Source organism: Sorex fumeus, unplaced genomic scaffold, assembly GCF_029834395.1.
Source record: "Sorex fumeus unplaced genomic scaffold, SorFum_2.1 ptg000073l, whole genome shotgun sequence".
Lineage (NCBI taxonomy): Eukaryota > Metazoa > Chordata > Mammalia > Eulipotyphla > Soricidae > Sorex > Sorex fumeus.
Window position 1 is genome coordinate 12,255,897 of NW_026606130.1, and position 273,950 is coordinate 12,529,846.

At 38.0% G+C, this 273,950-nt stretch overlaps 1 protein-coding gene across 1 annotated transcript; it reads right to left on the reverse strand.

Moving 5' to 3' along the window:
• Window positions 1-12,021: 12,021 nt before the first annotated feature.
• On the reverse strand, window positions 12,022-207,493 carry AR (androgen receptor). The gene is made up of 8 exons (XM_056130004.1): window positions 205,566-207,493; window positions 83,680-83,831; window positions 50,497-50,613; window positions 29,670-29,957; window positions 26,237-26,381; window positions 19,997-20,127; window positions 18,965-19,122; window positions 12,022-18,388 (listed from the first exon to the last, which is right to left on the reverse strand). The coding sequence occupies exons 1-8, from the start codon at window positions 207,107-207,109 to the stop codon at window positions 18,233-18,235; spliced, it is 2,691 nt and encodes an 896-aa protein (XP_055985979.1). The 5' UTR covers window positions 207,110-207,493; the 3' UTR covers window positions 12,022-18,232.
• Between the last annotated feature and the right edge of the window lie 66,457 nt (window positions 207,494-273,950).

Consider the following 273,950-nt stretch of genomic DNA (forward strand, 5'->3'; position numbering starts at 1 on the left):
ACAGGAGCAGGGATTTAACAGGTACTGTTTCAAGAACCCTACAAACCTCAGAGCGACCCTAGAGGCAGGCTGGCTCGAGAAAAGACTGGAAACCATCACTGCTATGGAGAATGAGGAATCTAGGACTCTGCAATGACTAACTCAGTCTGGGCCTACTCTCAGCGTCAAGGAAAAACCTGGAAACCAGGATTTCTCCCAGCCCTGAAGAAGGGATGGGATGGATTCCTTTCTGCCAGGACATCTCTGTGGAAAACGAGGACCAAAGCCACAACCCAAGGGCTCGAGACATCGCGGGACATCTTCTGGCCAGGCCTGGGTAGCTCTGACGTGCCAGATAAGATTAATGAAGATTAATGCCACTATTGTTGTGTCTCCTGTCTTTAGCTGATCCCCAGGACTTCTCAGTAAATAATTGGGTATCCCAAATGGAGAGTTCTCTAATCTTACTGTGTTTATGCAAAAGAACAAGCCAGGTTTGTTAAACTATCTTGCAACGTTTTAAAATGAAGGTGGAGAGAAAACCATGTTTCTGTAAGTAGCTTTTTGTAAGAATCAGATTCTAATTTGACAGTGGTAATTGAATAAATGTATTCTAATCTTGATCTAAAAGGTACCCCCTTTGGGGAAATTTAGATAAAACTTAGTTTACTGTCTGTAGGTAAAACAGCCTAATCTGTAAAGGGAACTCAATATTATACATGTTGTCACTAGTCTGATACGAGCATTGAAAGCCAGAGCTTTACTAGGGTGAAGCTCATCTCAAAGTGCAGAATTGCTTCCCCCCGGTCTGAATTGGCCAAAGTGTCGAGAAAGGCATCTAAACTGGTTAAATTAGAGTAGATTAATATCTAGTTCTAAAATACTGTGAATTTTATTGCATCTCATTTTCTGTGAACAGTCATTTGGAGAGAACAAGAATATTATCAGCTCTTAATTTCTGTTGCATCATGGGATTAACAACTCCTGAACCAATGCAATGGAATATTATTAAAGGGTTATGTTTTAACACTAGTGAGAACCATCTTCCATGGGGAGGAACTGAACAGCAAGTAAGATAGAAGTAATTCAGAACTGTGCTTTCTGTGCCATTAATGAACCTAGTGGAAATCCTGAGCCTCCTCTCCTAACACCTGTTCAGCATCAAGGAACTTAGAGGTGAATCGGCAGCTTGACCTTATACAAATGATCAAATGTTCATATGTTCAAGGTATAAATATATGTTGGTTCTCATTGATAGCTTCAGTATATGGGCAGAAGCTTTTCCAGTCTGTACTGAGAAAGCCAGAGAATGGCTTGGTGTTTCTGTGACCATTAGAAAAATCTGAACACAGGAAGTTATATTATCAACCAAACCTGTTTGTAGAGTTAATCCTTTTCATTGTTTTAATGATAGAGATGGGTATGGCATTATGTTGCTTTGGTTTCTGTTGCTTTAACTCTTTTTAAGACCTCATGGAGAAATCTCTCACATCCCTGTTCGAGATAATCTCCCAAAACCTGAGAGGACTCGACCTTCGACCTGTTGTTCCTCAAGAACAGAGGGCTTTGCTCTGATCTGGTGGAGGGATGCTGTTTCTACGCAGACCACACTGAGGTTGTCAGAGACTCTATAGCCAAGCTACGGGAAGGCCTTGAACGACGTCGGAGAAGCCTGGGAGAATTGGTTTGAGTCTTGAAGGTCCTCCTAATTCTGGGCAACAATACCGGACTCTACCCACTGAGGAAAGCTACTCTTAACCACGGGTCCTCGAATTAGGCCCCGACCCCCCCATGATCTCTAGGATTAGAGATGCTCATGAAAAGAAGTGGGGAATGAAAGAATCCATATTAGGGCATCAAATTTTTGTGTACTTCAGCTAACTTGCAACATTGCTTTCTGTAAAACTGCTTGGCTGCTTTGCACCTGGGGGAGAGGGGACTTGGAAAGTGATTTACTGTCCCTGAAATGTATTGTCTCAGTAAAGCACCCTGCAGATTTGAGTAAAGGATAACTCAGGATGCGGGTGGTTGGGGGAAATTGCCCTTTCCTGGAATGTATTGTCTCACTAAAGCACCCTGCAGACTTGGGTAACTCAAAACGAGGATGGTCAAGGGAGATTTCCTAAGGCTTAATGATTCCAGCTATAACCTTGCTTGTGCTGACAGTCGATGTACGTAAATGCTGATCTTTGAATCTATAGGCTAAGGAGTGAGGTACTTTTAAATGGATTGGTTAAGAAAGTATATGTTGTTGCAAATCTATTGGCTATGAAATGCGTGGGCTTTGCTGTAACGGCCAGTGAAGGCCTATATAAGATCCCCTTTGAAGAAGTTCGGGGCTCTCAGCCACTGCCCGTTTTTGGGGTATGCTGCGGAGCCCCAGCATGCTGGTCTAAATAAACCCCGTTTTTACTCCTGCAGGAATTGTGTCTATCTGGTCTCTCCGCGCCTCCCAGGGCCAGGGAACTCCCGATCCCAACAAGTCGATTTTCATCCTTGGTCTGTGGGGGATGGGAATTGAGGCACACGGCATGAACCCCAAGCTGAGCCATTCCGCCACCCTCTACCGACTCATACAGGTAGCCTCCGGTGGCAGAGCCCCTTCCTGGGGCCACGCGTCTAACTAGATTTTCTGAGAACGGCCGATTTCATCCTTGGTCTGAGGGAGACGGGAATTGAGGCACACCACGTGATTAGAAGGGACAGCCAAGGAGATTTTCTATTTATCAAGGGATATGTACAACAGGAAGAAATCACACTATCAAATGTATATGTACCTAATGAGCGACCAGCTAAATACTTAAAACAACTGCTAACAGATGTTAAGGAGGACATTGCTAGCAACACAATAGTAGCTGGAGATTTCAATATTGCCTTATCACCTCTGGATAGATCAACAAGAACAAAACTCAGCAAGGAAACATTGACTTTGAAAGAAGAAATGGAAGAGAAAGGACTTATAGACCTATACAGGGCTTTACACCCCACAAAGAAAGAATACACATTCTTCTCCAGTGCACACGGAACATGTTCCAAAATAGACCATGTCCTAGGCCACAAAACATACCTCAACAGAATCAGGAAGATGGAAATAGTATCAGCCATCTTTTCAGACCATGATGCACTGACGATAGAAGTGAATCACACACAGACACGGAGAACCAAATCAAACACCTGGAAATTAAACAACTCAATGCTGAACAACGAGTGGATCAGGAAGGAAGTCAAGGACGAACTCAAAAGGTACTTGGAAACAAATGACAATGAAGACACAAGCTACCAGAACTTATGGGACGCAGTGAAAGCCATTTTAAGGGGAAAATTTATAGCTCTGCAAGCATATCTCAGGACAGAAGAAAGGATGCACATAAACAACTTGACTTCACAGCTCAAGATCTTAGAAAAGGAACAACAGAAATAGCCCAAATTGGGCAGAAGGAAAGAGATCATAAAACTTAGAGCAGAAATCAACGACATGGAAACCAAAGAAACAATTCGAAAGATCAATGAAACCAAGAGCTGCTCCTTCGAGAAAATAAATGAGATAGATAAACCACTAGCAACACTCACAAAGAAATAGATAGAACCCTAATAAATCGAATCAGAAATAAGAACGGGGATATCACAACAGAAACCAAAGAAATTCAAAAGATCACCAGAGACTGCTTTGAAAGTCGTATGCCACAAAACAAGAGAACCTAGATTAAATGGATAAATTCCTGGATTCCTATTATCTCCCAAAGATGAATCAAGAAGATAGAGAGTACCTGAATAGTCCTATTAATATCAAGGAAATTGAAACTGTAATCAAAAGTCTTCCCAAAAACAAAAGCCCAGGTCCAGATGGATACACTAGAGATTTTTTCCAAACATTTAAAGAGGACATATTGGCAGTCTTCTCAAGCTTTTCCAGGAAATAGAAAAAACAGAAACTCTCCCTGTTTCTATGAAGCCCATATCTCTCTAATACCAAAAGGAAACAAAGACACCACAAGAAAAGAAAACTACAGGACAATATCCCTGATGAACACAGATGCAAAGATCCTCAACAAACTACTAACAAATAGAATCCAACTACTCATCAAAAAGATCATACACCATGACCAAGTAGGATTCATCCCAGGGATGCAAGGATGGTTTAACATTCGGAAATCAATCAACATAATCCATCATATCAACAAAAGAAAAGATAAAAAGCATATGATCATATCAATAGATACAGAGAAAGCATTTGACAAGATCCAGCACCCATTTATGATGAAAACCTTAGCCAAAATGGGGATAGAGGGGACTTTCCTCAATATAATTAAAGCCATCTACCACAAGCCTACAGCGAGCATCATCCTCAATGGGAAAAAACTGAGAGCCTTCCCCCTAAGATCAGGGTCGAGACAAGGATGCCCACTCTCTCCACTACTGTTCAATATAGGACTGGAAGTACTTGCAATAGAGATTAGGCAAGAAAAAGATATTAGGGGCATCCAGGTAGGGAAGGAAGAAATCAAGCTCTTACTATTGGCAGATGATATGATACTATACTTAGAGAACCCTAAAACCTCTACCAAGAAACTCCTAGAAACAATAGACTTGTATAGTAAAGTGGAAGGCTATAAAATGAATACCCCAAAATCCTTGGCTTTCCTATATGCAAATAGTGAAAGAGAAGAAAGTGACATGAAGAAAACAATCCCATTCACAGTTGTGCCCCAGAAAATCAAGTACCTGGGAATCAGCTTAACTAAGGAAGTAAAGTATCTGTACAAAAAAACTACAAAATGCTACTTCAGGAAATAAAAGAGGACAAGAGAAAATGGAAAAATATCTCCTGCTCATGGATGGGGAGAATCAACATTGTCAAAATGGCAATACTTCCCAAAGCACTGTACAAATTCAATGTGATACCTATAAGGATACCCATGACATTCTTCAAAGAAATGGAGCAAACACTCCTGAAATTTTATGGAACAATAAGCTCCCACGAATAGCTAAAGCAATTCTTGGGAAAAAGAAAATGGGAGGAATCAACTTGCCTAACATCAAGCTCTGCTGCAAAGCAGTAATAATTAAAACACCATGGTACTGGAATAAAGGTAGAGCTGCAGACCAATGGAACAGAGTTGAATATACTGACATCTCTTCCCAAGCATATGATCATCTAATCTTCGATAAGGGGGCAAGAAATGTGAAATGTACCAGGGAAAGCCTCTGTAGTAAAGTGTGCTGGCAAAGCTGAACGACTACTTGCAAAACAGTGGGCTCAGATCTCTGCCTAACCCCATGCACAAAAGTAACATCAAAATGGATTTATGACCTCAACATCAGATCGCAATCCATAAAGTTCATTGAAGACAAAGTTGGAAAAACTCTCCCTGATATTAAAGCTAATGGTATCTTCAAAGATGTCACACCACTAGCCAAGCAAGTGAAAACAGAGATAGACAAATGACACTATCTTAAACTAAGAAGCTTCTGCACCTCAAAAGAAACAGTGACCAAAATACGAAGGCAGTCTACAGAATGGGAAAGGATATTCACCAAATACACATCCGAAAAGGGGTTGATATCAAGGCTATACAAGGTACTGGTCAAACAACACAAGAAGAAATCACCCAACCCCATCAAAAATAGGGCGAGGAAATGAACAGAAACTTTCGCCAAAAAGAAATCCAAATGGCAAAAAGGTAGATGAGAAAATGCTCTACATCACTAATCATCAGAGAGATGCAGATCAAAACAACAATGATATATCATTTTACACCACAGAGACTGGCCCACATCCACAAGAACAAAAGCAACAGGTGCTGGCGAGGATGTGGCTAGAAAGGGACCCTCCTTCACTGCTAGTGGGAATGCCGACTGGTCTAACTCTTATGGAAAACAGTATGGACGAATCTCAAAAACTTAGAATCTGATCTCCCATTTTACCCAGCAATACCACTCCTGGGAATATATCCCAGAGAGGCAAAAACGTATAGTCGAAGTGACATCTGTACTTGTTTGTTCATTGCAGCAGTCTTTACAATAGCCAGAATCTGGAAAAAACCTGAGTGCCCAAGAACAGATGACTGGTTAAAGAAACTTTGGTACATTTACACAATGGAGTACTATGTAGCTGTTAGAAAGATGAAGTCATGAAATTTACATACAAGTGATACTACATGGAAAGTATCATGTTAAGCAAAATGACTTAGAGTGGGATAGAGACAGAAAGATTGCATTCATCTGGGTAACATAAAGCAACAAAATGGGAGACTAACTCCCCTTAGTGGCTGAGATTAGTACCAGGAATTTTGCTCCATGACTTGCAGGCCAGCCACACGTGCTACGGGAAAAGGAAGCTCGGATAGAGAAGAGAGCACCAAATAAAGGGTGTTGGGAGGATCCTCCCATGGTGGGAGAAGCATGCTGAAACATGATTTCCACTCAATGCCTCTCTTGCAAAACAGAGGACCCATAAGAAGAGAGAGAACAAAGGGGAATGCCCTGTCACAGAGGCAGGGTGTGATGGGGGATTGGGGGGTGGGAGGGATGCTGCAACCCGTGATGGTTGAGGATGGGTGCCGGTGTAGGGATGGGTAATTGATCATTGTATAACTGAAACCCAAGCACAAATATTTGTAAGTCTATAACTGTACCTCATGGTGTTTTACTAATAAAAAATAAATAATTAAAAAATTTAAAAAATTTAAAAAAGGAAAGATGAATTCATGAAATTTGCATATAGGTGGATCTACTTGGAAAGTATCATGCTAAGTGAAATGAGTCAGAAAGAGAGGGACAGACGGAAAGACTGCGTTCATCTGAGGAATATAAAGTAACAAAATGAGAGACTTAGACCCAAGAATATCCAAGATAAGTACCAGGAGATTCACTCTATGGCTTGGAGGCCAGCCCTGCATGCTGGGGGAGAAGGCAGCTCAGATAGAGAGGGAAGTACCAAGTAAAGGGTTTCGGGAGGATCCTCCCAGGATGAGAGATGCATGCTGAAAGTAGACTATAGACTGAACATGATTGCCACTTAATGCCTCTTTTGCAAACCACAGTACCCAAAAGGAGAGAGAACAAAAGGGAATGCCCTGCCACAGGGGTGGGTTCAGATTGGAGGTGGGAAGGATGCTGGGAACATTGGAGTTGGGTATGGGCACTGGTGGAGGGATGGGTTCTCAATCTTTGTATAACTGAAACCAAGCACAAAAATTTGTAAGTCTAAAATTGTACCTCATGGTGTTTCACTAGTAAAAATTTAAAAAAATTATAGTTGAGTAAGAGTCAGAGCTATCCTAATGGGTAAGAATAATCTTCCTAGCAAGAAATATGGGAGGGAATTCCTTATGAAGGGTACCATATGAAGAGAAGACAGTAACATGTATTGCTGTTTACTTGTTTATTATAATTTTTCAAAAATATTGCCTGTACTCTAGTTATTGACCTACAACATTAATAAAATTCATAATGCGACCATATATAGAGACAACTTAAGCAGTCTCTGTTGCCTTTAAAATTATTCTTGATAGAAGATATAGCTAACAGCATATTTATCCGATAATAATTTTTTTCTGGGAACCAAAATGTCATGCTTATATTGCCAAATTGAGCATTGCCAGAAATGAACCTTAGGCCCACCCCACCCCACCCTCCAATACACTAGAGCTGACCATGAAAAATTTGTCACAGAGACCACTGCAAAAATTTTCAAGAAAGACCCAGGGGCTATTAGTAGAAATAAACATGTACAAAGATTGACAGGTTTTTAGAATGGTAGGCAATATGGCATGCTCTGGGTAGAGACAGTTGTGGAACAAAAAGCAAAAGAGGACTGGCTATATTGTCAAGAAGGCTAGTGGCTGGACATTAACAAGCAGAGCTAAATACTTTTAGTCCTTTCTATGATACATATTCTAAAACATAAGGATGCAATTATATACCTTGTCATAAAATAAACCTTGGAACTTCCAGATTGGTAAATAATTTTTTTGTAGAAAGTTTCTAAGAAGGTGATTTGGAGATGTAAAAACTAGCCAAGTCCTTCTCTCCATTGTCTTATAAATGGGTGTGGGGGAATGAGAATGTAGAGTGGGAATGAGCTCTGTTAAACTATGTTTATCTGCAGAATCTGGCATCTTAATTCATGATATATTGTTTATCTCCCCTACATGTCTTTATAGATAAAGGAATTATTAAATTCTCTGGATACTGAAGAAACTTCTGTAAAACAAATGCATATAACGAAGAGATAGAAAGAAGAAAAAGGTATGAGATAAAAGACTTGTTATATAGTAAAGATAAAAATATTAAACAGGACTCTTCTGAAATTCAGGTGAAGATGACTATGGATTATGTATACTAGACAACACTTTTTTCATCCTTGAATATGTGATTGTGAAGACAAACCTATTGTCATATAGTTAACTTCTTTATTCATCATGAAATGTGTGATTGTGAAGACAAATCCATTATCATATTTAGTAATCTTTAGTAATATTTATGATTCTGAAAATTTATGAGTTCCTTTGGTTTCTTTATAAGTACCGAGTAAACCAACAAATCTTTCAAAGATATAGTGTATTTATCAAAATTATAAGCTTTGGCAACAAAAATACTTTAGGTTTAACGCATTACTTAGAACTAATCTTTATTTGAACCAGAAGTAAACCTCAAATTTGTTATCTACATAATGGAAGTAACTCTGCTCAACCTATTTTATAGATATGAGAATTGTGTAAGACTCAATATAATATTGATACTTTAGTTTGATGATTTTCTCATATATGCATTCACAATTTTTGTTTGCTATCATTTTGTATTGTTATTCCATTATCTCTGTGTCATTCCTGTGAGTGTTGTAAAATATGATTTCCCAAAACTATTTGCTAGTTTTCTTTAGTTAAAAAAATTATTCATTGATTAAATTAATTTTATGTAATATTGTGGGTTTTGACAAGTAACCTGTGTAGAATATCTTGTGGGGAGGGGAAAATTGAGGCCACACCCAGTGGTGTTGAAGATTTACTCCTGTCTCTATGTTTAGGAATACCTCTGATGACTATCTGCAGTCCAAAGGACCTAATGGGATCAGTGCATGAAAATCAAGCTTGTTAGCCTGTGTACTATCTTGACCCTTGTTGAGAATATCTTAAACATTGAATTTTGTAGATTATACATATGTGAGTGTGTGTGTTATACATAAAGATGCACATACACACCAAGAAAGTTCAAACTTTTCCTTTGAATAGTGTAAATTTCACTTGCATTCTTCTTTTGTTAAGTAGGGGGGCAGTAAGTTGTACATGGAGTACTATGTAACCCCAGAATTTCCCAAACTAGTGCTACTTAAAATTCTGAGAGAAAAATCCCACTTTTTGTCAAGCACACAAATGGTTTTGTACGCTTGGCTCTATCTGAGACTCATTTCTAGTTCTTACTCGCCATTAGCTTAATTTTTTGCTCTCAAAAGAAGTCATATTATAGGCTACTGTTGGACATTTCTCCCTCTGCTTTGGTTGTCTGCCTTCCTCCTGTGGACTGTCATTCATTGTTCAAGTCCTAAGTCAGATATTAACTCCTTCTAGGAGGTGATATGTTGTATCTACTCTGGCATTCATCCTCCCTACACTTCTCTTCTTCACCTTTTCTTATTTTTTCACCTTTTCCTCTTCCTTCTCCTTCGCATTCTCCTCCTCTTCCTCCTTTTTGTTTCTTTGCAGTGCCTGGGGTCAATTCCTGGATCTCATATATGCAAAACAAAGGTACCAATTTGCCTGGTTTGTTATAGTCTGTACTACCCAAGATGGCACTAATACCTATTTAGGGAGCTCTGTTAACCATCCAGGGACCAATGCAAGAAAATCTCACTTCACAGAACTTATCAGAACTGTTTTATACTTAAGATTGTTATTTATGCATAAGCAGTCTTTGAATTTTGATTCTGTTATCTACAAAATGGTCTTGATTACTTACCTGCCTCCTCAGTATAAGTTTCAAATGAGGTTTTGATATCTGTCAAGTAAAATGCTGGCAAGGATTTCTATGTCTCAGCTTTAACCGTGGGTTAAAGAAAAATCTCCAGTATGATATCTATGCTCTGACTGACTTTGTTGCATCCCTTCATGCTATAATCTCTCACAGATTCTTCAAATATATCCCTCTGTTCAAAACAAACTATATGTAGTTACCCTTACTACATTCTGTTGCCTGAGAAAGACTGCTGATAGCCTAGCTTGTGTTAATGTCAGAGATTTGAAGTCCTCCAATGGAAATTGGGAGAATTGTTTTAAATAGTATGGTTTTCACTCCACTTTTTGGATACAGTCTTGCTGGTGGTGAATCCTAGTTCACAGAAACATTATTAAATATATTTTTGGCATTGTTTCTTTATGCAAACAATGAAAAGTCTGGGATATGTACTGTTTAGTGTCAATTATCATTCAAAAAAGCAGATATAATTAAAAAAGAAAAGGTTTTCTCAAACTTTTCAGAGGATTGAATAAGGGAATTTAGTGGTTAGTTGTGATTGATGACTCAGACTGGTCTTGCCTAAGGCAATTAGTAAACTACAAAGTCACTGAAAAAAATGGACTGTGTTTCATTTATTTTTTATCATGATTATTTATGACAATAGCTAATAGTCAAAATTTCACTTTTGATCCCAATGATCAATGCCTGACAGCATCTAAAACACAGGAGCACTCACAGAAGGTTGGTAATGTTTGACACTATAACAGAGATTCTAGTTTCAAAATTGTGTTTTAAGGATAATGAAAGGCTCTTTTCTTTAACTTGTATCCAATAGCTTTAAAAGATTTTGATGTGCTTTTTAATAATCATGGTGTTCACATTACAAGGGGTTTCCTAACTCATTAGTAAAGAATTTCACATCTTCTGATATGTTTAATTATTTTAAAGATTTTTTTATTGAATCACTGTGAGAAAGACCATGATATGCTTATTTTGTGGAGACAAAACTAAGGTCAAGAAAATTACACATTGTTGCCCAGTATCATAGAGTATATCACCCAGCCAGAATCCTAAATTCACATACAGGACTCTTGTCCTAAGCTATTTTCAATTTACTTGGCATCCTTTGCCTTAACATTTTAGTTTTTTTTCTCCTTGGAAAATCCATGTTAGATGCAAGCCACAGTGTCACTTTATGAAGAAGCTGACTGTAAAATTAACCTACATGAGTTGGTTTTATGTCATTGTGCAGGGACAAAAAAGGAAAAAAGGGAACTCTAAAGAATGATGGTCAGAAGGGAACAGGATCTGACTAATACATACATCCTACAAACACATTTCTTTAGATAATTATGTGGTGCCAGGATTTGTTCCCAAGTCAGATGCAGTGATAGGAGTAAGCACTGACTTGTAAATTACATTCTGGTACCCTGCTTGGGTTTACCTGGGTGGTCAAGTATGACATGGTCTGTGAAAAATAAGACGAGAATATACCCCTTCATTATCTGAAGATTCTTGAGAACAGGGCAATGAAATACCCACATTTTTAGGTTCCAATAAGGGTGAGGATGAGGTGAAAAGCTTAATTTTATATGGCTTGCACCCAGTAGAAAAAGAGGTTTTGATAAGATGCTTTAATAGGTTAACAGTGTGTATTCGTGCTTTCTAAAGTAGATCCTTTGAAATTTTGCTAGTACCAGGTCAACTTATGCCAAAGCTATCAGAGGGTACATGTACAATCCCTGTACAAAGATCATTTAAATATATGAAAATTAAAGTACACGAAAAAGTTACTGGGCATGATGCCAAATCTCTTCAATAAAGGGATCCAATAAAAGAACCTAATTAAAAGAACCTAATGACATTCATCTTGAATTTTAGATTGTTTTTTGTTTAAATCATTAACAATGGTGATAAGAGGACATTAGTAACATTTTCTCAGGTCTCTTTGTTAACAATAACTTGAGTCTGCAGTCACAACAGGGGCCATGGCCAAGTTTTAGCTGGCACTTCAGCAAAGCCAATATTTTATGTAGTGTATGACATTTCTGAAACCAGACACAGAGACAAATCCAGAGCCAGACATCTATGCCAAGAAACAAGTTTCTGCAATTTTTAATTGTATTTAGAGCAACAAAAGATTTCAAGATTACAAAATGTTAACAGAACACTAGCTGCTGCCCAGTGGAGGCTTACCACCCCTGTGTAAACTGTAGCCCCATCAAAGCAAAATTATTATTTCTTTTGAAAATATGCTTATATTTTTTCTTACTCTACTTAAAAATTTTTCCATCAACATTGAAAATTCTTTTATTCTTGTTACATAGCTCCCTTCTCCTTCCAAATTAATCTCAAGGACAGCATAAAAATGTCATATCTGAGGCACTCCCTGATCCAATATCCACTCTAGGGGAAAGCAGAAAGGTTTATCTTGAATCATCCCAATGGTGTCTATTTTCTTTAGTATCAATAATCCAAATGGTGTCTATTCTCAACACAACAGTGGCTAATGCAATAGGACAAAACCATAGGCATTTCATACCAGCACAGTTGTACCAAAGGCTAAGGTTGAAAGAAATTGCAACACTGCACAGGGTACAGTCTTCAAATGTTAAGAAAAAATAGGATTAGCACCAATAGAGGAGCAGCAATATTTCATAATTTTTCTTCTGTTAGTCTATGAGTGTGTTCCAGTCTTTGGTGGCTAATGCAGTCTACCTTGTTAAGTAGTGACTGTGGGAATTGTTTTAGGTTTCAGGGTCCACTCAGTTCAATTTCTTATTTAAATTCCATAAAAGGTAAAGAGATGAGTGGTATGATGAAAAGAAGCAGTGTCTTTGCCATACTGAATTATGATAAGAAAGAGTTCAATACATGTTATCTGCTTTTTGGCCAAATTGAAGTTGGGGTAAATTGAAGCTGAGTCAAAAGCTGCTTTTTCTTTTAGTATCTACCAGCGGAATTCCAACACCACTTTTTTAGGAGAGACTGGGGCATGTCAAATTGATTGTTACCTCATATGAAGTGTCTATAGTGGAATGGATAATGTAGGTTTTTCTGCCTTCACCTAGAAGGGGTTGGGAGGCTCCGGGCAATACACCCACATATGTCAATCTCTTAACTGAAGGAAAAGTCTTGTTCAGAGATGGATCTGTACCTACAAAACTACAATGTCTAGTGCATTGACACAGTTTTTCTAACAAAGAAAAATGCAATTTCATTATAAAAATCTTAAAATACCAATATCAAACCAGAATTATAGCATACCCAGTAGCAAGAACACCTCAATCACAAGTGAATTTTTTGAAATATGGAGCACTTATTCCAGATTCCCAAATGCAAAAAGTTCCCTCTCAAACAAATATCGGGGAGAACAGAGATACATTTATTCTACTTTTCAGGTCTCCTATGGGGTGGGGGCATCAGCCATCTGGGTGGGCCTTCAGCCTTCCAGCTTTCCCTATGGGTACATTCAAATATGTTCCAATAACTTCACAATCCTTTACACATTCATCTGTCTTAGGATAGTAAAGTGCAATACATCATGTACCCTTATATTTCCCCTTCTTTGCCCTTTGTAAGGCCTCCAGGTAAGGCCCAATTATAGACAGAAATCTCTTATTTATATTATCACCCAGATATATTTTCCATTCTTAGAGAGCTTCCAAAATGTAATTGCAGCATTTTCCACAAGTATATAGTGTCAATTGTACTTTGAACCAAATATAAAGTTACAGAGAAATGTAAGGCTATCAGCACATAGTACATCTATATATAATTAAGTTTTGAAACATTGATACAAATACTAATTTACACTATATTTCAAACACCTACTTTAAACTACAGAGAATTTTTATGCCATTGAAAAATAGGCAGAAATGAAGGTTTCTGTCTGCTTTCCCTAAGGTGTAAAATATAGTTCTTTAAATATTCTCAGCAAGGGCTGAGTTCACATGTTCAATAAACTAACACGGGCACAAGCAAACACAGTGGCCAAGAGAGCTCCAATTTCAATCATGCAATAATGGAGCTTTGAGAATTTGATCAGCAACTACTACTAGAAAAAGAGGAAAACTAGTTTTGCTCATAAAATCACTTATTAAAGGACCTATTATCCTGCTTAATCCCCAAGAATTACTTCCCACTCCTCTAAACATGTACAGTCAGGAAGAAACCCACAACACTCATAGGTTAGTCACCAGCAAAGTTTTTTAGTCTGTCTTTGGGTAGTTTACTAAAGAGGCACTAATGCTTATTCCCTCCTTGTCTTTAAACTTTTTGGTATCTTAGCAGATACAGTGTAATCTTTGGTTATATAATAGGGTTCTTTCATTTCTTTGTAGTTTAATTGCTTTCAAAGATTTTCAATTAGATTAGTGGTGAGAACAGACCTGCTTATAAAAGTAAAGAGGGGTAGAATCCTCCTTTTACAGGAAATTGCACATATTATCTGACTTACTTTAAGTTTGGAATTTGATCCCTAACTTTGCATTCCTGGTAACTGTGTCCTATTATGGAGGAGTATATTCAAAGATGAAGGTCCTCCCTTAAACCATGGTCCTCTCACCTGGGCAACTAGCAGAGGATAACTAAAAGTCAGTTTATTGTTTACCCAAGTCTATGCAGAGAATAACAAGAATACTTCTTAGACTGTTTAGTTTCAGGAAGTGAATCTCTCTGGCAAAGGACTTGGAAGGGGTAAAAAAATAGTTTGAACTTTTGCCCACTGCTGAATTTCAAGGGAATAAAAATGAAGCCATATCTGTCATACCCCTAGTGAAACAAACAATTTGAAGCTCAAAGTTAGGCCACTTGCATTAATTTCTTATTATGTGGATGGATAGTAGGTCTATGGTCTCTTAAAGTACAAGTAGAATACTTCTTGCTATATATGCACATATGTATTTGGAAGAATATTATGGACAGAGAGGAAAGCATCAGCACATGCTTTCTAACCTTTGACAATCACCTCAGCAACTAACCAAAAAACAGAGTAAATATCTTTTTCTTTCAGTGCTGGTGAGCTTCTGCAAAAATATATGCATTACTGGTTATATTTTCAATGATATATGACAGAATCCTTCAAAAATCCCTTCTAAATGAAAAATAACAAGTCTATAAGAACAATGATACTGTTTGTGGCATAGAAAAACAGTAAAACAAAGAACCCAATCCTCATTTCATCTCAGAGGCTAGGCCTGGGCATATTGCCCAATCAATAAGAGCTGAAACTGCCACATTACTTCTTTTTTTTTTTAAACCACAGAGTTTGTGACCCTGGCAGCTGTCTGCTGCCCAGCACAGATGGAATCTTTTCTCTGCTGTTTCTTTTTAATCTTCCCCACTCTTCGTCCAATTGAGAACTGTAAATATCTTTAGAGATAGGTCCTGTGAATTGTCTTGTGAATGATCCTCATCTTCCAGCTCACAAAAGCAGTGGGTCTGGATGGCTGATCCTTCACACATGAGCACAGTGTAGCAACCATATCAACTCAGTTTGTGGAGCAGAATAAATGCAAAATGAGAATTATGAACTTGAATTTGTTGCAACATCAATGACTAAAAGGAAAAAAATACTCCCTTTTATCTGTGGAAGAACAAAGACAAGCCAAAATCTCCTTCGCCCACTGAAACACTAGTTCAAAAACACTAGGTCAAATGCCTTGTTTAGGTAGTTTTTCTCTAGTCTTACCATTTGGTAATTCAGAGTAATTCATTTGATGTTGATTTTAATTACACTGATGTTTCATAGGTTTTATCTTTAAACATTTAAAAATATAATATATTCATAAGAACAAATGTCATAATTGGGAAACCCATAAAGCTGAAAACTGATAGTCTGAGAAAAAGGAGAACCTCCAGTATTTACAAGATGAAATATTAGAATGACATAATAGCATTCATGCACCAGAAAAGATGAAGACCATCTCAAAACAGATATAAAGGGGCTATTAAAGTATAACAGATTTTAAGTGAAAGAGTTATAATTTTTTTCTTCTGTTTAGAACAACTAAAAGTAATTTTGTGGGCTTATTATGTAAACCATATGGTGCCATAACAAAGTAAATCAGAATGTGTCTATTCTACCCCAGAAAGAGAGCCTATTATCTTTTGTAATGTACACCAATCTCGGATTGATATACCCATCACATCTCCCTCATTATTTCAAGAGCTGTTTTGAAATTCTTTTGGCTATCAACACAGAAATCGGTGGAGGAAATTCACCTATATCATGTAATGCCAAAAGAAACTATATTCTCAACAAATAGAGTGAACCAATGAAATGGGAAACAAATTCTTACTAAGAGCTGAGAGAGCAGTACCGATATAAGAAAGTAGGTGAACATTCTGCTGAACTCAGGGTTGGGAAACAAAGTAACTGAACAGAGTTATGCCAAGGACATTATGAAACCAGTGTCCAAGGAACACATTATGAATTCATGGGTAGTAACCCATGGGAGTCACAACAATCAGGTTTTTCCAAAAGATGGCCATGTTTGTATAGTCTCAATATCTCAGCCTTCCTCTGTGAGGCTGCAATGAAAGTGTTACTCTGAGTGAGCATGGTCAACGTCAGAGTCCATATTCAGCAGCAGAGGAGGAATGGAAGTATACTCAACAGATGATGTCCACCAGGGTTTAAACTTTGCCTCTGAAGACTTTAGTTAGGTGTCTTAGTCTCCTCTTGATTTCTTCTCTCTTCTTTATAGGATTTCTGCAGGTGTATCTCCTGCTGGGTAGCAAGATGATCATTTACAGTTTTGGGTTGTAATTATTTCATTCTTCCCTCCCTGGTAATTGATTTTTCTCTTCAAACCTGATCTGGGATCTCCCTTTAGCTGCTCTGAAGTAGAAAGTGGACATGTCTTCAAAGGGAGGGAAGGTAGCATCTCTGGGGACAAGGTCAAAATACACATCTTGTCAAATCCCAATGATACTTTTTTCCAGTTTATTTAAGAACTATAGAGATCTGATAGTTGAGAGAGTACTTGGTAAGAAATCTTAAACTTAATGACATCTACATGTCAGTACTGCTGCCTTGCTAGCCATTTAAGTGGAAGAGGCTTTAGCAGTCTGTGAACATGCCCAAAGATGTAAACAAAGTTCACTGTAATGACTTAAATGCTGTCAGTTGAAACTCAGGATCACAAAACACAGAAGGGATTGTTTTGAGAATTTGCAGCTATAGAAATTCAGGCAGAAAACAGTTGGGTGTATTAAAGATAGGGATAAAGAAGGATCAGTAAACTTCTTAGGTCCAAGGAAGGAGAACAGCAAGTCACCAGCTCCTTTTTCTCTGACTCTAGACTCAAGTTCCATTCAGACCCACAAATGAGAAAGTTAAACTGGATCAGACCATGTCTTCCAAAGAATCAGATATCTCCTCCCTCTGGTCAGATTCTTCAGGGGATATAGCCATGTTTGGACTAGATCTAGTTGAAGTTCTTAAAAAGCTATGGAAATTTCATTTAAGTGTAAAAAGAGAATGATACAGAAAATGGATTAGAAGGGGGAGATATTCACATGCAAAAGAGTTTACAAATAAGAAGCACGTTGTCCAGTACAATGAACTGTACTAGAGTTGAACAGTCAAGCCCTCAGGGACAATGGCCTTAGGCAGGTACTGTTGATCTAGTTGTCCTCTTTGTCCTGTTTTTAATAAGTCCTCCCTCCTACCCCAACTCAACTCTGGGGTCATCCTGCCCTTTAACAGCAATAGCCCTAGGCAGAAAATAATTTTTTCCAGGAGGGAGGGTTAAGAATAAAAGCAGTTCAATTCCCCATGGGCCTAGAATTTCCACCTTATTTTAATGACTGTTATCCTCTTTAAAAATGTTTGTTTTCATAACTTTAAGAGAAAAATCACTAGCAAGTTTTCTGCTTTTGTTTTTGTTTTGTTTTGCCAGAAACTCATAAAAACTAAACTTGCTGTGACATCAGGTGAGTAAATGTTTGTGTGGCTGGCACACGGCATACTGCTATAAACAAGCACAACTTGACAATGGGCCATAGAGGAATCATCACAGATTTAAAGATATACAACACTATTGAAATCATGGGTAAGAGTCATGGTAAGAAGCAGAGTCTAAAGTGCCATGTGAGGGTCAGAGAAGAAGAGGGATTTAAAAATAAGAGAAAAAAAGCACAGCAAATTGAACTATGGAATATCTTCATGACATATTGCACACCAGTAGTGGAAATTTCTCAAGGCATTGCAGAGTCGTGCAGTTATTCATTCAGGCAGAAGATATCTGAAAAGGAAAGTGGTGAGAATGAGGAAATAAGGGATTCCAAAGCTTCATTGGGCATGGAAATAGATGGGCTTGACTTTCCCAGAAAGGATCTTGGGAACTTGCACAGAGATGATCTCTGCCATCATTTCTGGAAAGTCTACGCTCACCATGTGGGACTTGATTAGCAGGTCAAATGTGAACTGATGCAGTTCTCTTGCAATCTGTAGGGGAACAATAAGAGAGGGAGAAAATAGAGTTAGCAGAAATTACCTTCAACCTAGATTTTGCCATCCTCTCACCCCTACTTCCCACCCCCTTTCCTAACCATGTGTGTATGTACATGTGTGTAAAACCACATGTGCAGTAATGGATTCCAGGCAGTTACTGAGGGCTCCCAAGAGATACTATAGCTAACTGACACAGGACAGGTAGGAAATTTCTTTTAACCAGTGTGCACATATTACGTATGCACATGCAAACACACAAACTCACATACACATCACTTGAGGAAAGGGGGAAAAACATTACTTTTTCTGCCTAGAGGACTTATTTGCTCTAAGAGCCTTTTCTGTGTCCCATTAGCTCTGTTCTCAGCTCCTCCACCTCTTTCACAACATCCAGCCGGGACATTGTGACCTGTGTTCCTTTCTTCTCCATTGTATTTTCTTTCTGGAAGACACTCAAAACCAATGGGGAATGGAAGCGCCTCCCAACAGGTTGTGCCAGATCCTAGAAGAACGTATTATCATTTGGCTCTATCAGGCCAAAGCACCCCTACACACACATCATTTGCTTACAGGCTGCACAGAGTCCAGAAGCTTGGTGAGCTGGTAGAAGCGCCTTGAGCAGGATGTGGGGTTTTTTCTCTTGCATGCAATGATACGATCAAGTTCCTTTATGTAGTTCATTCGAAGTTCATCAAAGAATTTTTGATTTTTTAGGCCATCAACTGGAACTGATGGGGGCAAAAACAGAATGAGTAGGAAAAGTCTTTCCATGAAGGAGCATTAGAAAGAGCATCAAGTTTTCTGACTACAAACATAACTCCCACTCCCACTGGGACATGTTTCTGGCTTTCTGTCAGTTGAAATCTAATGTCTGAAACCTTCACTCTGCCAGTAGTTTTAGGGACAAGAATAGAAAGATAAATAAAATTTGAATTTATTCTTCTATGGCTTTCCATTTTTGTGGTATATATATTATGTATATTATATATGTCATATATAATAAAATAAGTACATATTAGTTATGAAATTGTTTTATTATTACCTGTATTTCAGCTCTGACTTTCACAATTAAAACACATAGCTTTATATATTGAAAGTTTGCTTCCTTTTCCCTCAAAAAAGCTAAAGCAGCACTCTTCTTAAAATAGATATTATAAGGAAAGCTGCCAAGTAAACCCTTTCATAGGTCTCTTCCTGTTGGCAGAAGAGAAAATGCCTCCCAGGAGACAATCCTTCCTGTCATACAAGAAATGTAGGGTGACAAGAAAAACACAAACATAAAAAGAAATCTAAGTTGGTCCTTGTCTGTTTTGTGATAGAATTTATGGGGAAAATGTAAAGACTGAAAAGACCTTGTCCCCAAAAGAGACTGTGAGTATGTGAAAACCTAATGGAGATTAATTGCCAGCAAATTAATTTATCTCTAAACCAAAAAAAATCCAATCCTGTTAAGAAAAGGGATGCTAAGAGACAGTGGAGGAGAGAGCGTAAAAGAAGAAAATGCACAGGAGCTGGCTTCTCCCTGGTTATGCTCCAATAGGAAAAATCAGCTTCCATTTGAGCCCCTAGGAATTCAAGGGTTCCTAAACCTCAGGTACTTACTAATGCTGAACAGCAGCAGTGCCTTCATGCAGAGAAATTCTTGGGGAGTGATTTGGAGCCATCCAAATTCTTGAGAAAGGTGCCTCATTCTGACACACTGACTATACATTCGGGACTTGTGCATGCGGTACCTAGGAATAAGACAAATTGTGAAGGAGAGGAATTTAGTAAGACTTAAAATAATCCTGGAGAAAATATCTCAGTTCCTTCTTTAAGCAAGTTCTCCAAGAAGAGTTTTCTGTTTCTCGTCCTGTTTCAGTTATAAAGAACAAAATTATTCTTTCCTTTCCATTAACTTTTTTGGTGTTTTGGGTCACACCTGGCGATGCACCGGGGTTACTCCTGGCTCTGAACTCAGGAATTACCCCTGGCAATGCTCAGGGGACCATATGGGATGCTGGGAATCGAACCCGGGTCATCTGCGTGCAAGACAAGCGCCCTACCCGCTGTGCTATTGCTCCAGCCCCTCCATTAACTTTTTAAATTTTTAAAAAATATTAATCATTTTTAAATGTAGACAAAAGCCACAACTGTTTATAGTGTTCAAGAACTGAAGTTGATTAGATAAAAAAAAACCTAATATTATAATAAATACTTTTTTAAAAATAAAAACTTTAATGCAAAAATTCTTTTATGAGTAATGGGGTTGTTAAGTCCTTGTATAAGGATTCACTAAGCTGTTTGTTGCTAATTGTTAGTTGAGACTTCTGTGTTATTATTTTTGGTTGTTGAATTTACTTGGTTTCTGTGTTACTTTCCCATCTAATCTGATGTGCTCCTACTGAATTTCAGTTGAGGAATTAGGAGGTGTCATGAGGCCACCGTATGTTCTGGGGACCAGGATATAAGGTCTGGATCAATTAGTTGACATAATAGCAGCTGTGGAAGGTGGACATGGCTGTTGGAGCTTCTGGAACTACTGGTGGGTGGTGGAAGGCTACCTATTCCACCTCCGGGAAGACCCCAGAATTCTTTTTTTTTTTTTTTTTTTTTTGCTTTTTGGGTCACACCCGGCGATGCTCAGGGGTTACTCCTGGCTTATGCACTCAGGAATTGCTCCTGGTGGTGCTCAGGGGACCATATGGGGTGCTGGGAATCGAACCTGTGTCGGCCATGTTGGCTGCGTGCAAGGCAAACGCCCTACCCGCTGTGCTATCGCTCCAGCCCCAACCCAAGAATTCTTAATCTGGCACTGGGGTACCTGAAATTTTTCACAGTTTTGTGTCTCTGCAGAGAATATTAGTGAAGTGGTGAAGTTTACGCTTTGGCGTGTCTGCAGCAGTAAGGTATAGATGTGGCTGCCCGGGTTCCTGCTGGGCTGATACATGGCCTGCCCCCTCCCAAAATTCCCCCAGAGTTTTGACCCAGGGGTACCGATTTGTCCATGATTTATTTTGCCTTTCCTTAATAAAATTCCACATTTTATTTTCTTTATATTCAGTTATTGACCTTATTTCTATTTACTTCAATTTCATGGAGTTCTAAGAAATTTTGATATTTTTCCATTAATTTTTTAATTGAACTAGTCATATACATATTTATAAAGTTGTTCATGGATTTTAGTCAGATAAAGTACAAACACCCATCCCTTCACCAGTGTACTTTTCCTACTACCAATGGTCTTAGATTCCCTCCCACCCCCTGTCCCACTGTCACTATGGCAGGCACTGTTCTCTCTCTCTTTTTCTCACTTTCTCCCTCTCCCTCTCTCTCTCTCTGTCTCTTTCCTTTTTGGCCTTATGGTTTGCAATACAGATAATTAAAGGTTATCAGGTATTGCGCTTTACCTGTGCCCTTCACCCTCCTCCCTCAATCTTGTGGCAAGCTTCCAGAGGAGACTTGAGCAGGATTCAAATCTATACATCTGTGCTAAACCCTTTGTCTATGAATTTTAACCTCTTCTTCTCCATTCTTGACATCCTGATAATTACTCCTAATTCCCCAAGTAGGATAGCTTATCAGATGTAATTTTTCTGTCTCTATACTCCTTTTTCTTGAAACAGGGATGGAGACAGGAAAATCTAATGAAAGAACATAAAGGGCCAGTAATATGGTCTTTCTGACCATAGTTCTAATACCTTAGCTGTGGCAGAGTCATATATGTCCTTTAGGTAACCAAATTTGAAATATTTCTATCAAAAGAGACTAAAAATCAACTCAGAATAAAGACACAAGAATTTTCAGGTTATAATAGGTGTTCAGCCTTTCAAGTTCCATACTAGAAACGATAAATGATAGAGAAAGGGAGAGAGAAAAAGAGAGAGATCTGTGGCAAAATAAAGGTTATTTGACATCCACAGTATTGATGGGATAAAAAATGCTTCCAAGGTTGAGTTTGGGGACTGTAGTTTGAAATTTTGATCCTCAAACCATAGGCATAACAGGCCCGGAATTGGCTGGGTGGAAGCTCAATGCCCTATATCAAAAGATATACTGTCAGTCATAATAAGGAGAAAAAGAGGTAGATGATTCAGATTCAATTCATACTGGAAAACAACTGGAAAGAGAAAATGTGTATATAGTATCACAAACAAGTTAGTTGACCAGAACAGTGCTACTCTAAACTCTTTCACCTACGTATTTTTCAATTAAATCTGCTGATCTTGGTATTTGACCCTAATTTGATGACCATTGTAATTTCAAGCCTTGATTGAGGACAACACTGATATGAATGAAGGTCCTGGAATGAAGGATTTTTAGTTCATTGCTGCAGGGCCGGGTGGATAAATGATGAGTAAGAAGAGGTGAAATACAAGGGAAGGAATTCAGAAAGAAGGAGAAACAGTTATGAAAGAGTTAGGATAAAAAATAGCAGGGAGAGAATATTTTTTTAATGGGACATTAGAATGGAAAATATAAAATGAGGGGTAGGAATGAGATTCAGTAGGAGAGCAAAAGTAAGTGGGAAAATAGATAAGAGGGGAAGGCAGCAATGGTGGAAAGAAGTTGACTGTGGTGAAATGGGGGTTCGAAATTTTTTTACCTGAAATTCAACTATATGTTACTTTTTAAATCACAGTACCCAAATATTAAAAAGTTAAATTTGCATCTAAAAAGTTTTCAAAAGAGGAGAAATTGCCTGTCATATTAAATACTCAATAAATCACATGTAAGAAGGTGCCATCATGATATGCTAACCATACTATAGATGAGGAGATTAAGGTTCAGGAAAGTTTAGTAATTTACTCAGTCATACAGGTATGGTTTAACCCATAGCTATTACAAATGTACTTTCAATGAAGAGACAAGGAGAGAAAGAGAGTGAGAAAGAAAGTGAGAGAGGAAGTGAGAGAGAAAGTGAGAGATACATGAAAGTAGAGCTGATCACAGGGTTCGTTAGAGACATCAGCAAACAGGTTGGTTGTCCCAGAGTCACTGCTTTTGGTTTTATCTCTACCTATTAATACCTTGAGGAGACTATTAGCAGTTAGATTTTCAACTAAAGAATTGGAACAGCCCTAGAGGGTACTAAAAATGTTGGGGGAGGCATCTTCTGTTGTCACATTGAGTGGGTTATTTGGTATGTAGTGGAAAGGGCTGCTAGGGATATTTAACATATTACAATATTCATAATATCATTAGGGCTGGAGTGATAGCACAGTGGTAGGGTGTTTGCCTTGCACACAGCCAACAATTTGATTCCTCCGCCCCTCTTGGAGAGCCTGGCAAGCTACCGAGAGTATCTCGCCTGCACGGCAGAGCCTGGCAAGCTACCTGTGATGTATTTGATATGCCAAACACAGTAACAACAAAAGTCTCCAATGGAGATGTTACTGGGCCTGCTCGAGCAAATCGATGAACAACGGGAGGACAGTGATAACAGTGAGTGATAATATCATTAAATAAAAATTATTTTTCTCGAAATGTGAAACATTTTCTAGCAATGACTATTTGATCCTAAGAGCCATAACATAGGTTCTATAACATTTTCTACAAGAAGGAGTATGTGATGTTTCATAAATCCTGGACCTGATATGTCTAGGATTCAAATACTATGGGAGTACTACAGTACCTTTTGATGATGAGAAACATAGCAAATTTTGAGGTTCTACATAGTAACAGTGAAGAAAAAGGAGGATTTACAGAATAATTATTATCTTGCAAAATTTCGAAAGCGGTGGAGCCAGGGACACATTCCTTGCTATGGAAGTACCCATGTTTGATATACATTGGCACCATACGACCACCAAGACAGCACCTCTAGGCGTAGAGCTGGAAGCCTCTGAGCAATTCCAGTTTTGACCCTGATGACTTGAGAGCACCTCTAGGTACTAGGAGCATTATAGTGCAGACCTCAGCATTGAACTGTCTGGCTTATAGGCTGAGCATCATCAGAAGTTGACTCTAGCCCCCCTGAATCCTGCTTAGTATCACAATTCTCCTAAAAATAGAAAATTTTAAAATTAGTGGAGAGATTAGTTCACATGCCCAAGAGTTAATTCAATGATTACAGAACAAATAGGAGTATGGGGGTGGGAAATATATTGGAAAAGAGCTTTAAAATCCCTTCTCTAAAGTATAGATTTAAAGATACTTGGAAATATGGAAACCATAAGGGATTTAAAGTAAAAAAAACTATGATATTCTTAACTTCTATCGGGGAGAGCTTAGAATATGGTAACTATGGACAATAAATTTCCCTTAAAATGATACTGTGGTACTAGAAGAATTCATTGGTTTTATTTTAAGGTATTTCTGGGTTAGAGGGATCAAGGGGATAGAAAGTAAACTCCTGCCTTAAACAAAGGGATTATTTAATGTGAAAATAAACTGAAAGTCCTTGGATAGATTTTTCTGGCCAGCTTCATTCACAATGTCATAAAAAATCTCAAAGAGCAGACAGAGATTAACACTATCAGAGAAAGAGAGTAGCCTAAAGGTAATTATCTTATTTCTTGTCTTTATGGGACAGGTACTTAATATCCATTAGCTGACATATTACTAATAATAACAAACCATTTGAGAAATGGTTCTCGTAGAAATCTGTTCAATTTTACTAAAAGATGAGGGCACTGAAAGAGGAAAGTTAACTGTTTTTCCCAAAGACAATAGTCTAGAAAATTACAGAATTGGTATTTTAGCCAATAAATTAAAATAATTAAAATCTGAACCCTTGACAAATTTATGAAAGATATGTAGAACTGGTGGCAGGGAAGACATCAAGAAAGTCTGTTTTAACAGAGAAGTTGACCAGGCCAAATTCACATAGCTAGAGTCGTGGAGCTGTACAACACCATCAGTTACTATTATGAAGAAGTAAAAGGGCTGAAGATTCCATAAATATATTATTTTGTTTTTATTTTTAAGAATTATTATTATTATTGTGGTAACATAACTTACAATAGTGTTAATATTTATGTTTTAAACATTCAATGTTATTTCACTAGAAACACCACCAATATGTCATTAGCTCTTCACCACTGCTTGTAGATTCCTTTTTATAATTGCTGCCAACATGCACTAGACTAGATCCATGACCTTGGGTGAGTCACTTAACTTTAAGAAGCCAATTTTATTCATCCATGAAAAATTAGTGGGGAGGGGCGGGCAGAGCAGAAGTACAGCAGGTAAGGTGATTGCCTTGCATATAGCTGACTCAGGTTACATACTCAGCACCACATATGGTCCCATGAGCCCCACCAGGCTTCATCCCTGAATTTAGAGCCAGGAGTAAGCTTTCAGCACCTCTGGGTGTGGCCTAAACTCCCCGAAAGTTAAAAAGATTAAGTAAGGCAATCAGGTTATCATGAGAACTTAGCAAGACTAGATTTAAAAAGTACTTTGCATCATCCTATTCCATATGTCCTTGCACAAAGGAATTGCTCAACAAATTAATGACTGGCAGTAGCCATCAGTAGTAACACAAACACTAAATTTAGCCCTACTACTTCTCTGTTTCTTCATTCTCCATGTGGTTTAAGTGGAGGGGAAAGACATTTACATGAGGTTCTTAAAAAGTTTTTATATTATTTTATAAAATTTATATAAATTTCTATATTATAAGGAAGGTCGAAATTACCAGGTTTAGTGGAACAGGATGGCCTGTGCACCAATCTATTCTTTTCCCACCACCATTTAGCCTTTCAGCCAGGCAAAACATTTCTCAGCATGCTGGCCTCTACTGTCTCACATGTAGATCGAATGAGCTAACAACCACTGTTATTTCATTGTACAATTGAAACAAAACAGATCTAGCCAAAAGGTTGTATTTATGTAAATCACAAGCCCATAAGCACTTACTCATTGAAAACAAGGTCAGGGGCAAAGTAGAGCATCCTGGAGTTGACGTTGGTGAAGGACCGCCAGCCCATGGCAAACACCATCAGCCCCATCCAAGAGTACTGAATGATTGCCATCTGGTCGTCCACATGCAAGTTGCGGAAACCTGGAGTTAGGGTAGAGACAGTGGTCAGATTTGGCACTGATCAGCTGGAACTCAACTGAAAAGTGAATTTCTAGAATAGTATATACAGCTTCTGAATATCTCTTTATCTCATGCTGCAGAGTAATGGGAGAGTTTATATACATGTTTATATGTACGTATAAACATACATGTATATGTTTATATATAAATCTATATAAAGTTTGCATATATATACATATATAAATCTGTTTCTTCCCAAAGATTTTTAGCTTCATGAAGACAGGGACTATCTCTTCTCATTTATTTCGCTCTTACTACCACATAGAAGAGTTAAGTTATTCAAGTAAGCATTTGATGAATGTTAATAAAATGTTTAAAGATCCTCACTTTTTAATTTAAGAAAATGCTAATTGTATGATTTGATATTACCTTCTTTAAGTTCATGGAACATTCCTGCAATGTAGAATAGGTAGAACAGATATGGCCAAGTTTTCAACGGTTTGTAAATCCTGTTAGCCTTCAGTTGGATACTTAAAATGTTACCTCAGAGATCAACCCCTACCAGCGAGTTCATTTCTACCTTTTCAAGTGTACCCATAAGTTATCTGAAATTTGGCTTGAATGCCTGTAATAATTTGGATGATGCTTCTTCACTGTTGATGTTTTCATTTGCCCATTGTAATTACCCTAGAGGATGATCAATGTTACAAGTTGTCAACAAGGAACCTAAAAAGCAGGTAATTTAACAGAATTCTCCATGGTCATATTGTCTACATGTGGTCAACTAGAACTAAAACCAAGGTGTTCTAATTCTCTTCTTCAGTCTACAGTTGTGATGGTCTCAAACCAAGAATTACCAAAGTCACTAGCTGTTCTTAAGTCTATTCTATTTATTCATGTTGTTCCACATAGTTGATATTTGTGCTCTTAAACAATCTATTTTCTTTCTCTTTTCACTTGGTACGAATTCTCCCAGATACCAGGGTTTAGTGCAGTTCCTCATAACAATACCCTTTGCTAAAGTCTTAGTTCCCAATTGTCTGCTTTCCATCTGTACTATAATAATAAAGAAGCCAGTGCCTCCGATTCCAGAGTATTTCATGTCTGAAGGCTTTCTGTGACATAGACGACCTATATTGATTTCTTCACTAGAAAAAAAAGTAAGAACCAAGTAGTTATGGAACTTCCAAGGATCTTTTGGGTAGAGAAGGTTGGGATCTTGAACCCTGAATCTCTGTAGAGGGAGTCAAAGGGAAGCAGGATTTGCCTTGACTGTTGATTAAAAAATAAGAAGGTACATAGAGATTTAACTGTAAAAATACAAAGCGAGTTGTCAGTACTGATTCTTTCCCCAGAATATTCCAGAGACTTAACAAATGTTTTTAAAAGCATAGTTTCGCAGCAATACTAATTAATGGTTCTAGGTGAGAGCTATTTAGCACTTAAGTTTAATCACCATGAACACAAAAACAACAATGCTGGTTAATTTTTTTAGATATATAATCTTATTAGAATATTTACTATTTAATATCAATACTTTGAAGTAATCTCAGATGTTAATTGCTATCAAGGAATGACTGGACGGATGGCTGGTCACAGATTTCCTTTGGCATAGATTCATCCAACACTTAATCAGCATCGTGGTAGGTTATTCGGAAAAACAGAGCATTATTCTCAGGTTTTTAATACTCCAGTTTAGGGAGCATATGACTTCTTGGAGCTCCAGTGTCTTCTATAAAATACTGGAAATATATATTTTAAAGAATTATTCTCTTTATCTATTTTAAAGGACTCTATATCTATTTTAATGGATTCTTTTCTTCTTTAAATGAGTTTTTTGTTTGGGGGACCAGACAGGCATTGCTTAAGTGTTACTCTTGGCTGTACACTCAAGAATTACTCTGGCAGTGCTTGGGGGACCATATGGGATGTGGGTATCAAATCCGGGTCAATCATGTGCAAGGACCTATCCACTAAACTATTGCTCAGGTCCTTATTTTAAAGAAATTCTTATTAAAATAAAATAACACATAGGAAACTACTCTTTTCAACATATAAAATTGAATATCAGTTGTTAGTAGAGGGCAGTTACTCCATAAGAAAAGCCTTGGTTGATGATGTTTCAAAAGATTCTTTAAATCTTAAAAATGATTATAGAATCCTTAGTATTTTGTGAAGCATTAAGATACTTTAGGAGTGCACTGAGACTTCTTTGGGGTTAATGAGGGTGAGTCTCTGGCTTTAAATCAACAAAATACACGTGTATTGGCTTTATGATTTTGAGAAACAATGAGTTGAGTTATTAGATGAAAATTCAGAAACCATTGGGTAGAGGACCTTTAACGTTTCTGTAGCTCTAATATTTGAATAACCAGACTGTTCAAACGGTATGCAGCATTGTGATTTCCTGATCATTGAAGTAGTGAAGCACAAATTATATATTTTTCATTCCATTCACTATCACTTAATATTTCCACCCACTATAATTGTTAAGGTAATTTAAAGATCGCTAAGAGTTCCTTGGAGCAAAATTTTTAAGCTATCAATTTATTCCAGGCTACTCTTCTCTTATTATGTATATGAAGAAACTAAGATCCAAAGATAGAAGGGATAAAATAATCAGACTCAATACTTGAAACTAAATGTTCTGACTTCCAGCCCAATTTTATTTGTAACATAATATATTTATTATTTTATATTATAATGAAGGGCTGGAGCGATAGCACAGTGGGTAGAGCATTTGCTTTGCAAGTGGCCAAATGGCCAACCCGAGTTCGATTCCTCCGCCCTCTCAGAGAATCTGGCAAGCTACTGAGAGTATCTCGCTTGCATGGCAAAACCTGGCAAGTTACCTGTGACGTATTTGATATGCCAAACACAGTAACAATTGTCACAATGGAGACGTTACTGGGCCTGCTCGAGCAAATCGATGAACAATGGGAGGACAGTGACAGTGATTATAATGATATTACTTCTAAATATAACATTGAAGACAGAATAACATCTAGGCATATATATATATATGATTATTTGGTGATCCTGTGTGTATATATAGAAGAATCTTTAGGCATATACACATATGATTATGAGATCTGTGATTAAGGGAAGTTTTGCTGAGTGTATCTGTGGGTTAAATATGAAATAATCTTTGTTATATCCATCATATTTAATGTGATAATTATGCTAATTGCTTCCCCACAGGGATATAATAAAGGCTGGATGAGTCAAGAGTCAGGAAAGAAACAAGCACGGTATCTGGTATGTAGGATTTCCCCCTATATCCCATTGCCATATTTCCCTTTTCCTTACCAGGCAAGGCCTTGGCCCACTTGACCACGTGCACAAGCTGTCGCTCCCCTAGTTCATTGAGACTAGAAAGCAAGGCTGAAAAAGAGTCAGGCTTGTTGTTGTCATGGCCAGCACACACCACGCCTGGCTCAATAGCCTCCAGAACATTCAGAAAGATGGGCTGACACTCAAAGCCTTCAATGTGAGATACTGTCAACTTTGGGGTTTGTTCCTCAGTGGGGCTGTTGGCACTGGAAGATTCCCCTTCCTCCTGTAGTTTTAGATTGCCAAGTTTCTTCAGCTTCCGGGCTATTGGGAGAGAAGGGAAATTTGAATATATTACCAATAGCCAAAATCACGCAGTAAAGAGAGATTGTTTGAAAGAATGAGCAAAGATAACAAGAACTTTAAAATGTTCTGGTCACAAATACTAAAGTACTTAATAAAAATGTCAGTTTTAATACTAGTTCAATAAACAATTCTTCATTTCAAATACCTACTGAATTAAAACTTTCTTATTTCACTTTCTTTCTGCTCCGCATTGTCAGAGAGATGTGGTATATATTTAGGTCACTCCCTGCCTAAATGCAGTTATCAGTATTCATATCTTTAATCTTCAATGAAATGATTTACTAATATATTCATGATTCATTCATTTGACATGCATTATTAGATTTTTGCTTATGAGTTACAGAATGGACATATGTTCTACACTGGTCTGATAGAGAAATAAATGTCCACAGGCAATTGTGAAATAGGTGAAACTGGTAGTGTTGACAAGCAATTATAAAAAAAAATGTGAGAAATAAATATCCACAAGTAATTATAGAATATGTGAAACTGGTAAATATTTTAGCATACGTACACACATATATTTATGCATGTTAATAAATATTGGATTCAGACAGAACAATGTCGGTGTGGCACGAAGAAACTGTGGTGGCGGCCACAGCATTACCACCTGTCCCAGCCAGCTGAGTTGCAGAGCTGTCAAGCATGGAGCTATTTCAGCAGTGCTCACAGTGGCTCATCCACTGCAAGATGCTGTCCGCCAACCACCAGTGACTTGGGACTCGGCTCAGGTGTTCAACCTGGCATAGACCCTCGGAGATGGGGTCCTGCTCTGCCAGATGCTAAACAATCTCCGGGCTCACTCCATCAACCTCAAGGAGATCAAGGTCGCAGATGTCCCAAGTGCTGCCAGGTGCAGGCAGGTGCATATTTGTCAGCGTGCAGAGCATTACAACATGCCAGTCGACCAAAAGCTTGTAATCAGTAGACTGGGAACACCTGCAAAAGAGATTAGGGGTCTCTCCAAAAGCCTCCATACCTCTTGGAGAGCCTGGCAAGCTACTGAGTGTATCCTTCCCAGAACAGCAGAGCCTGGCAAGCTACCGGTGGTGTATTTGATATGCCAAAAACAGTAACAATGATGGGCCTCATTCCCCTCACCCTGAAAGAGCCTTCAATACAGCAGCTTTGGGAAGGACGAGTAAGGAGAGGCTGCTAAAATCTCAGGGCTGGGACAAATAGAGACGTTGCTAGAGCCCGCTTGAGCAAATCAGTGAAAGGGATGACAGGTGAACATAAGATACAGTAGTCTCTCCTACCATATGTAGGATCGAAAAATTCTTTATATCATATTTGAATGGACTTGAAAAATTATTTTACCAGGCAGAAGATATTAGAATGAACATAAATAAATGTACTAAGGAATGTTTGGGAAATAGAGTCTATGCACCTGTGGGTAGAGTGACTATTAATGAAGATAAAATCAACATTGGTACCTTATTTTAAAGTACAAATATATACATATAAGTTTATATGTATGCATTTAGATGCATATAAATATTATATATATATATATATATATATATAATATGGGCTGGAGCGATAGCACAGTGGTAGGGCGTTTGCCTTGCACACAGCCAACATGGCCGACCGGAGCTCGATTCCTCCGCCCCTCTCGGAGGGCCCTGCAAGCTACCGAGATTATCTTACCCACATGGCAAAGCCTGGCAAGCTCCCCATGATGTATTTGACATGCAAACACAGTAACAAGTGTCACAATGGAGACGTTACTGGGCCTGCTCGAGCAAATTGATGAACAACAGGAGGACAGTGACAGTGATATATACTACACTATATCATATTTAGAAATCTGGGTTCTATCTTAAACTCAATAGACAAATACAGAATGTTTTAAATCAAGAAACTGATACAATTATATCTATGCCTTGTACATCATACTAGATTGCTAAAGAAAGAGACTTAATGGCAAACCTGTGAAAGAAAGAGTAAACTTGTCCTTTGCTGTTTCTCGAGAAATGAAGAAGTACAGTGACTTAGATTTGTGACCCTCCCTTCTCTCTCTCTCTCGATTTTCTTCTCTCTCCATAAATTAACACATTCATAGACACCTCTAGAAAGCTCGATGAAGATGGAAAATTTGTCAAGAACCCTTTTCATTGAAGAGGATATGGTATTGTTTTTTTTTTAGAAATGCCCTTGAATGATCCATATAATATTTAGACTACCAAGTCTCACTTTGATCCAGTAAAATGCAATTTCCTGGTATTGCTGTATCTCATTTAACAGTATAACAGCTTCAGACATTGTCAGAAATTACCCCTATATGTAAGTTGCACTGCCACTTACATTTTGATAATTTTAAAAAAGTGAGAAGATAAGTTAAAGAGTTGACATTTCCTATAATATCAAAAAATAATAAAATATGCTTGTGTGGGAACCATGTTAGGAGACAATTACTAGAACAAATGCTGGAAAAATTACTTAAAACAACAATATTACTGATCTCAATCCTTATGACCCACCCACCCCATTCTCACATACACAATTTAGAGGTCCTTAGTCATCCTGATTTTTATTTATGCTATTTCTGTAGCATTTAAATATAAATAATCAATAAGTCATAGCTATGAGTTTTAGCATAGTCAGTTGCATTATAGTAGATCAAAAATCTCTATCTCTAATACCTTTAACATCATAATGAGGTAAAAAACAAATAATTTATTTCCCAATTTAAATGCATAAATACAACAAAAGCATAAGTTTCTGGCTCCTGAGGGGAAACTATGCTAATAAGGAATTGATTTTCAGTCCTAAGTAGTTTCAAGTCTTTTAGTATAAACACCAATGATAGAGTAGCACTGTAGCACTGTCCTCCCGCTGTTCATTGATTTGCACAAGTGGGCCTATTAATGTCTCCATTGTGAAACTTGTTACCTTGTTACCGTGTTTAGCATACTGAATACATCACAGGTAGCTTGCCAGGCTTTGCTGTGTGGGCGAGATACTCTTGGTAGCTTGTCGGGCTCTCCAAGGGGGCGGAGAAATCGTGTGCAAGGCAACCGCCCTACCTGCTGTGCTATGGCTCCAGCCCCAATGATAGAGTAACTCAGTAAATTAATGAAGAATGGAGTTTGTTCGGACCAACAAATAAAGGAAGAGAAAATGGGGCCTTGTGGTATCAGGAGAAGGCAGATAAGAAGTTAAAGACCCTGGAAACTGAATTCCAATTGCAATATAACATAGTCCAATAACCATTTCTACAGGTCAAGGACAAGTCAGTAATAAGGAAATATGTACATCTAAAGTAAAATCTCATCTATCAGAAGGACACAGGCTAGTAAGTATTAAATAAGCTAACCTATATTCTCTCTGATCTAATGTGATATCTTGCTTTCTGGTGAGCCTAGCTCCTGAAACTAATACAGTCTACTGAATCTAGTCCCCTGGTGTAGAGGTAGACCTCTTCCCCATCACTGGTATTTTCTGGCTTTGAGATAATGAGTTTACAGACCACGTACTATCACTTCCGGCCTTATAAAGGGCAGTAATGTAATTAGCTATAAGTTGAGGTAAATAAAAGAAATAAGAATATTTTTTTCAGGGCCTCCTACTTGTCTCGTTTTATGAGCACATTGTACTTGTAACTCTACAATGATTTTATAAGGTTGAGAATTTTCCCCATCCTTGTTTTACATAAGCTAACACAGCTATCAAGGAAGTTAACCCTATATTCCAAACCTGATCTACTGATTAAAACTGCTATGTTCTTGGTACTTTCTACTATGCTGCCTCCCCAAGAATTTAGAAGCGCCAAATCTTACTTTTAGTCTAATACCAGAGTTGCAGAGGGGGGTGGAAGCTATACTATCTCTGCCATTTGTCTTCACCATTTACTCTAATATTAGCATCAAATTCAGAGGAGAGGAAATAGGAAGCTATGAGAATACTTCTAGTCATATTCTAAAACTGAAAACAGATTTGGGGCACTAAAATGGTACAAAGACAAATAATTTGATAAAGCAGGAAGGGTCCTTAGAAATGATCTAATCTGTCAATAGATTAATATGATGTTAGAATCTATAAAGAAAATACAGTGGTGTGATTTGGATGGGTTTAATAAAAATGTTAAGAAATCTGAACTGGAATTAATGTCTTCCTATCCCTGCCATTTATATGTATATGAAACAGACACATGCACTCACAGAAACAAACTATAATAATAAATTACTATTATATTTATTTTTCCTGATACACATCTGTGTTCCAAAGTTGATTTCAGTGTTTTCTACTTCCCAATTATTCCACACTTTCAAGTCACAGATGTTAGATTGAGGACAGAGAAGGTTACACTGCCTAATAACAGAACTGAAATAGAATTAGGGTTCTTATTCCTAGTCCAGAGCTAGAGCAATAGCACAGCAGTAGAGCATTTTCCTTGTGCGCAGCCAGCCAGGCTGAGCCAGGTTCGATTCCTCCGCCTATCTCGGAGAGCCCAGCAAGCTACCAAGAGTATCTTACCCGCACGGCAAAGCCTGGCAAGCTACCTATGACCTATTCAATTTGACAAACACAGTAACAAGAAGTCTCAAAATGGAGACGTTATTGGGCCCACTTGAGCAAATCAGTGAAAAACGGAAAGACAGTGACAGTGACAGTGTTTCCTAATCCAGAACTTTCTGCATAACATATATGAATATTTTACTAATAACTATGTGTCTCTAACTGCTATTCTGAGTTCCTTCTAGATTTTAACTGTCCAATCAATGTAGCAGCCACTAGTCACATGTGACTACCTACAATTGAACTTAAATGAAATATTATTAAAAATACAAGTCATCAAAAATATAAGTATTTACTTTCAGAATCCACATTTCAAGTGTATGAAAGCCAGTTCTAGTAGCTATCACATTGGACATTGAAGACATTTCCATTATTTTAGAAAGCTCCATGAAAAGGCATTGTGAATATAAACTGTTCCCTAGGGAAGCTGTTCTTTTAGTATACCCTATTCACTCTACTGAAAAAAGCAAAAAAGTACCATACTCATGCTATTGAAAAAGAAACAAAATCCTAGCAACTTTTATACAGTTGAATACAGGGGTTTTTCAAAATATGAAGGGACACAGAGTGATTGGTAATGTACAATCAGTGAGGTACATTTTGTCACCTCCACTTTCCTGCCAGTGACTCAGATCTCAGTGGGGTGATGACCGAAGCCAACACATTACAAGTAAAATCAATATGTGCAGAGACTGTGGGGAGAATCTATCAGGAAGAATTTATTTTCCCTCTCTGTGTAGTGCTAATGAAAACTTGGATGTTATGTCATAGCTTCCTCTGAGAAATATGTAACACCGTAGCACTGTCCTCCCATTGTTCATCGATTTTCTCGAAAGGGCACCAGTAATGTCTCCATTGTGAGACTTGTTACCATTTTTGGCATATCAAATATGTCATGGGTAGCTTGCCAGGCTTTGCTGTGTGGGTGGGATACTTTCGGTAACTTGCCAGGCTCTTCGAGAGGTACGGAGGAATAGAATCTGGTTCAGCTGCGTGCAAGGCAAATGCCCTACCCACTGTGCTATTGATCCAGCCCTGAGAAATATAAGGCAACATAAATTGGAGAAAGAAAGTTAAATTCCCGGTTATCTCCAGGTAAGGGCCAATGTGTTGCCCCTTGTACATAGTGGCCCAAGCAAGCTGCATCAGGTGTTCTGGATTTTGTGCCTGAAGAGGGTGACTAAAATAATTAAAATCATATGATTTTTATCCTGCCATGAGCTACTATATCCTCTCTATGTAGCAGAGGCAAATATGTTGCTAGGTAACTTGTATGTTGGATAATGAAGCTTGGTAATCTCAGATGTTACTTAATGTGCAAGATATTTATTTTCTTCCTTGAAGGCAAACCCAAGCACCTCCCATTCATCTGCACCTGAGCCCCCATGTCATATCTAATCCTTCAGGTAAGATACATGTCTCTCAGCCCCAATTAATGGCAGAGACTTACTGTTTAATTTAAATTAAGTGGTGAGCCAGAAGAAAGGGGATAGTAAAGGGCAAATGTTCTAATGTTTGTGAGTTGATATGCATCTATTCCACGTGTTTCAGGCTTAGCTCCATGAAGACAAGAAAGGGTGCTTTCTGATGAAGTGCTTCTCTGTCCCATCATATCTTTAGGGGACTGGTGCAGACTCTCATATAATGTATAGATTATGCTGCCTTCTTATGGAGAGTGTAGTTTTATTTTAATTTTTAATTTTTATTAGTGAAACACCATGAGCTACAGTTGTAGACTTACAAATTTTTGTGCTTGAGTTTCAGTTATACAATGATCAAGTACCCATCTCTCCACCAGTGCCCATTTTCCACCACCACGGGCCCCAGTATCCCTTCCCCCCATCCCATCCTGCTTCTGTGGCAAGGCATTCCCTTTCGTTCTTTCTCCTTTTGGGTGTTGTGGTTTGCAAAAGAGGCATTGAGTGGCAATCATGTTTGGTCTATAGTCTACTTTCAGCATTCTTCTCCATCCTGGGAGGATTAGTACCAGGAATTTTGCTTCATGGCTTGAGGCCAGCCACACATGCTAGGGGAAATAAAGGGTGTTAGGAGAGTGTAGTTTTAAACCTCCTGTTTTGGCTGCCTCTACCACAAGAGCTTTACAAAATCAGATTCAATAGCACTACCCCAAAGAGGGTTACATGTGATTAATCTGTAGATTCTCTAGTCAATGTCACAATTAAATACTGTTTCAGTGCATTTCTTGACACATCAGTATAGAAGCTTTTACTTATATGTGTAGGGGAAAGACAGTGTAGTTGAAGAAGTTTCCAAAATGAGAAAATTTCACTGCTTCTGTTGAAGTTCAAGGATGTTTCTCTTCCTTATATTTCACCATTTGGAGAAATTTGGGATATAGAAAAATCACTCTCTTTAGTTGGTAGACTTCTAAATCTCTCTGTGATTTCCAACTCTCTGGCGAACAAACACCATTTTACAATTATAAATAGTCAAAAATCATTCTGGATACAACTATGAAAAAACTGGGGAGATGTTATTAAGATCAAAATTTAGTAGAATTTTAAGAGATGTTGTCTTTGCTGGACCTGACCCAATCTAATGAGGCTTTAAAAGGAATTGAGTATTTTCTGAAAAGAGAGTCGTGGATTCAATTATTTGTTGTGTGGTAGAAATCTTCCTGGCTTAAGTGCTTATTAATTGTGTCACTTTGGCCAAGACACAGTCTCTGTACCTCAATTTCCTCATCTGGAAGGTGGGGATAAAATGACCTAATTTATAATGATGTTGATGAGAAATAAATGCACTTGCTTGTGCTCACAGAGTACAGAGAAGATGAGATACGAGAAAAATGCACTGAATTTGAGGAGACAGCAAGTAATGATGGTATAGAAATTCTAAAATTTTATTCACATTAAAAGCCTTTAAATTATTTATCTTATAAGATAAGTAATCTGGAACAAATAGTTTCATTTTGCTTCTATTTGTTTTCATATCAATAGAATGGTGGCAATGTAAAATGATTACCGCATAAGACCGTTGTTAAAAGGAAATGAGATTATTTCAGTGAGAGTCCTCTGAGTCCTTTAAAAGTGTATGCCAATCTGCAGACTGCATCATTTTCTTTTTTGTTTGTATGTTTTCAGGCCACACTGGCTGTGTTTAGGGCTTACTTCTGGCCCTGTGTTCATGAATCACTCTGGTGATCTTGGGGGACTATGTAGAGTGCTTGGGATAGAATCTGGGTCAGTAGTTTGTGAGGCAAGTACCCTAGCTGCTGTGCTGTCTCTCTGCCCCAACTACATAAATTTCTACAAATCTCTCTCTAGCTAGAAAAAATTCTGAAAAACTGCTAACTGTAGAAAACCTGTAAGAAGTATAACCTTACATCTCAAATCAAAGGTTGAGGATAGAACTGACAAATTTCAGAATAGTAAGGTAATAAAAAGATGTTTCACAAAGTTGTATATTTTCTTAATACAATGAGTGTACAGAACTAAGTACAGTTTGTATGTCAAGAAATGATGTCTTTTACTAGTTGCTAAACGTCATGTCATTTGATGGTAATTCCCTTTATGTCAACAAACTTTCTGAAAAACTTAACTACAGTTTCCAGAGATTGACATAAATTAGAATAGTAGAATCAGAAGTGGAACAGTCTCCAGACATTAATCTAGTAGTATATTAGAATTCAAAGAGCTCTAAAGGTTTATTTAAGGGTTCCAGAGAGTAGTTTCTGAGCACGTGATTCTAATAATAGGGATTTTCTTTTCAAATCAGAATCAGTGCTTTATTTTATATCTACATTTGGTGCTACATAAAATTTTGTTTGAAGAAAAGATTCCATGGTTAAGAGCATGTTAGATTGTTCCAGATCCTATCTATTTTTCCTCTCCTATTTAAACCAGTCTTTATTTTATTAGATTTTTTCCTTAATTTGGGGGCCATATGTGGTAGTACTTAGAGGACTATGCTCTGTTGGGCTTGGAGATTGAACCTGGCTCTCCAGCATGCAGAGAATATGCTCACCCCTTGAACTATCTCTTAAAATTCTTATTTTAAAGATTCTTATTCTAAAGATAGATATATGGGAAAGCTAAGGCCTCCCTCAGGTTAAAAAGATAGAGGATGGCACAACAGGATCTAGAATTGTGCATCTTTACTTTTAGGTATGTTTTCTACTTCATAAGTATGAATATCATGCCAATGAGAAGGGTCAGTTGAAGATGAGTGGGAAAGAACTATGAAAGGAACAAGAGATGAAGTATAGTTAGTACTTGGCTAACATAGTAGTGAGAGATTTGTAAGGGGTACATCCAAGTTTAAGTGTACACTAATAAAGAATATGCCAGATTCTCTTAGGCAAGAAGGCTTCTTGGTCCTTCCCCCAAAATCCCTTTTCTATCAAATTTCAATTCTGAGTCAGAGGAACGTCCAGGAGAAAATATCACATTTTATCGTTTAAGGTTTATGTTGGAATATTTAGTCTAATGGGTTTTAGTTCATAGAGAAGTAAACATAATTAATAATAGAATGATATTCAGTGCTGCATATCCTTGCCAAAGCACAGGATTTGGCAGAAATTATTTCCAAGTTTCTTCTCCCTGACTACTGAGCCAGAAGATAGGGGCTCACTGTTTGGATGCCATTCTGTGTGAGGGGCTAAGTCATTACCAAAACTATGCTCATGTGTAATTGCAGAACCTGGAAATGCTTTAACATATAGTGTTTTCCATTGGAAAAAGTAACCACATAAAATTAGAGCATACAAGATTCTACAATTACATTTAAACTAACATTAAAAACAAATGTGAAACAGCCCATGCTGAACAGGTCAGCCTGACCTGGAAAACAAACTGGAGAGAAAAAAAAGAAAGAAAAAAGGAAAATAGAGGAAGGCCCAATGTTAACAGACTAATTCTGTCAGTCTGTTCTAAATAAAAAAATACCATTGGTGTATTAATGGTGTTATAAAAAGAAAATTCACTAGCAGAAATATGCAACATTCAAACAAAATGAAAACAGTTAAAAATAAACCATATGTGCCTTTCAATTCTCATTAGGGAAAATCTTACTCGTTTGGGGATTATAACTAGGCTCCGAGGAGGGTAAAACTTCCTTCCCTCCTGAAGTTCTTCTTTGGCTTTTCTCCAGTATGTTGCTGAGTCAGGGGAAAGTGGGGGTAAGGGAGTGTGTGGGCATACACATACATGCACGAAAAGAAAGTGAGGACACTGGAGATGGAAGAGGGAGGAAATGCAGACTTCAATCAAGACAGGGAGAGTGGTCCTCACTTTGATACTTTTTGACCACTCCTTCACAAAATCCAAATCTATCAGGAAATTTGTTTCAATAAACCACTCTGGGTCTGGGACAGAGTGAGCATAGTAAGAGAGAGTATAGCACTATGTTACAAACTTTAAGTGCATCTCCTCTTGAGTCAATACACAGTTTGAGGAGAACAAGACCTCACCCCTGATGGAGATTCAACCTTTCCATATAAGTGATCGGTGAGGATAGAATTAAGATGTGAAGTCTGATTCACTTTCCCTATCTTCCTAAATGTAACATGAAGCAAATTAAATGACAATGGTTCTCTGCTGTTATTTCCTTCCTCTTTATGAAAGGTTCAAGCATGTTTTCACTTTTGAAGACAGACACTTAAACTTTGAGAAGAGGGAGAAACCATATTTGAATCTATTCTTCTAATCTATTCTTCTAAAGAAAGGACCTGGTTGCTTCTTTGGTTTATTTCTCCAGAAAATACATAAATATAGTATTTGTTTACTGATCTTCTGTATATATATGAGGCCTAAGGTTAAGATCTAAGTCCTTGGCAGTGGTTCAAGAGAATAGTGGTAAAAGAAACTAATAAATTGTTTTATAATGAAGAAAAGTGGCCAAAAAACCTTAGACAGGCTCAGTTCTTATAAAAGGGTAAAAGGTAGCATAGCATCTTCAGGTGGTACATAGTGGAAAGTGAGCAAGTGAAAAAAACCTTTGCTGGTTCCACATGACTGCGATCACATATAATTAAGAACAATTAAAAAGCACTCTGCTAATGTTGAGTCAGATTTAAGGAACAGAAATCATGATACTCATCACTATATGAATGGTAATTGTTACTACTTCAAGAGGTAGTTCTTAAAACATCTAAGAGATATGAAAACACCATTGGTCTCACTTGCAGTCCCCAATACAAATATATCAAACTCTATATTGAGGAGTAAGAACTAAACATTAGACTTCAGATACTTTCAGACTATCTAAGAGAGAATCCTCTAGAAACTTTACTCAGAGTGAGGCAAATCAGTCTTTCTTTATCATGCGGTTGTTTAGAGATACCTGCAAGTGCCAACATGGAAGTTTTTGTAAGATGATAGACACCGTTTAATATAGCAAATTAAAGATGGTCTAACATCTAGAAGGTCTCATAATCAGATACCTAGGTCAGATTCTCTGACAAAGAAAGTAGCATGCAAAATTACAAGAGGTGCTGGTTGCACTAGGGGTTCGACTTTTCTCTTTTCCTGGCTGTAAAATGAGTGGGGAGATAAAAATCATTTTTTTGAGTTGGGTCTTTTCCGCCTTTCTTTTTGCTTTATTGATAAATATGCTAAAGAGTGATACATATATTTCCAATTAATTCTCTGAACACAGTGGTTAAAGAATTTTATAACTTTTTATTGAAGTTCTGATTCACCATATTGTTAATGGTGGTTTCTTATGAAGAAAATTACAACACCACACCTATAACCAGTGTACCTCCTCCATTTACCAAGTTCCTTTCAACACCAGTTTACTTGCTATGTTACCTTTGGCCCTTGTTGCTACCTAGCTGTGTATCCCTAAGTCCACAGTGGTTTAAGAATTGTGGAAGGGTGGGGAAGAGAGATATGGAATTGGGAGAGGAATGGAATCAAAAGTCTCATTACATCAATTAGTGTCTATTTAAGACAGTCTAAGCAGTCTTCTGAATTATTTGCAGCAGCTAAACAATCCCATCTATACATTCATTCTAGAGCTGAAAATACTTAAAAATTAATGTCTGTGTGCTAACATCTCATGAATCAAAGCTTACATGCTTCATATTCTACTGTGGGGAGAATCCTCAGTCTCTTTTTGTTTTACTGTGGCCAGCAAGAGACTGAGAGCTTGGGCCAGTGACCTTTTTATCTTGGTCAGGATCCAGATTTTCTCCTTAGATACAAATACAAGTTGAAGCTTTTCTATAAATGGTTTCTTGAGGAGTGGTGTTTACATTTATTTAATTATTGAGATACAAAGGCTGAAATGTCCTTCAATAGTCAATTTTCACTTCAGCTGCAGACTCATTGACCCAAAGAGGAATTAATTGGGTAGAGGAGACATTTCTATGACTGGCTTAAGTGATCTAAAACGTCTAGCAAAGGATTAACTGGACTGAGAATGAAATCTGATATCAAAAGAGGTGATCTAGGGTAGCAATGACATTTCCAATGTGCTTCCTAGATATTTGTTATCATGGAAATAATACCAATAATAGACAAGCTGAAGGTTCTGCTGGTGTCTGAGTGACTCTGTATTTCTCTCCCCACTTGTCCCCACTCCTCAGTAATTCTATTTCTTACAAATATCTCAGAAATCCACAAAAGTATTTAAAAATCTTGGTCAGGAAATTATTTATATACAAGAAGAAAATATTTGAGACACTTTGATGAACTTCAAGAGTACATCCTGCAGTATGTAACAACAAGTAGTATTCTTAAATTGAAAGCTGTGGTCAAGTTCAAGTGAAACTTTTTCCTGAGATGTTATATTTGAAATCAGAACCAGTGTACTCTTATCTTTCTGCCTACTACCTTTGAAAATCATTGTCCTATGACATCATCGCACTTTGTCAAACACAACTGGGGAATTTTGGAGCATTTATAGCAAAAGTAAACAATAATAAAATCTATCTGCTGCTGCTATGCTTTCAAAACTCAAGATTTTAACTGGAAATTTTATAGGAGAGTTATTTATATACAAGATATGTGTTACCATCAATTTGATGATTAGAAAATATTACTTAGCTCTAAATCACAGTTCTCAAAAAGCAAAAACTCAGAGACAGAAGACAACTTATGTGATATTCCATATAATTTAGATTGGATGAATTAAAAGATATGGTCTCTGGTCTCTTTCTAAACAAATTTATTCTAGAACTGTGAGGAAAGTGAAATGTATCCTGTTCCTTTTAATGTCATTAAATATGAATATAATTGGAGGATGGTAATATAAGCCACAGAGAACAAACTTCAAAGTTTTATTTCGGGGTGATTTAGAGTTAAGAGAACTAAGGATCCAGTACCACACTATAATAGCATGGGGCAGTGCTGGCCCTAACAGTCTGTAAAATGATCTGAGAACACATAAACATATTTCCATGCAGATAAGAAGTGGGGTTACAGTGATATTTATTGTGTACTTACACTTTATAATTTTCTTTACAAACAGAATTTTGTAAAGGAGATTTTATATTATTATTTTATTATTTCAAATTGAAAAAACTTTTGGCTTTTTAGTTCACACCGGCTATGCATAGGGGTTACTCCTGGCTCTACACTCAGGAATTACTCCTGGCGGTGTTTGGGGGAACATATGGGATATTGGGGATTGAACCCGGGTCGGCCATGAGCAAAGTCCTATCTGCTGTAGTACCGTTTCAGCCCCTATTTTATTATTTTAAAATTTATTATAATTGAGGTAATAAGGTTATAATAGTGTTAAATTTCAAGTTATTAATGCCCAGCAAAGAAGATTTCATTATTCCTATATGGCTATTGAGGGAATGAGGTTCACGGACATAAAGTCATTTATTCTACATCATCAAGACAATGAATGGTAAGCATATCTAAAACATGCTAGAGTAACATGCTAGAGTAACATGTGAAGAAAATTTCTGTGCTCTTCAGATTCTCAATAATCTGGCAAATTTCTTCTCCTCTAGGTTTTGGCAGTATGTAGGTGCCAGTGCAATTTAAAAAATGTTTGAAATGAGAGTTGCAAAGAACAATGGAAATATTTGGAGAGGAATAGACATAAAGTAGAGAAAGTGATTAGGGGAGAAGACGGCAGAGAGAAGTTTCTCTCATTGCTTCTTGGAAACTGGAATTATATCATTGGAAAGTACGGACAAAAGTGAGACATGATTATATATTTATTCAATTATGAATTGTGAAAACTCTGAAGCTAATACACCAGAGGGAAGGTCTTTCTCTGTACAATAATATTTATAGGTACTTGTTTTATTTTATTTAGGGGACATACTCAGCTGTGCTCAGGCCATACTCTTAGCTCTTTTATTCAGGAATCACTTTTGACAGGGCTTGGGGTGCCAGGGATTGAATCCAGGTAGGCTGCACACAGGCAAGTGCCTTACCACTTCTCCTATAACTATTTTCTGAAATGGAAAGATGGCAAGTAATATAGATCAATGAAACAATTGCTTGGTTTTTAAAAGAAGTCAGAAATGAGCATGTACAAAGAAATGTCTATTCTGTAATGAATGGGCAGTAAATAGCCTGATATAGTTTGTAAAGAATCAGTTTGAGAATACAACCACCCCAGAAGCTTTTAATTAATTAGTTAATTAATTGTACTTTGGGCTACACCCAGGTTTGTTTAGGGCCTCCTCACAGTTCTGTGGTCTGGGATTGTTCCTGCCTGTGCTTTAAGAACAATTTGTGGTGCCTGAGAATCGGAATCTCTTGAATGCAGAGAATACATGCTCAGCCCATTAATTTTTATCTCTTTGAACACTTTCTTTTTAGAAACATAAAGAGCTGTTATTTCAAAATGCTAAAAAAAACTTATTTCAAAAGGAAGCAAATGCTTCTTTTTGAAATAAATTTGAGTTAAAGTATTTTCGTTAATTCTTAACACTATTCAATATAAATCACAAAAAACCCAGATTAGTCATTAAAAACTTCAACAATGAAAATCAAACAAGCAATCTTCCAATGACCATTGTTTTAAAGACATTTAAGAATTAAACTTTTAACTGGGTGGCAGCTAAAGTTAAAAAAAATAGGGCTAAATATATTAGCACAGTGTTTTTTTTTTTTTTTTGTGAAACACCATGAGGTACAGTTGTAGACTTACAAACTTTTGTGACTGGGATTCAGCTATACAATGATTGAGTACCCATCCCTCCACCAGTGCTCATTCTCCACCACCAATGATCCCAGTAGCCCTCCCACCCCCATACCCCATTCCTTCCAACCCCACCCCGCTTCTGTGGCAAGGCATTCCCTTTTGCTCTCTTTCCTTTAGGGTGTTGTAGTTTGCAATAGAGATATTGAGTGGCCACTGTGTTTGGTCTATAGTCTACTTTCAGCATGCATCTCACATCCTGAGCGAGTCCTCCAAACATCCTTTACTTGATGTTCCCTTCTCTATCTGAGATGACTTTTCCCCCAGAATGTATCACAGGTTTTTTAAAAAGTTTTATTAATAATAGGCAAGACATGATTATTACCATAATGAAATCCAAATACAAAATAAAATTTAGTACACTATATTTTAAATTTCAGAGTTGAAAAGTTACTTATGTAAATGAGAATAGGTATTTTATTATGTTGTATAAAATGCTTTATTTTCCTTATTTTCATAGGTTAAAATAATATAGCAATCACAAATTGGCTTTTATTGATTTATTTTCTGATCATTTTATTTCCCATTTATTTAAGTTTTGTTGAAGCAAGTTATACGAAGTAAATTTGTTATGCACCTAAGGGCAGGCTGGGGTTGGGTGGTAAACTGAGGACATTGGTGGATGGAATGTCACACTGGAGGTTTGGAATACTATATGTCTGAAACAACTGCATTATGTAAAACTTTGTATATCAGGGTGTTTTAACAAAAATAATTTTTAAAACAAAATAATTTTCAAATCTAAAAAAATTGTGGTATAATCTATATAATGGAATACTATATAGCCACAAGAAAAAAATGAAGTCATGTGCTTCACAGAAATTTGGATGGAACTGGAGGATACCATGTTGAGCAAAGCAATCCAGAGGGATAAGGACAAGTACAAGATGATTTTACTCTTCTGTGGTACATACAGAAAAAAATTTAAGCATATAGATAACATCAAACGATAAAAAACCCTGGGCATTGGATTACAGACTTTAGAATACCAGGTTGGTGGAGAGAAATGCATGGGGGAGGGAAATACTGAGGTAGAAAGGAAAAATCTCTAGGACATTGGTAGAGGAATTTGGACATTTTGGTGGTGGTAAAATGAGATAACAAATATATAACTGTCAAGACTAGTGAAAACATAGAGCATAAACTATAGTAACTAAATTTCAAAAAATTTAGTGAGGGAGGGGCATTGACACTTTTGCTTTGTAATATTGTAACATCAGAACTAAAATAGTTGATGCTATTGTTAACATGTTACTAAATGAATGAAAGAAGTAGACAGGTAGAATGGAAGGTAGGAGGGACAAACACCAAGAAGCTGGAAGAAGTTTGTGTTTTTTAACTATACCCAAGTTGATAATATCCCATCATCAAATAATAGATGAAACACTTCAGCAAAAGTCAGTTTAGTCAGATCATGCAGCCTAAAACTCAAACTCTGTGAGAGGCAAGTCTTAGTTCAGAAAATACACCTTTACTGAAGTTTTCTATATTTATTCATTGTTGATTTAAAGTTGTAAATTCACTGAATTGTCAAGTTAAAAACTTACACCAAGGAAGACTTACAGAAATGTAGTAGAAAATAGAGGGACGAATTTAGAATAATAATTTTCTTTTTCTTGTGGTTTAATTACAACATATTTATATATTTATTTTAAGAACTGTGATTTAAAAAGTTGCTAATAGTTGAGTTTTAGGCATATAATATTTTAATACCAATCCCACCACCAGGGTACAACTTCCTCTACATATGTTTCCATATTTCTTCCTCACCCTGAGCCCTTGCCCTATCCCTGCCTGTCAAGTTGACAGGCACATTACAAAGTTCCACTTGTTGCAGCTTAAATCTCATGTTTTCAGTTTTGTTAAATCTGTGTTTTGTATATATAGGCATACCACTTGCTCATATCACCAATATAACTGAAGCACTAATGCCTGTTCACTCATTAATTCCCATTCTGGAAGATTTTAATTTTTAATTTTTTTTTGCTTTTTGTGTTACACCCAGTGATGCACAGGGGTTATTTCTGGCTCTGCACTCAGAAATTACTGCTGGCAATGCTCAGGGGACCATATGGGATGCTGGGAATCGAACCCGGGTCGGCTGTGTGCCAGGCAAACACCCTACCCGCTGTGCTATTGCTCCAGCTCCTTACTTTTCAATTTTGTGTAAAGGATAGCTACAACTGTTTTTCGTCTGACATGGTAGCTGAATATAATATTGAACTCATTAGAATATGATTCCAGAAAAGATCTAGTGATACTTTAATTGTGAGGTGATTACTATGATTTTTGTAGATGCTCTGGTTGTTGGAATTTCTTCAATTTTGGGGTCACACACAGATTTTTCAGGGCTTCCTCCTGGCTTTTCACTCAGGCATTGTTCAGCAGAAAATGCCTCATTAGGTGCTTGGCAGTGAACCAGAGTCAGCCAAGTGCAAGGCTATTATATATAGACTGCTATATGTAAGTTTACTGTAGTTATATCACAAACTGAAAAATAATCAAGGGTGTTAGCTGAGTCATGAATTTTAAGTATTGGACTTAAAAGGTTATGAGTATTTTCATTATCATTAAAATTTATATGCATCAAACCAGACTTGCTTAAAATTCTTATCAATAGATGGAAAATTAAGATTCTATATATGGGAGATCCCCACCTTGTATATATAATTTATACAATTGAGGGTAAACAATTGAGATTTGAGTATAACAGAACTCTCACAATAAGGTCAAAGCGTTTACAAGGAGAAAGTTTCCTTATCAATACCTTTGTCAAATTTTCTCAGTATTAAGTTGCACCACTTCTGATTTTTTCTCTCCATTTCACCAGGTTTGTAGTATTTTCCTCGAGTAAGCCAAGAAACAAGAATGAGACTGCATTTTTCCTGACATTTGAGTCTCAATTGATGTGACTAACTGAAAAAACACTCACAGAATACATTATTCTGATGTCTGAGAGTACTAGACATACTTTGAGATGCTTCTGTTAAAATTTTCTGCAACAGAGCATGAATCAATTCATTTGTAGAACAATGATTTTTTAAATATTGATGATTTATAAAAATGGAGATAGAATTTTCCAGATGAAGACTTAGCAGATTATATTATATTGCTGTAAATATGCAAATAGGCAAACACAGGACTGAATATATTGAACTCTGCAGAATCAAAGATGGGAAGGTGCTCTAAATCTTACATTTTAAAACTGTTTAATCACATATGATGTTGTTTAACTGAATGTAGGAGTTGCAAATTTTGGCTAGGGTAAAACATCTCTGAATGTGCAATGACCAATATTAATTTAAAATTCAAATGCATAATGAAATCAAGGTGCTTCTGAAAGGGCTTTCCCAGCTATTTTCACTGAAAAAGGAGATGTGAGTGGAAGAAGTTTAAGAAAAGCTGCTCTAGTCCAACCCTTTTGGAAAACAGTATGGACGATTCTTCAAAAATTAGAAATTGAGCTCCCATTTGACCCAGCAATACCACTCCTGGGAATATATCCCAGAAAGGCAAAAAAGTAGTCGAAGTGACATCTGCACTTGTTTGTTCATTGCAGCACTCTTTACAATAGCCAGAATCTGGAAAAAACCTGACTGCCCGAGAACAGATAACTGGTTAAAGAAACTTTGGTACATTTACACAATGGGGTACTATGTAGCTGTTAGAAAAGATGAAGTCATGAAATTCACATACAAGTGGTACTACATGGAAAGTATCATGTTAAGAGAAATGAGTGAGAAAGAGCGGGATAGACACACTAATATTGCATTCATCTGGGGAACATAAAGCAACAAAATGGGAGACTAACACCCAGGAGTGGCCGAGATTAGTACAAGGAATTTTGCTCCATGACTTGGAGGCCAGCCACACATGGTAGGGGAAAAGGAAGCTCAGATAGAGAAGGGAGCACCAAATAAAGGGGGTTGGGATGATCCTCCCAGGGTGGGAGAAGCATGCTGAAAGTAGACTATAGACCAAACATGATTGCCACTCAATGCCTATCTTGCAAACCACAGGACCCAAAAGGAGAGAGGGAGAACAAAAGGGAAGCAGGGTGGGATGGGGCAGATGGGGCTGGGAGCGATGCTGGGACCCGTGGTGGTGGAGGATGGGCGCTGATGGAGAGAGGGGTACTTGATCATTGTATAACTGAAACCCAAGTACAAAAATTTGTAAGTCTATAACTGTACCTCATGGTGTTTCACTAATAAAAAAAAGAAATGCTGCTCTAAATTAGTCTGCGGAAGTATGTCAGGTTGGGAGGGGCAGAATTTTAGGCACTTGGCTTTCCAGGATGTTAAGTAATCAGATAATGTGGCTAAAGTTTCAGGCATTTAGTTTGTGTATCTTCAGATTTCATCTGCAAATCAAAATTGACGACTAAGCTTTTTTTTTAAATAAATGTTGCTTATTTTTGGAAACAGCAAGAAATAAGAACAACTCTGGCATGGAGCATATATGAATATGAATAAATGAAGAAGTTTGAAGGGGCATTACATATCATCTATTTTTTTTCTGAAGTTGTGACAACACTCAGGATAGACTGGGGAATAGAAGGCCTTACGACTAGGGGTTGTCCTTGAAAGAGAAGCATTTTACACCTGTGCTAAGGAAAAAATGGTTTCTTAAATTATCAATAGATCTCCAAATAAAAGGAAATCACTAAAAGGGATGCTCATTCCTGGGAGAACGTGGGACAGGAAATTAGCACTGTTTGGCTCTCTAGTCACACAATCCAAAGACAATCAGCATTTCATTCCAAGTGACTAGCCCTACAACCTAGGTACCATCTAACAGATACTCCTGGATTTTCAGGGCCAACATATGCCTGGGTCATTATGAACCTGTGATTATTTTGTATTACCTGGTTCTCTCATTTGTGCCACAAATAAACATCATATAGTCAGAGCAGTTACTTTTTATTTCCCCTAGAAAACTCTTCGTGGTCAAATCCACTCTTATTTATCCAAATATGGACCCTAAAACCACTTTAGTTCTTTTGCTTATATAACGAACCCCAAAGGAGGAAGTAGCATGGTTGCTTATTTCAAAAGGCAGCATCAGAGGCCAGAGCAATAGCACAGCAGGTAGGGCGTTTGCCTTGCACAAGGCCGACCCGGGTTCAATCCCCAGCATCCCATATGGTCCCCCAAGCATTGCCAGGAGTAATTCCTGAGTGCAGAGCCAGAAGTGACCTCTGAGCATCGATGGGTGTGACCCAAAAAGAAAAAAAAGGCACCAACAAATGACCACTTTATTCATGAAGAGGTCAGAGCATAGGTAGCATCCTTGAAAACATTAAATGTAGAAATGTGGCATCTACCATCCAAATACAAAAACATCATTTGAAAGGGTATATTGTGCTTATTGTAGAACTTAGTACAGTAGTCAGTATATGCAAACAATCCAAATATACATCTATTGATGCATAGTTGTAGCAAATATACACAATGGAATACTATGTATGCTAATAAGATTATATAATGCAATTTTCTACTATGTGAATGGAATTTAAGGATATATTCCAGTGAAGTCAGTCATAATAGAAGGAACATATACAGAATAATATCTCTTATATGTGGAACATAAAGGTACAGTCAAGAGGCAACAAACAGCCAAAGGACACAATTGGAAATTGGTTACTGGGAGGCCCCCATGGGATATTTGTGGAGGGAAGTGAACAATCATGTTAAGTGTGGTGTTGGGAAGATGGATGCATGAAACTATCATTAACAGTATTTTACATAATGACACCTTTTTATGGGGGAAAAAGTAGATAAATTTTGTTTCATGAAACAATGAGGGGATTAGATGAGAACAAAAAAAGAATACTTCATACCTCCCAGAGTCATCCCTGCTTCATAGCATTTTCGAAGACGACAAGATGGACAATTTTTCCTCCGGAATTTATCAATGGTGCAATCATTTCTGCTGGCACAAAGATACTTCTGTTTCCCTAGTAGAAGAAATACAATAGGTAAAGGCTCAGTAAATGTGTTTTAGCAGTTACTCTTCTAAAGTAAGTCTAAGCAGAAATTGCATGAATATATACCCTGACATATCAGAGATGTGAATAAATACACAGAATCTATTAAACCTAGTTTGTTAAATCTATTAAACTGTATGCAACTCAATAGTATATTTGTTTAATTTTCACAGCTGTACTTTCATCATCAATGCTGGCAGAACTTTATTAGGTCTACTCACTTAATTTTGTTTTTCTGGGGAAAAGATAGAGAAAAAGAAAATTAAGGTTGCTTTTGCCAGAGAATGTGGAACACTTATAGTCTGAAGGAGTTTGCAGAGCTGGGCTCTGGCAATATTTCTTGTCTCAAATCCAAGAGCTATGCAAAGATTTATACTTCAGCAAGTATTGTAAATATATGTCATGACAACAGCACAGGTAAAATATGTGTAAAAAAGAACTTACAGATTTTATAATGGCTTTTACATCGGTAGTGATTAAACCTCAAACCTTCAGGTTACAAAATTCAAAAGTAAAAATCCATGTTTCATGAACATAGTCACATCAAAAGAAAGTGAAGTTATTGGAATATAAGAGATTGCTGCCATGCACATGTGAATTTATCAGAGATGCATAGAAATATAAAATACACATAACTCTTAGAATACAGAGATATCCGGATCACCACTGCTGAAAAACAGCAATGTTACTGAAAAACATATATTTTACAAATGTTTTGCTCTCTTGCTATTAACAGAGTCTTGTCATATGTAATTTGTATGAATGAATTAAATACATTTTGAATGAATTTATAAGTGGAACAGTGATAAACAAATGCACATATCTTCACAAGATTAAGAGACAGAAACATATTCTTCTAGTTTAAAACAAGAACTTCTCATGCTTAAAGTTTGCCCTCGCCTCAATGTGTACATCCCTTTATCCCACTCCTTTATCCCAGTCTTTAGTATTTTTCTGTCAAATTTACTGTTGTATTTTTTCTAATTTGCTTACTGGATAGTTCAGAAATTAAAAGACTCCTTTTTTGTCACTCAATGAATATCTGTGGTATAAAATAGGGGAAATAAATAAGTGAAGACCAGTTGATAATTAATAACAGGAGAACTACGTCACAAATTTAACTACAGCTTAGCTTCCCTCTCCCTTTGTTCAGTCTGTAATATATATATTAGAAAAAGAAAACACATCTATTTTAGGTTATTTTATGTAAAATATAAAGTAATAACCACATAGTAAAGTTTCTATACTCTCTTCTTCCCTTATTTTAATTTGACAAAGAAGTTAAAAAATATGTGCTTGAAGGAGCTTTTCAAAAATTATGCCTGGGAAGATGTCTTAGTATATAGAATGCCTGCCTTGTATGAAGCTGCAAGTTGAATCCTGACAATATCACAAATCATCAAATGAACTTTCCAGGATTGTTGTGGTAATCCCTTGTGCCACAAGTGCAACTACAACCAATTGTGCAATACATGGACAATACAAAAAATAATAAAAATTGGGTAAAAGGAGTGAAATAAGTAAATTTTTAAAAAAGAATCTGTTTTGGGGTCACACTCTGCTGTGCTTAGGGTTGCTCCCAGCACATGCAGTATTGGGAATTGAATCAGGGCTCTCCAGATACAAAGCATGTGCTCCAACCTATTGAACTGTCTATCTCTCTAGCCCCCAAATTTAAATAAATTATAAAATCCCAGCATTCATTCCAAGGGTGGTTTCTTGGAAACATAATTACTAACATTTCATTGGAGGCCCTTAAGGAACAAAATCTACTCTTTAACAGATTTACTATGAATTTTTCCATACTATAAATTGACCATATAATATTTAAATTAATCATCTCAGCAGTGTTTTGAGGTAGGTATTATCATCTTTATTTAACACAGTCACGGTCACGGTCCTCGTTGTTCATCGATTTGCTCAAGCGGGCCTAGTAACATCTCCATCGTGAGACTTCTTGTTACTGTGTTTGGCATATCGAATACGTCACGGGGAGATTGCCAGGCTTTGTTGTGCGGGCGAGATACTCTCGGTAGCTTGCCGGGCTCTCTGAGAAGGGCGGAGGAATCGAACTCGGGTCGGCCATGTTGGCTGTGTGCAAGGCAAACGCCCTACCCACTGTGCTATTGTTCCAGCCCTTCATTTAACATACGGAAAATAAAACCACTAAGAGATTCATGCCAGTACACCTTTACTATATCATGGCATTACTTGAATTAACAAAAAGCACAATTTGCTAAAAGCTTTTCTCTTCTGCAATTGAAGACTGAAATGCATATAAAAGATGGTGTTATGAGTGCCACTGACCTTTTGGAATCAGCTCCCATAAGGCATACTCTGTTTCCAATACTAATGGGTCTACTTCCAAGCCCACAGGTGTTATTGAAGTGGGACACCCAACCATAAAGACACTACTGCAATTCCTAAGTCTAATTAATCTTAGTTAGTGAAATAAGGTCACATTAGGAGTACTCTACTTTTCTGAGGCATATATTCTTCTACAAGAACAAGTAAATATAGAATAATAGATTACACTCATTTTCCAAGGAAGATTTTAATGGTAAATGGGATAAAGTTCCCAGAGGAATTCTAGATTCTGCAGGAGGGATATCATAAAAAATGTATGGAAAATATTTCTGAATTTGCAATTCAGACAACTGGACTTACTATTGACATGCCTTGTCCCAAACATTAAAACAATCTTTTAAAAGAAGCTGTTCTAAAGCACATACATTCTTTACAATGTACTTATGAATAACTGAACAGCCCAGTAAAACCAATGCCGGTGCTTTGTAATATAGTATTTACTGTGTATCTATTAATGTATCATGCACTTTGTTGGGTGCACAGCGGGTAGGGCGTCTGCCTTGGACGCAGCCAACATGGCCGACCCGAGTTCGATTCCTCCGCCCCTCTCGGAGAGCCCGGCAAGCTACCGAGAGTATTCGATATGCCAGACACAGTAACAACAAAGTCTCCAATGGAGACGTTACTGGGCCCGCTCGAGCAATCTATTCTTAGCAAAAATATTTGTGTCACAGAAAATGGAGAGACCATTGACTGGAATTCACAAGACTTGAGTTTTGTTCAGGTATATCACAATTCATTATAAAATCTTAGAGATGTAATTTTAATTTTGGACTTGTAATCACTTGTAATCATTGTCATCCTGTTGTACATCGATTTGCTTGAGCGGGTGACAGTAATGACTCCATTCGACCCTGTCATGTAATAATGTAGCCCAGTGGCATCTGCTCACTCCAAGAACATGAAGAGCATCAAACCGTTTGTTCAGGGTCTTAACGAAGAAGTCCAACTTTTTCGTTAAGACCCTGAACAAACGAGATGTTGTAGATGGGCGGCCAGGTGTTATTTGACATTCGTGGAATCCAGTCGGTAATGGCTTTAGTCCAGTGGTTGTCTCCAAATCACATTAAGTGACTGGCCCATCTGATTTTCGACATCTTGGAAAACAAGGCAGCATCTTTAACCTTCGTTCGTCAATAGAGGGCGGAACTCCGGATTCCTTCTCTCACTCGAGCATGATACTCCAAGCATAGCTCTTTCAATTCCTCTTTGGGTGATCCGAATAGCGTTCTCATCCTGTTTGCGTAGGGCCCAGGTCTCTGAGGCGTATGTTAGTGCAAGGAGAATGGAGTTGAAAAGATGTGCCCAGAATCGGAGGTTCTTCATCCTCTGAACAACTTCTTTGATGCTCTTGAAGGGGTTCCACACCATTCTCATCCTCCTGAACAGTTCCGGTACCAAATCGTTCCTCATGTTGTGTTCTCAAGCCAGGTACACATAGCTGCTGCATTTGGAGATGTTCATTCCGTTGAGAGCAAATGAAATGTCAGGAACTAGTTCATTTTTCATGAACATTGTCTTGGTGAGATTCAGCTGCAGTCTGAACTTTCCACACTCATGGTCGAAGTCAGCCAGGATTCGCATCGCTTGGGTAATGTTTGGTGCTATTAGACCGATGTCATTAGCAAAGTGGAGGTGGTGTAGTTGCTGACTGTCTATTTTCACTCCCCTTTCTTCTGATTCTAGTTGTCACATGACATTCTCGAGGATGGCACTGAAGAGTTTCAGTGAAATGGTATCACCCTACCGAACCCCTCTCTTTACGTAATTGATCACTTCCTTGTAGAATGGTGAGATCCTGGTGGTGAATCCGTAGTACACCTCATGGAGCATCCTGATGTACTGAGTTTGAATGCCCTGTTTGTCTAGGGCTTCGATGACTGCTTCAGTCACAACAGAATCAAAGGCCTTCTTTAAATCAATTAACAATAGACAGAGCAGCATCTTCAACTCTTGCAAAACCTCAATGGGCTTGGTCACTGTGTGGATATGGTCGATCGTGCTGAATCCTTTTCAGAACGCGGCTTGCTCACCTGGTTGTCTATCATCTAGTGTTCTGCCTATTCTATTCAGGATGACTTGAATGAACAACTTTTAGACGAGGGACAACAGGAAGATCTGGTGATAGTTACCGATGTGATGGATGTCTCCCTTCTTGTACAACAGAATGGTCCTGCTGTTTTTCCATTGGAATGGAACCTTGCATTCAGACAGGTAGCATGTGAAAAGCCGAGCCAGTGTATTGATGAGTACTGATGGCAGATTCTTCAGGTGTTCAGGTTTGATCTTGTCTGGGTCGGGTGCTCTTCACTTCTTTACCATCAAAATGGTGTGTCGGATTTTGGAAGGGAGAAAATTGGGAATGACATATCCATCCTTCGGAATTTGGTATGTGGGCAGGTGAACGTGACTATCTAAGAGATCTGAGTAGAAGTTGTGGATAATTTTTCCATTAGCCTTCTGGAAGATGTGATGGATCCATCAGGACGTCGGAGGGCAGTCATCTTGGTCTTATAGTTGGTGAAGGACAGGCAGGCATTGGGAATACTTTTCCCAGCTTTTGTCGCATCGGCCAACACTGCTGCTCTTCTCTCTTTGAGGTCTTCCTTTATTGTTTCTGAGCACAGCTTTGTGAGTGCTGCCATTAGCTTTTGATTGCCTTAAGCTCATGTCGAACCACATTGGCAAATGAGGTTGAGAGTTTCAGAAGACAGGTGTCTGTTTGTGGCTTTCCCACTCTCAGCATTCCTCGCACAGTCATGGAGGTGCTGAACCAGTCGATCATATTCCTTGTCAATGTTGTCAATGACAACATGTTGCCGCAATAGTGCTAATGAGCTCCCAGTTGGTGGTCATTCTGGGAGTTCTCTTCTTAAACTTTTTAGCCCTTTCTCCCCGCTCTTGAAGTAGAATTCTGCATGAAGGAGATGGTGGTCCTATCGCATTTGGGATTTTGGGACAACAGGGACATTGATCAGGCAAAACCATTGATTAAATATGATGTGGTCAATTTCATTGTGGAACTGTCCACCAGGAGACTCCCATGTCCAACATTTAGATTCGACCTTCTGGAACTGTGAGTTACCAAGGATGGTCTTGGTCGACATGATGAACTCAGACTCTCACCCTTTTCGTTCCATTCTAGGCCACTGGTCCTGATGTGGAGTTCTTTGCACGACCTTCTCCATCCTATCTTGGCATTAAAATCACCAACAATGAGCTTGTAGAAGGTGTAGTCTTCTTTACAGAACTTCTCCAGCTCCATGTAGAACTTCTCAATATCTTCATCATAGTTGGATGTTGGTGCGTAGACAACGAAGATAGAAAATGCCGGCAGTGAGTCACATCTATTTAAGCATAAGCGTTCAATTGGGGTTGTTAGGCATTAGAATGATATTGAATGATAACAGGACAGTTAAATTTAAAAATCCCTTCAAGCTTGAGGATACTTGAAAACTACCTAAATTTCATCCATAATGTTTGCACATATTCTTATATAAAGAGGATAAATATATTCATAATAAAAAACACAAAGAAAATAATGGTCTCTTAATCCTCTATGCTTTTAATATAGTAATTGATTATTCATTGTTTCTTATATTTGGAGTTATTTGATCTCTATTTTTAAAAGCTACTAAGAAACTCTAGTGCTATAGAGGACTTATTACAAGAAATACTCAGCATATGTACAAATAACATGCTTATACACATATGTGCATTTATGTATTTGTGCTTGCAAAGGCATTAAAATAAAAGCACAAATTGGTTTTATAATCTTTTTTATATATATGAATGTGTGATAACATAAAACACATAGCATAATGAAGGTACAGATACATATGACACATGTTTCTTTTAAAACAAAATTAACATAAAGTTTTAAATCAGTTAATAGTGATAGTAGTGATTTAAATTACCAAAAATGCAAATGGAAGGATCTTCTCAAAGAGATTTTATGCAGACCATTGATTAGTGAAAGAGATAGGGTTTGGTAAATATCTTTTAAATATATTCACAATATATAAGCTCATTAATGGACATGATCCAGAGAATCATAAATAAATCTCAAAGGGATCACCAAGCTGCAGAGATGCCACTGGACCCCCAAATCACCATCCAGTTTTAACTTGAACTCTAGCTCTATCACCCTATTTAAAGTTTTATTATTCATGGAGTATGTGTCCATGAACATCTCATATTCTACACCAGTGATGTACCAACAGTAGCACACCACATTGGATGGGATGTAAAGTAGAAGGAAACCAATATTGATTAATAAAGTATTAGCACACAAGACTCAACCTGTAACATGTTAATAATCTCTTATACAAGGGCTTAATGGTTCCAGGGTGAGATACAACAATCTTCCCACACTTTCTAAGGAATTTTCTAAAGAAATATTTTTGATTATTTTAGCAAATTATTCATAACAAGCAATATTAGATAAATTATTTAAGACCTGCTATTGGAGCAGAGTTGGCTGGTAGTTGGGAAAATTCAAAATAATGGTGAAAAGGTATAACAGTGTTGGTATTGGTGTGGTAACATTGAATGCAATAAATCGTTGTAAACTTTATCAAAATAAAATACAATGAGAATCTACTTATTTGGCCTGAATTATCACACTCCTCAAATGATAAGAGAGTCACTGTAAAATTACTGTGCTGTTATTGTTTATTTCCTATGTTTTATATTTCTGCAACAGGACTACAGTTGTTAGGATACTTACTAAGAATAATGAATTAAAAACTATAATATAAATATTAAATATCTATTAATTGAATATATTAAAAAATGAACTGGAGTAAGTCATTTAGTAATATTAACCCATTTGGTTAGTTTACGATAAAGATCAGATAAAAGCCAACTTGAGAGATAGTTATATAGCCCAATATATAGTTGATGTAAACAAGGCTCACTAGGATGACACTGACCTGTTTGACATTACACCATTATCTTTTTCTAAAACAAAGTAAAAATAAACTGAATCTCAGAGTGCAAGAATTTTAAACACAATTTTGTCACTCCATACAAAATTTTAATCCTTTCTGTAGCTCCATGAAACTAATTTCATAATTAGTTTCAATTCTATCATAAGGGTCTCATTCAGAAAACATAATATGTGTTTTATCTCTGACCATTGAGAATAATTAGGAATATATGATCTTTGAGTTATAACATATCTTAAAAACCTTGTATTTAATGTGCCACCATGATACGTGATTTATCAGTTAAGAAAAAGAACATTAAATATTGAAATGATATCGCAAGTCACAGGAAGTTGATTGAAAAGTCAGAATATAATCTGTCCACTGCATCGAAAGATGACATTAACGAGCTATATGCTGCAGAGATGCCTCTGCACACCATGCCAGTTTATCTCATCCGGAGTAACCCAGAGTGAGGGCGAGTGAATTCTCCTCCCAACCCCAACAGAGACCCAGTAGCCAAAAATTTCCAGAGCACAATTGCCACCATGCTCTCGGCTGATCTCCATTCTGACAAGCTTCATCTATGAGGGAATCTGCTGAAAAACTTAGGTATGTGGTACTTGTGACTGAAATCTCCAGACTCGCATGGAGTCAGGAATAGGCGACCTCCCACCATCTCCCTTTGCTTACGGTAGTTTGGCAGTCACGCCCAACAACTGCCTCTGGTGTCATATAAGCTCATTAATGGCCATGATCCACTCACTAATAAATCTCCCAGAAGAGAGTAACACAAGAGCAAAAAGCTGCAGAGAAGCTTCTGGATCCCAAAGTCTCCAACCAATTAACAACAACAACAAAATTAACCTCTGGTGTATCACCCTATTTAAAATTTTAGAATTCCTGGAGCATGTGAATGCATTTGTGGCAACGTGTCATCTCCTACTCTACACCACTGATGTACCAAGAGTAGCACACCACATTTGATGAGGGGTAAAGTAGAAAGCAACCCATTTCAGGGAGAAAAAAATTATATATATGTATACACACATACATATGTATATATGTATATATATGCATACACACGAGGCTCAACCATTAACAACATGTTAGTAATCTATTATTGAAGGGCATAATGGCTCCAGGGTGAAATATAACAATTCTCACACTTTCCTCTAAAGAAAATTCTGGATCATTTTTAGCAGATTGTTCGTAACAAGCAATACAAAATAAATTATTTAGGTCCTGATTTGAGGGCAGGGTTTGGGTGTCAGAATGGAAACATTTGAAATATGTTGTTTGGAAGCTATAATGGTGATGGGATTGGTGTTGAAATATTAAATGTAATAAATTATTGTGAACAAATATATAAAATTAAAATAAAATTCAAAAATAAAAAGCCCAAAACAAAGATCACATCAGTATATTTGCAAGAGCATTCTAAAATCCTTTTTCTTTATCTAATAAGTATATAGCTTTTCAACTGAGAAGTTTAAAACTGAGATTGGTCTTATTCTAAATTAATCCTAGATGATCATATATTTCTATGACATAATTTAGGTGACCGATAAGCAATACAGGAGACATAAACCTCCTATTTCCTCCATCTCCTTAGATTATATAAATATTAATCCTAGGTCTTGGATACTAATAACCTGCAATAGAAAATTTATGCCAACAACCTAGATCAAAATCTCAAAAAAATGTCATGGAATTTCTGGAAATGTTGGAGGAGGTAAGTCAATAATTAGATGGTCAGATTACATAATAAGTGCTTCTTAACTATTTTGTTATAATAGAAATAAATTCTGATTACTTTGGACGGTCAAATGAGCTTCTCTGTAAATATTTGACTTCCTGATGATCTTCTGATTCATAATTTAAATTATTTAAATTATTTAGACTTTTACTTTGAGCATGTGCTTATCATGACCATTCATCTGAATCTTTTATAAGCAAGAGAATCAGTAGATGGTTGAGTTTATTTTTGACTTAATACCCCATGTCCTTTGATTAATGAATGTAAGCCACTGATTATTGAAATGGAAGAACTTACTGGCATAATTTTGTATGGATTGTGAGTTCTTGTGTGAAGTCTGTCTGTCTTTATGTCTTTAGCCATATTTTATTTTCTACACTTGTGCTGAGATATCTGCATTCTATGTAATGACCAGGTTCCAACTGCAGCTTCTCGAACATTCCCTCTAAAGATGTTTTCCATGGTATTAATGCAGTTTCCCCCTGAAGTTCTGATACTGCATTGACTCTTAATGAGTGAACCTCAGGTGCATTGTACAAAACCTCACTGTCCCTATTCCCACTTAAAAAAATTGACTATCTTAGTACTCCAAAGCTGGACTTTTTGCCGTGCGTGCTGCGTGCGTGTGTGTGCGCAGGCACGCGTGTGTGTGAGTGTGTGTGTTCACTGCTCACTGGCATATTTAATTATTTATTTGCCTTTTAAAGGACACTGCTTTTTGCAAAGTTGGTGTAACTGTCATGGAACTCTTTAGTTATTTGTAGAGTTTTGTGTCTCCCCTTAAACATTAATGAATGATAATTTAGCAAGATAGACTATCACTGTTGGGATATTTATTTCATTCAACATTTTCATTAAGTCATGTTATTGTCATGTTATAGAGTTGTAGTTAATTGCCTGTTATGAGTCTTATTAGGATTCCTTTATACTTTAGTTTCTTCTTTGATCTTGCCATTCTCAGAATTCTCTCTGGCTTTTATCACTTTAAAACCAATATATTGCCTTGAAGTCCTTCATTGAATTTATTTTGTTTCAAACTCTGAGCTTCTTGGGCCTGAGTATGAGTCACTCCTCAGAGAGTTCTCAGCTATAAGTTGTTTGTCCAATAGTTCTTTAATTTTACTATCTCCTGAGAATCCTGGAACTTAGAGCTTAGCTATTGTTCCTATTATACTTATATCACAATTATCTGATATATACTGTATTTTATTATTTTATGTATTTTGTTTTTATTGTTAATTTTATGCGTCTTGTTTTTAAAGCACACTATGTCATTCCTAGGCTACTGTCACTTTGCTGCTTATGTGTTTTAGTGAATTTTCAGTTCACCCACCATGTTCTTCAGTTCAATGACCTCTGATTGCAGTTTTCTAATTCTGTCACATTTTTCTCTTTCTTTTTGGATATCTAGCCTATTGATTAAAACTACTTCAATTCTACACCCTATTTACCCCTATTATTACACCACTACCTATATTTTTCTTTATGGTCTTATTGTTCTGTTTGTCATGTTCTTTATCACTTGGTATCAGGGAAATTCAAATAAAACCAATAAGCTATAACCTCAAAACAGTGAGAATGGCCTATTTTAAAAATTTTTGAAACAACATTTTCCATGTTCATCATTTAATATGAGTTAAGTGTCTGATTCAGTTATGCTTATCCTGACATCAAACCATGTTGTCAGAAGTGTGTTTAAAAATGGAAAAGAGTACGCTTATCAGATGTTCAGCCTTTTTTTGAAACTTAATTGCCAAGTAACAGATGGTTGATAAAAGAAACTGGGGGGACTGGAACAATAGCACAGCAGGTAGGGCATTTGCCTTGCACATGGTCAACCCGGGTTCGATCCCATATGGTCCCCTGAGCACCACCAGGAGTAATTCCTGAGTGCAGAGCCAGGAGTAACACCTGTGCATTGCTGGGTGTGACCCAAAAAGCAAAAAAAAGGGATATATGCATATATATAAACACTACTGGCGCCTGCTCGAATACATCAGTGAACAATGAGATGATAGTGATAGAGTGATATACACCCACATACCAAATGATCTCACTCATATAAATACAGAGAAACATACTAAGGAAATAAATAATAGTTAATCATCATAGACTGAGAATCTTCTTAGAGATCTGAGTCAGCTAATGAGTTGGGTTGAAGTAATTCATTAAGCAAATTCTGAGCATTTCTTTCCAGTTTCATGTTCAGTGTGATTACATTGTGATATAGATACCAAAGTTCCTTGCTGCCCTTCACCACAAATCAGTTGAAAGTTATTTTACTGGTACACCAAATAGTATCTTCATTTATAATTTCACTTTTTTTCAAATAATAAATGCAGAGCTACAACCTTACAATTTGTGTGGATTACATTTTTGGCAAAATATTTTAAAATTTATAAAATATGTGACATGTATTATAATAATGTGGCATTAATAGCAGAAGACTGTAAATAAGGTAAAGGACCATCAATAGATAAAATATAAATGATCAATAAGAATAATACTTACACTTAAAATGAATTATGTACAAACAATGTAAATAACCTCCTATATAAACTTTAAAGTTGAATAAACACTCTCCAAAATAATAAATAAGTTTGTGAGGAAAATATACATTTTCTATATGTTTATAGATTCATATAATGTATCTACAAGGGCATACAGAAACTAAAATTTAGTGGTGGTCTCTGACAGACAGAACTTCAAGTCTGAAGGACAAAAGGTTATTTTTCACACTTCAGATTTTATTATTTTAAAATTTTGTATCATGTGCATGTATTCCCTACTCTATTTACACAAAGTAGTTATAGCTCTGTGGCAAATTTCTCTGTGATCCTGAAACTAATCATTTCCCCTCTCTGGGCTTCTTTATCTCTACTGCAGAACATGGTGCCTAGATGCTTCATGTTACATGTGAAGTGTTTCACTTCATAGATAAGAAGAAAATTAGTTATTAGAATTCCCATGCTATATAGTCCTTTTAAAAGTTCATTGAGATAAAATTTGAAAACTGAAATTTAATCTGCAACTCACAGAAAAAAATCAAAGCTATGAATTCAACATGGTTATGGAGTATAATTTATCAAAAACACTGAATTGTTTCTTAAAATTAATAATATGGGAATAAGGGTGTGGGGAGTTGAGGAGGATAAAATAAAGAATAGAAGAAAATAAGAAAAATAAAAGAAAAATACACACATAGACTTAAACACAGACTTAAGTCTGGTCCTTATTAGGAATCCACTGAACTATTTGATAACTTCAAGAAAAAGTGGGGACGTTATTTTTCCATATACCTCTAACTGCTACTTTCCTGGGCTCAACATTACCTCTGATCTCACTCCCATCTCCATCAATGATGGAAAAACTCCATATTAAAGGAGGGTAGATGTGAGCCTGAATCCTAATTATTTCAGGCCACATCTCCATTCTTTCCAAAGGAGTGTTTTGAGGACTTCCCCCTTAGAGTGACACTATGGTGGATACAGCATATTGAGAAGCCAAAAACCAGGGCCAGAGTAATAGTACAGCAGGTAGGACACTAGCATTGCTTGCAGGCGACCGGGTTCAATACTGCCATCTCATAAGTTCTCCTGAGCACTGCCAGGAGTAATTCCTGAATGTAGAGCAAGGAGTAACCCCTTAGAATTGCTGTATGTGGCCCAACTGCATGCAAAAAAAAAAAAACAACCAAAATCATTTTTGATACTTGGAAAGTCCCACATAGGTGTTACAAGATTTTATGCTTAATAGTAATATAGTAATTAGTGGAAACTATAGGCAAGGAGTCAAAGTGTAGAGTATTGGGGAAATAATGGGTTAGTATACTTCCATAAACTGTATTCAATTTCAGGTTTTACATACTATTGCTAGCTGAAATCTGTAAATTACATGGCTTGTTTGGAACTCAATATAGGTCTTTATAAAACAGAATAGGTTACTTATGTGGGCTCGCTTCTCTTTCCTAAGGAATGCTTGTAGAGCTATAAACTTTCCTCTTAACACAGCTTTTGCTGTGTCCTATACATTTTGGTAACTCGTGCCCTCGTTTTCGTTCGTTTCCAGGAATCTTTTGATTTCCTCTTTGATTTCTTTTCTAAGCCACTCATTGTCAATAGTGAGCTGTTTAATTTTCAGGTTTTTGATTTAGTTTTCTGTTTGTGTGCGTGATTTTCTTATAATTTCAGCGCATCGTGGTCTGAGATTGTTGATAGAGTCTCTATCTTCTTAATTTTATGGAGGCATGTTTTGTGGCTCAGCATATGGTCTATCTTGGAGAATTTTCCATGCACACTTGAGAAGAGTGTGTATTCAGCCTTTTGAGGATGAAGTGTCCTATATATATTTACTAAACCCCTTTCTTCCATTTCTTCCCTCAGATGAAGTATGTCCTTGCTAAGATTGAGTCTGGTTGATCTATTAAGAGGTGATAAAGAGGTGTTCAAGTCTCCCACTAGTATTGTGTTGCTATCTATGTCTTTCTTCGATTCTATGAGTAACTGTTGTAATTACTTTGCTGGTCCCTCATTAGGTGCATATACATTTAGTATTGTAAGTTCTTCCTGTTGTACGGATCCCTTGATCAATAAGAAATGACCTTCACTGTCTCTTGTGACCTTCTTCAGTCTGAAATCCATGTGGTCTGATACTAGAATGGCTACGCTAGATTTTTTATACGAGTTGTTTGCCTATAGATTCCTTAGGATTGTTTTCCAGTCTTTTACTTTGAACCTGTGTTTCAATAGCTGGAAGTCTGCCTCATGGGCAAAGGGGAGAAGACAGCTGGAATAGAGAAGAGATCATTAAGAAAATGATGGCTTGAGGAACCGGTCGGGATGGGAGATGTGTGCTGAAAGTAGATAATGGACCAAATATGATAATCTCTCAGTATCTGCATTGTAAACCATAAATCCCAAAAGTAGAGAGAGACTATGGGAAATATTATCTGCCATGGAGGCAGGGGGAGGATTGTAAAGAGGAGGTATACCAGGGATATCGGTGGTGGGAAATGTGCACTGATGGAGGGATGGGCGTTTGTTCATTATGTGATTGTAACTCAAACATGAAAGCTTGTAACTATCTCACAGTGATTCAATACAATTTTTAAAAAATAAAAAATAAAAAATAAACATACACATTATGAACTTTTACAATACTAAAAAATAAAATAAAATAGAGAATCATCCCTATATCTTTGAAATTTAAACAAAACATTGTATACAATGAGGCATTTTAAAAATATTTAAAAAGGGAAATAAGAGTAAATGAGTGAAACAAAAAGAGTAAATGAGTGAGTTTTGAAAAGTAAGATTCAGGGGATAAATATTTGTAGGAACAGTTGAAATTTTTATGCCATGGCACTGAAAGACAAAATAAGATAATTATAATAGTCAGTATGCTATATAGTAAGAGAAATAAGGTAAGGTAAGGTAAGGTAAGGTAAGGTAAGGTAAGGGCCCTCCCATTGTTCGTCGATTTGCTCGAGCGGGCCCAGTAACGTCTCCATTGGAGACTTTGTTGTTACTGTGTCTGGCATATCAAATACGTCACGGGGAGCTTACCAGGCTCTGCCGCGTGGCGAGATACTCTTGGTAGCTTGCCGGGCTCTCCGAGAGGGGCGGAGGAATCGAACTTGGGTCAGCCATGTTGGCTGCGTGCAAGGCAAACGCCCTACCGTTGTGCTATCGCTCCAGCCCAGAGAAATACTTACAAATTATTAATATTAAAGTTTTGAAATTAAAGAAGAGTTAGCATCAATTGATAGTCATAATATTGAAAGGAAAAGATTTTTACCTATGTAACAAAGAGCAGGTAGAGTATTTCAGGAGGAAGTAATGATATATTTTAAAATACATGGATGTTGAAAAAGAAACGCGATAAAACAGAATATGAAATAGAAATCATAAAATAATCTTGACCAAATACACCGTCTCCATCCATATTTTTCATTTTTTCTGCAAAGTTTTCTTTTTACAGTGTCCTTTGGACAGCTGATCAATTTCAATTTCTTGTCCCCTCCAACTCCTCTTTGACATCTATTTTACTGATTACTACCTGAAAGATGAGTTGTCAGAATATACCAATAAATATGACCAAGTAAGTGACGTGGCAGCTAGTGAGGCAGTAAAATGAACAGTTGGCACGTTGAATACTTAATTGAAGAAACTCTGGCCTTTATTTCCAATCATCAGATATTACAGTGGATAGACTGCATCCATTGAGAAAGGTGGTGAGAAATGTGAAGAGACCGATGGGTGTTAGAACATTGAAATCCAACCACGAATAGATTTGTAACTCCTTATCTCAGTATCTCATGGTCATTACATTAGAAAAGAAACATTTTTTACAAAGATAATACAATTTCCTTCTATAAACTCAAGTTTCTCAAAATCTAACAAAAAACTGAAATCAGCATAATTATGGACAAAAATAATGTTCTTATTAGTCCTGAAATTCTTCTCCAATGCAGAACCCAATAAAAGTGAATAAATTAGTTCTTTTCATGTTTGGTTTTAATGTCAGGTAAACTCAAGATCCTAGGTTTTACTTAATTATAAACAAGAAGAAAATAGAGAAAAAACATCCTAGATAATTTGAGGATCAACAGTTAAAAAATGTTTAATGTCACCTGTTCCTTTTTCACTGTTCCAAGATTTTCTAACATCTACACTTAATGGTGTGCATTTTCAACATCAGGGGACCCAGAGAATTTTCTGTAAGATAAAAATTATCCTTGACACCAAACATGCAAGGTACCAATAATAATTAATCCAGAAAAATGAAAATTTGCAAAATTTAAGTAGAAAGAAGTGCATTCTCAAACATTATTAATATAAAATTATTTTCAACTCATGACAGTATGATTCAGACTGAGCCATTTTCACAGTGTGCATGTCCATTCTCTGTTCTCTAAATATCCAATGGTAGTTATCATTTCATATTACTTCAATAACTTATATTAATGTCACCCTCATCTTTCATTTTTTGATAGATTTACAAATTGGGAGCAGTGTTCCAAACTTCATTTTCTGAACCTCTCAAAAATCTCAGCTACTCAGAACAGCTGTTATTTTACAAATGATGAACTGTTAGAATTGTTTACAGAAATACAGAAATACCCAAACTCACACAGTTTAGAGATGGAGCCATTGAAACAACTGAGTATGTAGACCCTATTCTTTTTCCAGTTTCTAAAATAAAAAGCTAAATTATAGTCACTATCTGTGCTCTGAAAGATGTTAATAGTTTTATTATCTCATTAGAAAATACATAATGATATTGAAAGCAAAATATTCTGAGTATCAGTCACTTGGGAATATTCATTTACAGAGAAAATTTCTTTATCCTGAAAACACTGGATAAAAAAAATGTCTGGAACTGGGGCATAACATGCAATGAGTCACAAATAAAAAAAATATTAAGCACATACTAAGTGCCATAATATACAGTAGATAGTGATTCATATGCTATAAACAAACTTGAGGTCTGTAAAAATTATAAAATAAATTAATCCAATAGATAGCTATCAAATATCTACTTTATGCAAAACAGGCAGTACTAATAACTAGAGAAACTCAAAGGATGGTCAAAGATTACTTTGAGAATCTTTATGCCACAAAATAAGAGAACCTTGACGAAGTGGGTAACTTCCTGGATTGCTATGATCTCCCAAGGCTGAACCAAGAAGACAATGAATACTTGACCAGAGCTATCACTAACAAGAAAAACAAAACAGCAATCAAAAGTCTCCCTCAAAAGAAAAGCCCTGATCCATATGGATTCACTAATGAATTCTTCAAACCTATAAAGAGAACCTACTCTGAAGATCCTCCAAGCCTTTCCAGGAAATTGAAGAAACAGAAACACTCCAAACAGTTTCTATGAGGCAAATATCACCCTAATACCAAAAGCATACAAAGAGACTACAAAGAAGGAGAATTACAGATCAATATCCCTGATGAACACATATGCAAAGATCCTCAACAAAATACTAGCAAACAGAACCCTAAGTCTCAACAAAAAGATCATATACCAAGACCAAGTAGGATTCATCCAGGATATAAAAGGATGGTTTAACACTCTCATGTCAATCAAAATAATAAAACATATCAATAAAAGCAAATATAGAAACCATATAATTATATCAAATGATGTAGATAAAGCATTTGAAAAGATTAAGCACGTGTTCATGATAAATAGTCTACACAAAATGGGAGTTGAAGGAGCTTTCCTCAGTATAGTCAAAGCCATCTACCACAAGCCCACAGCAAGCATTGTTCTCAATGGGGAAAACTAAGATCCTTCCCTCTAAGATCTGGGACAAGCAAAGTTTCCCATTCTCACCATTTCTATTCACTATAATATGCAAGTACTTGCACATTTATATTCAATATAGTACTGGAAGTTAGGCAACACAAAGGGCATCAAGATAGGAAAGAAAGAGGTCGAGCTATCACTATTTGAAGAATGCATGGTGCTATATTTAGAAAATCTTAATGACTCTTACAGAAAAGCTCCTAGAAACAATAGGTTTGTGTAATAAAGTGGTAGGTTACAAAATCAATTCTCAAAAGTCTATGGCTTTCCTATATACAAATAATATAAGAGAAGAAATAGTACAATAAAGCGACCCTGTTAACAATAGTGCCTCATAAATTCAAGTACTGCAGAATCAGCTTAACTAAGGATGTGAAGAACCTATTCAAAGAAAACTAAAAAACACGACTTTAAGAAATAAAAGAGGATATGAGGAAATGTAGACAAATCTGCTCGTGGATCAGGAGGATTAATGTTGTCAAAATGGCAATACTCTACCAAAGCATTATAGAAATTCAATGTGGTACCTACAAAGTAACCCATGACAGTTTTCAAAGAAATAGACAAAACACACCTGAAATTCATACGGAACAATAAGCCCCCACAAATACCTAAATCAATCCATGGGAAAAAGATGATGGGAGGTATAACTTTCCCCAACTTCAAACTATACTACAAAGAAGTAGCAATTAAAACATTTTGGAGTTAGAATAAAGACAGACCTGTAGACCAGTGAAATAGAGTTTGATACCCTGACACAGACCCTCAAATATGCGATCACTCAATCTTTGATAAAGGCGCAAGAAATGTGCAGTGGAGCAAGAAAAACCTCCTCAACAAATAGTGGTGGGAAAATGCTGGGAAAAACAGCAACATGAAAAAAAATGAACTCAGTCTCTCTCTAATGACAGGGACAAAGGTCAGATCAAAACGTATTACAGACATCAATAGCAGACATGAATCCATAGGTATGAGGAGGTAAATATAGGTAAAACATTCCATGACACTGAAGTTAAAGACATATTTAAGGATGAACTACTACTGACTAGGCAATTGGAAATAAAGGTAAACAAAATAGGGCTAAATAAAACTAAGAAGCTTCTGCAACTCAAAAGAAATGGTGACCAAAATACAGAGACAGTTCACAGAGTGGGAAAGATAATTTACCCAATACCCATAAGACAGTGGTAGAACTTTACAAGAAAAAAAAACTCCATCCCCGGGGCTGGAGTGATATCACAGCGGGTAGGGCATTTGCCTTGCACGCAGCTGACCTGGGTTCGATTCCCAGCATCCAATATGGTCCCTGCCAGGAGTAATTCCTGAGTGCATGAGCCAGGAATAACCCCTGTGCATCACCGGGTGTGACCCTAGAAGAAAAAGAAAAAACAAAACAAAACAATACAACTTCATCCCTATCAAAAATAGGGAGAAGAAATAAATAGAAACGGTCTCAAAAAAATACAAATGATCAAAAGGCACATGGAAAATGTTCTATACCGCTAATCATCAGGGAAAAGATAATAAAAACAACAATGAACAACAATGAATAACAATCTTTCACCACAGAGATTGGTACACATCAAAAACAACAAGAAAAATCAGTCCTGGCATGAATGTACAGAGAAAGTGAGTCTCATTCATTGTTGGTGGGAATGCCAAATGGTCCAGCCTTTTTGGAAAACAATATGGACATTCCTCAAAAACTAGAAATTGAACTTCCATACGACCTAGCAATACCACTTTGGGAATATATCCCAGGGATGCAAAAAAAAAAATCTGCACTTGTAAGTTCATTGCAGCACTGTTTACAATAGCAAGATAATGGAAACCACTCAAGTGCCCAAGAACAGACGACTGGATAAACAAACTATGGTACATATGCTCACTGGAATACTATGCAGCTGTTAGGAAAAATAAAGTCATGAAATTTGCTTATAGGTGGATGGACATGGAGAGTATCGTGCTAAGTGAAATGAGTCAGAAAGAGAGGGACAGACATAGAAGGACTTTACTCATTTTTTATATAAAATAAGATAATATGAGACTGACATCCAAGGATAACAGAGACAAGGGCCAGGAATGTTGCCCAATAGTTGGAAGCCTGTCTCATGAACTGGGGGAGAATGCAGCTGAAACAGAGAAGGGATCATTCGGGATGGGAGATGTGTGCTGAAAGTAGACAAATAACAAACATTATGGCCTCTCAGTATCTGTATTGCAAACCATAATTCCAAAAAGTAGAGAGAGAGTAATAAGGAAAGTGCCTGCCATAAATGTGGGAGTTGTTATGGGGTTGAATTATGGTAGGGATGGGAACATTGGTGGTGGAAAATATACACTGGTAGGGAGATGAGTATTCAAAAATTGTATAACATGAGGCTGACACCCAAGGACAGTAGATACAAGGGCCAAGAGGATTGCCCCATAGATAGAAGCCTGCCTCATGAGTGGAGGGGAGAAGGCAGATGGAATAGAGAAGGGATCACTAAGAAAATGATGGCTGGAAGGATCAGTCGGGATGGGAGATGTGTGCCAAAAGTAGATAATAGACCAAACATGATGACCTCTCAGTGTCTGTATTGCAAACCATAATGCCCAAAAGTAGAGAGAGATTATGGGGAATATTATCTGCCATGGAGGCAGGGGAGGGTGAGGTAGGGGGGTATACTGGGGAGATTGGTGATAGGGACTGTGCACTGGTGGAGAGATGGGTGTTTGATCATTGTGTGATTGTAACCCAAACATGAAAGCTTGTAACTTTCTCATGGTGATTCAATCAAATTAGAAAAAAAATTGTATGACTGAAACTAAATCATGAAAGCTTTGTAACTGTGTCTAATGGCGATTCAATTAAAAATCCAGTAATGAAAATAATAAAAAGTCATATAACCAAATTACAATAGAAAATATAGAAATGTATATAGTATCTTGTGAGTGCTGTTTTAAGCCAAAAATTTGACTCTTGAGTAACTTTGGAATCATATAACCCTAAAAGACTGAACCATGAATAATATCTTCAGCAAACCAATCAAAGAGTTTAAATAGAAACTGTAATCAAAATATCTCCAAGAACAAAATTCAGAACTAAACAGCTCTCATAATTTAATTCTATGAAATTTTCAAGAAAGAACTAATACTGATTCTGCTCAAGTATAAGAACATAATATTCCAAAACATCCAATATTTTGAAATAAATAATCTCTATCATTACTAAACAAGAAAAGAACACAAATTTATATGACATACTAATATTTTAGACATAAATGTAAATTATTTTTTAAAATTGACAAAATGCAACAAAATATCAGACACTAGTTCATCATGAATAAGGTGATGGATATTCATTCAACACACAAAAGTAAAGCATTTTCTATTAAACATAACATTAACTAAAAGAAAACTTATAATCACCTGACCTTATTAATAGATGCTGGCAAACTATTTTATAAGATTCGACATCAAAATTCTCAGTAAACTGGAATATCAGAAATATACCATCATATAATGGGCATTTATGTTAAATCAAAGCCAATATAATACTCAATGGGTTTTTCTTAAGGGTCTGAACAAGACAAGGATGTCTACTCTCACCACATTTCAATCTAATTTTAGATGTCTTAGCCAGAGCAATTAAGGAAGAAGAAACCAAAGAATCCAGATTGAAAAAGAAAAGTAAATCACTGTTTACACATGACATGATAATGTACATAGAATTACTAGACTATGCAAATATTACTAAATATAATCAATGATTTTAGTAGAATTGTAGTATACATGATCAATTTTCATATATATGCATATATAAATATATGCTGCATTGCCATATGAAAACTGTGAATTAGAGAAAAGGGAAACTAAGGAATTAGTAAAAAAAAATTAAATCTGTACTGTATTTTAGGGCCCTAGCTATTACTCAGTGCAGGATTTATTTCTTATTTGAGTGCTAATCATCATTATCATTAGTGTGTGGTTTATTCCCACAATAAGTCATCCATAAGTACAGAATTAGAAGCAAAACCCGAGCACTGCTGGATGGGTATGGCCCAATCCTCCTCCCCACCCAAACAAAACTAAAGTTTTATACTACTCTTAATACTCTTGGTAGGAGAGAAATCCATGTCTATATCCCACCTTCTTTTGTCTATAAATCTGTCTGATCACATGGAATCCAAACTTTTAGCTAGTTCTCATAAACTATACGAGAAAAAGAAAATCCTCATCCTTATCCTTATCCTTATATTTGTGTACAGGCTACAGAAGAGTTTCTGAAGAGCTATGGCGTCTACATAGAGGAGATCACAGGTTCTGCAGGAGAGGAAGAAGTAGGTCTTGAAACAGTAGCAATAAGTATGACGAAACTAACCTGTCTAGTTTCTGAAGTTGACCAGAGCCATGGGGCCACAAGGAATAGATACCCACCTATCAATGGGCCTTTGTAGTTTTTCTAGGGTTTTAACAACCTAGATAGGATATGAAGGATTTTTAGGAGGTAGAGATAGTCATATGTATTGTCACATTCTGGTTTTGATTGGCATATATTTAAAAGGATTAAAATGAAGAGTAAATGTACATTGAGCCATATACAGTTAATCCATATAAAAGAGAAACACATTCCAGTATACGAACAAAGTTTCATTTTATTTATTTATTTATTTTATTAATGAAACACCATGAGGTACAGTTGTAGACAAACAACATTTCATGCCTGGGTTTCAGTTATACAGTGATCGAGTACCCATCCCTCCATCAGTGCCCATTCTCCACCACCAATGAACACAGTAGCTGCCCCAACTCCCCACCCGATCCCCCCACCCCGCCTCGCCTCTGTGGCAGGGAATTCCCTTTTTCTCTCTCCTTCCTTTAGGGTGTTGTGGTTTGCAATAGAAGTATTGAGTGGCCATCATGTTCAGTCTATAGTCAACTTTCAGCATGCATCTTGCATCCCGAGCGAATCCTCCAAACATCCTTTACTTGGTGTTCCCTTCTTTATCTGAGCAGCCTTTTCCCCCACCATGTGCTGCCAGCTTTCAAGCTGTGGAGCAGATCTCCTGGTACTTATCTCAACTATTCTTGGGTGTTCATCTCCCATTCTGTTACTTTATATTCCCCAGATGACTGCAGTCTTTCTATGTCTGTCCCTCTCTTTCTGGCTCATTTCACTTAGCATGATACTGTCCATGTAGAACCACTTATATGTAAATGTCATGACTTCATCTTTTCTAACAGCTGCATAGTATTCCACTGTGTAGATGTACCAAAGTTTCTTTAACCAGTCATCTGTTCTCGGGAACTTGGGTTTTTTCCAAGTATTGGCTATTGTGAACTGTGCAGCAATGAACATAGAAGTGCATATGTCATTTCGACTGTACTTTTTTGTCTCTCCAGGATATATTCCCAGAAGTGGTATTTCTGGGTCAAATGGGAGCTCAATTTCTAAAATTTTGAGAATCATCCATTCTGTTTTCCAAAAGGACTGAACCAGTCAGCATTCTCCCTAACAGTGAAAGAGGCTCCCTTTCTCACCATATCCGCGCCGACACTGGTTGCTTTTGTTCTTTTGGATTTGGGCTAGTTTCTGTCCAAAGTTTCATTTTAAACACAGTAGTGTTACCGTCCTTACAAAATTATTCCCTCTTTTTGAAACATACTTCAAAAACCCCCCAAACAACGAAACAAAACAACATTAAAAATCATATTCCAAGTGCTTCAAAGTATAAAAGAAACAGCAATTTAGATAAAAGACAATATAGCGGATTTTTAAAAAGTAGTCATCCGGTTTCAGGAAAATAAGCCTTAAAATGTATTTACACAGGTGCTGGCTCAAGTTTCCATTGAATCTGGTCTCAGCTTTAGACATGCTTCTAGCTGACAAGGGGAATGAATAGCTGAAAAAGTTATGGAAGATAATTTATAACCATTGTTAGCATTTTTCCTGGTCTGTGGGTAAAGATATGAATTTACTGAGGAAGTTACACAAGTCTTATTGGGGAAAATAATAAACAAAGCTTTGACATCCTCAACTAAAAAGCTCGGGACACAGAAGTGGCAATGGACAATGCTTTCTGGGTGTCTGAAAAATGCTTTTGAAGGGGAAAGAATTTTAAATTTGCTATATAGTCTTATACAAATGTTAATGACACTGACCACTAATTATGCTCAACTGAAAATAAATGATTGAAAACCTTACAAAAGTCTAAAGCTTTATTTACCCAGAATATTACTATGAATACTATATTTCATTCTTCCTTTCTGTGTACTTGAAGTATATCTTTTTCAAATAGTGATAGCTCAACATCTTTCGTTCTGTATGCCAAAAATCTTTGAAATGAACCAAAATTTACTGAGCACTAGGAGCTACGTTGTTCATCACTTAGCTTTTACACTAATTCTGTGAGCTAATACTACACTCACAAAGAAGTTATGACTTGACCACTGGTACTACTAATAGTATACTAAGTCTTGGAGCTAAGGATTGAATGCAGGTCTGTCTGTTTCTAAGGTAAATGTTTACAAAATGACCTATTTATCAATGGGTACATCTGGAGAATCTATACAACTTTTGATTTTTAGTGTTCAAGATTTTTTCTTTTTTAAATTTTTATTAGCGAAACACCATGAGGTACATTTGTAGACTTACAAATTTTTGTGCTTGGGTTTCAGTTATACACTGAACGAGTACCCATCCCTCCACCAGTGCCCATTCTCCACCACCACGGATCCCAGTATCCCTCCCACCCCCATCCCCCCCCCATCCCACACTGCCTCTGTGGCAGGACACTCCTTTTGTTCTCTTTGTCCTTTTGGGTGCTGTGGTTTGCAAAAATGGCATTGAGTGGCAATCATGTTCAGTCTATAGTCTACTTTCAGCATGCATCTTCCATCCTGGACAGATCTTCCCCTTCCCAATACCCTTTATTCCCTTTATTTGGTGCTCCCTTCTCTATCTGAGCTGCCTTTACCCCTAGAGTTTGTGGCTGGCCTCCAAGCCATGGAGTAAACCTCCTGGTACTCATCTTGGCTATTCTTGGGTGTTAGTCTCCTATTTTGTTACTTTATGATCCCCAGATGAATTTAGATTGAGTTCCATTTGGTGCTTTTGCATGTCTTCCTCTATAGTAGCCTGTTTCCTAAAAGTTCAGAGGTAGACTGTATTTTGATGCACAGTTCAACATAGCAGGTCCAGAAACAAGAGGGTAATCAATGGCCTGTCAAGAGACTTGCTGCATCTAATGAGTTTCCCTTCTCTACCATTGCTGTAATTCACAATGCTCCCCAAACAAGCTTCCCGTTTTTTTCTACACTCTTTTCTTAAGTTTTGCTATTGCCTCTCTCTAAAATAGTCTTCCTTTTTAAAAAAGTTCTTTGAAATCTATTATGTATCTCAACAGATCTAGATCAACTACTAAATTCTCTGGGAATCCTTCCAAACCTTCAAGGGAAAAAATGTCTTTCACTTATGCTTGGAAGTCTATATACTTACTCCAGGTTCAGTACTTATCTCACTCTGTTATGATGAGAAATGCATGCTGTAATCACACTGCAGTCACTAATACAATTTTGGCAAAGCCAATCTAATTCTTTCTTGTCTTGGTTATTCAATTAGCAAATTATTAGTGATACCTATATCGTAGGGTTGTTGTAAGGGTTGAATGATAAAGCGTCTAAAGTCCAACGAAAATATAGTGAGTGCTAAATACATAGTTTTTATAAACTCTTATTCGAGTTCTTTTTACTTATGTGTCATACACAAAAAAGTAAGTACTATTTGTTAAATAAACTGATGTCAGCATGAGGCAAATAACACTTATCACAGCTATTTTGCATATGTTTGGAAGAGTCATGCTACTCCCTAATGAATATATAAATTATATATTCAAAAATATATTAATAATAAATATATAAATTATAATACTAGATAAGATATACATTGCAGATGTTTTCATACCATTATGAGGCAGAGAAGATTAATAGGGACTGAGTACCTCTGAGAATTAATTGTTGTGTTAATAAATAACATTTATTTTGTTTGTTTCACATGATTTTTGCATGACCCAAGGTAACTAGCTCTGTGGCTCTGCTGAGAAGAAATTTTAAAAACGCTAGGAGACCTTGATTTCTGCCATTTATTTATATTTAATATAAAGCTTGGAAAATCACTTCATATATCTTGGTCTATTTCCTTATTTACAGCTTGTTCAGATCTTTAGATTTCTAAACTCCCTCTCTTTAAGTTTTAGCAGGGTGGCACTTATTATTCTAAACATTGGAAGTCTTTTTAAAACTTTTTGTTAAACAAATTGTGCTAGAAAGAACAACCCTAAAAGTTAAAATGACTTATTATCATAGAGTCTTAGGAATGTCTCATCTAATTTATGAGAGGCCTACAGTGTCCAGAACCCATATTCATATACCAAAATGAAACCAAGGTATGCCCAAGCTATAGGCATATTTTAGGAAGGAAGGATGAACAAAATTTAAAAATATATGTCAAAAGGTAGCAAACTCTTGCCTCTGGGATAATGAGTTATGTTTTGAAGGACAATATTTGTTTTGGTTCTGACATCAGAGAGGGGGGAAATGCATTTCTCTTGTACCTTCCCCAGTGGAAAGCATTCTGCATCATACTTTTCTGAGAAGGTACAAAAGAAAAGGTCAAGGGAACATAAGTCTAAAACAGTGCTTTATCTTCTGTAGTTGTATGATGAGAGTGAATTAAGAGTCACCAATCATGGCTTTGTCATTATTCGAATTTTCCTTCTAAAAAATAAGTTTCTGAAAGAACAGTGGATATCATGTCATTGGCTCTAATCTAATAAGAGAATTATGAGTTAACTACTAGCTATTTTAAGTATTCAGAATTTTTTTAGCATAAAAACCTCTTTGAGGTATCAATGACATTGGATTTTTTTCATAATAATAAGCTCTTAAATTTTTCTTATTTAGGACTACTTTCTTGTTTTTCTAGGCTTATCTTTATATTCTAGGTTAATAATCATGTACTTGAGGGACAGCTGTGCTAAAGTTGAGTGACTGCTACCTTTGGACCAAAAGGTCTGGGTCTAAATTTTAGCTATCACACTTATTACCTGTTGGTTAACTGGAAAACTAAACTTTCTCATATAAAAACCACAATGAAGATATCTCAGGTTGCTAAGAAGTTCAGATGATTGAGAAGTTCAAATGGAGAATGGCTATGGTGACTTTCATCCACTGAAGAGATTTAAAGATGTCCAGAATTATGACCATTAACCTATTTGAGACAGGCTTTGTACCTTGAATATTTGGTGAGACTCAACAAAAGTTTAGCAACTAAATCATTGAAAATATTACTACCAGACCTCTTCTTAAAAGGTCTCCATTAAGAAATAGGTACTACTCTATCTAGTGGCCATAGTGAGGGGTCAATCAGGAATTACACCAAAGAATGGGAGAAAAGGAAATCAGAATTAGAATCTTTGCTTTTTCATAGTGATTAACTTCCAAATATCAGTTTCATCTTCAGAGAAAAAAGTTTCCCTTATAGATCCTAATTTGTTGGTTACAAAATATGTATGCTTCATTGTAAAGCTGAGGAATTTTGCCTAGTAATGAAGAAAAGTTTAAAGACTTCAATGGTATGTTAGAGAAGTATGCATACTATTACAAGTGAAGAAATTATTTTTGAAACAATAATTTATCAGAAAGTTTATTTTGATGGCCAATGACTTTCTTTCCATGGAACTAGAGACCAGAGAAGAAATAACTTCTACTTCTGAAGAAAGTGATAATATCACTTGCAAATTGCAGCCATGTACAAGAGTCACAATCATTCAGATTCTTGTGAGTGACTAAAAACTCTTATAGCTCCAGTATATGAATAGGCTTTTAAAACGTAACAGACTGGTAATTAAATATGACAAAGTAAAATGGATTCAGAAATTCTTGCCAGTGACATAATAACTTCTTGTCAAACGTTGCTTCATAATATTGACTTTGTAACTGTGTATCTCACAGTTATTGAACCAAAAAACAAAAAAATTAAAAATGAACTTTCTATAATTTATCAGAAACAGTTCATAATGGCAATTTTTGACATAGCTCCCAAATTGAGCACTAACAAAAGAGAGGCTGAAAGAATATCAGCTGCTGTAAAAAACTATCAGAGGTAAATTACTTCTTATTCAGGACTATGGACCAGTCTTTATTACGGGACTGCCCATAATTAAGACAGCAGAACAAGAGAAATATGGGGAAAGAAACCTCAAATCAATAGCTAGCTCCTTGTTTCTATAAAAAGAAGATTTGTTTCCTTAATAGTAATGATAATCCCCCAAACAATCTGTTAAATAGCACCCCTTTGTCATCTGTTGTATACGTGGTATCCACCAACCATATATCATAATATATTTCTTATCTAATGCTTATAGTGCAAAGGCCTAGAAAATATGTGAATCATTTTCATTTTTTCCTCTGTACTTTAAAGAAAAGTAATTCATCACCACAAAATATTTTTTAGAATTCCTAATTTTTCTCTTATATTAAAAGTACTTAGAACATAGAGCTTATCAGTCTAGACATTACATGTGAGAAAGATATGCAAATTTTGAGGGAAAAATCAGAAAACTGAAATTATATACTAGCGAATGAGTAAGATAACAGGAGATGAACAAGAATGAACTTTACTGTACAGATTTGCAAGCTCATGCACACCTATCATATAGAACATATCATCATGTAGTCAAATTCACTTTGTCACTTCTGTATGCAGAGAGGTAAAAAACTTAGATTTAAATGACAGAAGAAAGTCAAAAGAAAAATGTATTTCAGGCCTAGAAATATATTACAAAGGTTAAGGCACATGCCTTTCATGTGGCAAATCCCTATCACCACATACACTTCCCTGAGCACTACCAGGAGTGATTCCTAAGCAGAGTCAAAAGTAATCCATAAGCACTGCTATATGAGGTAAAAAGAACTCTCAAAAGACAAATTTTACTCAATGGCATGTCAGAATTAAATGAAATTCAAATTTCAGTGTTCGTATACTTTTAATGTGACACAGTTGTCCCCATTAATTTATATATTTTCCAGGATTTCTTTCCTGTTACAAAGGCAGAGTTGAATGGTTTATGACCATATGTCATGCAAATCCTAAAATGTTTGCTACCTTAAAATTTACATAGAAAGATTTGAGGATTACTGACTTAATGTCTGCCTTCAACATTTAAGAACATCAAAGACCAATGAAAGGTAACGGATCTCTTTAAAAGATCTAGGGTTTAGGTCATCTGGCTCCATCAACCCTTTGTTCAAAGATCGGCTCTGGTTAAACTGCAAGCAGAACCTCCTAATAGAGTTAATCTCCCCCTGGGAATTGTTATTTGAAAAGCTGTATAGTGAAAACATGTTGAAAAGCACCAAAAACTCTGCAAGACTCTAAATAAGAAGCAACATTCAATTCCATATGAGTTGAAGTGGGTAAGAGGATTTAAAGGACAGAGAGAGTTCAGGGAGGGTTCACTTAGATTTCTTCCCTCACAAGTATTTGGGGTGAGAAAGAGAATCAAAGCCATACTTATAGAAAATTTGCCAAGGATACTAAATTGGGACATAATGTAAACATCAGTTAGGATGGTGTAATTCTTTGAGTTTAGAATGTAAACTAGAGTTTCAATTTTATGATGTGTATCCAACAGTGCTCCATGTGTACAAAACAAATGGATCAACAATCTTCACCATTTTACTAGAAAATGTCTGAAAATAGTAAATTCTTGAGCACATAATGTACATGATGAATTAATTAATCTTCTTTGAAACATGATGAGGTGGAGATTGGGATTCATATCCTGATTTTCCAGATGAGAAAATGGAAAAGAAAGGAACTTATTCAGCTGGAGGGAGGGGAATTTTGAAGTCCTGAGTATTAACACAGCCATCCACAGTGCACTCTCTCATCTGGCTCTATCCCAACTTGAAGATTGTTTTTTGTTTGTTTTTTAAACAAATGGGAAGGAGTACTTACAATATTGTAGGAAGACAAAGCCAAAAATGCATATAGGTACAAATTTATGTATGCTTATTAAAATAATAGTGTGTCTGTTTATAATTTGTAGAATTTTCAGAAAAATGTGTATACAGAAAGGTGTATATCTACTTTAATACATTTATTTTATATAGAAAGAAAACTGAGGTCCAAAGGAGAAACATTATAACCCTCTGGTTAAACCCCTAACCCAGTATATGACCAATACATTTCATTGACTTTATTACTTCATACAATATCCAACATGCTTTTCCCTTCTGCCTACCATTTATTCCACTCCCACCAGTCAAATAATTCTCCTTATGACTGATTTTAACTCATAGCCTATTCTTTCAACCACATCCCCCCACATTTACTTTTACTGTTTCCATCAACCAGATTTACTGATATTATCTCTATGTCTTAGTATCATTTTTATCTCAAAATACACATATCCTTCTCTGACTAGCCTCACCCTCACAAAACCTCTCAGCATTACTAACAATGATAAAATATGGGGATATTTAACCTTCTTCCTTCTCGATAGAAAACCTGGCTAGATTACAATCAATTCTGTTCTGAGCCCTGCACAAATGACAGCATTAAAACCTCATGCTTTATGAACTACCAAAGCTAGAAATGGATTTCTGTCTGACATGCCAGGCTTTTAAATCTTGTACTTGTGCCCAGTACAGAGTTTTCTGAAACCATCAATAAAGTGGTAATCAACACTGAATACTTATTCTGAGTTAACTGACAATAACAAACAAATAAGAAAGAGAAAGATTTGTGCTCCAACTATTTCAAAGGTGATATTCCAAGTTTAAACAAGAATTTTAAGCTTCAAAAGGCCATTTTAGAGATAAAAATCTATTGCAAACTTGAAAAGACGAATCAGTTAGTTTTCTTCTGGGGGTAATAAGACAACTCCCTGCCTTCATACAGAAATAATTACAGCAGCAAACTCCAGCTATCCAGCTTTACCAGTGAGAGGATAAAGAAAACAACAATATGGTTTTTTGCTTTGTATTTTTAAATATTTTTTGCTATCCCTCAACAGCTCAGAACTGGAACCTGAAATCCATAAAGCAAAGAGGGTCCTAGCATAAAATCTTGCCTTATCCAGTGGTTAATTTTCATATTTAGGCATTAAAGGGCATTTAGCATCATCTGATCAGAAGCTAATTTTCTTAGCAAAATCTGTGAATTTAGATTATGAAGTGTTTTATGATCTTTCTGGATTTCTGTAGGTCAATTGAGAAACCATCCTCAACTCTTTTTTTCCATAATCTCAAATGACCCATGTTTTACTTCATACTCTTTCCAGGCCAAACTTTCAAGACTGCTTTCTGTCTTCTCTTTCTTCCTGTTTTATAATGTTTTATAATCTCATATGAAATATCCTATTACAGCAAAACTTCCCTTTTTACAGTGTGACTGATCATTTACCAGGATTTCTGAAAACAACAAATTTATAATGCAGATTTGTAAGAGATAGCATCTAGTACAATCTAATTTATTGAATTTTTAGACTTGTTCACTAACATATGTGTCCCTTCTGCTATGGATACTATTGATTGTTGAATATATACACATATGCATGTTTTGGGGCTACATCCAGGCGTTCTCCTAGCTCTACACTCAGGACTCACTTCTGGAGGGGCTTACTGGACCATATGGAGTGTGGAGATTGGCTATGTGCAAGGAAAATGCTCTTTACAGTGTTTACTATCACATCAGCCGCAACTCTCTGACAGAAGAGGGTGTGGAGAAGAAGCGATTTATCCCCAGGGAAGCTGTGATCATCTACATTTTTTAGAGATGATGCTCACTTCCTTTTGTGATTAGTACTGTTATTAGTTATTAGTACTGTTCATTAGTACTCTTAAGAAAGAAAGGCAAAACTCTGTGTCTCTTCCCAAACTATGCAGACCTAGATCCTGGTGTCCTGAATTCCACACTATTACAGTGTAATCAGTAATAGTGAAGAAGTTGAGTAGCATAACATGCAATATGTTTTTAATTAATAGTAAGTAACAGTAATTTCTTTGTTGCTTTGATGACTGGATAAATGAAAGAACTATTTTATAGGTTTTCTTGCCATCCAGTAAACATATTTTAAAAATTACTATCAATTCTATTTGGTTATCAGTGAGGGATCCAATTAAAGGATACATACATTATACTTGTTCCTAGATATCAATTTCTATGGTGCTTTTGTTGCCCTCCAGTGGGTATCATCATGTTCCTTCTGAAGGAAGGAACACATCTACCACATTTAAAATGCCCGTGGAAGCCTGCCTGAAGTGCTGGGGGAGAAGGCAGTTGGGATCAAGAAGGAAATACTATGACAATGATAGTTGTAAATGCCGAAAGTAGGTAAAGGAACAAAATGATAGCCTTGTCAGTATCTCTATTACAAACCATAATGACCAAAAGAAGGGTGGAGGAAGTGCCTACCATAAAGACAGGATGGGGGTGAGGGAAGGGGTGGTGGGAAGGAAACTGGGAACATTGGTGGTGGGAAATTTACACTGGTGGAGGGATGGATTTTGGAACACTGTGAGACTGAAACTCAATAATGAACAGCTTTGTAACTGTGTATCTCACAATGATTCAATATTAAAAAGAATGCCCTCTGGCATTTAGGCCATACACATAAATGCAAATCAGAATGTTTTAATGTTTTAGTTCTGACTAGCAACTCAATACTTCTAAGCTAGTTAATAAGAAGAAAGGAAGAGTATTTCTGGGAAGTACTTCCTTTGTGGAAAGTTGGACAGGAGTGAATACCAATAATTGTTTCTGCTCCCAGATCAACCTGTCTAGAGGCTGCTCATCAGTGTCACTTCATAAAAGAATTCCTTAATAGAAGGTGGTAAATGAAGTAGGTAAGTAATGGAAAATAAATCATTAGCATATACAAGAGGTCTATAAATGGGAGTTACTGCTATACTATGTGGTTGAGCACTTTTGAGGACTCAGCAGACATGACCTGTTTTCACTGAAGAGCTAAGGACTTTACCCCACTTAGGCTAACATAAGGTAAATCTTACTGTGAATTCTGGACCAAAAGATGAGTGCTGAAGTCATCAATCTTAATAAAAGAACAAAAGTTTCTCATCATTCTGTGTCCTTATCTATCTAGGAACTATTAATGCATAGATGTTCCAAGAAAGCAGCAGTAGAAGGGAGCAGGTGCATTGGCTGATAGTCAGCTGAACAGTCAGATCACTTCCTTTCTCTGAAGTTTCACATTTACCACACAGTATAGGATGGGGATTCAGTTGGGGCCTATGCACAATCTCTCCACTAAGAGCATTTTCCCTCACTAGGCAGAAGAGTGTAGGCAGAAGAGTGTAATACAAGAAAGGAGGAAATTAGATCTTTTCAAGTCATTAATATTATCTTAATTACTAGGCCCCACCAAGATCCAAGCCCCACCTGGGACCACCTTCATTATGTGCATTGCCTATACTATCAACGCTACTGAATTCACAGAATCAAAATGTTTCTTAAACTTATGGGTTTCCTAAGAGGGCTCTTCCAGTGACCCTGTCCCTGAGATGGTAAAATCCTGGGATCTATAAAATTACTATCTCTCTAAATAGAGAGCTAAGAATAAAGGTGAATAGTAGTGTGTGTGCATGACTCTTTACCTTCAGCAGCTCTTTTAAAGAATACTTTGCAGCTTCCACAAGTGAGAGCTCCATAGTGACAACCAGAAGCTTCATCTCCACAGATCAGGCAGGTTTTCTGGGGTGGAAAGTAATAGTCGATGGGCAGAACGTGGTCCCTGGTAGTTTCCAAACTGGAAATACATAAAATAAACAAATAAATACATGTCAATGGGTGGTAGAAATAAGAGGGTAGAAGCCTGAAGTTTTCAGGAGTAAACTGCATGACTTATACACTGGGTTAGTGGAATAACTGTGTAGGTGAGTATTCCTGGGACTTTAAACTATCTAGAAATGATTGTAGGGTTTCAGTGATGTGGATAGAGAGAGTTTGGATCTTACTAGGGGATTAGAAAGTTATCTGGGCTCAGGTAGTCTCATGAACTCTGTCTACTTGATGAAAAAGGAAGGTAGAAAACTGACATTAAGATTTATAACTTCTGGGCTGGAGCGATAGCACAGCAGGTAGGGCGTTTGCCTTGCACGCGGCCGACCCGGGTTCGATCCCCAGCATCCCATATGGTCCCCTGAGCACTGCCAGGAGTAATTCCTTAGTGCAGAGCCAGGAGTAACCCCTGTGCATTGCCAGGTGTGACCCAAAAAGCAAAAAAAGAAAAAGAAAAAAAGATTTATAACTTCAGGTGGTGGTCAGGCAACAATTTCAGAGCAATTAAGACTATGGACATAGTGTCTATCTAAAAGGCAAACTATGACCATACCATAAAAAACACAAGTGCAGTTTAATGTGCTTTCTTCTGCTTCTATAAGATTTTAACCTCTAAAATAAAAAAAATAACCATTCAATTGAGTGCTGCTGTTATCAGTGACAGCATGGCTCAGACGAAAGAATAGAAATCCTTTGAAATAAACACACATGTGAGGAATTAAGATGTTCAAAGTGGTTTCTGGTCCTGTTAACCGTTCCCTCACTTTCTCTTTGTATCTCGATATTACAAGGATATCCTCACACCCATTTCATAGCAAAAAGTAGCAGAATCTCTAAGCCTGAGGCTTTTGTTGAGAAATTATACAGTGTGATGCTGAAAATTTGTCAGATTACCATTTTAACAGTTCAATGCAAAATATTCATAGGTTCCTGGTCCGGGATGGAGTTTCAGTCGTCACTGTTGGATTATAATTTTAAACATTTTAGGTTTAACACTGGTTCATCCTTTCTTTGTCCTTTCTCCTCTGCCGCAAGATTAGATTTATTGAGTTACACGGATCACAGTGCTCCTGAGGCACTTCCATTCCTTTAAGTTTATCTTTAACTTCTCCTCTGTGCTCTGCTTCCCCTATATGTTAATGACCTATATCCCTAAATCAGACCCTGTGACTTGTAAAGTCACATTCCTCTAAGGACTCTGGACTTTGTAGGTGAAATATTGCTTTTCCTTTTCCCTTATTTCCTTTGCACAGTTTACTTAATTTTTTCCCTTTTTTATTGAATCACTGTGAGATACAGTTACAAAACTTTCATGTGTGCGTTTCAGTCATCCAATGATCAAATACTCATTCCTCCACCAGTGCACCTTATCCACCAACAATGTCTCCAGTATAACCCCCGTGTTTAACCCTCCCCCTGCCTCCATGACAGACAATTCCCCCCATATTCTGTCTGGACTTTTGGGTATTATGGTTTGCAATATAGGTACTGAGAAGCCATCATGTTTGTTTGGTCCTTTATCTACTTTCAAGCACAGTTTACTTTAGAGCAATGTCCTTTTTGTACACACAGGAAGACAGTTAATGCTAGGCTTTTGTAAGGTGGGAGTTAATTGACTCCTAGTAATATTTACTCCTGGGCATCAGTAATATTTACTTAAAACTTCATTGCTCTTAGTTCCTAACACCGAAAAAGGAGGGGCCCGATGAAGGGACTTGTGTGGACCCAAAGTAAGCTGTAAGCTACCCTGTCATCAAAATGGGACAGGCTACGCACCATAAAACTTATAATAAGAGCATGGTCATGGAAAAATTCTGTCATGAACCAAAGAGAAACAACTGGATAAGGACCCTGCTGGGGATAGGAAGAACTAATTTAGCCTGAGGACTATAGTGTGGGATCTATAGTGAGATGTCCCCAAGAGAGTCACCCTTTAAGCTTAATAAATCTCTTACTGTGTCCATACAAAATGACTAATATTATTGACAAGTAGAATTAAGATGGACCTTTTAAAATGTTATTGAACTAAGGTAAGGAGAAATACACTCCTAGATGGTATTTTGCCCTTACACGGATCACCTTTCTGGATGAGAATTTGTCCTAGAAGTAGCTTTCCCCGAGGGAAGAACTTTACATCTGTTGATTGCACAATCACATCTATATGTAATTTCTACCCCCAACCCATCATGATTTGCTCTATAACTAAAGCTGTGAGAATGGGCACGGGGAGACAGAATACGGGCAGTGGGTGAGACTGGAAGGAGGCAGAGGAAGACTAGATTGGAATAAAAGGTGACTGATCATCAACTAGCATGGCCCTCATTTCCCCCTTTGTTCACCCATTATCATCAGCTGTCCAGGGTGAGGGAAGCAGCTCCAGACCACCGAAGGCACGTGGTGAGTGCCCACACACTTTTTTTTGAACACAAACAGGTCACTTCATCTAGCTGCCTATTTTCAGGATCTGTGTCTTTTTCCAAATAGATATTATGGAGAAGGACACAAAGGTTACTTCTAAACCCAGTTTAAGAGTAATTTTCCATCTCCCATGGGTTAGTAATTCAAGTTTAAACAAATGGAGTTTGTTTACAAATGGAGTAATTCTTATTATACAAAGATAAATATTTTCTGAATTCCTATATCGCATGTCTATAATGATTAAGGAATGCTTTCTCATATTCTCATCCACAGAAGTCAAGTCATTATATATTATGAGTATTTATTCCTAAACGGCAGTCAGCTTGATGTCTTAGATTATTTCAATACTTCAAATTCACTATTTGTGACCAATTTCGTTTTTGTTATTATCAGAAGAAGCCCACATTCACAGAATCCTATGTGACCCCCAGACAGGATATTTGAACTCAACAGTTTCTATTTTATTATTATCTACTTGTTATTCAGCTTCAATTTCCACCTATTACTCTTTGGTTATGCACGTCAGTTACTAGCACACAAATAAAGCAAGGAAATTTACTCTTCCCTCAAGCCCTATGAAAAGTCATGGCAGGTCAATAGGAAAGAAAACTTTCACTCAAGCTACACTGGACAAGCACATTTTAACTATCTCACATCCTCTGGTAGTCTTAGCTCTATGATCTGAATTTAAGGGTTTGGGTTTCCTATGTCCTTTTGCTGTTTTTTTTAATATATTATATATCAATGATAATATATAAAAACATATATCAATGAAATCTTCCAGTAATTATTTCTCCTTTTGACACATTTCAGGTAGAATGGCCCCTACCGTTCTAGTCATGATGTAGCAAAATTTAAAGTCTTATTTTTCTGAATAGTATTCTATTCTTAAATAAGTAGAGGCATAGAGATATTACATATACTCACATGCACACATACACACACTACCACACCAACACTCCTGCCTTTAGTTTTTTGGTTAATCCTTGAAGTAAAATTGATGTACCACAAGGTATATGTAATTTAAAATTCTGAGATACTTATATATTGTTTTCCATAGAGTCTGAGTGAAATTACTTTCTATGACCATTATATGAGTAATCTTTTTCTCTATACTGCCACCAACACTTGTTTTAGCCTTTTTGATATATGCCGTTCTCACTAGCTTGAGATGATAATCTTTTGTCACTTTAATTTTAATTTCCTAGGTGGTGATGACGAACTACCCTCCACATACATCTCTTCATTATAATTTCATCTTACTTTGTTAAGCGAATGTTAAATTCTTCTCCCCATTTTATAGGATTGTTAATATTTTTCTTGTTGAGTTTTAGTACTTCATCATATATTTTGGATATTAGCCATTTATCATATATATAGTGTGGTATATTTTCTCCCATTAAGTATAATGCATTATTTTACGTTTTTAATTTTTTATTTTATAAAAGAATCATGATTACCAAGTAATGTATGGTTATGCTTTAGACATATAATATTCTCACTCTAATTCCACCACTAGTATCTACTTCCATCCACCAGTGTTTCTAAGTTCCTTTCTAAGCCTTCTCCATGTACCCAACAGTCTGTCACTTAAACAACCACATTTTAAAGTTTGATGGCTGTAGTTTGTATGTCATGTTTTCAGTGTTGCTGAATGTGTGGTTTGGATGTACAGCTATACCACTCCTCCACATTGCAGAAGCACATCAGGCCAACGACCCCTGCTCCCCTGACACTACCCTTCATTTTCTTCCCCATGGCTTCCTTTCCTTCCCTGTCTTTATATTCCCAATAATCTACCATTAAGAGTGATCTAGTTATTCCCCCCTTTACTACATTACGTTCCCTTGTCTAGTTACTCTACAGTGTATCCATAAGTGATTTCCTGTATTTGTCATCCTTCTTCTGACTTACTTCAATCAACAGGATATCTTCCAGAAATTGCATGATTTCACCATTGCATTGTCTATAAATACACTATACATACACATAATGGATTTTGAAAATGTATATTGGACACCTAAGTTCATCCTCTATCTTAGCTATTGTACTAATTTCTGCCATAAATAATGGTGTGCATATTTCCTTTTGAATGAATTTGTGTATTGTATGAGAGTTCCTTTTTAACTACATCCCCAACAATACTCAATGTTCCCAATATTTTTGATATGTGCCATTCTTACCAGTGTGAGACGATATCTCATTGTTGTCTTGATTTAGATGTTTCTAACGATAAGTGATGCTGATCATTTTTACATGTGCCTATTGTCCATCTGTTTGCATTCCTCTGGAAAGTCCCTATTCATAACCTTTTCCCATTTCTGATAGGGATTTTGGATTTTTCCATTCATATTTGTGAGTGCTTTATGTATCCTGGATACATAATGTGTTAAGTACTATTATTTTATCCCATTCAGTGAGTATCTTTTAGTTTTAGTTCATATTTCTTTTGTTATGCAGAAACTCTTTAATTTGATGTAGTCCATTTGATTTTTGTTTCCATTGCCTTTGCTAATGACATCATTTCATTAAAGACCCTTTTGAAGTTCAAATCTTGGAGAATTCTGCCAATATTTTCCTGAATGTAATTTATAGATTCTGGTGGATCTCAAGGTCTTTGCTCCACTTTTAATTGACTTTTGTATAGGGTAAAAAAACCTTTTTTTGCTTTGGTTATGATCATTGCTGTGTTTTTGTGCTTGCTTTTTAGGTCATAGATATTTATCTGTATCTGATATAGATCCCTTTTGAAGATTTTAGTTTAACTGACTTAAAATAAGAACCTTGAATAATGTATTATTTTTGAAAATAGTAGATATTTTATAATTTGACGTGTCTATTACCAAAGAGTTACCATAATTATCCATCTCTGAAGCATTTAATTGCTTTAATTTTGTTTCAGGGTCAGTCACTCAACATCTCTTAAAATTGTCAATACTATTAGTGACTTTTGTATGTTTATTGGCCACGATGAAAGCAATATAAGGTTAAATCAAGCACAAGGGTAAATGATGATATCAAGAGACAGAGTAATTGCAATACATGAGGCGTAATTTCTCATAAAAATATTTTAGGATATCTATGACTTCACGAGATAATAGGAATTTGGGAACTAGCATCCCATACGCCATCATTCACTGATCACATGACTGTACCATAAACTTGGGTGGTTTATAAACAACAGAAATTTATTTCTGATATTTTCAGCAGTAGAAAGCCTGAGATCAATAGAACAGCAGCATGATCAAGTCAGATTTAACTTCAGAGTTGCAGAATCACATGAAATATGGGCAAGTTTTTCCTGGAACAGCTTACATATAAGCATTAACCCCATTCATAGGATGCCACTTCATTAACTCCCAAAGGCTCTCCACCTAATACTATCAGACTGTGCATTGGGATCTCAATATTTGAATATGGGGATTGGTGGTTGGAAGGAGAGAAACACCTACATTTTAGTATTATTTCCCTTTAACTACTGCTTTATATGAACTGCATCCCATACATTTTGTTGTTTTCTTTTTCTTTCACATCAAATGTTTTCTCATTTCTCATGCTTTTGTCTTAGCCAAATATTTAATTTACTTCCACATATATGTCAATTTCCCAAATTTTTTAACTAGATTTCAATTACTTTCATTGTAATCAGAAAAATTTAAAAAGTTTTTTTTCTAGAATATATGCTTCTCATATTGTTGCACACATTACTTTTCTTTCTAGAGATCTGGAAAAGGTTGATTTTTAAAATAATTTTTGCTGTGTTATTGTTTCCATAATCAAACTTTGTTTTTTTCAGTTTAATTAAATTTACCATATATACCCTTACCTTGTAATTCAAGTTACATTTATGTGACATAAAATCATAAACACACACAGGAATCCTCACAATGCATCACAAAGGGAGAAAGAGATATTATTCACACTTGTCATTTATTAATTTATACAATAATTCATGCCATTCATACATTTAAAGGACGAATGATAAATTATGAGTATATAAAGATAAGAAAGACTAACTTAGTCTTATACTAAGTTCATCATGACCTGGGGAGTTCCTTTTTTTTCTCTTTTACTTTCCAATAAACTTTTCTATTTTCGAAAAAAAAGGGCACAGACTTATATCAAGTAGTTTTCAGGGACTCATTTAAGACCAAAACAAGAACATAGTGATTAATGCCAAGTATAGTAAGAAAAATGTGGAAAAAGCCATGATAGTGAATAAAAAAGGAATGTAAATCATGTGCTTTCCCAGAAGATGATCAGAGAGCATACCTACCATTTGCTGAATCTCATTACTAACAGTGAGAGTAGTTTCATGTATTTGTCAAGCATTGATTAAGGAATACCTAAGAGGGTGATTCACAAAGCCTTCATGCATATTTGTCTAAAACACAATATCCAGGGAATAGTTTGCAAAGTACACAGTAATGAACAGAAAAACCACTTGTTATTATTCATTAGACTGTGTCACTCTATCACTGTCATCCTGTTTTTCCTCGATTTACTCAAGCAGGCGCCAGTAATGTCTCACACCACAGAGACTGGCCCACATCCAAAATAACAAAAGCAACCGTTTTTGGCGCAGATGTGGCGAGAAACGGAATCTCCTTCAGTGCTGGTGGGAATGTGGACTTTTTCATCCCTTTTGGAAAACAGTATGGACGATTCTCAAAAAATTAGAAATTGAGCTCCCATTTGAGCCAGCAATACCACTCCTGGGAATATATCCTGAAGAGGCAAAAAAGTACAGTCGAAATGACATCTGCACTTGTATGTTCATTGCTGCATTATTCACAATAGCCAAAATTTGAAAAAAAAAACCAAGTGTCTGAGAATAGATGACTGGTTAAAGAAACTTTAGTACATCTACACAATGGAATACTATGCAGGTTTTAGAAAAGATTAAGTCATGAAATTTACATACATGTGATTCTATATGGAAAGTATCATGCTAAGTGAAAAGAGCCAGAAAGAGAGGGGCAGACATAGAAAGACTGCAGTCATCTGGGGAATTTAAAGTACCAGAATGGGAGTCAAACACTCATGTATAATTTAGATAAGTACCAGGAGGTCTGCTCCAGGGCTTCGAAGCTGGCAGCACATGCTTGGGGAAAAGGCAGCTCATATATAGAAGGGAACATCAAAAAAGGATGTTTGGAGGACTCGCTCGGGATGCGAGATGCGTACTGAAAGTAGACTATAGACTGAACACGATGGCCACTCAAAACCTCTGTTGTAAACTACAACACCCTAAAGGAAAGAGTGACCAAAAGGGAATTCCCTGCCACAGAGGCAGGGCGGGGTGGTGAAGATGGGGTGTGGGGGTGGTAGATCTACTGGTATCATTGATGGTGGAGAATGGGCACTGGTGGATGGATGGGTACTCGATCATTGTGTAACTGAAACCCAAACACGAAAGCTTGTAAGTCTACAACTGTACCTCATGGTGTTTCACTAATAAAAAAAAAATAACTTTCCCTTTGGTGAAAGTCTGACTTTCACCAAAATACATCTGATCTATTTATATTTATATCACTGTCCTCCCATTGTTCATTGATTTGCTCGAGCAGGGCCAGTAACCTCTCCATTGTGACAATTGTTACTGTGTTTGGCATATTGAATATGTCACAGGTAATTTGCCAGACTTTTGCCGTGCAGGTGAGATACTCTCGGTAGCTTGCCAGGCTCTCTGAGAGGGGCAGAGGAATTGAACTCGGGTTGGCCATATTGGCTGCTTGCAAGGTAAACGCCTACCACTGTGCTATCGCTATTTAGTAAATATTATCTTGATTCACAAAAGTGAGAAAATATGTACTGGGTTCCTACTTACGCGGTAGATATTATAAGGTGCACTTAAAATAATTAAGATACAAATGCAAATACCATTGTCCAATATGTTCAAGACAGTCTGAGATTTATTGCTAGAGATCAAAATTCATTGCCTCAAGCATGCATGGAATTGCACTACTGATGAGTCCAGATTACAACTGTTTTAAATAAATCCATGACTGCTGGAGCAATAGCACAGTGGTAGGGCGTTTGCCTTACAAGCGGCCAACATGGCCAACCCGAGTTTGATTCCTCCACCCCTCTCAGAAAGCCCGGCAAGCTACCGAGAGTATCTCGCCCGCACAGTAACAACAAGTCTCATGATGGAGACGTTACTGGGCCCGCTCGAGCAAATTGATGAACAACGGGAGGACCGTGACTATTGGGGGAACTTTTTCAAAATTAGTTTATGGATCTAAGTTTATTTTCTTTTTTGTCACTTTTTCTTATGGTTCCACTAAGTTCAATTACCATTTATTTAGTCTAATTTAATTCTCACTCTACTTTTTCATTTATATATCACATATAAAGTTTCTATATAGCATCTGCCTTTGAGCTCAATTCTACTAGTTTTTTAGGGAATTGATTTCTATTTTATTAATTTATAAAATATAAAATAATTTATAAAATATAAAAATAGTTACAGAATTCTTTTAATGTAGTCTTTGGTCTTAATGTGGACTAAACTATTTTCAGATATCAAATCAGTTCAGTATTTCTTTATTTCAAAGAACTGTGATTTTTCAAAGTTGTTCTTAGTACAATTTTGGCATATAATTTTTCAACACCTTTACTACCACTAGTATCAACATCTTTCCACCGGTGTTCCTCTAGTCTCTCCCCACCACTAATCCCCTGCCTTGTCGCAGCATTTCGACTTGGTAGGCATATTGCAGTGCTTTCAGCTTATAAGGTATGTAAGTTAATAAAAATGCTGACAGTGACCAAGTGATACTACCGGGGATAGCATTTACCTTGCATATAACCAACCAAAAATTTGATCCCCAGCAATCCATATGGTACTTCAAATGTGCCAGGGGGGATCCCTGAGCACAGAATTAGAAATAAGCCTTGAACCAGGTATGGCCCCAAACCCAAAATAAATAAATGCATAAAAATACTTGTTAAAAAATTCTGCTGGTCCTCTTTTTTTCTTTTGCTTTTTGGGTCACACCCAGCGATGCAAAGGGGTTCCTCGTGGCTCTGCACTCAGGAATTACTCCTAGCGGTGCTCGGGGGACCATATAGGATGCTAGGAATCAAACCCAGGTTGGGCGTGTGTAAGGCAAATGTCCTACCTGTTGTGCTATCACTCCAGCCTCCTAGTCCCCCTTTTTTAATCTTGGAATTTTGTTGCTTCACTTTTTAAAAAAAATCATGTTTTTATTATATTTGACGTGAGAGTACCAGAATTGATGTACAAAGATATGACTACCCTCACCATTGAAGTGCCATGATCCTTTCCAAAGTCCCTATGTCTACTCTAGTCTAACATTTCTTCTCTCTCAGTAATTATCCAATTATTTGTTAATTCATAGTTACAGTTTTGATGAATATTATTATTTTCCTTACACAACGCATGTGCTTGAGATCTTTTATTTACAATGTTGTGGTCCTACTTCCTGGCAGCTTATTCACAGTCATCCTGACCTGAAACCTAGCATCATCTTTATATTTATTATTAATGGATATTTTTAATTTCTTGGATTTTTCTCTATGTGCTACAGATGAGTAAGATGATCCTGTATTTGTCCTTCTACCTCTGGCTTATTTTCCTCAGTATTATGCCCTCCAATTCCCCCCAAATTGCAGATAACTGTATTATTTTATTTTATCTAGTGGCTGCCTATATATTTCATTGTATAACAACTTTATTCATTCTTTTATTATTGGACATTTGGGTTCCTTCCATATACTGGATATTGTGCTAAATTTTCAGCAAACATGTGGGCATATATCATTTTAAATTAATGATATTTTTGTTGTTTTTTAAGTCATCTTTACTTAACATTTCTTTTTCAAATTTTTATTAGTGAAACACCATGAGGTACAGTTGTAGACTTACAAATTTTTGTGCTTGGGTTTCAGTTATCAATTATCAAATATTTATTAGGGGATAGCACATACCTAGAAGTGGCATAGTTGGATCAACTGGCTACACCATTACCACATAGAATTTTTTGAGAAATCTCTGTATTACTTGTCACGGAAGCTGGATCTGGTAATATTATTACCCCAGTGAATATGACTTTATTTCACCTCATCCCTACCATCATTTGTTGATATCATTTTTGTGTTTTTTGTTTCTTTGTTTTATCTACGTTATTCTCACTGGCATGAGGTGATAGATCATTGTGGTTTTGATTTGCTTTTTCCTGATTCAAAGTGATAATGAGCCCTGTTCCATATTCTTATTGGCTAGCCAAGTGTCTTCTCTGTGGAAGTGTATTTTCATCTCTTTTCCTGATTTTTGATGGTGCTATTGTTGTTTCTGTTGTTGCTGAAATCCAAAAGTATTTTATAGATTTTTGGATCTATCCTTTAGCCGAAATATTATGTGTAAATATCTTCTCAGTTGGATTTCTTTACATTTTAGCCTAAGTTTCTTTTGCCATGTAGAAACTTTTCAATTTCTTATAGTTTAGTTTGCTTTATTTACTTATTTATTGAATCATTGTGAGATAAAGTTACAAAGCTTTCATGTTTGAGTTTCAATAATACAAGGATCGAAACCCCAACCTTCCACCAATGTACATTTTCCACCACCAATGTTTCCAGTATCTCTTCCCATTCTACCCCTCCCCCCTGTCTCTATGACAGCTTCCCTCTTATTTTCTCTCTCTACTTATGGGCAGGGGGAGAAGGCAGCTGGGATAAAGAATGGATCAATAAGTCAGTGATGGTTGGAGGGATCACTCCAGATGGGAGATGTGTGCTGAAAATAGATAAAAGACCAAACATGATGGCCTCTCAGCAACCATTTGCTTATTTTTTGTTGCATTACCTTTGCCATAATTGAAGGTACACTTTTAAAATACAATTATGATGTTGATTTTGGCACCAAAAATACCAAAACAAAAGTTAATTATGGTGAATATAGAATTATTTGCTGCTGATAATTTCTTTTAGCTGTTTGACAGTATAATAATAATTTTGACTCCTGTTCTCTGTTGTTTCTGATGACAAGTCAGATTATATTTTTACTTTAGCTCCTTTGTCATTTTTCTCTTGCTGAGTTTAATATTTTTATATTTGGCTTTAATATTTTAATTATGCTACATCTGGATACCATTATATTTATATTTTCATTCTTAACTTCCAGGTGTTCGTTGTCTATTTTGATGTACACAAGTGTTGTGTAACTATTATCTATTCTTCAAATTTTCACTCGGTTCCTTTCTTTTCACTCCCAATATTCCGCTATAATTTCTCTGCATCTCAATTTTTTATTCATTTTTCTCCTTTATAGTTCTCAAAATAAATAATATATATTGTTTCATATTTAACTTTTGTTATTATTTCTTTACCAACCCAAGGCTGTTGAGTCCCTATACCTTTTAATTCAAAAATTTACAATTGGGTCATCTTAATAATATTTATCAATTATTTACCATATACTGAGGAATTTTTTCATGTAATTTTTAGTTCTTTTGATATGAATTACTGTTATTCAACATTATAATTTAATAATTTTAAAACAATCATATTTTCCAATAATAAAACAATGTGTCTTGGAAGAAAACACGTAGAGAGATCAATGGAACAAAATTAAGTATTGGGGAATAAATTCATGTACATGGGCGGTTAATTGACGTCAAAGGAGCAAAGAACATAAAGTGGAAATAGGAAAGTCTCTTAAATAGGAGAAGGCAGATGGAATAGCGAGGGATCACTAAGAAAATGATGGCTGGGGGAATCAGTCAGGATGGGAGGTGTGTGCCGAAAGTAGATAACGGACCAAACATGATGACCTCTCAGTGTCTGTATTGCAAACCATAATGCCCAAAAGTAGAGAGAGATTATGGGGAATCATATCTACCATGGAAGCAGGGGCAGGGTGGGGAAGTGGGGTATACTGGATAGATTGGTGATGAGGAATGTGCACTGGTGAAGGGATGGGTGTTTGATAATTGTGTGATTGTAACCCAAACATGAAAGCTTGTAACTTTATCACAGTGATTCAATAAAATTTAAAAAAGAAAAGAAAGTCTCTTAAATAATGTTGCTTGGAAACAGGGTAGTCATAGGCAAGAGAAGGGAATTTGATTATCATCTGATTATATGCAAAAAAATAAAAAAAGAATTAAGGACTTGGTATTATACATAAAACAATAAAATGCATTTAAATGTCATAGGAAAAATAGTTCATATTTATACCAGTGAACTGTTCAATAATATTTGGGTGAGATGGAACCTTCATATTTCTTCCACCTTCCTGGAAAATAAACCTCCTTCATAGATCTAGAGATGAGAGTGCATCGTGGATAAAATAGTACAGCTTCTTCTTATTTAGATTTTTAATGTATTATCTTGAATAAATTTTCCTCTTTTAATCTATTCTCTAAATACATGTTTAAACAATTTAAAGTGGATGCTCATAGAATCAGGGCATGGTTATGGTACTTTCCTTGCATGCAACTGACCTGGGTTTGATACCCAGCACCAATCTGGTCTTCCAGTCCCAGCAGGGGTTATAAATGAGAGCAGAGTCAGGAAAAAAAGCCCCATGAACTACTGGGTGTGGTACAGAAAACAAAAATAAAATCTTCTTTTCTTTTGTTACCAGAACAAATGGTTATTTCACTGGTATCCTTGTGTTGCCACTCCATAAGCACTATATGCAAGAATATTTAGTTTTGGAGCGAATATATTAGTAACTCATTCGAGAAATTGTGCAAGTTTTTAGTTTGATTTTTTCAGGCTGAAATATGGACAAAATGAAATTAGTCTCCAAATGGAAAACTAAGTGAAAAATTAATAATAAACGAACTAAACTGAGGAATATGGAAATTAGAAGCAATAAAGGACAATGTGAGGGTTTGAGAATAAAAAAAAATAATGTGGACATGTCTGAATTCAATATAGTCCACCTTGATAAAGCTCCAAAACAATTATTTGTTTTGGGTCCATACCCAGTGGTGAACAAAGGCTACCCTTGTCATGATGCTGGGGATCACTTCTTGCAGGGATGGGAGCACATGCCATGCTAGTACTTGAACCCAGGCATCAGGTAATAGATAGCTCACACAATAGCACAGTGAATTAGCTTTGTCTTAACAAATAAGTTTAGGGAATTTATGTAATCACAGGCTTTGTTAAAGCAGGGAAAGAAAGGGCAAGTTTTCAGTTAGTAGCCACATTAATATTTTTCAGTGCTGACATTTACCAGACCAAAATTCTCCATAATTTCTGATAAGATAAATCCACATTTAGTGCAATTAATTAGACTTTAAATACATATACATATATCCTTTTCATTAGAACTTTTAAATTGTTCAACTAAATACATAAAACCCATAATTTATATTTTATAGTGTGTATAAATATGTTCGTCTAAGTGAAAATTAACCTGAAAAATAGACACAGATCTGTTTTTAAATGAATTGGAAAATATTTCTTTGGCTCTTTGGATCACACCTCACAACACTCAGGGTCTATTCTTGGCTCTGCACTCAGGAATTACTCCTGGTGTTGCTCGGGGGAACAAATAGGATGCTGAGGATTGAACCCAGGTTTGCCATGTGCAAAGCAAATGCCCTAACCAATTTATTATTGCTCCAAGTTGAGAAAAATATTTTAAATGTTGGGGTTAGAGACACAACAGAAGGATTAGAGCACTTGCCATATATACGGTTGATCTCATTCTATCATCAACATCGCCTATGGTTTTCTAAGCACCACCAGATGTGATTCCTGAGCACAGAGCCAGGAGTAAGCTCTGCACACCACTGGATGTGACCCCCAAATAAAACCATAACAAGCATAGGAATTTTGGTTTGGGATGGGGGGATACTGTGGACATTGGTGGTGGAAAATGTACATTGGTGGAGGGATGGGTGTTGGATCATTGTATGACTAAAAATCAACCATGAAATCTTTGCAACTGTATCTCACGGTGATTCAATTAAACAAATAAATAAAATTTTAAATACTTTGCACTTGCTTAAATTATAATATTTTAGAAAATACAGTAGTATTATAAACAATCGTTTCATTTTGTTTCTTCAAATTGTGTGGGATTTGACCACATTAAGCAGTTATTGGGGGCTATACCAGGCTCTATGCTAAGGGTTACTTCTTATGGTAATCAGGATATCACTGGTGTTAGTGATTAAACTGGGGATGGCCAAATGCAACACAAGTGTCTTAACCCTGCTATTCATCTACTTGGGCTGACATAAAAATCACTTTATAAGATTATAAATGGAGAAATATTTGATATTTGATACATATGAAGACTTTATTTCAATTTATAAGAAAAATAAAAACAAAAATAATAAAAAATATAGAACATTTAATTGCAAGAGAAAACACTAGTTAGGAAATGGCAGCAACACCAATAAAATAAAATTTAAATTAAATAAAATACAAGATATATTGAACTTAAAACTAGGGTTGAATAAAATTTAAAGCTGGGGGTCAGAAAATAGAGGTTAAAAGTTCTTGGCTTGCACAAAAATAAGTGCTCGTTCAAATCCCATCCCAAGAACTGCAAAGAGTGCTCCCTGAGCACAGAGCCAGACATAAACACTGTGCACTATGGGGTGTGCCCCAGGACATTCCCCCAAATTAAAGGTGTTAATGTTCAGTTTCATTGAGAATGAAGATAAACTAATATAATTAAATGCTGTTGTAAATGTTTCAATTTTATCTAATCTTTTTAGAATGTGTTTGTATGTCCACACCCAGTAGTGCTCAGGGATTACTCCTGTCTATCTGCTCTGGTATAATTCATGGAAGAGATTAGAAGAACATATCTCGTACCAGGGATTGAACCAAGGTCAGTCACAAAAAAAAGTGCTCCACATGCTGTGCTGTCTCCTGGGCCCCTATAATCCATTCTAAATGGACTTCTGCAATTTACTATATGTTCCAAATAGTAATTTTTCTACACCTTTTCACTCAATAAATGTATTTTGAAATTGATCCTTAAAAATATTTAAACAAAGTGAACATCTAAGTGCATAAATATTACTGCCAATTTATCTATAATTTCTAAGATGAGACGATTTTATATTCAACAACAAAAAGGCACTGGGATGATAGTACAATGTGTAGGGCACTTGCCTTGCATACAACCAATCTGGATTGGATCCCAAATAACCATATAGTTGCCCATGCCCTGCCAAGAGTGATCCCTGAGTACAGAGTCAGGAAGAAGCCCTGAGTACCACTGGGTGTGGCCAAAATGAAAACAAAATCAACAAAATGTTTACTACATTCTACGATATAATCCTTAGCTCTATTGTTGTGCATTGCAAGAGAATTTTCTCTCTTTTAAATTTTATTTTAGGCACTGTGGTTTACAAAATTTTCAATAGTAGGGTTTAATGCATAAAATATACTAGCACTGTATCCTCCACCATAGGGTTCACTACGCTCCACATCATTGTCTCATTCTTCTCCCTGCCACTTAGTTCCAACCTGTGGTAAGAGTACACCTGAAGACCAGTTCCAAGAGTACTTTACTTACTAATGGACATGTTCTATATATGCACTGTCAAAAACTATCATAGGCATATGTGGCTACTGAGTTGTTAACTAGTGGTTAATGAAATCAATTAAGTGATTTTTAAAAATTTACTTAATTTTTAATTAGTTTTAACATTCAACAATATAGCTAGATGTAATTGACTTGCGTAGGTTTTGTCTTTCCTCCCGATTCAATCTTGGGAGTTTTTAACATTCTGAAATATTAAACATTTTTTTGAAACATTAAACATTTTTAACATCAAAAATTCATCTTATTTCCTTCCTTTACTAAATTTGGGTTTCACTTGTTCTCTTTCTAGTTCCTTAAAACATTAAGTTTTAGTCTGCCTCTCCCTTTCCGTCGCCCAAGCTGAGCTGGTCTCTTCTCCCCACCCAGGTCAGTTTATCCATCGCTTCTCGAACCCGGGACATGGATTTCACCCTGCTTGCCTCTAGGTGTCCCCCGGATGCCAGGAGATGAAGCAGCTCTGAGCCTCTCTGCCTCTCCCTTTCCGTCGCCCACGCTGAGCTGGTCTCTTCTCCCCACCCAATCTTTATGCCCCCAAAACACACCAGGTACCTGTGGGGGTGTGGCCACTTTAGAAGTGGGTGTGGCTTTTAGAAGTGGGCGTGGCCAAATTTTCGGTGGGCCAACGCTTTCGGGGCCGCAAGTAGTTTACTAATACCGAGAAATATAATCCCTACACCTACAAACCAACATGAAGAAACAATGCAAATCCCCACTGCAGGGAGAGGACGAGGAAACGAGTTCAGAAGCCTCTGTAGGTGCTAGCCACCTAACGGACCTCTCTGACAAAGAATTCAAATATGAAGTCATCAAGATGTTCAATCAACTCAATGAAACCGACAGATATCCAGTAAATTGAGAGGACATGAAAGAAACAACGGATCGCACAATCGACAAAATACAGGAAGAAATGAGAGCGGAAATTGGAAAGCTTCACACAGAAATGGCATGGATCAATGATTCCATAGATGAAATGAAAAACTCAGTCTGTGCCCTCAAAAATAGAATGACCACAGATGAGGAAAGAATCAGTGAGCTGTAAGATCAGCTGCACCAAGCAAACAGACAACAACAAAGAGTGGCAAAGGACCTCAAAATAGCTCTACAGAGAATCAGAAGCCTAGGAGACGATTCTAAAAGAAACATTAGAATCATTGGACTACCAGAAGCTCAGGGAAACAATCCCAATGAAAAAGCCATGATTAAACAAATCATTGCCGAAAAATTCCCAGAGCTCCACAATGCAGCCATTCAGATTCAAGAAGCCCGAAGGGTGCCAGCTTAAAGAGACCCTAACAAAAACATTCCAAGACATATCATGGTTAGAATGATCGATGCTGCCATAGAGACACAATACTGCAAGCAGCAAGGACAAAGAAGGAAATCACATACAAAGGAGCACCCCTTAGATTTACATCAGACCTATCAGAGGAAACCCTCCAAGCCCAAAGGCAGTGGTGAGATATACTGAAAAAATTCACTGAAATGAATGCTTCACCAAGAATACTCTATCCAGCTAAACTCTCACTGAAAATTGAAGGAACAGCACACTATTTTCTAGATAAACAGAAGCTCAGGAACTTCATAGACTCAAAACCAAATCTAAAACAAGGGCTAAAGGGGCTACTATAAGACAAGACAAACCCTACAACCAAAACAGACCCTTACAGAAGGATGACACAAAACCCCATAACAATAATCTCTCTCAATGTAAACGGTCTAAATTCACCATATAAGAGATACAGAGTGGCAAAATGGATACAGAGACAGAACCAAACATACTGCTGCCTACAAGAAACTCATCTCAACAGTCAGAGCAAACACAGACTCAGAGTCAAAGGATGAAAAAAATGCTGCAAGCAAACAGCTCCTTAAAAAAAGCTGGGGTGGCCATACTAGTATCCAACCACATTAATTTCACGTTGAAAAAGATTAGAAGGGACAGTAAAGGGCACTTTCTCTTCATCAAGGGATACATACAACAAGAAGAAATCACACTCTTAATGTATATGCACCTAATGAGGGAACAGCTAAATACGTAAAACACCTGCTAACAGATTTTAAGGAGGACATTGCCTACAACACTATAGTACTTGGAGACTTCAACATCGCCTTTTCATCTCTGAATAGATGAACAAGAACAAAGGTCAGCAAGGAATCATTTTCTTTGAAAGAAGAAATAGAAGAGAAAGGACTTATAGACCTATACAGGGTTTTACACTCACAAAAGAAAGAATACACATTCTTCTCCAGTGCACACGGAACATTTTCCAAAATAGACCATGTGCTAGGACACAAAGCATACCTCAACATAATCAGGAATATAGAAATTATATCAACCATCTTTTCAGACCATGATGTACTGAGGATAGAAGTGAATCACACACAGACACGGAGAACCAAATCAAACACCTGGAAATTAAACAACTCAATGCTGAAAAAAGAGTGGGTCAGGAAGGAAATCAAGGACAAAATCACAAGATACCTGGAAACAAATGAGAATGAAGACACGAGCTACCAGAACCTATGGGATGCAGCGAAAGCCATATTAAGGGGAAAATTTATAACTCTGCAAGCCTGTCTTAGGTCTGTAGAAAGGATGCACATAAACAACTTGACCTTATAGCTTAAGACCTTAGAAAAGGATCAACAGAAAGAGCCTAAATCAGGCAGAAGGAAAGAGATCATAAAGCTTGGAGCAGAAATCAATGACATGGAAACCAAAGAAACAATCCGGAAGATCAATGAAACCAAGAGCTGGTTCTTTGAGAAAATAAACAAGATAGATAAACCACTAGCAACACTCACAAAAAAACAGAGAGAGAGAAACCTAATAAACTGAATCAGAAATGAGAAGGGGGATATCACAACAGAAACCAAAGAAATCCAAAAGATCATCAGAGACTACTTTGAAAGTCTGTATGACACGAAACAAGAGAACCTGGAAGAAATGGATAAATTCTTGGACTCCTATAATCTCCCAAAGCTGAATCAAGAATATCTAGAGTATCTGAATATACCTATTAACATCAACGAAATAGAAACTGTAATCAAAAGTCTTCCGCAAAACAAAAGCCCAGGTCGAGATGGATTCACTAGCAATTTTTCCAAACATTTAAAGAGGATCTACTGCCAGTCTTTCTCAAGCTTTTCTAGGAAACTGAAAAAAACGGAAACTCTCCCAAAGAGTTTCTATGAACCCCACATCTCTCTAATACCAAAGGGAAACAATGACACCACGAGAAAAAAAAACAGGCCGATATCCCTGATGAACACGGATGCGAATATTCTCAACAAAATACTAGCAAAAAGAATTCAAATACTCATCAAAAAGATCATACACCATGACCAAGTAGGATTCATTCCGGGACGCAAGGCTGGTTTAACACTCGGAAATCAATCAACATAATCCACTATATCAACAAAACAAAAGATAAAAATCATATGATCATATCAATAGATGCAGAGAAAGCATTTGACAAGATCCAGCACCTATTTATGATGAAAACCCTAGCCAAAATGGGGATAGAGGGGACTTTCCGCAATATAGCTAAAGCCATCTACCACAAGCCTACAGCAAGCATCATCCTCAATGTGGAAAAACTGAGAGCCTTCCCTCTAAGACGAGGGATGAGACAAGGATGTCCACTCCATCCACAGCTGTTCAATATAGTACTGGAAGTACTTGCAATAGCGATTAGGCAAGAAAAAGATATTACGGGCATCCAGTTAGGAAAGGAAGAAATCAAGCTCTCACTATTTGCAGATGATATGATACTATACTTAGAGAACCCTAAAATCTCTACCAAGAAACTTCTAGAAACAATAGGTTTGTATAGTAAAGTTGCAGGCTATAAAATCAATACCCAAAAGTCCATGGCTTTCCTATATGCAAATAGTGAAAGAGAAGAAAGTGACATGAAGAAAACAATTCCGTTTACAATTGTGCCCCAGAAAATCAAGTACCTAGGAATAACCTTAACTAAGGAAGTAAAGGCCTGTACAAAGAAATCTACAAAGCGCTACTTCAGGAAATAAAAGAAGATACGAGGAAATGGAAATATATCCCCTGTTCATGGCTCGGGAGAATTATCATTGTCAAAATGGCAATACTTCCCAAACCACTGTATAAATTCAACGCGATCCATATTAGGATACCCATGACACTCTTCAAAGAAATGGAGCAAACATTCCTGAAATTTATATGAAACAATAAGCCCCCACGAAGAGCTAAAGCAATTCTTGGGGGAAAAAAATGGGAGGAATCAACCTCCCTGAACTTCAAACTGTACTACAAAGCAGTAATAATTAAAACAGCATGGTACTGGAAAAAAGGCAGCACTGTAGACCAATGGAACAGGGTTGAATATACTGACATCTCCCCCCAAGCATACGAGCATCTAATCTTCGATAAGGGGGCAAGAAAATGAAGTGGAGCAGGGAAAGCCTCTTTAACAAATTGTGCTGGCAAAACTGGATGGCTACATGCAAAAAAGTGGGCTCAAATCTCTGCCTAACTCCATGTACAAAAGTAAGATCAAAGTGGATTAAAGACCTCAACATCAGACCGGAATCCATAAGGTACATTGAGGAATAAGCTGGCAAAACCCTCCATGACATAGAAGCTAATGGTATCTTCAAAGATATTACACCACTGGCCAATCAAGTGAAAACAGAGGTAGATAAATGGGACTATCTTAATCTAAGAAGCTTCTTCACCTCAAAAAAAAAAGTCACCAAAATACAAAGACAGTCTACAGAATGCTAAAGGATATTCGCCTAATACACATCCGATAAGGGGTTGATATCAAGGAAATACAAATTACTGGTTGAACTTCACAAAATGAAAACATCCACCCCATTAAAAAATGGGGAGATGAAATGAATAGAACCTTTCGCAAAGAAGAAATCGAATGGCTAAAAGGCTCATGAGAAAGTGCTCCACATCATTAATCATCAGGGAGATGCAGATCAAAACCACAATGAGATATAATTTCACACCACAGAGACTGGCCCATATCCACAAGAACAAAAGCAACCGGTGCTAGCGCGGATGGGGCGAGAAAGGGACACTCCTTCACTGTTGGTGCGAATGCCGACTGGTTCAGCCCTTTTAGAAAACAGTATGGACAATTCTCAAAAAATTAGAAATTGATCTTCCATTTGGTCCAGCAATACCACTCCTGGGAATATATCCCAGAAAGGCAAAAAAGTATAGTCAAAGTGACATTTGCAATTGTTTGTTCATTGCAGCACTCTTTACAATAGCCAGAATCTGGATAAAACCTGAGTGCCCGAGAACAGATGATTGGTTAAAGAAACTTTGGTACATTTACACACAGTAACAACAAAGTCTCCCATGGAGACGTTACTGGGCCCGCTCGAGCAAATCGACGATCAACGGGAGGGCCTTTACCTTACCTTTACACAGTTGAGCACTATGAAGCTGTTAAAAAAGATGAAGTCATGAAATTTACATACAAATGGTACTACATGGAAAATATGTTAAGCGAAATGACTCACAAAGAAAGGGATAGACATAGAAAGTCTGCATTCATCTGGGGAACATCAAGTAACAAAATAGGAGACTAACACCCAAGAATGGCCGAGATTAGTACCAGGAATTTTACTCCATGGCTTGGAGGTCAACCACACATGCTAGGGAAAAAGGGAGCTCATATAGAGAAGGGAACATCAAATAAAGGTGTTGGGAGGATCCTCCCAGGATGGGAGAAGAATTTTGTAAGTGGACTATAGACCAAACAAGACTGTCACCTATTGCCTCTTTTGCAAACCACAATACCCAATAAGAGAGAGAGAACAAAAGGGAATGCCCTGCCACAGTGGCACGGTGGGATGGGGCGGTGGGGGGTGGGAGGGATACTGGGATCCGTGGTGTTGGGAAATGGGCACTGGTGGAGGGATGGGTATTTGATCATCCTATAATTGAAACCCAAGCACAAAAATTTGTAAGTCTGCAACTGTACCTCATGATGTCTCACTAATAAAAATTTTAAAGAAACATTAAGTTTTATAGCTTATTTGAAGCCTTTCTTCTTTCCTCATATAAGCCTCTATTATAACACACTTCTCACTTAGTACTGCTTTTTTCTGGTGCTCTATATGTTTGAATAGTGTGTGTCCTAATCTCACCTGTTTCCAGTAATTTATTTGTCCTTAATTTCCTCGTTGACCCTATTATTATTAATACCATGCCTTTTAGTCTCCAGAATTTTTAGTTTTTCTAGGACTTTGATCTTAAACAAAACTTAGTATTATACCAATATTGTGAATTTTCTGAAGCTTGTATGCTATCTATCCTGGATAATGCTTCATACACTGGAAAATGTTTATTTGGATGCTTGAGGGTGGAAAGTTTTATTAATCCCAGCTATTTCAACTAATTTAAGGTTGCCATTTCCATTTTGATGTTCTTATTTTCTGATTGTTTTATTAAGTGATGAAAGAAGAGTGTTAAATTTTCTAAGCTTTGCTGTTAATGAGCAAATTTAGGCCTATTAGTAGCTGCCTTATGTATTCTCGTGCCACCTTCATTCAGTGCATATATAAATGAGCATTAGAGTAAAACTGGACATTCTGATAAATGCAACAGAATTAAGAGTCCAGATATAAACCATTACATATATAGACAGTTAATATACTATAAAGGAGACAAAAACAAAATGGAGTAAAGAAGTTCTCTTTCCAAACGATTCCTAGGAAATTTAGTTAGCCACATGCAAAAAAAGAATCGAATCTGATTATTATCTCAGACCATGGAAAATTCTTACTCAAGGTGAACTGAAGACCTGTACGTTAGACCAGAATTCACAGTGTACATTGAAGAAAACAGGCAAAATACATTCTATGATCTTTACTTCATTGTTATTTTAAGTGATTTGACTCCATGCTAGGTAAACAAAATACAACAAGTAGGATGGATTACAAACCATTGCCTCTAAAACATAAAGCACTGTAGTACTGTCCTCCCATTGTTAATCGATTTGATCAAACGGGCCAAGTAACGTCTCCTTTGTGAGACTTGTTGTTCCTGTGTTTGGCATATTGAATACATCACGGGAAGCTACCCAGGGTTTGCCATACGGGTGAGATACACTTGGTAGATTCCCGAGCTCTTCAAGAGGGGTGGAGGAATAAAAACCTATTAACTCTAGATTATAGAAATAAAAATGCCAGAGAAAGAGAGGAATGGAGGGAGGGAATGAGAAGAGCTGCTCTAGAATTCTCTTAGGGGCAACAAGACTCAGGGATCCTGGGCTCATCAGAAGCAGAAGTTTTATATATATATATATATATATATATATATATATATATGTGTGTGTGTGTGTGTGTGTATCACTTAATCACTTGATCACTTGATATCCCGTTACTCATCGATTTGCGCAAGCGGGCACCAGTAATATCTACATTCATCCTTGTTGCAGGCTAGGGGAGCCCAGTGGCATCTGCTCATTCTAGGAACATGAAGAGCCTCAAACCGATCATTCAGGGTCTTGACGAAAAAGTCTGACCATCTCGTAGGTGGGCAGCCACACGATCTTTTGACATCCCATGGAATCCAGTCGGTAATGGCTCTAGTCCAGCGGTCGTCTCTAAATCTCATTACATGTCCAGCCCATCTGATTTTCGATGCCTTGCAAACAAGACAGTGTCCCTGATTCTTGAGCATTGACAGAGGTCAGAACTCCGGATTCTTTCTCTCATTTGAGTGAAGCGTGACACTCCGAGCATAGCTCTTTCGATTCCTCTTTGAGAGACCCAAATAGTGTTCTCATCCTGTTTTTGTAGGGCCCAGATCTCTGAGGTGTATGTTAATGCAGAAAGAACAGTGGAATCGAAGAGATGTGCTCGGAGCTGGAGGTTCTTCATCCTTTTAAATATTTCTTCAACGCTCTTGAAGGTGTTCCAAGCCACTCTCTTCCTCCTACGCAACTAAGGTGCCAGGTCATTTGTCATATTGACTTCTCGACCTAGGTACAAATAGCTGTTGCATTCGGAGATGGTCGTTCCGTTGAGAGTGAATGGAACGTCAGGAACAAGACTGTTTGTCATGAACATTGTCTTTGAGAGATTCAGCTGTAATCCGACCTTTCCAAACTCGGTAGAAGTCGGTCAGCATCTGTGCCACTTGGCTGATTTTTGGTGTTATTAGAACGATGTCAATCAGCAAAGTGGAGGTGGTGTAGTTGCCGACCATCTATCTTCACTCCCATTCATTTCCATTCCAGTCGTCGCATGACATTCTCGAGGGTAGCACTGAAGAGTTTCGGTGAAATAGTATCACCCTGCTGAACCCCTCTCTTGACATGGATGATCACTTCTTTGTAGAATGGTGAGATCCTGGTAGTGAATCTGTAATACAGCTCGTGAAGGATCCTGAGGTATTGAGTTTGAGTGCCCTGATTGACTAGGACTTCGATGACCGCTTCCATCTCTACAGAATCAAAGGCTTTCTTTTTTTTATTTAATTTTTATTAGTGAAACACCATGAGGTAGAGTTGTAGACTTACAAATTTTTTTGTGCTTGAGTTTCAATTATACAATGATCAAATACCCATCCCTCCACCAGTGCCCATTTTCCACGACCACAGGTCGCATTGTCCCTCCCACCCACCATGCCCCCACCCCACCCTACCTGTGTGGCAGTGCATTCCCTTTTGTTCTCTCTCTCCTTTTGGGTGTTACGGTTTGAAAAAGTCGCATTGAGTTTCAATCATGTTTGGTCTATAGTCTACTTTCAGCATGCTTCTCCCTTCCTGGGAGGATCCTCCCAACACCCTTTATTTGGTGCTCCCTTCTCTATCTGAGCCCCCTTTTCCCCTAAAATGTGTGACTGGCCTCCAAGTAAGCCACGGAGCAAAACTCCTGGTACTAATCTCGGCCACACTTGGGTATTAGTCTCCTATTTTGTTACTTTAGATGAATGCAATCTCTTTTTTTTTGCAGTATTTTTTTTGCAGGATTATTCAGTATTTATTTATTTATTTTTAAATTTTATTAGTGAAACACTATGAGGTACAGTTGCAGACTTACACATTTTTGTGCTTGGGTTTCAATTATACGATGATCAAATACCCATCCCTCCACCAGTGCCCATTTCCCACCACCACAGATCCCAGTATCCCTCCCACCCCCCATCCCCCCCATCCCACTCTGGCACTGTGGCAGGGCATTCGCTTTTGTTCTCTCTCTCTTGTTTGGTGTTGTGGTTTGCGAAAGAGGCACTGGGTGACAATCATGTTTGGTCTGTAGTCTACTTTCAGCATGTTTCTCCCATCCTGGGAGGGTCCTCCCAACACCATTTATTTGGTGCTCCTTTCTTTACCTGAGCTCCTTTTTTCCCTAGAATGTGTGGCTAGCCTCCAAGCCATGGAGCAAAACTCCTGGTACTACTCTCGGCCACTTTTGGGTGTTAGTCTCCTATTTTGTTACTTTATGTTCCCCAGATGAATGCAATCTCTCTATGTCTATCCCTCTCTTTCTGACTCATTTTGCGTCACATAATACTTTCCATCTAGTAACACTTGTATGTAAATTTCATGACTTCATCTTTTCTAACAGCTTCATAGTACTCCATTGTGTAGATGTACCAAAGTTTCTTTAACCAGTCATCTCTTCTCAGGCACTCAAGTTTTTTTCCAGATTCTGGCTATTTTAAAGAGTGCTGCAATGAACAGAGAAGTGCAGAGTTCACTTCGACTATACCTTTTTGCCTCTCTGGGATATATTCCCAGGAGTGGTATTGCTGAGTCAAACGGGAGCTCAATTTCTAATTTTCTGAGAATCATCCATACTGTTTTCCAGACGGGTTTAACCAGTCGGCCTTCCCACCAGCAGTGAAGGAGGGTCCCTTTCTCACCACATCCGCACCAGCAGCAGTTGCTATTGTCCGTTTTGATGTGGGCCAGTCTCTGTGGTGTGAAATGATATCTCATTATTGTTAATCAAAGGGCTTCTTTAAATCAATGAATGATAGACAGAGCGGCATCTTGAACCCCCGAGCAACCTCAATGAGCTTGGTTATGGTGTGGATATTATCGATGGTGCTGAATCCTTTTCGGAACCCAGCTTGCTCGCATGGTTGTCCTTAATCTAGTGTTCTGCCAATCCTATTCAGGATAACTCGAGTGAACAGCTTGTAGATGACAGACAGTAGACAGATCGGGCAATAGTTGCCTATGTCGTGGATGTCTCCCTTTTTGTATAGTAGTACAGTACTGCCCGTTTTCCATTGGGACGGAACCTTGCATTCAGACAGGTAGCATGTGAAGAGCTGAGCCAGTGTATTGATGAGTACTGACTGTAGGTTCTTTAGGTGTTCAGGTGTGACCTCGTCTGAGCCAGGTGCTGTTTGTTTCTTTTACAATGAGATGTCGTATCAGATTTCGAAAAGGAGCATGTTGGGAACCACATATCCATCCTGCGGAATTTGGTATGTGGGCAAGCGGACGTGGCTATGAAAGAGATCTGAGTAGAAGTAATGAATAATCTTCTCCATTGCCCTTCTGGAAGATGTGATAGATTCATCAGGACGTCGGAGGGCAGTCATCTTGTTCTTGTAGTTGGTGAAAAACAGGCGGGCGTTACGAATGCTTTTCCGGGCTTCTGCCGCATCTACCAGCACTGCTGCTCTTCTCTCATTGAGGTCTTCCTTGATCGCTTCTCTGCACTGCTTTGCAAGCTTGGATGTTTGCTTCCGATTGCCTGAGGCATGTGCCAAGCTATGTTGGCTAATGAGCTCAAGAGTTTTTGAAGACAGGCGTTTTTTGGTGGTTATCTCTCTCTTGGCATTCCTCGCACAATCATGGAGGTGCTGAATCAATCGATTGTATTCCTCATCAATGATGTCAATGATGGTATCTTCCCATGTTGTCGCAACAGAGCCAAAGAGCTCCCATTTGGTGGTCATTCTGACAGTTCTCTTCTTAAACTCTGCATTCCTTTCTCCTTGCTCTGTGAAGTAGGATTTTGTACAAAGGAGACGGTGGTCCGATCCCGTTTGGAATTTTGGGATAAAAGCAACATTGGTCAGGCAAAACCATCGATTGAATATGATTTGGTCAATTTCGTTGTGGAACCATCCACTGGGAGACCCCCATGCCCAATGTTTAGATTCGGCCTTCTGGGACTGTGAGTTACTATGGATGGTCTTGCTCGACATGATGAACTCAGGCAGTCTGTCACCCTGTTCCTTCCATTCTAGGCCATGTGTCCCGATGTGGAGCTCTTCGGCTGATCTTCTCAGTCCTATCCTGGCATTAAAATTACCGACAATGGTCTTGTAGAAGGTGTGGTCTTCTTTATAGAACTTCTCTAGCTCCTTGTAGAACTTCTCAATTTCTCCTTCACCATAATTGAATGTTGGTGCGTAGACAACGAAGAAAGAAACTGTCGGCAGTGAGCCATATCTATTTAAGTGTAATCATCCGATTCGTGTTGTTAGGTATTTGAATGAATCAATGTTCATGGCTAAGTTCGTGGTGACAAGGAAACCGACATCAACGCTTCTTTTGTCGCATGTTCCAAGGAAGTGTTCTTCTCCAGTGTCGAAAACAGCATGATGTGATTGATGTCTTCTTGTCTCAGTCAGACCAATGGTGTCGTACTTGATCTTTCATGCTTGTACCATCATGTCCAAGATGGATGCATCAGATGCCAGTGTATTTGCATTTAAAGCACAGGCAGTCATTTTTGTCTTTCTTCTTTTTAGCAGCCTAGTTTGGCCTTGAGATTTTATCAGCCTCTCCTTCCACATCCTTCTCTACGCTGCTGTATTCAGGGTCAGGGGAATGAGACACCTTGTATTTACTGGATTTGGCATATCAAATACACCACGGATAGCTTGCCAGGCTCTGCCGTGTGGGTGGTATATTCTCGGTAGCCTGAAAACACAAATAAACTTTACAGGTGTTCCTATTCAGGCATATGTGCTGGTATGATACTCTAAGTAGCCTACTGGCTTCTATGAGAGCGAGAATTATAGAATAAGAAGTCTCAGCATAGCTTTGGCTGGGTCCCGGAGGTCTTCTGCTATTGGGCCCTGGTCAGGAACAGGGGTAGGAGACTCTGCTTTGTTCTCTTCTGGGAGCTTGGTGTTATAGATTCTGGATCCTGGACGTTAATGGGGTTACATGTCAGTTGGTGGCTGTAATTGTCTAGCTACTGGAAGGCCCAGTCCCGAACCATGCAGGCTTGGAGATCTCAGACCCGGTTCCCACACAGCTAGGTTCCTCTGCCGGTTCCGTTATGCGTGAGGCTCATCCAAGCATGTGGAGAGTGGTCGCAGCGTGGCTTTGGCTGGGTCCCAGAGGTCTTCAGCTGTCAGGCCCTGGTGAGGACAGTCAGGCACGGGGGTAGGAGACTCTGCTTTGTTCTCTTCAGGGAGCTTGGTGTTATAGTATCATGTATCATGATATATTATATATCACCTATATATAATGTCATATGATATATATATAGACCTCATGCATACTGATATATAGCACAATATCTAACAATGATGAAACTGTAGGACACCAATTTAAATATGTGTCTGAAAAAGAGACAGATTAGAGACTGGGAAGAAAACTGAGGTCACTGGTGGAGGGATACTGTCACTAGTGGTGAGACTGGAGTTGGAAACATTGTATATCTCCAACTCTGTTAATAACTCTATAAATGATGGTGTCTAAACAAAAATTATAACAAATAGGATTACATGAAAGACTGAAAGACTTATGCACTGTGAGAGACAGTATCTTTAAACCAAAAGGCATTCTAAAAAGTGGAGGAAAATATTCCACACCATATTGCTGATAGTGGTCTAACATCCAGGGTAATCAAGCACTCAAAAAATTAAATTAAATTAAATTAAATTAAACAAGCAACTCCCTCAATATGTGGGGGTAGAAAGAACTGATGAGACATTTTGTGAAAGAAGATACAAAGTGGTCAACAGTCACATGAAAATACTCATCATCACTGATTATCAGGTAAATAGAATAGCACTGTAGCACTGTCCTCCCATTGTTCATCGATTTGCTCAAGCAGGCACCAGTAATGTCTCCATTGTGAGACTTGTTGTTACTGTTTTTGGCATATCAAGTACACCACGGGGAGCTTGCCAGCCTCTGCCATGCAGGCGGGATACTCTCAGTAGCTTGCTTGGATCTCCAAGAGGGATGGAGGAATCGAACCCAGGTTGGCCACGTGCAAGGCAAATGCCCTACTTGCTGTGCTATCGCTCCAGCCATTAGTCAGGTAAATACAAACAAAAATTACAATGAGATATTACCTCATATCAATTAGAATGCCCATATCAAAAAGTTCAGTAAAAGTTCTGATCATAATATGGAGTTTTAAAAAATAAAAACTATTCATTGCTGTGGAGGGTCTAAGTTGGTTCAACATCATGGAAAACATTACAGTTACTTCTATGAAGATTAACAATAGAGCCACACATATGATCTAACACTTTTACTTCTGGGTATACATACCAAGAAAATAAAAGAACTAAATATTAAAAATATATAGATACCAATATTCTTTGTAGCACTATTAATAATAACTCAGATCGACCAGTGCTGGTGTGGTATTAGGGAGAAAGCGATTCTCCTTAATTGCTGGAGTGAATGCCATCTGGTTCAGGCTTTCTGGAAAATCATATGGGCATTTCTCAAAAAACTAAAATTTGAGCTTCCATGTGATCCAGTAATACTACTTCTGGGAATATACTCTGGGGGCCCAATACTCACAACAGAAATGTCAGATGCACTTCTAAGTTTTTTTGCAACACTATAATTAGAATATGAAAATAACTTGAGTGCCCGAGAACAGATAATCGGTTAAAGAAACTATGGTACTACCTCACGGTTATTCAGTAAAATTTTTGAGTGCCCAAGAAGAGATGATCTGTTAAAAAAAACTATGGTACTATCTCACTGTTATTCAGTAATTTTTTTTTAAAAAAAGAAACTATGGTACATCTGCACAATGGAATACTATGCAGCTGTTAGAAAAAAATAGTCATGAAATTTGCTTATAAATAGATGAACATGCAGAGCATCATACTGAGTGAAATGTGTCAAATGAGACGGACAGACATAGAATAATTGCACTCATTTGTGGGATATAAAAAGAACATAATATGAAACTAATATCTAAGGACAGTAGAAACAAGGGCCAGGAGGATTGGTCCATTCTATAAGCCTGCATCAACTTCTGTAGGGAAAGGTATTTGCATAAAATCATGAATGGAGCGATAGCACAGCGGTAGGGCGTTTGTCTTGCACGAAGCCAACATGGCCGACCCGAGTTCAATTCCTCCGCCCCTCTCGGAGAGCCTGGCAAGCTACCGAGAGTATCTCGCCCGCAAGGCAGAGCCTGGCAAGCTACCTGTGATATATTCGATATGCCAAACATAGTAACAACAAAGTCTCCAATGGAGACGTTACTGGGTCCGCTCGAGCAAATCGATGAACAACGGGAGGACAGTGACAGTGACATGAATACAAACAAGGAATCACTATGACAAAGATCATTGGAAATGATCACTCTGAGTTAAGAACTGCACGATTAAAGTAGGTAAAGGAACAAACATGATAACCTCTCTGGTTCTCTGTATCTGTATTTCAAACTATAAATGCCCAAAAGGAGAGAGTGAGACAGAGACAGAGAGAAAGAGAGAGAATGTGTCTCCTGTAGAGAGCCAGGCTGTGGTGTGGTGGTGGGAGTGAAACTGAGGACACTGTGTGGATTATACACTGGTGGGGGGATGGCTGTTGGTACATCTTATGACTGAAACCTGATCATAAACTGTTTTATAACTGTGTATCTCACAGCGATTTTTTAAAAAGGTAGCAAAAATTATATTCCTTTAACTTGTGAACAAATTTATATGTGCCTGAGATAATCACATGTAGTCATACAACCAAAATTAATAATAAAGTTATTCTATTACTGTGGAAAACACATTTCACTGCTACATTTTCTTTCTTTTCTTTTCTTTTTTAGGTCACATATGGTGTTTCTCAGGGCTTTCTCACAGTTCTGAGTTTAGAATAATCCCTGGGGTGCTCAAGAGACCATATAGGATGAGAGAATAGAATCAGGTCAGTTGCGTGCAAGGCAAGCACCTTTCCCCCTGTACATTAATATATCAATTATTGTATCTCCAGCCACCAAAATTACATTTTCAAAGCAGCATAGAATATTTCCATTATAACAGGAAAAAAAGAAACTAAGGAACAAGATCTTTGGTAAATAGTTTGCCTTAAATCACATCGTGCGTTTATTAATTTTTATTCCTACATAAAATCATGAATACCTCATGGGCTGGAGCAATAGCACAGTGGGTAGGGCGTTTGCCTTGCACATGGTTGACCCAGTTTTGATTCCTACGTCCCTCTTGAAAAGACTGGCAAGCTACCGAGAGTATCCAGCCCGCACGGCAGAATCTGGCAAACTACCCGTGGCGTATTCGATATGCCAAAAACTAACAACAAGTCTCACTTCATGTTCCTGCAGTGAGCAAACAAGGACAAATGGAGACATTACTGGTGCCCACCCGAGCAAATCAATGAACAATGGGACGACAGTGTTACGACAGTACTACAGTGCTACCTCACTGTAGGAAAACTCATTTATCATTTCATAGTTTTGTGGGTGAAAAGCCTGGTTGGGAACTCTTCTCAAATGGAAAAGCAAGGTCTCAATGCAGGTTTTACACTATATTGATGTTCTGAGTAAATAATCTACATATAGGTTCACTGGTTGTTGGTAAAAATTCATAAGTAGTTCCCAATTTTCTTGCTAGGATTACTTTTAAAGATAAATCTCTACGTGCCACCTCCATGTATTAGTACATTATATTCCTTTCAATTTTCAACTATCTGACTTTCAAAGTTATCAGATGTTATCAAATTTAAAAAATAACTTTCTTTTTTTAAAGTCTGTCTGTGATTTCATGTCTTGAAAAGTCAATCAATTAAATAAAGTAACCTAATCATCACTGTCACTGTCACTGTCCTCCTGTTGTTCATCGATTTGCTCGAGCGGGCCCAGTAACATTGTGAGATTTGTTACTGTGTTTGGCATATCGAATACATCACAGGTAGCTTGCCAGGCTTTGCTATGCAGGCAAGATACTCTTGGTAGCTTGCCGGGCCCTCCGAGAGGGGCGGAGGAATCGAACTCGGGTCGGCCATGTTGGCTGCGTGCAAGGAAAATGCCCTACCCGCTGTGCTATTGCTCCAGTCCAACCTAATCATATGAATGTTATTATGTTTACATATTCTAGCTATAGTCAAAAAGGAAGGGCTTATTCAAAGACAATTACTGAAGCTAAAAAAGTTACAAAAGTAATAGCTAATCATTGTTTAAAAACTTCACTATAATTATTAAAGCATGCCTATATAACATGAATAATTGGCGCAATCGGTTAGCGCATGTTACTTATATGGCAGTGTGAGCAAATTATACATAAATAGAGAAATATTCCCCTTACAAAATAGAAATCATCTACAACTAATACAAGCAACTACCTTATCAGGTTCCTCCAGCTTTCTTACAATTTATACCTGGGAACATCTCCCCCACTTTTAATTTTTTCACCATGATATTATAAATTTATTCATGACTGGGTTTCAGCATACACATTTTAACACCAATCCCTTCATTAGCATCCACTTTATCCACGAATACCCTTCTACACTCCCCTTCCCATTTGTCTCCCACCCATCAGTCTACCTCTACAAGAGGCACTATTTTCTTTAAAGAATTTACAATCTGTTACTGATAGGGTTTCATGCATAACACTTTTACTACATAGTCGATGGCCCCTCTCTGTCCTACCTCCCTATGACCCCTCTCACCAGTGACATATTATCAACTGAAGACAAATTCTCATTCTCTGTTTTACCAATGTTCAATATATCTGAGCATTCTTATTCCACCATCATGTTTCTTCATATCCCATAAATGATAGAAATTATTCTGTGTCGGCCTTTTCTCCCTCTTACTAACTTCACTCAGCATAATATTCTCTAGATCCATGTAGAAGAAAACTACATGACTCCATCTTTTTAATGGCTGAGTAGTATTCTACTGTTTATATATACCATAATTTTCTTATCCAGTCTTCTGTTCTTGGACACTTGGGTTGTTTCCAGATTTTGGCTATTGCAGATAGTACTGCAAGGAACCCCAATTGCAAGCGGTACAAATGTCTTTTCTCCTGTTTTATTTTTGGGCTTTTGGGTTCTTTTTTAAGAAGTCAAAATATTTTTCTAAGAAGTGAAAAAGAAGTTGGGTCACATGGAAGCTTAATTCCGTGTATGTTGGTGTGTGTGTATCTGTGTGTGTTTAATGAATGTCTATATTATTTTCTAGAATGGCTGGACCAGTCCATATTCCACCAGGAGTGAATGAGTATTCCTTTCCCCTGCATCCATGCCAACACCAGTTCTTGCTCTTTTTGATGTATATCAGTCTCTGTGGCATGAAATGATAACTCATTGTTTTGATTTGCATTTCCCCAATGATTAGTGATGCAGAGCATTTATTAATTTGCCTTTTGTTCATCTGTATTTATTCTTTGAGGAAGTTTCTGTTCATCTCTGATTTTGTGAACAGGTGGAACTTTTTTTTTCTTCTAAAGTTATAACAGTACCTTAAACATCCTTGCTATGAACGTTTTATCAAATTACTGGTGGTAAAAAACCTTGTTTGTGGTTTGTATCTTGGTCACTGTTTCCTTTGAAGTGCAGAAGCTTCTTGGTTTAATGTAGTCCTATTTGTTTATCTTTGCCTCCAGTCGTTTGGTCAGTGGGGTTTTATCTTTAAAGGTGCCTTTAGCTTTAATGCTGTGGAGAGCTATGCCTACATTTTCATCTATGTAGCTTGTAGATTCAGGACTGGTATCAAAACATTTAATCCATTTTTATTTGAACTTTGTGTATTGCTTTAGAGAGATATTTATGTTTTGCAAGCAGCTGACCAGTTTTCCCAACTCCTCTGTTGAAGAGACTTTCCTTGGTCCACTTCATATCTTTTGCTCCTTCATCAAAGAGTAACTCATCATACACCTATGGGTCTACCCCTGGATTTTCAGCTCTATTCCATTGATCTGAGGGCCCCCATACCATACTGATTTTTAATTATTATTTTTATTGAATCACCATGAGTTACACAGTTGCAAAGTTTTTCATGACTAAGTTTCAGTCACACAGTATTCCAGCTTCTATCCTTTCACTGGTGTACTTTTCACACCACCAATGTCCTCAGTTTTCTTCACTCACATCGTCTCCCCCAATCTACCTCTATGGCAAATACTTTTTTTTCTGTGTCTCTTCCAACGTTTTTTCTTTGTACCACACTCTTTTAATTACTACCGTTTTTTAGTAGTTTGAACTTTCACATGAACCTGAATTGTTAAAGGTGGGTTACTAAATTCGTATAGTGTTAGCGGAACAGGGAAACGGAGGCTAGAGATCCTGTTGCTACCTATACCAAAGAGATATGAGCTACCAAGATAGAGACTATGGATAATATTAAGATGAGAAATTTTCATGAGACTTTTCTGTTGGTCAAAAAGGGAGGAAAATACTTCTCTTTTTAACTGCACATTTTAGCTCCTTCCTGAAAATAACAGTAAAATGGGCCAACCACAGTAGTTATGTCAAACACAGTAACAACAAAGTCTCCAATGGAGACGTTACTGGGCCCGCTCGAGCAAATCGATGAACAACGGGAGGACAGTGACAGTGACAGTGACAGTAGTTATAAAGAACAGGCAAAATTTTTACCTAGACAAAATAACTTATGATGAACTATTATCTATTACTTTGTGTTTCCTGATATATAATGATGCCTGCTTCAGGTAATTATCTCGAAGTTCAAAATACATTTTTCCTTGTCTAGTTTAGTTAAAAGAATAACTAACCAAACAATGGGAGGGTTAGGACTATATGAACCTCCACTACTTGCTGAAAATGAGAGATCACTTGGTCATATAAGGCAGGATGCCATAGAAATGACCTGAGAAAACCGGTAAATTTGTGTTACAGGCCGCGATTTTCCCAACACTCCATCTACTCTATACACTCAGTGATGAACCTGCAAGTTAGAATCCCTCCAGGTAAATTTGATAACCTGTGATGGTTTCTGGTCTAAGCAAGGAAAGTACATGAGCACTGAGTATGTTAATATGTCTGGGAACACAGTAGACTTCTTAATGGAGGAGAGAAGGATCCATACTAAAGAACTGATTTGTGACTAAAAATGTTTTCTGATTTTAGCAGACATAGGATGGGGTAAGACCCTCCAACACACACATGACATTAGTGATAAGCATCTGCAACCATTTGAACCATGAAAATTAAGAAACCATCTTATATGCCATCCCCTACAGGTTTATGTCTAGCAAAGACTGGAAGGCTAAACTCATTCCTTGTTTAATGGAAATCTGGGTAAGTCTATCACTATCAATTGCTGCAAACACCCAGAGCTGGACCCAGAGGAAAAGACTATTGAGCTCAGAGACAAGGTCTGGTACTAAAACAATTGAATCAGCAATTTCATGACCAGCTGGCTCTCTGCACACAGGGCAGCTATTGAAGGTTATCTCCCCAAAAAATCCACCTTTCTGGGGTTGGAGTGATAGTACAACGGGTAGGGCATTTGCCTTGCACAAGCCAACCCTGGTTCAATTCCCAGCATCCCACATGGTCCCCAGAGCACCTCCAGGAGTAATTCCTGAGTGCAAAACCAGGAATAACCCCTGAGCATCGCTGGGTGTGACCAAAAAAAGAGAAAAAATCCACCTTTCTTCCTCACACTCATGAGGGAATAAAACAACAAAAAAAACAAGCAAGCAAGCAAACAAACAAAAAAAACCCTGGATCTACAGACCAAGTGCTACAGCTCCTCCTAGTGGAAAATGGAAGTAAATGCAAAAAAAGTTAAATCTAGTGACAGAATATATAAGAAATATCAAAAATCAATTTCAAATGGGACGTCTAAGAGACAGTGAGTTTTAAATAACAATCATGTCTTCTCAGGTATGTACTGGAACCAGGTAAAGATCTTATCTCTCTCTATGTGTGTCTCCCTCTGTCTCTTTATCTCTCTCTTCCTCAAAACTTTTAAATAATACCTGTTTTCACTCCAAAAAATAATTATCACGAAGAAAAATACAGAATAAATGCATAAATAATCAATAACAAAGAAAAAGATAACAAAAACAAATTAACAAGATAATAAAGGTGTGCTGGTCCCAGAGTTGAGATCTCCAAGCCTTCTCAGATCGGGACTGGGCCTTCTCCACCGAGATCCCCCATTTTCCAGTAGCTAGGCAGTTACACCCACAAACTGCCCCCAACACCATGAAATTCCATCAACGGCCAAGATCCAGAGAATATAAAACAAAGCTCCCGAAAGAGAGTCACGCAGAGTCTCCTGACCGCATGCTAGGTTGTCTTCATCGCCCCTCAGAGGCGGGCGGGTTGAGTTTCCCTCCCAGCCACAAGCAGAGCCCCAACTGCCGAAGAGCTCCAGTACTCAGCCACAGCCATGCTCAAGGCCACTCTCCACACTCTCGGACTAGCCTCACACATGAAGGAACCAGCAGAGAAACCTAGGTGTGCAGGTTCCGGGGCTGAAATCTCCAAGCCTTCTCAGATCAGGACTGGGCCTCCTCCACCCAGGTCTCCCATTTCCGAGAAGCTAGGCAGTTACACCCACAAACTGCCCCTAGTGTCATGAAATCTCATCAATGGCCAAGATCCAGCGACTATAAAACAAAACTCCTGGAAGTGCGTGACCAAATATGTGGCCGCATGAAATCTTATAGTCTAATTTTTTAAAAAGGATAAAAAGATACTAAATGTTGCAGGGGTTTGGAGGAAAGCACATATAGAAGCATAGAGAAATACAGTCAACACACAAAATTATAATACATATATTATGGAAAACTAATGAAGTTTTACCACCATGATAAGTATAATACAAGAAATTCTGAAAGGATCTATACAGGGAGATAATTTAATGCTCAGAGTGTATGCCTTGCATTCAAAAGGACCAAAGTCTGATCCCAGGTATTTTAGTTCCCCTGAATTCCCCAAAAATCACTTCTGTGTGTAGCCATTGAGGCCCTAGTACTGCTGCAGTTGCAGTACTGCATTTGCAGGCCAAAACATTGAGATGACTTCCTGTTGAATGAATATAGTCCATTCTTAAAAAAAGAAATGCTTAAAGAAATCCTTGCATAGGAAAAGAACACTCAAAGAATATTAACCTTTGAGCATGGTGATGAAGAATACATAATAAAAATCATAGATATGCATTATGGATAAACAACAAAATATTAAAAGACAGGAAGAATAGAACAGAATTTTTAGTCTAAAAACAAGCAATTAACACCTATACAAAAGGCTTTCTTATATACAAAGAGGCTTGTACAGACCTCACAGTAATCACCAAATAAAAATTGAAATAATTCCAATATAAAAAATTAAATTATGATAATTTTCAAAAAACATCAAAATAAAAGGGAAATAGAAAAAATGGAAAAATTAAAGAATCACAAAACAACCAGAAAAAGAAAATGGTAGTAAGCCCCAAATACCAATAAATACCATAAATATGAATAGTTTGATTACAGTCATTAAAGGAAACAAGATTGGTTGAGTGCATTGTAAAATTAGGCCATCTGTGTTATGCATAAGAATTTCAAACAGATATGACAAATATAACCTGAAAATAAAAGACTGAATTAAGGTGTTCCAAAGTTAAAAGAAATGATTTTAACTGATATTCTCACATTTGATAAAATAATTCTTCTTTTTTTTTCTAGTCAAGATCAGCAGGAGGAAATGCACTGTAATAAAAGGGGGGGTGCCTAGATCATCCTTGGCCCCAGTGTTTGGAGATGAGACAGAAAAGGCAAAAAATAGAGGGAGAAGAGGAGAATGAGAAGTAATGGGCTAACAGGCATCAGGGCTTCACTTATACCAGTGATATGAATGAGGGGTACAGACACACGTCTGCTACTACAAGTCTGTTTACAATCTGGAGCAATAGCACAGCGGGTAGGGTGTTTGCCTTGCATGCAGCTGACCCGGGTTTGATTCCTCCATCCCTGTCTACATGGAGCTAGAGAAGTTCTATAAAGAAGACCACACCTTCTACAAGATCATTGTGGGTGATTTTAATGCCAAGATAGGACCGAGAAGATCAGCTGAAGAACTTCACATCGGGACCCATGGCCTAGAATGGAACGAACAGGGTGAGAGACTGTCTGAGTTCATCATGTCGACCAAGACCATTCATGGTAACTCACAGTTCCAGAAGGCAGAATCTAAACGATGGACATGGGAGTCTCCTGGTGGACGATTCCACAACGAAATAGACCACATCATATTCAATCGACGGTTTTGCCTGACTGATGTCGCTGTTGTCCCAAAATTTCGAACGGGATCGGACCACTGTCTCCTTCGTGCAAAATTCTACTTCACAGAGCGGGGAGAAAGGGCTGCAAAGTTCAAAAAGAGAACTCCCAGAATGACCACCAACTGGGAACTCTTTGGTACTATTGCGGCAACATGGGAAGATGCCATTGTTGACAACATTGACGAGGAATACGATCGACTGGTTCAGCACCTCCATGAATGTGCGAGGAACGCCAAGAGAGAGATAGCCACAAAAAGTCGCCTATCTTCAAAAACTCTTGAGCTAATTCGCCAGTGTGGTTTAGCGCATGCCTCAGGCAACCGCAAGCTAACGTCCGAGCTTGCAAAGCAGTGCAGAGATGCGATCAAGGAAGACCTCAAAGAGAGAAGAGCAGAAGTACTGGTAGATGCGGCAGAAGCCGGGAAAAGTATTCGTAACGCCCGCCTGTCCTTCGCCAACTATAAGACCAAGATGACTGCCCTCCGACGTCCTGATGGATCCATCACATCTTCCAGAACGGCAATGGAGAAGATTATCCATGACTTCTACTCAAATCTCTTCGATAGCCATGTCCACTTGCCGACATACCAAATTCCACAGGATGGGTATGTCGTTCCCAACGTTCTCCCTTCCGAAATCCAACACGCCATTTCATCGGTAAAGAAACAAACAGCACCCGGCCCAGACAAGGTCAGACCTGAACACCTGAAGAACCTGCCGTCAGTACTCATCAATACACTGGCTCGGCTCTTCACTCGCTACCTGTCTGAATGCAAGGTTCCGTCCCAATGGAAAACCAGCAGGACCGTACTACTGTTCAAGAAGGGAGACATCCATGACATTGGCAACTATCGCCCGATCTGCCTATTGTCTGTCATCTACAAGTTGTTCACTCGAGTCATCCTGAATAGGATTGGCAGAACACTAGATGAAGGACAACCATGCGAGCAAGCAGGGTTCCGCAAAGGATTCAGCACCATCGACCATATCCACATGATAAGCAAGCTCATTGAGGTTTCTCGGGAGTTCAAGATGCCGCTCTGCTTAACGTTCATTGATTTAAAGAAGGCCTTTGATTCTGTTGAGACGGAAGTGGTCATTGAAGCCCTAGCCAATCAGGGCATTCAAGCCCAATACATCAGGATCCTCCGTGAGCTGTATTGCGGATTCACTACCAGGATCTCACCATTCTACAAAGAAGTGATCGATGATGTCAAGAGAGGGGTGCGGCAGGGTGATACCATTTCACCGAAACTCTTCAGTGCCACCCTCGAGAACATCATGCGACGACTGGAATGGGAAGGAATGGGAGTGAAGATAGATGGTCGGCAACTACACCACCTCCGCTTTGCTGATGACATTGTTTTAATAACACCAAACATCAGCCAAGCGGCACAAATGCTGGCTGACTTTGACCATGAGTGTGGAAAGGTAGGACTACAGCTGAATCTTATGAAGACAATGTTTATGAGAAACAGCCTTGTTCCTGACGCCCCATTCGCTCTCAATGGAACGACCCTCTCCGAATGCAACAGCTATGTGTACCTAGGTCGAGAGGTCAACATGAGAAATGACCTGGCACCCGAGCTGCGCAGGAGGAAGAGAGCGGCTTGGAACGCCTTCAAGAACGTCGAAGAAATAGCTAAGAGGACGAAGAACCTCCGGCTCCGGGCACATCTCTTTGATTCCACTGTTCTTCCTGCATTAACATATGCCTCAGAGACCTGGGCCCTACGCAAACAAGATGAGAACGCCATTCAGGTCTCCCAAAGAAGAATAGAAAGAGCCATGCTTGGAATATCACGTTTCACTCAAATGAGAGAAAGAATCCGGAGTTCTGACATCCGTCGACGATCAAGGATCAGGGACGCTGTCTCATTTGCCAAGGTGTCGAAAATCAGATGGGCTGGTCACGTAATGAGATTTAAAGACGACCGTTGGACTAGAGCTGTTACTGATTGGATTCCACGGGATGTCAAGAGACCGCGTGGCCGCCCACCTACCAGATGGTCAGACTTCTTCGTCAAGATCATGAACGATCAGTTTGAGGCTCTTCATATTCCCGGAGCGAACAGATGCCATTGGGCTACACTAGCACGCGACAGGGACAAATGGAGACGTTACTGGCGCCCGCTCGAGCAAATCGACGACTAACGGGAAGTTAAGTGATTAAGTGATTAAGTGATCCCTGTCAGAGAGCCCGGCAAGCTACCAAGAGTATCCACCCACACGGCAGAGCCTAGCAAACTCCCCATGGCATATTCAGTATGCCAGCAACAGTAGCAACAAGTCTCACACTGGGGATGTTACTGGTGCCCACTCGAGCAAATCGATGAACAACGGGAGGACAGTATTACAGTGCTGTGTTTTTTTAATTTTTTTTTTTCTTTTTAGGTCACAACAGGCGATGCACAGGGATTACTCCTGGCTCTGCACTCAGGAATTTCTCCTGGTGGTGATCAAAGGACCATATGGGATGCTGGGCATTGAACTCAGGTCGGCCGCATGCAAGGCATATTCCCTACCCAATGTGCTATCACTCCAGCCTCGATAAAATAAATTTTCAAATAAATAGGTAGTACAAGACAAAAATGTAACAAAAAGGACCGAATAATCATTTCATCTAGCAGAAATAATGTTCATCAATATTTCATAGCACCCACACACAAAATTATTATTAACACTCTCAAGAGACATATTGATAGCAATACAGAAATAAATTATAAGAAATATCAATGTTTCACTTACACTGATGAACAGATTGTCCAGAGAAAGAATTTACAGGAAAATAACTGTATTAAGTAATTGATTTGAAAGACTTACCAGAAATATACATAAATAGCACTGTAGCACTGTCATCCCATTAATCATTGATTACTCGAGCGGGCGCCAGTAGCATCCCTATTTGTCCCAGTCCTGAGATTTTAGCATGATAAACTTTATGCCCTCTCTCAGCGGATGTGGCATGCCAGCTGGATGTCCTTGGTCATAATGGTGACGCACTTGGCGTGGATCGTGCAAAAGTTGGTATCCTTAAGAACCCCACCAGGTAGGCCTCGCATGCCTCCTGCAGCACCATGACGGCCAAGTTCAAGGTCAGTTTTAAATTCCTGCGCCATCTCGTGCACCAGCTGCGGGAACGGTAGCTTGCGGATAAGCAGCTTGGTGGACTTCTGGTAGTGGCGGATCTCATGCAGCGCTACGGTGTCGGGCCTGTAGCGGTGAGACTTCTTTACACCACCTGTGGCTGGCACACTCTTGCAGGGCGCCTTGGTGGCCAGCTGCTTGCACAGCGTCTTCTTACCCATTGACTTGTGCACTGTCTGCTAAGTTCCAGCCCTCTCATTCTTCCCAACTCAGCTGGAGACTCCTTCAGGGTTAGGGAAATGAGACCCATTTTTGCTACTGTTGTTGGCATATTTAGTACATCACACGTAGCTTGCCAGGCTCTGCTGTGAAGGCTGGATATCGTCGGTAGCTTGCCAGGCTCTCCAGGGGGACAAGAGATGAAGGTTTTTGGGGTGATCTCTAATCGTCCCTGCAGATGTTCCCTGTCTACCGAATGTAAGCTCCTGGTGACTGGCCTGCTGTAACAGTTTGCACACTGACAACACGCACCTACCTGCATGTCTGGGCAGTGCCTGGGGCATCTGCAGCCTCAGTTTGATCTCACTGAGGTGGATTGAGTGCACCCAGAGGTCGCTGAATAGCTGGCAAAGCAAGACCCCATCACATAGGATCTGTGCCAGGTCCAACACCTGTGCCAAATCCCAAGTCACTTGGTGGTTGGTGGACAGCCTCCTGCAGTGGATAAGCCATTGTGCGCACTACTGTCACTGTTCCATGCTCAATGGTGTTGTGACTCGGCCCAGCCAAGGAAGGCAGTGATGCTGCAGCCGCCTCGGTTTTTCCTCACCCTGCCAATGCCATCCTGTCTTAATCCCGCAAAGCAGCCGGTAATGTCCTGCAGGAATCATGCTCAGAGTTCCGCAGGGATAACACCTGAATTCCATGCCTGGCATGCTGGGTCCCGTGTCATCTAGAGCCAGATGGTGAGCCGGGTTCAGGAGTGTGTGAGGGGTTCGACCGGGGTCGGCGCCATCTTGCTTCCAACTCCCACACACCTAACTTTTGGAGGTTTAATTGCTTGGTAAACTTGGTCCCAAGTTGTTAGGGTCTAGTCAAAGGCACAGAGGCAATTTGGGAGTATCAGGAACCTGAAGGCACCATCAGACTACTGATGCACTCGCTCATCACATACAGATTGACCTGCTGGCAGCATCTTACCCCCGCCAGGTGTTATACATAAATATTTTCCAAAAACAATTGAAGAAACACTTCAGAAATGTATATGGGACATTCTATGGGCTAAATTCTATAAGAATTCGTAAATAATGTGTAAATATCAAAAGCTCATCAAACTTCTTTTTCTATCAGTCACAAATCAACAATATGTTGATTCACTTATATGCAATTTTCATGACTTCATCCTTTTTAACAGCCACATATTATTCAATTGTGTAAATGTATCATGATAAGTGAAATAAGTCACAGAGAGAGGGACAGACATAGAATGACTGCACTCATTTGTGGAATATAAAGTAACATAATGGGAGACTAACACCCAAGGATAGTAGACATGAGGGCCAGGAGGATCACTCCATGGCTTGGAAGCCGGCCTCACATGCTGAGGGAAAAGGCAGCTGAGATAGTGCTCACTCAGGATGGGAGATGTATGCTGAAAGTAAACTATGGACAGACATGATGGCCACTTGATACCCGTATTGTGAACCATAACACCCAAAAGGAGAGAGAGAGTAAAAGTGAATATGCCTGCCACAGAGGTGGGGATGGGGGTGGGGATAGGATGGGGGTGGCAAAAGGGATACTGGGAACATTGGTAGTGGAGAATGGGCATTGGTGGAGGGATGGGTCATTCAATCTTGTATGACTGAAACGTAATCATGAAAGTTTGTAAATCTGTAACTGTATGTCACGGTGATTCATTAAAATATTTTTAAAAAGAAAGAAATCAACAATAAAAAGAAAAAAGAAAAGCTTTAAATGAAGAGAATCAACAATAGGCTTCTGAGTAATTTTTTGTTCAACACAAAAATCAAATGAGAAATAAAAATTATCAACTGGGCAACAAAAAAAAACAAGCAAGATAGCTAATACAATATTAAGAGGAAGTTCATCACAATATAGCCCTACATCAATAAACAAAAAAAGATCAAATAAATGTTTTAATACTCCATCTAAAAAATGAAAAAGGAGGAGCAAGTAGAATGAAAGTCAGCAAATGGAAAAAACAATAAAAATTACAGATGAGAAAATATTGATCAATGAAACAGAGCTGGTTCTTTGATGGGATCAGTAAGTTTATAAAACTTTCTTCATGATTATTCAAAAAATGAGCTAAAATACTGATAAAAAAGATTCTGAAGGAAGTGAAGTAGTAAATTATACTACAAAAATAAATGCAAAAGATCACGAAAGATCGCATATGAAAATCCAGAAGCATATTAATTGGACAAGGGCAGATTTCAGAATCATACAAACTGTTAAGCCTGAATGTAGAAGAAACAGCAAGTTTTAACAGACTACTTGTGAACATAGAAATCAAATCTGTCCTCAAAAGTCTCCCTAAGAACAAAATCTCAGGGTCAAAGTCTTCATTAGTGTTGTTTGTCGATTGCCTTGAGCAGGCACCAGTAATGTCTCCTTCGTCTTAGCCCTCAGATTTTAACAAGTGCCATATTCAAGGCTCTTTCAGGGTTAGGAGAATGAGACCTATCATTGCTACTGGTATTTGGCATATTGGGTACACCACGGGGAGTTTGCCAGACTCTGCCTTGTGGGCATCTTGAATCCCGAAAAACCTCGATGAGCTTGTTTATCATGTGGATATGGTCGATTGTGCTGAATCCTTTTCAGAACCTGGCTTGCTCACACGGTTGTCCTTCATCTAATGTTCTGCCAATCCTTGTAAACAGACTCGAGTGAACAGCTTGTAGAGGACAGACAACAGGCAGATGAGGGGATAGTTGCCAACGTTGTGGATGTCTCCCTTCTTGTACAGTAGTATAGTCCTGCTGGTTTTCCACTAGGACGGAACCTTGCATTTAGACAGGTAACATGTGAAGAGCCAAGCCAGTGTATTGATGAGTACTGACAGCAGGTTCTTCAGGTGTTTGGGTCTGACCTTGTCTGGGCCGGGTGCTGTTCTCTTCTTTACCAACAAAATGGTGTGTAGGATTTCGGAAGGGAGAAATCCAACTTTGATTCTGTTGAGACTGAAGTGGTCATCGAAGCCCTAGTCAAACAGGGCATTCAAACTCAATACATCAGGATCCTCCGTGAGCTGTATTACAGATCCACTACCAGGATCTCAACATTCTATAAGGAAGTGATCATAAATGTCAGAGAGTAGTTCGGCGGGGTGATACCATTTCACCAAAACTCTTCAGTCACACCCTCAAGAACATCATGGGATGCTTGGAATGGGAAGGAATGGGAGTGAAGATAGACGGTCGGCAACTACACCACCTTCACTTTGCTGATGACATCGTTCTAATAACACCAAACATTAGCCAAGCAGCACAAATGCTGGCCGACTTCAACTGAGTGTGGAAATGTCGTACTACAGATGAATCTCATGCAGACAATGTTTATGCGAAACTGTCTTGTTCCTGACATTCCATTCGCTCTCATCGGAATGAACATCTCCGAATACAGTTATGTGTACCTATATCGAGAAGTCAACATGACAAATGACCTGGCACCTGAGTTACACAGCAGGAAGAGAGCAGCTTGGAATGCCTTCAAGAATGTCAAAGAAATAGTTAAGATGACGAAGAACCTCTGGCTCCGGGTACATCTCTTTGATTCTACTGTTCTTCCTGTATTAACATACGGCTCAGAAACCTGGGCCCTATGAAAACAGGATGAGAACGCTATTCGGGTCTCCCAAAGAGGAATTGAAAGAGCTATGCTTGGAGTATCACGCTTCACTCAAATGAGAAAAAAAAATCCGGAGTTTTGACCTCCGTCAATGGTCAAGAATCAGGGACGCTTTCTCATTGGCCAAGGCGTCGAAAATCAGATGGGCTGGATACGTAATGAGATTTGGAGACGACCACTGGACTAGAGCCATTACCAACTGGATTCCACGGGACGTCAAAAGATCGCGTGGCCGCACATCTACAAGATGGTCAGCCTTCTTCATCAAGACCCTGAATGATCGGTTTGAGGCTCTTTGTGTTCCTAGAACGAACAGACGCCATTGGGCTACAGTAGCACGCGACAGGGATGAATGGAGATGTTACTGGCACCCGCTCAACCAAATCTATGAGTAAAAGGATGTCAAGTGATCAAGTGATCATGGCCATAGGATAAACAGTTCTTAGTTATAACTAGTCCTTTGTCCATAAAATACTCATTTCCAGTTTATTTGGTTTTCATCCTATGAATAATTCCACCACTTTTTATTTGTACTTAAATTAGTGTTACTTCAAGTGTTTCACCAACACATCTGAAGCTATGAGAAGGAAAGCACAGGACAAACTCAGCTCTATGAGACTAAGAATTCTATATCTGTTATAAAATTGGACACTTTTTAAAAGGTAGGTTTATAAATTACCATCATGCTGTCTTAGAATAACAGGAGGAAATATTTTGCTATCTGTTATAAAGAATGGAGGGAAATGAGGCAGGTAGTGGATAGTGCTGGATAAAAATAAGACTGATTGTAGACAGAGTAAAAAGATGTCATATTAATAAAATAATATTGAAGAAATGTTTCAAGGGTAAACGTCACTCTTTCTTAAAAATTAAAAAGAATATTTTTTAATTTAGTCACCATGAGATACATAGTTACAGAACTGTTTCTGATCAGTTCTTGGCCATAGAGTGATCCAACACTTGTCCTTTCACCAGTGTCCATTTCCCACAACCAATGACCTAGTTTCCCACCTGCCAGCCCCACCCAGCCTGTGTCTATGGCGCTATGGCAGGCTTCTTTCTCTCACTTCATCCGCCCTTTCTGTCTCTCTTCTTTATCTCCCTCTCTCTATCTTTCTACCTTCCTCTTTCTGAGCACTATGGTCTACAACACAGATACTGAGAGGTTATCTTGTTTGTTCTTTTACCTACCTTCAGCAATTATTTCCCATCCAGAATGATCATTTCTAGCTATCTTTGTTATAATGGGTCTCTTCTCTATCCCAATTTCCTTCTTCTCCAGTATTGAGGTAGGCTTTCAAATGTAGACTAGTCCTCCTTGCCCTTTAAACTGTCACTCTTAAACTCAGCAAAGATCCAAAAATTTCTCTTTGTTCTCTGTCATTTATTTTATTATAATTATTATTTATGTTAAAGTCTGAGTCATACAAAATATGTCATTTAGGGCACTTGGTGATGTTGCTTCATGGTAATCACCCATCTTACAGACTGAGACTTCAATCCCTGGACTTTACATTGTATTGCTAAGGGTGTTGGTAACAGTGCTGTTGCATTCCCTGGAGTCACAACTAAAGTATGTGAGCATGTGAGCACCACCATAAGTATGTAACTCCTCCCCAGTATATTAAAACAAAAAAAAATAGGAAGGTAAAGAGAGAAGAATGTCATTTGAGGACCAGGAATTAGCTCAGTGGTAAAATATATGCCGTGCAAGTATGAGACACTGAATTGAAGTCATAGAATCCGTTCACTGCCTTATATAATGCTACAAAGTGCTGCTTGTAAGAGGTGCTCAATTAAGCAGTGAACTAGTAATTAATGCTCCAATAATTTTAGTTAATTCCTTATTTATATGTGTGGTAGTTCTAAACAATTTGGCATATAGTATCTCCTTTAATTCTCTAAAACATGAAGCATAACTGTCATTATTATCCTAAGTTCCAGGATGAATAGTCTAAAAGTCAGAGAGGGCAGGGTTGGAGAGACTCTTCAGTGGGTAAGGTGTTTCCCTTGCATATAGCCAACCCAGATTTGATTCCTGACATCCCATGTAGTCCCTTGAACACTGAGAACAGTGATACCTGACTGCAGAGCCAGGAATAACCATTGAATATCACTGGATGTGACCAAAACCAAACAAACAAAAAAGACCCACAGAGAAAATAACTTTCCCGACTCTGGAAGCACTGTGAATGAATTGATAATAAAGGCAGCTAGGACTCAGAAATTTTGTTCAAGTTCTCTGGTGCCTGTTCCAGGACGACTATTAATCAAATTTATTTTTGGCCTTCTTACAGTGATTTTTACACAGAAGGAATGATATTAGAGCTTCGTGCTTTTTTTTTTGTTATATTTATTTATTGAATCACTGTAGGAAAGGTTTCAAAGCTGTCAGGTTTAAGTCTCAGTCATACAATGATCACCTTTCGCTTCACCAGTATTTACTTTTCACCACCAAGAACCCCAATATACTCCCTCCCACCCCTCCCAATGCCTGTGAGGCAGATGATTTCTACTTAACTCTCTACTTTGATTACATTCATTATTTCGACAAAATATGCACCATGATTGTTTAGAATTTCCACCCAACAATCAGAACAGCTGAAAAGGCATTGTGAGTAATTGGTTTTCTATAGCTGGTTATGAGAACCATGATGTCGCTATGCGGCAATGCGGTTTTGGATTTCTGATATTATACTAATTAAGTCTGGAGGGATTTCTGCCAAAGGCCAGATAATTACGAGATTGGTATACGTGTCTCTGGAGCCATGGCCATGCCAGAGAGCCGCTTGTGGGGGGCAACTCGTGACCTCGGTAGGGCATGAAGGACGAGCCGGTACTGCCCGCCTTCCCATGAGGCTACAGTTGTGCCATCACCGGCGGCTCATGCCTGGCTTTCCAATAAACTCTGAGGCAGCAGCCACCTTGCTGCCGGGGCGCGGGTGGGAGGAAAGGTGGAAGGGAGAGCCACCCTTTCCCTCCCGGGCAGGAATGGCACCGTAATTTAATGCATAGTCCATTCACTTTTCTGCCACAAGTTGCCGGGTTGTTTTAAAAATTGATTTTTTTAACAATTTGGCATATATTATCTCCTTTAACTCTCTCATTTTTACAACTTGGACTGCCGTTTCAAGTCCAGTACCAACCACCCAAACATTTGACACTCCTCTGGGACTTGGTGTTCTTATGGCAAAATGATCACAGATTGAATCGCGTGATTTGTAAGGAGTTCTCAGGAATCAAAAGCTTAGAAATCTATTATTGTCTTGATGATATAATTGCTTTTAAGGAAATATTTCCTTAGCGACTCCATTTTTTCATTGTAAATCTTCATTTTCATTTTCATTTTGAATTTCCATTCAAAAATTGTTTAAAAAAACTCTGAACAAGTTTAAAAGAACACAGTAACAAGTTTCATAATGTTTAAGTCCGTGTGTCTCTAGAGCCATGGCCGTACCAGAGAGCCGCTCATGGGCGGCCGCTTCGTGATATTTTAAATTTTCGCACAGCAGTAGGGCATTCTGCCTTGCTCGTGGCTGGCTCAGATGAGCCAGGTTCGATTCCTCCACCCCTCTTGGAGTGCCCAGCAAGCCAACGAGAGTATCTCACTGCACGGCAAAGCCTGGTAAGTTACCTGTGATGTATTCTAATCGCCAAACACAGTAACAACAAGTCTCAGTATTACTGGGCTCACTCCAGCAAACTGATGAACAATGGGAGGACAGTGCTACAGTGCTACAAAAAGCCTTACTGGAAGAGCATATCTATTAAAAGTAAGCGATGCCACGTTTACAATAGCTAGAATCTGGAAAAAAAACGGAATGCCCAAGAACAGATGACTGGTTAAAAAAACTTTAGTACATCTACACAATGGAGTACTATGTAGCGATTAGAAAAGATGAAGTCATGAAATTTATATACAAGTGGTACTACATGGAAAGTATCATGCTAAGTGAAATGAGTCAGAAAGAGAGGGACAGACATAGAAAGATTGCATTGATCTGGGGAACATAAAGTTAACAAAATAGGAGACTAACACCCAAGAAATAGCAGAGTACCAGGTTTTAAGAACCAGGAGGTTTACTCCATGGCTTGAAGGCCAGCTGCACACGCTGGGGGTAAAGGCAGCTCAGAGAGAGAAGGGAAGACCAAATAAAGGGTGTTGGAAGTATCCTCCCAGGATGGGAGATGCGTGCTGAGAGTAGACTATACACCGAACATGATTGCCACTCAATGCCTATTTTGCAAACCACAGCACCCAAAAGGAGAGAGAGAACAAGGGGGAATGCCCTTCCACAGAGGCAGAGTGGGATGAGGGCTTGGGAGGTGGGAGAAATGCTGGGATCAGTAATAGTGGAGAATGGGCACTGGTGGGGGGATGGGTATTCGATCATTGTATAACTGAAACCCAAGTACAAAAATTTGTAAATCTTCAACTGTACCTCATGGTGTTTCACTAATAAAAATCTAAATAAAAAAAAAGTAAGCGATGTCTACAATTTCAATGCCGTGGTTATCAAAGTGGAGAAAGGACAGGGCGACTTCTCAAGTTTCAGGATAGTGAACAGATAGTCATAATCAATTATGAGCCAACCGCTCTGCAGTCATCAATAAATAGGTCTCTGGAAAACCTGCTTTTATGGTGATGATGGGTTAGAAGAACACAAAGCTGAAGACATGGTTCAAGAGATCTGAAAATAATTTCTGTTGACTTTTTGACTTGAGGATTCCATTCACTTGAGGATTCCAGTATTATGAGTATTCTCTTACTACAGGTACCAAAGAAACTTAGCTATGCTCCCAAAGGGTGCAAGGAAGATAAAGAATACCAAAGAGGATCAAAGGACCTTTGGGAATGCCCTTGTATGCAAAGATACATTGCAACACAGCCAGATCCATTCTGCAATACAATAGCAAAGTTGGGCAAAGTTTAAAATATTTACCACTGAACCACTGCAGAAAATTTTGCTAGTCTCTGCTTACTATAGGTGCCTGAAGCCATTCATATTTAAATGAATTAAATCTGAACAAGTTTAAAAGAATATAACAAAATATAACAAATTTTGGGCTGGAGAGAGAGAGTACATTGAGCAGAGCCTTGCATGCATTAGCATAGATGGATGTGCCCCCCCAACCCCTGCAAATAAGCAAATTTCCACACATCTTGCCTCTCTGTATCTTCTTATTCATAATAGGTATGATGGCTACAGAGCATAAAAATTAGCTTTTGTTTTATTCTATATAACATTTCTTGACTTATGACACATTTATTTTTAAAGTAAGGACTACTTTACTGATCTAACAACTGAGAAAATATTCCCACATGTAACTTCTCAAGCAAAATGTCTGCAGGAAAGACACAATATGTCTCATGTATAGTGCTTATTAGTATGATTAAATGTCAAGTGGCATGATAAAACAGTTATTTGTCTGACAGTTTTTTTTGTGAGACATTATAGAAGAACTGAATACACACAGTCTAAATACTGGCAGAATTCGCAAAACAAAAGTTATGTCTACAGTATGTTTTTTTTTACTAGAGTATGTACACCCCGGTAGTTTTTTAAATATTTTTGAAAATCAGATGTTCAAAATAACTTCAAAGAATATTTTAAATAACAAATACTTTGTGTAAAGTTGGATTTTAAAAATGCATTCAAACTCTACAAGTAATAGAAAAATAAAGCGAATGAATATCTGATCAGGGGCAACACAATGAAAAAATGGAGTCTCCAAGGAAATATTTCCTTAAAAGCAATTATATCATCAAGACGATAACAGATTTCTAAGCTTTTGATACCTGAAAACTTCTTACAGATCAGGCGATTCAATCTGTGATCATTTTACCATAAGAACACCAAGTTCCAGAGGAGTGTCATATGTTTGGGTGGTTGGTACTGGACTTGAAACAGCAGTCCAAGTTTTAAAAGGGGTTTATTATTTTATTATTCTTGACATTTTGTGTCAAATAAATATTAGTAATTGAGACTTATTTTTGTGCATTATAGAGTTTAAAAAAATCTCTGTATTTATACCAAGAGCACTTGTTCCCATCTCATTTGCAACATAAATATACAAATGCCTAGGGAGTAGGATGCTAAAACTGAAAGCAACGGGTGAAAGGATGGTATCGGAACATTATATGACTGAAAACCAATCATGAACAACTTTTTACTGTGTATATCATGGTTATTCAATATAAAATGAGTGAACAAATAAATTAATTCAACAGTGCATTAATAAAAACTGACAGCAATGAGAACCACTAAGGTACACAATATTAGTGGACCCCAACCCCAACCCCACACCAATTTATTGAGATATGACTGACACAAAACATTTTGTTTTAGGTGCACATAGCGAGTATTTGATACATTTACCAATCTGCATACCATGAAATTATTACAACACAGAGTCACTAAGCACCCCGATCACATCATATAAATACATTTTGTGTGTGATTATATGGAGAACATTTAAGATTTACTCTCTTAAATTAAAGTAGTTAATATAGTGTTGTTAACAATAGTTGCAGAACTTTACATTAGATACTGAGAGCTCAGTCATAACTAAAAGTTTATACTCTCTAACCAACATGATTTCTTCTACTTTTTGGCTTTAATCAACTACCATTATACTATACTTTCTTTCTATAAGCTTAGCTCTATTGGATTCTACATAGAGGTGGAATCCTATTATATTTGTTTACTCTGACTTATTTCAACTAATAATATAATTTATTTTTGAGTCATGTCTCAATCAAAACAATTAAAAAAAAACTCGAGTGCCAGCACAAAAAAGCCTAAGGAACAAAGGTTTTCAAGGTAAATATGATTAGCAATTCACATAAATATTATCTCTTTACATAGTGGCACTGTAGCACTGTCCTCCCGTTGTTCATTGATTTGCTCCAGCGGGCACCAGTAACGTCTCCATTGTGAGACTTGTTGTTACTGTCTTTGGCATATCGAATACACCATGGGGAGCTTATCTGGACTGCCATGTGGGCAGGATACTCTCAGTAGCTTGCCAGGCTCTCTGAGAGGGATGGAGGAATTGAACCCAGGTTGGCTGCATGCAAGGTAAACGCCCTACCTAGTGTGCTATCTAATTAGTATAAATAAAATATTTTAATTGGGATTTAATTACATCAAAGTAACAGACATCTTTCTAACATCTATCACCAAATAAGAATTTTTTTATGTAGGAGTACTCCTATTTATTCAGCCACTAATTAGCTGATTGAATTGTGCATGAACTCCACCTTATTTTTTTATTTTTTATAATTTTATTTATTGAATCACCATGAGAGCAGTTACAAAGCTTTCAGGTCTAAGTCTAGGTCATACAATTAAACACCCATACCTTCACCAGTGCCCATTCTCCACCCCCAACAACCCCAGTATACCCCCATCCCACATCCTTCCCTTAATTGTGGGGCAGATGATTTCCACATTACTCTCTCTACTTTGATCACATTCAATATTTTGACACCAGACCTACCATTATTATTTAAGATTTTACCCTGACACTCATATCTGCTGAAAAGGCAACAGTAGACAATTTGTTTTCTTTTGCTGGTTGTGAATAAGATATGATGTCACATGGCTGCAGTAGTGGCCACACGATTTTGAAATTCCAAAATTTTAACACTTAAATCCTGAGGGATTTCTGCCAAAACCTGCTGGGTTCCGAGATTTGCTCCTGAGTCTCTGGGTTCATGGCCATTAAGCAGCTTGATCAGGAGCCAGAAGACCGTTCGTGGGCGATGATTTGGGGTCTTGTTGGGATGGGGAGGACAGGACCGGCTCCACCCTCATTCTGTGAGGCCCAACATGTCTCATCATTGCGGGCCCAAACCTGACTGTCCAGTGGCCTCTGGAGGATGATGGCCAACAAGCCGCCAGGGGGAAGCAGGTGGAGGGACAACCCTCTTACCCCCCTTGGGTGGCCCGGCGACAGTAACCTACTGCGTGGTCCGGATGCATTTCTGCCTAAAGCTGCTGGGTTTCGAGATTTGTTTCTGAGTCTCTGGGTTCATGGCCATTAAGCAGCTTGATCAGGAGCCAGAGAGGTCGTTCGTGGGCAATGACTTGGGGTCTCGTTGGGATGGGGAGGAACAGGACCGGCTCCACCCCCATCCCGTGAGGCCCAACATGTCTCATCACTGTGGGACCAAAGTCCAGTGGCCTCTGGAGTATGGCGGCCACCGGGCCACCAGGGGGCACAGGCCAAGGCACAAAACCTATTCCCACCTGGGTTCGCCTAGCTCCCATAACCTACTGCAGGGACCGGAAGCATTTCTGCCAAAAGCTGCTGGGTTTTGAGATTTGTTTCTGAGTCTCTGGGATCATGGCAGTTAAGCAGTTCAGTCAGGAACCAGAGAGGCTATGCCTCCAATTATATAGCTAAGCCGGAGGTGGTTTGTGGGTGTGTTTCCCACATACCTAAATTTTGGCCGTTTAATTTCTTGGTAAACTTTGCCCCAAGTTTTTGGGGTCTGGCCAAAGACACAGCAGCAATTTTGGGGTATCTGGAAGTCTGAAGGCACCATCAGGCTGCTGATGCACTCACCTCACAGCATTGACCTGCTGGTGGCACCATACCCCCCCAAACAAGAAATTTTAAGACTTAATGGAGTCAGAAGTTTTCCTCTGAGTCTTAAAAACTCACAAGAAATTTACGATAACATAAACGAAGAATAAAATATCATTAAGACTTTGAAAATACCAATACGAGTAACATTGAAATATGAAGATAGCTTTACAAAACTAATATATGAAAGATATATATCTAATGAAAATTAGACAACATTATAAACAGCTGAGAAAAAAATCAGAACTTGACAGGTCATAATTCTTTTGCTCCAGCTCACTGAAGTTCTAAATTTGCAAAAATTTAATATGAGGGTTTCCAAAATCTTTAATTACTAAAGAAGGGTTGACTATGAATAAGGATCTATCAATAATTGTAAAGTTTATGGTAAAATCTTTCCAAGTAATCTGTTTGCTTGTAAATTTGTTCACTTGTAAACAAGTAAAATTTTTGAAAAGATGCAGGTTCAATCTCTGTTTAACCTTACTTTAATAGATAGTTTAGCCATAACGAAGTAACATCTTCTGTTAAATGCTATTTGCCTTTGGAATTCATTGCATTACTGGGGCATTATTTGGGGAATTATAAAATTTCAAGGATTTTTGTATTTTTTAATTATCAGCAGATAGGAAATGGGCATTCAAGACTCAATTGGTTTCATAAACCAAGATTTAAAATGTTTAACACATCTACTTATAATTTGCCATTGAAAAACTGTAAATTTCCCCAATCTCCCTGTTCTTCCAGGTTCTTGGCAGTCACACTCACGAACTGCCTCTGTCACCATTTAAGCTCCTTAACCTGCCATTATCTAAACACTCATAAACAAATCTCTGAGGAGATCGAGAAGCTTCAGAGATGCCTCAAGACCCCGAAGTCACCACCTAATTAAAAATTTAACTCCAGCTGTATCACCCAATTAAAAATTTTAGAATTCCTAGAGTGAGATCTCAAACTCTACACCATTGATATACCAGGAGAAGCATACAACACTGGATGGCATGTAAAGTAAAGGCAACCAATTTCGGTTAAGAAATATTAACACACAAACTTAACCTGTGATAACATGTTAGTAATCTCTTGTACAAGGGCTTAATGGCTCCAGGGTGAGATACAACAATCTTCACATACTTTCTTCTAATGAAAACTTTTTAAATCTCTTTTACTGAATTATTCATAACAAGCAATACATAATAAATTATTTAGAGCCTATTATTAAGGCAGTCTTGGGTGGAAGTTGGAAAACTGGAAATAATGGTCGTGGGAAGGTATAAGGGTGGTGATATTGGTGTTGGAATACTGAACGTAATAAATCATTGTGAACAACTTTATAAAAATTTAAAAAATTAAATTTTAAAAAAGACTGAATTGGTTTCATAAATCAATATTCTAAATATTTCACACCATTTTGATGATAGTTTATCTATTTATATTTTGTCATTGAAACACTATTGTTTTCATTTTGTTTTATTAATACCAAATTAATAAATTTCAAAAGTCAAGGAGCTTCAGTAGTTCACTAAGAGATTTCCAAAATTTATATTATTCATTTTAATAAGTTGTATAATACAGTCATATAATCAAACATTTCTATATTAAATGCTAATTAAAATGTTAATACATGATGCATAAAAAATTACAGCATTATATGCTTTAAAATCACTGTCACCGTCCTGTCACTGTCCTCCCATTGTTCACTGATTTGCTTAAGCAGGCCCAGTAACATCTCCATTCTGAGATTTGTTGTTACTGTGTTTGGCATATCGAATACGTCACAGGTAGCTTGCCAGGCTTTACCATGTGGGCGAGATACTCTCGGTAGCTTGCCGGGCTCTCTGAGAGGGGCAGAGGAATCGAACTCAGGTTGACCATGTTGGTGGCTTGCAAGGAAAACGCCCTACCCGTTTTGCTATTGCTCCAGCCCACTTTAACATAAGTGAAAAAAAATAGTAACAAAAGACTGTATAGTATGATTTCATTTATGTGAAATATTCAGTATAGGAAAATATACCCAGAAATTATTTTAATGCTTTTCTTGGGTTGGGAATGTAGGGGGAAAGATGGGCAAAACTATAACTCATTAAAAAAGTTATTTTGAAGATGGTGAAATATTTGAAAGTAGGGAGTGATACTGACTGCATAACTTCGGAACATACTGAAAACCATTTAATAGTGTGATACAAATAAGTTAACATTTTGTTATATAAATTACACCTGTATAAACTAAAATATATTTTGACTGGAGATGTAGTACAGAGAGATAATACAAGGCCAATCACATTTTGATCCCTGACACACCATATGGATTCCTTTACCCACCAGGAGTGATACCTGAGCATAAAGCCTGGAGTAATCCCTGAGAACCACTGAGTCCGGCACCCAAAATAAACAAAAACAAATTTAAAATATGCTTTAAGATACAAATTACAAATTCTTTACTTCTTCAGTAATTTGTGTTTGTTCCAGATTCTTAATTTATGAAATAAATGTTGCAAATATTTGCTTGTTAGGTGATTATTGTTTACTACATATATGTGCCAAGAGTTGTCTAATTATACATAGATTTACTATTACACTGGAGGCTGTTCACTTATAAAATAATTTTTTATTGCTTTTTGGGTCATACCCGGCAATGCTCAGGGGTTACTCCTGGCTTTTCCCTCAGGAATCACTCCTAGTGGTGCTCAGGGGACCATATGGGATCCTGGGAATCGAACCCTGGTCAGCAGTGTGCAAGGCAAACACCCTACCCGCGGTGCTATTGCTCCAGCCACCACTTATAAAATCTTAACTGAGGCTGGAGCGATTGCACAGCAGGGAGGGCATTTGCCTTGCATGCGGCCGATCCAGGTTTGATCCCTGGAATACCATGTGGTCCCCTGAGCCCCTCCAGGAGTGATTCCTCAGTGCAGAGCCAGGAGTAACCTCAGAGCATCGCTGGGTGCGACCCCAAAATAAATAAATAAATAAATAAAATCTTAATCAAAATCTAAAGTAGAAAATTCCTCAGACTAAAAATTCTTTGTACCCTTGGCCTGTTCCCCCTGGCGGCCCAGTGGCCGTCATCCTCCAGAGGCCACTGGACAGTCAGGTTTGGGCCCGCAGTGATAAGACACACGGGGATGGGGGTGGAGCTGGCTTTTTCCTCCCCTTACCAACGAGACCCTGAGTCACCGCCCACGAATGGCCTCTCTGGCTCCTGATCAAGCTGCTTAACGGCCATGGTCCCAGAGACTAGACTCAGAAACAAATCTTAAAACCCAGCGGCTTTTGGCAGAAATGCATCTGGATGACGCAGTAGGTTACTGTCCCTGAGCCACTCCAGGGGAGAAAGGGTGCTGTCCCTCTGCCTGATTCCCCTTGGCGGCCTGGAGGCCACCATCTTCCAGAGGCCACTGGACAGTTAGGTTTGGGCCCACAGTGACGAGAAACGTGGGGCCTCACTGGATGGGGGTGGAGCCGGCCCTTTCCTCCCCGTCCCAATGAGACCCTGAGTTGCCACCCACAAATGGCCTCTCTGGCTCCTGATCAAGCTACTTAACAGCCATGATTCCAGAGTCTCAGAAACAAATTTCAAAACCCAACAGCTTTTGGAAGAAATGCATGTGGGCCACGCAGTAGGTTACCGGGCTCTGGGCCATCTCAGGTGGAAATAGGTTTTGTGCCTTGGTCTGCTCCCCCTTGGCGACTCGGTGGCCACAATCTGCCAGAGACCATTGGACAGTCAGGTTTGGGCCTGCAGTGACAAGACACATGTGGCCTCACGGAATGGGTGTGGAGCTGGCCCTTTCCTCCCCACCCCAATGAGACCGAGAGTCGCCTCCCACGAACGGCCTCCCTGGCTCCTGAGCAAGCTGCTTAATGGCCATGATCCCAGAGACTCAGGAACAGATCTCAGAACCTAGCAGGTTTTGGCAGGAAATCTCTCCAGATTTAATTGTTAAAATTTCGGAGTTTCAAAATTGCAAAGCCACTACTGCAATCACACGACATCATATATTATTCATGGCCAGCAATAGAAAACAAATTGTCTACTGTTGCCTTTTCGGCAGATCTGAGTGTTGGGGTAAAATCCCAAATACTAATGGTGGGTGTGGTTTCTAAATGTTGAATGTGATCGAAGTATGGTCACAGTCACGGTCCTCCCGTTGTTCTTCGATTTGCTCGAGCGGACCCAGTAACGTCTCCATCGTGAGACTTGTTGTTACTGTGTTTGGCATATCGAATACGTCACAGGGAGCTTGCCAGGCTCTGCCGTGCGGGCGAGATACTCTCAGTAGCTTGCTGGGCTCTCCGAGAGGGGCGGAGGAATCAAATTCGAGTCAGCCATGTTGACTGCGTGCAAGGCAAACACCTTTCCGCTGTGCTATTGCTCCAGCAATCGAAGTATAGAGAAGTATAGAGAGATTGATTTGAAAATCATCTGCCCCACACATAGGGGAAGGGTGTGGGATGGGGGGATACTGGGGACTTTGGAGGTGGAAAATGGGCACTGGTGAAGGTACAGGTGTTTCACTGTATGACCAAGACTTAAACCCGAAAGCTTTGTAACTGCTCTCACAATGATTCAATAAATGAAATTATAAAAAATGGGAAAAAAAGTAAGGTGGAGTTCGTGCAAAATTCAATCAGCCTAATCAGTGCCTGAATAAATAGCAGTATGCCTATATAAAAAATAAATAAAAACTCTTTGTACCAGGTATTACTAAGTATTACTTACCTTTTTGAGATCTTATTATGATAAATTTCCATTAACTGATGCTGTATGATAACTCAAATCACTGAGTTTAAAAATATTTTCAAGATTATAAAGTTTTGAGTACTTTTCCAAAATGTGGGGAGATAGGGACTCTCCTTCACTGTTGGTGGAAATGCTGACTAGTCCAGCCATTTTGGAAAACAATATGGGCATTGCTCAAAAATCTTGAAATTGAGCTTCTATATAACCTGATAATACGACTTCTGGGAAGATACTTTGGGGACCCAACATCACTCAGTATAAACACCATCTGCTCTATGTTCATTGACTATTCACAATAGTCAGAATCTGGAACAAACTGAGTTCCAAAAAGAAGACAACTGGATAAAAAACAATGGTACATCTACACAATGGCATATTACACTGCCACCAGGAAAAACATAGTCACAAAATTTGCTTATAAATGGATAAATATAGAAAGTATCAAGTTGAGTGAAATGAATCAAAAGAAGAGAGACATAGAATGACTGCACTCCTCTGTGGGATATAAAAAGCAAAATATGAGACTAATAATCATAGACAGTTAAAATAAGGTCCAGGAGGACTGGTCCACAGACAGCAGTTTGCCACAAGTGGAAGTTGGGGGGGAGGGCATTTAGGATAGAGAAGGTATCACTAAGGCTATGATAGTTGGAAATTATCTCTCTGTACAAGAACTGAGTGCTGAAAGTAGGTAAAGGGATATACATGATAACATCTCAGTTCCTTTATCACAAATCATAATGCTCAGAAGGAAAAAGAGATAGAGAGAGAGAGAGAAGAAAATTATCTGCCACAGAGGCAGGCTGTGGCAGGGGGCAAGGGGGATAGTAGGTGGAGGGAAACTGGGGACATTGGAGATGGGAAATATACAAGGATAAAAGGAGGGTACTGGAACATTGTATGACTGAAACCTAATCATGAACAACCTTGTAACTGTGTATCTCATGGTGACTCAATTAAAATATAATAAATAAATAACATAAGGAAGGTAAGAATAGAAAGAAAAGAAAGTTTAAAATAGAACCAAAGGGTTGGAGAGACAGCTCAAAGGGCTGAAAATCATGCCTGGTAAGCTTGAGGTTCCAAGTTTGACTCCCAGCACTGTATGGCCCTGAATACCACTGGTTAAAAAATGTTTTTGATAAAAACGTTAAAATGATTAAAAATGTGTATTTACCATTGTTTTTTATGAAATGGGTTGTTTATGTTGCTAGTTAATCAAAATATTTTTAAAAGTTTTAAATCAGATTACATTAAATATCTTAATGAAAATATATTACCAGTAAATGATAATGCCACCACTTACAAAGATCCAGAAAATCAAGTAAGGAAAATCTTCCAGAGAATATATTAACATAAAATTTTCAGAAAATTCAATTTGGACATAATAAAAAGGTACAATAGTTCAAAGCATGAAGAAGAAATAAAGACAGCAAAGTAATTTAAGATCACGTACCTTTTAAGAACTATAGTGACAAATAAAGCAAACAATAGTCTTCCTAGTGATCAATCATTGGAATTTTGATTTATAAACCAAATCATCTGGGAATGGACTAGAGTAACTAGTTAGAATAGCACTATCAAAGTAGAAGAGTTCTATTGTAGATCTGGGGGGGTAGATTATGTTATTTTTCCTTGGCACTTATATTTCATTATTTTTCCTTGGTACTATTTTATTATTTTTCAAAATAGAAATGGTATTGTGGAATTTCCTTGGGCTTTCCTAAAATGTTTATTTCATTTACACTGCTATGACTTTATAGGCACCAAACATCATGTTACAGTACTGAATGCCTCGATGAAACACAGTTATTGGTGATAATTATTCCCTTTGGGGTATACTCAAAGATCCATAGAAATAAGGGTATCACAAAAATCTACATAACTACAGTTTTCCCTTAGTATCCTAAGGGATTTGATACCTCCTCCCTGCAGGTATCAAATCTGTGGACAAATAAGTCACATATATAAAATGGGAAAGCATTCGCAAATAAAATATAGACATTATTGTATATGCTTTAAATAATTTCCCAGACTACATATGTACAATACCTGGGCTGGAGTGATAGCACAGCGGTAGGGTGTTTGCCTTGTACACAGCTGAACCGGGGTTCGATTTCTCTGCCCCTTTCAGAGAGCTTGGCGGGCTACCGAGAGTACACACAGCAAAGCCTGGCAAACTAACTGTGACATATTCAATATTCCAAACACAGTAACAACAAGTCTTACAATGGAGACATTACTGGGCCCGCTTTAGCAAATCAATGGACAATGGGAGGAGAGTGCTAGTGCCAGGTACAATGCTTAGTAAATGTAAATTGTTGTCATGTTATATAACATAGCATAATAATGCACTGTAGCACTGTCCTCCTTTTGTTCATCAATTTGCTACAGCAGCACCAGTAACATGTCCATTGTGAGACTTGTTACTATTTTTGGCATATCGAATATGCCACGGGTAGCTTGCCAGGCTTTTCCGTGAGGGCAGGATACTATTGATAGCTTGCCGGACTCTCCAAGAGGGGTGGAGGAATCAAACCCGGGTCGGCCGCATGCAAGGCAAACACCCTACCCACTATGCTATCGCTCCAGTCCAGTATAATAATATTTTTGTTATTAACATTACATAATAAATGCAGTAGTTATTATTTCTTGACCAAAATGAGAAGAAATATTTTTTACATAATCAGTACAAGCACAATAATCAGGACCTATCTACAAAGTATAAATTTTCAAGATTCGTTGAAATCTGTGATGTGGAACCTGAAGATATAGAGATCAAATGTAGTTAGTACTAGCATATGTGAAATTCACTTACCTTCACAAGCCTCTTACATGTGATAGATTAAAAAAAAAAGACTCAGGGCTGGAGTGATAGTATAGTGGGTAGGGTGCTTGTCTTCCATGTGAGCAACCCAGTTTCAATCTCCTGCACAGAATATGGTCCCTGGAGCCCTAGGATGATCCCTGAGTGCAAAGTCAGAGTAAACACTGAGAATTGCCAGTTGTGTCCTACAAACTAACAAATAAAAGTCCCAAAGCCTGACAGATTGTATAGCAGGTTAACTGCAAGGCTAGGTCTAACTCCCCCAAGTAACATATGGTGGCCCAAGTCCCACCAGGAGGGATCCTTGACTACAAAGCCAGAAGAAAGTGCCCTAAGAAATGTTTGTGTTTTGAAAACAAAAACAATTTCTTTAAGAATATTGGGAAAACAGTGAAGGAAGAGGGAAACTCATTCACTGCTGGAAGAAATTCACTTGATGCTGACTAGTCCAGCCTTTTTTGAGGACTATGGACAGTCCCTTAAAAAGCTAGGATCTGATCTTCCAGATGACCCAGCAATTCCACCCCTGAGAATAAACCCTAAAGGCTCAAAAGCATAAATCAGAAAAAATATCTGCACTTTTATGTTTACTGTAGCACTGTATACAATTGTCAATATATGGAAATAATAAAAATGCCCATGAAAAAATTACTGGGTAATGAAACAATGGTTTATATACATAATAAAATACTATACTATGCAGACTTAAGAAAAGATGAAGTCATGGAATTTGTTGCAATGTGGAGGAACATGGAGAGTGTTGCATTGAGTGAAATCAGGAAAGGAACAGACTCAGAACACTCTCTCTCATATGTGGCATATAAAGAAACCTCATAGAGGAATATCAAATGTTCAATGGAAACAGAAAGGAAAAACAGAAGAACTGGCGTTTACTAGGAAGCTTGGTACTGGGGCAGGGTGAAGGGAGTAAGTTAGAGATGGAAATGCTAGGACACTAAGGGGTGCAGAAAGTGCCTGCCACTGAGTCACACTGGGGAATGGAAGGTAAACTGGGGATATTGGTGGAGGATAATGGACCCTGGTGAAGGGATTGGTGTTGGAACAATATACTCCTGAAACTCAATCCTAAATATCTTTGTAACTTTATAAGTCAAAGTGATTCAATTATAAAAGAAAATGCCATTAGAGATGCCTCCAAATCCCACACCAGGCTGTCTCATCCCTGGCACCCCATAAGGGAGCTTGGGCAACTGAAGATCTCCAGAACACAATTGCCACCATGCTCACGGCCAATCTCCACAGGCTTTGGATGATCCTTATCCATGAGAATGAATCTGCTGTAAAACTCGTGTATGTGGGTTTCGTTACTTAAATCTGTGTATGTGGGTTTCGTTACTTAAATCTCCTGGATCTCAAGGACTCAGGAATGGGAAACCTCTCCCCATCTCCCTGTTCTTCCTGGATCCTGGCAGTTACGGCCACAAACTGCCTCTGGTGCCATATAAGTTCATTAACAGTCATGATCCAGAGATTCACAAATAAACCTCAGAAAAGAAAGAGAGCAGCATGTCACAGAGATGCCTCTGCATCCCAAAATCACTATCCAGTTGAAAATTTAACTCTAGCTATACCACCCAAATTAAAGTTTTTAGATTCCTAAATTTAAAATTAAAAATTTAGAATTCCCAGAGCTAATATCATACTTGGTCCATCATCCCACTGATGGATCAAGAGTAGCCACACCACACTTATTGTGCAACCTATTTCAATCAGTCAACCTATATATATAAGCACACAAGGGGCGATCTGTTACAATATGTTAGTAATCTCTTATACAAGGGCTTTATGGCTCCAGGGCGAGATACAGCACTCTTCACACTTTAAGGAAATTTTTCTGGATCATTTTTAGAGCATTATTCATAACAAGAAATACAAAATAACTCATTTAGTATGTGCTTTGGGGGAAGGTTTTGGTGGTGGTAGGAAAATTCAAAATAATGGTGGTGAGATGGTGTGATGGTATTGGGATTGTTGTTGGAATGCTGAATGTAATAAATTATTGTGAAAAACTTTATAAAATAAAATTGATTTTTTAAAAGTTGCATAAAAGAAAAAAAGAACTTTGGAAGTTTGGGGTGATATGCAATCAATTCATTCTAAAGTCTTTTAAGAATTTCAGATGTATGAAAAAAACACATACCTTATGTAAGTTCCAGATTTATGTGCTTTTTATACAACTGCTAGATAGATGAGGGTATATAAATAAAAATCAAACCATAATTGAAATAAAGACTTGTAGCTTCTTATAGAAAAGAAAATATTTTTAAAATATTTAAGTTAATAAAATATTAAAGGTAATATTTACTTTAAATGTAAATGTAACTAGCAATGAGAATTATAATTTGTCCTTTGTTCAAGTATAGATTTTCCCATAGTGTATTTGCTTATTACAATAATACTTATAGAACATGAAATTTTCATTTATTTATTTTTTTAATATATCTACATTTTTATTTAGTCACCATAAAGAATTATTCATGACTGGGTTTCAGGCATATAATGTTTCAGCACTGATCCATTTCCCAGTGTCCATTTCCCCTCACCAATCCCCATGCCCCAATTTTCTTCTTGATCTTCAGCCCAGATCTCTGATAGCTTCAACATGCAATGCTGGGCTCTATTGGTGAATGTAATTCTAATACTTCCCCATAAACATTGTGACTAATTTCATAGGATACAAAGCCACAAATTTTTAATAAATATTTCTATAGTAAGACAAACATAACAGATGGGTTCCATTGAGTTCTACAGTAGCAAAAAATACTCTTAAACATATCAATCTAGTTTCCTATTTAGATATAATAGTATATCTAACTCAGCGGCATCTCAGCTTTTTACAAATTCCCTATCTCTGTAAAAAGAATCACTCCAACCTAGAATTATTATTAAAAGGATTCTTCTTTGACTAGCTGGAGGACTGGATGCTTTGCTTATTTAGGAGAAACTGTTTTCAGCTGAAGAGATAGCACAGCGAGTAGGGCATTTGCCTTGCAATTGGCCAACCTGGTTTCAATTCCTTCCCCCTTCCCCCCAACCCCCTTGGAGAGACCAGCAAGCTATGGAGAGTATCCCTCCTGCACAGCAGAGCCTGGCAAACTCCCTGTGGTGTATTCAATATGACAAGTCTCACAATGGACATGTTATTGGTGCCCACTAGAGCAAATCCATGAACAATGGAAGGACAGTGCTACAGTGCTACTATGGTAACAAAGTGGAGGATAAAGAGTGAAACTAAGGAGTAGCACTGCTTCAAATGTACCCTTTCTGCTTGGGATTTTTCATCTCATGACTTTTCAAAAGGCATAATGCAAACCCTCTTGGAGGACTTTATTCTAAGTTAAATATTATAAGGAATTATTTTATTTATCCACCTTCATGCAATACACACATATACTTAGGATTTTCCTTCCCATAAAGCCCTATTAAGGTTTTTACTGGGGGCACAGAAAACAGTGACAACCTACTCAGCCAATTCCAGTTCAGGTAAGGTAAAGGTAAAGGTAAAGGCCCTCCCGTTGATCGTCGATTTGCTCGAGCGGGCCCAGTAACGTCTCCATTGGAGACTTTGTTGTTACTGTGTTTGGCATATCGAATACTCTCGGTAGCTTGCCGGGCTCTCTGAGAGGGGCGGAGGAATCGAACTCGGGTCGGCCATGTTGGCCGCGTGCAAGGCAAACGCCCTACCCGCTGTGCTATCGCTCCAGTTCAGGATTCAAAATATTTCTGTCATGACAAAAGAAATAGGGAATAAAATCTACATTTGGGGACAAAAATAAATAACATTAAAAATCTATTAAGGACAAATACAAATTTACAATTTATTCTTCTCACTCTAGTGTGTGATTTATCTCTAAATATAAACTATTTTTTAATATTCATCTTAATTTATTTTACTTTCTTTTTCTTGGGGGGGGGCTTTCAAAAACATGTATTATGACCTTGTGCTCTCCATTTTCTTCCAACAAACAAAATTTCAACAACAAAATTTTCCATCAGCTGATCTCTGGCTTATTGGTATCAACTCCAATAAACTAACAGATTACTTTTTGATGCACAAAGTTGTGACTCAAAGTTCTGTTTTATCTATACTCTGACTTTCCCCCTGAGAAAATTTCTTTCAGAACCATGGCCTATTTGTCTAGATTACTTAAACTTTCATTATATGAGTTGGAGGAACTCAAAGACAAAATTCAATATACTCCCGAGATGGAGTTGAGGTTGCAGAAATAAATCAAAGGACACTGATAACTACAAACTTATTGCTACCCTGAGAAAATAATAATTCAGACCCCACACAGTTTCCTGTCATTTTCATTTTAATATTCTTGGAGTGATAGCACAGTGGTAGGGCGTTTGCCTTGCGCACAGCCAGCCCTGCTGAGCTGGGTTCAATTCCTCCACCCCTCTCGGAGAGCCCAGCAAGCTACAGAGAGTATGTCGCCAGCTCTGCAAAGCCTGGCAAGCTACTTGTGACGTATTTGATATGCCAAACACAGTAACAAGTCTCAAAATGCAGACTGGGCCCACTCAAGCAAATCAATGAACAACGGGAGGACAGTGACAGTGACAGTAAGCAATAGTCAGAAAGTATAACTTGATGAGGAGCACTGTCTTCTATTACATTTTAAGAAATTATAAAAAATTATGAGTTATAGACTTATAATTATTATATAATTATTTATAATAATTATATAATTATGTTATTTTCCTATTTGGGGTTATCTAAATGGCTAGAAAAAAACATAGTTTACAAATGCCTAAATTTTAAAAGAGCCTAATACGTTACCCAATATAACCTGTCCAGAATCATATTTAAATCATTTATATTGTACAGAAGGAAATAAAACTGAAATATTAGGAGGATGGACTATGAAGAAAAATACAAATAGCCTTCCAGATGATAGTATCATTTTACTCACCTATAATTACATCCTATTCTTTATCTCACTTGATTGTTTCCCTAGTGAGGTAGTTATTATCATAAACCCTTGTGAAATATTAATTATTTAATTATCATTTTTATTTCACAGATGAAGAAACCTCAAGTTCAAAGAGGCTAGATCATATAGCTGAAATGATTAAATAGTGCAGGAACTTCTTAATCTCATATATTTAGATAACAAATCTGAGAATGGTGTCAAGTGAAGACTTTCATTTTAAGCTATAAATATTATATTTTGTATAGCCCTGAAAGGAACAAAGAATTTGCCTCCTTCAGCCAACCTGGTTTTGAATTCCTATCTTCTTTGATTACATAATCCAAGCATCTGGCTTCAAATCTGGAAGGGGAGCAATTGTGAGACTCTTGCTATTCAACAGGAACTTTGGAAGAGGAAAGAAAAAAAAGAAGCTTAAAGCAAATAAGAGTTTGGGTAAGTTAATAAATTGTACTTCATGATGTTTAAAAACTGACTTGAGGAAGTAAAGACCAGGGATAAGGAATCTTTGTCTGCCGAGGGCAATTTGAATTTTTATAACATCATTCAAAAGCATCATAATACAGTCATCCACACCATAGGAAGCAACTGAAAAGCATGCATGTGCTTCTGTCTCCTCATAAATATGACCCAGTAATTTGATTTTATGCACTTTGTGTGGCCCACAAGCTTGACATTTCCAACCTATGCTTTATACCTCAATTTTATTTAGTAAAAATTGGAAATTCCAAAGGAGTGAGGCAACTTTATGTTCTTTGTGTTGGAATATCAAGTAGTCACCCAGCAAGACCAGAAATCACAAGGTAAAATCAAGGCTCTAATTCCTTCCCTTGGAGGGTCAACTGTGTAAGCAATGGAAGAAAGAGAAACCAGCTGCCAGTATCCCACTGATCTGCTTACCAGAAACATAATTGCCATTTCTAATTTTAAGTCACTATGTCTTAAGAAAACACATATAATTCTCTTTTTAGCAAGTCACAGGCAGTGAGTGATCTCTAAAGCATATGGGATATACTCAGTCTACATAGGGAGAGTATGTTCTATAATGTTTATCAATAAAATTTCCCCTTATGGCTCCCAGAGGAAACAGAATTATTACAACAGTAAGAGAAGATCCCATTAACAGAACAAGAGGGAAAACAAGTCTAGTCTGAAATCTAAATGAACTAAAAGGTCTAGAGGGTAGGTGTTTATTTCATGCATTTTCCAAAGCCTTGGTCTTTAGCTTTGCTCAGGGGACTACAGAAATGAACATGGTAACACTGAAATATAGGTGGGGTATGTAAGTGGTAGCAGCTTAGAATCATACGGAAGAAAAATACTAACCAATGAACTCTACTGGAATTAAAAAAAAGTCAAACAAGTAGTTTTGTAAGTGATATATTTGCATACTACTAAAGGCGAAGAAATCCTGGTGCTTATGCACTTTCACTTCCAAAATACTCCAGGCTATAAAAGCAATTGTGTGATGGTGAGGAATGAGAATGGTGGAAAGTACAGGAATCATAAAATAGCACATTGTTCACCCCTTAGTTGACCTTTTCCCAAGATCGTCCCGAAGATATGGAACTGGAAAGATAAAGAACAAAAAAAAGTATAAAAAGAACAGAAGGGGGGAGGTAGAGAACAAAAAAACAATTGTGAAGCCATGCCTATTCGGTCAATGTCCTAAGGCATCACACAGCCATCAGCTTGGCAACATCAAATTCTACTTTTTGATACAGGTAAATTTGACTGAGCTGGTTGTTCAGGTGAAATTTGAAGAGCCAAGGGCACTTTCATAAAGGGTACATGGGGAAACTGCCAGCTAGCATTCACTCCTGCCCTTTCTCTTCCAATAAAAACAGGCTTGACTATCCCAGGCTGGGCATGATTAATTGTGCCAGTGGCTGTACTGGCTTGTATGACTGGCATCAATGGCTATCACATTGCCTTGCAAGTGATTTTGAATACCTGGGGGATAGAAGGCACTACCAATAACACTGATTTCTGTCTATATAAAAATTCAATGAATTTTAAGTTCTACTTTTAATTGAGTGGTATGGTGATAAAAGGAGCTTGAGTAACTACTCTGTGGACAAGCCCGGGCCTGGTATTTTCACCCTTGAGATGGATTTGGATAAAAAAGCCAGTACTATGCATATCATGTATATATGTGGGCCCCAAAATCTGGAATGATCCTTTATGTGGAGCATGAAAAACAAAATTTGTAATGCTATCCAGAAAATTAAGCAATAGACTCTAAATTGTATAGACTATTCAGTAATGGACTTCTTTAAGAGCCTCCAAATAATTTTGTGTGTGGGTATGTGAAAAACAGTCATTCATGGTACAAACAGAAACAGATCAGTTATCGCAAGAACTATGGATTTGAGCATCAAGCAGTGGGAAAATTAATAAATGCATGGCTGTGGTGTACTAATGACTAAGCACACTGGGCTGGGTTGCAAAGAAGAGAATTAACATTTACCAGGTGGATTCTTATATGCATAGTGCCATGTTCTATTTTCTTTCTCACAACAATAAGGAAGATGATATCATTTAATTTCATTTTACCTCTAAGAAAAGTGAAGTGCAAGAATTCTAAATAATTTGCTTGTGGTAGTTAAATTGTGAGTGACTATGACCCAAATCTAACCAGTTTCAAAGTTCATTCTTTGTTCCATTATACCAGATAGCCTTGTCAGACGTATTCTAGTAGAATTCCTTGTCTTGTTAATTATGATCATGCTCAAGTGTTTCTCCATCAGAAAACATTCTGGAGCCCATATATATTTTCTTAACTTTTTTGACAAAAACGCTCATACATGTAGATGCAGGGCTGGAGCGATAGCACAGCGGGTAGGGCGTTCGCCTTACAAGCGGCCAACATGGCCGACCCGAGTTCGATTCCTCCGCCCCTCTCGGAGAGCCCGGCAAGCTACCGAGAGTATTGGATATGCCAGACACAGTAACAACAAAGTCTCCAATGGAGATGTTACTGGGCCCGCTCGAGCAAATCGACGATCAACGGGAGGGCCTTTACCTTTACCTTACATGTAGATGCAGCAATGAATAAAATCTGCACTACAACTATCTTCTAGCACCTAAAAGTGTGTTTTCAAATAGGCAGTCCCTCTTTCAATAGATCCATTGAAATGGTAAGTGTTTGTCTGCACTTGTCCTAGCTTGTGTTCCTTAAAGTAAGCATATGAGTAACAAAATAAATTAGGCAAATATTGCTAAATACTTATGTAGAATAAATCCTGACTGCCTTCCAGCAAGGATGTACACATTCAAGCAGACATCACACTTGGAAGTCCATTTCCCACCCACCTGTCTTCACTGACTACTGTCTTATCCATTTGTCTCATTACTAACCTACTAGAACCTACTAAGACCTGGTTAAACACTTTTTAAGAACTAGCTACATTTATTAAACAAGTAATTTCACCTAGATGAGTCTCAGTTTCTTTATATAAAAACTGGAATGCCTGTTTTATAGACATTTCATAAGTATTACATAGGACGATAGGGTAAAAAGTATTTCATAATTTACAGATATATGCAGAGGCATCGATATTACCATCAAGATAGTAGAGGAAATAAAACTAATGAACTAAAAGTTACAGTGATGAATTCTAATATCTCTATAAAGGTATAAACCGAAGAATGTATTATTTGCTGTGGATTTTACTGTGTGAAACTATTTATACATTGTACTAAACTCGCTGATGCACTCAGCATAACAACTAAGATATGGAATCAACCTAGGTGTCCAAGGATATCCTCATGAGATGGGGTATATACACAGAATAGAATACTATGCAACTACAAGAAAAAATGAAATAATGCAATTTGCTGCAACATCGTTGGAACTGGAAGATATGTTGAGTGAAGTCAGCAAGAAGCAGAAAGAAAAACATAGGATGATCTCACTTCTCTGTGAAATATAGAATACAGAAAGAGGAAATGTACTGTAGTAAAAGGGGATGCCTAGATCATCCTTGACACCATTGTTTAGAGAGGTGATAGAAAAAAAGAAAGAAAACAAGGGAGGAAGAAGACAAAGAGAAGTAATGGGTGAATAGGAATCAGGGCTTCAGTTATACCAGTGATATGAGTGAGGCGAATAGCCACTTATCCAAAACACAGATTCAAAAAAACTGAAAACGTGAGAAATAAGCAACAATGACTGAAACTTCGTAATGTGTCTGTCACATTGATAGAAGGGACTGGAGTGGAGGTTGGGGTGAGGAGGAAATCTGGGAACACTGGTGGACAGGAACTGACACTGGTGGAGGTATTGGTGTTGGTTTATCGTATACCTAAAACTCAACTATCAGTAACTTTGTAAATCATGGATTTTTTAGTAAAAATGAAAGAAAAATAAATAAAACTAAAATGAAATGAAACATTTAATTTTATAATGCTATAAAAGAAATGGTTTCCACATTAACTGATTAACCATCTATTTTTTCCTCCAAAATTAGGAATTTGCATTTTTATTTAATTTGACTCTTTTTATAAATGAAAACTGAGACTCTAAATGGGTGAAATATTTCATTCACTCAGCTTTTATATTTTTCAGAGTGTCTATCCTAAGCCATTGTCTACTATAAGGGATTGAAATTCATAGGTAGTGAAATCGATTTCTTCCCTCTTACAGGTGCAACCAATCTGTAAACTGACCTAGTTTGAGAGATGGTGTGTATGTTACAGGAAATATTGTTAAAGTTGGTATATATCAGTAAAATAACAATGAACTGAAATTTGAATCTTGAGTTTTCTCTTTACTTCAACAGTTCCCAACATATATACAAATATCACTGGGAGAAACAACCAGGACTCACAGAAGAAACAAGGATAGGTAGGCAGTTGAAGGCAAGGAGGATTAGCAAGGATGGAATAAAAGAGGGGCTGGAGTGATAGCACAGCGGGTAGGGCATTTGTCTTGCACGCGTCCGACCAAGATTCAATTCCCAGCATCCCATATGTTCCCCTGAGCACCGCCAGGAATAATTCCTGAGTTCAGAGGCAGGAGTTAACTCCTGTGCATAGCCAGATGTGATCCAAAAAGAAAAAAAAGGATGGAATAAAAGAGTGTTTTGATATTTGATAGGATTAACATACATAGTTCTTCAGAATATAAACTCTGATGCAGAATTATAGTGCATACTATAAATTATAGTATATCGGTGGTTATTCATGTGAATTTGGTGTAACACAGATATATACTAGGCCATACCACGGGCTAATAATTACTCATGGGCTGCCTTGATCCATCCACACTATCTTTATCCATCTTCAAACACTTTATACCAGTTGGCATGTGATTTATAAAGCTACTTCCTGGTAGTAGGAGTAGGCTATGGTCATGGAACAAAAGATGAGTGAGGAACATCAGGCAAGATTCACAGTAAGATTACTAAGAATCAAAGGAGAAAAAGATTCAAGTCTTGAATAGCCCTCACTTCTTTAACCACTGTGCTGTAATATCTATGTTAAGTAACCTAAGACTTCTTATTCCAGAGAGTAAGTCCTCTTTATGTGAACAATTAACAAATCAACCCAGTAATTTGAGTCATATTAAAATTCACCATGTATTGTCAAATCATTACTAGAGCTAAGGTGATTTATATTGCTTATAAAAGAAGTCAAGTAACTAGTTATGTCATGCATGATCCATTTCATTGTTTACATTACAGAAAATCAAAGTACTTATTATTGTGACTAATAGTTCTGACATAGTTTAAACTATTTAGAGGCCTGTGAGCAATCTATCTTAAATACAGTACAGCCATAAGAAAAGGACTTGCTCTATTCAAGGAAACTTACATAAATCAGTCTTGTAAATAGTGAGGCCTAAGAAAATTGGAATGTAATAAAAGAAAAAATAAGGAAAATTTCTTTTATTTTTCTCCAACCACTTGACCTCCTGATTCTAGACAAAACGTTTTCAAATGTCCCAAGTTATTCATGAAAGGGGGCCAAATGACAATATGCAAGAGAACAGGAAAATTTCTAGATACAAATATCTATTTAAAATTTGATTCCATAAAATATTATTTAAAAAAACCCTAGAAGGGGTCATAGGTATAAGAAAATGGAAAGAAAAAGTCCAGTGAACTTAGGTATAAGAAAAGGGAAGGAAAAAGTCCAGTGAACAATGGTAGAGGAATATTGGAACTTAGACGACTACAAAAAACAAATTTGAGATGTGAAACTACATACTCAACATATAATTATATAAATGAACTTACCTTAATTAAAAGTAACAACAGCACAAAAAAAGCACTTTTATGCAAGTTCTTTTAAGTGACAAAGAAAGGAATCAAAGGCAGATTTATCTGAATCTAAGTTAAGTATTCTTTCAACAGAATCAACAGGAGTTCCCTGTGTAACAAGATTACAACACTCTCTTTTTGTACAATGTTTTCTTCAGAAGTCCTTATTCAAAATCCCTTCAGAACTTATATATAATTAACTTTTCTCTAAAAAGTTAATGTTCCATCAGAAATCTCTTGTCTTTAAGTTCAATTCCATTCTAAAATATCTGTCCTAAATTCTCCGTAACCTCAAACTTTCCCTTTTGTCTATAAAAATGCGGTGTGATAAAGACAAACATTTCAGAATAGGGAAGAGATCTGGATATAAGACAAGGCACCCCTTTCCTTCCAGTATCCCATAAGTCTAGAGATGCTAGAGAGATTCTAGAGAGATGTTGAAATATTCTTGGATTTATTGGGCAAGACAATTGGTTCCTTATATTTTTGTATAATTCATGTATCTGCTAATAATAGATTTCTGCTTGATCCTGGAAACAAATTTATCCTATGATTTGTACTTACTTAGAAATGGGAAGAACTCGACAATAATCTGTAGACTATCCTAACATTAAACCAAAAGTAATTCCATGCAGAAATCTATTATTAGCAGATACATGAATTATACAAAAATACAAGGAACCAATTGTCTTGCCCAGTAAATCCAAGAATATTTCAACATCTCTCTAGAATCTCTCTAGCATCTCTACTAAAAAGCAGTAATTATTAAAACAGAATGGTACTGGAACAAAGGCAGGTCCGCAGACCAAAGGAACAGGGTGGAATATCCGTACACACAACACCAAATGTATTAACATCTAATCTTTGATAAGGAAGCAAGAAATGTGAAGTGGAGTAAGGAAAGCCCCTACAACAAATGGTGCTGGCATAACTGGACAACCACATGCAAACCAGAAAACAGACATTCTACAGAATGGGAAAGGATATTCACCCAATACCCATCTGATAAGGTGTCGATATCAAAGACATACAAAGCACTGGTTGAACTCCACAAGAAGAAAACATTCAACACCATCAAAAAATGGGGTGATGACTACATGACTAATCATCAGGGAGATGCAGATCAAAACAACAATGAGATATCATCTCACACCACAGAGACTTACCCACATCCAAAAGAACAAAAGCAACTGGTGTTGGCGTGGATGTGGTGAGAAAGGGACTCTCCTTCACTGCTGGTGGGAATGCCGACTGGTTCAGCCATTTTGGAAAACAGTATGGACGATTCTCAAAAAATTAGAAATTGAACTCCCATTTGACCCAGCAATACCAATCCTGGAAATATATCTGGGAATGAAACTTTGGTATATCTACACAATGGAGTACTATGAAGCTGTTAGAAAAGATGAAGTCATGAAATTTACATACAAGTGGTACTCCATGGAAAGTATCATGCTAAGTGTCATGAAAGAGAGGGAAAGAGTCAGAAAGAGAGGGACAGACATAGAAAGACTGCATTCATCTGGGGAATATAAAGTAACAAACTGGAATACTAACACCCAAGAATAGCCAAGATAAGTATCAGGAGGTTCTCTCCATGGCTTGGAGGCCAGCCGCACATGCTGGGGGAGAAGGCAGCTCAGAGACAGAAGGGAGTACCAAGTAAACGGTGTTGGGAGGATCCTGCCAGGATGAGAGATGCATGCTGAAAATAAGACTATAGACTGAACATGATTGCCACTCAATGCCTCTTTTGCAAACCACAGCACCCAAAAGGAGAGAGAGAACAAAAGGGAATGCCCTGCCACAGGGGTGGGGTGGTATGGGGGGTGGGGGGTTGGGAGGTATTCCAGTAGCATTGGATGTGGGGAATGGGCAATGTTGGAGGGATGGGTACTCGAGTATTGTATAAATGTAACCCAAGCACAAAAATCTATAAGTCTACAATTGTACCTCATGGTGTTTCACTAATTAAAACATAATAATAAAAATAGAAATAAATAAAAATAGAAAAAAAATGGGTGATGAAATGAACAGAAATTTTCTCAAAGAAGAAATCTGAATTGCTAAAAGGCACATGAGAAAATGCTCTACATCACAAATCATCAGGGAGATGCAGATCAAAACAATAATGACATATCATCTCACACCAGAGAGACTGGCCCACATCCAAAAGGACAAAAGCAACGAGTGTTGGAGCGGATGTGGCGAGAAAGGAACTCTCATTCACTGCAAGGTGGGAATGCTGACTGGTTCCACCCTTTTGGAAAACAGTATGGACGATTCTCAATAAATTAGAATTTGAGCTCCCATTTGACCCTGCAATACACTCCTGAAATATATCCCAGAGAGGCAAAAAAGTACAGTCAAAATGACATCTGCACTTCTATGTTCATTGCTTCACTGTTCACAGTAGCCAAAATATGAAAAAAAAAAAACTGTGTGCCCAAGAACAGATGACTGGTTAAAGAAACTTTGGTACATCGACACAATGGAATACTATGCAGCAGTTAGAAAGGATGAAGTCATGAAATTTACATACAAGTGGTACTACATGAAAAGTATCATGGCAAGTGAAATGAGTCAGAAAGAGAGGGCCAGACATAGAAAGATTGCATTCATCTGCGGAATATAAAGTAACAAAATAGGGGACTAACATCCAAGAATATTTGAGATAAGTACCAGGAGGTTCACCCCATGCCTTGAAGGCCAGCCACATATGCTAAGGGAAAAGGTAGCTCACTTAGATAAGGGAGTACCAAGTAAAGGGTGTTGGGAGGATCCTCAAAGGATGGGAGATGCGTGCTGAATGTAGACTATAGACTGAACATGATTGCCACTCAATGCCTCTTTTGCAAACCACAGCACCCAAAAGGAGAGAGAGAACAAAAGGGAATGCCCTGGCACAGAGGGGGTGTGGAATGGGGGAAGGGGTATGTGGAAGAGATACTGGGATTATTGATGGTGGAGAATGGGCCTGGTGGAGGAATGTTTGCTCGATCATTGTATAACTGAAACCCAAGCACAAAAACTTGCAAGTCAACAACTGTACCTCATGGTGTTTCACTAATAAAAATTAAAATAACTAACTAAATATATAAATCTTCATACCTGAATGCCAGGGTTGGGAATCAAGCTCCAGTTGCTCAAATAGTTTTACAGTTTTTTCTTTCAAATTTCCTCCAATGTAGAAAGTCATCACTTTCACTTCATCTTCACATATTCAAATCTGTATCTATTCATCTAAGGCTAAGTTTAAATGCCATCTTAAGGAAGTGTTGCAGGTCAGGCAGGGGAAGTACAATTTCAACCACAGGTTTTTAGTTACAGCAATATATCAAAATCAATGATTAAATGAAAAAATACAGATTTCCACAATGCAACTGCAGGGAATGATCACGGTCATGGTCCTCCCATTGTTCATCGATTTGCTCGAGAGGGCCCAGTAACATTGTGAGACTTGTTACTGTGTTTGGCATATCGAATACATCATGGGGAGCTTGCCAGGCTTTGCCGTGTGGGCTAGATACTCTCCGTAGCTTCCCGGGCTCTCCGAGAGGGTGGAGGAATCAAACTTGGGTCGGCCATGTTGGCTGCGTGTAAGGCAAACGCCCTACCTGCTGTGTATCACTCCAACCCACAAGGAATGATGAAGTTTGCAATTTGCTGCAACCCTGTGGACCTAAAAGATACCATGTTGAGTGAAGTAAGCCAGATGAAGAAAGACAAACACAGTATGATCTCACGTTTTTGTGGTACATAGTATAACTGAACAAGAAAATATAATATAGTAAAAGGGAGATACATAGAACACCCTTCACACCAGAATATAGGGAGAAGGACAGAGAAGGAAAGAAATTAAGAAGGGAGAAGAAAACAAGAAGTAATGGGTGAACAAGCATTTGGACTTCAGTTATTCTTGCGATATGAGTGAGTGGTAAAACCATATATTCAAATGACAGACTCAACAGCACTTAAAACATGAGATCTACTTGCAACCACTAGAACTTTGTAATGTGCCTTGTCAAGCCAGAGGGTTTTGGGGCCTGGAAGGAATATGGAACACTGGTAAATGGAAGTTCACAATGATGATGGGAATAGTGTTGAAATATTATATGCCTAAAACTCAACTATCTGTACCTTTATAAATCACAATTCTTTAAATAAAAATCATTTTTAAAAATATAGATTCCCTCATTCAATGAATCCGACAATACAGGGAGAAGAATAAGTTAAATTATTTTTATTTTCTAGTAGATTTTTAAGCAGTAATAACTGAGAACCTGCAAATTCAGTTTTCTGTTGCTAAAAAACTTGACTGAAAGGTCTAAAGTGTTCATTCACTCAAGAGAATTTAGGCATGAACAATAATAGAAACAGATAAAATCAAATGTGAATCTTTTGGGCTGGAGCAATCACACAGTGGGTAGGGTATTGCACGCAGCCAACCCGGGTTCGATTCCCAGCATCCCATATGGTTCCCCATGCACCACCAGGAGTAATTCCTGAGTGCATGGGCCAGGAGCAACCCCTGAGCATCGCCAGGTGTGAACCAAAAAGAAAAAAAAAGTGTAAATCTTTCTTAACTGAGAATGAATCTGTAAACTTTCTTTTGTCTAAGCTAAAACAAAACCAAGCAGTATGCCATAGGAAGAAAATGTCATATGCCCCGTTTTGATAAGCAGAAAGGAGTTGTCTTAGAGTTCCAGAGATATCAGGTGTCCTAGTTGATGTGAAGACATAATATTGGAGTCAAACACTTTGGTCATTAACAAAAGAATCAGGGTTAATTCAGACTTACTTTGTTAGATAGATAGAGATAATACAGTGGGAAAGGCACTTGCTTAATTTGGTGTGATACCTAGCACCTCAGGCAATGTCACAAGTCATCCCTGAGTATAGAGCCACAAGTAAGTCTTGAGCACCAACCACCATATGTGGCCAGTAAAGAGGAAAATATACTTTTCATAAAATAATGATAGTGATATTTTAATTTTGAAGTGATAAATATATACACACTTATAAATCTAACATATCTCTTTCTGTATTGTGACAATATTTCTTGGCTGATTAAATATTATTTTATGAGGAAAGGTTTATAACAGAACAATAAGGGGATTAAATTTTCTTAATTTTACAAAATCTAATAACAAGACACCCTATGGAATTGGGAAATATTCGCCCACAATACATCAGTAAAGGATCGATATGCAAGATCTATAAAGCACCCACAAAATTCAACACCCCAAAATACAATAACTCCATTCATAAATGGGGTGAGGAGATGAATAGACATTTCCCCATTGAATGAATTAGCAAACAGGCTCATTGTCACTCATGGTTACGGAAATGCAGATCAAAACAACAATGAACAATCTCACATCATTGAGATTGGCACATATCGAAAACTCTGGAAATTGCCAGTGTCAAGGGATTTGTGATGAGAAATGAGCTCTCATCCAGTGTTCAGTGGCATGTCATCTGGTTCAGACTTTATAGAAAACAATATAGAGCTGTAACCAAAAAGTAAGAATAGAACTATAATACCATCCAGCAAGACCACTTTTTGGCATCTATCCCACCCAAAATGAACATTTATTCTAAAGGATATATGTATAGCCATGTTCATTGCCACACTTAGTACAATAGCCAAGATATGGAGACAGCCCAAATTCCCAAATACAGATGAATGGATCAAGAAACTGTGGTATACTTACACAATGGAATACTGTGCAGCTCAAAGAAAAAACAACATCATGCAATTTGCAGTAACACGGGTGGAACTAGAGAGTATCATTCTGAGTAAAGTCAGAAGAAAAGGAACAGATACAGAATGATCTCTCTCATTTGTGGGACTTAATGATCAATAATATAGAAATAAAGGTCCAAATGCAACAAATGAGAGAACCGATCCATACAGTTGAGTGGGAGGAAGGAGCTTGGTAGGAAGGAGTCTTTAGGTTCCTGGGGAGATAGAGGAGGTACACTGATGATGGGTGTGGTGTTGGAATTATATACATAAGAAGCCATTATTAATAACATTGTAAACTACTGAATATCTGTAGCACTGTAGCACTGTCCTCCCATTGTTTACTGAATATCAATTTTACAATTTTATTAAACATTTAATTATTTCAGAAAGCAAAACAATTTCCATAGTTTTCTCCTTGATTCTTTTTTTTTCTAAATAGTTTTTGGGCCACATCCAGCAGTGCTCATGGCTTACTCTAACTCTATCTTAAGGTACCAGTTCTGATAGGGCTTGGGGGACCATATAAAGTGCCCAGAGTCAAAGCCAAGTCAACCACATGCAAAACTCTGTGTACATCTCCACAGCTAGAACAGTTTATTTTAAAGATCATAATCTTTGAATTAAATTAAAAAAAATTTAAGATGCCTTTCTATGTTGAAAATGACATCTTTCAAACAAGTAAGATCAAGATTTGGGATAGGCATGAGCTGCCTCCAGCTACTATTTAAGCTCATTAACGGCCATGATCCAGAGACACACAAAAGAATCTTGGAACCAAGCAGTTCACTGCAGAGATGCCTCCGGACTTAGCACCAGGCCAATTTCATTGGGTGCCTCAGACGGGAGTAGGCTTGTCCCTCCCCCTGCCCCCTAGGAATCCCGGCGGCCACCATCTTCCAGAACCCAATGAAAAACCCAGTTACTCAGGATTAGTGATAGCAAACTCCAGGGCTCATGGGATAGGGGATGGGCCAGCTCTTCCAATCTCCCTGCCCCCATGGGACCCTGGATGTCACGTCCACAAGCAACTTCTAGCAACTACTTAAGCTCACTAACAGCCATGATACAGAGACACACAAAAGAATCCTGGATCCAAGCAGCTCGCTACAGAGATTTCTCCAGACCCTATCACTGTCACTGTCACTGTCCTCCCATTGTTCATTGACTTGCTCAAGCGGGCCCAGCAACGTCTCCATTGTGAGAGTTCTTGTTACTGTGTTTGGCATATTGAATATGTCATGGGTAGCTTGCCAGGCTTTGCCGTGCAGGTGAGATAATCTCAGTAGCTTGCCAGGCTCTCCAAGAGGGGCGGAAGAATTGAACCCGGGCCGGCTGGAGTGATAGCACAGTGGGTAGGGCGTTTGCTTTTATGTACTATTAATAATATGAATATGTTTATGAATAGTTCCTATTATTCTTTAGAATTTTTTGTCTACACAGTTTAAGCATTATATTCAATAATTGTAGTGTTCTATTGTGTGAAGGTGTCACAATTTTTAATTATTTGCCTGAATTGAAAGTTTAGATGGTTGCTTTTTTTCCTTTTCCGTTGTACACAGAAAGTAAGATAAATATTCTTGTAACCCTCTGCATGCATTCAATAGTTATTTCTTCTAAATTTTGATCAACTACAAACTTTTATGGGCCAGAGTGATAGCACAGCGGGTAGGGCACCAGAGCCTAAATATCTAAAATTTAGAAGCACAGGGCCATAGGTTCTGCCTATTTTGCAGGTTTGAGTGGTGGTGGGAAATTTGAAATAATGGTGGTGGGAAGGTGTGATGGTGGTGGACTGGTGTCAGAATATTGAATTTAATCCATTATTGTAAACAACTTTATGAAAATTTAAAAAAAAGACTTGGGATAGAAATGGGCTAAGATGATTCGTCTAACATTACAAGGCCAGACATGTACCTATACTCTGGCACTTACTTTAATAGGTAAGAACTAAATCCTTCACATTCAAGTCACTTATATTACCTCTACTGTTGATGGTAGGAAAATGAAAACTTTATGGAGTTATTTTTTCCTTTATACTAGTCTCCTTATTTTCCCTTACATCATCAATTTAAACTTATCTACTTTAACTCACCTTTCTAATATCCATTTCCTTATTTATAAAATGGAGATAATATTAACCATCTTGAAGACTAAATATAAGAAGAGGAAAATTGGTTTGGATTGACTGATATGAATAACATAATCGCCTGCTATGTGCCAAGAAGATTTTATTATTCCACTTTACAAAGAGATAAACTGAAGTAGAAAGAAATAAATGGCTAGTTCAAAGTCATCAAGTCAATAAATTGATTTTATACTATTGATCCTGAGATTCAGCCATCAGTATGCTTGGAGTGTCTTATGATCCTTTGAGAATTTTATTTTATTTATTTATTTATTTATTTATTTATTTTGCTTTTTGGGTCGCACCTGTGTGCTATTGCTCCAGTCCCACCTTTGAGAATTTTAAATGTAAGATCAGAGCAATAGTTCTAGTAGGGCACTTGCCTCACATGTGGTCAACCTAGCTTTGATCACCAGCACCACATATAGTCCTCCAAGCCCCACAAGGTGTGATCACTGAGCACAGAGCCAGGATAAACACTGAATACCTCCAGGTTTACACATACACCCAAATAAATGTTCAAGTTTATATCTAGATATTATGATTTAGCAGATTGTGCTGTCCTTGGTATTATTTCACAGTTCCATTAATGATTCTCATATGTAACTAAGGAAAAAGATTCCTGGATCAAACTTACTCAACTGGGAGAGTGTAAATTCTTCCTTCAATTTATTTACTTCACAGATATTTGCTGAACATATTATTCTATTATTGTGCTCATAAATGTATAGAGAAGTGAACAAAATATCATAATTTAAGTACTCATAGAGTTTAAAGTCTACTGGGTAAGATGAATGAACTGAATACAAAATTACACAAATTAGTTAATAATGGTAAATTGGAGAGGTGATTTAAAAGGAACAAAACGAGATGTTACTAGAGGGACTTTGGAGAGAACCAGTCTTTAGTAGAATAATCAGGGAAGAACCCTTAGAAAAGTAAGCTTTTAAGATTAAGCATAGAGTTAGAAATAACCACAGATTTTCACAAGCAAAAATGTTATGTTTCAATTAAGGTTATCTAAACATTCAGATTATCTGAGATTCAGTTTGGATACCAAAGATGGGGCCGTGTGACCTCTGGTCAGGTTCTGTTGGGTTGGTTGCTGCAGCCCACCCAGAGTGCCCAAGCTGTGTACTGCAGCAGCCCTGGACCAGCTCCTTGTCCCTGTCAGGTCCTATGCTGCTGTCACTTCGGGAGCCCAAGAGGCCTGGTGCTGTCTACAAGTCAATCTGGATCCACACAGCAAGTGCATCAGCAGCATGATGGTGCCCTCAGGCTTCCTGATATCCCCAAATCTCCACTGCATCTCTGGACAGAATCCAACAACTAAGGACCAAGTTTCCCAAGAAATTAAAAGACCAAAAATTGGGTGTGTGGGAGCCAAGCCCACAAACCACATCTGGCTCAGTCATACAAGCTCATTTATTGGCCTTGCTGCAGAGACCCATAAACAATTCTCAAAAGACATCAGAAGCCTCAGTTTAATCTCAGACCCGGTCAAAGCTGTACAACCGGAGCACATCAGAGGTGTGTGAGTTTGCCAGTGCCTGCCCAGCCTCTTGTCCCCACAATCCAAAATCGAACCCATGTCCCCAGCTGCACTCAACTGTCCCGGGAGAGATCTCATCAAGGTATTAATCTGCTGAAAATTCGGATATGCGGATTTTGTGACTGAAATTTCCAGGCTTTCTCTGAGTCAAGGTGGGCTACTGACCCAACTTCCCTATACTTCTAAAACCACCATCAGTCACCATGAACCAGCGTCAGCACTACCATGGAAGCTCTTCCACAAGCTTTGATTCAGAGAATAAAAATAAGTCTCGAAAGAGATCAGAAGCCACAATTAATCTTGGACCCACAGAAGGCTAAACAAATGGGGTACATCGGAGGGTTATGGGTTTGCCAGTGTCCACCCAAGCAGAGACTCTGGCAGCCGCTTGCTCCCACAATCCAAAACTGCTGCCATGCCTCCGGTCACACTCCAGATCTTGAGATGGACCTCAATAAAATATTAATCTGCTGAAAATTAAGTTATGCAGGTTTTGTGACTGAAATCTTCAGGCTCTCTCGGGGTCAGAATAGGCTTCCTCTCCCCAGATTTCTCTACTTCCAGGAGCCCTGGCAGTCATGTCCACAGCCCATAGCTGTTACCCAGTTGCAAATCATAATGCACTAAAGGAGAGAGAGTGAGAGAGAAAGAAAGAGAAATAAAAAAGAGAAAGAGAAACAGAGACCAGGAAAAAAATTGCCTGCCGCTAGCCATGGGTGTGGGTGATGGAGGGAATGGAGGGGCTTAGGAGGGAAACTAGGGACATTGGTGGTGGTAAATGTACACTGGTGGAGAGATGAGTGTTGGAGCATTGTATGACTGAAATCTAATCAAGAATAACTTCGTGATGGTCTATCCCATGGTGATTCAATAAAAATAAAGATTAGTAATTAAAAACATAGTCCTTCATACCTTGGCCAAAATAATTAATACACTTTAAAGGCTATTAGTTAGATAATCGTGGGGTAAAATTTTTACAAAATTAATGCTGATAGCTATCCTTAAGTCATGCTTGATCAGTTTATGATATTTTGGACAAATGATATTAGTACTTGCTAACTAATGACAACTATTAGTAATATAATTTGTTACATAAAATATGTATACAATATTTATTATTAAAGTACTCATTGTAACTGTAATTATAATTTTTTTAAATTGTCACAAAAGCTTTTTGTGTCAGTGTTACTAAAAATTCTGTCGAGGAACTGTACAGATCTAAATTTCTCCTAAAGATACCTTTGTCCCCTTGGGAATAAGAAAGCCAGATATCTGCTTAAGGAACTTAAGAGTTCTTTTGAGTTCACACTGCCATTAATGTTAAGGCCATGTGCCAATTGGAAGAAACAGGAGCAAACTGATGACCTATGACACCACTTATGGGAGGAAATAACTCAACTTTCCCAATAGATTGGATGCTGCCATTTTATTTCGCCAGGAGCTAAACAGATGAAAAATTACAAATAATTGAACTGGTGAGATCTAAAGAAAACAATCTTCTTAATTGCTTACAAAGAGAGAGAGAGTGAGCCCTGAAACAACATTGTGCGCTCTATCCAATTAAATATATTTTAATAATTAAATAGAAACATGAAGTTCATAACTTTTCCTCCATGTGCCTAGGATGATAGATTTATGAGCTTCCAGTTAGAAATAAGTAACAGTATCTTCTACATTGTACAAAGTTTGCTAATATATCATTCCAAGGAGTACTTGCTGGACATTAGAGAAAGTAATATACAACAATTATCTGCCATATTTTTCACCCACCCTTGAATTTCTTCCTTTATTCAAAATACTATATCCTTTGGAAGTATTTCTTGTAGAAAATGAATAAAGCTTCATTAGAAAATGCAATAAATCTAAAAAGTGGTGTCTACATCCAATTTTCTCCAGTATTTTCCACAGTTTTTACAATACTCCTGAAGATAAAGACTTCACCATGACCACCCAGAACATTAACATATTAAATGTTATATGTCTACTAATGTAGTCAGGAAAAGTATTGTTCAAGTGTTGCCCAAGGTAAGCTACTAAAAGGATCTTTGTCAAGATAATACACTTGTCTCTATCCTCAATCACAAAAATAATAGGTGTACATAAGGTATCCGGTACTTATGTGGCTCATTGAACATAAGTACCAGATACCTTATGTACATCGTTTTTCTTAGTTCTCACAATTACAAAAAGTTAGATTTTCATATTTTCATATCTTCAAAGTAAAGAAAATGCAGAGAAGCAGAATAACTTGCACACAGGCACACAGCTAAGAAATAAAAAAAAACTTTTTGAAACTATGGTCTGTGGGGTTTTACAACTTCTTACATAAAACTCTAAGACTTCTCATTCTGGAATATTTTATTTTTTAAACCACTAGCTAAAAACTGGTAAAACGATAGAGGTAGGGTTTTACTTCATGCCCATTGTCTTAAACACAAGTACACTGAGCAGAAATACAAAGCAAATATACTTTGGGGTAAGTTTGGTTGTACTTCAAATTAATCCACAGCTTAAAATGAGACATTTCATTTATTGAGAGAAAGAAAGATTTATTTAGCCAAATAATCCATCACATGGAGCAACATGAATATTCTGTTTCCTTTAACAAAATGTGCTCACTTTTTAAAAAAAAATCACAATTTCATAGGCTCCCATTCTCCTTTCCCTGCTAGAACCAGCATAATGCCAAAAAACAAAGAAAAAGGAATGCAAAGTTTCTAATCCAGCCAAGTTAAGTAAAAAAAGACACACAGACCTTTAAACTAGATTCTCTTTGTTCCAGATAAGGAAGGGGGTGAGGGACTTAAACGGTAAATTTCTGATACATTTCTGATAAATTTCTGCTCCTGGACTACATTCTCAGCAGGGAAGCCAAGGTCACTCAGATTCTGCTGGCATTCACGCCTGAAAAGTATCTAAAACAGCTTAAATATGTAAAGCCAGTAGAAGCACACAACCGATTGAAATAAAAACACAACTATAAAGTGCCATCCTTAAAAAGGCAAATGTCCAAATTTTACTTTAAAGTCTTTCAGCACCATCATACAGAGACAAATAACCCAAGTCATCTTAATAGATATTTTTCAAAGAGCAATCAGTAAGACACTATATGAAAAAATGGAAAATATAATGCACATGAAATACTACTTCATACACACTGAGATATCTATAAAAAATAGTGTTGTTTAATATGTGTGTAAACTGAAATCCCATGCACTTCTTGGAAGTAAGATGGTGCACTATTTGGAAAAATAGTGCAATTCCTCAAAAAGTTAAAGACAGATTCACCTGGGCGAGAGGGAACTATGGAGACAGTCACTTCAGTGGCAGCAGATAAAGACCTGGGCTGTGCCTGGGTTGGGGGACAGAGGGACCCTTGCTGGCAGGACGAACTCCAGGGCTCAGCATAGATAGGAAGACTGGGTGGCCCAGCTTCTTAGGGCCAAGAGCAACTTTTTTTCCTATCCAAGTGTTACCATCACTATTTTGTCGCTTTCTTATTTCTGACAACTTGTATGTTTGTTGACTATGTAATGTTTGTTCTGTTTTCCCTTTTTATTTTATTGTATGTGCCATACCTGACTATGCTCAGTGCTTACTCCTGACTGTACTAAGTGATCACTCCTGGTAGGCCCAAGGGAACCCTATGAGTTGCCAGAGGTTGAACCCACTTTGGATGAGTTCAAGGCAAATACCTTAACAACTGTGCTATATCACCAGCACAGACTGACAAGATATGAAATTATATCATTTTAATTGTAATATGTAATTATATACCTCTGTTTTTTAAAACAGCATTTTTTAAACACAAAGAGTTTAAATTATGAACCAGTAATTCCATTTTAAGATTTATCAGGGAAATCAAAACTTATTTTGACAAAATATTATACATGAATGTTAATTACAGCATTATTTAAATAGTGAATATGTGGTAAAAACATATGTTTGTCCATGCACCAGTTAATGTGGTGCATTCATACAATGACATATAATTCAGCCATAAAATACCATTCTTAGAGGCAGATGCATGAAACATTCATGGAAAATCATTATTAACACAATTATAAAATATAGAATTTCATATTTAAAAAATTAAGATAAAGCATTATAAATAAAAGTATTCAGAGTCAAATGGCAACTTAATGCATGACTCTACTTATTTGAAATGTCTAGAATAAGTCAAACTTTAGAAGCTGCCTAGGGGAAGGGGATGTAGATGAAAATGGGAAATGATTGTTAATGGGCACAGTTTCATATCAGAGTGAAAAATATTGAAAATTAATTTTGATAATGCTTGAACAACTCTGTAAAAATACAAAAAATACCCACTGAATTTGTGCATTTTACTACGTGAAATTTATATATAAAAGTTTCCTATCATGGCCCAGAAGACAGCTCAAGTAGTACAGCATATTCCTTCCATGGGTAGGAACATTCCCTATGACTCTGGACCATCATCAAGTTCAACTCTGGTAACCAGGCATCCAACCCCACTCTCAGCACCACTGAGACCAAGCAGCACTACTTTGTCAAGTCAGGGCATAAATGAACTTTACCCTAGATTCCTCAAATTTCTGCTCATGGTAAATACAAATAAAAATTCTATTAATGAATATATGAAATGAAATGTCTCAATGATGCTCATTAACTTTTCCTGGATAACAAAAGTAGAAAAAAATGATGCATTCGGGCAAAAAAAAGTCCTCAAAAAATCAGAAAGAGGATTTTGCCTTCAGCACCAACAATTAGTATCATTAGCATATATGAATAATAAGGGGACTATCTAATTGCTTTCATCACAGCAGACCCCTAAAGCAAGCTCAAATAAAATTCTCTACAGCTGGGGTCACTGTGTTGAAAATATGATCCGACTTAGATCACTATCAGGAGGTGGGTTGTTGTTAGACACTCTATGTATTTTTGTTTTCAAAGAGAACTTTAAAGAAGGAAGTAAGGTTTGCAAAATAGGAATTGAGTGGCAATCATGTTCAGTCTATAGTCTACTTTCAGCATGCATCTCCCATCCTGGGCGGATCATCCCAGCACCCTTTATTTTGGTGCTCCCTTCTCTATCTGAGCTGCCTTTACCCCTAGAGTGTGTGGCTGGCCTCCAAGCCATGGAGTAAACCTCCTGGTACTTATCTCGGCTATTCTTGGGTGTTAGTCTCCTATTTTGTTACTTTATGTTTCCCAGATGAATGCAATCTTTCTATGTCTGTCCCTCTCTTTCTGACTCATTTCGCTTCGCATGATATTTTCCATGTAGCACCCACAGCACCCAAAAGGAGAGAGAGAACAAGGGGGAATGCCCTGTCACAGAGGCAGGGTAGGATGGGGGTGGGGGGGTGGGAGGGATACTGTGATTAGTGGTGGTAGCGAACGGGCACTGGTGGAGGGATGTGTACTCGATCATTGTATAACTGAAACCCAAGCACGAAAGTTTGTAAGTCTACAACTGTAGCGCATGGTGTTTCACTAATAAAAATAAAATTAAAAAATAAAGAAGGAAGTTTTAACTAAATTTTAAAATTTAAAATTTTTAAATTTTAGTTTCTAACTAAAATTTAAAAGTAAGAGTTTTAAACTGTTGCTCCAAAAGCACCACCTCAGTACTTAATTTATGAACAAAATACCCTGGCCTCATTGTTCATGTTCACACTATATGGCAGCTCATCCACAAGCACAAAAGATATGTTTAATGGTAAGGAAATCAGGGTTCTTACAAGTAACAGCAAGCTCTTTTGTCAGATACATAATGGATTTAAACAGGTGCATGTTTGTCTTCATTGTCCTTAGCACCAAGAATCAAATAGAAAAATAAAATTCAGGAGTATCAATTGAATTAAAATCTTAACCTTATCTAGAGACTCTATGATATATGCATTACAATTCTCTATGAGAACTTCAAGGTCCAGTGTAATGCTGCTGATGTGGAAGCACAATTATTTCTCTCTAATAATAAAGAATTTTTGCTATACATTCTGTGTCCCAGCTACCATGGTTTAGTAACCAGATGACTTAAAATGTTTCCTTTGTAAAGCATATGAAAATCTCCATGTATCTCAGACATAAAAAATATACTACATTGATTTTTTCATGTTTAAACTTTTTTGCAGTGATGGGAACTGAATCTAGGAACTCACACATGCAAGATATACATTCTACCTTTGAGTCACATTCCTGGCCCCTTTAGCTTTTCTTTAAGTTCTGGTTTCAACGCCTTGATTTTACTCCTTTTACCTCTTCATGCGTAACTTAAATAAGGCTTTATTTGAAAGACAAGTTAATATGTTTCAAAATAAAACAATAACATGGAGTTATCATGAAGCTAAAATGTTGGCAATCACTTTTTAAAGATGATAATGCAATTCCCACATTATTTTTAGTCTGAACAGAGGTGGAAAAGATGATAGTTCTTTCATATTTTTTCTCCAGAGTTACCAGTCCTTCAGTATCTTAGTTTTAGCAACTGAGATTCTGAAATTACTTAATATCTTTCTTTTAGGTACTTAAACAAAATATATCACATTTCCGTTGTTTAAAACAAAAGCACTACTACTTGTAATTCTATTATATTTTGATAACTCCTGGAATATCCAACATAGGCACATATTCTGTAACTCCAAACATATCCTTAAAGGAACAGCACAAACTTTGGTACCACAGTCAGAGATTAGCTATCTACCAATTATTTTTGCATCTTCTCAACATTTTCCAATAGAAAACAAATTCCTGACCTCTAAAATTGTGATGGAGAAAAAATTTATCATTTTAATAAGTCAAGGATTTCTAAGGATTTTTGGATCTCTTTCAAGGTTTTTCTTTTTCAGACAAATGGACGGGCCATTTTTTCTTTTATCACTGTCCTTTAAAATATGCAAATAATTCTCCACTCTCCCCCCTGCCATCCACTGCTCAATTGATTAGTTTACAGTGATTAAAAAATGTGTTTAATACTTGGGCTATCTCTCATACAATAAGTAGGCCTATTTTCTTCTCTACATACATTCATTGAACTTGAACGTAGGCCTAGATCTCATAAGGAATTGTGAATACAATTAGACGAGATCACTTATACTGTTCACATTTTTTATTATAAGATATCTTTTCCTTACCCTTTCCTTGAGTCAGAAGTCATCCCCAAAGACAGAAAGTGTCACTGTTGCTTGAGTTTCATTACTTAGCACAATATTGTTTAAGGTAATCAAAATGGCAGAACTTAAGTTTTTAAGTTTTAACTCACATAGTGAAGTTTTGCTATCACATGATCTAAGTCTAACTGTTCACATTCAAGCAGTTGCCAGACCTATCAGCTGAATGACATCCCTGCTGATATCTATTTCTTTTCTATGGATATTGTCCAACAGGACTTCCAAAGTTGAAGTGAAGTAATTCACCACATAGAAGAACTATATGTTCTAATGTGCTGGCAGCAATCTTAGAGATCATCTAGTTTTATCTTCCATATACTTTCATCATATTTCATGTATGAGGCAAACAGCACCTAGAGAATGGAAAGTAATTTAACCTTTCAGCTAGAAGGCCCAAAATAATGTTTCCCCAATTGTGAAATGTACACTACTTTTGATATGAGAAAATGAATTAAGCTGCTCCTGCAGTAGATTTTTTGTTTTAGTGATTATGCAGTTATTTTTAAAATAAAAATAGTTCTCATAGATTAGAACACAGACATTATTTGGAGATTATTATGATTTTAAAAATGATAATTTTATGGTTATGTTAAAAAATAGTAAGTACTAAAAACAAACAGAAGTTTTTTTTAAAGTTGAAATACTTTTGGAATTTGACTTTAAATCACTGTAGTAAGAAGTAAAAGTAAGTGGAGAGCATATAGATCAAGAATTATAGAATGCTAATAATGATTAAACCTAGATGATGATCATGATTTATATGTTAAATTGTTCTCATTTTGAATTTTTCATATAGTAGTATTTTACCACAGTGGAAAACTGATTTACCATATATATTAATGATGTGAACTTTTCTTTTAAAATAGTTATTATGTGAAAAAGGGAAGTCAACACTAAAAAATGAATTATAGAATAGGAGAGGTAATGTTCAGAGATGAAAAACTTGTGAAGGTAAAATTCACTTAGAATGAGAGGTTTAGTGATGAGTGAAATTATGTCATAAAAGATTCCAATAAAGTTACGGAGCAGAATACAATTATGGAGCAGTCCCTATATAGTTACAGGGCAAATATATTACTGCTAAGTATTACAGAAACATTCTAATCAAAGTGTTCCTAGGTAAGAGTAACTTTAATTGCATCTTTAGTCACTAACTGAAGAAACTATATTTTAAGTGTTACTTCTAATTATCTAGTACAAGATTTTCACAAATGTATGAAAACACAAAAAATAAACTATATTTTAAGTGTTACTTCTAATTATCTAGTACAAGATTTTCACAAATGTATGAAAACACAAAAAATAAACCACCCATTATATAAAATTAAATATAGACATTAGTCTGGCAATAGCTGTTTGACCCTCAGAAGAAAGTTCTTTGCCATTCTGAATCTCAGTCATTCCCTATATGCTATAAATGTGTGCTAATAAAATCCTAGAATAAAGTGTTATTTGACAGGAGCCTCAATCATAAACTCAGTGAGTGGGTCAGTTTGCAGTTTTGTTCTATGAGTTACAAAGGCAATAGAGATGTTATAACAAAGCTTGGAACCAGATGATCCTGAAAACTGACAAAGATACTGAAGAGTTAGTTGGGACTTTTACATGTCAGTCATTGAAGCCCGCTCTCCTTACAATGCCTCACAAAACTAATCTATTTGTGTTACATATGCTGTCCTCAAGTGAGGAAGCATTGTGTGGTTATTAAAAACAAAGAGTGCTTTGGAGAGCAAGAAAAATAAACAGTGATCTAGGGTAGAAGTGGTTCCTCCATCTCACTTCAGTTTTCTTACTCCAAGATCAATACTCTAAGGTTAAACGTTTCACCAGTACTACATGAAGGTGTACGTATTTCAGTCTCCACTGTCTGTATTTCCTAAACTTGAACATTGTTATTAGCCCTCAACAACATTTGAGTACACAACATTTGAGAATGGCCTTCCAGCTTTTGGTTTTAAAATGACTGACATCAAAGAGCAGAGACCATGCTTATTAACAGATGATGTTATAAATACAAATCAATACTCTATCACCGTTAAATGGAAGAATCATAATCTAGTTATTTTGTGTCTCTGAGTCTCAAATTCTTCTAGAAAATGAGCATTAAGTTTCCTTCTCCCCTCAGTAAACTATTTAGTGGATTAATTGTTAGAGTATTTTAACATCAATATAACTTGGCAATAGATAATGTAGATTTGTTCTAGAAACCATCTGAGCATAATAGAAAAGAATGGAAAGTTGACTTGGACATATGTCTTTAGTCAAAGACATGATATTGTTGAATTAGCCATATGCATGGCAGAATTTTCTATTTGAAAATTAACACAATAGACTATGGATGATTTTTATTCAATGCTAAAAGTCTACATTGTTGCTAATAATCTTGAACTAAAATATCTTGAACATAGTGATGAAATAGAAACATACTTTGAACTGCTATTTCATAGAAAGTTGAAAAAAAAGTCCTCTTTTTTGAAACCTAATGTTCTATCAAAAATGGTCCAATTTCTAAGGCCTCTAGTCTTTTGAGATGATATAAAAACTATCTTTCCTATAATATTTGGTGCAATGAGACACTACCTAGCATGATGATTTGGATTTGTTCTTAATGAAAATGCAAAAAGAAAATAAGGAAGTACCTTCATATCTGATGTAGCTGCCACTTAAATATTTGTTGACTAATAAACTTGGACACTTCATGACACATATATGAAATGTGATGTTTACCATGAACATGTCATCCATAAAAGTCATGACTAATCCTCATTCCAAAACTCACTTTCCTTCCCCATACAGGTAGAATCAAACTTATCATTACTTTTCCAAGCAAAACTATTGCAAAATGATCCAAATGGCCTTACTCTTTTTCATTAAATATTTCTAAGTATGTAATTATTTTGTAGCTACTGAGAAAACCTTCAGTTGGTGACTATTGAAAAGAGACATGAAATCAAAATATAAACTTATCATTTTTTCTAGAATTATGAAGCCACACACAAACCTCCATCTTTAGAAATCCAGTACCACAGACTATTCACCTCAATTATTTAAATTATATTTATTCCTTGGCTGTGTTACATTCAGTAATATAAACTACATTAAGTTACTCTGTTCTTATAAAGAAGAAAAAATTACTGCTCTTCATGTCAATAGTATGTAGTGAGTATATCTAGGAAGTTTGATAATGTTCCATTAAAATATTTTAAATTTCTAACTTATAACCTATTATGAATAGATAGAAATATTCAAAGAAATGTCAATTGATAGTAAACCCATTGAGTTCTAAAGATATACCTTATTAAAACAATAAAATTAAATTTTGAATGCTTTAGAAATAGTATAGCAAGTAGGACATTTGATTTTCACTCATCCAAATACAGTTTGATCCTAGGCAAACAGTTGATCCTGTTTGATCCTTGGACAGTCCCCTGAACACCACCAGAAGTGATCCCTAAGTGCAGAGCCAGATATGAGATCTGAGCATTTCTGAATGTGGCCCAAAATGCCCTAAAATTAGCTTCATATACTGTAGCACTGTAGCACTGTCCTCCCGTTGTTCATCAATTTCTTCAAGCAGGCACCAGTAATGTCTCCATTGTGAGACTTTTTACTGTGTTTGGCAAATTGAATATGTCACGGTTAGCTTGCTAGGCTTTGCCATGCAGTCGCAATACTCTGGATAGCTTGCCAGGCTCACCGAGAGGGGCAGAGGAATCAAACCGGGGTCAGCCTGGGTCAACTGCGTGCAAGGCAAACTCCCTACAGAGCGGGTAAGGTGTTTGCCTTGCACACAGCCAACATGGCTGACCTGAGTTGATTCCTCTGCCCCTCTTGGAGAGCCTTGCAAGCCACCAAGAGTATCTCGCCTGCAAGGCAAAGCCTGGCAACTTCATATACACGTGTAGATAACTTAAATGTATTAAATGAGCCCAGTCTTCTATTAGTGATCACTTTGTCCCTCAGTTGCTACCATAATTAAGAAGAAAATATGATCTTTAGAATTCAGGATACATACTAGACTACTAAACAAGGGATGGCATCAAAAAAAATCTTAGCTGCCTCAGAAAGTATTACAGATACCCTGGGAAGAATCTATAACTGGCATTAAGAGCTATATTAATGGACCAACCTGTAGAAAATTTGCAGTGACATTAAGCAATCTCTCTTTAAAATACTGAAAGCATGCACACACACACAGTAAGCAAGTAAGCTGCATTTTGAAAATTTCTTTTTCAGTGACACAAAAGAACAAAAATGTAAAAGAAATAATATGAAGTCGTGCAAAAATAAAAGTACTAAATTTTTCGTCCCTACCTCACTTACTGATTTATTAGAATGGACAAAGCAACCCGTGACAGGGAAGATGGGTACTGTTGATCTTTTTTCGGTATCCCTTATCTTTCTATTTCATATGAATATCATTTGAATATGCAGCTAATTCCACAAAGGTGAAGAAAATACTACTTCCTGTTTCATTTCTTCATTTTTTAAAAAATATTCCTGCTCTTAAAGTTGACCTCAGAGTCATCCGCAGGACCTCCTTAAAATAAAGAGTCGGGGGTTGGAGAATTAGGAGAGCGGGATGGGTGCTTGTCTTGCAGGTGGCGGATCTGAGTTCAGTCCCTGACATTCCATATACCCCCCAGGTTGCCGGAAGTGATACCTTAATGCAAAGTCAGGAGTAAGACCCGAACCCAGCTAGCCATGCCTCCTCCCACCTGCAAAAAAAGAAAAAAAAAGCCAAACTAAACCAGAAAGGGCACGACTAGGGTTCGATTCCTCCGCCCCTCTTGGAGAGCCCGGCAAGCTACTGAGAGTAACTCACCCGCACAGCAAAGGCTGGCAAGCTACCCGTGACTATTTCGATATGCCAAGAACAGTAACAACAAGTCTCACAATTTGTTGTGAGACATTACTGTGCCCGCTGGAGCAAATCGATGAACATCAGGGAGGACAGTGCTACAGGACAGTGCTAAACCAGAAAAGTAACACCTTCTAGAGTAAAAAGCAATAGCAACATTTCAACAGTACAAAGAGATACTTTTTCTACCATTAACATGCAGAGTTTCTCGAATAGCATATAATATTTTATGCAGCCAGTACCACTAAAATTTTAATTCAATGACATGAGACGTTAATGTGAAAATGTTAATCATTTAAACACCACTAATCCCATAAGTTATTAATAGGACTTTCCTGTTAATATAAAATTATTGTTAAATGGTTCCTTTAACAGTATAATCAATGATGGCTAACTAAGTACAAATGAATAGTCAAGCATTATAGTAACTAACAAGTCAGAAAATAAGCAAGACTCCAAAGACTTCTGAAGTTTATCACAAAATAATCTGTATCACAACATAATGATTCTCAAGAATCAGATGGGCACCTTGTGAGAACAATGGGCATTTATACAAAGGCATACATTTTGCAACACAAAAACAAATGGAGACACAGAGATAGATACATTTAAATATTTAGTCAGAGAGAAACTAAAAGATATGGAATGGTATATAGAGTCAGATACACAGCCAGGCGCTCACACAGATGTAACCAATACAAATCACTGCAGACACAGATCTTCTTAAAGCCAATACTCACAAGTCAAAAGGAAGATACATGCATACACACAAAGATAAAGAGATTAATTCAAATTCTATGTCTATAAAAACACAAATCAATAAAATATTTTAAGATCCCTTAAAAGCAAGATAAGACTACATGAACAGAGAGATATAAAGTAAAAAGGCATTTGCTTATCAAAATGCCTATCTCTTATACAGAGAGGGACACTCATGTCAAAGAAAAAAGAAAAACATGGCAGATACTAAAATGAAAGTTTAACATACAAAACAGACATTCAAGGCATACAAATAAGGACCAAAGCAGCTATAAAAATCCATAGACTTCTAGAAAGAAAGAATTGCTTGCAAAGACAATATGGTACATGGGCTTCAAGTTAAAAATGTCCAAACACAGAGGGTAAAGTACAATAGCACATAGAGACCTGGGAACAGAATAATGAATAAAAAGATACAAGGTCAATTGACCTATCAACAGGCTATGCATAAAAACACAAGCACAAAAGAAATGGCATGGTTTCATTATCAAAGTATACTGCATATTGTTTCTAGGTCTCTGTGTCTATTTAGAAATACATTCACACAAACAGAGTCTGTTACACAATCACATAGAAACACCAAGGCAGGATATATATGTAGAAAGGTACAGATGTTCCATGCACAGAAGATGCTGAAAACTGGATGACACACCAGTTTGGTTGCTTATTACTATCACTAGTGACACTGAAGATAAGCTTAAGGAAGACCATGATAAAATAAAACTAATGTTAAATAATTAAATGCTTTCTTTATGTTAATAATAATGAATTGTTTAAGTCTCTTTCCAAAACATCCCACCTAACATTGTAGTCTGCCCCAAGCCTTACAACAAGCAGATTAACAAACAAGTTGACTTGCATGCCTAATAAATAATGCTGAGATCATATCCCACAGGCCACAGACAAGCCATATAGCAATTACTACTGAGTTCTAAAATCTCAACCAAAGAACCTCCTATCCAGGGTATAGTACAGGGATAAGGTGCTTGTTTTGCATGCAGTGAACCCCGGTCTGATTCTTGAGCACTACATGTGGTCTTCTTGGTACAGTGAGGAGTGAACCAGGAGCATAGAACCAAGAGTATTCCCTAAATAATGCCAGGTGTGGCCCCAAATCAACCAAACACACAACTTCCTATCTGCAAACCCAGAGTATATAAAGAGAAACAATGATAATGTCAGGAACTCTCTACATTCATATCCCTGATGCTCTTTAATTACACCTTTGTTAATTAGCAAGATTCACAACTATGATTTTAACGAGGACAGTGGCACAAAACTGTTACAAGTGATGATCATACTGCCTGGTTCCTGATATAAAAAAATGGAGAGGGAGGGCATGGCACATATTCCCCCTTTAGCCAGAGCTGAAAAATCAGATCCCATTGTTCACGCAAACAATCATCTCACTGTGTATAGTAGAAGAGGTTAAACCCTGAGCAGAAAAGTAGCAGCAAGAAGAAACCTTAATCAGAAGCCCTAGATTATTAATATTAATGTGCTATGACAAATTTGTAAAGTTGATCTTATCCCTTCTCCTGCTTGGGCGTCAGTTGTCCAATACATACAAAAGGGTGTTACACCTTAAATTCTAGCCATCTCTGATTATTTGGTATAAACTTGCACCCCTTCATCTTACTATTTTGTATCCACTTCTACAAAGCCAAAAGAATAACTACTTATCCTTGAAAATGGTGAGTACCCAAGAATGGCCGAGATTAGTACCAGGAATTTTACTCCATGACTAGGAGGCCAACCACACATACTGGGGGAAAAGGGAGCTCAGATAAAGAGGGGAACACCAAATAAAGGTGTTGGGAGGATCCTCCCAGGATGGGAGAAGCATGCTGAAAGTAGACTATAGACCAAACGTGATTGCCACTCAATCTTTCTTTTACAAACCACAACACCCAAAAGGAGAGAGAGAACAGAGGGGAATGCCCTGCCACAGAGACAGGGTGGGATGGGAGGGATGAGGGGTGGGAGGGATACTGGGATCCCTGGTGGTGGGAAGTGGGCACTGGTGGAGGGATTGTATTTGGTCATTGTATAATTGAAATCCAAGCACAAAAATGTGTAAGTCTGCAACTGTACCTCATGATGTCTCACTATTAAATTTTTTTTAATAAAAAAAAGAAAATGGTGAGTAGGGGCTGTAGTGATAGCACAACGGGTAGGGCGTTTGCCTTGCATGCAGCCAACACGGGTTCGATTCCCAGCATCCCATATGGTCCCCCGAGCGCCGCCGGGAGGAATTCCTGAGTTCAGAGCCAGGAGTAACCCCTGGGCATTGCTAGATGTGACCCAAAGAAGCAAAATAAATAAATAAATAAATAAAATGGAGAGTAATATTTGGATGCTACAGTAGTTCCTCTCTTATCCATGTTTTTACCTATACAAACTGAAACATTGGGTACAATAAATTTGTAAAACCACATTCCCATGAGCTTTATTTTAATATACTGTTATAACTTTTCTATTCTATTAGTTTTGCTTCATTTATAAATTAAAATTCATCATATGTGTATTGGGGTTGGAATTATAGTACAGCAAGTAGGATTTTTTCATTGCACATAGTCCACCAGTTTTTGATCCGTGATACCCTGTATGGTTATTCAGACACTACCAGAAATAATTCCTGAGTGTAGAAGTAGGAATAATCCCTAAGAATCACCAGCTATGGCTGAAAAAATAAAAAGTAGTTATATCATATGTGAAGTTATAAGAAAACCATTATACACACACACACACACACACACATATATACACATACATATATTGGAATAAATAAAACTTGGATAAGGAAGAAGTACTGTATATACAAAAAAGGGAAAATGATAAACATATAAATTTGATAAATTATAAACATATAAATCATTGTCACTGTCCTCCCGTTGTTCATCGATTTTCTCAAGTGGGCCCAGTAACATCTCCATTGTGAGACTTTGTTGTTAATGTGTTTGGCATATCGAATATGTCACGGGCAGCTTGTCAAGCTTTGCCATGCAGGCAAGATACTCTCGGTAGCTTGCTGGGATCTCTGAGAGGGATGGAGGAATCGAACTCGGGTTGGCCATGTTGGCTGCTTGCAAGGCAAATGCCCTACCCACTGCGCTATTGCGCCACCAAACATATAAATAAGGCTTGATAAAAGCCTCAAATCAAATTAGTTGGAGCAATACTACAGGTGACTGACTAGGGTTTGATCCTGGTCAAGAGTCGTAAGAGTGATGAGTGAAACCTGAGATCAGAGCCCAGAGTAAGCTCTAAGCACAAGCGGATGTAGCCCCTACCAAGAGGTAAGTCTGAAAAAATAATTGGGAGAACTGAAGAGATAAGAGGGATACTTGGACAATTTGGTCTTCATATTTCTGTCATCTGCTAACTCTTAACTGCATAACTTAAAACATTTGTGTAATAAATAAGCAGTCCTGTCCTATAGACTCTTTCCATAGTTACCACCATTGTAATGTGGTTGATAAAAAAGACCCACACACGAAGCCGCACATATTCAGATTTTTGGGGAAAACATACTTCGTCACTGAAGCATAGCATTTAATTTGTGATCACAAAATAGTAACTTAACAGTGGAGAGAGTACAGGCATTAAGAAGGTTGTCTTTGCTAAGTGAAATGCGTCAGAAAGAGAGGGACAGACACAGAAGGACCGCACTCATTTGTGGAATATGAAGTAACAGAATGGGAGACTAATACCCAAGGATAGTAGAGATAAGGACCAGCAGGATTGCTTCACGGCTTGGAAGCTGGCCACAACATGTTGTGGGAAAAGGCAGCTCAGATAGAGAAGAGACCACCAAGTAAATGATGCTTGGAGGGCCCGCTCAAGATGAGAGATGTGTGCTGAAAGTAGACTATAGACCAACCATGATGGCCACTTAATACCTGTATTGCAAACCGCAACACCCAAAGGAGAGAGACAGTAAAAGGGAATGTGCCTGCCATAGAGGTGGCGGGGGTAAATGAGGTAGGGGGGTGAGAGGGATAGAGGGAACATTGATGGTGGAGAATGGGGACTGGTGGAAGGATGAGTACTCAATCACTGTATGACTGAAACTTAATAACGAAAGTTTGTGAGTCTGTAACTGTACCTCAGGTGATTCACTAAAAAATTTTTAAAAAAATGTTTTCTTGCATCACTCAGACGGACCCTAGTTTGAATCCCCAAAACCACATGGTAGTCTCCTGAGCGCTTCCAGAGACTACCCTAAGCACAGAGCCAAGAATAAGCCCTGAGCACTGCCGCAGATGTAGTCCAATACCTACCCTTCACACAAGAGGAGAAAAAATATGAACAACTATAGTAAGTTTACTAAAACACCCATTTAGGCTTACTCTTTCATCTATAGAATTAGAATTCATGTTCCAATTAGTTCCAATTTACAGGTGAAGAAATCCTGACTCAGAAATGTTAATTTGCACAGGGTTAGGCAGATAGTAACAAAAAAGTTTAGACACAAATCCTGATATTTTAGCATGAATTCAGGGTTATTTTATACCCTCAATCTTCTTCACTAATGGCCCTTCTAGAAGCTAGTTATTCAACTTCACTCCCCTTTCCTACCAGCGGGATGAAGAGGAAATTTTGTTGTGAACTCATTGCTGTGAAGAAGTCATGTCCTACCTTCATGTCTAAACAGAAATTATGGAAGCAGGAGGGGGTCTTAAACTTATTTTGAGGGCTCCTGTTAAGGAAGAGAAGGAAGCCTTTCTTATCATACTTCTTCTGAAGTCTAACGTCGAATTTTGTATAAGTTTTGAAGTTTAAAATGTACAAAAAGCAGCTGAGATTACCCTTACAGTGGGTAAGGCAATTGCCTTGCATATGGGCAATTGATTCTGTTGAGACGGAAGCGGTCATGGAAGCCCTAGCCAATCAGGGCGTACAAACTCAATACATCAGGATCCTTCGTGAGCTCTATTGAGGATTCACTACCAAGATCTCACCATTCTACAAAGAAGTAATCATCCATATCAAGAGAGGGGTTCGGCAGGGTGATACCATTTCACCGAAACTCTTCAGTGCCACCCTCGAGAACATCATGCGACGACTAGAATGGGAAAACATGGGAGTGAAGATAGATGGTCGGCAACTACACCACCTCCGCTTTGCTGATGACATCATTCTAATAACACCAAGCATCAGCCAAGCGGCACAAATGCTTGCGGACTTTGACCGTGAGTGTGGAAAGGTCGGACTACAGCTGAATCTTACGAAGACAATGTTTATGAGAAACAGCCTTGTTCCTGACGCTCCATTCGCTCTCAACGGAACCACCATCTCCGAATGCAACAGTTATATATACTTAGGTCGAGAAATCAACATGATGAATGACCTGGCACCTGAGTTACGCAGGAGGAAGAGAGCGGCTTGGAATGCCTTCAAGAGCATTGAAGAAATAACTAAAAGGACAAAGAACCTCCAGCTACGAGCACATCTCTTTGATTCCACTATTCTTCCTGCATTAACATATGCCTCAGAGACCTGGACCCTACGAAAACAGGATGAGAACACTATTCGGGTCTCTCAAAGAGAATCGAAAGAACTATGCTTGGAATATCACGATTCACTCAAATGAGAGATAGAATCCGGAGTTCTGATCTTCGTCAACGCTCAAGAATCAGGGATGCTGTCTCATTTGCCAAGACATCAAAAATCAGATGGGCTGGACATGTAATGAGGTTTACAGACAACCGCTGGACTAGAGCCATTACTGATTGGATTCCACGAGACATCAAAAGATCACGTGGACGCCCACCTATAAGATGGTCAGACTTCTTCGTCAAGACCCTAAATGATCGGTTTGAGGCTCTACATGTTCCTAAAACGAACAGATACCATTGGGCTACGCTAGCACGCAACCGGGATGAATGGAGACGTTACTGGCACCCGCTCGAATAAATCGATGAATAACGGGGATTAAGTGATTAAGTGATGGGCAACCCATTTCAATCCTAGGCAGTGGGAAGGGTTCCCTAAGCCCCACTAAGAGTGGTCCCTGAGCACAGATCCAGGAGTAAGCACTAAGCACCACCTTGTATAACCCCCAAACTAAACTAAAATAAAAGTTTTAAAGTACAAAAAGATGACAAATTCTCCAGTATATTCACGTCCCAAACTCATATTTACTAAACTAGCTGGCTGCGACTTTGATTTTCTATTTTACAATTAAACAAGACACTTAAGAATCTAGATTAGGTTTTTCTGTCCCAGTACCCATGAAGGTTGTAAAATCTTTTCCAAGCATAAGTTAAGAATAGGTTGCAAAATTATAAAGTTGAAAAGAAGCAAGGTGTTTTGTCTAATGGAGGATAGATTTACTGTCCTCTATAAAATGAAGCTGAATTGATGTGGCACATTGAAAACAGATTGAGGCAAAAGAATATAATTTTGAAAATAAAAATTTAAATTTTGTCAAATTTCTTACTGCGTGCCCTTGGAAAAGTCATTAACATCCCGAAAATTTCCATTTATATCTTTAAAGTGAACTAATAAAAGCTTTTTATACTTAATCAAATTATATATTATACCAGAAAATACTTTGATATCATCTAACACAGTACTTTATCACTGGGTGATAGATCATTAAAAATGTAAGTTTTAGCAGAATAAGACTGCCTATGATGGGAAAGAAACTCGTGTAAGTTTTTTTGTTTTGTTTGGGGGCTATACATGGTGGTGTTCAGGGACTAGTCATTGCTCTGCACTCAGGGGTCACTCCTGGCAGGCTTGGCAGACCATATGAGATGCCAGAAATGAAACCTGGATCAACTGCGTGCATGACAAGCTTCCTATCTGCTGTACTATCTCTTTGATCTCAAGAGTCAGATATTCAGCATAACTGGAATAATGATGCGTCGGGGATCATTTACTTGGAAAAATATAATATATTTTACCTTCTTTTAAACTAAAATCCCATTACTCCAATCCTCTCTACCACACATGTGAACAGGGAATTCAGCAAGTAAAACTTAGTTTCTAATAGCCCTTAATTAGCAATCTCACATCTTCCATCTACCATATACCCCAAACACACACACATTCACATGTTAAAACGTTTTCCTTTTACTTGTGTTCTTAAAAAGGCAGAATTTGATTACAAGATTTCAAATTCATGTGCCCAAAATAAAAGATACCTTCATTTTAAGAGAGTCATACTCACTATCCATGAGGAATTTTGTTTGAGATTTGTTTGAGATACAATAGTATTGTTCTCCATTATACAAACATTTTAATACCTGAGATGATATTTTATTTCTCTTTCTTTCGGTGGGTGTCCACACCTGGCAGTGTCCAGACCACACATGGGATTTACTCGTGGCTCTGATCTCAGGCAGAACTTCTGTTGGTGCTCAGGGAACCATAAGTGGTTCTGGAGATCAAAAGAGATTGGTCCCTCAAAGGTAAGTGCCTTACCCTCTGTGTTATCTCTCTAGTCCCTTATTTCTTTATCTATCCTCATAATCTAGTACAGGATCTGGTATAAGTTAAGAATCTTAAGATGTATCAATGAGTAAAAAAATTGGTTTTGATAAAATGTTTATCGTTCATCCAGGTTAATATTTCTAACAATTAAAATGATGTCCCACAAATGATAGATGAAATTCTTACAATAATACTGGAAATAAAATCACAAAGCCAAATATGTACTTGTTCATTAATTTAATTCTAAATCTGTTCAAAGAGTTTGGAAATATTAACCCTACAGTAAAATCATTCACCAGAAGATAATTGTGCATGAGAAAAAGGGCTAATATCCAAGTCATATAAAGCCATGTCAAAGTTGAACAACAACAACAAAAATATCAAGCAATCTCTTAAAAAATGGGTAAAGGATATTAAGACACTTTTTCAAAGAAGACATAAAGATATCTCTTAGTCATATGAAAAAGTGTTAATTAGCCCTTATTATAATGTAAATTAAAATTTAAAAATAAGATATCACCTCACACCAGTGAGAATAGATCTATATTTTAAGAAAGACAACTATTGATACTGGTGGGGATGGGATATAAAAGGAACTCTCATTCACTGCAGGTTGGACTCTGGCCTGGCACAGGATCTCTGGAAAATGGTTTGGAGTCTTCTCAGAAATTTAAGAATAGTGCTTCCAGATGACCCTGCGATTTTATTCCTGGGCATTTATTTCAAGAATACAAAGACATTAATTCAAAAGGACATATGAATACCTATGTTAATCACAGCATTATTTACAATAGCCAAGGTATAGAAAAGGTGCCAAACACTGGATGAGTGGATAAAAGCTGTGGTATATAAACACAATGAAATACTATTCATCTTGAAGAAAAGTTAAAGTCTTCAATTATTCTGAAACTTCAATGGAATTGGAGGAAGTCACACTAAGTGAAATGAGTCAGAATGAATAGACAAATAACAGATGATTTTACTCACATGCAAAGTGTAAAGAAACAAAGGAAGGGGTTATACAACCCCCAATGGAAACAATCTGCAATAATGGTCAAAAGAACTGTTAACTGAGCATAAATATTCAGGGGGAGAGGATTTGGGGATAAACTTGGTACATTTGTGGTTGGCATGTGGTAGCAGCACTTCAAGCATATGGGTACTATTGTAAAATTAAAAAAAAAACTGAAAAGCCATGGCCCAAAACCTCTTTCTGTCACTTATTGTCTAAATTACATTGGAATGTCCCTTAATTACTTCCAGCCTTAGTATCCTTATATATGAAGTGGAAATGTTAAACCATGGTGTACTTACCACCAAGTTGGTTTTGAGAAAACAAGGGAATAATGTGACAGGAAGTTCTTGTTGAACTTTGAAGCAGTTTATACTAAATAGAAATTGCAATAATTTTTTAAGAAAAGAGTCTAATGATTCCACTCCAATTTTCCAGTGTGCTATTTCTTGACTATAGCTAATACAGTCACTGTATTCTTTGAAAATCATCTAAAAACTGAATGCTAAGAGGAAAGAAAGGCAATACATGAAGTGACCTGCCAACTTCAAACAACCATTGTCTCACTTCATTAATCCTCGGACTTGTATATATACATTGTAACAAGTCACTGTTGTCACTGATAAAAGATCTAAGATCTTAATATCAACATTTAAAAGTCATCTAAAAAGCAAACTTTTTGGATCCAGTCTGACTTCTTTGGCCAGTGATATTGAAAATAGGTCAAAGATCAATATTAGATAAGGAAAACTGCCCTTACCCCACAAACTGGACATAAGAAAGTTTGTCCTTTATTTACCTTTCTTCTAAAAGCCTAACTATTTGGTTACATTTGCAGATAAGATGGAGTATGCCTCGTGGATCAGTCCATGAGGGAACTTATTGTTCATTCTATCTCCCACTGGTCTGAAAATCACCTCTTCTAAGAACATGCTTTTCATATTTTTCTCTATGAAAACATTTTTTTCACTTGCAGAAAACATGAATCTACCATACTTAAACCTGCCAGCTTGTAGCCATTAAAGCACTTTTCAGAACCATTACTTGATTATCACTTGATTGGCCCTCAAGCAACAATTAAACCAAACCTTCAAAGTTACAATGGTTTCAGCAGAGTAAGGAGCTGTGTGGAAGATTTTAATGAAAACTATGGCACATAGGAAGTGAAATGGGAGTCTATGCCAGTTACAGAAGACTGATTACAGAATTTGAGATGGCAAATGCAGATGATGGGAACAAGGACAGAAAATAAAGTAGTGACCTTGAAAGAGAAAAGGGGTTAGAATCTGGTTGATTGAGGAAAGAAAAAAGGAGACGCTCGAGGATTTATCAACTTTCAGTATTACAGTGTGCAGGATAAAAACCAGGTGAGGCAATTGGCTCTAATCAAGACCTAATTTATATTCAAAATGAGTCCGTATTATCTGCTGATTTCTCCACTAATAAGTTAATAATTTCAATGAAGAATAAAGTAGGAAAATATATTACTTTCCCCAAACTAGCATATGCCATGCGCTTTTGAGCAGAAACTGAAAAGGAAATAGAGAAATAAACATATCAAGCTGACACTTTCATGCTACTCCCAGCTACTAATAGCAAGAGGATTATAATTCCAGACAGTTTACCCACTGATAAAAGTGCTCCCTTCCTCTGAAACTTTCTTTTTTAAAATGGAAAAGAATTAAAAAAAGTTACAATTATAAGGACTTAATGGATGTTGTGTAGAGTAAACGGTGCTAGAAATTGACTACATTTTTCATTTCTGAGAAAGAAAACCAAATAGATTTCACCTCTCAATTTTACTTCCCCATAAACTGGTGTATAGTCCTTCCCTCTCGCAATATGCCAGCTTGCTCTCAAATGACTCAGCAGATCTTTAAATACACACAGGCAAGGAACTGCTCTGAGACACAGTGAAAAAGTTTTAATATGTTTGGGGTAGGGCAGGCTGTTGACTTGCAGTCAGGAAGGTTCATTGTTAATTTGAGATTCCCAAGTATATTCAACATTGCTATGAAGATTTCTTTCTATGCTCAAGACTGGTTTATGTTCTTCTGTCTGTCATTTGTCAACTCTAAGGAGCACAAAGTTGAGAAGGAAGATTAACTCAAGATCATGGAAAAGAAATCAAGGAAATTCCTGCTCAGTGACTGTGAGGCAGAGAGTCCACTCTGTGCAATGAATGCAGTGAATGATTTAAATTCAGGGCCCCTAAACTCACCAAAAGGCAAGACCTCGTGCTGAGTTAATTTTTTCCTGTGGAGGTAAATTTTAGCTGAGCCGAGAGTCCATCTCATCCTCTCTCTCTTCTCATATCTAATAAGCCTTTCACTTTATTTGTTTTTGTTTTGTGGTCTCACCTGGCAATGCTCAAGGAATACTGCTGGTTCTGTGTTCAGGGATCACTCCTTGCAGGCCTTGGGGAACCCTATGGGGTGCTGGGAATAAACCCAGGACTGCTACATGCAAGATAAGGCCTTGCCTTGCCTGTTGTAAGGTCTTGCACTTTAAAATAAGCATGAACTAGTAAAATACTTCAGCTGGGTTAAAAGAAGTAACACAAATTGTATTTCCACCACAAATTAAACTCCCCAATCCATTGTTATCTGAGATGACTTCATGCTTACGTTCCAGTCAAAACATTCTGAAGATTTGAACCTTGTGAAAGGGAGGATAGTAATAACTGAAGGCTCATGCATTTCAAAGACTATCTTGGCAATTCTGAAGGTCTACTTGTCTTTCTGTTAACAAAACAACAGCAACGACAATATTAGGTACCACTTATCAAGATTTTTTTTCTGGGGCATGCACCGGTGAAAATATTTCACATTACTTTATTTATCTTCAAAAGAAGCCAGCTGTAGAATAAATGCAGAAAATGAAACTAGTGCAACTAAGTAAATAAAGATTTTTAAAAATGTGGCCAAGAACATGAAGCTAATAATTCTCAAGCCAGTACTTAAACCAAACTCTGTCAGATTCCAAAGTCTATGACTGAATCTTGGCATATTACACCTTACCATGATCACAATTTTTTCCTAAGAAACTCCAGTCTCACTCTGCTAGGTATTTATAAGATTATTCAGAGGAAAGTATTTATAGCCCTTTAAATTGTTAGGAAGTGAATATGAAAATTTTGTGCTAAACATCATCCACTGCCCTCTATTCGTGATTCTCAGTAATTCCAACTTCTTCAATGCCTTCATGGAGGGTAAATGTACTATTTATATATTACTGTCAATAGACAGGAAGTGTATGATAACCAATGGCACAAGTATTCCAGCACCTAGTTTATCTAAATTATTTTATTTAGCCATCAAAATAACATGGAATAATGCTCTGCAGATAAAAATTTGAGGTTCACATAGGTTAAGTCACTCAGTGTCACACAGTAGATAAGTAACTGTGCCAGAACTAACTACAATTCTGTCTGACTATAGGTGCCTCATATTTTTATTTTGTTCTGCTTATAGATTATGAGAAAAAGTCCTTGGTAGGTAATGAAAGATTTCCCTGATCTTACAAGGATGAAAAGTTTCAAATGCTCAGAAAAGTCAAGGTAGGGACATAAATGAATAAAGCAAATTGCATATAATTGAGAAAACTAGAAAATACATGCCCCAGATGCCCTCACTTCCAGCTGATCATTGTCATAAAAATATTTATATCCAGTAATGAAAATTCTTCATTTCTAAAGTATAAATATGGTTTTGATTATTAATAAATTAACCTGATTTACAATAGTGTTAATATTTATGCTTTAGGTATAAAGCATATTGCACCACAACCACTATCAAAGTGCCGATGTTTCTCCACCAATGACTGTCCCTACGTCCCCACTTATAGGATCCCTCCTTCCCTTCTTTACTCATCCTCCAATTCCCTGATTGGTAATTCCAGTTCTGACTCAAACTCTAAAGATTGTTTTCATTAGTCATTGTATACTTCCTTGATTTTTTCTTTATATTCTACATCTAAGTGAAATCATCTGGTAGAGACTGATTAAATTCACTAAAAAGAAGACTCTCTAGTTCTACCCATGTTATATTTTTGTTTGAAATGTTACCAATAACTCACGAACACACACACAAACTTAAGACCAGTAAAACATGTTTGGCCTTCTAGGAAACTTCTAATAAAACGTTTCTGAAAGGGGCCGAATGAAGCTGGCCCATGTTCCATCCTGAGCATTCCCCCTGCCTCTGATAGCCCTACAGGAGTGATTCCTGAGCACAAAGCCATAAGTAAACATTGAGCACCACCCGTTGTGTCCCAAAATAAAAATAAATAAATAAATAAGCCACTTCTCAGAAAAAAACTACTCTGAGAAAAACTTTTTCATTTTACTGAATTGTACTCTATCCTCATAAGTTGGGCCCTTTTGTAAATGGCAGTAAGAAACATCCCATACCTTTATTCCATGTTAGTTCTTTGGATATGTTGGGACAATATTTATGCCCACAATTTCCTCTTTTAATTACATACCCAATCCAGCAACTCACTTCCTCTAAGCTTTACAAGAGGAGATGCCCCATGACATTTAGTGTGAGATTGAGTACATATTACAGATATGGTCAAACCAGAATGACCAGAATTAAATTGACAAAAGAATTTGAGTTCTTCTATTCTGAATACTTTGTTTTTATGAACTAACTTATATTCATCAGTTATTTTCCACAGTTACATAACTAATAATAAATTAATAAAGAAATACTTACAAAATACCTGCTGCCTGCCAAAATCGTTTATATGTTTTGAAGATATTGCAAAAGATACCCATAAAATTATTTTGCCCTTAACGAAGATAAAATTTACAAAGATATATGAGGCACAGATATAAGTAAACATAAATTAAGGAACTAAATACTGTATCAGTGGAAAAAAACAGATAAATGTAGAAGGTATGTAGTACTGACTCTTATTTTCTAACTTAACAGCAGTTATGTCATTTGGCCCTCCACTCTCCGCACTCTTATAAGCTAAATATTTCTAGCCCTGATCTACATAAGAGGAACCAAAATCTTTCAACCATACCATGACATAAAGATAATTTCTTGATGTGAGGTTAAGAGAGATGGTATATTTCATTTTGTAAGTGACATTATTTGAATTAAGCATATAAGAATAAACATTATTAGTGCACATGCTGCCTGAGCCCATGTGCTGCTTGCACCCACGTGGCCAAGCTTATGTGGTCCTCACATCTCCCCTCTTGAGATGTGTACTTTCAGGTTACTGTATCTAATCCAGAGGTGTGTGTAGGGGATCTCTCCACCTTTGGAAAAGCCTGCGCTCTCTTGAGCACATTACTCTCCACTCTCTCCCACTTTTCTCTCCCTCCTCCCCTTCAAAAACTTCCAAAATCAAATCGGTTTTAATTTAAGAAAAAGAATACATACTATTAAGTTGGGTTGCATTCAGACCAAAAATTATAAGGAAAACCATAAGTTCAAAGAATATAAGAGTAAAACATTTTTAAATGACAGTGACTTTATCCATTTGACGAGAGTAGGAACTGAGGCTGGAAAATATGCCAGACCATGAATAAGCTTGAACAGACTCAAAGCATCTGGACTTTGACCTATTAGCCAATGGTTAGGTGCTGCAATTTCAAACATGCATTACATAATTGCTAAATAAGTTATGTAATTCTCTACGTTTCAGATTAGGGGATAAATAAAGGACTTTATAAACTAGTGGATGTTTAAAGTAGAATACTAACAATACTGTAGCCGAATTTTGAGGTTAGTCTGGTGGTATGAATGCAATATGAATCAGAAGCAGAGAGGATTAGAGAGAATAGGAATGAGTTCACCATTAATCCAGGGAAGGATCTCCAGTTATGTTGAATAAATTATGAGAAGGCTTTGGGAAACCCCACATCTTTCCACTTCTCTAATGCCTAATGCCTTCAACTTCCCAACAGATGTAATAAATACAAAACACTCCATCTGAAAATGGGAGCACAGTTCTTTATAGGACAGGACAAAGTTCCCAACATGTGGCACATGTGGCACTGTGTATGGTACTCACTAACGATACATGTGGTTGACCTCTATTGATTAAGAAAGGTATGTTGATTCCTAGCTTACTATGGGATTTTATACACTTTTAATAATTATCAGTCACGGTCCTCCCGTTGTTCATCGATTTGCTCGAGTGGGCCCAGTAATGTCTCCATCGTGTGACTTCTTGTTACTGTGTTTGGCATATCAAATACGTCACGGGTAGTTTGCCAGGCTCTGCCGTGCGGGCGAGATACTCTCGGTAGCTTGCCAGGCTCTCCGAGAGGGGCGGAGGAATTGAACTCGGGTCGGCCATGTTGGCTGCTTGTAAGGCAAATGCCCTACCGCTGTTAACATCTAATTTATATTGATTATTCTGTCTTATTTTTGGGTGTAAATTCTGTAGTTATTCTTCCTAACCTCACTGTAAATGACAGATTTATTTGCACCAAGGTTTCTGTTCTCCACATTCACTTGAATCTCACATTTTCATGAGAATTAGTGGACTGTAATAGGGCAATGATAATGAGATCATGCCAGTCATCTTATTTTGGAATAGTAAAGGGAAATAATTGCTTATTGTGAGAGGCTGTATGTATTCCACAGTAGTTAGAACCTCATGGTTACAAGATATACTTGCTTTGTGCTCAGATAAGGTGTGATACTTCCTAGCTATGTAACTTCTGAAAATATTTTAATCTTTCTGATATTATTTTCCAGTGGTTATTGTGAGGATTAAAATAATCTATATGGTATACCACATTGGCATTCAGCAAGTGATATTAGTGTTATTGTAACTTTTTTTCAGTGGTTAAATATTTTTCTCATATATACTTTTGGGCCAGAGCAATAGCATAGCAGGTAGGGCGTTTGCCTTGCACATCGCTGACCTGGGTTCGATTCCTCCACCCCTCTCAGAGCGCCTGGCAAGCTACTGAGAGTATTCCTCCTTCACGGAAAAGCCTGGCAAGTTCCCCATGATAATATATTCGATATGCCAAACACAGTAACAACAAGTCTCACAATGGAGATGTTACTGGTGCCCACTTGAGCAAATCGATGAACAGTGGGAGGACAGTGCGGTGCAGTGCTATATATACTTTTACAAGGAAATAACTAACACATAGCCAAACCTCACAACAGATCCTAATGTGTTTTAGCTTTATGTCTGACTTTATGCTCCTTTCTTTGACTGTCCTTCAGATACTTCATTTCTTAGATGTTCTAGCCTGATAAAATGGCCTCCTATGTTCCACTAAGTCTGAGATTCTGGAACCTAAGGCCATTTCTTTTGCTAAGGGCCTACTTCTGGTTTTATAATCTGGCATCACTCTTAAGAACCTGCTTTAAAGTTTGGCAAGCAGAGACTTAATTCCACCCCCCCCAAAAAAGTCTCAAAATAACCCTGAGAAAAGTACCCTGCTGGAATGAAGGAAAACTGAGTTTATACTTTGGTTCTATTGTTAGCATATGTTTTAGCTTTAACAAAGAGACTGCCTTTTTCTAAACCTTTGTAAAGTAAAATGAGAGAGGGAGATGGATATAGTGATGCGATCTCATATTTTAGTATGTTCTTTGCATTTTTTTGGGGGGGGGAGCACACCTGGCAATGTTCAAGATTTATTCCTGGCTCTGCGTTCAGTAATCCCTCCTCAGAGTCTCAGGAGATACTGAGTTGCTGGGGATTGAATCCAGGCCAACCGCATGCAAGGCAACCACCTTACCTCCTGTACTATCTCTCCAGCTTTTTTACCTTTTAATATTTAAGAACTGTAAAACTAACTGAAAAGAAGTTATCAGGATGTTCAGCAGGTACCTCAAACTTTTAGATCCAAACTTAAGCTTTCTATTCTTATCCACAGTACCATGTAATTGATCAGTCTATAATCTTTATCATATGTATAAATGGTAATCTTATTTTTCAAAAGGCTAAGATATAAAGTTTGGCTACCAGTCTTTGTTTCTCTTTTTGTTCCCCCTTCACAATTGAAATCTAATATACCAGTAAAGTCTGCCGTTATACTTGCAATTCAGAATCTAGGTAGTTTGCATTTTTCCACCAATACCTCTCTGTTCTAAGTCACCATCAGTTTTCAATTGGATCTTTACAATAACCTCACCTTCCTGCTTCTCCCTTGTCCTACCATTTCTTTTCCACAGTCAGTAAGTGAACAAATAAGTGTATAAAATATCAAAAAGTAGCAGACATTATAAAGAATAACCTGATAAAACACTCCAGACTATGTTGATTTTCTGCTCAAAATCTTCTATTTGATGCACATATAAGAATAAAACCTAAAGTCCTAACAAAGGCATATGATATAGTCTTCACTATTAGTGATTAAATTAGAGATTAGTCTTCACTAAACCAGTCTTATAGGTCTCTCTTCTGTTCTATATCAAGAATGATATTGCATTCGCACATTTGTATTTATGCTTACCTGTGACTAGAATATTCTAACCCAAATATCTCTAGGGTAATGGTTCATTTAATTATATCTTTCATATACTGGATCAAATGTCACACTCATAGTAAGCTCTTTCATGACCAACAAATATAATGCAATATTTCTCAATATCAATTTCTAACCCTCTACTTTATGAATTTAATTTAATAAGCTTTCTATGGTGACAGTACCCTTTGATATATTCCATGTGAACTTTATAGCAAAACTGAAAACTCCACAAATGGAAGGAGTTTTGCCTCTTTTGTTCATTGCTGTACCTCTCGTGCCAATGTCAACAAATTCAGTATACAGGAAATGTTAAGTATTTATGAAATGAATATAGTCTACTAAATAGGATAGCAATATAATTACAGCCATATACTGCACATAATTCAATCCATCATTCTTGTAAAGGGTGAGACCCAGATGCCTTAACTTTTACTAGTTTCTATAATCGATACAAGTTCAATTTCCTATGCCTCCTTAAATCTTCTTTTCTGATCTATGTTGTAAAATGGAAAGAGTTTTTTTTTTTATTTTCTTTTTATTTTTTCACTGCTGGGAATCAAGCCCAGGGCATCATGCATGCAAGGGAAACATTATGCCACTGACTTGATTTGAGAAAAAAAAGAGTAGGATTGAAATCCCAGCATGTGGGACAGAGACAGTTCAGGAGTTAAGTTGCCTGTCTTGAAATCCTGGATTTCACACTTTGAAAAGGACTCTAAGCATGTCACACAACCTCTCTAAACATAAGATCTACAATGGGACTAATAGTATTCTAAAAGCATGAATAGTATTACCATGAAATCTAGATCCTTGAAAAGATAATAATAAAACCGTAAAAACCTAAATAAAATAACAGAATATGATCTACTTTGTAAATTTCTACCAATATTTGGTCAGTGTTACTTTACATTCAGAAAAAAGATATATAGGCATCCAATATTACTAAAAATGCGTTTCATTTTTGGAAAGAACATTCTAAATAAAATACTTAGTCTCACAATAGCGTCTTTATTTTCTGGTACCATATAGCAGTCTGACTCAAGTAATCTCTCTCATACATTTAATACACCTAAGAAAGCCATTCTCCTCCTGCAGGACACATGCGCACCCCTACTGGTCAGAGAGTGAAATTATACTTTCACAAGCAAAGAGTCTTATCAACCTAAGATTGATTAAGGTATGCTACATTTTAGATAGCTACATCACCAGCAATGCCTTTATTTAATTTTTATGTAGCTAATTATTAATTTTAATTTGTTCTCATTTATTTCTCTTAAATAATACCTTAAAAACCTAAAATTATGCAGAACCATAATCAACACACACAAATTTTAAGAGCACAAGAACACATTTTTTGCAATTCTAAGTATAGAACCCAGGGTCACACACATTCAAAAGAAGTTCTCTATATATTACCAGTCCAAAATAATACTTTTTTATTTAAGCATCTTCACTGGCTCTCAGTCTAAACTTAGACCCATTAATTACCTTTGACTTTAATCACTCATATTATTGCAAGCTAGTATAGTCAAAGACATCAGAACATGTTCCAAGAAAGTGCAATGATGTAGTTATATAAACTTGGAAGAAACTGAGAACACAATTAACCGAGGTTGGATGCACTGTTGAAAAGACAGAAATAGATCCCAATACTTTCTTGAATTTACTCTTTATTGTCTTTCCAGAAATACCATATCCCAATTTTGAAATATCCATCAAGACCTATAATCTATTGCCCGTGGTTAGTCATGTCTCCATAAGTATCTCTTCATAGTGATATATTGGTATTGTGGTTGTTTTTTCCCCCAAATAGCTATGAGCTCTTTAAAGATCTCAAGATTCTCCCTGAATTGTGTCCCATCTAACATCATATACTCATAGGCCACAGTTTGGCTTATAGCAGGTGCTCAGTGAAAACTAGTGCTCATTTTTATAGATTAATGTTCCTTAAATTATTTTATTAGAATATTCTCAAAAGATACTGGGTCAGCATAGGACCTTTTGCTGGGAGACTTTATGTTCACTTACCATTAATCAGGACATAACAATTCTGTTGAATAGATGTCAACCTAAGCCTGGAGTGTTAATGAGTTTATTCTTTATAAAGTAAATTTAATTTTTCTAAATGCTTATGTAGTGCATCATGGAAAAGAATTTCAAATTATATGAGAGTAAATGAACCATTTATTCATCTAGACTTGCACTTCATAAATAGCGGCATCACTTTATCAAAAAGACAATATATAAAAACATAAAATTATGACTCCAGCTGATTACAAAAATATAAACAAAAGACAAAGTTAGTGACATTTTTTACCTAGTTTGCATCTATTACCTCTCTAAATCTGTTTGCTGTATGGAAATCCTCTAATAGTTACCAAATGCAAATAGCATAAAGAAGACTATAATCTATATAAACCTCACTAGCTTTTTATGACTTTCCTATAATGACTTTTAGATTTTTTTTTTGGGTCACACTTGGCGATGCACGGGAGTTATTCCTGGCTCGGTGCTCAAGGGACCATATGGAATGCTGGGAATCAAACCTGGGTCAGCCGCATGCAAGGCAAACGCCCTACCCGCTGTGCTATCTCTCCAGCCTCTCTTTTAAATTTTTTTAAAACACTAATACTCATTCAGCACTGGGCTGTCATTACCTGTTACAATCCATAAGTAGGGAACATTGGGAACAGTTTAATTATGCAGTCTCCATACAGAAGGAAACAAGAGTATATATGTCTTCATTTTCAGCACAGCAGAAGAAACATTCCCCCTCTTAAATTCTGTAGTTGTTTAAAACTCATATACTTTAGTAAGCTTACATAACCAAGATCAATAAACAAATATAATTAAACTATAGATTGTCAATGATCAAGTTAAACATGAAAGCAAAAATATGATTAATAATAGCATCAAAATTAAATATCTAGAAGTAAAAATATAAATTAAAATTACACTCTTAAAATTACTTAACTGAAACAAAAACTAAAAAAGTTTTAAATGGCAATAAATTTCTTTTTTAAATTTTATCGAATCACTGTGAGATAGTTACAAGCTTTCATGTTTGGGTTACAATAACACAATGATCAAACACCCATCTCTCCACCAGTGCACATTCCCTACCACCAATATCCCCGGTATACCCCCTCCCCTTTCCCACCCTCCCCCTGCCTCCGTGGAAGACATGGTTCCCCACAATCTCTCTCTACTTTTGGGCAATATGGTTTGCAATACAGACCATGAGAGGTTATCATGTTTGGTCCTTTATCTACTTTTTGCACACAACTCCCATCTCAACCAATTCCTCCAGCCATCTTTTTCTTAGTGAATGGAAATGTTTCATGCATCATTATTAAGATAGCAAAACTCCTCAAATTTTTCTACAAAGTCAATGCAATTACTATCAGATTCATAACCTATTCTTTTATATAAATTGATAAACTAATCCTCACATTTTTATTGAAATTCAAGGAATCTACAATAGCCAAAAATAATCCTGAAAAAGAAGATTTGGATCTAAAGTGATAGTACAGCAGGTAGAGTAAGGAGCTTGCCTGATATGTGTTTATCCCCAGGTTCAATCCTTAGCACCCCATCTGTCCCCAGAATCCCAACAAGAGTGATCTCTTGTGCAGAGCCAGGCGGTAAGCCCTAAATACAGCAGAAAGAAAAGGAAGAGAAGAAGGAAGGGACGGAAGGAAGGAAGGAAGGAAGGAAGGAAGGAAGGAAGGAAGGAAGGAAGGAAGGAAGGAAGGATAAAAGAAAGAGAGAAGAAAGAAAGAAAGAAAGAAAGAAAGAAAGAAAGAAAGAAAGAAAGAAAGAAAGAAAGAAAGAAAGAAAGAAAGAAGGAGAAAGAGGAAGGCAGGTAGGCAGGCAGGTAGGCAGGCATGGAGGCAGGCATGGAGGCAGGCAGGGAGGCAGGAAGGAAGGGAGGGAGGGAGGGAGGGAGGGAGGGAGAGAGGAAGGAAAAGGGGGAGAGGGAGGGCAAGGGAGAGAGGGAGGGAGGGAAGGAGGAAGGATATATGAAAGGAAGTTAGGACAGGTGAAAGGAAGGAAGGATGAAAAGGAGAGGTAGCCATTTGAAGGATTTAAATATTATAATTTCAAAACTTACTAAACCTTGCAGTGATAAAGATAGGTTGGTACTAATATAAAGATAGACATAGTCGAATAAAATATAGCTGAGTTCAGAAATAAACTAACATTTAGTTACATAAAGAATGCCAATATAGTTAGATATGGGAAATATTTAACTAATGATGTTGAGATGCTTAAATATATACATCAAAATAATGAGGTTGACTCACTACTCACATTGTACAAGCATTTTAAAAGATAAACTCTGTGAATGAGCTGAGCATAGGCTTTTAGGGAGGGAGGTCTGGGTTTAAACCTTGGTACAGCACGGCCTAAGGAGATTCATCAGGAGTGAGCCTGAGCCAGAGCACAATTAGATGTTGCCCCAAACCAAAAATAAAATAAGAAAAACTCAATCATCAAATAGTTAAACACAATATATAAAACTATAAAACTCTTTTTTGTTTGTTTTCGGGTCACACCCAGCAGTGCTCCTAGGTTTCTCTTGACTCTGCTTAGGTATCATACCCGATATGGCTTGGGAGATTATATATACTTCAGGGGATTGGACCTGGGAGTAGAGTATACAAGGTAATTGTCCTACTTAATGTACTATCTTTCCTGATCCCAAACTATAAAACTCAGAAAAAAATAGGCATGAATGTGTGTGACCACAGATTACACAAAGCATTTCTACGTATTCCAAAATCAAAATAACAAGCCGCAAAAGAAGAAAATAGACTCAATTTCACCAAAGTTAAAATTGTTCTGCTTTAATAAACAACATCCTTCCAATTAAAAAAATACAGGGATGGGTATTTGATCATTGTATAATTGAAATCCAAGCACAAAACATTATAAAACTACAACTGTACCTCATGGTGTTTCACTAATAAAAATTTTTTTAAAAATACAGGATGAGATAAAATACCAATCAATCATAATTTATTATAAGATTTATAACCAGAATTGTTAAAAACACAACTTTTACAATTTAATACTCAAAAGATAACCCAGTTAAATATGGTTCCTGGAGAGAAAGTAGAGAAGGGTGGAAGAAATGGGTAGCAGGGTAATTTGGGGATAGAATTATGGTGGTGCGTGTGGTGAATACGGCACACATACGAGGGCATGAATGAAATCCCCCAGAATTTCATTATATTATTGATAATAAATCAATAAGAATGAGAAATGTTTCTAGACAATTGCCCAAACAAAGTACTCAGTCATCAAACATTTTTTCAAAAATTCTGATATTAAAAGAAATTAGAGTAATGCAAATAAAATCACTTTAGGAAACCATTTCCCAGTTACTAAGACAGTCATAATTTTAAAATGTGGAACTGGAGAAATAGTACACACCTTTTATTAAACTGACCCTGCATTGATCCTCGCAACACATGATACCCCTCAAGCATCTCAGAGTGTGACCTTGGAGGTCTCTGAGCACCTATTCAGTGGTTCAGGTAATTCCAGGCACTGTAGGACCTTCATAGAACCATATTCTCTAACTATTGCAACCCTTTATTCTCTGCCCCTCTATTTAACCACAGACCCAGATGGCCAAGAATCACAGGCAGGTGCCCTGGGTCCCCTTTGCACTGATTAGAAAGTCCAGTTCACCAAAAAAAGAAAAAAAAGAAAGGGTTAACAGTATGTAAAAAATTGGAATCTTCATACATTATTTGTATCCATAAAATAGGATACACATTCTTGAAAATAATTTGGAGTTCTTCAAAGATTAAATACAGAGATACAATATGACCCAAAAATTCTACCCCTAGTTCACTACCTAAAGAATTACTTTTGAAAATGCTGGAAAGTTCTGACCCAGATAGAGCTAAGAGGGGAAAGAGTTCAGTTATTCACAGACTTTGAGAAACTTTTAAGTAAACGCTCTGCTGCAAGAGATAGCAGTAGACAAAGTACTTGACAAAATCAACAAAATGCTTTGCATAATAGACCAACTACTCCTTTCAAGATAGTTATAAAAAGCTGGCTGAGAGCTAAGAAAGAAATAGATAAAAGGTACTGAGATACGTTCATTTGGAAAACAGTGCATCAGGATTTGCCAATATCAAAGAACTAGTAAACTATCGTCTTTCAAGACCAAAATAGATTATGAAAAGAAATATAAAATGTTCTAGACAATTTATCTAAATATCGATTCTAACTACTGCAAAGTCCCCACTGAGCCTCAACTCCTTAGAAAAAAAGTATTTGTCATATTATAGTGCTGCATTCTGGGAATACAATTGGAATATAAATATTAAGTGGCTAGGTAAGTTGTAGTCATTTTTTTAATTAAAGTGTATTTTTTAGATTTTTATTAATGAAACGCCATGAGGTACAGTTGCAGACTTACACATTTTTGTGCTTGGGTTTCAGTTATACAATGATCGAATACCCATCCCTCCACCAGTGCCCACTCTCCACCACCACCACCACCTTCCCAGCATCCCTCTCCCTCCCCCCTTTCCCTCCCACCCTGCCTCCTTGGCAGGGCACTCCCCTTTGTTCTCTCTCTCCTTTTGGGTGCTGTTGTTTGCAAAAGAGGCACTGAGTGCCAATCATGTGCTGAGAGTAGTCTTTTTTTAATATCTAAAAGAAAACTCCACAGAGGCTGGAGAGATAGCACAGTGGGTAGAGCATTTGCTTTGCACGCAGCCTACCTGGGTTTGATTCCCAGCATCCCATATAGTCCTCTGAGCACTGCCAGGAGTAACTCCTGAGTGCAGATCCAGGAGTAACCCCTGGGCATCGCTGGGTGTTAAATAAATAAAAAAAATAAAAGAAACCTCCACAAATAATCAACAAAGTTTCATATAAATCCATAATTTTTATTACTCCTTTTGTTCAAATAACATGTTGAATTAAGGTTAAGAAAAGAATCAACTTCAGTTTCTTTTAGGAAAAATCATTATACATATATTATAGCACTGTCCTCCCATTGTTCATCGATTTGCTCTAGAGGGCACCAGTAACGTTTCAATTGTGAGACTTGTTGCTACTGTTTTTGGCATACCGAATATGTCAGGGTAGCTTGCCAGGCTTTGCTGTGCAGGCGTGATACTCTCGGTAGCTTGCCGAGCTCAGGCTCTCTAAGAGGGACAAAGGGATCGAACCTGGGTCGGCCACATGCAAGGCAAACGCCCTACCCACTGTGCTATCACTCCAGCCCTTAGGTATATTAAGTATAAAATTTTTCAGAACTACAAAAGTTTAAAAAATTCCCCAACAATTAACTCTTGCATATTAACATACAAAAACAAAATTGGAAAGAAGGGATATGTTTTATCTGAGGGAAATAATTATAAAGGAAGCCTCTAGAATTGTTGAGATATTTTAGTCAAAGTTGATAAATATTACATACAATATAGGAAATATTAGTGGTTTGACTTAAAACGTGCCTGTCTTTCACCAACCAAATCACATTGCTACAATGTAAGTGAAAGAAAGAGTAAGAAAAAGTCCGTGTTTAAATTGGGCTGGAGGATTGGTTCCATTCTTATTAACTTGATATATTTTAATAAAAGTCAAGAATTTTCTATATTAGAAATGAAAAATCTCTGTCTTCTTAAGAGCTAGGAATACCAATTTTCCCTTTCACTGGATGCCACACAATCAATGTAGCAATCACAAACAAGGAAGGGTTAAATATTTGTCTTCTGGCATCATATCCTACAAAATATTCACTATTTTATATCATCAATTCAATCAGTCATTTGCTAAATAAACAATTTCCATTAAGACATGATAAAAATCAACTAGCTCACTGTACAACTGATGAGAAGAACTTTGTTGTCTTCAGTCACTCTAAAATTTTCAGTTGATTATTCATACTGTTAACTGATGGGAGGGGGCACATAGAAAAGGAAAGCTTCCAGTGACTTGGAATCTATCATGATAGATAATGGCGCACCTTAGATGTCCCTCTCAGAAAAGTTAATAGAGGAGATTCCACTGTGGCAGTCCAAGAAAAAAAAAATAAGACTACAAAGTAAAACCATTCTTATGAAAATAAGGTGTTTTATCATATGCTTAAACAACATGGTCCCAATTTTAAAACCCAAATGAAAGGAACAAACAAACAAAGAAAAACACATTGACAGTATAAATGAAGCCTTTGAAAATCCAGTAAGCAAAACATTAAAACTGTAATAAAATATAAAGCCTGATAAATCCCCGGTTCTTTAGTAATCCAGAAAATATTTTCTATGAAATCCTGTTCTCTTTCTTTTAATGCTGTTGGGAGATTTATCAACCTTCCAAGAACAGAATCATCAGTGAAAGAAGGCAAATTGTAGGACTTAAGTTGTCAAAGATATCATGGTTGATAACATTTCAAATCACAGATAAAACCAAATAGCTACAGAAAGAGAACAAGACATGAGTGCATGAGAATATCAAGCAGAACTGACCAGTTAGTCATTCCCTCCCTCACTGAGATAAATAAATAGCTTAGTTTTCTACAGTGGAGGGGAGTTGTGGAGGAATCTTCAACATAGTCTCCAAGGATCACAATTAATGGGATAAAAAAGAATTTTTAATAAGCAAAATGAAACTAACTGCTACTTTTCTCATGTACTAATTAAAACTCTTGGACAAGTTTATGTCTCATAGGTCACTAACAGTTATTACTCAATTTGTTAGAGCTAACAGCTAATTTTAAAATACAACATGTGCTGAAAATAAAGAAATATACCGAAGAACTTTAATCTTCCTTCCCAAAAGCAGTTTTCTCAGCATGCTAGAACAGCTAGATCTTTTAAACACTGTCCCCAACACTTATAAATCAGACTCAAATTGGGTAAAATTGTTCATAAAAGCATAGTTTCCCTTCCTATAGGATCATATCTATAGATATGAGGCAAAACTGAAGTTGAAGATGTATATTTTAACAATCCACAGAGAAACACTTTACAAGAGAAAATAATTTCAAGCATCTTTTTTCAACATAGTAAATGAGAATGAAAATTCTACCCAGCATTTACTAAGAATGCCCTTTAGTTTACTTCCACCTTTGTGTGCCCTAACCCTGCCTTGCTGGATTTTCTCATCAGATTTCCACCTATGTGGCAAATATTGGTTTTTTTTAGGGATTGGAATTTCCCTCTTCTTCAGAAACCTCAGAACCTAGAGATTACATTATTTAGATAATAGACATTCCATTTTTTTATCAATTTGGAGGAGGTGGACTAAAAAAATTTTGGTGCTATCTTTGCCTCTATCTGATAGATTACTGGACAATGACTAGATGGCAAACCCTCTCAGTCCCTAAGAGGAGACACTATCTGAATTTCTGGTCCAGGTTCTTACATTTTAGGAAGGGGAATAGAAAAAGAAGCTGGGGGGTGGGGGGACTCTAAAAGCTGTGTTTCATAAGGTGGTACTTGCAATTGGATTTAAGTTGGTGCTCTGCAGAATATCAAGTAATATGAAGCAGTGAGAATTTTAGAGGCTGTGGGTGGGAAATCGTTAAGGAATAAGAAAAGGCATGCCAGCACCCAGGTTTAGCAACAGCAGAGATTGGGAAACACAGTGGAGGTTTGGGGCCAACAGGTATACTCTTAGGTCATGTATTTAGGAAAGACTCCAGATTTAGAGATTTAAAGACTGCCTTTTCTAAGGAACCTTGATGACAGCCTCCACTCAGGGGATAATATTCACGAGGAATGGAGAGAATAAATACCCCAATTTATCACAGACTAAGTCATACTAAAATATATTTCTAAAAGGAACTTACCGCATATCACCATAAGGTCCAGGGAAGCTCTCCATCCAGGGTCCCATTTCGCTTTTGACACAGCTGGGACTTGGGTAGGACACTCTGCTCACAACCCCACCGGGATACCACATATCAGGGGGAGGAAAGTCATTTTCCTGGCCTGTTAGTCCTTGGGGTGGACGAGTATAGCCATAGGGGACTACAGCCCCTGACTCCCCTGTGGTGCTGCCACTACCGCCCCCGCTACAGGGTGCATACAACTGGCCTTCTTCAGCTGTGAAGAGAGTGTGCCATGAAGAGGAGGGAGCCGCTGTCGGTGAGCCTGTGCCTGTGTCGGGTCCTGATGCACCCCCTCCATGCAGGCTTGCCAGGTCTCCATAGCGGCATTGTGCTGCTGCAGCGGCCCAGGCGCTGCCATAATCCAGGGGATTCTCCAGCTTGATGCGGGCGTGAGGATGAGGAAGTGGTGGAGGAGGGGGCGGCGGCCCCGTTAGCGCTATTGGAAAGTTGTAGTAGTCGCGACTCTGATAGGAGGCAGCTTCATCTAGTGTTCCAGACTTGTAGAGTGAGAGGGTGGATGGCAGTGTTCCGGGGCTCACTGCTTCGCTGCTGCCAGTGCAGCCCAGGCTCTCAACTTCCAGTCCTTTGGCATAAGCTGCTTTGAAAGGAGAATATTCACCAGTATCTTCGGTGCTCTTGCCTGGACCGTCATCCAGCAGCGAACCTTTGCATTCAGCGAGTGCAGCGCAAGAAGTGGGACGCAAAGCGGTTGGACCGCCCAAGAGCTGCGCGTACATGCAATCCCCCCGAAGCTGTTCACCAGGACTCAGATGTTCCATTGCCTCCACACCCAAGCCCATGGACACGGACACTGCCTTACATAACTCCTTGGCGCTGTCAGAGATAGTCGAGGTGCCCCCTAGATAACTGTCCTTGGAGGAGATGAGAGCCCCAGCGGCCTCCCTCACTCTCCCGCTGCTGCTGCCTTCTGATATCACCTCTTGCTGCTGCTGCTGTTGCTGCTGTTGCTGCTGCTGCTGCTGCTGCTGCTGCTGCTGCAAGAGTTGCATGGTACCCGCCTCGCTTAAGATATCTTTAAGATCAGTAGAGCAGCTACTTAAACCCGGGAAAGAGGGACCCAGCAAGGACAACGTGGATGGGGCAGCTGAGTCATCCTCATCAGGAGGAGCTGGCGGCTGATGCAGCCCCTTGCCCGAGGCAGTGGCAGCTCTGGTCTCTGATATGCAGCTGCTCTCCGGGTGGTCCTCAGTGGCGGATCTAAAAGAAGGAAGCGGTTCCTCATTCACGGCCAAGTAGCCTGTGGGGCCTCTGTTCAGTGTTAGGGGAGAACCATCTTCATTCTGATGGTGCTGCTGCTGTGTGCTTGTCTCCTGCAGCTGCAAACGGAGGCCTGGAGGTGCTGCGCTGGAGGCCTCAGGGTACCTGGGAACTGGATTCTGGATCACATCACGCACACTCTGGAACAGGTTCTGGAAAGCACCTCGATAGGTCTTCGATGGCGGGCGGGGATAGACCCTCCCCAGCCCTAACTGCACCTCCATTCTTGAGCTTGGCTAAATCCTACACTTTATTCCTTTACCCCGCCTCCTCCTGCTGAGAAGAGTTCAACAGGCTGTGATGCGTAGCTGCGTAGTCGCTGCAGCCTAGCTGCCCACCTGCAGGAAGCTCCTGGGAAGGAAACTTGCAGGAATGGCCACCAGAAAGTAATCCGAAGGTGTAGGACTCCTACGGGGGAAAGTCCCCGCTGGACAGGATCTGACCTGCTAGGCTCAGTCAGTTCTTGAATATTTGGGGAGCAGATTAAAAAGATGCTAAAATCTTAAAGGAAAAAATAAAAAACGGAAATCCCCAGCTTTCCAAATCCAGCGTCCAATGAAGCAGGTGCAAATACAAATCAATTTTTCTGTTTTGATTTTGCTTGTTTTTCTAGATTTTCCCCCTTCCTTTTCGGTTTTTTGTTTTGTTTTGGTTTTGGTTACTGAAACTCTGAATGCCTTTTCATGGTTTGATCTCTGGCCCAGCAAACTGACTGGGAAGGAGCACGCAGGGGGAATGGAAGGGGATTGAGGGGAACCTGGTGTCCCACCCTGCGTCCCGCCTAACCAGCTAAGTCTCGATGCAGTGCCAAAGCCGCTCCCCAGTCGCCCAGTTCCCAAGAGCAATCTTTGCAAGAAGCAGTGAGCTCGCCTTCCTGCAGCCAAAGGGAGTTACCTCTTCGCAAATGGGCTGGCAGAGCTGGGCCGGCTTGGGGGAGGGGGTGCGGTAGAAAGGAGAGTGCAGACAGCAGCAGGAGAGGAGACCCGGGCGAAGGAGTGGGGTGTAAGGGAGGGGAAACGGCAGCCGTCAGTCCTACCAGGCACTTTCTTTGCTTCCTCCGAGTCTCTAGCAGCTTAAAAAAAAACTTCAGCGAGGAGGAAAGGGCCGCTTGGGGCGGTGGCTTCGGAGCCGCCGCGCTGCAAAATGCGTGGGCTGTTGCCAGAGCCTTGCTGAGGTTTAGGTACTGCGCTTCTAGGCTTCTGTCCCGCACTGGGGCTGCAAGCTCGGTCGCTTTATCTCTGTCGCCAAGCTTCCTCGAGACCCTCCGGCTCTCCCAGCACACTGGTTCCCCGGGATCTCGGAGTGGGCGCTGGGAGGTGGAGAGCAAATGCAACAGTTTGCGAGTCGGGTCCCGCCCCCGCAGGGCCGTCCTCCTTGCCTCCCCACCTCCTTTTTTCTCCCCTCCCCTTTCCTTTCCTCCCCTCCCCTCACCGTGAGCTAATGCCTGGTGGCTTTGGCGTAAAGAGTTCCTACGCAGCGTGGGTGAGGGCAGGAAAAGATTCTAGCTCGAGCCAGGGAGGACCTGAGTTCTCTAAATCTCCTGCTCTTCTGGACCAGGATTTAGGTCTCAGGGCTGTAGCATTAACCGGGAGCTTTATTTTGAGGCCAGGCTTACCTTAACTAGCATTTACTAGATTTGGTTCCGAAGTCCAATTTCAAAACTAGTCACTTGTGGGAGAAGGGAGCAGGATTACCAGCTCCTTCGCTCTTTCTGCCGTAGGGTAGCCTGAAAAGTGCAGCCAGGGGTGGGGTGTCGGGGAGATTTTTCTCATAGAAACTGAGAAATGAGGTATGACCAAGCCGGTCTATACTTGTTGAAACCTTTTAGATTTATCCTTAGCGGTAGATTGGGCCTCTTGGCATGGTGCCCTTTGCTCTAAGAACCTTCTGTCTGGGAAAGATAGGTCATTTCTAACAGTTCCTTCCTCTTCCCATGTCTAGTATTGCCTCTAACCACACAATCTTTGCTTATCCACACAGCAAACTGAAAATCATCCTCTAGATGAGCATGCAAATGTATAAGCAACACAAACATTTGCCATGAATGTGTCCAGGATTTTTTAGGAGGCTCATGATTACAGGGCTTGCCTTTCTAAATTGCCTTGGTTTATTTTAAACTTTAAAACAGACTGCCTTTAAATTCTATTTTTATTTTCGATGTAACAATTATTCATAGTATTATTTATATTTCTGTAGTGCTTTAACACTATTCTTCTGAGTTAAGTTTTCACCCCAAACCTCATTAAGTGCTGATATCCCTCCATTACATTCCACTGGACCTCTAGTCTTTGTATCTACTATGGTCCCTATTCTGATACCCTCAGGTTAAGTGTTCACAGGGCTGTTTTTCTTCCTCTTGGTGGGCAGCCAAAGTGGAGAGTAACAAGGGGTAATGCAAGTGCACCTTTGTGAAGGAAGTTCCATGTCCTTTGTGAAGTTGGAATGAAACATAAGAGGAAATGAAAGAGCAGGCATGTAGAGAAAGTAAGGGTCGTGCACACATGAGGGTTAAATTTCTTAGAATTTAAGTTCTCCTGAATCTGGGAAGAGCTAATGGAGAGTTTTGCTCAAACCTCTTAACTGTTTACATGTTTCAAAAGAGCTGTATCTTGTTCACAGCCAAAAATTATGAACATTCACTTACCCTGATCTTAGAAGGTAACTTAATCCTAAAGGCAGGAAGAAGAGGATCAGCTCTGTTTTCCAGATGAAGACACCAGCCAACGCAAATTCATAATTTATTCTATGTTCCCCATTAAGAGAACCTAAACTAGTCTTCCATCTCATTGCTATTTTTGTTTGACTCATCATGTTAAGAGCACTTGGGAAAAAGCTATAAATGAATCTTGCAAAAGGAAAAGGACTGAGGAATTTTTCATCCAAAGATATGAAAATTATTTTCCCCTGGGAATTTAAGAGATTAATTCTTGCCTCAAAATACGCCAAATATACCCATGTTTATTGGCGAAGCGTCTCACAAATCACCCTTTCTGTTAGACATAAGCCTTTTTAGTCAATTAGCCAAATTATAACAAAGCTAATTCTAAATTTAATATTATAACGAGGAACCTTAGAATATTTTCTCTTTTCTTTAAGTTTTAAAAGTTTATTGATTTACATTAGTTTACAATGCTATATAAGTTTTAGTAGTATAACTTCACAACTTTATAAGTGTATGTACCTCACAGCACCCTCAACCAAGCTTTTTAAAAACTTTTCAAGATCAAATACCCTTTTCTTCCATTACCTTTTTCCTCTAATAACCACCGTATCTTTATGTCTAAGTGTTATTTCCCTTGTGATTTGTTCGCTCATTTGATTTGGCTATTTATGTTCCAACTGAATATGTATTCAGTTTCTTTATGCATTAATTAGTGGATGAGCATTTAGGTTTTTTTCCATGTCTTAAGTTTTGAGAATAATGTTGCTGTGCACATAGAGGTAAATATCTTTTTAAATTTGAATATTAATATTCATGGGCTAAATATCTAGGAATGGTATCACTGGATAATTTGGTATTTTTTAGTTTTTCTGCCTTTTATGTTTGTTGTTGTTCCATACTTGACCCAATAGTGCTCAGGAGCTATTCCTGACTCTGTGCACAGGAGTCATTTCTGGAGTTGCTCAAGGGAGCATATGTGCTGCCAGGAATCAAACCAGGGTATTTTTAGTTTTTGAAAGTATTTCCATACCTTGTACATGGAGAATGTAATAATTTATTTTACCACCAATTGTGTATGAGAGTTTTCTTTACATCTACGAACCCTTATTTCAAATGTTTTTTATAGGTTATTCTCCCCTGTGTGAGATGTACCTCTTTTTGGTTTGATTTTCATTTCCATAAAAGAAGTACTTTTGAGATTTTGTTTTTCATTTTCATGTTGGCCATCTGTACTTTATTTGTACAGAAGTATCTATTCAGTTCATTTTTTATTTTTTAAGAGTGGGATGCCCATATGATGTTTGTTATTATTGAGTTATAAGAGATCATTGTATAGACGAGATTGGGTATTTTCAGGATGATATAGGGATTACTAAGTCAATGATGGTTGGAGGGAATGCTCGGGATGGGAGATGTGTGCTGAAAGTAGATAAAGACCAAACATGATGGCCTCTCATATGTGTATTGCAAACCATAATACCCAAAAGTAGAAAGAGAGCAAGCATAGAAGCAGGGGGTGGTTTCGGGTGGAGGTGGCAGGAGGGATACTGGGAACATTGGTGGTGGAAAATGTACACTGGTGGAAGGATGGGTGTTTGATCATTTTATGACTGAAAATCATAAAAACTTTGTAATTGTATCTCACGGTGATTCAATAAAAAGTAAAGAAAATAGTTATTTGTATATTTGAATATTAATCTCTTGCCAGTAGTATGATGTGAAAGTATCTCATCCTAATTCTAGGTTGCCTTTCTCTTTTTGTTCTAATTTCTTGTGGTAAAGCACTTTTAATTTGATGCAGTCTAATTTGTTTATTCTTGCTTTTGTTTCCTTTGACACTAAAGTTGAATATCTCAATGCATCTTTGATATTGAGATACTAGAATAAATAGCATGCTTTATACTATTTATTTTGTCATTTGGAGTCTATTATGGTTGTTAAATGAGATTCCAGTTTTTCCAAGACTTTCGGTGTTGAACGTTCTTGGATCTAGGAAAAAATGCATCACATTTATCTATAATTGTGGTTTCATATAGCATATTTTCATTGCCCTAAAAATTATCTGTATTCTGCAAATATATCCTTCCAACCTAAGGTGACTTTGGTTGATATTATATAATGTGGTTATGTCAATTGTTATAAATGTAGTACAAATGTGGGTAACCTCAATAATGAAGGAGACAATGCATGTATAGGGGAAGGGGTTGTGCAAGAAACATCTATAAATTCCTTCTGTTTTGTTTTGAATATTAAACTGCTTGGATTACCATGTGTTACTGAGAGTAGAATCCAAGCCATATGCATGAAATTTTCTATGCACTATAACCCCTGAACTACCTCCCACACCCTAAAAGTGAAACTTAATTGTGGTGGAAAAAGTCACACCAAACAGTACTCAAGAACTGCTTCTGATACTATGATCAGGGGTCACTCTGGCTGTGTTCTGGGGATCATATGTGAAACCAAGGATAAAATAATAAACCTTAACTTAAACAAAAGTAACTCTGGTTGTTCAACACAGAACTGAATGTAATAAAAATAATGGATAGAGGGATAACATTTGCAGTGGTCCACATAAGAGCGACAGAGATGAAGAGAATTTTGTTCATTTGTGAGATTCTTAGGAAATAAAACCTTTAAGAAATGGATAATTTCATATAATTAAAATCAAACAACATGAAACCTCACAGAGACGGTTCTATCATTTATTATATTTTAAGATTTCTCCACGTTTTCAATGACTTCATGGCTAATTTCTTTAAAGTAATATTTTACTTATCTGAATATATCATATCTTATAATTATCTATAACGGACGTTTATATGCTTCTGAATTTTATCAGTTATGAGTAAAAGTGCCATAGACATCATGGACAGGTTATTTTAGGTACATGCTCTCTTTTCAAAGGATGAATTTTGAATGATGATGAATTCTAATGTATCAATTTGTTCATTTATTACTGATTATGCCTCTGATAGCAGAAGCTAAAAAGAGGTTTTTGTTTATTTATTTATTTATTTTTGCTTTTTGGGGTCACACCTGGTGATGCACAGGGATTACTCCTGGCTCTGCACTCAGGAGCTACTCCTGGCGGTGCTCAGGTGACCATATGGGATGCTGGGAATCAACCCGGTTTAGCCGCATGCAAGGCAAATGCCTTACCCGCTGTTCTATTTCTCCAGCCCCTAAAAAGAGTTTTTTTAGCGTAAAATTACTCAAATATTTAAAATCTCATTCTTTATTTTATAGAACTGTAGTATTTAGTATTAAATTTATCTCTATGGCCTTTTTCAAGTTAATTTTGTACAGGCAGTTTTTCTGTTTATAGATGCCCTATAGTTCAGTAACATTTTGTTGAAAAGGCAATCTTTTCTACTTTTACTGCTTCTTGAAGCTTTGTCAATAATCAATAATCAGAATGTATAACTATGTGCTTGATTGTGTTATATAATTCTACTAAAAAATTTCAGCTACATAATTTGTCATTCTAAGTTCTATTGTTGCTATTGTTGTTGTTTATAGCCATACCAGGCAGTGCTTAAGGCTTACTTCTGACTCTGTGCTAAGAGATCAATCCTGGTGGTGCTCAAGGGATCCATGTGATCCTAGTGATCTGAACCCAGATCAACCACACCACATTCAAGGCAAATGCCTCACCTCCTTAATGTCTCTCCCCTCCTACCCCCATTACTCTTAGTTTAAAAGTTCAACTCTTTAATTAATTCCAACTTGATCTGGCAAATTTTACATCTCAGATTTCATTTCAAAGTTTTTCTTCAATATTTATCACATCACTCAGAAACATTGGCCTACACTTGCTTACATTCAGAGTTCCTCCAATGCACCATAGGCCTCTGTGCCTTTTCAAATTCTTTTTCCAGTTCCTGAAATAATTATTAAAATCTCTCCCTATTTATTTAGTAAATATCTACATGACCTTTAATTATATCTCTCAAGATATCCCAGGCAAACTTTCTAAGATTTTGTTTTTGGGCCACACTGGGGTGCTCAGGGCTTACTTCTGCATCTGTGCTCAGAGACCACCCCTCATGGGGCTCAAGGGACCATATGGGGAGCTAGGGATCAAATTCAGTCAGTTACATGCTAGTCAAGCACCTTGGCCACTGTACTATGTCTCTGGACCCAAGATGTTTTTAATGGCACCCAGTATTTTTTCTCGGTAGCATACCCACAATAAGTTGATATTAATTACTCATATGCATTGTTATTTAATATCTATTTTCCTCGCCATACCACTTCCTGTGATGAGAAGTTTATCACTGAATCTATAGAATTCTTCTCTGTGTGGCATATGGTTAATGCTCAATAGATATATGATGAACAAATGAATGTATTTTCCCACATAATTAAAATTCTATTTACAAACTGGTTATTTGGATCTGGGGATTTGGAACCCCTCTCCCATAATTTCAGCATGTTATAAAACACATATTTCCCCCTTGTACAAGCAAAGTAGAGAACAGCACTGTCTCATACACTCAATAAGCACATATTGAATACTGCCAACTTCTAAATCCTTGTACCAGACAGTACTTGAGAGGACGTTGAAGACTACCTATGAGGAACATATTTACAGTTTGTAAAGGAGAGCAAAAATCATTTATTTACTCACATTTGTGTGGGCTGAAAATGAAGAGTGGGGCTAATGAGTAAACCCTTAACTACTTTCTTCATCTATTGATATGTAGATACTTGCTATTTCCTCCACTTAAATGATTATGAAAGACTACCTTTCTCAACTCATGTTTCTGCTTGGCACTCAATGTTAAAGCCTCAATCTCAGATCTTATTTCACAGCTTCAACTCTAACTTCCAGACAACCTCAGTCAGACGAGTTTCAAGAGAATCTTCAAGAGAATTAGAGGTCTTTCTTTCTTTCTTTCTTTCTTTCTTTCTTTCTTTCTTTCTTTCTTTCTTTCTTTCTTTCTCTTCTTTCCTTCTTTCTCTCCCTTCCTCTATGCTCCTGCCCTCTCTGCCTCCCTCCCTATCTCCCTCCCTCCCTCCCTCCCTTCCTTCCTTCCTTCCTTCCTTCCTTCCTTCCTTCCTTCCTTCCTTCCTTCCTTCCCACTTGATTATGCTCAAGGCTTATTCTTGGCTTTGCACTCACGTATCACTCCTGGTGGGGTTTCAAGTGCCCAGGATCAAACCTGGATTGGCCATGGGCAAGGCAAGTGCCCTACCTTTGTTTTATCTCCCAGGATCCAAATTATAGCCTTATTTCCAAACAGATAACTTCTCTGTACTATAGTTATTTATAGCCTAAACCAAGGTTTCTAAATCCAAATTCCTCTTTAGTAACAAACCTGAGTAAAATAGCCATACATTAATTAGACAGAGAATAAATGTGTGGTGAGGGAAGCTTTGGCTAGTAGACAATAGATGTCCCATATGAAGAGGACAGTTACCACTTAACTTCAATTGATTGTTGCCAGGCAGGAATGTGGCCTTAATGTATCAGATATTTCACTTGAAGAACTACATTCTTGAATTTAATGTGAAATGTCATTAATTTTATTAAGTTCTTTCAAACTTTTACAAAGGGTTAGAAACGTTATTTGTTTGTTTAGAAATATCATGAAGTGAACACTTTCCCAGCAAAGAAAAAAATAAATATTTGTAGAGACAAGAATTAGTTTGTGGGGATGTTAATTTGCAACCTTTGTTCTAAAGGTTCAAGTCCTAGTCCTATGACTATTCTTTATTTTATTTTTGAAATTTTCTTTCTTTCTTTAAATTTTCTTGAATCACCATGAGATAGTTACAAGCTTTCATGTTTGGGATACAATCACACAATGATCAAACACCCATCTATTCACCAGTACACATTCCCCACCACTAATATCCCCAGTATACCCCCCCTTTCCCACCCTCCCCCTACCTTCATGGCAGATAATATTTCCTATACTCTCTCTCTACTTTTGGGCATTATGGTTTGCAATACAGACCCTGAGAGGTTATCATTTTTGTTCCTTTATCTACTTTCTGCACACATCTCCTATCCCGACCGATTCTTCTACCCATCTTTTTCTTAGTGATCCCTTCTCTATTATAGCTGACTTCTCCCCTTTGCTCATGAGGTAGGCTTTCAGCTATGGAGCAATCTATCTGTCCCGTGTGTCTACTATCCTAATGTGTCAGCCTCATGTTATGTTGTTTTTTACTCCGCAAAGGAGTGAAGTCCTTCTATGTCTGACCCTCTCTTTCTGACTCATTTCACTTAGCATGATACTCTCCATATCTATCCATTTATACGCAAAGTTCATGACTTCATCTCTCCTGACAGCTGTGTAGTATTCCATTGTGTAGATGTACCAAAGATTCTTTAACCAGTCATTTGTTCTAGGGCACTTGGGTTGTTTTCAGATTTTAACTATTGTGAACTGTGCTGCAATGAACATATAAGTACAGATGTCATTTCTTCTGTGCTTTTTTGCATCCTTGGGATATATTCCCAGAAGTGGTATTGCATGGTGATATGGAAGCTCAATTTCTAGTTTTTGAAGGACTGTCTATATTGTTTTCCAGAAAGGCTGGACTAGTGAGCATTCCCACTAACAGTGAAAGAGCGTCCCTTTTTCCCCACATACATGCCACCACTGGTTGCTTTTGTTCTTTTGAATGTGTGCCAGTCTCTGTGGTGTGAGATGATATCTCATTGTTGTTTTGATTTGCGTCTCCCCGATGGCTAGCAGTATGGAGCATTTTTATGTGCCTTTTTGTCATTTGTATTTCTGTTGTGAGGAAACTTCTGTTCATTTCTTCTCCCAATTTTTTGATGGGGTTGGAGGATTTTTTCTTGCACAATTCTACTAGTGTATGACTATTCTTTAAAGTCTGTCATTATTTGACCCTAAGTTTCACTGCAATTTATTCTCCATCTTAATATTAAGCCAAAATCTCTTTTATTTAGTCATAGAAAGGCTTTTTGAATTCCCTCTGAACATACTCTACGTGCTTAGGTTTGTCTGCCTTTGGATCATGCTGGGTTTCTTACACCTAATTTTTTTTGAGTATCATATCTGTGTTTTTATTTTTATTTTTTTAATTTTTATTAGTGAAACACAATGAGGTACAGTTGCAGACTTACAAATTTTTGTGCTTGGATTTCAGTTATACAATGATCGAGTACCCATCCCTCCCCCAGTGCCCATTCTCCACCACCACCGATCCCAATATTCCTCCCACCCTCCATCCCCCATCCCACCCTGCCTCTGTGGCAGGGCATTCCCTTTTGTTCTCTCTCTCCTTTGGGGTGCTGTGGTTTGCAAAAGAGGAATTGAGCGGCAATCATGTTCAGTCTATAGTCCACTTTCAGCATGCATCTCCCATCCTAGGAGGATCCTCCAAACACCCTTTATTTGGTGCTCCCTTCTCTATCTGAGCTGCCTTTTCCCCCAGTGTGTGTGGCTGGCCTCCAAGCCATGGAGTAAACCTCCTGATACTTATCTCGGCTTTTCTTGGGTGTTAGTCTTCTATTTTGTTACTTTATATTCCCCAGATTAATGCAATCTTATTATTTCTGTTCCTCTCTGTCTCATTTTGCTTAGCATGATGCTTTCCATGTAGTATCATTTGTGTGTAAATTTCATGACTTCATATTTTCTAACAGCTTCTTAGTACTCCATTGTGTAGATGTACCAAAGTTTCTTTAACCAGTCATCTGTTCTCGGGCACTCAGGTTTTTTTCCAGTTTCTAGCTATTGTAAACAGTGCTGCAATGAACAAATAAGTGCAGATGTCACTTCGACTATACTTTTTTGCCTCACTGGGATATATTCCCAGGAGTGGTATTGCTGGGTCAAATGGAAGCTCAATTTCTACATTTTTGAGAATCGTCCATACTGTTTTCCAAAAATGCTGAACCATTCGGCATTCCCACCAGCAATGAAGGATAGTCCCTTTCTCGCCACATCTGCTCCAACACAGGTTACTTTTGTTCTTTTGGATGTGGGCCAGTCTCTGTGGTGTGAAATGATATCTCTTTGTTGTTTTGATCTGCATCTCCCTGATGATTAATGATGTACAGCATTTTCTCATGTGCCTTTTAGCCATTCAGATTTCTTCTTTGAGAAAGTTTCTGTTCATTTCGTCGCCCCATTTTTTGATGGGGTTGGATGTTTTCTTCCTGTGGAGTTCAACCAGTACTTTGTATATCCTTGATATCAACCTTTTATTGGATGTGCATTGGGCGAATATCCTTTCCCATTCTGTAGACTGTCTTTGTATTTTGGTCACTGTTTCTCTTGAGATGCAGAAGCTTCTTAGTTTAAGAGAGTCTCATTTGTCTCTCTCTGTTTTCACTTGCCTGGCCAGCTTACACCTAAATTTTATCTTCTCCTTCCTTCATGACAGATTTAAGCTATCTCTTAAACATGCTTCAAATATTGAATTATTTTGGAAGTCCTTATGGATTTATTAAGGATAATTTATTATAATTTTATTATTCCACATTTATAATACTTATTATGATCAGATATATTTCACGTGTATCATATAAAAATTTCCCTTCTTGTCTATTGTTATACATTTATTTCATTTGTTCAACAAGTGTGTGTCAGGCAATTGGATGACAGTTTTAATTGCTAAATTTAACCAATATGTAGGTAAAAAACATTAATATAAGATTATAAAAATGGTATATGTTTTCCCACTTGATTTCTAATGATAATTCACTAGGAAACCACTGTGATTTACTGAGATCAAATTATTTTTGTATAAGAAACCATGTGAGTAAAGATAATCTATATATCGTATAGGGGAATACTGGAATTCACAAATATTAAGTAATTTATCCGATGTCAGTCAGTTGTTAGGAGGCAGAGTAAATATTACACACTTCTACTTTTTATCACATAGTAGCTACAACTTGCCTCTTACCACTGTTCTTCAGATACCTCTTTGATGTTTATGTTGGATGCGTTTTCCACAAATAATCTAAAGAACAATTATTAGATTAGTTGAGATAATTTTGAGTCTATGAAGAATGTGAAATTTTATGAGGTTTATAGTTTTATTTGATGAAGAAAAATACTTTCTACTTTATTAATATCTCAGTTTTTGGTCCTTCTTTTACTTTTTTGTAAGATCAAGATAATATTTTTCTTTATAAGTTATTGGGACAATAAAAGAAATGAAAGTAAAGAAAAGGTATCATAATGGTTACAAGTATTAAAATTATCCACCCTGCGCCAATACATATATTATTTGCATCTCTTACATTAGTTCTGTAGGAGTTTGTTTTTTGCTGTTATTCCTCTTAAAGATGCTGATATTGAGTCAAATTTAGATATTGAATCCTGTTATTGTAAACACAAAACTGAGTGTAATATTTCATTTCAGGTAATAGGCAACAAATAGTTAATTACTGATATTATCTGTATAGTGCTATTTACTTTTCAAAATGCCTAAGGATATTTGAAATGTATATCAATGCATTTCATTTTCTCATACCTTGAAAGTATTTACAAGGAAAATTATATTTTTTCAATGCAGGTTCATATTATTTTATTTAAAAAATTGTTATAGTACTCATGCCAGCCATGCTCAGGGCCACCAGGAAAAAATTTGATGGTTATGCTGAATGTGTGGTACCGAAGGTTGAATCCAGGGTTTCGCATTTGCAAGGAATGTACTCTACCACTTGATATCACTGTCGCTGTCACTGCCCTACCATTGTTCATCGATTTGCTCGAGCGGGCCCAGTAACATCTCCATTGTGAGACTTGTTACTGTGTTCGGCATATGGAATACGTCACGGGGAGCTTGCCAGGCTTTGCCATGCGGGCGAGATACTCTCGGTAGCTTGCTGGGCTCTCCGAGAGGGGCGGAGGAATCAACCATGTTGGCCGCTTGCAAGGCAAATAAATGCCCTACCCCTGTGATATCGCTCCAGCCCACAACTTGAGATATATATATATATATATATATATAATGCTTTTCTTTATATATATATATAAAATGCTTTTCTTTTAGTCATTTTACAATGAAAAATTATTATGCTCTACTTACTGAACTAAAATAGTACTCTGATATTTGTCAGTTGAAAGTATTTATTTACTTGAAATATTCACATTTGTATATATAGCAATTTTGAATTTAATCAAAGTCACACAGGTAAAGAAAATGGTATTTTCCAAGAGACCAAAAATGATTATGCTCTCAAAGAGTCAAATTCTCGTTGTCTTCTCTCTTGAATCAACTTATGCCAGGGACTAAAAGCAGGTTCAGATACAATAATTATATATTAGCTTAACAGCAGCAACTTATTGGTTTCTACCTAATATTACCATTCTTTTATGATTTGTTGAACAAAATGAAATTATATGTAATGACTGCTTAGAAATCTTGTCTGCAAAGCTGTTTAAAGCATATCATGATTAATAGAAAACCAGAAGAAAGATATAACAGAAAAAGTATTATAGTATTTTAATCGAATTTGGATTTTGTGATAAGATTAAAATGTTCATTTTTGGTACTTCTTTATAGGCATACACTTTAGAAGTTTACAACAAATAAAGGGAGAAGTACTTAATTGTAATCATTAGTAGACTTAAGTGCTAGTGTGCTAAAAATCATAACAATTAAAAAATGTTCAGCTTTTATAGTTTTCTTTCCCCGCCCCCATCTAATCTTAACATTATGAGTTCAGTGATAATAGTATTTTTATTATATTTTTTTCATAAGAACCTGAGAATTGGAGATTTTAAGTTACTGCCTCAGGACCAGGTAGTTTTAATGTTATAATGAAAAATTTCAATCAGGGGCTGAAATGATAACACAGTGTTTGCTTTGCACGCAGCTGACCCAGGATCGATTCCCAGCATCCCGTATGGTCCCCTGAGCACTGCCAGGAGTAATATGTGAGTGTATGAGCCAGTAGCAACCCCACTGAATTGCTGGATGTGACTTTACTAGTGTAAAGTTAAGCACCCCTAGACACCAAAATTCATGAATCACTTGATCACTTGACATCCTGTTGCTCATCGATTTGCTCAAGCAGGTTCCAGTAACGTCTCCATTCATCCCTGTAGCGTGCTAATGTAGCCCAAAGGCATCTGATCATTCTAGGAACACGAAGAGCCTCAAACCGATCATTCAGGATCTTGACGAAGAAGTCTGACCATCTCATAGGTGGGTGGCCATGCGATCTTTTGATGTCCCGTGAAATCCAGTCAGTAATGGCAATAGTCCAGTGCTCATCTCCAAATCTCGTTACATCTCGCGCTTATCTGATTTTTGACACCTTGACAAACGAGACAGCGTCCCTGATTCTTGATCTTCGACGAAGGTTGGAACTCCAGATTCTTTCTCTCATTTGAGTGAAGCGTGATACTCTAAGCATAGCTCTTTCGATTCCTCTTTGGGAGACCCGAATAGCGTTCTCATCTTGTTTGCATAGGGCCCAGGCCTCTGACGCATATGTTAATGCAGGAAGGACAGTGAAATCAAAGAGATGTGCCCGGAGCCTGAGGTTCTTTGTTCTCTTTGGTATTTCTTCGACATTCTGGAAGGCGTTCTAAGCTGCTCTCTTCCTCCTTCGCAACTCAGGTGCCAGGTCATTCGTCATGTTGACTTCTAGAACTAGGTACACATAATTTTTGCATTCGGAGATGTTCGTCCCATTGATAGTGAATGAAAAGTCAGGAACAAGACCATTTTTCATAAAAATTGTATTTGTTAGATGCAGCTGTAGTCTGATTTTTCCACACTCACAGTCAAAGTCAGCCAGCATTTGAGCATTTGTGCCACTTGGCTGATGTTTGGTGTTATAAGAACTATGTCATCAGCAAAGCGTAAGTGGTGTAGTTGCCGACTGTCTATCTTCACTCCCATTCCTTTCCATTCCAGTCATTGCATGACATTCTTGAGGGTGGCACTGAAGAATTTCGGTTAAATGGTATCACCCTGCCGAACCCCTCTCTTGACTTCAATGATCACCTCTCTGTAGAATGGTGAGATCCTGGTAGTGAATCCACAATACAGCTTACAGAGGATCCTGATGTATTGACTTTGAATAACCTGTTTGGCTAGGGCCTCGATGACCACTTCAGTCTCAGCAGAATCAAAGGCCTTCTTTAAATCAACAAACATTAGACATAACGGCATCTTGAACTCCTGAGAAACCTCAATGAGCTTGGTTATGGTGTGGATATGGTTGATCGTGCTGAATCCTTTTCGAAAACCGGCTTGCTCACATGGTTGTTCTTCATCTAGTGTTCTGCCAATCCTATTCAGGATGACTTGAGTGCACAGATTGTAGACGACAAACAACAGGCAGATCGGGTGATAGTTGCCAATGTCATGGATGTCTCCCTTGTACAGTAGTACATTCCTGCTGGTTTTCCATTGGGACAGAACCTTGCATTCAGACAGGTAGCGTGTAAAGAGCCGAGCCAATGTATTGATGAGTACTGACGGCAGGTTCTTCAGGTGTTCGGGTCTAACCTTGTCTGGGCCAGGTGCTGTTTGCTTCTTTACTGATGAAATAGTGTGTCGAATTTTGGAAGGGAGAACTTTGGGAATGACATAGCCATCCTGTGGAATTTGGTATGTGGGCAGGTGGATGTGGCTATCGAAGAGATCCGAGTAGAAGTCATGGATAATCTTCTCCATTGTCATTCTGGAAGATGTGATAGATCCATCGGGATGTCGAAGGGCAGTCATCCTGGTCTTGTAGTGGATGAAGAACAGACGGGCATTGTGAATGCTTTTCCCAGCTTCTGCTTCATCTGCCAGCACTGCTGTTCTTCTCTCTTGGAAGTCTTCCTTTATCACTTCTCTGCACCGCTTTGCGAGCTCAGACGTTCGCTTGCAGTTGCCTGAGGCTTGTGTCAAGCCACATTGGCAAATGAGCTTGAGAGTTTTGGAAGACAGTCGTCTTTTTGTGGCTATCTCTCTCTCGGCATTCCTCGCACAATCATGGAGGTGCTAAACCAGTTGATCATATTCCTCATCAATGTTGTCAACGATGGCAACTTCCCATGTTTCTGCAATAGTGTCAAAGAGCTCCCAGTTGGTTGTCGTTCTGGGAATTCTCTTCTTAAACTTTGCAGCCCTTTCTCCTCACTCGGTGAAGTAGAATTTTGCACGAAGGAGATGGTTGTCCGATCCCATTTGGAATTTTGGGACAACAGCTACATCGGTCAGGCAAAACCGTCCATTGAATATTATGTGGTCAATTTTGTTGTGGAACCGTCCACCAGGCGACTCCCTTGTCCAACGTTTAGATTCAGCCCTCTGGAATTGTGGTTTACCATGGATGGTCTTGGTCGACATGATGAACACAGACAGTCTCTCACCCTGTTCATTCCATTCTAGGCTATAGGTCCCAATGTGGAGTTCTTCGTCTGATTTTCTTGTTCCTATCTTGGCATTAAAATCACCGACAGTGATCTTGTAGAAGGTGTGGTCTTCTTTATAGAACTTCTCCAGCTCCGTGTAGTACTTCTCAATTTCTCATTCATCATAATTTTATGTTGGTGCGTAGACAACGAATATAGCAACTGCCGGCAGTGAGCCACATCTATTCAAGTGTAATTGTCTGATTCGGGTTGTTAGGCATTCGAATAAATCAATCTTTATGACCAAGTTCGTATTGACAAGGATAACGACACCACTGACACTTCTTTTGTCACATGTTCCAAGGAAGATTTCTTGCCCAGTTTCGTAAATGGAGTTATGTGATTGACGCCTTCTCGTCTCAGTTAGACCAATGATGTCATACTTGATCTTTCACGCTTGCGCCATCAGGTCCTCAAAATTCATGAATAATCCCAAATAATAGCACTGTAGCACTGTCTTCCCATTGTTCATCGATTTGCTCAAGAGGGCACCAGTAATGTCTCCATCGTGAGACTTGTTGTTGCTGTTTTTGGCATATCGAATACATCATGGGGAGCTTGCCAGTCTCTGCCATGTGGGTGGGATACTCTCGGTAGCTTGCCGGGCTATCCATGAGGGCTGGAGGAAGCGAACCTGGATTGGCCAAATGCAAGGCAAATGTCCTCCCCGTTGTGCTATCGCTCCAGCCATTCCCAAAAATTAGTATCTTAATATGTGTTCTATTTATGATATGGACCCTAGATAAGTATTTGTGGGGTCATTTTCCACTTCAGTATCTACAGTTCTTGAACATGAAAACAGCACTTACCTTGCAAGCACTATAATCACCCCACTATTTATTTATTAACTAGCATATTTTGAGTGTATTCAGCTACCACACTCAGCCAATTCTCAAGTACTCCACGCCTACTACTTAAGCTTTTTTGTTACTTTTACTCAGTTTTGTTATTTCCTTCCCCCTCTCCCTACCAAGAACTTTCAAATTAGTATGTAATCCAGTATCCAAGGCTTATTTTTGATTGATTATTGTCAATATCCTTAATTTGGTTCTCACTTTTACTCAAGAAACATAAATAAGTGCTCCATTCTTACATTTTTTGAGAAATCTCAAGAAAATTTTTAAAGAATGAATCACACTGAAAATATCTTAGTTAGATTACCTGAGAATAATCAGATAAAATCTAACAAATATAATCATAAATAGAAGGGAGAAGGTATAGCTGGTCCAACAGAAGTACAAATGATCATAAGACATTACTATGAACATTGTTATGCATTTAAATTGAAAAAATAGACAAAATGAGAAACATTAGAATCCTCCAACCTCCCAAGATTAAATAAGAATAAAGTAAATCTGAATATTACAATTATAAGTGAGGACACATAAACAGTAATTGTTCCTTTCCCCAACAAAAGCCCGATTCTTGATGTCTTTATTAGTGAGTACTACCAATTTTTGAAATGACAACCCATTACCTATCCTTATTAAGATATTCACAGAAATTGAAGAAACCACTATTTTCACAAATTTTTCTTAGATTAACATTTCCACACACAAAAGTGGAAAATTTACACAAGTTAAAGTTTTAGATATAAATGAAATCATATTAAACAAAATTTAATTGAACAAAATTTTGAAATTAGCCAAAATGATGTGACCAAGTGAGGTTGATTATTCCAAGATTGCAAGTATGGTTCAATATACCAAATCAGTAAAGAGAAAGCAACATAAAAATCGTATGATTAATAGTTTCAGAGAATGACTTTTAAGAAAAATTCAGCACAGGGGTTATGGCGCCGCCAACAGTTCAATCTTTACCTGTGAGATGAGTGCATCAGTAGCCTGATGGCAACGTCAGACTTTCAGATACCCCAATATTGCTGCTGTGCCTTTGGCCAGACCCCAAAAACATGGGGCAAAGTTTACCAAGAAAGTAAACGGCCAAAAGTTAGGTATGTGGTAGATACACCCACAAACCACCTCCGGCTCAGCTATATAATTGGAGGAGTGGCCTCTCTGGTTCCTGATCGAAATGCTTAAGGGCCATGATCCCAGAGTCTCAGAAATGAATTTCGGAACCCAAAGGCTTTTGGCAGAAATGCGTCCTGATCCTGCAGTAGGTTACTGGCACTGGGCCACTCCAGGTGGGAATAGGTTTCATGCCTTGGCCTGTTCCCCTTGGCGGCCTGGTAACCACCATCCTCCAGAGGCCACTGGACAGTCAGGTTTGGGCCTGTAGTGACGAGACACACGGGGCCTCACCTCATGGGGGTGCAGCCGACTCTTTCTCCCCATCCCAACGAGACCCCGAGTTGCTGCCTACAAACGGCCTCTCTGGCTCCTGATCAAGCTGATTGGTAGCCATGATACCAGAGACTCAGAAACAAATCTTGAAACCCAGTGGCTTTTGGCAGAAATGCATCTGGACTGCATACAATGTGGCTGCCGGCTCAGAGCTTATTGGAAAGCAAGGTATGAGCCAGCGGTGATGGGGCAACTGCAGTCTCATGGGAAGGGGGGCGGTACTGGCTCATCCTTCATGCCCTAACGAGGTCATGAGTTGCCCCCAACAAGCAGCTCTCTGGCATGGGAATGGCTCCAGAGGCAAAAGGTCTTAGTCCAGAGCCCAGCAGCTTGCAGAAGAAAAGTGAATGGACCATGCGTTAAACTACGGTGCCATGCCTCCCCAGGAGGGAAAGGGTATTGCTCCCTTCCGCCTTTATCCCCCCTGGCAGCAAGGTGGCTGCCACCCCAGAACTTATAGGAAAGCCAGGTATGAGCCAGCGGTGACGGAGCAACTGCAGTCTCATGGGAAGGGGAGCAGTACTGGCACGTCCTTTATGCCCTATCAAGGTAACGAGTTACTCCCCACGAGCGGCTCTCTGGCACAGCCATAACACCAGACACACAGAAAGCAATCTCATAATTAGCTGGCTCTTTGCAGAAATCCAAAACAGTGGCCGCGTGATAATATATGATTCTCATAACCAGCTATAGAAAACAAAATATTTCACAATGCCTTTTCAGCAATTCTGATTGTTTGGGGGGAAATTCTAAACAATAATGGTGCATCTTTTGTCAAAATAATGAGTGTAATCAATGTAGAGAAGAGTTAAGTAGAAATCGTCTGCCTCACATGCATTTGGAAGGGTGGGAGGGGGGTATACTGGAGTTCTTAGTGGTGAAAAATGAGTACTGGTGAAGGGAAAGGTGTTTGAGCATTGTATAACAGAGACATAAACCTGAAAGCTTAGTAACTTTTCCCACAGTGATTCAAGAAATAAATATAAAAATTAAAAAATAAATAAAAAAATAAGGTGGACTTCATGCCCAATTCAATCAGCTAATCATTGGCTGAATAAATAGCAATATTCCCACAAAAAAATTCAGCACAGATTTATTATAAAAACAATCAATAAAGTGGAGATAGAAGAAACTTATCTCAACATAGTAAAGGTCATCTACAACAGTCCCACAGTTCGTCTTATGCTTAAAAATAAATAAAAACACTCTTCTATCAGGCAAAAATCAAGCTGTCCACTCACATAACTATTGTCTTAGTTAAAACTATTAATGGCATGTGCAATGTGGAAGAACTAGCCATAACTATTAACCAAAAGACATAAAACTGATTAGAATGAAAAAAGGAGTTAAACTATAATTATTTTCAGATGAAATATACGTAAAATTCCATACAAATATACAAAATATTTAAAGAATAAATAAACATAGTAATTATATTTTAAAATAGTAAACTAATTATTTTATAAAATCATTAACAATTACGTCAATACATTACCATTAAAAATCAAGTGCAAATCTTATACATTGAACAATGCTTAAAAGAAATAGATGAGGACACAAGAAAATTATAAAAATTTCATGTTCATGTACCATTATAATTATTATTGTTAAAATAACTATCCCATTCAAAGAATTATACAGAATCAAAGTGATTGCCATGAAAATATCAATGGATTTTTTTTTTTTGCTTTTTGGGTAATGCACTGCGATGCACATGGGTTAGTCCTGGCTCTGCACTCATGAATTACTCCTTGCGGTGCTCAGGGGAACCTATGGGATGCTGGGAATCAAACCTTGGTTGGCCGTGTGCAAGGCAAAGGCCCTACCTGCTGTGCTATCACTCCAGCCCTGCCAGTGGAATTTTTTTTAAAAGAACAAATACTACTGAAGTTTGTATGAAACTAAAAGTCTTCATAATTAGTCAAAACTATTATGTGGAGAAATAAAAATCGGGAAAGCAGGAGTGGGTAAGTACAATAGATAGAGCGCTTTTTTTGTATCTGGCTAACCTTGGTCCATAGTTCGGTGAGGAGTGATGCTTGAGTGAAGTCAAGCCCAGAGCACCATGAGGGGTATCTCAACAAACAAAAAAATGAAGAGTTCAACAGACAATTCTCAAAAAAGACATACAGGTTTCCAATATTTATATAAAGAAATGTTCCGTCATCATTGATTATAAAAGAAATGCTAATCAAAATAATAGATAAATCTCTGGACAGTAAAATGGCCTATATATAAAAGATGGAAAATTGCAAGTGCTAATGAGGGTTTTAAGAAAAAGGAACCCTCAATCTCTTGTTATTATTTTTATGTTTTGGGGTGACCTACTTAGTAAAATTAGATCACCTGTCTCTCTACTCAGGAATCACTCCTTGGTGATTCAGGGTGGCACATGGGATGTGTTGATGCATTGTCAGCTGCATAAAAAGCAAACGCCCTACCCGCTGTACTATACCTCCAGCCGCTCATTCACTTTTAATAGGAATATAAACTGGTTCAAACTTTATGGAGGATAGTGTTGTGATTTACCATGATTAAAAAAAAATTGTCCCATGATAAATTCTAAATGTTATATTATTTACTATTTCTATTCCTAGGTATCCATCCACAGAACAAAAAACTTTAATTTAAAAATATATGTTCACAGTATGTTCATTCTAGTGATATTGCAATCGTCAGTATCCAGAAACTAAGTACCAAATGACATTTAAGTGCTGTCATATAGTAATAAACATAAAACTGTGTAGTACGTGTATTTATTGGAATGCTAGCTATAACAAAGGATAAACTTTTATTTTTGCTGTCATATGGGTGGAACCCAAGGGTGTTAGACTAAACGGAATAAATTGGAAAAACAAAGACAAATACTAGATGATCTCACTACTAGGTAGTATATAAAGAAACAAAGGAAGATAGACAATGAGGCAATGCCAATGTAAACAACCAGCAGACTCTCACAACAGAACTAAAGTTACCCAACAAATTTAGTGCAAGTAATTTGTCTTATGGATGATTAAGGTGGACAGTCATTAGCACTTTTGTGTTTGTAGTGGTGGAGCACCACACTCTGAAAACATAAATCTTTGCATAAACCAAGAGTAACTGATAAAAATAAATATTAAAACATGAGTCTATAATATTAAGTTAAAATTATTAAAAATAAAATTAATATATTATTTTATATTTCATAAATATCCATGTACAGAAACTAATAGCCTCATCTGCAATAGAAGTATCATGCTCTCTAAAATTCATGAGCCTTTGCTGCCCATCCCCAACGCTGCACCCGGTCTTCTCGAGCTCCTAGGTCAGTGAAAATTTGAACTCAGGACTCTGCCTCCCCCACGCACACACCCCAGGAGTCTTCTGGGACCCTGGGCCATCCACCATCCCTGAGCCCTTTCCTGTTTGTCCCCAGTCTTCTCCCGCTCCCAGGACTCCCAGGCCTGCACCCCCAGCCCCCCACTGGATACATGTAGTGGGCGAGGCCACTGCAGAACTGGGTGTGACCTCTGTAGACAGGGGCGTGGCCTATTTAGACCACAGGTAAATTACCCAAACCCAGCAATCTTATGTAACATCTCAGTCCCCATACCACGGCCACAACATGAAAAAACAATGCAAATCCCAAGCAAGAGGAGAGGACGATGAAGAGTCCAGAAGGCTCAATAGGTGTTACTTACATAAGGGAGCTCTCTGATAAAGCATTCAGATATGATGTAATGAAGATGTTTAATGAACTCAAAGAAAATGTGAGACAGATATCCAGTAAATTAAAGGAGGACATGAAAGAAACAATTGAGGAAATACAAGAAGAAATAAAGGCAGAAATTGGAAAGATACACACAGAAATGTCAAGAATAAAGGATTTGGTAGATGAAATAAAAAACTTAGTGTGTGTCCTCAACAGTAGAAGGGCTACAGCTGAAGACAGAATTAGTGATCTGGAAGATGAGCTTCAGGAAGCCTACAGGCAACAACAAACAATGGCAAGGGACCTCAAAATAGCTCTAGAGCGAATCAGAGTCCTAGGAGATGATTCCACAAGGAACAACATTAGAATCATTGGAGTACCAGAAGCTCAGGGAAACAATCCCAATGAAAAAGCCATGGTCAAACAAATCATTGTTGAAAAATTCCCAGAGCTGGAGAATGTAGGCATCCAGATTCAAGGAGCACTAAGGGTGATAGCTAAAAGAGACCATAACAAAAACACTCCAAGACATATCATAGTTAGAATAATGGATGTTGCGGATAGAGACACAATGCTACAAGCAGCAAGGTCAAAGAAGTAAATCACATACAAAGGAGTACCCTATAGATTCACTGCATAACTATCAGTGGAAACCCTCCAAGCCCAAAGGAAATGCTGGGATATAATGAAAAAACTCACTGAAATGAATGATTCACCAAGAATAATGCATCCGGTTAAACTCTCACTCAAAATTGAAGGAACAGTAAACTATTTTGCGGATAAACAACAGCTCAGGAACTTCATAGACTCAAAACCAATCCTAAAAGAAGGGATAAAGGGGATACTGTAAGACAAGACAAACCCCTAAAAGGACAACAAACCCTTACAGAAAGATCACACAAAACCCCATAGTAATAATGTCTCTCGACATCCATGGTGTAAATTCACCAATTAGAAGACACAGAGTGGCAAAATGGATTCAGAGACAGAACCCAACATTCTTCTACATACAAGAAACTCATCTGAACAGTCAGAGCAAACACAGACTCAAAGTTAAAGGATGAAAAACAACCCTGCAAGAAAACAACCACCTCAAAAAGCTAGAGTGGCTTTACTAGTATCCGGTAACAGATTTCAGGTTGATATAGATTAGAAAGGACAGTGAAGGCCATTTTTTTTTATTAATCAAGAGATATGTACAACAGAAGAAATCACACTCCTAAGCATATACAGACCCAATGAGGGACCAGCCAAATACCTACAACAACTGCTATCAGCCTTAAGAAGGACATTGCATAGTACTGGAAGTACGTGCAATAGCGATTAGGCAAGAAAAAGATATTAAGGGCATCCAGATAGGGAAAGAAGAAATTAAGTTCTCACTATTCGCAGATGATATGATACTATACTTAGAGAACCCTAAAACCTCTACCAAGAAACTCCTAGAAAAAATAGGCTTGTATAGTAAAGTGGCAGGCTATAAAATCAATACCCAAAAATCCATGGCTTTCCTATATGCAAATAGTGAAAGAGAAGAAAGTGACATGAAGAAAACAATCCCATTCACAATTGTGCCCCAGAAAATAAAGTATCTAGGAATCAGCTTAACTAAGGAACTAAAGGACCTGTACAAAGAAAACTACAAAATGCTACTTCAGGAAATAAAAGAAGACACGAGGAAATGGAAAAATATCCCCTGTTCATGGATGGGGAGAATCAACATTGTCAAAATGGCAATACTTCCCAAAGCACTGTACAAATTCAATGCAATCCCTATAAGGATACCCATGACATTCTTCAAAGAAATGGAGCAAACATTCCTGAAATTTATATGGAACAATAAGCCCCCACAAATAGCTAAAGCAATTCTTGGGAAAAAGAAAATGGGAGGAATCAACCTACCTAACTTCAAGCTCTACTACAAAGCAGTAATAATTAAAACAGCTTGTTACTGGAACAAAGGCAGAGCTGCAGACCAATGGAACAGAGTTGAATATACTGACATCTCCTCCCAAACATATAATCATCTAATCTTCGATAAGGGGGCAAGAAAAGTGAAACGGAGCAGGGAAAGCCTCTTTAATAAATTGTGCTGGCAAAACTGGATGGCTACATGCAAAAAAGTGGGCTCAGATCTCTGCCTAACGCCTTGCACAAAAGTAAGATCAAAATGGATTTATGACCTCAACATCAGACCTGAATCCCTAATGTTTATTGAAGAAAAAGTTGGCAAAACTCTCCATGATATTGAAGCTAATGATATTTTCAAAGATGTCACACCACTGGCCAAGCAAGTGAAAACAGAGATAGACAAATGGGACTATATTAAACTAAGAAGCTTCTGCACCTCAAAAGAAACAGTGACCAAAATACAAAGACAGCCTACAGAATGGGAAAGGATATTCACCAAATACACATCCGACAAGGGGTTGATATCAAGGATATACAAGGTACTGGTTAAACTACACAAGAAGAAATCACCCAACCCCATCAAAAAATGGGGCGAGGAAATGAACAGAAACTTTCGCAAAGAAATCTGAATGACAAAAAGGCACATGAGAAAATGCTCTACATCACTAATCATCAGAGAAATGCAGATCAAAACAATGAGATATCATTTCACACCACAGAGACTGGCCGACATCCACAAGAACAAAAGCAACAGTTGCTGGCGCGGATGTGGCGAGAAAGGGACCCTCCTTCACTGCTGGTGGGAATGCTGGCTGGTCTAACCCTTTTGGAGAACAGTATGGACGATTCTCAAAAAAATTAGAATTTGATTTCCCCTTTGACCCAGCTATAGCACTCCTGGGAATATATCCCAGAGAGGCAAAAAGATATAGTCGAAGTGACATCTGCAATTGCTTGTTCATTGCAGCACTCTTTACAATAGCCAGAATCTGGAAAAAACCTGAGTGCCTGAGAACAGATGACTGGTTAAAGAAACTTTGGTACATTTACACAATGGAGCACTATGTAGCTGTTAGAAAAGATGAAGTTATGAAATTTACATACAAGTGGTACTACATGGAAATTATCATGTTAAGCGAAATGAGTCAGAAAGAGCAGGATAGACACAGAAAGATTGCATTCATCTGGGTAACATAAAGCAACAAAACAGGAGACTAACACCCAGGAATGGCTGAGATTAGTACCAGGAATTTTGCTCCATGACTTGAAGGCCAGCCACACGTGCTAGGTGAAAAGGAAGCTCAGATAGAGAAGATAGTACCAATTAAAGGGTGTTGTGTGGACCCTCCCAGGGAGGGAGAAGCATGCTAAAAAAAGTCTATAGACCAAAAATGATTGCCACTCAATGCCTCTCTTGCAAAACACAGTACCCAAAAGAAGAGAGAGAGAACAAGGGGGAATGCCCTACCACAGAGGCAGGGTGGGACGGGAGAGATGGAAGGAGGGAGGGATGCTGCTGGGACCCGTGGTGGTGGAGGATGGTCACTGGTGGAGGGGTGGGTACTTGATCATTGTATAACTGAAACCCAAGCACGAAAATTTATAAGTCTATAACTGTACCTCATGGTGTTTCACTAATACAAAAATTAAAAAAAATAAAATAAAAATAAGGGAGGCATCCTTCCTGACTCCCCCCCAAAAGAAGGATATTGCAGGGAACACAATAGTAGTTGGAGACTTCAAGACCGCCTTATCACCCTTAGATAGATCAAGAAGATTAAAACTTAGCAAGGAAATAATGGCTCTGAAGGAAGAAATGGAAGACACAGGGCTAATAGATATATACAGGACTTTATATCACCAAAAGAAAAAAGAAAACACATTCTTTTCTAGTGCACATGGAACATTTTCCATAATATACCATGTTCTGGGGCATACCTCAACAGAATCAGGAAGAAAGACATTGTATCAACTACCTTCTCAGACCACAATGCACTGAACATAGAAGTCAGTCATGCACAGATGTAATAAACCAAACAAACACCTGGAAATTAAAGAACTCTATGTTGAACAATGAGTGGGTCAGGAAAGAAATCATGGAAGAAATCAAAAGATATCTGCAAACAAATGAGAATGAAGACGTGCTACCAGAACCTGTGGGAGGCAGGTAACACTGTGTTAAGGGGGAAATTTATCCCTCTGCAAGCATTTCTCAGGAAGGATGGAAAGGTCCACATAAAAAAGTTGACTTCAAAGCTCAAAATCTTAAAAAGTACCAGCAAAGGGAGCCCAAACCAGGCAGAAAGAAAGAAATAACAAAACATAGAGCAGAAATCAACGACATGGAAACCTAAAAACAATCCGAAAGATCAATAAAACCAAGAGCTGGTTCTTCGAGAAAATAAACAAGATAGATAAACCAGTAACAAGACTCACAACGAAAGAGAGAGAGAATGCTAATAATATGAAAAAGAAATATAAGGGGTATATCACAACAGAAAACAAAGAAATTTAGATCATCAGAGACTACTATGAAAGTCAGTATGCCACAAAACAAGAGAATCTAGAAGAAATGGATAAATTCCTGGTTTCCTATATTCTCCCAAGGCTAAATCAAGAAGATATAGAATACCAGAATAGTCCTATTAATATCCTATTAATATTAATATCAAGGAAATTGAAATTGTAACCAAAATTCTTCCCCAAAACAAAAGCGCAGGTACAGATGGATTAACTAGCTAATTTTTCCAAACATTTAAATAGGATCTATTGCCAGTTCTTCTCAAGCTTTTCCAGGAAATTGAAGAAACAGAAACTCTCAAAAACAGTTTCTATGAATCTCATATCACTCCAGTAAGAAAACTACAGACAGATATCCCTGATGAACACGGATGTGAAAATTCTCACCAAAATACTAGCAAATAGAGTTCAACAACACATCAAAAAGATCATACACCATGACCAAGTGGGGTTCATCCCGGGGATGCAAGAATAGTTTAACATTCAGAAACCAATCAACATAACCCATCATATCAACAAAATAAAAGATAAAAACGATATCATCATATCAATAGACGCAGTGAAAGCATTTGACAAGATCCAACACCCGTTTATGATGAACACCCTTGCCAAAATGGGTATAGAAGGGACTTTCCTCAATATAGTTAAAGCCATCTAACACAAGCCTATGGAAAGCATCATTCTCAATGGGGAAAAAATTAGAGCCTGCCCTTTAAGATCACGGATGAGACAAGGATGCCCACTCTCTCCACTGCTACGCAGTACAGTACTGGAAGTACTTGCAATAGCGGTTAGGAAGAAAAAAATATTAAGGGCATTCAGGTAGGAAAGGAAGAAACCAAGTTCTCCCTATTCACAAATAATATGATACTATTCTTAGAGAACCCAAAAACCTCTATCAAATACTAGAAATAATAGACTTGTATAGTAAATTTGCAGGCTATAAAATTAATACGCAAAAGTCCATGGCTTTCCTATATGCAAATAATGAGAGAGAAGAAAGTGCCATGAAAAAAACAATCCAGTTCTCAACTGTGCCCCAGAAAATCAAGTACCTGGAATCAGCTTAACTAAGGACATAAAAGATATGTACAATGAAAACTACAAAATGCTACTTCAGGAAATTAAAGAAGACACAAGGAAATAGAAAGATATTCCCTGCTCATGGATTGGGATAAATAACATTGTCAAAATGGCAATACTCCCCAAAGCATTGTAGAAATTCAATGCGAGCCCTGTAACGTTACCCATGGCATTCTTGAAAGAAATAGAGCAAACACTCATGAAATTCATATGGAACAATAAGCACTTACGAATAGCTAAAGCAATTCTTGGGAAAAGGAAAATGGGAGAAATCAACCTCCGTAAATTTAAACTCTACTGCAAAGCAGTAATAATTAAAACAGCATGGTACTGGGAACAAAGGCAGAGCCGCAGACCAATGGAACAGGATTGAATATAATGACATTTCCCCCCAAATATATTATCATCTAATCTTTGATAAGGGAGCAATAAATGTGAAGTGGAGCAAGGAAGCCTCTTTAACAAATTCTGCTGGCAAAACTGGACAGCTGTATGCAAAAAACTGAACTCACATCTCTACTTAACACTATGAACAAAAGTAAGATCAAAATGGATTAAAGACCTCAACATCAGACCGGAATCCAGAAGGTACATTGAAGACAAGGTTACAAAACCATCCCCAACATTGAAGCTAATGGTATCTTCAAAGATGACATGCCTCTGGTCAAGCAAGTGAAAACAGAGATAGATAAATGGGTATCCTAAACTAAGAAGCTTCTGCACCTCTAAAGAAACAGCGACCAAAATACAAAGACAGTATACAGAATGAGAAAGGATATTTGCCCAATACATATTCGATAAGGGGTTTATATCAAGGATATGAAAAGCACTGTTTTAACTCCACAAAAAGAAAACAACCAACCCCATCAAATAACGGGGCGATGAAATGAACAGAAACTTTCGAAAGAAGAAATCTGAATGGCAATGGAAAAAAGGCACATGATAAAAAGCTCTACATCACTAATCATCATGGAGATGCAGATCAAAACAACAATGAGATATCATCTCACACCACAGAGACTGGTCCACATCCAAAAGAACAAAACAACCGGTGTTGGCTCGGATGTGGTGAGAAAGGGACTCTCCTACACTGCTGGTGGGAATGCCGACTGGTTCAGCCCTTTTGGAAAACAATATGGACGATTCTCAAAAAATTAGAAATTTAGCTCCCATTTTGTCCAGCAATACCACTCATGTGAATATATCTCAGAGAGGCAAAAAAGTACAGTCAAACTAACACCTGCACTTCTATGTTCATTGCTGCACTGTTAACAATAGCCAAAATTTGGAAAAAACGAATACCCGAGAACAGATAACTGGTTAAAGAAACTTTGGTACATTTACATAATGGAATATTACGCAGCTATTAGAAAAGATGAGATCATAAAATTTACATACAAGTGGAGCTACATGGAAAGTATCATGCTAAGCGAAATGTGTCACAAAGTGAGGGACAGACATAGAATGATCACATTCATCTGGGGAATATAAAGTAACAAAATAGGAGACTAGTATCCAAGAATAGTCAAAATATGTACCAGGAGTTTCACTCCATGCCTTGAAGTCCAGCTGAACATGCGAGGGGAAAAAGCAGCTCAGATAAAGAAGGGAACACAAAGTACAGGGGTTGAGAGGATCCTCCCAGAATTGGAGATGTATGCTTAAAGTAGACTACAGACTGAGCATGATTGCCACTCAATGCCTCTTTTTTTATTTATTTTTCTTTTTTTATTAGTGAAAAACCATGAGGTACAGTTATAGGCTTACAAATTTTGTGCTTGGGTTTCAGTTATACAATGATCAAGTGCCCATCCCTCCACCAGTGCCCGTCGTCCATCCCCATGGGTCCCAGCATCCCCCCCACCCTCATCTCCCCCCCCGTCCCATCCTGCCTCTGTGGCAGGGTATTCCCCCTTGTTCTCTCTCTCTTCTTTTGGGTACTGTGTTTTGCAAGAGAGGCTTTGAGTGGCAATCATGTTTGGTCTATCGACTACTTTTAGCATGCTTCTCCCACCCTGGGAGGACCCTGACAACACCCTTCATTTGGTACTCTCTTCTCTATCTGAGCTTCCTTTACACCTAGAGCCTGTGGCTGGCCTTCCATTCATGGAGAAAAATTCAATGCCTCTTTTACAAAACTCAGCACCCAAAAAGAGAGCTAGAACAAAAGGGAATGCCCTGACACTGAGGTGGGATGGCATGGGGGTGATGGGTGAGTTGGAGGGCTACTGGGATCATTGGTGTTGGAGAACTGAAACCCAAGCACAAAAGTTTGTAATTCTACAACTGTACCACATGGTATTTCACTAATAAAAATAAAATAATTAAAAGAAATAAAATTTATGATTCTTTATAATTTCTAATCCAGTCAAGTGTAAGAACCACTGTTATATGGCCTCAGAAGTGTCTGATCTCAAACAGAGATACAAAAAATATAAAGTTAAGTTTTTTATTGGTCTATATTTCTATTGAGTTAGTGGGCTGGAGCGATAGCACAGTGGGTAGGGCGTTCGCCTTACAAGCGGCCAACATGGCCGACCCGAGTTCGATTCCTCTGCCCCTCTCGGAGAGCCCGGCAAGCTACCGAGAGTATTCAATATGCCAGACACAGTAACAACAAAGTCTCCAATGGAGACGTTACTGGGCCCGCTCGAGCAAATCGACGATCAACGGGAGGGCCTTTACCTTTTTACCTTTATCTTTCAATTACCTTACTAGGAAGTGCTTACATATTATGTATTCCCTCCCTAAACTGTTAGAAGGACTGAGAAATATAGTATCTTACTGAGGAGTCACCTTTATACAACTTTATATAATCACTTAATCACTTAACTTCCCGTTAATTGTCGATTTGCTCGAGCGGGCGCCAGTAACGTCTCCATTTGTCCCTGTCGCGTGATAGTGTAGCCCAATGGCATCTGTTCGCTCTGGGAATATGAAGAGCCTCAAACCGATCGTTCATGATATTGATGAAGAAGTCTGACCATCTGGTAGGTGGGCGGTCACGCGGTCTTTTGACATCCCATGGAATCCAGTCAGTAACAGCTCTAGTCCAGCGGTCGTCTTTAAATCTCATTACGTGACCAGCACATCTGATTTTTGACACCTTGGCAAATGAGACAGCGTCCCTGATTCTTGATCGTCAATGGATGTTGGAACTCCGGATTCTTTCTCTCATTTGAGTGAAACGTGATATTCCAAGCATAGCTTTTTCTATTCTTCTTTGGGAGACCTGAATAGCGTTCTCGTCCTGTTTGCATAGGGCCCAGGTTTCTGAGGCATATGTTAATGCAGGAAGAACAGTGGAATCAAAGAGATGTGCCCGGAGCCAGAGGTTCTTCGTCCTCTTAGCTATTTCTTCGACGTTCTTGAAGGCACTCCAAGCTGCTCTCTTCCTCCTGCGCAGTAACCAGTAACAACTTTATATATAAAATTAAATTTATTGTAAGAGAAACAAAGGTGTGACTTCCATTAGTGTGTAACAGAGAGACCTAACTCAACCTTAGTATAGTAACCACTGTACTGAAATCTTCAGTGGTTAGAAATGTCTATATAAACAGAAAGTTATGTGCAAATTTTCTGAGTTTCACTAGACCAGTGTTTCACCACAGTGGTCCCTTTCCAACCTTGTTTCTTTCCTTTGACCTCCTTTCTATACAAATTACCCCCTTGCATTATGCTCTCCCCTAACCCTATTTATTTAGTTTTAACCTGAGAGTTCTTGGAATATTCCTATGGCAAATGCTGTACTAGAACCCTTAGTGTAAGAATAAATGAAAATGTTTTACTCAAAATGATTATAATCATAACATGCCATGGAAATGTTTCTAAAATTGTCATTATTACTGATTTATAATTTTGCTTAAAACTCATTCAGTAATTTACCTGGACTCAGACAGCTTAATATTATTCAATTTTGGAAGGACAAATGTACATCAAGATTATAGCACTTTGGATGGTATGAAGGACTCAGAAAATAACCTGGGATCTACTTTCATATTAATTAAAATTCACATTTTGTAATGTATTAAATAATTACTTAAGTACTACAATTGTAATTATTATGCATATATCATTGAATTAATTTTTACTCTTTGCTGCTAACAGGTAGAAAATGTGCTGTTATTGCGTTTGATTTTTTAAAAAACTTTCCTAGATTTTTCCATTATTCAGTGGTCTAACTTCAAATTTAGGGAAAAAGCTATCATATTTATCTTGGCAAATATAAGAGAGAAGGTTTCTTGGGGTGAGAAAACTATAAATAAAAATGTATAATACAAAGTTAAACTAAAGATTAATTTTATGAAATATTTTGTATGCATTTTCACACAGAATGCTGGACTATGTGAAGTCAAGGAAACTCAACTTTAAATGCTATTGATTTCCTATTTTGAAGTATCTTTCAGATACCTTTCCTGCTACTCATAAACAACAGAGACTTGGTTTTTTTTCCTAGGCCCATGTGTTTTATGTATCTCCTTGTCATAATTTCTACATTCCTATAGGTTTTAGAGATGTAGACCATATGACAATCCTAAGGAATTGGATCTGTATTGTGAGATACACTGATATCCACGGTCCACGGTCCTCCCGTTGTTCATCGATTTGCTCGAGCGGGCCCAGTAACGTCTCCATCAGGAGACTTTGTTGTTACTGTGTTTGGCATATCGAATGCGTCACGGGTAGCTTGCCAGGCTCTGCCGTGAGGGCGAGATACTCTCGGTAGCTTGCCGGGCTCTCCGAGAGGGGTGGAGGAATCGAACTCGGTTCGGTCATGTTGGCCGCTTTTAAGGCAAATGCCCTACCGCTGTGCTATTGCTCCAGCCCAATTATTTTAATTATTTAATTAAATATTTAAATATTTAATGTAGTTTAAGTAACATGATTACAATAGTGTTAGATTCTGATATCCATTACCTCACCTCAGCACCACCAAAGTGTCCAAGACACTCCATCAATGTTCTGTTATTTCATCTACCATCATTCCACACAATGCCACCTCACTTTTTATTCTTACTTCTGTAATCCAGGGCCAAGGGTTTATAATCAGTTGATAATCTCTATTACCTTGTTTTGTTTATCTGTGGATCACAAAGGAATAAGATAACCAAATATTTGTCCTCCCTCTGGCCTATTTTGCATAATATCATATCCCCTAAATTCACCCAAGTAGCTCCACACTGCATCACTTAATTTTTCTTACAGCTGCACAGTATTCCATTGCAAATAAATGAATATATCTCACAACATCTTTACCCATTTATCTGTCATTGGATACTTGTGTAGTTTCTATATCCTGATTATTTTACAATGAATAAAGGTGACCATGTAATTTTATGAATTTATGTATTTGTGTTTGGGATATAGATGTGAAATTGAACTATGGAGTAACTGGTTTTACTTGTTCCTTTACATCCTATTAATATTTAGATTCTTTCAACTAACGTTTATTGATCGCCAGCAAAATTTGGTTACTTATAATGTCAAAAAAGCAGATTTATTGTTTTCAAGAAATTTATGGCAGATGGGGGTACTCAGGAAAATAGATATTGCAATATTCTGTGATATAAAGCTAAAAGACAAGCTGTGGAAAGAAGGAAGTGTTTAAACTACAGTTCAAGGAAGGCTTCTCGTAGATAATGGCAATTGACTTCGCTCTTAATTATTATGAATTGTCAGAGAATGTAAAGGAAAAGTTACCAATTAGAAGTATGTTTTTAAATAAGTGGGAAATCGTGAATTTTATATGACTAAAGAACAGAGATAAAAGAGGTTTAAATTAGAATTGTTTAAAAGAAAAACCAACGTATTCTTCAATCTGTAGTATTCTAGAACAGACACTGAACATTCTATCTATCTATCTATCTATCTATCTATCTATCTATCTATCTATCTATCTTTTGTCTATAAATTGGAGGGGGAGTGCATACCTGGTGGTGCTCAGTATCCATTCCTGGCCACATACTCAGGAGTGTCCCCTGGTGGTAACAGCAGGAACATATATGATGCTGGGAATTGAATGTGCCTTGGCTCCGTGAAACACTACTGACTTACCTTTTGTCCTCTAAGATCTCAAGTACTAAAACTTTAAAAGCAATTTGATGATAATATGCTTATATGTTTGTGTGTATATCTTTATATCTCTATCTTTATACTCTCCTCAGAGTCATTTTTCAATTGATAAATCTCTGCTTGAAACTCCTGTCTCCCAGATATCTTTGGAATGTAAACTATAAACTAACTTCCTTAATATGATATCCAAGAATACCAGATACACTTCTATATGCACATTTATCTTACAAATTTCATTTCTAACTCCAAAACTTGGGCTTTTAAATGCAATTATGACACTTAAACCTCTTTTGCATTTTCTCTTGTTCAGAATTTAGTATTTATTTCGTATCAGCTTCATCTTCACTTCTTTGAATATTGTGTAATGACCCCCTATTATAAGATGGGTTCCCTGTAGTCCATCTGCTGAGTTGGGTGTAGCACCAAGAATTACCAAAACGCTATGCTATCATCTCTTGCCTGTCATTAATTACATCACTTTCAAACCATATCTTTATTTCCCTGATGTTGTAAATAGGAATCTGACTCCTAAAGGAAAAAATTAGGCTTACAGCTGCAATTTTCCAAGTTTTTGGTACTCGATTAACTGAGGGATTGACTATCTAGTAGTATTTTGAACTAGACAGAAAGTTGAGTAATTAGAAGCTTTTGATAACTAGGGTCTCATGATAGTTAACTCCATTCAGGGTTTCAATGTCTCAGTGTCAGGGCTAAAGTCAACATAAGACCTCAAGTCATGCCTAAGGTCGTTATAAAATCAGATCATTTAAGAGAGTCAATTGGTTTTGGTTAAGGCAAGTCTGGAAGATTAATTTCAACAGTTGGCAAGCAGCTAGACACAAATAAAAACCACGAGTTAAAGAAACACCCTCCTTCCCTCACCTTTGTCCCCTGACACAAAATGTTGAGGTGACCTGGTTTAGCCTGCCTTACCGTTCACCTAGGAGGTAGGTCAGGGATACAGGACAAGCCAGAATTGCTGACTGGACTTTCCTAGTCCAAGTCTTGGCTCATGGTGGAACCCAAATAAATCTCATACTGAATTGCAGTTTTTTTCTTGCTTTTGGAGTGTTACTGAAAATAAGGGTATTATGAGGAGCATAGTGTCATATATTATATGAAATTAAAATCAGAAACCCTTTCCCACCCCATTTCTTGAGGGAAGGGGTGATGGCTCCTCAGGAATTCTGGGAAATATAGGCATAACTTTATTTTTTCTGACAGCAGCATAATATTCCATTGTGTGTACGTGTATATATGTGTGTATACATATATGTATATATATAATACATATATATATAAACTTTTATCCCACACTCCCACTGCTCTTTAGGACATTCAAAGTAACACAATAGGAACTTCTGACAAAAGTATTCAAATCATTTATAGGCCCTAGAAACCAAACATAGTATAAAGGTATTGTGATTATTATTTTCCAACTGTGTCTGTTTGTTCCAGATTTCAGTCAAACCGGTTTCTGTGTAGACAGTCTAAATAGCAGCCCACAGACAAGGTTGCTGAGCACCATTCCCTTAATAGTATAAAGTGCTTTCCTGTTAAGAACCATCTTCAGAACATGGTTTGTGTATTGGGGAAAGGGAAATAAGATACTTAGAGGAGAGAGATGAAATAGTCAAGAGTTCTTTTGTAAAATAAACTTAGGAATTCAGTATTAGAGATGGGAAATATGTTGCTTATTTCTTTTATTTTTGATATTTTTTCAAAAACAAAATGTTGCTGATTTGCTACTACAAATCTCTCAAGAATCATATTGTGTTGTAGAGACAGTTCAGAGAGGAGGCCTAGACTCCACAACTCTACTAATTTCAATGTTTTCTCTAACCACCAGGAATTTCATCTTCAAAGTATTTTTTTATAAATATTAACCAGTGTATTCTCTGACCCAACTGTGTGGGATGAGAGCAGCAGTCATGCACTGGTTCAGTGAATAAATGTGAAGCGGCAAGAAGCCAAGCAGGGTTGTTAATTTTGGCCATCAGAAATCCTAGGCTTTGTCAGGAAAAGCCAATGAGTGTCACAGAAACAGTGATTTGTATTTAAAAGTTAGGCTAAACTAACTAACTAAAAATCATATAGTAAAGCCTTATTTCACTAATAAATGATTATCTAAATTAATTAAGCCTTTTAAGGGTGCTTTATCACAATTTAGAGACTTACTTATCACAATTTATAGCCCATCTGTTGATAGGTCAGATGATAGACCAGAGGACTATAGTGGGACAAAAGATATTTATTTTCTTTTCCTATTGCACTTTATAATGTAATAATTACATAGATAAGTACATATTAATAGCTATTTAGACTATCAGGTTTCTATCAAAACACAATTTGCATTTGAGTATTACTAATATGTTCTGGTGTCTATATAAAGAGGAGGCAGGAGTACATTATTAAGTATGTAACCTGTACAGTTGCACAGAATATCATACTTAGAAAAACCTAGTATTGGTTTAATTATCTACTATACTTATGATAAAAATGAATAATTTAAAAATGAGGTCTCACATTTTTGTTGTGCACTGGGCTTTGAAAATTAGGTAGCCATTTTGGGAAGTTTCATATTCTTACAGACCCTTCATAGGTATATATGCATTTTAGAAATATATATAATTTGTATATACTCTGTCAATTCTAAGCCCTTATTTTATGGGAAATAAAGAAAGTCATATTAAGAATAACTTGTTTTTATTCCATTTCCCTTTCCTTTTGGTTTTTATTGCTATGATAATTGAGAAGTGACACATACTTGGTTGTGGCACTCACCAATTTGATCTGTGGCACTTACCTATGTGTTTGCTGGGGATCACACCTATATAGGTGTGGTGTTTACTCATATACTTGATTATACTGCAGCAGTGATACTAAACAGCAGTCTTGCACCAGTGAAATCACACTTAGGAATGTGGGATTGTTCAGGGGATTGAATTTATATCCTTGAGCTTTAAAGCAGGTGCTCTACCACTGGTGCTTTATTATCGAAACTTAAAGATATATCAGGGAACATGTCAAATATGAAATTTATTGTCTAGGTTGTTACAGGAAGAATTGGAGCTAGTAATTTCATTTTTAGATACAAGTAAGAAAAGTTATGGGCAGAAATAGAATAAAATTAAAAGATAAAAGTAAATAAACAAATACATCATATTTAATTTCTAAGCTTTCCCACTGTGAATATAGTCAAGGTACATGTTGAAACAAGTAGTACCTATGCGCCAGACTGCCAGGCCCTGTTAAGCCTTTGAAAAGTACATAGTACTCTTTCCTCTTTGTACTTGCATTGTAGCGAAGATTCTAGAAACTGATGTTGTTGGCAGAGTTTTTGACAGGAACTTGAGGTGGAATCCAATTCAACTCATTATTTTCACAGATGATCTGGGCCTTAACAGCTACAAGTTACTTATTGTCAAGTCTGCGATTCTTATTCCAAACAAGCTTCATAATAAACAGGGTCCTAAACAACAAAATTCATAATGTTTTATTCTTGAACACAAAGCCTTTTAGTTATTCTTCATCAGGGAACTTTAATTCTAAGCTTCACAATTAAACTAGATTTGGTTGGCTTGATCCTTAGGAGAATAAAGCAACAGCATAAGATACAGGAGGCAAGATCCAACAGACTCTTACGGAGATTTCAAGCCATTTCTACTTTGGAATATATTATGGAGGATTTAATCCATGTAGAAGAAGAAGAAGAGGAGTTACTTTATTTTAAAATAATCACTTTAAAAGCACTTAAAAGCACATTGATTCTTTGTAGCTATTTAATTTGTAAAGTTCTAGATAAACTTAAGTGTCTTTTCTGGCTCTCAAGTTTCACTTAGTATGCTATCCTGACACTAACTTTCCTGATACTAGAATTTTCTGACGCTCAAGTTTTCTTTTGATTAGTATGCAATACTGACTCTCACTTTTAAAAACCTACTCTAAAGATAACACAACTTTTTAAGATCCTTGACTCCACACACAGGCTTTCTGTTTAGGTTCCATGCCATATTTCCAACATATTGGTGGGGGTGTTGAGTAAAACCCACCGGTTGCTCAGTTTTTACTTCTGACTCTGAGCTCAGAGATTGGTCCTGTTGGGCCTCAAGGAAAAATATGGGGTGCTGGGGATCAAACTCAGGTGGGTCACATGCAAGGCAAGCACCCTATTCACTGCATTACTTTCCAGCCCCTATTTCAACTATTTTTTTGAAGAGCAGTTAGTGAGAGCTTTGAGATAATTTTAACAAAGTTCATATTAAAGAGAGAAAACTTATGTCTATTAACCTTCAGATATAGCAAAAGTCAAAAATCAGGTCAAGTTCATGTCTGGTCTCTGTGCTGTAACAGGAAACATATGACCTTGTACATCTTAAAACCTTAACTTTATCTGTTAAATGAAATGATAATTCATTCTATCACTGTATCAATGTATTACTGTCTTTATGTTGTTCATCGATTTGCTTGAGTGTATGCCAGCACGTCTCCTTTGGTCCCAGTCCTGAAATTTTAGCAGCATCTCTGTACTCGTCCTTCCCAACTCTGCCGTATTGGAGGTGCTTTCAGGGTCAGTGGAATGAGACCTTTTATTGTTAGTGTTTTTGGCTTATTGAATACACACGGGGAGCTTGCCAGACTCTGTAGTGCAGACGGGATACTCTCAGTAGCTTGCTGGGCTCTTGAAAAGGGACTTAATCACTTCACTTAATCCCCGTTATTCATCGATTTATTCGAGCGGGTGCCAGTAACGTCTCCATTCATCCCGGTTGCGTGCTAGCGTAGCCCAATGGTATCTGTTCGTTTTAGGAACATGTAGAGCCTCAAACCGATCATTTAGGGTCTTGACGAAGAAGTCTGACCATCTTATAGGTGGGCGTCCACGTGATCTTTTGATGTCTCGTGGAATCCAATCAGTAATGGCTCTAGTCCAGCGGTTGTCTGTAAACCTCATTACATGTCCAGCCCATCTGATTTTTGATGTCTTGGCAAATGAGACAGCGTCCCTGATTCTTGAGCGTTGACGAAGATCAGAACTCCGGATTCTATCTCTCATTTGAGTGAATCGTGATATTCCAAGCATAGTTCTTTCGATTCCTCTTTGAGAGACCCGAATAGTGTTCTCATCCTGTTTTCGTAGGGTCCAGGTCTCTGAGGCATATGTTAATGCAGGAAGAATAGTGGAATCAAAGAGATGTGCTCGTAGTTGGAGGTTCTTTGTCCTTTTAGTTATTTCTTCAATGCTCTTGAAGGCATTCCAAGCCGCTCTCTTCCTCCTGCGTAACTCAGGTGCCAGGTCATTCATCATGTTGATTTCTCGACCTAAGTATATATAACTGTTGCATTCGGAGATGGTGGTTCCGTTGAGAGCGAATGGAGCGTCAGGAACAAGGCTGTTTCTCATAAACATTGTCTTCGTAAGATTCAGCTGTAGTCCGACCTTTCCACACTCACTGTCAAAGTCCACAAGCATTTGTGCCGCTTGGTTGATGTTTGGTGTTATTAGAACGATGTCATCAGCAAAGCGGAGGTGGTGTAGTTGCCGACCATCTATCTTCACTCCCATGTTTTCCCATTCTAGTCGTCGCATGATGTTCTCGAGGGTGGCACTGAAGAGTTTTGGTGAAATGGTATCACCCTGCCGAACCCCTCTCTTGATATGGATGATTACTTCTTTGTAGAATGGTGAGATCTTGGTAGTGAATCCTCAATAGAGCTCACGAAGGATCCTGATGTATTGAGTTTGTACGCCCTGATTGGCTAGGGCTTCCATGACCGCTTCCATCTCAACAGAATCAAAGGCCTTCTTTAAATCAATGAACGTTAGACAGAGCGGCATCTTGAACTCCCGAGATACCTCAATGAGCTTGGTTATTGTGTGGATATGGTCGATGGTACTGAATCCTTTTCGGAATCCAGCTTGTTCACATGGTTGTCCTTCATCTAGTGTTCTGCTAATCCTATTCAGGATGACTCGAGTGAATAGTTTGTAGATGACAGACAATAGGCAGATTGGGCGATAGTTGCCAATGTCGTGGATGTCTCCTTTCTTGTATAGTAGTACAGTCTTGCTGGTTTTCCATTGGGATGGAACCTTGCATTCAGACAGGTAGCGTGTGAAGAGTCGAGCTAATGTATTGATGAGTACTGATGGTAAGTTCTTCAGGTGTTCAGGTCTGATCTTGTCTGGGCCAGTTGCTTTTGGTTTCTTTACCGACGAGATGGCATGTTGGATTTCGGAAGGGAGAACATTGGGAACGACATATCCATCATGTGGTATGTGGTATGTGGGCAAGTGGATGTGGCTATTAAAGAGATCTGAGTAGAAGTCATGAATAATCTTCTCCATTGCCCTTCTGGAAGATGTGATAGATCCATCATGATGTCGGAGGGCAGTCATCTTGGTTTTGTAGTTGGTGAAGGACAGGCGGGCATTACGAATGTTTTTCCCAGCTTCTGCTGCATCTACCAGTACTGCTGCTCTCCTGTTTTTGAGGTCATCCTTGATGGCTTTTCTGCACTGTTTTGCCAGTTCGGACGTTTGCTTGTGGTTGCCTGAGGCACGTGCCACGCCACGTTGGCGAATAAGTTCAAGAGTGTTCGAAGAAAGACGGTTTTTTGTGGTTATCTCTCTCTTGGCATTCCTTGCACAATCATGGAGGTGCTGAATCATTCGATCGTATTCCTCATCAATGTTGTCAATGACGGCATCTTCCCATGTTGCTGGAACAGAGCCAAAGAGTTCCCAGTTGGTGGTTGTTCTGGGAGTCTTCTTCTTAAACCTTGCATTCTTTTCTCCTCGTTCTGTGAGGTAGAATTTTGCACGAAGAAGACGGTGGTCTGATCCCGTTTGGAATTTTGGGACAACAGCAACATCGGTTAGGCAAAACCGCCGATTGAATATGATGTGGTCTATTTCATTGTGGAACCGTCCATCGGGAGACTCCCATGTCCAACGTTTAGATTCAGCCTTTTGGAATTGTGAGTTACCATGGAAGGTTTTGGTTGACATGATGAACTCAGACAGTCTGTCACCTTGTTCGTTCCATTCCAGGCCATGGGTTCCGATGTGGAGTTCATCGACTGATCTTCTTGGTCCTATCTTGGCATTAAAATCACCGACAATGATCTTGTAGAAGGTGTGATCTTCTTTATAGAATTTCTCCAGCTCCATGTAGAATTTCTCAGTTTCTTTTTCACCATAACTGGATGTTGGTGCGTAGACAACAAAGATAGAAACTGCCGGTAGTGAGCCACATTTATTCAAGTGTAATCATCCGATTCGGGTTGTTAGGCATTCAAATGAATCAATGCTTGTGACTAAGTTTGTGTTGACAAGGATACTGACACCACCGACGCCTCTTTTATCACATGTTCCAAGGAACAGTTCTTCTCCAGTGTCGAAAACAGCATGATGGGATTGATGTCTTCTCGTTTCGGTCAGACCAATGATGTCGTACTTGATCTTTCGTGCTTGTACCATAAGGTCTTCAATGGATGCAGCAGATGCCAGCGTACGAGCATTAAAAGTACAGACAATCATTTTTGTTTTTCTGCGTTTTGGCAGCCCATGTCTGCCTTGGTGTTTTATCAGCTTCTCCTTCCATATCCTTCTCGACTCTGCATAATCAGGGTTAGGGAAATGAGATCCATTTATTACTGGATTTGGCATATCAATTTGGTCTATTTGGCATAGATCACGGATAGCTTGCCAGGCTCTGCCGTGTGGGTTGGATATTTAAGGATATTTAAGGTATCCTGAAAATTATTAAATAAATAGTCGTGCGGCCGCAAATGCGGCCGCGCGCTCCCGGGAGCTTGTTGTGATAATCTTTGGATCCTGGCCTTTGTTGGGGTTACACGGCAGTTGGAGGGTGTAACTGTCTAGCTACTGACAGGTCCAGTCCCAAACCGTGCAGGCTTAGAGATCTCAGTCCCGGGTCCTACACACCTGGGTTCCTCTGCCAGTTCGGTTATGTCTGAGGCTTATCCAAGTGTGTGGAGAGTGGCTCCAGTAAGGCCTTGGTTGGGGCCTGGAAGTCTTCAGCTGTTGGGCCCTGGCGAGGATAGTCAGACACAGGGTAGGAGACTCTGCCTTGTGCTCTCCCGGGAGCTTGTTGTGATAATCTTTGGATCCTGGCCTTTGTTGGGGTTACACGGCAGTTGGAGGGTGTAACTGTCTAGCTACTGACAGGTCCAGTCCCAAACCGTGCAGGCTTAGAGATCTCAGTCCCGGGTCAGAGGATGAATATAAGAGAAATCAAGCAAGTATGTTAAAACCAAACACATGTGTGCTGTGCTGCTTTAGGTACATCAGTGGGATAGAATATAAGAGGTGGCTATGCGCTTCCAGGAGCTTTGTTTTAAAGTTTCTGGATTTTGGCCGTTGATGGGATTACATGGCACCTGGGGGCAGTTTGTGGTTGTGACTGCCAAGCTACTGGAACACCCATACTATATCAACAGTATCAGTTATTCTAGAGATGAAATTATCAAAATATCTCTATTTAGAAAAGATGTTTTCACCCCTTTCTTCATGCAGCACAATAGCCAAAATTAAAATAACCCAAGTGTCCAAGAACAAATGACTGGTTAAAGAAACTATGGTATATACACAAAATGGGATATCACTTGATTATAAGAAAATATAAAATCATTGCTCTATCATGGATGGATCTGGAGGATATTATGCTCAGTGAAGTTAGTTAGAAGGAGATTGATGCATACACATTTATCTCATTTGTGAAATATAAAAACATAGTAGTGGAATAATGAATGCTAAGAGGTAACAGAAATTTCAGTATATTCAACCTTGTTCCATTGGTCTACAGCTCTGCCTTTGTTCCAGTACCACGCTGTTTTAATTATTACTTTTTTGTAGTAGAGTTTAAAGTTAGGAAGGTTGATTCCTCCCGTTTTCTTTTTCCCAAGAATTGCTTTAGCTATTCGTGGGGGCTTATTGTTTTGTATAAATTTCAGGAGTGTTTGCTTCATTTCTTTGAAGAATATCATGGGTATCGTAATAGGGATCGCATTGAATTTGTACAGTGCTATTGGTGGGAATGCCGACTGGTTCAGCCCTTTTGGGAAACAGTATGGATGATTCTCAAAAAATTAGAAATTGAGTTCCCATTTGACCCAGCAATACCACTCCTGGGAATATATCCCAGAGAGTCAAAAAAGTATAGTCGAAGTGACATCTGCACTTGTTTGTTCATTGCAGCACTCTTTACAATAGCCAGAATCTGGAAAAAACCTGACTGCCCGAGAACAGATGACTGGTTAAAGAAACTTTGGTACATTTACACAATGAAGTACTATGTAGCTGTTAGAAAAGATGAAGTCATGAAATTTATGTACAAGTGGTACTGTATGGGAAGTATAATGTTAAGCGAAATGAGTCAGAAAGAGAGGGATAGGCATAGAAAGATTGCATTCATCTGGGGAACATAAAGTAACAAAATAGGAGACTAACACCCAAGAGTGGCCTAGATTAGTACCAGGAATTTTGGTCCATGGCTTGCAGGCCAGCCACACGTGCTAGGGGAACAGGGAGCTCAGATAGAGAAGGGAGCACTAAATAAAGTGTGTTTGGAGGATTCTCCCAGGATGGGAGAAGCATGCTGAAAGTAGACTATAGACCAAACATGATTGCCACCAATGCCTCTTTTGAAAACCACAACACCCAAAAGGCGAGAGAGAACAAAAGGGAATTCCCTGCCACAGGGGCAGGGTGGGATGGGAGTAATGGGGGGTGGGAGGGATACTGTGATCCGTGGTGGTGGAAAATGGGCACTGGTAGAAGGATGTGTACTCGATCATTGTATAAATGAAACCCAAGAACAAAAATTTGTAAGTCTACAACTGTACCTCATGGTGTTTCACTAATAAAAAATAAAATAAAATAAAAAGGTAACAGAAATTGAGGCTTTGTATTTAATAGGAAGCATACTCCTTCAGAGGGCATGTAGGAATAGAAAAGGATGTGTGGATAGAACAGGTGGACACTAGGAAAATGGTGGACAGACATTGATATTCTGGTGGAAACTATGGTATTGTTGTTCTTGACTACTGTTTGCAAAAAACCCTACTAACCATGAACAATATTCTAAATCACGGTGCCAGAAGTAAAATCTAAAAATATGATAATAGATTTTCCAATCAATATTTATCCCTTTTATACAGGATGCCAGCTTATAAATTAATAAAAGAATGCTAGAAAATTATAAAGTAAACAACTATGAAGCTTCATTCAATATAGTGTTTATGTTCAGTTGCAGGGGTCGGGGGAGCTTTTATGATCAACTGAAAAGTAGTCAAATATTCCCATGAGGAATTTTGGGCAAGTGTTGACCATGGTAAGAGTAAGTTTAGCATACAAAAAGGCATTACGAAGCACAGATTGTGTGTGAATGTAATAATGTGAATGTCAGTGTGCACATGTTTGTGTGATTATGAGAAAGTGAGAACAAGAATGAGTATGCAGTACATATTGACTAAAACACAAACCGAAGGATCACAGTTGTTCAAAGTCTTAATGTGTGAGATTCTCCAGTGTCTGCTTCTTTTTACATAATTTTTGGATTAGTAGCTTAATACTCTATTAAGCACAATAAATCATGTAGGATTCAAGAATTTTATTGTCATAAAGTTGCCTCTTTTTTTTACTTTTATCTAGAAGGAAAAGCTGCATGGGAATCACCCGTCCCTGGTTCTATACCTATAATCATTCAAGAAGCCAGGTTTAGTGGTAATATTTATAGCTTCTGAAAAGCGAGTGAAATATGGACATTTTATTGGAAATCTAGGTGATAGGGATCCATTGGTTTTCCTCTCAGCAGACTTGGACAAAACGTCACCCTTTTGCCATTCTATGTAGAAGGTAGAGCTTTGAAGTTGGTCTCATCTATACCTGTGATTTGGGGCAAGATAGTTTTATTTTCTGAGGTCTTTGTTTCTCACAAGGAGAACATTTTTGTTACAAACTAATATACTGATTAAATAAGGTTAAATTAACATATAAAAGCAAAGGATATGTCAGTATAACATGATACGCAGAAAGATAGAACTGAGAAAATAGCAGTGTATAAAAACAGAACTGAGAAAATAACAGTGGAAATATGGTATTCTTTTCTGTTACTATTGGATCTTGGGCAAAATACAATTTTCTGAGCTTAGTTTTCTTCAGTGGAAAACTGCAATAGGTGTTTTGTGTAGTTGAATTAGATAACCTCTATCTGTAAGCTTTAACATCCTTTCAATTTATGCAATGATATGGAATGAATGTGAAATGTCATAAAATTCATGCACATGAATAACTCTTTAAAGGATATTTTGCACACTCTGCATAGAATCATAGAATAAACCTGACATATATAACTGTGTTAAAATATTTTAGATGTTTTTCCTACTAAGCAAATACTAATATTAACAACATCTGTAGCACTGTGGCACTGTCCTCCCATTGTTCATCTATTTGCTCGAGCAGACAGCAGTAACATTTCCATTGTGAGACTTGTTACTGTTTTTTTGGCATACCGAATACCCTACGGGGAGCTTGCCAGGCTCTGTCGTGCAGGCGGGATACTCTCAGTAGCTTGCTGTGCTCTTCGAGAGGGAGAGAGGAATCAAACCCGGGTCGGCCTCCTGCAAAGCAAATGCCCTACCCGCTGTGCTATCGCTCCAGCCCAACAACATCTAAAAAATAAAATTTTAAAATGTAATCATTGGGAAAATGTCTAAAGGTTTACCTAATTATGATCCTCTAGAACCTATTCTTATAGCAAATTTCTTTGATTGAAAAATAAGCTTCTATTAAGGAAAGCATGTCATTGAAATTTTGAAAGATTACACAGAATCCGTATGATGCTTTGATTCAGACAGACATTTAACTTTGTTCTCTCTTCATAATTATTATTTAGAATTATTTAATAGTGCAGAATCTTCGAAAGCTAAGAATTAATTCTTCTAATTCATGAGTATGGAATACTAATACTTTAAAAAAATTCCCATATCGTTTATTACTTCTAATAGAGTCACAATTTCTCTTAATTTTATTAAAGCACCATAATTTTTCTCTTTATTTTATTAAAGATATTCATAGTTTAGTTTTAGTAACTATGTTTAGCATACAATGATCCAGCGCAACCCCACCACCAGTGTCAACATCCTCCCATCAATGTTCCCATGTTCCTGTCCATAAACCCACTCAAACCGTCCGTTGACAGGTACCTTTTAAAGTTTAGTGATTAAAGTTTGAGTCTCATGATTTCAGTGTTTTTTACTGTGTGTTGGGTAATTGGTTCTATAATTCCTTAACACCACCAAAATACCTAAATCCACTTTACCTGCCTCCTATTGTTTCTCATTGGTCTCTTCTGCCCCTCCTCTTGAATCTATTTCTTTTCTTCCTCTTTTATACTGTGTGGTCAAGAGTAATCTGACTCTCTCCCCTATAAACCATTGCATACCCTCATATAGTTATTATATAAACACATATAAGTGACATAACCCTGTGTTATCCTTTTTGCTTCTGGCTTACTTCAATGAACATTCCTTCCAGTTCCATTTCTATTGCTACAAATTTCATGATTTCATGGTTCCTTACATCTGTGTAGTATTTCACTGAATATATATATATGTGTGTGTGTATGCACATATATACATATATGTAGGTATATATATATATATATATATATATATATATATATATATAGCACTGTAGCACTGTCCTACCATTGTTCATCAATTTACTCAAGTGGGCATCAGTAACATCTCCATTGTGAGACTTGTTGTTACTGTTTTTGGCATATCGAATACATGACGGGGAGCTTGCCAGGCTCTGCCATGAGGGCAGGATACTCTCAGTAGCTTATCGGGCTCTACGAGAGGGAGGGAAGAACCAAACTCGGGTTGGCTGCGTGCAAGGCAAGTGCTCTACCGCTATGCTATTGCTCCAGCCTATATATGTATATATATATATATATATATATATGTGTGTGTGTGTGTGTGTATATATATGCAGATAAGTGAATCATGAAGGTTTCATAGGACATTTAGTTTGATTCCAAATCTTAGTGACTGTGCTGAAAGCTGCAATGAATAATGAATGTGCATCTTTTATTTTGAATGAATGTTTTCCTGTCCTGTGGACAGATACACAGAAGTTCAATTGCTGCATGAAATGGGAGTTCAATTCTGCATTTAGTGAGAACCCTCCATACTGTTTTTCATAGGTATCAGACCAGTCAGCATTTCCAAAATCAAGAAATAAGAGTTCCTTCTCACCACATCTCCACCAATAGAGATTGTCCCCAGTAATTTTTTTTGGAGATTTTTTTTCCCCTTTATTTTATTTTATTTTTTTTTAAAGTTGTAGATTTACAATTTTTTTGTGCTTTGGTTTCAATTATACAATGATCAGATACCCATCCCTCCACCAGTGCCCATTTGCCCATTATCCACCACCATGGATAATATCCCTCCTACCCCCATCCCCCCATCCCCCCTGTCTCTGTGGCAGGGCAATCCCCTGTGTTCTCTCTCTCCTTTTGGGTGTTGTGGTCTGCAAAAGAGGCATTGAGTGGCAAACATGTTCAGTCCATAGTCTACTTTCGACATGCATCTCCCCTCCTGGGAGGATCCTCCAAACATCCTTTATTTGGTGCTCTCTTCTCTATCTGAACTGCCCTTTCCTCTAGGATACCCGGCTGGCCTCTAAGTTATGGAGTAATCCTCCTGGTGCTGATCTCAGCTATTCTTGGTTATTAATCTCATACTTTGTTACTTTATATTCCCCAGATGAATGCAATCTTTCTATGTCTATCCCTCTCTTTCTGACTCATTTCGCTTAGCATGATACTTTCCATATTGTACCACTTGTATGTAAATTTCATGACTTCATCTTTTCTAAGAGCTACATAGTACTCCATTGTGTAGATGTACCAAAGTTTCATTAACCAGTCATCTGTTCTTGGGCATTCAGGTTTCTTCCATTTTCTGGCTATTGTAAAGAGTGCTGCAATGAACAAACAAGTGCAGATGTCACTTCGACTATACATTTTTGCCTCTCTGGGATATATTCCCAGGAGTGGTATTGCTGGGTCAAATGGGAGCTCAATTTCTAATTTTTTCAGAATCGTCCATACTGTTTTCCAGAAGGGCTGAACCAGTCGACATTCCCACCAACAGTGAAGGAGTGTCCCTTTCTCGCCACATCCACACCAGCATCGGTTGCTTTTGTTCTTTTGAATGTGGGCCAGTCTCTGAGGTGTGAGATGGTATCTCATTGTGGTTTTGATCTGCATCTCCCTGATGATTAATGATGTAGAGCATTTTCTCATGTGCTTTTTTGCCATTCGGATTTCTTCTTTGAGAAAGTTTCTGTTCATTTCATTGCCCCATTTTTGGATGGGGTTGGATGTTTTCTTCTTGTGGAGTTTAACCAGTATTTTGTATATCCTGGATATCAACCCCTTGTCAGATGTGTATTCGGTGAATATCCTTTCCCATTCTGTAGACTGATTTGTATTTTGGTCACTGTTTCTTTGGAGGTGCAGAAGCTTCTTAGTTTAAGATAGTCCCATTTATCTATCTCTGTTTTCACTTGCGCGGCCAGTGGCGTGGCATCTTTGAAGATACCATTAGCTTCAATGTCATGGAGGGTTTTGCCAACTTTATCTTCAATGTACCTTATGGTTTCTGGTCTGATGTTGAGGTCTTTAATCCATTTTGATCTTTCTTTTGTACATGGTGTTAGGCAGAGTTCTGAGCCTATTTTTTTGCATGTAGCCATCCAGTGATGCCAACACAATTTATTAAAGAGGCTTTCCTTACTCCACTTCACATTACTTGCACCTTTATCAAAGATTAGATGATCATATGATTGAGGGGAGATGTGAGTGTATTCAACCCTGTTCCATTGGTCTGCAGTTCTGCCTTTGTTCCAGTACCATGCTGTTTTAATTATTACTGCTTTGTAGTACAGTTTGAAGTTCAGGAGGTTGATTCCTCCCATTTTCTTTTTCCCAAGAATTGCTTTAGCTATTCTTGGGGGCTTATTGTTCCATATAAATTTCAAGAGTGTTTGCTCCATTTCTTTGAAGAATGTCATGGGTATCCTTATAGGGATTGCATTGAATTTATACAATGCTTTCGGTAGTATTGCCATTTTGACAATGTTAAGTCTCCCGACCCATGAGCAGGGGATATCTTTCCATTTCCTCATGTCCTCTTTTATTTCCTGAAGTAGCGTTTTGTAGTTTTCTTTGTACAGGTCCTTTACTTCCTTAGTTAAGCTGATTCCTGGGTACTTGATTTTCTGGGGCACAATTGTGAAAGGGATTGTTTTTTTCATGTTGCTTTCTTTTCTCTCACTGTTTGCGTATAGGAAAGCCATGGACTTTTGGGTAGTGATTTTTTAACCTGCAACTTTACTATACGAGTCTATTGTTTCTAGGAGTTTTTTGGTGGAAGTTATTGGGTTCTCTAAGTAGAGTATCATATCATCTGCGAATAGTGAGAGCTTGATTTCTTCCTTTCCTACCTGAATGCCCTTAATATCTTTTTCCTGCCTAATCGCTATTGCAAATAATTCCAGTAATATATTGAACAGCAGTGGAGAGAGTGGGCATCCCTGTCTCATCCCTGATCTTAGAGGGAAGGCTCTCAGTTTTTCCCCATTGAGGATGATGCTTGCTGGATGCTTGTGGTAGATGGCTTTAATTATGTTGAGGAAGGTCCCCTCTATACCCATTTTGGCTAGGGTTTTCATCATAAAGGGGTGCTTGGTCTTATCAAATGCTTTCTCTGCATCTATTGATATGATCATATGCTTTTTATCTTTTCTTTTGTTGATATGGTGGATTATGTTGATTGATTTCCGAATGTTAAACCATCCTTGCATCCCTGGGATGAATCCTACTTGGTCATGGTGTATGATCTTTTTGATGAATAGTTGGATTCTGTTTGCTAGTAGTTTGTTGAGGATCTTTGCATCTGTGTTCATCAGGGATATCGGCCTGTAATTCTCTTTCTTTGTGGTATCTCTGTCTGCTTTTGGTATCAGTGTGATATTTGCTTCGTAGAAACTGTTCGGAAGTGTTTTTGATATTTCAATTTCGTGGAAAAGCTAAAGAGCATCGGGAGTAAGTCCTCTTTAAAGATTTGGAAGAATTCACTAGTGAATCCATCTGGGCCAGGACTTTTGTGCTTGGGGAGACTTTTTATTGCCATTTCAATTTTCTTGATGGTGATAGGTCTGTTCAGGTATTCCAGGTCTTCTAGGTTCAGCCTTCGGAGTCTGTAGGCGTCTAGGGATTTATCCATTTCCTCGAGGTTTTGATGTTCCGTGGCATAAAGCTTCTCAAAGTACACCCTGAGGATCCTCTGAATTTCTGTGGTTTCTGTTTTAATGACCCCCTTTTCATTTCTGATTCGGTTTATTAGGGTTTTCTCTCTCCCTTTCTTTGTGAGTTTTGCTAGAGGCTTATCGATCTTGTTAATTTTCTCAAAAAAGCAGCTTTTGGTTTCATTGATCTTTCGGATTGTTTTTTGGGTTTCCATCTCGTTAATCTCTGCTCTGAGTTTTATTATTTCCTTTCTCCTGTTCAGGTTGTGCTCCTTTTTTTGGTCCTTCTCCAAGATCTTAAGCTGTGAGGTTAGGTTACTTATGTGTGCTCGCTCCTCCTTCCTGAGGAATGCTTGTAGAGCTATAAACTTTCCTCTTAACACAGGCTTTGCTGTGTCCCATAAGTTTTGGTAACTCGTGTTCTCATTTTCATTCGTTTCTAGGAATCTTTTGATTTCCTCTTTGATTTCCTGTCTAATCCACTCGTTGTTCAATAGTGCACTGTTTAATGTCCAGGTGTTTGATTTAGTTTTCTGTTTTTGTGTGTGATTTACTTCTAATTTCAGCGCATTATGGTCTGAGAAGATTGTCGATACAATCTCTACCTTCTTAATTTTATGGAGGCATGTCTTGTGGCTCAGCATGTGGTCTATCTTGGAGAATGTTCCATGTACGCTTGAGAAGAATGTGTATTCAGCTTTTTGTGGATGAAGTATCCTGTATATATCTACTAAGTCCCTTTCTTCCATTGTTTCCCTCAAATGAAGTATGTCCTTGCTAAGCTTGAGTCTTGTTGATTTATCAAGAGGTGACAAAGCAGTGTTGAAGTCTCCCACTAGTATTGTGTTGCTATTGATGTCTTTTTCCAAATCTATGAGTAGTTGTTTTAAGTACTTTGCTGGTCTCTCATTAGGTGCATATACATTTATTATTGTAAGTTCTTCCTGTTGTACAGATCCTTTGATCAATAAGAAATGGCCTTCACTGTCTCTTATGACCTTCCTCACTCTGAAATCGATGTGGTCAGATATAAGGATGGCTACCCCAGCTTTTTTATGGGAGCTGTTTGCCTGTAGGATTGTTTTCCAGCCTTTGACTCTGAGTCTATGTTAGCTTTGACTATTGAGATGCGTTTCTTGCAGGCAGCAGAATGTTGGGTTCAATTTTCTAATCCATCCTGCCACTCTATGTCTTTTAATTGGTGCGTTTAGCCCATTGACATTGAGAGAGATTGTTGTTATGGGATTTTGTCCCATTGTTCTGTTAAAATTTGGTGTATTTGAGGGGCCTTTCCTGCCTTAAAGTAGCCCATTTAGTTGTTCTTGTAACCATGGTTTTGAGTCTATGAAGTTCCTGATCTGTTGTTTGTCTGTGAAACTGTGTGTTGTTCCTTTTATTATGAATGAGAGTCTTGCTGGGAAAAGTATTTTTGGGGAGGCATTTATTTCATTGAGTTTTTTTACTATGTCCCACCACTGTTTTTGGGCCATGAGGTTTTCATCAGAAAAATCAGCTGTGAATTTTAAGGATGCTCCTTTGTAAGAGATTTCTTTCTTCGATCTTGCTGCTTTCAGAATTTTGTCTCTGTCTAAGGTTTTGGTCATTTTGATCAGAATGTGTCTTGGGGTATTTTTATTTGGATTTCTTCTAGCTGGTACCCTTCGGGCCTCCTGAATGTGGTCACAAGTTTTCTTCAGCTCTGGAAATGTTGTAGCAATGATTTCTTTGACAGTTTCTTCTTCATCGAGGTTTTCTTCCTGTCCCTCTGGGACTCCAATAATTCTTATGTTACCTCTCTTGGCTTCATCACGATCTTCTCTTGCCATCTGTTCCCGAATTGTGAGTCTCTTTTCCATTTTCTGCTCTTTTCTGGAGAGTCTCTGAACTTCATCTTCGAGCTCACTGATTCTGTTCTCAGCCGCTCTTACTCTGCTGCTGAGGCCTTCCACTGAGCTTTTCAATTCGCCTACGAGATTTTTCAGGTCTGACATTTCTGATTGCATTTTCCTCATTTCTGCCTTCAGATCCTCTTGTCTTCTATTGGCATTGCTTTCCATTGTTTCTTTTAATTCCCTAAGCATCCTAAGTAGCTCCCTTCTGAATTCCTTGTCAGAGAGGTTGTCTAACACTACAGTACTATTGGTGTCATCTGGGCTAGACTCTTCAATAAGAAAGTTCGGTGGGCTTTTGCGTTGCTTTACCATTGTGAGAGGTGTGGTTTAGTCCTTCACGTTCACTGTTACTATTCTGCTTGATATGCAGTGTGAGTTAAGATAGGCTTATGAGTTATTGGCTACTGTGTTTCTAGTGGCTGAGCTAAAATAGAGAAGTTTCCATCTAAGAAGGTAGCTTATGGTTCCTATGGCATATGTAGTGGGAAAATATTTCCCACTCCGGAAAGAGTCCCTGGCATTGGGCGAGGAGTTGGGAATGTCTCCTGTTTGGAATTGGAGCCGTTCAGCTTTGTTGCCCAGAGCTGGGCCTCTGTGCCCGTCCCACGCAGATCAGGGGTTGAAAACCAGCTTTCTATGGGCTGTTTCTAGCTGCTCGTGCCCAGAGAGGGACCCAGGCCCTTGGGGGCGGGCTGTACCTGTTGGAATTGGAGCCGTTCTGCTTTGTTGCCCAGAGCTGGGCCTCTGTGCCCGTCCCACGCAGATCAGGGGTTGAAAACCGGCTTTCTAGGGGCTGTTTCTAGCTGCGCGTGCCCAAAGAGGGACCCAGGTCCTTGGGGGAGGGCTGTACCTGTTGGAATTGGAGCCGTTCAGCTTTGTTGCCCAGAGCTGGGCCTCTGTGCCCGTCCCACGCAGATCAGCTGTCCCCAGTAATTTTGATATGCAACATTCTTTTCCTTATGATAAATGATGATGAGCATTTTTCCATGAGTCTGTTGGATATCAGCATTTGATCTGATATGTTGAGAACAAATGTTTTCTCTCACACAGTTATATGTACTTTAGTTTTAGACCATATTTCTTATGCCATACAGAAACTTTTAAATTTGATGTAGTCCTATTTATTTAGGTTTGTTTTTTTAAACTTTGCTGATATTATCCTATCTTTGAAGTCTCCTTTGATGTCTAGGTTTTAGAGAAATCTGTCTGTATTTTGCTCAATGTATTTTGTAGAATCAAGTCTAATCTCAAGAGCTGTGATCCATTTTGAGTTGACTTTTGTGTAAGATGTGTGATATGGATCCACTTTATTTTTTGCACGTGGTTATCTAATTCTCCACAAAACATTTATTTAAGAGTTTGTCTTTTTTGTAGGACGTTTAGATCATACCCATCGATGCTCAGGGGTTACTCCTAGCTCTGTACTCAGAAATTACTCCCGAAATTGGTTGGAGGACTGTATGGGATGCCAAGGATCAAACTCCGGTCGGCCGCGTGCAAGGCAAATGCCTTACCCTTGGACCATCGCCCTGGCCCCTATTTTTCTCCTTTATCATTAGTCTCAAGGGATCTTTTTTTTTCTTTACATTATTTCCTCTTTGATCCAACTGTTACTTAGCAGCACGTGCTTCAGCCTCCATGTCTTAGAGTTTCTCCCCATCTTCTTTTTACAGTTAACTTCTATCTCTGTTGCATTGTAGTCTGATAGGACTCATAATGGTGAATTTATGTAGGCTAACCGCATGCCCTAAAATGTTATCTGTCTTACGGAATTTTACATGTGCACTAGAAAAGAATGTGTATTCGGATTTTTAAGATGTTTATATCCATTCATCACAGTTCTGTTCCCTCATTAAGGTTTTTGTGTCTTTACTGATACTCTGTCTAGTGGGTGTAGCCAGTGTTGACAGTGCCATGTTGAATTATCCTACTATAATTGCATTTATATCTGTTTATTTTTTTAGGTTTGTTAGCAAAATTCTTACAAGCTCTGTTGATCCAACATTTGGTGTGTATATTTGATTAGAGTTAGTACTTGCTCTATTTTTCCCTTGATCAATAAGTTGTATCTATCTCTTTCTCTAATTACTTTCTTTACATAGAATGCAATTTTTTCTGATATGAATATGACTATCCCAGATTTCTCCCCATTGGCTTATATACTTGTTTTCCATCATTTTACTCTGGAGCCTGTCTAACCTGTGACCTTAGATGTGTTTCCTGTAAGCAGCAACTGTATGGATTTTGTTTTCTGTGTACATTGTGCTACTTTTGATGGTAAAGTTTTGTCCATTATCACTCAGGTATTTAGCCAATGTTGCCAAATCTTATTTGTCTGGAAGTGTTTTTATTCATTGCTCTAATCCAAATGAGAGCTTTTTAAGGTTGTGGACTCTAGGCTGAAAATTTCTTTTAGTCAATAATTTCAATATGTCATTCCACTCTTTTCTCAATTGTACCACTTCATATGGGAGATCTGATGTGTTTCTTACATTATCTCCCTTATATGTAATGTTTTGTTTCTTTCTCCCTTGTTACTTAAAAATTTTATCTCTCTCTATTTTGTTTTTGACATTTTATTACTATGTGTCTTAGTATTGCTCTGTTTGAGTCTATTTTGCTTGATAGTCTTTTGTCCTTTTGAATACCTATGCAGCTACCTCCCTCCAGACAGTGGGGAATTTCTCAGCTATTATCTCTCCCACCACTCATTCTTGCCCTTTCACTTTTCTAGTTTTTCCAGAAGGAAACAATTGTGAAAGAAAAATTAAAAAGCCATCCTATGAATAGGAAAAAATAGCCACCAGAATCTGAAAAAAGCTAATATTTCCATATATAAAATTTACTTGGAAAATTCATCAAGAAAACAAATAAACCAATAAAGAAATTGTAGCAGAAGGGACACTTCCCAAGGAAAACACAGATAGTTATCAAACACATGCAGAAATGTTCATCATTGACAATCAGTGACGCAGAAATCAAAATAAATGAGACAATGAGGTATTGCCTAACTCCTGAGGTAATAGCCTATTTCAAGTAAGTCAAAAACATCAAGTAATGGTGGGGTTTTGGACAAAGAGAACACTCATTCTCTCTTTGTGATAAAGTAAATGAGTACAATTTGTATGGAAAAAAACATGGTGACTTCTCAAAAGATTCAAAACAGAACTATCACATGATCCAGAAATTCTACTCCTTTGTTTTTATCATAATGATACAAAACCATTAATATTAAAAGACATCTACACAGCTTTGTTCATATGTCATATTTACAATAGCTAAGAACTGTAAACATATAAACGACCAAAACAATTTGAGTGGATACAGAATTTGTGGCAGATATATAAATGAAATTCTTCTCCATTATAAGAAAAGGTAAAATATTGCATCAATATAACTAGAGAGTGTAAAGTTAAGCTAATTAGTCAGAAAGAGGAAGACAAATAATGATCTCACTCCTAAAAGGTGTAAAAAGAAATAAATAAAGGGAATATACCATGACCAATGAAAACTGTTCCTTAGATTCTGATAACTGACCCCATGTTACCATGCACGAAAGAAGGAGAAAGGATGTATGAATATATGTAAAAAGAAGAATGGAGGAATCCTAGAATAAGGGCCATAAGGACAGTGACAGAGGGATATTAACACGTTGCTCGTGGATGTTCTGTGCCATTGGATGCCTAAGGCATAAATATTTTTGTTATTGTAAATCATGCTACCTCAATTAAGACAAAAATACTGACATTTCTAAAATCCTGAACTGTGGTCTATGGAGAAATAGAAAGACAGACGTAGAAAAAGAACATGTAAATGTGCCATGTTGTGTGTGTGTGTGTGTTTCTTAAAACGAAGACCTGAATCAGGGACCAGAGAGATAATACATTTGTCTTGATCAGATGTTTGTATAGCATGTAGCAGACACGGGTTTAATCTCTTGCACCTCCCAAGTCCACCAGAAGTGATCTCTAAAACAAGAGCCAGGAGAATGCCATGAACACATCTCAAAGCAGTTCACCCCACAAAATAAACGCAAACCCCCCCAAACACCTGACTCAGTCCAGCTGTTGAGAATGTGCTCTGTAAATACTTGTTAAATATTATCATTGTCCCATAAGTTCATAAAACAAAAAAATGTTGTCCAACAGGTACTTTTATCCTCATGAGCTGTGATTTTAGGCTAGAGAGTTAGCACTTGCTAAGTTATAAGGTAAGGTGCTTGCTTTGCTTTCAACCTCACTCTGGTTCTATCCCTGGCACCACATATAGTTAGTTCTCTCAGTACCACCAGGAGTGATCCCGGATAACAGAGCCAGTTGTAAACCCTAAGCACCCCTTGGGGTGTCCTATAAACCCAAATAAATGAAAAACAAAAAAGTGTCATCTATGAATAACTGTGATTCACAGTGCTTTATTAATAAAATAAAAATTAAAACTACCTACCCCTACAAAAAATCTGATTTCGGAGAGGACTTTGCTTTTTTTAAAAGCCATTTGGTGCGTGTTATCTAATTTTGTTCATAATGAATTTATTTTTGGGGGGTAGGTGTTGCCTGCTTGTTTTCTTTTATCACTCCCCTTTTTTATTGAATCACCATGAGTTACAGTTACAAAGCTTTCATGATTGAGTTTCAGTCATAAAATTATCGAACACCCATGTCTCCACTAGTGTGTTTACCAAAGGGATAATGTGAATTAGTAGAAATGTTAAATATCGATTGAATCCCAAAATGAAACCCATGAATTATCATGAAGTTTATGAATTATTATGAATATATGACTTTTGGTCTTCAGTTTGTCAACAGTGGTATGGTAATAATGCATCTCACAGGTGTGCTATTACTAGTTAGTGTGATGCAACAATAGAATACTGTGATGTATCTATAATATAAAAGATAATAGTTAATAACTTTATAGTTAACTGAGCATTAGTACTTATTACCTCATTTAATCCTTACAGTAAATTATGGAGGTACTATTCATAGTTATAAAGACATGTATTTTATATCCATCATGACTAATAATGGCCTACTGTATTATGATAAAAAAGAAATGTGAATGAATACCTTTTCCTTAAAACGTACGCATTAAAAAGCATTTTTTCACTTTTCGAAATGATACTTTATGCAAAATTATAACCATAATCCTCCTTCAAATCATGCAATTTCTTCCTTAGAGCTCAAGGTTCAAAACCAAGTATATAATGTTTGGTACAAGTTTATTAGCAGAGAAGATATAGATGTTAGATCCCTCATTCTGGACACTCAGTTTCTGTTCAAATAACCTAATGTTACACTATGTTTGTTGGCAGCAATTTGTTGCTTAGAAAGATTATTATTATTGACTATAACCTTTATGTCTTCAATATTTATTGATGTTAAACATTGTCTCCCTAACATTTTATGCAGGGAGATGGAATCCTCAACAGACGTTTTGCTAACTAAATGTCAACTTATTATATTCAAACGTTTTTCCATTTATTATACATGTGATATATTTTCTGTATATTGCCTCTCTTTATGTCGTCTTTGATATATTTAATCCCTACATTTTTTCTTATAAAATTATTTTTACTATGAAATAAAATTAACCAAGAATCAACCAAGTATTTTGACACTGATATTGAAAAGTCAAGGGTGAGGTGCTGGAGTTATAGTATTGCAGAAAAGGCTCTTGTTTTGCACACTTCCAACCAGAATTTTATCCCTGAACCCCATATATGATACACTGAAACCTGAAAGGAGTAGTCACTGAGTACAGAAGCAGGAGAAAACCTTAAGCATCACCAAGTGTGGCTCTAAAAAAACAAACACAACTCAAAGTTGAGTTACCTATCTGCTGCTTTCAAAGTTTATCTGTCATCTTGGATAGAATTTTTTATTTTTATTTATTTATTTTATTAGTGAATCACCGTGAGATATACAATTATAGACTTACAAACTCCCGTGCTTGCATTCCAGTCATACAATGGTCAAGTATCCATCCCTCCACCAGTGCCCAATTTCCACCATCAATGGTCCCAGTATCCCTCCCACTATCCCCACCACGTCCCCCCTACCTGCACCACGCCTCTGTGGCAGGGCATTCCCTTTTGCTCTCTCTCTCTCTCTCTTTTTGGGTGTTGTGGTTTGCAATAGAGTTATTAAGTTGCCATCATGTTCGGTCTATATTCTTCTTTCAGGGTCCATCTTCCATCCAGAGAGGATCCTCTAGGCAGCATTTACTTGGTGATCCCTTCTCTAACTGAGCTGCCTTTCCCCCCAGAATGCGAGTCCAGCTTCTAAGCTGTGGAATAATCCTACCAGTATTTATCTTTAACAATGTTGGGTGTTAGTCTCTCATTCTGTTATTTTATAGTCCACAAATGAGTACAAGTTTTCTATGTAGGTACGTCTCTTTCAGAATCATTTCATTTAACATGATACTTTTCATGTTGATTCACCTATATGCAAGTTTTATGAGTTCATATCTTCTAACAGCTGCATAGTATTCCATTGTGTAGATATACCAGTGGTTACTTTAGTCAGTCATCTTTTCTCGGGCACTAGGTTTTTTTTTCCCAGATTCTGGCTATTGTAAACAATGCTGCAATGAACATACAAGTGCAGATATCATTGCAGCTATACTTTTTTGCCTCTCTGGAATATATTTCCAGAAGTGGTATGGAGGATCCTCCCAGGATGGGAGAAGTATGCTGAAAGTAGACTATAGACCAAACATGATTGCCACTCATTGCCTCTTTTGCAAATCACAACACCCAAAAGGAGAGAGAGAACAAAAGGAAATGAATGCCCTGCCACAGAGGCGGGGTGCAGGTAGGGGGGATTGAGATTTGGAATAATGAGATTTGGAGATGACCACTTGACTAGAGCCATTACTGACTGCATTCCACGGGATGTCAAAAGATTGCGTGGTCGCCCAGTATGAGATGGTTAGATATCTTCTTTAAGACCCTGAACGATCGGTTTGAGGCTGTTCGTGTTCCTAGTACGTGCGTGCATCATTGGAATACATTGACAGTGACAAATGGAGACGTTACTGGTGCCCCCTTGAGCAAATTGATGAGTAACTGGATGTCAAGTGATCAAGTGATTTCTAGGAAAAGCTTAGGAGAATTGGCAATAGGTCTTCTTTAAATGTTTGGAAGAATTCACTAGTGAATCCATCAGGACCTTGCTTTTGTTTTGGGAAGACTTTTGATTTCAGTTTCAATTTCCTTGATATTAACGGGTCTACTCAGGTATTCCAGATTTTCTTGTTTCAAGTTTGGGAAATTATAGGAATCCAGGAATTTATCTATTTATTTTAGGTTCTCTTCTTTTGTGTTACTACTTTCTTTTTTTTTTTCTTTTTTTCCCCTTTATTTTATTTTATTTTTTTTAAAGTTGTAGATTTACAATTTTTTGTGCTTTGGTTTCAATTATACAATGATCAGATACCCATCCCTCCACCAGTGCCCATTTTCCACCACCATGGATAATATCCCTCCCACCCCCATCCCCCCATCCCCCCATCCCCCCTGTCTCTGTGGCAGGGCAATCCCCTGTGTTCTCTCTCTCCTTTTGGGTGTTGTGGTCTGCAAAAGAGGCATTGAGTGGCAAACATGTTCAGTCCATAGTCTACTTTCGACATGCATCTCCCCTCCTGGGAGGATCCTCCAAACATCCTTTATTTGGTGCTCCCTTCTCTATCTGAACAGCCCTTTCCTCTAGGATACCCGGCTGGCCTCTAAGTTATGGAGTAATCCTCCTGGTGCTGATCTCAGCTATTCTTGGGTATTAATCTCATACTTTGTTACTTTATATTCCCCAGATGAATGCAATCTTTCTATGTCTATCCCTCTCTTTCTGACTCATTTCGCTTAGCATGATACTTTCCATATTGTACCACTTGTATGTAAATTTCATGACTTCATCTTTTCTAAGAGCTACATAGTACTCCATTGTGTAGATGTACCAAAGTTTCTTTAACCAGTCATCTGTTCTTGGGCATTCAGGTTTCTTCCATTTTCTGGCTATTGTAAAGAGTGCTGCAATGAACAAACAAGTGCAGATGTCACTTCGACTATACATTTTTGCCTCTCTGGGATATATTCCCAGGAGTGGTATTGCTGGGTCAAATGGGAGCTCAATTTCTAATTTTTTGAGAATCGTCCATACTGTTTTCCAGAAGGGCTGAACCAGTCGACATTCCCACCAACAGTGAAGGAGTGTCCCTTTCTCGCCACATCCACACCAGCATCGGTTGCTTTTGTTCTTTTGAATGTGGGCCAGTCTCTGAGGTGTGAGATGGTATCTCATTGTGGTTTTGATCTGCATCTCCCTGATGATTAATGATGTAGAGCATTTTCTCATGTGCTTTTTTGCCATTCGGATTTCTTCTTTGAGAAAGTTTCTGTTCATTTCATTGCCCCATTTTTGGATGGGGTTGGATGTTTTCTTCTTGTGGAGTTTAACCAGTATTTTGTATATCCTGGATATCAACCCCTTGTCAGATGTGTATTCGGTGAATATCCTTTCCCATTCTGTAGACTGATTTGTATTTTGGTCACTGTTTCTTTGGAGGTGCAGAAGCTTCTTAGTTTAAGATAGTCCCATTTATCTATCTCTGTTTTCACTTGCTCGGCCAGTGGCGTGGCATCTTTGAAGATACCATTAGCTTCAATGTCATGGAGGGTTTTGCCAACTTTATCTTCAATGTACCTTATGGTTTCTGGTCTGATGTTGAGGTCTTTAATCCATTTTGATCTTTCTTTTGTACATGGTGTTAGGCAGAGTTCTGAGCCTATTTTTTTGCATGTAGCCATCCAGTGATGCCAACACAATTTATTAAAGAGGCTTTCCTTACTCCACTTCACATTACTTGCACCTTTATCAAAGATTAGATGATCATATGATTGAGGGGAGATGTGAGTGTATTCAACCCTGTTCCATTGGTCTGCAGTTCTGCCTTTGTTCCAGTACCATGCTGTTTTAATTATTACTGCTTTGTAGTACAGTTTGAAGTTCGGGAGGTTGATTCCTCCCAATTTCTTTTTCCCAAAAATTGCTTTAGCTATTCGTGGGGGCTTATTGTTCCATATAAATTTCAAGAGTGCTTGCTCCATTTCTTTGAAGAATGTCATGGGTATCCTTATAGGGATTGCATTGAATTTATACAATGCTTTCGGTAGTATTGCCATTTTGACAATGTTAAGTCTCCCGACCCATGAGCAGGGGATATCTTTCCATTTCCTCATGTCCTCTTTTATTTCCTGAAGTAGCGTTTTGTAGTTTTCTTTGTACAGGTCCTTTACTTCCTTAGTTAAGCTGATTCCTAGGTACTTGATTTTCTGGGGCACAATTGTGAATGGGATTGTTTTTTTCATGTTGCTTTCTTCTCTCTCACTGTTTGCGTATAGGAAAGCCATGGACTTTTGGGTATTGATTTTATAACCTGCAACTTTACTATACGAGTCTATTGTTTCTAGGAGTTTTTTTGGTGGAAGTTATTGGGTTCTCTAAGTAGAGTATCATATCATCTGCGAATAGTGAGAGCTTGATTTCTTCCTTTCCTACCTGAATGCACTTAATATCTTTTTCCTGCCTAATCGCTATTGCAAGTACTTCCAGTACTATATTGAACAGCAGTGGAGAGAGTGGGCATCCCTGTCTCGTCCCTGATCTTAGAGGGAAGGCTCAGTTTTTCCCCATTGAGGATGATGCTTGCCGTAGGCTTGTGGTAGATGGCTTTAATTATGTTGAGGAAGGTCCCCTCTATACCCATTTTGGCTAGGGTTTTCATCATAAAGGGGTGCTGGATCTTATCAAATGCTTTCTCTGCATCTATTGATATGATCATATGCTTTTTATCTTTTCTTTTGTTGATATGGTGGATTATGTTGATTGATTTCCGGATGTTAAACCATCCTTGCATCCCTGGGATGAATCCTACTTGGTCATGGTGTATGATCTTTTTAATGAGTAGTTGGATTCTATTTGCTAGTAGTTTGTTGAGGATCTTTGCATCTGTGTTCATCAGGGATATCGGCCTGTAATTCTCTTTCTTTGTGGTATCTCTGTCTGCTTTTGGTATCAGTGTGATATTTGCTTCGTAGAAACTGTTTGGAAGTGTTTTTGATATTTCAATTTCGTGGAAAAGCTTAAAGAGCATTGGGAGTAAGTCCTCTTTAAAGATTTGGAAGAATTCACTAGTGAATCCATCCGGGCCAGGACTTTTGTGCTTGGGGAGACTTTTTATTACCATTTCAATTTCCTTGATGGTGATAGGTCTGTTCAGGTATTCCAGGTCTTCTTCGTTCAGCCTTGGGAGTCTGTAGGAGTCGAGGAGTTTATCCATTTCCTCGAGGTTTTGATGTTCCGTGGCTTAAAGCTTCTCAAAGTATTCCCTGAGGATCCTCTGAATTTCTGTGGTTTCTGTTGTAATGACCCCCTTTTCATTTCTGATTTGGTTTATTAGGGTTTTCTCTCTCCCTTTCTTTGTGAGTTTTGCTAGAGGCTTATCGATCTTGTTAATTTTCTCGAGGAACCAGCTCTTGGTTTCATTGATCTTTCGGATTGTTTTTTGGGTTTCCATCTCGTTAATCTCTGCTCTGAGTTTTATTATTTCCTTTTTCCTGTTCGGGTTGTGCTCCTTTTTTTGGTCCTTCTCCAAGCTCTTAACCTGTGAGATTAGGTTACTTATGTGTGCTCGCTCCTCCTTCCTGAGGAATGCTTGTAGAGCTATAAACTTTCCTCTTAACACAGCCTTTGCTGTGTCCCATAAGTTTTGGTAACTCGTGTTCTCATTTTCATTCGTTTCTAGGAATCTTTTGATTTCCTCTTTGATTTCCTGTTTAATCCACTCGTTGTTCAATAGTGCACTGTTTAATTTCCAGGTGTTTGATTTAGTTTTCTGTTTTTGTGTGTGATTTACTTCTAATTTCAGCGCATTATGGTCTGAGAAGATTGTTGATACAATCTCTACCTTCTTAATTTTATGGAGGCATGTTTTGTGGCTCAGCATGTGGTCTATCTTGGAGAATGTTCCATGTACGCTTGAGAAGAATGTGTATTCAGCTTTTTGTGGATGAAGTGTCCTGTATATATCTACTAAGTCCCTTTCTTCCATTGTTTCCCTCAAATGAAGTATGTCCCTGCTAAGCTTGAGTCTGGTTGATCTATCAAGAGGTGACAAAGCAGTGTTGAAGTCTCCCACTAGTATTGTGTTGCTATTGATGTCTTTTTCCAAATCTATGAGTAGTTGTTTTAAGTTCTTTGCTGGTCTCTCATTAGGTGCATATACATTTATTATTGTAAGTTCTTCCTGTTGTACAGATCCTCTGATCAATAAGAAATGGCCTTCACTGTCTCTTATGACCTTCCTCACTCTGAAATCGATGTGGTCTGATATAAGGATGGCTACCCCAGCTTTTTTATGGGAGCTGTTTGCCTGTAGGATTGTTTTCCAGCCTTTGACTCTGAGTCTATGTTTGCTTTGACTATTGAGATGCGTTATTTGCAGGTAGCAGAATGTTGGGTTCAATTTTCTAATCCATCCTGCCACTCTATGTCTTTTAATTGGTGCGTTTAGCCCATTGACATTGAGAGAGATTGTTGTTATGGGATTTTGTCCCATTGTTCTGTTAAAATTTGGTGTATTTGAGGGGCCTTTCTTGCCTTAAAATAGCCCATTTAGTTGTTCTTGTAACCATGGTTTTGAGTCTATGAAGTTCCTGAGCTGTTGTTTGTCTGTGAAACTGTGTGTTGTTCCTTCTATTATGAATGAGAGTCTTGCTGGGAAAAGTATTTTGGGGGAGGCATTTATTTCATTGAGTTTTTTTTTACTATGTCCCACCACTGTTTTCGGGCCATGAGGGTTTCATCAGAAAAATCAGCTGTGAATTTTAAGGATGATCCTTTGTAAGAGATTTCTTTCTTCGATCTTGCTGCTTTCAGAATTTTGTCTCTGTCTAAGGTTTTGGTCATTTTGATCAGAATGTGTCTTGGGGTATTTTTATTCGGATTTCTTCTAGCTGGTACCCTTCGGGCCTCCTGAATGTGGTCACAAGTTTTCTTCAGCTCTGGAAATGTTGTAGCAATGATGTCTTTGACAGTTTCTTCTTCATCGAGGTTTTCTTCCTGTCCCTCTGGGACTCCAATAATTCTTATATTACCCCTCTTGGCTTCATCACGATCTTCTCTTGCCATCTGTTCCCGAATTGTGAGTCTCTTTTCTATTTTCTCCTCTTTTCTGGAGAGTCTCTGAACTTCATCTTCGAGCTCACTGATTCTGTTCTCAGCCGCTCTTACTCTGCTGCTGAGGCCTTCCACTGAGCTTTTCAATTCGCCTATGAGATTTTTCAGGTCTGACATTTCTGATTGCATTTTCCTCATTTCTGCCTTCAGATCCTCTTGTCTTCTATTGGCATTGCTTTCCATTGTTTCTTTTAATTCCCTAAGCATCCTAAGTAGCTCCCTTCTGAATTCCTTGTCAGAGAGGTTGTCTAACACTACAGTACTGTAGGTGTCATCTGGGCTAGACTCTTCAATATGAATGTTTGGTGGGCTTTTGCGTTGCTTTACCATTGTGAGAGGTATGGTTTAGTCCTTCACGTTCAGTGTTACTAATCTGCTTGATATGCAGTGTGAGTTAAGATAGGCTTATGAGTTATTGGCAACTGTGTTTCTAGTGGCTGAGGTAAAATAGAGAAGTTTCCATCTAAGAAGTTAGCTTATGGTTCCTATGGCATATGTAGTGGGAGAATATTTCCCACTCCGGAAAGAGTCCCTGGCACTGGGCGAGGAGTTGGGAATGTCTCCTGTTTGGAATTGGAGCCGTTCAGCTTTGTTGCCCAGAGCTGGGCCTCTGTGCCCGTCCCACGCAGATCAGGGGTTGAAAACCGGCTGTCTAGGGGCTGTTTCTAGCTGCGGGTGCCCAGAGAGGAACCCAGGCCCTTGGGGGCGGGCTGTACCTGTTGGAATTGGAGCCGTTCAGCTTTGTTGCCCAGAGCTGGGCCTCTGTGCCCGTCCCACGCGGATCAGGGGTTGAGAACCGGCTGTCTAGGGGCTGTTTCTAGCTGTGCGTGCCCAGAGAGGAACCCAGGCCTTTGGGGGCGAGCTGTATCTGTAGGAATTCATGTTACTACTTTCAAGGTAGTCTCTAATGATGTTTTGAATTTCTTTGGTTTCTGTTGTGATGTCCCCCTTTTCATTTCCAATTCCATTTATTAGAGTTCTCTCTATATTTTCTGTGAGTCTTGCTATCAATCTTGTTTATTTTCTCAAAATACCAGCTCTTGGTTTCATTGATATTTAGGATTGATTTTGGGGTTTCCCTGTCATTAATTTCTGCTCTAAGTTTTGTTATTTATTTCCTCCTGCCTGGTTTGGCCTCCATTTGTTGGTCCTTTTCTAAGATCTTGAGCTTTGAAGTCAAGTTATATATGTGGGCTCTTTCTTCTTTCCTGAGGAATGCTTGCAGAGCTATAAATTTTCCCCTTAACGCTGCTGTAGCTATGTCCCATAGATTTTGGTAAGTCGTGTTTTCCTTCTCATTTTTTCTAGATGTTTTTTGATTTCTTCTTTGATTTCCTTCCTGACCCCCACTAGTATTGTGTTGCTAGCAATGTCCTCCTTAAAAATGTTTAAAATTGTTTTAAGTATTTAGCTCATTCCTCCTTAGTTGCATATAAGTTTAGGAGTGTGATTTCTTCCTGCTAGTCATATCTCTTGGTTAATAAAATAATTGCCTTGGCTGTTTCTTCTAACCTTCTTCAACCTAAAATCTATGTTGTCAGATACTAGTATGGCCACCCCGGCCTTTTTGAGGGAGTTGTTTGTTTGAAAGATTGATTTCCATCCTTTGACTTTGAGTCTGTGTTTGCTCTGACCATTAAGATGTGTTTGTTGCAGGCAGCAGAATGTTGCGTTCAGTATCTGAATCCATTTTGCCACTCTGTGTCTCTCGATTAGTACTTTTAAACCATTGACGTTGAGAGAGATTATTGTCAGAAGGTTTTGTGCTATATTTCTGTAGGGTTTTGTTGTGCCTGTAGGAGTTTTTGTTGTCTTACAGAAGCCCCCTTACTCCTTTTATGTTTGGTGTTGAGTCTGTGAAGTTCCTGAGCTGTTGTTTATCCATGGAATAGTGTGTGGTTCCTTCGAGTTTGAGTGAGAGTTTAACTGGATAGAGTACTCTTGATGAAGCTTTCATTTCAATGAGTTTTTTTCACTATATCCCACCATTGTCTTTGAGCTTGGAGGGTTTACTCTGATAGGTCTGCTGTAAATCACATACCTTTGTATGTGATTTTATTCTTCGACCTTGCTGTTTGCAGTAATGTGTCTCTATCAATATCATCCATCATTCTGACTATGATGTGTCTTGGAGTCTTTTCATTAGGATCTCTCTTAACTGGCACCCTTCGGGCTCCTTGCATCAGGATGCCTGAATTCTCCAGGTCTGGGAACTTTTTGGCAGTGATATGTTCAACTGTAGCTTTTTCATTGGGGTTGTCTCCCTGTCCTTCTGGTACTCCGATGATTCTTATGTTGTTCCTCTTGGATTCACCACCTAGGACTCTGATTTGCCCTAGAGCTATTTTGAGGTCTTTTCCCATGGTTTGTTGTTGTCTATAAGCTTTCTGCACCTCATCTTCAAGCTCACTGATTCTGTCCTTGGCTGTAGCCATTCTACTGTTGAGCGCACCCAATGAGTTTTTTATTTCATCTATCGAATCCTTTATTCGTGACATTTCTATTTGTGGCTTTTATATTTCTGCTCTCATTTCTTCCCATATTTTGTTGACTGTCCATTCCACTGTTTCATTCAAGTACTCTTTTAATTTCCTGGATGTCTGTTCCACTGTTTTTGAGTTCATTGAACATCTTCAACATTTTGATTCTGAATTCCATATTGGAGAGATCATATTTGTGAGTAGCCCCTGTTGGGTCCTCTGGACCTTTTTCTTCATCCTCCTCTCATGGCGAGAATTTTCGCTGTTTCTCCATGTTGTGATGGTAGTATGGAGGTGGTACCTTCCAGTTCACTATCAGCTTTCCCTTTTGGTGTGTTTAGGGATTCTGGTTGAGCTCGGTCTAGTGGTCGCTCCCCCCCCCCCCAATCAGGAGTTGCAACTTCCTCTCATGTTCTCTTCTGTGGCTTATGTGAGGCCTCTACTGGAGTTTCAAGGGTTGTATTCTGTTATGTTGGACTTATACAGGTTCTTGTGTCTAC

Bases quoted from the DNA above. Each gene is read 5' to 3' on its own strand.
- AR (XM_056130004.1), bottom strand. From the start codon at position 207,109: ATGGAGGTGCAGTTAGGGCTGGGGAGGGTCTATCCCCGCCCGCCATCG. The intron at 50,614-83,679 runs GTAAAGAGTCAT...TTCTTCTACTAG, and splicing joins CTTTAAAAGAGCTGCTGAAG to GGAAACAGAAGTATCTTTGT. The intron at 20,128-26,236 runs GTAAGTGCTTAT...TCTTATTCCTAG, and splicing joins CCTGACCTTGTTTTCAATGA to GTACCGCATGCACAAGTCCC.